Consider the following 233,219-nt stretch of genomic DNA (forward strand, 5'->3'; position numbering starts at 1 on the left):
ATCTGTGGTGCTGCTGGTGCTACTGCTGCTGCTGCTGCTGCTGCTGCGGGTGCGATGTGTGGTGCTGCTGGTGCTACTGCTGCTGCTGCTGCGGGTGCGATCTGTGGTGCTGCTGGTGCTGCTGCTGCTGCGGGTGCGATCTGTGGTGCTGCTGGTGCTGCTGCTGCTGCGGGTGCGATCTGTGGTGCTGCTGGTGCTGCTGCTGCTGCGGGTGCGATCTGTGGTGCTGCTGGTGCTACTGCTGCTGCTGCTGCTGCTGCTGCGGGTGCGATCTGTGGTGCTGCTGGTGCTACTACTGCTGCTGCTGCTGCTGCTGCTGCGGGTGCGATCTGTGGTGCTGCTGGTGCTACTACTGCTGCTGCTGCTGCTGCTGCTGCGGGTGCGATCTGTGGTGCTGCTGGTGCTACTACTGCTGCTGCTGCTGCTGCTGCTGCGGGTGCGATCTGTGGTGCTGCTGGTGCTACTACTGCTGCTGCTGCTGCTGCTGCTGCGGGTGCGATCTGTGGTGCTGCTGGTGCTACTACTGCTGCTGCTGCTGCTGCTGCTGCGGGTGCGATCTGTGGTGCTGCTGGTGCTACTACTACTGCTGCTGCTGCTGCTGCTGCGGGTGCGATCTGTGGTGCTGCTGGTGCTACTACTGCTGCTGCTGCTGCTGCTGCGGGTGCGATCTGTGGTGCTGCTGGTGCTACTACTGCTGCTGCTGCTGCTGCTGCTGCTGCGGGTGCGATCTGTGGTGCTGCTGGTGCTACTACTGCTGCTGCTGCTGCTGCTGCTGCTGCGGGTGCGATCTGTGGTGCTGCTGGTGCTACTACTGCTGCTGCTGCTGCTGCTGCTGCTGCGGGTGCGATCTGTGGTGCTGCTGGTGCTACTACTGCTGCTGCTGCTGCTGCTGCTGCTGCGGGTGCGATCTGTGGTGCTGCTGGTGCTACTACTGCTGCTGCTGCTGCTGCTGCTGCTGCTGCGGGTGCGATCTGTGGTGCTGCTGGTGCTACTACTGCTGCTGCTGCTGCTGCTGCTGCGGGTGCGATCTGTGGTGCTGCTGGTGCTACTGCTGCTGCTGCTGCTGCTGCTGCTGCGGGTGCGATCTGTGGTGCTGCTGGTGCTACTGCTGCTGCTGCTGCTGCTGCTGCGGGTGCGATCTGTGGTGCTGCTGGTGCTACTGCTGCTGCTGCTGCTGCTGCTGCGGGTGCGATCTGTGGTGCTGCTGGTGCTACTGCTGCTGCTGCTGCTGCTGCTGCTGCTGCGGGTGCGATCTGTGGTGCTGCTGGTGCTACTGCTGCTGCTGCTGCTGCTGCTGCTGCGGGTGCGATCTGTGGTGCTGCTGGTGCTACTGCTGCTGCTGCTGCTGCTGCTGCTGCTGCGGGTGCGATCTGTGGTGCTGCTGGTGCTACTGCTGCTGCTGCTGCTGCTGCTGCTGCGGGTGCGATCTGTGGTGCTGCTGGTGCTACTGCTGCTGCTGCTGCTGCTGCTGCGGGTGCGATCTGTGGTGCTGCTGGTGCTACTGCTGCTGCTGCTGCTGCTGCTGCTGCGGGTGCGATCTGTGGTGCTGCTGGTGCTACTGCTGCTGCTGCTGCTGCTGCGGGTGCGATCTGTGGTGCTGCTGGTGCTACTGCTGCTGCTGCTGCTGCTGCGGGTGCGATCTGTGGTGCTGCTGGTGCTACTGCTGCCGCTGCTGCTGCTGCGGGTGCGATCTGTGGTGCTGCTGGTGCTGCTGCTGCTGCGGGTGCGATCTGTGGTGCTGCTGGTGCTGCTGCTGCTGCGGGTGCGATCTGTGGTGCTGCTGGTGCTACTGCTGCCGCTGCTGCTGCTGCGGGTGCGATCTGTGGTGCTGCTGGTGCTGCTGCTGCTGCGGGTGCGATCTGTGGTGCTGCTGGTGCTGCTGCTGCTGCGGGTGCGATCTGTGGTGCTGCTGGTGCTACTGCTGCTGCTGCTGCTGCTGCTGCGGGTGCGATCTGTGGTGCTGCTGGTGCTACTGCTGCTGCTGCTGCTGCTGCTGCGGGTGCGATCTGTGGTGCTGCTGGTGCTACTGCTGCTGCTGCTGCTGCTGCTGCGGGTGCGATCTGTGGTGCTGCTGGTGCTACTACTGCTGCTGCTGCTGCTGCTGCTGCGGGTGCGATCTGTGGTGCTGCTGGTGCTACTACTGCTGCTGCTGCTGCTGCTGCTGCGGGTGCGATCTGTGGTGCTGCTGGTGCTACTACTGCTGCTGCTGCTGCTGCTGCTGCGGGTGCGATCTGTGGTGCTGCTGGTGCTACTACTACTGCTGCTGCTGCTGCGGGTGCGATCTGTGGTGCTGCTGGTGCTACTACTACTGCTGCTGCTGCTGCTGCTGCTGCGGGTGCGATCTGTGGTGCTGCTGGTGCTACTACTGCTGCTGCTGCTGCTGCTGCTGCTGCGGGTGCGATCTGTGGTGCTGCTGGTGCTACTACTGCTGCTGCTGCTGCTGCTGCTGCTGCGGGTGCGATCTGTGGTGCTGCTGGTGCTACTACTGCTGCTGCTGCTGCTGCTGCTGCTGCGGGTGCGATCTGTGGTGCTGCTGGTGCTACTACTGCTGCTGCTGCTGCTGCTGCTGCTGCGGGTGCGATCTGTGGTGCTGCTGGTGCTACTACTGCTGCTGCTGCTGCTGCTGCTGCTGCGGGTGCGATCTGTGGTGCTGCTGGTGCTACTACTGCTGCTGCTGCTGCTGCTGCTGCTGCGGGTGCGATCTGTGGTGCTGCTGGTGCTACTACTGCTGCTGCTGCTGCTGCTGCTGCGGGTGCGATCTGTGGTGCTGCTGGTGCTACTACTGCTGCTGCTGCTGCTGCTGCTGCGGGTGCGATCTGTGGTGCTGCTGGTGCTACTGCTGCTGCTGCTGCTGCTGCTGCTGCGGGTGCGATCTGTGGTGCTGCTGGTGCTACTGCTGCTGCTGCTGCTGCTGCTGCGGGTGCGATCTGTGGTGCTGCTGGTGCTACTGCTGCTGCTGCTGCTGCTGCTGCGGGTGCGATCTGTGGTGCTGCTGGTGCTACTGCTGCTGCTGCTGCTGCTGCTGCTGCGGGTGCGATCTGTGGTGCTGCTGGTGCTACTGCTGCTGCTGCTGCTGCTGCTGCTGCGGGTGCGATCTGTGGTGCTGCTGGTGCTACTGCTGCTGCTGCTGCTGCTGCTGCTGCGGGTGCGATCTGTGGTGCTGCTGGTGCTACTGCTGCTGCTGCTGCTGCTGCTGCTGCGGGTGCGATCTGTGGTGCTGCTGGTGCTACTGCTGCTGCTGCTGCTGCTGCTGCGGGTGCGATCTGTGGTGCTGCTGGTGCTACTGCTGCTGCTGCTGCTGCTGCTGCGGGTGCGATCTGTGGTGCTGCTGGTGCTACTGCTGCTGCTGCTGCTGCTGCGGGTGCGATCTGTGGTGCTGCTGGTGCTACTGCTGCTGCTGCTGCTGCGGGTGCGATCAGTAGTGCTGCTGGTGCTACTGCTGCTGCTGCTGCTGCGGGTGCGATCAGTAGTGCTGCTGGTGCTACTGCGGGTGCGATCTGTGGTGCTGCTGGTGCCACTGCTGCTGCTGCTGCGGGTGCGATCTGTGGTGCTGCTGGTGCTGCTCCTGCTGCGGGTGCGATCTGTGGTGCTGCTGGTGCTACTGCTGCTGCTGCTTCGGGTGCGATCGGCGGTGCTGCTGCTGCGGGTGCGATCGGTGGTGCTGCTGCTGGGGCTGCTGCTGCTGCTGCTGCTGCTGCTGCTGCTGCTGCTGCTGCTGCTGCTGCTGCTGCTGCTGGTGTTTGTGCTGCTGGTGCTGCTGCTGCGGGTGCGATCGGTATTGCTGCTGGTGCTGCTGCAACGGGTGCAATCGGTGGTGCTGCTGGTGCTGCTGCTGGGGGTGGGATCGGTGGTGCTGCTGGTGCTGCTGCTGCTGCGGGTCCGATGGGTGGTGGTGCTGGTGCTGCTGCTTCTGCTGCTGCTGCGATCGGTGGTGGTGGTGCTGCTGCTGCTGCTGCGGGTGCGATCGCTGTTACTGCTGCGGGTGCGGGTGTGATTGGTGGTGCTGCTGGTGCTGCTGCCGGGGGTGCGATGGGTGGTGCTGCTGGTGCTGCTGCGGGGGTGCGATCGGCGGTGCTGCTGGTGCTGCCGCTGCTGCTGCTGCGATCGGTGGTGGTGCTGCTGCTGCTGCGGGTGCCATCGGTGTGCTGCTGCTGCTGCGGGTGTGAGCAGTGGTGCTGGTGGTGGTGCTGCAGCTAGTGCGCCTGCTGCTGCTGCGGGTGCGATCGGTGGTGGTGGTGGTGGTGGTGCTGCTGCTGCTGCGGGTGCGAAGGGTGGTGGTGGTGGTGGTGGTGGTGGTGGTGCTGCTGCTGCTGCTGCTGCTGCTGCTGCTGCTGCTGCTGCTGCTGCTGCTGCTGCTGCTGCTGCTGCTGCTGCTGCTGGGGCTGCTGCTGCTGCGATCGGTGGTGCTGCTCGTGCTGCTGCGGGTGCGATTCGTGGTGCTGATGGTGCTGCTCCTGGTGCTGCTGCAACGGGTGCAATCGGTGGTGCTGCTGCTGGGGGTGCGATCGGTGGTGCTGCTGGTGTTGCCGCTGCGGGTGCGATCGGTGGTGCTGCTGGTGCTTCTGCTGCTGCGGGTGCGATCAGTGGTGCTGCTGCTGCTGCTGCGGGTGCGATCGGTGGGAACCGTGGTGCTGCTGGTGCTGCGGGTGCGATCGGTGGTGCTGCTGCGGTTAGATCGGTAGTGCTGCTGCTGCGGGTGCGATGGGTGGTGGTGGTGCTGCTGCTGCTGCGGGTGCGATCGCTGTTCCTGCTGCTGGTGCTGCTGTGCGTGCGGGTGCGATCGGTGGTGCTGCTGGTGCTGCTGCGGGTGTTATGGGTGGTGGTGGTGCTGCTGCTGCGGGTGCCATGGGTGCCATCGGTGGTGCTGCGGGTGCGATCGGTGGTGGTGGTGGTGGTGCTGCTGCTGCGGGTGCGACCGGTGGTGCTGCTGCTGCTGGTGCTGCTGCAGCTGCGGGTGCGATCGGTGGTGCTGCTGCTGGTGCGATCGGTGGTGCTGCTGCTGCTGCGGGTGCGATCCGTGGTGCTGCTGGTGCTGCTGCAACGGGTGCAATCGGTGGTGCTGCTGCAGCGGGTGCGATCGGTGGTGCTATTGGTGCTGCTGCTGGGGGTGCGATCGGTGGTGGTGGTGCTGCTGCTGCTGCTGCTGCGGTTGGATCGGTGGGGCTGCTGCTGCGGGTGCGATGGGTGGTGATGCTGCTGCTGCGGGTGCGATCGGTGGTGCTGCTGCTGCGGGTGCGATCGGTGGTGCTGCTGCTGCTGCTGCGGGTGCGATCGGTGGTGCCGCTGGTGCTGCTGCTGCTACTGCGGGTGGGAACGGTGGTGCTGCGGGTGCTGCTGCTGCTGCGGGTGCGATCCGTGGTGGTGCTGGTGCTGCTGCAGCGGGTGCGATCGGTGGTGCTGCTGCTGCGGGTGCGGTCCGTGGTGCTGCTGCGGCTGCGATCTGTGGTGCTGCTGGTGCCGCTGCTGCGGCTGCGATTTGTGGTGCTGCTGGTGCTGCTGCTGCTGCGGGTGCGATCGGTGGTGCTGCTGGTGCTGCGGGTGCTGCTGCTGCGGGTCCGATCGGTGGTGCTGCTGGTGCTGCTGCTGCTGCTGCTGCGGGTGCGATCGGTGGTGCTGCTGCTGCTGCTGCTGCTGCTGCAGGTGCGATCGGTGGTGCTGCTGTTGCTGTTGCCGATGCTGGTGGTGGTGGTGGTGGTGGTGGTGGTGGTGCTGCTGCTGCTGCTGCTGCTGCTGCTGCTGCTGCTGCTGCTGCTGCTGCTGCTGGTGCTGGTGCTGCTGCTGGTATTGCTGTTGGTGCTGCTGCTGCTGGTATTGTCGTTGTTTCCGCTACTGCTGCTGCTGCTGCTGGTATTGTTGCTGCTATTGCTGCTGCTGCAGGTGCGATCGGTGGTGGTGTTGCTGCTGCTGCTGCTGGTATTGTTAGTTTCGTTGTTCGTGCTGCTGCTGCTGGTATTGTCGTTGTTGTTGCTGCTGGTATTGTTGTTTCCTCTACTGCTGCTGCTATTGTTGTTGTTGCTGCTACTGCTGCTGCTAGCATTGTCGTTGTTGCTGCTACTGCTGCTGTGCTACTGCTGCAGCAGCAATGCCAGTAGCAGTAGCATGAGGAGTACCAACAACAGTAGTAGCAGCAATAGCAGCAGCAACAACAGCGACAATACCAGCAGGAGCAGTAGCAGCAGCAGCAGCAGCAGCAGCAAGAACAACAATGAAAATACTAGCAGCAGCAGCAGAAACAAGAAAAACCACAATACCACCAGCAGCAGCAGCAGCAATAGCAAAAACTATAACGACAATACGAACAGGAGCAGTAGCAGCAACAACGAGAACGACGATAATAGTAACAGCAGCAGCAGCAGTAGCAACAACAACGTCAATGTTAACAGCGTAGCAGCAGCAACAACGGTAGTACCAGCAGCAGTAGCAGCAACAACAACGACGATAATAGTAACAGCAGCAGCAGCAGTAGCAACAACAACGTCAATGTTAACAGCGTAGCAGCAGCAACAACAACAACGACGACAATACCAGCAGTACCAGTAGCTAGAGTAGCAGCAGCAACAACGAAAGTAATAGCAGTAGCCGTGGCAGCTGCAACAACAACGATATTACCAGCAGCAGCAACAACAAGAAGAATACCAGCAGCAACAACGATAATCCCGCGGAAGTAGCAGTAGCAGAAGGAGCAGTAGTAAGAACGAGAGTAATACGAACAGCAGTAGCAGCAGCAGCAGCAGCAAAAACAACTATAATACCAGCAGCAGTCGCAGTGGCAGCTGCAACAACAGCGATAATACCAGCAGCAGTAGCAGGAGCAGTAGCACGAACAACGACAATACCAGTAGCAGTAGCAGGAGCAGTAGCTACAGTAACGATAATACCAGCAGCAGTAGCAACAACAACGATAATACCAGCAGCAGTAGCAACGTGAACGACAATACAAGCAGCAGTAGCAACAACAACGATAATACCAGCAGCAGGAGCAGTTTCAACAACAACGACAGTACCAGCAGCAGGAGCAACTACAACGATAATATCGGCAGCTGTAACACCAGCAGTAACAGCAGGATCAGTATGAACAACGATAATTGCAGCAGCAGGAACAGCAGGAGCAGTAGCAACAACAACGACAATACTAGGAACAGTAGCAACGACAATACCAGGAGCAGGAGCGACAATACGAGTAGCAGAAGCAGTAGCAACGGCAATATTAGCAGCAGTAGCAGCAGCAGTAGCAGGAGCAGTAGCAGTAGTAGTAGCAGTAGCAGTAGTAGTAGCAGTAGCAGCGGCAATTCGCCATACCCCACCGAGCAGTAGCAACAACAACGACAATACCAGGAACAGTAGCAACGACAATACCAGGAGCAGGAGCGACAATACGAGTAGCAGAAGCAGTAGCAACGGCAATATTAGCAGCAGTAGCAGCAGCAGTAGCAGGAGCAGTAGCAGTAGTAGTAGCAGTAGCAGTAGTAGTAGCAGTAGCAGCGGCAATTCGCCATACCCCACCGAGGTGTTCCGGCGTTTAAGGTGCTCGACAACTGTGCAGAAATACGCAGGATGAAATCCTGCCCTCAAATGGTACTTTCGATAGAGGCGAAAGCAAGGCGCATGTGCGCTGAGCGATATCACTGCGCGTTAAAGAGCCCCAGGTGGTCGAAATTTCGGGATCCCTCCAGTACGGCGTCTCTGGTACTTTAAACCCGCCATAACATCAGCCTTTTCATGGTTCACAGACACCTGCATAGATTACAATCCTTTACTTACTCTCTCTACGTTCCCCCCGACAACCTTCACGTATCTAATGCATTTGTAGTGTACGATGTTTCGTCTCCACGTACCCGTACTTGTCGAACTTCGCTTATATATTAGCAATCGTTTTGATTTCTGCTTCATGTGAACACTTCCAACCCATATTTTTTGTACCCATATGTTAATTCAACCTTCTCATCGGGTCTTTCATACATGACATATCGGGGCCGCGAAAAATGTGTTTGCATGCTATGGAACTGAATCTTCCCTCAGCAGAATAAGAATTGATAGCGGACTACGTGTGAGGAGGATCGGCCTCATTCAAGCGATCTACTTTACCCTCTCCTTACTTTAACGTCATCAAAAGCGAACTTCACTATAGAAGTACCAACCAGCACGCCCATCATTGAAATAAAGGCACGTTCTCTTTGTTTGCTCCTATTTTATGTCCGCCGTTTGGACAACGAAGCACCGAATTCAGTGGCAAGGCAGTCATGCATGACCAGGCACGAATGTTACAGCGGCTTCACTTCATATCGCGAGATATGCTTCAACACCATCACGTAAAGAGCAGCAAGTAAGCACGGCGCATGCTCCGTTGTGGCCGCTTCATTCCCCACGGAACACCTATTCCGAGTGTCACCCAGAAGCCGTGCCACACGGTAGCCGAGTGGGTAACGTGCTGAGCTCGCACTCGCGAAGACCTGGGTTCGAATCCCAGCGCCTGCACTGCTTGTGCCAGCGATCGCTGCGATGTGGGGACTGGGATTCCGGCACAGGTCGCTTCGGGCAATTAGAGGCTCGACCGTACACTCGGCCGCCGCGTGTGGTGGACAAGGCGAGGTGGTGTGCCTTTTAGGCACAGCATCTCCTCTCGCTGTCCCCCGGGTATCCAAAGGGCGGATGCCCGTTGCTGCCTATCCAAAGGAAGGATGCCCGATGCTGCCGGGTTTTCTTTTTATACGGAAGAGCGCAGGACTCTCTGCGGGATTGTGGAAAGAGTTGAACCGATGGCAGGCAGAAAAACATTGTATATATAATATTCGTGCCTAGCACCAATATTATATATACATTGTATATATGTGCCGCGCGTTCTTGCCCAATATTGGGTAAGAGCGCACGGCACATTTTTGTTTATCGAAATTAGAGTGCACGAAACAACAGACATCACTGCGAAGCCGAAGCCGTGACATGAAGTTACTTCAGGGCGAGAGGCAAACAGCTCGCACCTTCAGCTGTCTGTGTTTGCCTCTCGTCCTGAAATAACTGCATGTCACAGCTTGTACTGCTACCGAAAAGCAGGAAATCTACAGTGAACTAATAACGATTGTGCCCCTATAATATCAGTTTATGTAGGCAAGAAAGTTATCAACATGGGATGAACATGAGAAGTCAAACATCAGCCGAATTTCTGGGAACTACGTTTCTATCGGAGAAGGCTCTTTATGCCTGGGAGGAACCCTTTTATTTCTATAAAAATGAAGCTCCCTTGAAAACTACACGCACAGAAAAAGGGAACCGGAATACAGGTTGCAACTGTAGCCTTTAATTTATATTTCGGTGAGTAAAACAAGCACATTAACTGATATATTCTAACGGACTAACTGTAAGTGCAGCAACCTTAAGGAATTTATGTACTGCAGAATACCGACATTCAAGGCAATTTATTTTTATGTATCATGCCCGTGTAACCTCCTTATGAAGCCTACCGTTTAGTATAGTATATTTACCGTTACCTCTGTTTTGTTTTACCTCCAATATGAAGCTGATATTCGGTTCTAGAATGTATCGTTCAGCCACAAAAACGCTCGAATTATTTGCTGATTTTCTTCGAGGTTTCCTTTTGAGTCTGTATTCTGGCGCCGTGGCGTTGCGAGTTTCAGAAATGTGCATCTCTCAATATTGTGCTTTCACAAAAGCACCGTTTAGGCACCGTTTAGCTCAAAGTAGTGGAAATGATTTGTCCGTTATGTATGCCAAACGTGGATGTTCTGTCACACTTTCTTAACATCGTGGCCACAACGCAACTGTGACAGTGACAGTGTGGTGCAAGCACCTTCTTTTATAGAGCTATATTCCGCATTTATGCTCCCACACACTATACAGTTCAGGCTCTGGCACTCTCGGGGAGCATGAGAACGTGACGTGCTCACCGTGTAGAAGTCCTCGGTTATGCTGTGCTCGGGGGTTCAAAGCTGCCTGCAGAACACGCTCCACGCCTTCGGTGACCCACTGTGGCGCTCACTTGCATCCATTACCTGCATAAATTAGTTACGGTGGCTTTTAAGACATCCTCTTGGCTGCCGTAACGTCACGTTGTTACCATTCTCCTGTTCGCCTAGCGCAAGCTACGTAATCATCACGCGATAAGAAAAGAAAGCTCACGCAAAGGTTGGCATCGCGGCATATAGTATCCCGCGAAGTAAACCCGACAGGTTTGTAACGGTACAGGTCGGAGCAAAACTTTGTTAGCGATCAGTTCTTTGTCGTCTCGGCACGGAAAGAGGTCGTCAAGATGCGCAAAGCGCGCTCGCTGTCTGCGAAAAAAATGGGACTGTTTTAGACCTCTATGAGGAGCCTGAGAGCTGCGGCCAATAGAAAACATAGGGGAGTTGGCCGAGATGCTGAAGAAACACGGGTTTGGGGGGAAAGCGGCACAGAAGTGGAGAATGTTCCTGAGATAGCGGACAGTCCGCTGCTTCATATGTATAGGAGTCCAAGCGAAGTATAGAATGTAGATTAGGAAACAAAAAATACAACCGCAAATTTAAGAAGAGGATTGCGAAACGCAATATAGAGTAACATACGCATTCGAATTATGCGAACAGAATTGCGGCTGCAGGCGCGCCAAAATGAGGGGGGGAAGGGGGGGGGGGGCATGAAAATATACCATACTCACACCGAAGCGGAGAAAGCCGCCACAGAGAGAATCTTATGTCAATTGCACTACGGGCAGAAATTGGTTGAGCCCGTCGTCCAGCCGAGGTTGGCGGGCTTCATGCATCTAGCCGGACAACCTGTGGCGACGCGTGAAAGCGGAGTTTCGACCACGCTTGTGCACGCGCACGCAGCACGTGATGCTCAGATTAAAACCATAACGTAGTGTGCCCCTACACTAAGGACGCGAAGGTAATCTTCCGCTTAGATCTCAACGAAGGTGTTTGATAATGTCGAACACGACGCAATCCTCAGCGAGTTCATTTAGCTCTGGTTAAGGAAAAAAACATACAGGTACGTCCAAAACGCTCTGTCTGGCAGCACCGCTTTCGTAAACATTGAAAATTTAAAATCACCTGTGATAAAATTTGGAATCAGGACTACGCCGCAGTGCTAGGACTGTCCCCATTTTTCATTAATGTGGCAGCGAGAAGGCTCTTTTACTTTGCCTTTTCTGTCAGAAAAGTAAATCGTGTTCCTCGATTGTCATGGCATGAGCGCGCGATGAATCTCATCGTATTTTTCGAGCCATTTTCAGTATATATGCTTCCGTCCTTCAAATAATATTTTATGACAAGTTAAACATCTGTCCTGTGTCTCTGCCCAGTCCTTGTCCATTTGGCTCTTCAGGCCTCGCTAGCATGAGCATACTTGTCCAAGAACGCGGCTATAACAAACAGACCCCGAAGGAACTCGAGCGTCACATGATGCAGACCGTGAGCCTCATAACAGGTCTGATAAACAATGGCTGACGGTTAAAAGAAAGAAATCCACTCAAATGTGTTCTCTCCTTCATTTTCAGGTGTATCAGCTCTTCCACGCCGCCCCTCGTCATCAAGGCTGGACAAATGATCAAGCTAAAGGGTATATGGAGAATCTGCGTCAAAAGTAATTTATGACTGCAAACGTGCATATCTCTGAAGTGAATCTTGTGTCGCTTTGGATGCACAGCAGGGAGGTGTTCCTGAAATTTGGGAGTGCTGGATGTGATAAGGGAAGGACTAGACATCTGCGTCAATTTAAAGCAGTATATTATCTCGTTTTCATAGTTTTCGTCATACAGTGCAGAGCATTACACTGTTAATTCCGTTGGTATAATTGAATCCGTGATACTGCACTGTAAGTGAATTTACGGCCCAACCTTAGACATTACATCGACTTCCATACTACTTCACATTCTAGTATTAGCTTTAGGTAGAGAAAATGCTCGTTTTATTGCAGATACGCTGCAAAAGTTGAACAAATAATCACCCTTTCCTACCTTGTCGTGCAGGTGTCAAGAAATGGAGAGGCTGCTGCTCCTGCCGAAACGTGAAATGTTGCTCACTTCCTGCTGCTCTGGACAGCCCGTGACAGCGACCTGGAACGCTCGTAAAGAATGTGTAACGTTGTATACAAGCGAATAAATGCAGTCTACAGTCGTGGCGAAGAAGCCGCGAGAAAAAAGATAAATGATTTTATGTGGCTTACCAATCACGGCCGTCCAGAACGCACTAACGCATTTCTTATTTTTGTCGCAATTTGTACGCTCCAACAGTACGAAATTATTTCAAAGTTTATTTCCCTCTACATAGCGTTTGCACCATGCTACGAATAACAAACAGTAATGTTCCCATGCGACCACGATATAATGTTCAATTCTGCTTCGCATGTATACAGCGTTTCTCCCACAGAACTTCCGCCAAGGTTTGAATAATAAAACGCACTTCCCACGCGAATGTGTAGCGCCGATTCTCCGCCACTGACGGAGTGACTACAGTTTACTACAGTACAGGGCCCCATACAGTCCCGACTGCAATTACCAAAATTCTTTTGATGTGTGATACATCTTGCTCTGTAAATAAGCTACGTTTGCTTCTGGAATTCTGCTGCACAATTCATCGGTGTCAATATGAAAAGTTTTCTACACTCTCTCAACGTAACTTCCAGTCTCAACCTGCCTGGCGGTTATTGCTTCCAAGGCAAGGTACTACCAGCCTTCTGGGATCCCTCACAGTATTTCAACGCTCATCCGCTGCAGACAGTCAACGACGGGAGGGGACTTCGTCCTTTCCATTTACTTATGCACCTCCAAGCTGAAATTATGGAAAATTACGGAGAAAATATCTGGCGGTCACTCAATGAAATACATTGGAAGGGCGGAAGTTTCCTGTGATTGTGTCGAGGCGCCGTTCCAAGCAATATCATCAACCAGCTAGCCCTACAGCAAATGCCGCCACAATTAAAGGAAGCGCCAGGAAAAGTTATACACGCGGTAGTGAATCCTAATCAATACACAATACAGCGCACATATCACATCAGCATGCGAAGTTATAGGCTGCACGGATGATCAGTGATTCACCAATATCAGCCGTCCGCTGCTGTGAGTGAACATAGGCTCATGTTACGACATTATACAGCCCGACCTAACAAACTTTCCCGCGCCTGAGTGCTCCCCTTCGAAAACATTTCGCCTGTCTGCCACGTGTCATGTGCTATCTGCTTCAAATTCCAGCGCCTGCAGCACCTTCGCAGCATGGGAGGGAGTCCACTGTCTTCTGCAATGCCGAGTGAGGTGCTCCTGTTTAGTGCACGAGTGGGTGTTGTCCCCAACTACATAGCGGATTGCCCTATGCATGCTAGCTCATGCTGCGTATTATGGTGTAATTCCATGAAATGAAAGAGCACTGAGCAAGGATACAGCGAGGGGGGACCTCAGCTCTTAAGTCAATCCAACGTTTCGACAAGTGGACTTGCTCGATTTGAGAACTGTGGCACACGCCCCCTCTACTCTTATTAAGTGCTCTTTCATATCGTGTATCCCTCATTCTCTTGTCCTACTTTGGCGTAATTGCATAATACGACGAGCAGTCTGCCCCTAACATGATCGATCTGGCCGCTCTTTCGACGATCGAATTTTGAAGCATAATGCACATGCGCCGAAGTGAGTTACCGCACGAAGAAGCTACATGCTCAAAGAAAAATATCAAGTCCAGCCTGTCGTACACAGTTTCCCAATGCTCTTGAACAAGAGTTTCGTACTTACTGTCTGTAGCACTCCACGATGGTGAGGTTCGCTGTCTTCTGCTACAACTGCAGCAACGGACAGTGTCAGGAATCTGGTCGGCATCAGTGTCTTGCTTCGTGGAGCTTTAACCTGCACAGACGATGGGCATGATTATAATTAAAAAGGTGACCATAACTGAGGAAGATCTTGTAGATACACAAGATCGTTTTTCATTTCTCCAGGAGCACGTCGAAGTATCACAATGAAGAGTATGCCATTTTATTCAATTATTCATAAATAGAATAGATGAAAAAAAAAAAAAGACAGTAAATAAAAACCAAGAAAAACCTTCGGAACAGGATGGACAAGACGTACGGCTTAGGAGTTCTACCTTTAATACGTATTTCAGCAGACATGGTATTTTTCACGTTAAACGAGTCTACGCATAGGGATCTAACCGTATAGCATCTTGCATTCATTATCGGAAACGCAATCTCGCGGCATTTACCTGATAAGTTAAAGTCACCACAAAACATCATCGCTCAGTTCACTGTACGGCAGAACATTTTTTTTTTTTTTTTGTAAAATGACAGACCAACCAGCTCGCTATCTGTTACGTACAAAATATCATTATAGTGATGCTATAGAAACAGAGCAGCCTTAAACTTCAATCAACCAAATGATCAAGCAGGTTTCGGATCATATCCATACTACACAGAAGGTGATAAAAAAATGCTAGGATTATAACCAGTCTCCCTATATAGCATTCCCTGATAACTAAAAAGATTCGACTAAGTAGAAAGGTCAATCGGCAGTCATGCAGACATTGCGAAATCGGGGTCTGTATGAGCCACGTGTGAAAATACTCGAAGACGTCAATAGTGACTACACGCAACCATAGTTCTTCGTAAAAAAAGTAATAAAACTTTTATAAATAAAGGTGTTAGCCGAGGAGACAATGTCCTCAGCACCGTTCCACCGTGTGCTTCCATAAATTATTTAGAGCGTTAGAATAAGAGCAGTCGTTGATAGAGAACATCTCAGTAACATGCATTTCGCCAAAATAATTCTTTTGCTGAGCAAATTAGGGGACGAATTGCAAAACATTTATTATTGACTTAGACAGAAAAAGCACAGAGATAGGCCTAAATATTATTATGCACAAAACTAAGGCAATTTGCAGCAGCCTCAGAAAAAAATAGCACTTTACAATATAGGCGGTGAAGCACTGGAAATGGCAACCCTAATATGTCTACCTAGAAGAGATAGTAACCGCTGGCCTGTACCGTGGAAGTGAAATAACTATAGAAGAACACTGAGATGGAGCGAATTTGGAAGGTACTCGCTTATCATGACTGATGGCTTAAAGGTATCACTCAAGAGGGAAGGTGAAACCGTTGCATCTTACCGGTACTCAACTATGGAGCTGACACAGACGCTAACGAAAAATGCTGAACTTTAATTTAGGACAACGCAGGCAGTTATGGAGCGGGAAATGGCAGGTGCAACGTATAAATTGTGGAGATTGGGTAAGGTGAATAACTCGTACATTCTAGTCGAAAGCAAGGAGAAGAAATGAGCATAGGCAGGGCATGCAGTGTGAATAATTCATATTTAAAACTGCGCGAATAAAGCAAGGTAATCGGAAAAGTGCGATGCAGTGACCACAGGATGGTGAGGTCCCGAATTAGCTTAAATCTGAAGAAGGAACGCAACAGATTAGTAAGAAAGAAACCCATCAACGAATTAGCGGTGAGAGGGAGGGCAGAAGAGTACGGGATCTCGCTACGGAATAGGTATTCAGCTCTAACTGAGGATGGCGACATTACCCTAGGGGCAAGGAACAATAATTTCAGAAATATCATTACTGAGTGCGCGGTAGAAGTAGGCGGTAGGATAGTTAGAGAGACGAAGGAGACGGAAGTGTAAGGAGACGAAAGATTTGATTAAGAAACGCCACAGTATGAAAGCTTCCAATCCAACAGCCCAGATAGAATTGGCCGAGATATCAAAGCTAATCAATAAGCATAAGGTGGCCGATATAAGGAAGTATAACATGGAGAAAATTGAGCATGCTGTAAAGAACGGGGGAAGCCTTAAAGTGGTAAAGAAGAAATTGGGCATAGGCAAAGACCAGATGTATGCGATAAGGGACAAGGCGGGCAACGTCATCACGAATATGGACAAGATAGTCAAAGTAGCCGAGGAGTTTTACACAGATCTCTACAGTAGCCAATGTAGTCAGGACCGTAACGAGATTAGCGGCAGCGATAAACAGTCAGACGTTCCACCAGTGACGAAGGACGAGGTCAAGAAAGCATTAGAATCTATGAAAAGGGGGAAATCAGCTGGAGAGGATCAGATAACTACAGATTTGCTAAAGGACGGGGGGGATATCGTGCTAGAAAAACTGGCCACCCTGTATACGCAGTGCCTGGTGTCATCGACGGTACCGGAACCATGGAAGAATGTAAACATTATTCTCATTCACAAGAAAGGGGACTCTAAGTAGAGGGACTGCCATATGGATCGCAGTTTTGGGGTTTTCCTCGGAGTGTTCAGAATGCGAGGGTATACGGGTGCTCTCGTGACATTCCCGGCTATTCAAATTTATGGTTGCTGATAATCACAGTTCGAACACCGCTACAGCAACATCATGCGTCCCGAAGGGTATGTACATTGCCATTAACCACTTGCAATGGAAGTTCAAATATATCATGTTAGCAAACGACTGCGTTAGACTGCGTTGCTTTAAGGCATCCTTACACTCATTCAACTATGCTGTAATGCGAACAAAACAAAACTGCCATAAATATAAACGCTTCTCCTTTCACCGCCGCCGTAAACTGATTTAACTCCGTTTCAGAATAGTGAATGTCCATGTTTAGTCGTGTAAGTAACTGCGCAAGACCCTGTGGAACCCTATAAGAAGTACTCCTTGCATTGGTCATAAGATTTTTTCTTGTAGTAATAAAACGTTTCGACTTTCATGACCCTATCTCCACCATGCTCCGAAAAACGTAAAACTTCTGCTTACAAATTTGATCGTCAGATCTAAGCGAGAATATGGATCACCCTCCGGAATTAATACCGCGACGACCTTTCGATGCACTTCAATTGCTTCAGAACAGAGCAGCCAGATCTATACCTGCTTCATACTCTTACGGCGAAAGTGTGTCATCATTTCGGCGCTCTATTTACAGTCTGCTTATTAAATACGATTGTTACGGCTCACTCACAAAGCCACATATCACACCACACGCGTCATCCATGTCATGATTTCAGACCACGCGCCCGCACCGTCGTCTATGCCACTACAATTTTTCCCTGCCGCTGCGGACACGAACTACCTGACCAACGACGTCACTGCCGTGAAATGCTCATCTACTTTCACAAAAAAACTTAACGAATGATCTTTTGTGGAGTGACCTGGTGTTCATAATGCTTTCCCATCCCTTATGTACTTTCTGCTTATACTGCAATGCGGGCTATCTCCATGAATGTGGCTTATGGTGCGCCCAGTGTATGCGTGTGAAAGAAATGTGCTAGCCGCTTACTCAATGTGTTTGGTCGCGAGGCTTCTGTCAGAGGAACTGCTGCTGGGGGCTTGGCAGGACAAGGGGAAGGGTGTCCAGGCAGTGCAGGCTCTTTGCCGTTTTTGGTGCGCCACCGGACTTCATTAGCGCTGGTACAGTAAGCTGCCGTGCCTGTATATTTTTTTATATGGCTTCTCCCACAACGTCACCTATTATGAGCTTCTTTTTTCTTCTGTTCCCTAGTGCAGAGTAGCAGGCCAGATTCTAATCCTTCCGGCCAACCTCTTTGCATATTGTTGTTGTTGTTGACCAAATAAGTTGTGGCACATACCCACAGAGGGGGATAAGCCAAGAATTGGGTAGCAAAGAAAATTTTTGAAGTATACTTGCATAAAAAAAAAGTGGTTTGAGGGGTAGAGGAAAGGAAAAAAAAAACGGGAAACAAGTGAAATATAAAATGAAAAGTGGTAACACACGGGAGATTGACACTGAAATTGTAGAACAAGTGATGTTTAACTATTTAGCAAGGCAAACGATTTGATTCCAGTAAAAAATTTTGCATGGCGGTGCAAACAGACCTGTGACTGTGCCAAAGGATGCTGGCGCTAAATGATCACAATATCGGGCTACTTAAACTGAGGCCAAGCTGTTGCAATGGCCTTTCCATGCTCGCTCCTGCCGCATTTTCTTTTATACGGAAGAGCGCCGGACTCTCTGCAGGATTGTGGAAGGAGTTCAACGGATGGCAGGCAGTAATAGAACGCATATATATTATCGGTGCTAGCAGAGAAGTAAGAACGCTTCTCACAGAGAACGAATGAAATAAAAACGCGGGGCACATTTTCGTTCACCGAAATTAGCGTGCACGAAAGAACCGACATCACTGCGAAACTAGCAGCTGAAGGTGCGAGCTGTTAGTGTTTGCCTCTCGCCCTGAAGTAACTTCATATCACAGCCTGTACAGCTACTAAAAGGCATGAAATGTACAGTGAACTAATAACGATTGTGCCCCTGGTAGTCGGTCCATTGCCGTTTTCAAATTGAGTAGCATGAACGGCACTGTGGAGAGGCCGTCCCAACTTTCCGCTAGTTTACTCCAACCACCATTTTTGTTTTTTTTTTTTTTATGTACGCAAGAAAGTTATAACCATGGGACGAAAGCGAGAACTCAAACATCAGCCAAATTTCCGGGAACTACATTTCTATCGGAGAAGGCTCCTTACGCCTGGGAGGAAACCTTCTATTTCTAGAAAAAATGCAGCGCTCACGAAACCTGCAAAGGGAACCGGAAATCAAGCTGGAACAATAGCTTTTAATTTAAATTTCGTAAATTAAAACAAGCAGATGAACTGGAGTATTCTAACGAACAAACTGTAAGTTGCAGCTACCTTAAATAATTTACATACTGTAGAATAGCGACATGTAAGGCAATTTATTTTTAAGCCATATCCCCGTGTAGGCCCCTTATGAAGCCTACCATTTGGTATCGTATAATTACCGTTACATCCGCGTTGTTTTGTTTTACCTCCACTATGAAGTTCACCTTTGGTTCTAGAACGTATCGTTCAGCCCCAAAAACGGTCGAATTATATGCTCATTTCCCTCTTCAAGCTTTCCTTTTGAATTTGTATTCTGGCGCCGTGGCGTTGCGAGTTTAAGAAATATGCATCCCTCAATATTATTTCACAAACACGCCGTTTAGGCATCGGAGAGTAATGCCTGTAGCTCAAAGTAGTGGAAATGGCTTGTCCGTTATGTATGCTAAACGTGAATGTTCTGTCCCACTTTCTCAACATCGTGGCCACAACGCAACTGTGACAGTGACAGTGTGGTGCAAGCACCTTCTTTTATAGTGTTATGTTCCGCATTTATGCTCATACACACTAGACAGTTCAGGCTTTGGCACTCTCCGGGGGCATGAGAAGGAGGCGTGCTCACTGTGTAGAAGTCCTCGGTTATAGTGTGCTCGGTGGTACACAGCTGCCTGCAGAACATGCTCCACGCCTTTGGTCACCCTCAGTGGCGCTCACTTGCATCCATGACCTGCGGAAATTAGTTACGGTGGCTTTTAAGACATCCTCTTGGCTGCCGTGATGTCACATTGTTACCATTCCCCTGTTCGCCTGGCCAGCTAAGTAATCATCGCACGAAAAAAAAAAAAAAAAACTCGCGCATTGAGTTGGCACGTTGGCATCGCGGCATATAATATCCCGCGAGGTAGTATATCAATGGACTACTCAGCTCGAAGCTATAGTAACAGTTCATTTCGCTTTTCCGTAAACACGACAGGTTTCTGATGGTACAGTTCGGAGCAAAACTTTGGTATCGATCAATCCTTTCTCGTCTCGGCACTGAAAGAGGTCGTCAAGATGTGCAAAGCGCGTCCGCTGTCTGCGAGAAAATGGGACCGTTTTAGAATTCTGTGAGGAGCCTGAGAGCTGCGGCCGATCGAAAACATACGGGAGTGGGCCGAGATGCTCAAGAAACACGGGGTTGGGGGGAAAGCGGCACAGTAGTGGAGAATGTTCCTGAGATAGCAGACAGTCCGCTGCTTCACATGCAGGAGGCCAAGCGAAGTACAGAACGCAGAGTAGAGAACAAAAAATACAACCGCAAATTTAGGAAGAGGATTGCGAAAGGCAATATAGAGTAACATACGCAATCGAATTAAGGGAACAGAATTGCGGCAGCAGGTGCGCCGAAATAGGGGGGGGGGGGGGGTGGGGGGGGGGGGGGGGGGGGGCATGAGTAGATACATGCTCACACGAAAGCCGAGAAAGCCGCCACAGAGAGAGAATTGTATTGTATTTTATTGGGTTTAGTGGCGCATAAGCAGCTCAGGATCTCATGTGCCAGGCACAAGGTTGTATCTTGAGTTTAGTGGAGTATATTATTCATTCTACAGTTTCTTTAAAACATTTGCTTCCTTTACAAAGCTAAAAACGCATGACAGATCAACAAGGCCATTTTCACCTAAAATCAATGGTGGATGGAACGGTATGTGCTCATTGTAAAATCTAGTAAAATACTTTTTCCTTTGGGTTTTAAGTCCTGTGCACGAGCATAAAATATGGTTTATGGTGAGTTGCTCTCCGCATTCTTGACACAATGGTTTGTTTTCTTTTTTCAACAAAACATTATGCGTCAAGTTTGTATGGTCAATGCGGAGTCGGCATAAAATCGCTTTTATGAACAGTTCTTGATGTTGACATGATTTCCATTCCCCCAAATTCGACTTCACCAACTGCAGTTTCTTATTTAGCTCTCTACACCATGACGACTGCCATTTCTCCTTTAGTTTAAAGCGCACTAGCGCCATGCAGTCTCCGTATGGAATATTTATGTTCTTGATTTGTTTGTCATGGGCTTGAGCAGCGCAAACGTCTGCTCTCTCATTGCCTCCAATGCCGACATGATTCGGGACCCAACAAATTGTTATGTTATGTCCTTGAGCAGGGGCTGCTGATATATTATATATGATGTCTCCAAGTAGTGGAGCAACTGCGTTTTTGTGATGAAGGGCTGTTAAGACACTTTGAGAGTCTGTGTAAATAGTACTGTTTGTGATGTTCCCATTGGCCATTTTTCGTACTGCCATAGCAAGTGCATAACACTCAGCGGTTAAACTGCTCGCACACTGAGGTAGTCTTGCTATTTTTTTTCCATTTTCCTTGCACTACTGCACTTCCAACATGCTTGATTGTCTTGAAGCCATCTGTATAAAACTGTGTGCAGTTTGAGTACTTTTCTTTAAAGGCCCACTGTCCACCCTCCGGCCGAAAATATTTTCTTCCCCGGTGACTGTGAGACTTCGCCCCTAGAACGCAGGGCCGCAAAATGTTTTTTTGAAAAGAGTAACTAATAACGCAGTTACAGCCACCGCAATCACCCGATTCTGTCATGCTTCTCTCCTTCCGTTCCTTCGCAAAGGTTTTTCACTCTCCTGCCCGAGGTCGTCTAGCCTCCGCAAGACAAATTCCCCTTCCTTCTCTGTGTTTGGCGGGAGATGGGGCGTGGCACTCCGCGTGCGCGAAAAAAGAAAAAAAAAAAAAAAACGGGGGAGGGAGCGTGCGCCGCTGGATTCAGTCTGGCCGTAGCGACGGAAAAGCGCGCAGCGACCGGTAGACACCCATCCTTCTCCCGTCAGTCAGCAAGACGGACCAATGGACGTCGTTCTCAGGAAATACGTCATAACTGTGGCTCGACGGGCCAGCGCAGGAAACGGGGAAGCTGGCTTCCCGAAGGAGAGCATCAGAGAGCTTTGATTTGTATTTTCGTTGCTTTGCGGCGCGCGTGTCACTGTAGGATTTTGCACAGACTATCTGTTTCCTGTTTTCTGTTTACAAAACTAAGTCAATGTGAAATCACAAACAATGAGCGGGGGGGGGGGGGGGGGGCTGTACCATGGTGGTAGTGGATCGTGCCTTGATTCAATATCATGGAGGGAATTTAGTATTGGCCAGCTGTTGGCATTTATCCTCGAACCGGAGTAGCAAGGGTCTGATTAACTGCGGTCTATTGTTGAACAACGTTCTGGAGCTACATTTTTAAAAAGGGGGGGTAGCATGCATGTTTTGGTAATGAGCGGATTTTGAGGAGATATGAAAATGTAAGCATGGTTCTTCTGTATTCGAGGGAGGGTTCATTTGTTTCAACATAGAGACTGTTTATGGGAGAGGTTCTATATTCACCAAATGCGAGACGCAAACCCAGGTTGTGCACAGGGTATGATGATCTTGCAGACCCGTACACTACACAACCATAATCCAAACACGACAGTACAACAGAGTGATAAATGCTCAAAAGACATGTTCTATCGAACCCCCAGGGTTTTCTCGAAAGGACCTTGAGTAAATGATTTGGTAGCTTTCTTTTTAAGAGTATTGATGTGAGACAAAAAAGTGAGTTTTCTATCAAAAGTTATCCCCAGGAATTTGTGCTTATTTTTAACTGGTAATTCGGTCTCGTTTAGGTGCAGAGTGCGGTCAGTTTGTATTCCACGTCTGAGTGAAAACATAACTGCCACTGTTTTCTGTGGAGAAAACTGAAATCCATTTTTGTCTGCCCATGTCACCAGCTTATTAATTGTTAGCTGCACTTGCCTCTCACATGTTGCTACGTTTGAGGAGGTGCAAGCTATTTGAAGAACATCGACGGAGACCGAGTACATAATAGATTTTAGTATTACTTTTGAGATGGAAGTCATTTTAACTATAAAGAGTGTTGTGCTTAAAATACATCCCTGCGGAACACCATTTTCTTGGGTAAAGTTTTTTGACAGTGTAGTACCCAGACGCACCTGAAATGAGCGTTTGGATAGAAAATCATTCAGAACTTTCAGCATTCGGCCACGGATCCCTGAGTCTACTAGGTCACGTAGGATCCCGAACCTCCAGGTTGTGTCGTACGCTTTGTCTAGATCAAACAAAACGGCGAGGCAGTGTTGCTTGTGTATAAAAGCCTCTCTGACTGTGTTTTCAAGGCGAACCAGATGGTCTGTTGTTGAATATGATTTTCTAAAACCGCGTTGGTTGATGTAGTAAAAGTTCACGGGATTCAAGAGTAAAAATTATTCTGATGTTGAGAACGCTTTCAAAAGATTTGGCTAGGCAGCTGGTGAGGCCAATGGGCCTATAACTGCTGGTGTTGGTGGTTTTCTTGGCTTTAGGAAGGGTATAAATATCGCCTTCTTCCAAGCATCTGGGAGTATTCCGCCAATCCACATTTTGTTAAAATTTTCAAAAGTAGTTCTTTTGAACATTCGGATAAATTGGCGAGCATTTTATAATGTATTCGGTCAGGACAGGTGCAGTTTGTTTACCTGAAGATAAAACACTTTTTAATTCCTCAATTGTGATTAGGCTATTGTACTCCTCGTCTTGGCCTCCACTTGTTGGAGGTCTTCGTTTTTCAGCTGTTGTTTTATGCTTTAAGAAAAATTTAGTGTAGTGTGTGGAACTTACATTTGTGGAAAAATGTTCCCCTAATATATTAGCTTGCTCCTCCATACTGGTTGGTACACCTGGGGCTGTCAGCCGGATAAGAGTGAAGATAGAGTAGGTGCCATATAATTTATTTACCTGCTCCCACGTTTGTTTGGATGTGACTTAACTATTTATTTAGGATATGTAATTTTGCCAGGATGTTTTTGCAGCTACGACGGATATGCCGAGCTTTAACTCTGGCCTTTTTAAAAATGATTAGATTTTCGTATGTTGGGTATCTACGAAAGACGCCCCATGCCTTATTTTGTTCTTTCTTTACTGCCCTGCATTCTAGTGTGTACCAATATTTATTTTTCTTACGACTCGCAAACTCTGAGGAATGGCAAGATGCGCGGCAGCGAGAATACAGGATGTAAATATATCATTGAGTTCATCCACGCTACGGCTATCTGAAAATATTCCCTCCATACGAGCTTCTGATTTAAACAATGACCAGTCCGCCTGGTGCAATTTCCAATGGCGTGGTTTAGTAGAGATGATTGTTGGGGAGGATAAAAGGCTAATAACCACAGGCAGGTGATCGCTCCCAAAAGGGTTGTCTAGAACATATCATTTAAAATTGCTAAAAATGAAGGGTGAACAGAATGATAAGTCTAAGCAGCTCATTTTTCCTGAACTTGGCGAGCAGTACGTTTTCTTTCCCGTGTTTAGAAGGCAGATGTTGTTACATAAAATAAAATCTTCCAAAATACGACCTCTAGTATCGGTTAGTTCACTTCCCCAAAATGATGAGTGGACATTGAAGTCACCGACTATAAGATATGGTTCTGGAAGCTCTTGCAGAAGTTCTTCCAAGTCAGCAAGGGTTATGGTTAAAGGCGGTGGTAAATACAAAGAGCATATTGTTATTGTTTTGAAATGGACGACGGTTAGAGCCACGGCTTCGAATTTGGTTTTTAGGCTGATTTCGCTAGTTGCAACATCACTCCTGACAACAATTGCAACGCCTCCAGAGAGCCTTCCTAACTGCTCTCGGTCGCACCGAAAGACTTCATAGTTTTTCATAACACCTTTTTGTTAGGATCTTAAGTTTGTCTCCTGTATACATAATGATACTGGGAAAGTGAGCCTAAAAGGTCTTTTATGTCGCTGTAGTTTTTAAGAAATCCACGACAGTTCCACTGAATGAGGAACGCCATGTTTAACAAGTTATGGTGTAAAGAAGATGAAGAAGAAACAACGCTGCGGCATCGCCATCACCATCGCTGGTCTCCGGCGCCCATCTCTCTCGCGCTGAAGCTGTGCCCTGCGGCTGGTATTCCGATCCTGCTGTGCCCGAATTACTGCCAGCGCTAGACATTCCAATCAACTATTAAATCCACATTTCAATGGTGATTTGTTCAGAAAACTGAAGTTCATGGTTTGTCTGGTCCAGTTATTACGTTTTTCTCTCTTTTTTTCGTTCGAGAGAGCTATTCCGCCTCTGCAGCAGTGGCGGAGGAGGGGTTGTATCCATTGCCTGCTCAGAGGCAATGGAGGTCTGCCAATGAGACGCGGATGTGGGGGTTTCTGGCTTCTCCTGTTGGGGGGAAGCCATGTGGGCTGCCGCCTGAGAGGCTGGCGGGCCCTGTTTCTGCAATGGCAGGTCAGCTCTTGCTGTTCCTGCCGGGAGCGGGGATGGTCCTGCCCTAGACTGTGCCTGGGCAGAGGCCAGATCCTGTTGTGGTGCGCCGCCCCCACACTCAGCATTCGAATAGTTTGGTTTAGCAGTTAAAACGAATGTGCCCTGTGCAACAAGGTAACGATTACGTGCCTCTTTAAATGTTATATCTTCCTTTACTTTCATTGTTATTATGTCCTTTTCCTTCTTCCAAGAGGGACATGACCGCGAGTACGCGGCGTGTCCACCAACACAATTTGCACAGTGTAGTGGGGCATCACACTCCTCGGATTTGTGGTCATTTGACGCACATTTGGCACATGTTGGCCACGGCAGCTCTGGGAGCCATGATCAAACTTTTGGCAGTTCAAGCGACGCCTAGGGTTAGGGATGTAGGGTCGTATGTCTACTTTGATATAGCCTACTTCTATGGAGTCAGGGAGCTTGATGGAATTAAAGGTTAGGACTATGTGCTTTGTCGGCACATCTTAGTGGTCTTTTCTGATTTTGATCCCGTGCACTCTGATTACATTTTGTTCGGAAAGGCCTTATAGTCGTTATTCTTCAGTGAGATACAGGAAGTCCTTCTCTGAGATCACACCTTGAGCAGTGTTCAGCGACCTGTGGGCAGTGACTGTTACTGGATAAATAAATCCGTGTTACTGCACTTTAAGTGAATGTACGACCCAACCTGAGTCACTACATCGGGTTCCATACTACCTCATAATCTAGTATTATCTTTACGTAGACAACATGCTGCTTTTAGGGCAGATACGTTGCAAAAGTTGAACGAATAATCGCCCTTTCCTACCTTGTCGTTCAGGTGTCAAGAAATGGGGAGGCTGCCGCTCCTGCCGAAACGTGAAATTTTGCTCACTTCCTGCTGCTCTGAACATGCCCGTGACAGCGACCTGGAACACGCTTAAATAATGTGTAATGTTGTATACAATACAACGTTCTCCGAATAAACGAAGTCTACAGTCGTGGCGAAAAACCACGAGAAAAAAGATGCATGATTTCATGTGGCTTACCAACCACGGCGGTCCCGAACGCACTACCGCATTTCTTCATTTTCATGCAATTTGTACGCTCCAACACTACTTGCGGCATACGAAATTAATTTAAAGTTTATTTCCCTCTATACGGCGTTTGCACCATGCCTCTAATAAAAAACAGTAATGTTCGCATGCGACCACGATATAATGTTCAATTCTGCTTTGCCTGTATACAACGTTTCTCCCACAGAACTTCCGCCAAGGTTTCAATAATAAAACGCACTTCCACGCGAATGTGTAGCGCCGATTCTCCGCCACAGACGAAGTGATTACAGTTTACTAGAGTACACGGCCCCATACAGTCCCGACTGTAATTACTAAAATTATTTTGATGTATGATACATCTTGCTCTATAAATAAACTATAGACGTTTGCTTATGGAATGCTGCTGTACAATTTATCGGTCTGATTATGAAAAGTTCTCTACACTCTCTCAACGAAACTTCCGATCTCAACTTCCCTGGCGGTTGTCGTGTCCAAAGTATGGTACTAACAGGTAAGGTACTGCTGGGATCCCTCACAGTACCTCAACGCTCATCCGCTGCAGACAGTCAACGACGGGAGGGGACTTCGTACTTTCCAGTTATTTCTGCACCTTCACGCTGGAATTATGGAAGATTACGGATAAAATATCTGGCGTCCATTCAATGAAATTCATTGGAAGAGAGGCAGTTTCCTGTGATTGTGTCGATGCGCCGTTCCAAAGAATATCATCAACCAGCTAACCCAACAGCAAGTACCGCACAATAAAAGGAAGCACCAGGACAAATAAGACACGCAGTAGTGGATCCTAACCAGCACACATTACAGCGCACATATCGCATCAGCATGCGAAGTTATAGCCTGCACGGACGATCAGTAATTCACCAATATCAACCGTCCGCTGCTGTGAGTAAACATATTAGTAATAGCTCATGTTGCGACATTATACAGCCCGAGCTAACAAATTTTCCGACGCCCGAGTCCTCCCCTCCGACCTCCTTTCGTGTGTCTGAAAGATAAGTGCCACGTGATATCTGCTTCAAATTTCAACCCCTGCAGCACCTTCGCAGCATGGGAGGGAGTGCACTGTCTTCTGCAATGCCGTGTAAGCTAGGTCCTCCTGTATGGTGCACGAGTGGGTGTTGTACCCAAGTACATACCGGATTGCCCTATGTTTGCTAGCGTATTACTGCGTATTATGGTGCAATTGCATGAAATTTAAGAGCACTGAACAAGGATATAGGGAGGGGGGACCTCAGTTCGTAAGTCGAGCCAACGTTTCGACAAGTGTACTTGCTCGACTTGAGAACTGTGGCTCCCGCCCCCTCTGCTCTAAAGTGCTCTTTCATGTTATGTAGCCCTCATTCTGTCGTCCAACTGTGGCGTAATTGCATAATACGACGAACAGTCTGCCCCTAGCGTGATCGATCTGATCGCTCTTTTGAGGTGTGGAATTTTGGAAGCCTAATGCACATCTGCCGAAGTGAATTACCGCACGGAGAAGCTACTTGCTCCAAGAAAAATATCAAATGCAGCCTGTCGTACACAGTTTCCCAATGCGTTTCAACACGAGTTCCGTACTTACTGTGTGAAGCACTCCACGATGGTGAGGTTCGCTTTCTTGTGCTACAACTGCAGCAACGGACAGTGTCAGGAATCTTGTCGGCATCAGTGTCTTGCTTCTTGGAGCCGTAACCTGCACAGACGATGGGCATGAAGACATTATACTTAAAAAGGTGACGAGGGCTGAGAAAGATCTTTTAGATACACAAGACCTTTTTTCATTTCCGCGGGAGCATGTCTAAGTATCACAATGAAGAGTATGCCGTTTTATTCAATTAATCGTAAATAGAATAGATGAAAAAAAAAACGTTAAAGAGAATTTAACATGGCAACCGTAGAATGTGGCGATAAGGTTCTGTCAAAGTGTCGTCTTAATTTCTTCCTGGTCCTCATTTTGGGACCACCTTATTGTCACAAAGAGGCATAATAAAATTAACGTTAAGCGTCATGTACAATCATAGGAGAGGCTGCTCGTAATCCGCACCAAATATTCTTTCTGAATATGCAGCCCACGCCGCACGAACCATCACCATTTTTTTACCATTTTATTTGTCCTCTTGAATTGAGAAAAAAAACAAAAAAAACAAAGTAGAGGGAGCCCGGACCAGCAAAAGCTTTGCCAGGCTTAAAACGAATTAAAAATAAATACAACAGAGCAGAAGCTCGAGATAAAAAAAAAAAACATTTTTTTTTAAAGCGAAAGAAGGTATTTAAAAAAAAAAAAAAGACACGAGGTCCATGTCGCAAGGTGGTCCACGCTGGCTTGAGCAGAATAAAAGGATAAACCCGGAAGGTGGCATCGAGACCTGCAAATGAAACAAAAACAGGAACCAGAACCAGAACCAGAAAAGAAGGGAACAGGAGCAGAACAACAGTCATGCAAAATGACGAATAACATACGGAGAGAGAGGCAGACGTACAAAACCCAAAGCATAAAAAAAAAAAGGGAGACTGAGGTAAAATAGTAAACAGGTCAGTCCCCAACAAAGAAATAAAAATCGGGTGAACCATAGAGAATTACAGTCTCCTATGGCATTGTAATCGTTCGTTCACAAATTGACAAAGATGGAAAAAATACTAATTTTAGGAGCAGAAGAATCAAACAAAATAATTGAGAAAGTGCCGACACCACAGACAAGAGGAAGGGGATGAGAAAGAATTGTAAAACCTAGACAAAACATTAAGAGAAAAAACAAACTATTAAATCTAGTCTGATGCGAAGGACGTCCGTCACTAAACCAGATTATATTAACTGCAAAATGCACTGGTAAGAGAAACGATGGAGGAAAATATATTAAAAAAAAAAAACCACTGCACCACTATACCGGACTCGTATAACAACCTCAGCAGAAAAGGCAGAAAAGTAAAATATCACATATCACAGAGGAATAAGAAAAAATAACTCCACTCATTTCATAGCAGTATGCATGCTGCCCATACGGACCTGGCTCTGTAGGCAAGAGTGCCTGCAGTCACGGGCACACCCAGAAAAACTGAAAGGCATGCCTTAAGCACTCTTCTCAACCCAGGAGCAGGAGCCCTCCCCTGTGCAGAGCGTGGTAGGAGGTCTTTAGGACCCTCCGATGAGACCCTCGCCCCCACCACCGTCAGACTCAAGCACAAGATCAGCAGGTCATCCTCTGGTGCTTGTAAAAACCAAGATGGAGAGTTGGCGGCATTGAAGGGCACGCCACGACAAAATACCAATGGACACGTAGAAACGTGATCCAGAAGGCATAAGTGACCTGCGCACTACAGCCATAGGCGCCTCCATGCAAGCAAGTGGGCGTGTCCGAATCAGACAGGCTGAAAGGAAGAGCAATCTTCCTCCTCCGTACAGAGCGTGGTTGCGGGTCGGCAGGATACTCCGAGGAGTCCCTCATCCCCAGACTCAAGCACAGGATCTAACGGAAATCCACTGGTGCTTGCAGAGCCAAGGATGGACCGTTGGCAGCAGCAGCGTGCACGCCACAACGGGAAACAGGTCAAAAATGCACCCAAGTAATAAGGCAGCCAGAAAAAAAAAAAAAAAAGAGAGAAATAAAGGGTACCTGAGAAGAAAAACAATGGATTCAAGGAAAATATTAGAGAGAAAAGAAAAGGAAATCAACTCTAAATGATTACGTACATAATTGGAACGCATGTTTCGAAAATATATATATATATATAATGGATTAGGACAGAAATAAAGAGAAAAAGAAAACAACATAGGTAACCATTCAGAGCAGATACGTAGAAATATAAACCCTGCGGCATATAATTTAAAGAATGCGAAATAGCAAGCAAATAGTTCACTTAACAGAAGAATGTCAGCGACAATAGTCAGGTATAGTGCTGCTTATGGGTTGAACCATTTGAATTAAAATTGCACAAGCGAGAAGATTCCGAAGCAACGTCGGGTATTGAGACGTTGTAATATCTGATGAGCAAAACGACTTCAGGCGAGAAACAAAAGGAGCAGTAAGGGAGCACTCTTAGATGTATGGACAGACATCATTACACATCTTGCCACAAGAACAAAGTGAAGAGGAGGATAGACGTACTTTTTTAAAATAAAAAGGAAATCTGCCATGCCCTGTAATTAGAGTTGTAATCGCATTACGGGGCGGACAAATGCTTGGTATATTGAGGGTATCAGGTATCCAATTAAATAATTCTGTGCCGCCATTATTTTCGCGCCAATATGTGCTCCACAAAACAAGGGAAGAACGATGTACGCGTGAACGGACATAACGTCTTGAAAGGGTAGAAGGATGTCAACGGCCGTACTGGCCTGCGCTACCAGCTGCTTTGTCGGCCAACTCATTGCCATAAATGCCGGAATGGCCCCGGATATGAAATAACATGAATGGAGCGAGAGACGATAAGCGGGACAGGTTCTTTTTAATGGTAAGAATTGTGGGGTTAAACGAATTTACTGAAGAGACGGAAGAGAGCAGAGACAGAGAATCTGTATAGAAATGAATGGGCATAGTGGGAGGGTTGTTAAGTGCATATTCAACTGCAGAATTAAAGGCTACAAGTTCCGCTTCATACGCACTGGAAGGTGGCTGCAAAGAAAGGCGATGAACAAATAATATGTGTTAGGTTGAGTTAAGCACTACAAAGCACTACAGACCATCTGGTGAGCTTCAACAATATGATGCTCGTGAGGCCTTATAAGTCCTGAGTACCATCCGTGGATCTACGAATTGCTCCGCGAGGTGCCACGGAATCTGGAGCGGCCAGAAAAGTTGCTGCGAAGGTCCGAGAAACATTACGTCCAGTCCTCAGCGGATTAACTTTACAAGCAGATGTCCTACAAGAAAGCTCCGCGTTGTGGGCCCAAAGAACTTCTATTTCCCGGTCGCGAGAAGAGATTTGATCGTGTAAAGAACGGATACGCTCCCTGCCCCGAACAGCACAACCAAAAAAGTGCATTGCCCGTGCATTCAGAGACGAAGCCAGGGAGACGAGAACAGCGCGAACTCCAGGGCCAATCTTGCTTTTGCTGGCGTTGATAGTAGATATCAGCTGCTCGTGTGTCCTCAAAATGGCAGCGTCTGAACCCAGCGGAAGTTCATCAAGATCTGTGGACGGCTGAATGGCCGCAGGATGCCGGGAGAGGCCCGGTAAGGTAGTCAGATGAGTCAAATTCGCCTCCGAAGGTGAATGCGAATCGAAATCAGCATTCACTTCTGGGGCAGAATCCTCTAAGAAAGAAGTAACGTCCGGAAGGTCAGCCTTACTGTCGGAAGAGTCCGCTGTGGCTGGAGGGTGCGCGGTAGAATCAGCAGGGAGGTGAGCGTTGCCAGCAACAGCAACCGTGTCAGCCATGGTTGTTCGAGCGACTGTCAGGTCTACCCAGGCTGCCAGCTGAGCCCTGAAGGTTGCAAAGTATCGCTGCAGCGTGGAAGGACGCCAGTAGAAGTCCCCCGGAGGGTCCCTGGAAGAAGACAGGGCCCTCCGAGCAAATGCACTTGCAAACGGGACCCTGGGGACACGATAAAACCAAATATTCCGGAGCACCAAAAGCTGCTTCCATCTTTCGTCTTCGTCTTCCAAAACAATCCCCAACACAGTACCAATATTGGGCTATGGGTTTTGCTGCCTGGACGTTTTCCCTAAGACACGGCCAATACAAACCAAGAAAAACGTACGTCACAGGATGGACAAGACGTACGGCTGAGGAGTTCTACCTTTAATATGCATTTCAGCAGACATAGTATTTTTCACGTTAAACAAGCCAACGCATAGGGATCTAACCGTAAAAGCAATCTCGCAGCCTTCACCTGGTAAATTAGTCACCACAAAACATCATCGCTCAGTTCACTGCATGGCAGAATTTTTTTTTTTTAAATGAGAGTCCAACCAGCTTTCTATCTGTTACATACAAAGTATCATTATAGTGATGCTATAGAAACACAGCAACCTTAAACTTCAATCAACCAAATGATCAAGCAGGTTTCGGATCTTATCCATACTACACAGAAGGTGATAAAAAATGCTAGGTTTATAACCAGTCTTCCTATATAGCATTCCCTGATAACTAAAAAGATTCGACTCAGTATAAACGTCAATCGGCAGCCATGCAGACATTGCTAACTCGGGGTCTGTATGAGCCACGTGTGAAAAAACTCAAAAACGTCAATAGTGACTGCACGCAACCATAGTTCTTCATAAAAAAGTAATAAAATTTTCATAAATAAAGGTGTTAACAAAGGAGACAATCTCTTCAGTGCCGTTCCAACGCATGCTTGCATAAATTATTCAGAGCGTCAGAATAAGAGCAGTCGTTGATAGAGAACATCTCGGTAATCAGCGATTCGCCAAAATAATTATTTTGCTGAGCAAATTAGGGACGAATAGCAAAACATTTATTATTGACTTAGAAAAAGCACAGAGATAGGCCTAAAGATTATTGTGCACAAAACTAAGGTAATTTGCAACAGCCTTTGAAAAAAACAACAGCACTTTACAACATATGCGGTCTTTACAATATATGTCTACCTAGAACAGATAACCGCAGGCCCGTACCGTGAAAGAACTAGAAGAACACTGGGATGGAGCGAATTTGGAAGGTACTCGTTGATCATGACTGATATATAAAGGTATCACTCAAAAGGGAAGGTGAAACGGTAGCTTCTTACCGGTATTACACTATGGAGCTGAAGCATGGAGGCTAACGAAAAATGCTCAACATAAATTTAGGACAACGCAGGCAGTCATGGAGCGCAAAATGGCAGGTGTAACGTAGAAATCGTGGAGATTGGGTAAGAGAAATAACTCGCACATTCTAGTCGAAAGCAAGGAGAAGAAATGAGCATAGACAGGGCATGCGGTGTGAATCATTCATTTTGAAAACTGCGCGAATAAAGCAAGGACCGAGCGAGAACACAGGAACCCACACACAAGCTCTCACTTGGTCCTTGTTTTCAATGACGCAGTTTCAAAAATGAATGATTCACACTAACTAGCCCACCAGAAGACACATATGCAGTGTGAAAGGAGGATAACCGATGGTCGCTAAGAGTAACACATTTAATTCACAAGGAAGGAAAGAGTAACAGGGCGTGGCAGAAAATTGTGTGGGCGAAGGAGGCTAAACTCATTCTGCCACCCAATTTTCTGCCGCGCCTTGCTACGCTTTCCTTTCCTATAAATCTCATTCAATTTTGAGTTTACAGGCATCAAGTGGATGTACCGAGCACAGAACCGGTTAATTGGAGAAAAATAGGAGAGGCCTGCACAATGCAGTGGACATTGTCGAGTTGATCACGATGTTTTGAATAGCCAGACTTTGGTTGCCGCAACTCTATTGAATGAGACTCACTCAAACTTACCTATGTTTGCCATGAGCACGAAAGCTACTTTTAATTACAAATTTACAATTCGGTTATAGACATTCATTAGCAAAACGTCATATGCTGCCGCATTATATGAAATTTGTATGTAAAGCCCCGCTTCAACCAAGCAGTGTGTCTCTGAATCTGGATCCAGAATTACTGGTTAACTACCACCCCTTGCCAACTTCGCCACGTGGTATGTTCTGGTGATGGCAGTTCCTGAGATGCGCCGTTTACGAAAAGTGGTAAAGGATTAACTCTTCCTCACGAAGAACGCATATTTTCGAATCTCTAATTATGTGTAATTGTTTAGGTATTCAGCAAAGAGTTTTCTGAGTTGAACATGCAAAATGCTAACCAAAACACTCTTTCTTTTAGAAACTCTGAACGATTCAGAAATGCGCTAGGAGGATGATAAAGCCCCGCCTGCCTTAAATATAGAGACAAGATCACCTTTAAAACCACCGTCTCTTTCTGCGAAAATTGTGCTATTGAGAGACTAGTACAAAGTTCAGCGAAGTAATAACAGTCTTTAGTTAATTTGGGTTTTGGAGAAAGGAAAGGTCACTCTATCTGTCTTCACTTTTGGAGGACAATTACAAATAATGCCATACGATTGCATGTGCATTTGTCGTCGTTTGCAATACTTCGATATTTACTCCCAACTTGACGAGATGGGTGCGAAGTGGTATGACACTGCCCTGAGAGCTGTACAAAGAAGCGTTGCGTCCCAATTTTGGCGACATTGCTTTTATGGCTTTTTTTTTTTTTTTCAAAACTAGGCTACGGCAGAGCTTTTTCGACCATTTGAGCTTCACACGCTTTGCGTAACAAACGAGGTATTGGAGTCGCAAGGACTCATCATGTGAACGAAACGGCCGGGAGATTTCTGGGTATAATAAATTGTTAGTCTTCCACAACCCCTTCGCAATGGATGGTTAGCGGCGGTACGTGCTTGTCGCTGCAATACTTTAGAATTTCTTTAGAGCATAGCAGCCCTTGCGGGGATGCTTTGAGACAGCATGGTTAAGACAAGGATCCGTTAGAGTTCATTTAAACCTCGAATCGTGTGATAAAGCTGAATCTTTCCCTTTTAGCCGCGTGGCTGCATTTGGCACGTTGCTAATGGGTATTTGCCACCGTACTACGTACAAATCAACTCCATCTGGATGATTATTTAGACGTCTGGTCAACCATCGATTACCTTCAGGCCTGTCGTGTATTGACAACATCAAATATGAAAGACCGTGACAAAAAACATATCGTTCATCGAAACAGCGAAATGATTGCACGAGCAGAAGCCACCGATTCGTGCGATGCCCTAAGAGGGAGTGCGAGAGTTGCAGGTTTCAGCAGCGTCAGCTAAAGCCAGGCGCATTGCCGACCCCAGAGAAACATCACAGATCGGAAGTGCAACAGCTCCTTGCTCTAAATTTGACTAGCGGTCCTCGTTGCCTAGGCGTTGCGGGTAGGGCGATTTTTTTTGCACATTTATTTCAGAGTGTTACATTAGGGAGATTTAACATTTCGGGATCCGCGATCCGCCACCGTGATCCTCTACCGCTGGTGGGCGGGGTGTACAAGCTGATTAGTTCCAATGCGGCAGGTCTATGTGCCGACATTCAGTATGTGGCGCCATCTATCAGCAACAAATTGATTGGGCATGCGCAGGGGAACACGTGTTCACGGATCACGGTAGCGAATCGCGGATCACGGTGTGCTAAATCTCTCTATTATAGTGTCGCACCGCCATTGGCGTCGTTGTCGACATCCTCAGCGCCACCTGTCTGTCTAAAAATTTGGCGAAGTGACTAAAGAGAAACTTCCGCTCCATATTTAAGGGAGAGGAGGGGAAGAGAATCTGGGGGAGACGAGAGAGGGAATGTCCAATTTGACCGACGGACTAATTACTTCTTATAAGTAATGGCGAAAATGTATCGAACCGTACTGATGTGATGGCTGCAACGTACACAAAAAAAAAAATCGACAGACACTGAACTCCGCTGCCGTGTATGAATGCGAGAGCATTTTGTCCCGCCGATGTAAAGTTTTCGGATGATATTTGCGATCATATACTAAGGTTCTTCCGGCTCGTATTGCAGTCGGTGTGAGTGCGAAGCGCCACCTGTAACGACTAGCTGGTGGCATATTATGGAGCTGGAAATCCCGTCCGCGAATTTAGGGAAGAGGAAAAAGGTAGGAGGCATTTGGGGCTGAGTGTCTTGGCATGTGTGGCGTGAGCAAGACATGCCATTTGGAGGGTGGCGACCATAGAAATCGGAGGCTATGACAGGGGCTGAAGGATGCTCGACCTGAAGGTAAGGCTGCAAAGACAAATCGAAGTGAGAAGCTTATGGTGAAAACAAAGAATGAACCCTACACAAGGTTGAGAACAATAGTTGGATGAGAGAGATACAGCTGGAGAGGGAAGAGGAAAAACGCGGCGGAAAAAAGGAATGATGGAAACGTAAGGTGGAAGGTCGAGAAGAAGGGTATGGTGGACAATGAGGAGGTGGAAAGGCAGAGAGGTCGGGAAGAAAAAACCGGTTTGCTATCCGGCACTAAAAAAGGAGTTCAGTAGATATAAAGGTGAAGAATAAAAGGAAATTACACGAATATAAAGTCAGTATAGCGTGTGGGGAAATCACAGCCCAACGTGCATGCCCTGGTTCTCAAGAAGCGGATCAGTGCCTGACGGGCATTCACCGTCGACGATCGCCGCCGCCAGTGGACGATCTCCGCGACTAATGGCCTAGAGTCTTCATTTCTGTCAGCGGGCGTTAATCTGGATACTTCAGCGCATGCTAGAGAGACTGTATTTCGACAATATACGTGGGGCACTCACAAAGAACGTTGGGTATAGTCTCGTCACACCCGCAGATTGCACATGCAGGGCTATTCGCCATACCTATCCCAAATGAATAATAGTTGCCGAACGCTACACCAACGCTTGTGTTGTTGAAGAAAAAGAGTTATTGTGTGTATGACGATGCTATTGTTGACGTTTTACTTCGCTTAAAAAGCAGGGCTTTGGGTTTAATCTTAACCCACGAAGGCCCTGCCAGTAATACTCTGCAGTTTTTAGACTTTAACCTAACCTTCCATCATGAACATGTTTGTTGGTGTTTCTGTCCCCGCTCCAAATTGCCTATGAGTTTGCCCGCTCGAAAACCGTTAAAAAGGCTATTGCTAAACAGTTGATTGTCAATGCCCTAGGGAAATCCTGCCCACATGTCATACAGTCTAGCTTCGACTTGCACACTTAAGGTTGAGGGAAGCTGGCTTCCTTGACGATTTCTTAAAGGCGCAATAATAGAGTCGAACGCTGAGCTAGTTGGTCACACATCTCTTGGAAGAAGGCAGCAGAGTAGGTAACAACACAAAGCATAAGAAGCGCGCACGCACGCACGCACGCACACACACACACACACACACACACACACACACACACACACACACACACACACACACACACACACACACACACACACACACACACACACACACACACACACACACACACACACACACACACACACACACACACACACACACACACACACACACACACACACACACACACACACACACACACACACACACACACACACACACACACACACACACACACACACACACACACACACACACACACACACACACACACACACACACACACACACACACACACACACACACACACACACACACACACACACACACACACACACACACACACACACACACACACACACACACACACACACACACACACACACACACACACACACACACACACACACACACACACACACACACACACACACACACACACACACACACACACACACACACACACACACACACACACACACACACACACACACACACACACACACACACACACACACACACACACACACACACACACACACACACACACACACACACACACACACACACACACACACACACACACACACACACACACACACACACACACACACACACACACACACACACACACACACACACACACACACACACACACACACACACACACACACACACACACACACACACACACACACACACACACACACACACACACAAGGAGAACGCTGCACTGACAACTATATTAACTAGAAAACGCACATCTTCTCCGTTCACTTCACTTCTGCAGCCAATTGCTTCCTTTTGGTTTTGTTGAAGACGGAATTAGAATTTTTGCGCAAACCGGCAGGATGTTAAAGACAAGGAAGAAGTTGGCTGCAGACGTGAAGTCAAGGGAGAAGAAGGGGGAAGAGAAGGGAGAAAGCAAGCAAGATCAGAGAGCCACTCCGAGAGAATTCGAGAGAAGGTGTTCGTGGCCTGCTCACACACCGATCGGCTAAGTATTGGGTTGCTGGTCCTGGTTTTGTCTTTCCCCTGTGCTTCTTTTGTTCTCTGTTGACTAACGCACGCGGTGAAGTTGTCAATTTAAGGTAATGTCGACGCATTCCCCCGCTCAAGGGCGCTCCCCTTCGTCGGCTTCCCTTCTGACCGATGATTTGCCCTTGGAAGCTTTTCAGAGCTACGGTGTCCGCAACATCCCTGTGGCGCTCGTTCCTAATGATGGTGGCACCATTAAAATTAACAACCCAGGAGCTGTTCGAGCTGCCCTTCAGCAAAACCACTTCCTTCTACGAACGAATAGCCGAGGTGCGCCAGTTTGGTCGCGGCGGGATTCTTTGCCGTTCACCAGACCTGTCATGTATAAAGGTTCTGCTAAACTGCTCTACTTTTGCATCTCATCAGGTAAGCAGTTTTATCCTTCACACCTGGCCTGCACAAAAGGTCTAGTCCGACGTGTGGATTCCTTATTAAGTCCAGAAGAAACCCTTGACCTTCTCTCTGCTTCAGGCGTTGTTGCGGTCTATCGCTGTAGCCGGAAGGTCAGTAATGTTCGTGTGCCGACAGAATCGGTAATTGCTACATTTGCAGGCATAGTCTGTCCATCAGAGATTAAAGCGTGGCCTTTAATATTCCGAGTATATCCCCTACCATCAAAGTCTCTGCAGTGCAACAACTGCTGGCGTTATGGCCATACTGCTGGCGGTTGCACATCCACTTTGCGGTGTTTCAAATGCGGCGATGCCCATAAAGCACACTTATGCTCTGATCAAAATGTCAAATGTTGTCTTTGCGGCGGACTTCACTTAGCAAATTCTTTGGAATGTCCTTCTAGAGCGCATGAAATGCAAATTCTGGAGATTATTGCCCGAAAACGTTGCTCGAGGCGTGAGGCAATTCAAGAAATTAAAGAGAGAACTCATGGGTATGCAAGTGTATCAGCCCGTTCTGGAGCATCATTAGATTCCTCGATGTCTAAAGCCATAATAACTGCTGTGGAAGCAACCATGACCAAAATGGTGGATAGGATTGTGACAACAGTCACAGAGTGCATATCCAACTTTCTGACAGCTCACATTTCTCAGGCTGTGCAAACTGCTACGGTTTCTCCTACGGCACCTGGACATTCATTATTATTATTTTTAGTCTCCCCGTTAGGACTTTTCCATGTCCATTTCCGGTTCTTCCGTTTGCTGAAGAAGGTATTCATGATTAAGTTAATGCGCTCTGAAAACTCAACTAGTAACTCCCCCCTGCTATTCCTAAAGCCAATGCCATGTTCACCTACTGCGACTATGGCATTGGCTTGGCATTGAAGTCGCCCATTAGTACAGTATACTGCGTCTTTACGTTTCGCATTGTCGATTCTACATCTTCGTAGAAGCTTTCAACTGCCTGGTCATCATAACTGCATGTAGGTGCATAGGCCTGTACAACCTTCAGTTTATACCGCTTATTAAGCATAATTGCGATCCCTGCCATCCTCTCATCAATACTATAGAATTCATCTGATAACATATGTTCAAAAGCCGAAAATAAGTTGTGGTTTGTGAGAAGAAAAATGAAGCTAAGCAAAACTAACTGCTTGTCTCGCACTGATACGTTCGACACTGGAATACGCGAGCGTCAAAAGAGATCCCTATCCGTGAAAACAAATTGATAAGATTGAAAAGGTTCTAAGAAGGGCGGCCAGATTCATTCTATCAAATTATACGAGGGGGTACCCAAAATAAACCGCTAGTGTTGTACTATAAAGTCTGCAGAGCTGGACGGCTTTGCCATTTTTGGAATTTAGGTTTCTAGAAATGTATAAGGTTGTACTTGTGGCTGTGCGGTATTTAATTACATGTATTTGTATTCACCATGTAACGGCTTTACGGCTGACAGTATAAATAAACCCCCAGTCGTGATGACAAATTATTTAGCTCTATGCCGAAAGCAACGCGCAGAACACAGCGGAACAATGATAACATGTGGCCAGAATGAGAACGGAAGTGAGTGCCTGGCCGTAATGTTGCTATACGCAATAGTCTAACGGCAGCTTGGCCCTGGGTCTATTGCCAATGATAGCAGATACGATCTGGAAAGGTGAGTGATACAGGCAGTTCCTTCAGTATGGCAGCGGCACATGTTCGGACGCAGGCCATGTTAAGCCAGGCATTATGGATAATACACTGCTGCCGTGTAGTGGAAGCATTTGGGAGATCCGTATAACTCGTGCTATGGTCTTTCCAGTCGTGATGTATGGATGCTAGAGTTGGACTGTGAAAAAGGCTGACCGCCGAAGAATTGACGCGTTTGAATTGTGGTGCTGGCGAAGACTCTTGAGAGTTCCTTGGACTGCCAGAAGATCAAATCAGTCGATATTGTCGACCATAAACCCTGACTGCTCATTGGAGGGTCAAATTCTAAAGTTAAAGCTCAGCTACTTTGGTCATCTGATGAGAAGAGAGGAGTCGCTGGAGAAAGATTTGATGTTGGGAAAGGTTGAGGGTCGCCGGAGAAGGGGTAGGCAGCGAACGCGATGGTTAGATGGCATCCTCAAGTCACTGCAGATGAAGTTATGTGATGTTAGGAAGATAGTGAGAGACCGGAAAGCGTGGCGTGATATGGTGCATGGGGTCACGAAGAGTCGGACACGACTGACAACTGAAGTACAGTGGTGAGCTGCCTTGTCTAGAGCGCTCCTACGGCGCTGTGCGGAGCAAGTCATTGACATCTAACGTTAGGCTCTGGGTTTGAGTTATGCGTCCAGTGCGCACATAGAGAAACATACTTACGTAAAGAGCGGACACTTCCATAAGGCCCTGCGGCCGAGCTACTGCACTGCCGTCAGCGTTTTAAGCGGCGGGTCAGACCGCTAATTACGTCTTCCGAGATTTTAGGCGTGTGTTTTTGCTCTGTTTTGCTTTTGGTTTCGATAGCAATGCTTTCAATTCTGATTTACCTTTGGTCGTTAAAATATTCAACTACAACGTCTATAATGGCGCGTAAGGTCTTTAATGATGTCATGCATACAGACGTAATAAAGTCGCGGATCGCAGCCTTTTCACTGGAAATACCAACGAGGATCTCAAAGAGCCAAAGCGCAGCTTATTTTGTTCATGGAGGTTGGAATAATACAATAGAGGCTGTTCTTATCGTACTTTTTTTTATGTGATTTAGCTAGTTTTCTCAGGTGAACCCATAAGAGGCATGGGTTCCACACAAAAAGTTTATTTCTCTTGTTTTTATTTCGAATTGTACAAAAAGAATACTGGATCACACATTCTAGGAAATGCAAAAAAAAAAATCACAAAAAGTAATAAGAAAGAAGAAATGTCACGAAGAAAAGAAATAATTGCGCATATCTGCTGCGTCTTTTTCCTCCAAAACATCACCCGTGAGAGCAACACAAAAGGAGGAAAAAAATGCAGGTACAGCCCACGCGGAATTTCTATACTTCCACCTTGAGCAATTTATGCTGTTCAAACATTTAAACACAACAGACTGAATACATAATAGTATTACAATAATATGCTTATACTCGTAATCGTGTACAAAATTACTCTCTGCCCGTATGAGAAAGGAATTACTGGGAGCCAATTGTATGCGGCTAATAGTAGTAGATGTCCTCAAATATGCAGGCCACGAACAGGTGGCAGTGCTTTTCAGACCACAACATTGCTTTGAACCTGGCATGTAAAAGTGGTGCTTACGAAACGTCAAAAGCGCATACAAATTGTGCAAATACAGCGGAGTAAGCATCATTCACAAGACGATCTCAAATGCGCAATACGGTGTTCTTGTAGCGACAAATAAATGTTTGTGTTATGGTACATATTGCTGCATTCGCGACCCGGACTGAAAAACCTCTGTTGACCTTTGCTCCACAGTCTAACCTCATCGAAATCCTTGTTGATGGTGTTCCTGTCTCTGCCCTTATTGACACTGGTGCCCAACTCTGTCCTCAGTTCCCCGTTTCGTCGTCGCCTGAAGAAAGTCCTGACGCCAGCAGTTTCGCCCACCGTTCGCGTCGCCAATGGCAGCCCTGCTGTCGTGCTTGGTATATGTACCGCCCGTGTAACCATTGCTGGTCGTCACACACCAGTCTTATTTACCGTGCTCCAGAAATGCCCCGATGACCTGATCCTTGGCCTTGACTTCTTGACTACTCACTCAGCCCTTATTGACTGCTCAAGCGGCATTCTACGCCTGGACCTTCCTCTCAGCTCTGAAGACCTCTCCACGCCACCTCGCCTCTGCTCAGCAAAATATTCCCGCCTCCCTTCGTAAGCTGTTGTTTATACTCCTATGTGCCCTTTCCCGCCCGTGCCCGATGGAGACTACCTGGCGTGCCCAATTACAGACGTCGTCCTGCAGCGTCACGTCATCCTCCCACGCCTCATCGTACACGTATCTGAGAATCGCACCACTCTCCCAGTCCTAAACTTCAGTTTGTCGACCCAAGTCCTCCCCGACGGAATATCATTAGCTGAACCGTCACCGCTAACCGACTGTAAAGTTTCAGCCCAAACTACCGGCCCTCCCCCTGCACCTTGCACAGCCCCTACCGCTCATATGTCGTCTCCTTTACACCGTAATCCTGTTTCCAGCATGACTGCGGCCGACCTGCAACCTGATTCTGCGACACGCTCTACAAGCTGTTGCTTTCATATATCGACATTTTTAATTTTGAGGCCCAAACTCTTGGCCGAACGTCTGTTGTAGCCCACCGCATCGACACCGGCGATGCTGCTCCTGTTCACAAGCTACCGTGCCGTGTCTCTCTTTCCGAGCGCCAGGTGATTCAACGTGAAGTTGACAAAATGCTGGCCGACGACATCATTGAGCCTTGAAACAGTCCCTGGGCGTCACCTGTTGTGCTAGTCCAGAAAAAAGATGGGAGCTGGAGATTCTGCGTCGACTATTGCCACCTTAACAAGTTGACCAGAAAAGACGTCTACCCTCTCCCGCGCATCGATGATGCACTTGATTGCTTACATGGAGCCAGCTACTTTTCCTCTATCGATTTTCGCTCTGGCTACAGGAAAATCTCCGCCGATGAACGAGACCAAGAAAAAAACAGCATTTATCACACCTGACGGCCTCTACCAATTTAGTCATTCCTTTTGGCCTATGTAATGCCCCTGCAACTTTTGAACGGACTCGTTGCTGCGCGGCTTCAAGTGGACTACTTTTCTTTGTTACTTAGACGACGTCATTGTTTTCTTGTCCACTTTTGACAGCCACCTTTCTCGCCTTTCTACCATTCTCGAGCTATTCCGCCGCGCCGGCCTTCAACTCAACTCCAAGAAATGCAGTTTCGGCCATGGGGAAATCAAAGTTCTTGGCTACTTAGTAAATGCTGCTAGTGTCCAGCCTGACCCCGATAAGATTCGTGCGTTCGCTTTTCCCACACTACGTTCATCTAGTGATGTTCGAAGTTTTCTTGGCTTGTGTTCTTATTTCCGTTGTTTCGTCCAGAACTTCGCAGCCCTTGCCCGCCCTCTTACCGCCCTACTGAAAAAAAAAAAAATGCACCTTTCTCTTGGGGCCCTGACCAAGCTGCAGCTTTCTCTGAACTTATCGCTGCTCTCCCCAATCCACCTGTCTTGGCCCATTTCAACCCTTCGGCCCCTACCGAACTCCGCACTGACGCCAGTGGTCACGGCATTGGAGCTATCCTCGCTCAGCGACACCACGGCTGCACCAGAGTGACTGCGTATGCCAGCCGCCTACTATCTATAGGGCAGAACAAAATTACTCTATCACAGAAAGGGAGTGCCTAGCTCTTGTTTGGGCTATTGAAAAATTCCGCCCTTATTTGTTTGGACGACCCTTTACAGTTATCACAGACCGCCATGCCTTGTGCTGGCTATCTTCACTCAAAGATCCTACTGAACGTATGGGACGCTGGGCGTTAAGATTGCAAGAATACACCTTTTCCGTGGTCTATATAAGTCTGGTCGGCTTCACCAAAAATAGGGCTATTGAAAAATTCCGCCCTTATTTGTTTGGACGACCCTTTACAGTTATCACAGACCGCCATGCCTTGTGCTGGCTATCTTCACTCAAAGATCCTACTGAACGTATGGGACGCTGGGCGTTAAGATTGCAAGAATACACCTTTTCCGTGGTCTATATAAGTCTGGTCGGCTTCACCAAAAATAAACTGCTTGTCCCGCCACCCTATCGACCCTCCCAGCTCTACGGCCTGTGACATTGACGCATGCGTCCTGTCTTTATCGGCCTTTCCCCACATAGGCGATGAACAGCGCTTGGACTCCGCGTTCCGGTCTATCATCGACCGTCTGACTACCGGCCAGTCTCATCCTGCTCTCGCCATGTTCGTACTCCAAGGGGACGCATTAACCGCCGCAATATGCGACCTGATGGCGCTGAGCTCTTGCTCGTCGTTCCGAAACATCTGCGCTCCACCATCCTGAAACAATTTCATGGTGCTCCCACCGCTGGACATCTTGGCGTGTCCCGCACGTATGAAAGCGTGCGCCGACGTTTTTACTGGCCGGGACTCTATCGCTCAGTTCAACATTATGTGGCCGCATGTGAGCTGTGCCAGCGTCGGAAAAAACCATCCGCATTGCCAACAGGACACCTACAGCCAATATACAACCCGATTGACCCGTTTTTCCGTGTTGGTGTTCATTTGCTTGGACCCTTCCCGGTCTATGCGTCGGGCAACAAATGGATCGCCGTAGCGACCGACTATGCTACGCCATTACCCGCGCGATCCCAACCAGCTGCGCTACAGACGTCGCTGATTTCCTCCTCCGCGACGTGATACTACAACACGGTGCCCCTTGTGAACTACTCACAATTCCGTGTTTTAAACCATAGGTGTTACGGGTTACTTTAGAAAATTACGCAATGAAAATGAAGCACACGTTTTTTTTTTTCAGAAAAACACGATCAAAAAACAAACAGTAACTACACACTACACATTAAAAGGGCATCATGGCTCATATTCTATGTTATATGTGGAAAATACGCCCATGCAGCGTAACAAACGACTTACTTAAAGCATTCTTTGCTCAAGAAGCACCAAAATAATTCTGCAGGCAAAAGGAAACAAGTTATTGGTCAAAACAAGGCGACGCATTGAAAAGCGAGGTGAGGTGGGCATACCCGGCGGCACATGACTGGCGTAGCATCAACGCTTATATGGAATGGGTAAGGAAAAGGGACGCGTACATACAATGCGGTGTATGTATGATAAGCAGTCCACCTTTGAGCTTAAGTGGAAGCGAACATCGCTACGCCGCCTCGCGGGTGGTCAAGACCCTTACTAGCTCGGCCGCGAAACGGCTCGAGTGTCCGCTCTTTACGTAAGTATGTTTCTCTAGGGTGAACATGCGTGACAAATCGAAGGGATGCCTGCTCACCCCTTCCTTTTCCAGCCACTCCCTTGCGATTACCTTTTGTGCCGTTAGGGCCACGCTGCCTGCATTTGTGAGGCTGTAACGGTCGCCTGCAGCGCGTCGCGATGCCCAGTGTTCCTCCTCGAGTGTATCAAAACGGCCCGATAAGCAAGCGCGAGCAATAGCGCATTTAACGCGCGTTCCTACATACACAGCGCTCGCCGCCCCGGTGATTTCCTCTTGGAGGATGTCAAGTTCCTAGATCTGTACGGATGCCAAATGCGGTGTCCCGTGAAGTTGATAGGCCAATGCAAAGACCTGATAAAACATTACGACTGTAACGCATTAAACAACCAACAAGGCCCAATTCTGGACCTCTTAGCCTGGTGCGTATCTAAAACGCACGATTATCCGTTATCACTTGCACTTGCTTGCCCAGCCGCTTCATGATTCGTGCGAAACGCGTTGGTTTTCCGGCCGCTGCTACATATCAAGCGCGTACCTTGCGGCATGATGCGCAAGCACTGAGCTGAAATGAGGTCGTGAACACGCAAGCAGGCACCGATTTATTTTGGCCACGCATGCGCACGGGACGCATAACTCAAACCTAGGACCTAACGTTAGATGGCGCGGACCACCGTCGGCACGCTCTTGACGAGGCTGCTCACCACTGTACTATGTAACGAATTCACTTCAGTGGAGGCATAGTTTGCTAAAATAAAATGTATACAGCGTTTTCAGAAGCTTTCTAGTTGCAGAAAAATTGAGTAGGTGCGGACAAGATTTCACGTATCATAGGCGTACTGACAACCATATTACCGCCACCAGCACGCTTAACGCCAACACTCTAGCGCATAGGCTCGACAAAATTACCGTCATTCAACACTAGCTGAAAGAACCAACATCATGCTTTGGGAAGCAAAATGGCACCCTCTATCACCCCTTATCCCACAAGCATCATACAGCATGATTTCAGAGCCAGTGGCTAACGCTAAGCAGCGGTAACCTCCATCCAGGCCGAGCCTTCGTGTCAGTAGCTGTGATGGCCGTACTACACACTACATCTAGCGCACACTGCTCAGCTAACACTTCGTCGTAAAGCTATATGAAAGCAGCAATAACCACAAGAACGGCTTCTCTAAACTTAAAAACAGTAGCAGACGTGTCAAACGACAATTTCAGCTCATATACGACCACCCACATTCTTAACCGCACGACCTGACACAGTGCAAAATTGCGTGCATTCAGTCTTCAGAACCGCAGGTACGATCAGCTTTCGTCAGCAGTCATTAGTGTAATCTGTTGCATAGGCCGCTACTCTGCTTTTTAAACCAGATTTGCCAAAAAATTTTAAAATGTGACAACGCATCGTTATGGCGAGCTGGATCAGAGTAAGCTATGCACTTTCCACGCTTAGAAGTGATCGGTGATCGCACTTAACGATCGAGCATAATAAAGAAAAGTAACCGACAAAATACAGATCGGCACAACACTCACCAATGTGGCGCTTGCAGGACAGGTGCAACCTGGTTCACGGCGACTTTGATCCCTGAAGTCGACCTCGCTTGACGACGCCGACTTCGCCAGACTAGAAAGAGAAACCGGGAGTAGGCTTCGGCCGAAGCCGGAACTCCGTCCACTGTCGAAAAGGAAACGCGATGTAGTAGGCAGACGGTCCGACGACTAGGTAACACAAAACAAACATACACGTTGTCGGGTTTCACACAAAGCAGGAAGGCAAATCGGAAGCTTCAAAGTGATTCCGAGGTCACGAAGAAGCCACCGAGTATTGTCGGGAAGGGTTAAGCTGGGCTTCTACCGCTTCTTTGCTGCCTTTTAGCTCTAAGCTAGCCTCGTCCACTTCGCACGCCTGGCCAGACAGAGTAAACGGCCGTACTCAAGTTTTGAAGCGAAAGCTTCACTACGCTAAGTAAAGCAGTCATCGCGCAAACCTCAGTTTGTCCCTTAAACGACCTTAGGCTTCACATACACGCAGGGACAGACAATATGAGCCAAGTCTAACTAGACTTCACACACGTTTTCTGGCCGTCAACCTGATTTCAACCAATGGACGTCCAGCTTAAGATCGAGTATGGCCCATTCAGTGGTAACATCCAAACTTACGTGGGCTACCCCCGAATATGGGCCCTGGACCCCATGATTTGAATTTGTCAGAATTTGACCAAATTGATGCCTAACATGTAACCATGGGACGAAGCTTTCCCTGAAAATTAAGTCACTGCAAATTCTTGTTTGCCACTTTCATTTGCTGAGGCCATAGCGACGTTTTTTTTTTTTCGTTTTTTTTTTTTCGTTTCTTGTGAGACTGGCCGTTATCATAACTTTAGGTTCTCGTCATATCTTGGCCTAGATTATTCGCTCGGCTTTTTGCGGCCTTCCTTATCATGCTACCAGAAACGTGTATTCCGTACCTGATTTCTGGCAAAACGACTGGTAGGATTTCATAGTGCTTGCCCACTGCTGAAATTTCACGAACACGTCACGAAGAATATAAATTTCGTCAAGGATCGACTAGCTAAGATAAAGTATAAAAATAAGGCAGCTTCCGAAATTCCATTTCGGCTTACTATTAATACGCTCTTTACCACTCTGCTCTCAAAACCAACACCTAGAAACCAACACTGCGGTAGCATTGTATAACGTGCATACGCCACCTACGTGGCGTATGCACGTTCAGTGCTGAAATGTGTTTTGCCTTTGAGCACGAAGTGGAAATCTATGTTCACCTGAACGTTACTGGGGACGTCGTACTAATTCTCGGGCGCCGGAACAAAGAGCCAACCGCTGATCACACTGGTATATGTTCGCAAATAGGCGGCGAGAAGTCTTAGGACGAACCAAACTTTCTCGATAAGAACCTAAATTTAGCAGAGTACGCTTTGTGCGGCGGTGCCGAACTGCAAGTACTCCGAGCAGTGAATGGTGTCTCAGTCATCGCTGGTGAAAGGTAAGGGATAAGGCGAAGAGGAGTTCTTCTGGTATATGTGAGAGCAACAGTCGCCAATGACGAAGCTTGCTGGTGGATGCATGAAAAAGAGGTTGACAGAACCTCTCCACCAAGGAGAATTCGCCGCGCGATACACACCATGCCAGACTGTAAACCACGAGCTTCGATGTTTCCCATGAGATGAAAGCTAACAGACTGATGCGAATAATGCCAGGAGTTGTAATGTAGCATCGGCAGCTACAGGCATGGCTAGATTGTGTGACAGTGCTGTGAAGGTGCCAGTGGAGAAAGTTATAAGACGGTAATATATCTGATCCAGACTTCCAAACAGCTATATTTACCCTAGAGAATGACTACGATGCTCTTGTGTTGATGAAGAGGCTTCACTCTCAACTAAATATTTCTATTGTGTGAAAGCGGCCTAGGCTGGATGAATAAGCAGCTTTGTAGATGGGTGTAAGGAAGGAGATAGAAGGGGTCGCTATGGTGCTATATTTTGAGGAAGCGGGTTTTGCTTTTCGAGGAAGTATAGTTGGCTTGTCCTATGCATCCTATGCGTCGCGCATGCGTATTTGTGCGGCTCCAGGCGTTGGCTTATGCTCGTGAAACTCGATTCAAGAATAGTTTAGCCGCCACAGCTTTTTAATGGGGCGAAAAAAATGGGAATTATATTACAGCTTTGAAGAGAAGCGATTCGATTGTTTCCGCATAACATGACAGCCCTGAAATCAGGTCTGTATGGTAGTTCTACGATTTTGTTTACGGCGCAGTAAACTGCTAACATTCTGACATTATAGGAGCATGCACATATTAAAAACGAAACACAGAAACCAACTTCGAAAAAATGAATCCGAGCCCCGAAAAACCCAATAACCCAAAACGAAAGCAGCCCATCGAATTTTTCTGCCACTGGACCACACAAACAACATCATAGGTGTCACATGCATTGTTTGAAGAATAGAGTTCAAATAATAACAAGCAACCATCTCTTGGTCGTGCGAATTACACCAGCAGCTATTATGATCACTGGTGATAAAGAATATGGTGTTCGTGATGCCTTGACACTGACAAGGAAGCGGTTACGTAGTATTTAGGTTAGCCGAATATTTAGGGGAATCCCTCAAGATAGAGTAGATTTGTAATAAGGGATTAATTCCCATTGACATCCATCCAAGCGCAGCCATGCGGCCACAAAGAAAAGCTATGCAACATTCTCAGAAACTTTGTAGTTGATGAAGAATTCGTCCTGGTCCGGGGATGGATCCCGGGACCACCGCATTTCCGGGCCGTCACTCTGCTGAGCTAACCAGCACGGTCAATAGGTCATATGTATAGGGCGAGAGCAAATTGATTAATTTCTCGAAGCGGAAACAGCGTTGGTTGAATATATAGGGGAATCCCCTAAGGTAGAGTAGATTTGTAATAAGGAAGTAATTGCTCATTGACATTGACGCAAACCTTGTTCGTATACCATCCCTGAGTGGAGAGAAAATGTAAAGACGATCAGCTAAAACTTTCATATACACTATAAAAACTTCAGGTACACGCTAATGCTCCGCAAACATGACGTGGCTATAGTTTTTCGTTGTTTTTTTTTTTTTTTCTAATTCTAGCCCTACATACGAAGATGTGCGCTGTAAATATTTCAGAATAAGACACTTCGTTAAAGGGATGTCCAACAGAGCGTCCAATGCGTTCCAGGTTCTGAGAATATTAACAGCGAGGATCAACACTGTCATATGTGGCGACACAAGGGGCAATAAATGACAAGCACCTACCATTTTGGCGCCTGCGGGTGAAGAACTTTGACCTCGTACGCAGAGCTGAAGCTGGCTGACACGTGGTGCAGCGGCGACGGCATCCGATGGCAGAAGGCGTAGCTGTGCTTCGGCTTCTCCGTTGCATTCTGCTAGCGTTAGGCCTAGTCTAGGCAAATCTCAGCTGTCCCAGACGGAGCATGCGCCGTTATCTTGTATCTTGATCGACACACGCCCCTATTGAAGCACTTGATATCTTTAAAAGCCAGCCGTTCTGGTTCAGAACTGTGTCATGCTGGCGGCCTATCAATCATAGCTCGAGTGCACGTCTTTTCTTTTCCTAGGCTGTCCCTGACATGTAAGTACGAGCACCATATGATGTTTTGATAGCGCGCATTAGATTGTATGAACGCATGTGAGAGCATCCTCACGTGACGAGACTTTTTTGAACGCTTCATTGGTATCAGCAGAGCACCATGAGTGAAAGAAAGCAAGCAGTAGAAGCCCGAATTTGAGGGTGTATAAAACAATGAGGGTGTATTAAGCCGCAGCTACGAAGAATATTAACTGCTGATATTGCATATAGGTGCGCAAACTTGCTTTTGTTCCCGTTGAAACGGCATGCGAAGGCACAAAGACCAAGAGAAACTACGAGTGAGAACGAATGAATGCTGGTGAGATTTTTTCCTCTGGATCCTCTTAATGTACGATTTAACATCGTTTTGTACCGGAATCCGCCACAAAACTAGTACAACAATAGAGCTCGGGGGGTGCAAAAATAAACATCATAGCAATCATACACACCTTTCCTGATACTCTAAACGAACTTACATCAATAGACCAATAGGTTAGATTAGATCAGATCAATAGATGAATGGCAGCAATATAACTCGAGAAATTACCAGTACATACATACATACATACATACATACATACATACATGCATGCATACATACATACATACATACATACATACATACATACATACATACATACATACATACATACATACATACATACATACATACATACATACATACATACATACATACATACATACATACATACATACATACATACATACATACATACATACATACATACATACATACATACATACATACATACATACATACATACATACATACATACATACATACATACATACATACATACATACATACATACATACATACATACATACAAGCAGCGCTGACATCCAGGCCGCCTAACATCAAGCAAAAAAAGTACGCAAGCATGCATTTTTCTACTCGCCGAATTACCACCGTACATAGAACTACACATACACTCCTTACCATAATCTCGTAAAATACCCCTTTACGCGAAAGATACATGACATGCCTAAAAGGAAGCCAACAGCCACTGACAGCATGGAGATCATAGGGGATTTTTGTGGTGATAGATGTGAAATAAAAATGTAAACGTGGAGATTATTGAATAGAAAGTCGGAGAAAAAACTAACACGTACCTTTAGTGAGATCCCAGCCCACGACTTTCAATTTTCGTTTCGCCGATCCTGAGCTACGTTGTCGGCTGTCCTGTCTTGCACTTCCTTAGGTATCTACGTTACAAGTAATTAATCCTTGAGAGTTCCCGCTGCTGCTTGCTGCTCCAGTCCACGCGGGACAGAGAAGGTGGCAGAGGAGCGTGCATCTTCTGGCATCATCATCATCAGCCTGATTATACCCACTGCAGGGCGAAGGCCTCTCCCATATTTCTCCACTTAACCCGGTTCTGTGCTAGCTGCATCCACTTGACCCCTGCGAACTTCTTAATCTCATCCGCCCACCTAACTTTCTGCCGCCCCCTGCTACACTTTCCTTCCCTTGGAATCCAGTTTGTTACCCTCAGCGACCATCGGTTATCCTCTCTTCGCACTACATGTCCTGCCCATGTCCATTTCTTCTTCTTAATTTCCACTAGAATGTCGGTAACTTGAGTTATTTCTCTGACCCAATCTGCACGCTTCCTATCTCTTAATGTTACCCCTACCATTTTTCGTTCCATAGCCCTCTGGGTTGTCCTCAACTTAAGTAGAACTCTCTTGGTTAGCCTCCACGTTTCAGCCCCATAGGTGAGTACAGGCAAGACGCAACTGTTGTATACTTTCCTCTTGAGCGATACCGGTAAGCTGCTAGTCATAATCTGCGAGTGCTTGCCAAATGCGCTCCATCCCAATCTTATTCTTCTTGTTATTTCCTTTTCATGGTCTTGATCTGCGCTTACTGCCTGTCCTAAGTAGACATATTCGCCTACTACTTCCATTATTTCGCTACCTAATGTAAACTGCTGTTCCTTCCCGAGGCTGTTGAACATTACCTTAGTCTTCTGCATATTAATTTTCAAGCCTACCTTTCTACTTTTTCTGTCTAGGTCATCAATCATTATTTGCAGTTCATCCCCCGAGTTGCTTAGCAAAGCAATGTCATCAGCAAATCGCAGATTACTGAGCTATTATTCTTCATCTACCCTTATCCCTAACTGCTCCCATTCCAAGTCCCTGAATACTTCCTCTAAACAAGCTGTGAATAGTACTGGGGAGATTGTGTCTCCTTGCCTAACACCTTTCTTTATGGGAATTTTGTTACTTTCTTTATGCAGAACTATGGTTGCTGTGCAGCCACTATATATATCTTCCAGCACTTTCACGTACGGCTCGTCTACCCCCTGATTTCGCAATGCCTGCATCACCGCCGAGGTTTCAACTGAGTCAAATGCTTTTTCGTAATCAATGAATGCTATGTATAAGGGCTGGTTATATTCCCAGCATTTTTCTATCACCTGATTGATGGTATGGATATGATCGATAGTAGAGTACCGTTTCCGAAACCCTGCTTGATCCTTTGCTTGATTGCAGTCTAAGGTTGTACTGATTCTATTAGCGATTACCTTACTAAATACCTTATACGTAACAGACAGTAAGCTGATTGGTCTGTAATTTTTAAGGTCCTTAGAGTCCCCTTTCTTGTGAATGAGGATAATGTTTGCATTCTTCCATGGTTCCGGTACCGTCGATGACACCAGGCACTGCGTATACAGGGTGGCCAGTTTTTCTAGCACGATATCCCCCCCGTCCTTCAGCAAATCTGTAGTTATCTGATCCTCTCCAGCTGATTTCCCCCTTTTCATAGTTTCTAGTGCTTTCTTGACCTCGTCCTTCGTCACTGGTGGAACGTCTGACTGTTTTTCCCTACCGCCAATCTATTACGGTCCTGACTACTTTGGCTACTGTAGAGATCTGTATAGAACTCCTCGGCTACTTTGACTATCTTGTCCATATTAGTGATGACGTTGCCCGCCTTGTCCCTTATCGCATACATCTGGTTTTTACCTATGCCCAATTTCTTCTTTACCGCTTTAAGGCTTCCCCCGTTCTTTACAGCATGCTCAATTTTCTCCATGTTAGACTTCCTTATATCGCCCACTTTGCGCTTATTGATTAGCTTTGATATCTCGGCCAATTCGATCTGGTCTGTTGGATTGGAAGCTTTCATACTCTGGCGTTTCTTAATCAAATCTTTCGTCTCCTTACACAGCTTACCAGTATCCTCTCTAACTATCTTACCGCCTACTTCTACCGCGCACTCAGTAATGATATCTCTCAAATTATTGTTCCTTGCCTCTAGGGTAATGTCGCCATCCTCAGTTAGAGCTGAATACCTATTCTGTAGCGAGATCCTGAACTCTTCTGCCCTCCCCCTCACCGCTAATTCGTTGATAGGTTTCTTTCTTACTAATCTGTTGCGTTCCTTCTTCAGATTTAGGCTAATTCGGGACCTCACCATCCTGTGGTCACTGCATCGCACTTTCCCGATTACCTCTACATCTTGCACAATGGCGGGGGTTGAACACATTATGAAGTCGATTTCATTTTTAGTCTCTCCGTTAGGACTTTTCCATGTCCATTTCCGGTTCTTCCGTTTGCTGAAGAAGGTATTCATGATTCGTAAGTTATTGCGCTCTGCAAACTCAACTAGTAACTCCCCCCTGCTATTCCTAGAGCCAATGCCATAGTCACCTACTGCCTTGTCTCCTGCCTGTTTTTTCCCTACCTTGGCATTGAAGTCGCCCATTAGTACAGTATACTGCGTCTTTACTTTTCGCATTGCCGATTCTACATCTTCATAGAAGCTTTCAACTGCCTGGTCATCATAACTACATGTAGGTGCATAGGCCTGTACAACCTTCAGTTTATACCGCTTATTAAGCCTAATTACGATGCCAGCAACCCTCTCATTAATACTATAGAATTCATCTATATTACCCGCTATATACTTATTGACAAGGAAGCCTACTCCTAGTTGTCGCCTCTCTGGTAAACCTCGATAACACAGTACATGCCCATCCTTCAGTACAGTGTATGCCTCATTCGGCCTCCTAACCTCACTAAGCCCTATGACATCCCATTTCATGCCCTCTAGTTCCTCTAACAGCACTGCTAAACTAGCTTCACTAGCTAGGGTTCTAGCATTAAACGTTGCCAGGGTCAGTTTCCAATGGCGGCCTGTCCAGCGGATCTTCTGGCATGAAATAGCTAAAACTTTCCGAGCCACAGACCTCAGAGTAACCGCGTTTTCAAAATTTTAAAATCTAACCGGGCTATTGATAACGACCGGCTGTAAACTTGATAGCAACTAGATGCGTAACTAATATCAAATTATCTAACCTGCTTACTAATGAGCATTCCAATGTTTTCTTAGATCTGCCAACACTCGTACGTTTATGACGCAGAAGCCGTCTTCATATCTCAAGCCTATTTTAAAGAAATTATCAAGGATATGGAGCATGGCTACGACATTTTAGTGGCCACCCGTTACAAAGGGAAGGTGCAGAACCAATTCAATCCAATCCAAGGGCATATAATACCAAGACAAGATAATCGAAGGTAGTAAAGGTCGTTACAGGTAAACATTGAATACTGGGAGAAAGGAGGCTAGCGTGGGTGGCAGGAAGTAATGGGGATGAATTTGAGATAAAAAGTAGTTTTACGCTGGCACAGGACATTATTAATTGAAGCAACTTTTACCACGACATCTATTCTTCCCGCCATGGTGCCGACTATGTACTGTTACACACACGCATATATATATATATATATATATATATATATATATAGGACTGCTGCAGCTGAGGCTCTAAGGGAGCACTTCAGGTGAGGGTCAAAGGAAGTACCTTTGCAAGACAAACAGAACCACCTTTGCAGGCTGCGAGGTTCGAAACTGGGTTTGGGCCCACTGCGGAGGAGGGGCGCGCAGCGGGGTTTACGGAGCTTCTCCCAAACGCACACCCCTGGTTCTAGCATTAAACGTTGCCAGGGTCAGTTTCCAATGGCGGCCTGTCCAGCGGATCTTCTGGCATGAAATAGCTAAAACTTTCCGAGCCACAGACCTCAGAGTAACCGCGTTTTCAAAATTTTAAAATCTAACCGGGCCATTGATAATTATATATATATACAATTATTCCATCGCAATGACTATTCCTGACATAGCAGCTTTCAGCGCTCCTATTGGCTTGCGTTTGAACGCATCTGGTTCGAGAGGACGCCGCGCTGCACGCGCGTCAAATATCTGGCAGGGCCAGATCGGCAGCAGCGCGCGTTTTTTCCGACGTCGAGTGTCGAGTGCGCGCCGTCGGGCGAAAAACGCCAGCTTGACGCGGAAAAAAATCGCTCCATGTATTGCGGCCTTGCTACCGGAAGTGTGTCCGTGACGTAGTGGCTGTCGTGGCCAACGTACTTGGTCGTGGCAGCTTGGCAGCTTTCAGAGCCTGTCGCTCTCTGTAGTTGTGACGTACGACCTCACGGTAGAATAGTTCCACACCTGACCGCCACGCGCGAACCGAGCAGCCAACGAATAAAAAAATAAAACTGTTTTTAAAAATGAATAATAAATCGCTGGCTTTGTTCCAAGAAGCTGCACTTTGGCCGAATGCTCGGAAGCATTCGTTCTACACATTCAAAATGTTTATCAGTATCCTTTATAAGCCATTTCATAGCCCCTTTATAGACAAACTACTCGTGATCAGAATTGACGCCACGCTACACGTAAGTCAAAGAATACTGATACCCGGACTCGAAAAGACGCTTGCTCCCGCGGAGACCAACAGCACCTTTCATTCAATTTTGTGATCTTAAATCTTAGATTTTTGTTTAAATGATAATTAATTTAATACATTAATTCAGTATCTGCAGGACATTTGGCAGTCCACATTGAACCCTGGTCAATCTCCCTTCGTGAGTATGTGCCATTTATCAAGGAAGAAGAAGAAGAAGAACAGCACCAGCATTCGTCCCACCCGTAATTTTGTGCCCGTGGCAATGAACAGCCGTGCTGGCCACAAGGAAAGCGCGGTCGACGAAGCCTGTGCGCAGCAGAAGCCCGGACGACCACAAAATGATACGGCTGGCTTGCTACCAGGCGGTGTACCGCCAACAGCTGAAAAGCAACCCGCCACGCACACGATCCCTGATTGCATCAGTGAAGATCCGCCACCGGAACCACACGACACTCGAAGCACAGCATACTCTTCTCTGGGTCCAAGCGCATCTGAATATAAGCAACCCTCTACCTCTTCGGACATTGTCTCAATAGGGCTTCCTCGGCAAGCCGCACAGAAGCGACATAGAGGTCCAACAACTTCGGATTTCTCCACTACACCTTCAAAATCGTCTTCCACGACAGACCTCCCGCATGGGCCAGAAGCGACGCAGACGTCTAACACTCACGACGCCTTCACAAAATCGGTAGATAATCAGCGTGGACCGCGGCGTCTCCAGCGAAGGTATCTCGCTGAAGACTGCTCACCGACCACACAAACTTCATACACGTCAGCACTGTCTGGAGCGTCCCGTCTCAGCACTCGGCGACAAAGCAGATCAGTCTTGAAAGATGGTCAACCGTGGTGGCAACATGACTCTGACGTCATTAAAAGTCGTCCGCAATGGTACAAAAGGACAGGCCAAGGACTGGCTGCTACTGCGGTTGGAAGCGTATCGAAATTGCTCCGACCGAGGAGTCGAAACAATAGTCCCGATTCTGACCCGCGTTCCGACGTCGCGAAGCCACCTGTCAGCTTCCGACTGCCTCGGAGTTTTACTTTGCGACAAAAACTCGGCCTCCGGCCGGATGAGCCGAGCAGTAAGGACTCAAAGGGCTCTCTTCGCCAAGCTCCTGGCGAGTCTTCAACCTTACGTCAAGCGGGCAGTTCCCATGGCACACGCCTGTCAAAAAGCACAAGCTCATCGCAGCCAGGATTAGCAGCACCGGCTGACGCCATCGAACCGGGACAGTTGTATTCTTCTCTTGGCCGAAGCCTTGAGAAGAGCGAAGTACAAGTCTCGGTGGTCGGGTCCCATCCCAGCGCTTCGCCGGCCCCCTACGCGTACTTATCTCCGTCGTTGTCTCCCGAAACGGAAACGCCCACAAAGTTTTCGAACCCCGCCAGGCGTAGAGCTCTGAGTTGCAGCTCCCTGTCGTCGAAATTCTCCTCGGCGCGAAGCGAACTGTCCAGCATTGAGGAGAGGAGTTTCCGCGAAGAGGAGGTCATCGAGAGCATTCGAGAAGCGGTCAGTAAAACGTTTTTATAGCTAACTGTGCTAAGCTTACGCTGTTATATATCAAGGTCTCACTGCGGGTGAGAAAACGTGGCACTCTCCAGGCGTGGTCAGGATCAAGATAGCTTTCAGCTCCCGCTTGTACGGAACAGAGCTCATTAATACCGGCACTTTGCAGGAACCCGTGAAAATAATAACTGGCGACAAGGCTATATACATATTGGTTTGGTTTGTGGGGTTTAAAGTCCCAAAGCAACTCGGGCTATGATAGACGCCGTAGTGGAGGACTCCGGAAATTTCGACCACTTGCGGTTCTTTAACGTGCACTGACATCGCACAGCACACGGACGCTTTGCTTTTCGCCTCCAACGAAAGGCTGCCGCCGAGGCCGGGATTCGATTCCGCGGCGTCCTTGGGAATAGTAGTCGAGCGCCGTAACCACTGCGCCTCCCCATATATATATATATATATATATATATATATATATATATATAGGGCTACTGCCGAAACGTCGACTACAAATAAACTTGGAAACAGTATGAAGCAATTTTTCACTTGTATGTAACCTCTAGCAACCAAGTACGTCTATTTACTTATGCTATATATATATATATATATATATATATATATATATATATATATATAGATAGATATATTACAATGATAGTGGCTACATTTAGCCGCGCTGTTTAAAACAACATTTAACGAATAATGTCGCATTTTTATCAATTATTAATATCTTAAAGAAATACATCAAGATAAGACCACCCCAACGGCATACTGCACAATATCGTCCTTACAATGACTCTGAAAGGGTACTTATGGACTCATCCTAATTCGCTAAATCTGACTTTGTGACCATTTCGGTAAAATTTAAAAGCTGTGCGTCGACGCTATGAATTACAAAAAAAAAAAATTATTTGCTCCTCGTGACGACTCGCAACCGATTAGCACAACTGATAATAAATCCTCAGCCAGCCCTGACTCTAGACGTCTCTGGAAATGCCCTTTCATTAGACACGCCCATGAGGTGCCAGCGGCGCGCACATGATTTCGCATTAAAATTCTGATGCAACCGTACTTACTGCGGCGTTCATGGTTGTGTCACACCGTTTCGCTTCCCAATCAGCGGAAAGATCTAGTGGCCATAGCTCGAGGCTATTCTACGATAGGGATTCGAAATGACAACTTTTGCACTTCTGGCAAGTGTAGGTGTCCACTGAGAAAGGAGATACTGTGCCTTCTCTTCCCCAAAAACCAACATAAACAAAAATATGAATGTACTCGTGAAATTAAAAGGCGATGTTAAAGGCGCTGAGGCCGATAGTGAGCTTCCTTTTCCAAGAAATCATGTTAAAAAATATGAATTCCCAGAGTAAAAGAGCGCGGTATTAAAGGCGGCGAACCTTAATAGCGTCTTTAAAAGTTCGTAGTCGCGATTGACAAAAGAAGCATGATTATTTTATGGTCGATCTCTTCGGTGTTAGTGAAGATACCTTGGAAATTTGTACGTTGCGGAGACGAATAATAGAATACCGATCGCTCGTACACGCTCCCTTACCTTATATTTTTTTCGTAGTTCCTTTAACGTGCTCAGTTGCCTTTTCTGCGCATTGTACACCCGCCCAACTCATTAACTTTTGCTACCTAACATCCTGCAGGTCGTTTCCCATGCAGACATTAATCGAGGTATTTCAAATCCGATTTTGTCGATTTTGTAAAGAGGAATCTGTATACATCCTGCCCTACATGCTTTTCGACTCTCACCAACTGCTTGCTTGTTACACGTCTTCTTTAGGCTGAAGCTGGTCGCCTCTCCGTGGATCCAGTCCCTGGACATACGCCATACTTAACAGCTAGCGACAAGAAAGGCGCCGTCGTCACTTTGCTAACGTCGTGCGCCGTGGGCATCATAATGTATATTCTGGTACTCCTCAAAACATCCCTACTTCGTACCCAGCCTGGCGGAGCAAAAGCCTGCGATTCGTTCGACTGTCGCAAGCACGCGCTGCACATTGGAATTGTTCATCGCCGAAGCCAGCTTGACCCTTGCGAAGACTTTGGGCGCTTCGTGTGCGCGAGCTGGCAACCGCGATACATACTCACGCGCACCGTCATCGAGGAAGTCGCCGTCGACTGGACATGGAATCTAGCTGCACCCCGATCTCGACGCGAAAATGTCGCTTCATCATCAATAGCCGACCAAGTCCAAACGATGTCGTCTCTGTGCGTAGACAAAGGCGCTGCCGACCAGCCGGGGTCGACGAGGCGACTCCGCGCCTTTATGAAAGCGCAGGACCTGCTATGGCCTGACGACATACCCAAGCTGCCTGGAGACAGCACCAAGCCGCTTCGCTCCCACGTGAACCTCGCTGTCAAATGGAGGCTTCCTTTGTGGTTCAACGTGGATCTGATTTCATCCAATAACGCGAGGAACCGTTCCATCTTCTTGACACCGTCCAGAATAGCGGTCTTATGGAACCATCTTATCGACCATGTGGAATTGTCCGACACTTATCCAAAGGTCTTAGCAAAAGAGGTCTATCAGAAAAGTTTGAAATCTTCATCTTGGCCAAAAGGTCCAGGCGAAAAGATTCATATGAGCATCGTCCGAAATCTGAGCCACTCTGGTGGGATGTCTGACGTGACAGCGCAGATCAGCAACGTCGCAGGCGTGGCCGATGTGATGGAAGCATTTTCTCCACAAGATTGGGCGGAGGCACTGCAGCACGCCTTCAACGCCTCGCCGCCAATCGCTGTTGAAGACGCAGTTCTAGTCAGCGATTTCAGCGACATAAAACTTGTAGGAAGGCTTTTTAGCGTCTACACTCCTCGTGACGTCATGGCCCACGTGAGCTGGTGGGTAGCACAGATCTTGGGATCCCTGACGAATCGCGCCGTGCTTAAAGCCATGCAAATGTCCGATCCTTTGGAAACAGCTTTCCACGTCGTCTTCTGCAGCTTCCATATAGACTCTGCATACAACAACCTCCTCACGGTCGCCGACAGGGAACGAACCTCTCCTCAGCAGCGGACCTCCGCTAAACAGTTCCTCGAGAAGGTATTTAACATAACAGCGAGCCTCGTTTTACAATCCCGATTGCTCGCAGACGACATAAAAACAGCGCTCCGTCCGACGATTTATGAAGCCAGCACTATCATCTGGCCAGATGACCAGTACAGCGATGAATTGACTAGACTCCACGGCAACTTCGCTTATGGTGCTCAAGAGGGGTTCTTCGACGCATGGTACATGAGCCGGCAGATATACAGCCAAATCTACCAGAGACCCCTCAGCCGCAGACCGCGATGGGAAATGGCAGGAATAAGTAGAGCAACGTCGTCTTTGACTCTCACTTCTCACAACGCTGCACTTAAGACGATATATGTTAGCCCAGCGGCATTCTCGCCACCATTTTATTACACCTTGGGCACAAGCGCCATGATGTTCGGGGGCCTAGGGTTCTTGTACGCCCGCGAAACCATTCGGCTCTTGGGCTTGGTAACGCATCTCTACGGACCTCTGCGCGGAGCCCCAGCATGCCGTGAACAAGGACTCCACCTGCTGAACGATCTGCCAGCATTGCAGGCGGCGTTCGCTGCTTACCAGATGTACCGTAGTGATGCGGAGGACGCCCGCCTTATAGATCTGGAAAAATATGCGCCCATTCAAATATTCCTAATCACAGCCTGTCATGCAATGTGTGAAACACGGAACGCTACGAAGTTTTCCCCACGCTGCACCGTCTCCATGAGAAACTTCAGGCCATTTGCGTTAGCTTTCGCCTGTCCTCTGGGCTCACCAATGAACCCCTCAGAAAAATGTGATTTTTTTTCATGAAACGTTATGCTATAAGTCTCCTCATTATTGTAACACTAATAAGCCAAGCAGATGCGTATTTTTATGCAGCACATGATCCCCTTGTTTTGTTTGAAACTCTCCTTTCTGTGCCAATAAAAAGGCTCTGTCACAATGCTGATCACTCTAGCAATTATTTCACGAACGTACTTAACACAGTGCTTGTTGCCTGAGTTTTTGCTGCTATGAAAACGCTTGCTTTCGCGGGCCAACATTTGTGGGCACAGCGCACATTGCAAAAAAAAAAATGGCAGCTCAAATTTAGACACGATAACGCCTTTAACACCACGTGTTCTTTCCGCGAATTTCCTTTCTATTCCTGTTCATTATCATACAGTCGTACGGCAAATACACTAGGCCACCGTGCACCTTCAGAGCCAGGTGTGAGCCGGCAGCAACAGTTCCGAAGACTAGAAGCTCCAGTACCGGCAGGCCCTCATCCAGTAGCGCTGCGGCGGCGGCTACGATGGAACTAGCTGTGCTCGCCAGATCACATCGATGCTTCCCTCTTAATGTGCACGCATTTTGTGATGTAAGCAGTCGTCGATTTTGGGTCACTACTGCGAGAACTACACTCGATGGCCACATTCACCCGCTAAAACTTGCGAATGCGTGCTCTGTAACCGCCGAAACTCTAGAACCAAATCACGCGTACCCGCGCTCTACTCGTCGCGGAACGGGCCGGTAGCTCGGCGCCGACTGACATTTTTGGCCAAGGTTATTGCGGATTAGAAGGGGGAACATATATGCTTGTTTTTTTCTTTTTCAAACCCGGTTAGGCTACAGACAAGCGCAGCTGTTCAGGTCGTTAACTCATCGGGTATCAAGTTCTCGAACGGCATCCGATGTGACCAAAACAGATCCGGCGGCCGTCCACTGATCAGTTACGTCGGAGTCGCGGGGCCGAAAACCTCACGCTATACGGATACGCGATCGGCTCCCAAGTCGCATAGCGGCCTCATAGCATCCGCTATCGGCAATCCAGCTATCGCGAATCACTGTTCATTCGCTTACATAACTATTTGTACATAGGACTATCAGTCACGATTAAATTGTGAGTATTGTTCGGCCAATACTGAGGTCCTGGTAGAAGTGTTTACAGTGATACGAGCGAACTTTTTTTGTCCTACAGCTGCTGCCCGGTGCGGCGCACCTGATGTCTGCTAGCCCCGCTGCTGAAGGCGTTGCGCAAAGCAAGAAAATATTTTACGAGATGTGCTTGCCAGTAAAGCGGCGCTAAAGTCCGTTACAGCGTTAGCCCGTTCCGAAGCGCCGTTCGCTAGCGCTTCGATGTGAAACCAGCTAGGGCTAGCGACGTCTAGGGTAGGCGGGGAGCGGCGCAGTTCGTTCCCGGAGCGCCATCGAGAAGCACCGTTGCCGAAAGCCCTGCACATGTGCAGGGCTTTCGTTGGGCCAGAGTATAGCAGGCAGTTTCTATAAGTACACGGTAGGTAGGCAGGTAGGTAGGTAGCAACTTTAATGATTCAAAAAAGAACCAAGTGAGGGGGGTTTAGGGGATGAAGGGAAGTGAGGGAGCAGGACGACGATGGGCCCTCAGGCCGCTCTAGATGGCCGGGCACTTTTGAGCTTCGGCGACCCCTCGGGCCCAGCTCACTGTCAGGTAATTGTAACATGCACCAACGAAAAAGCCATCCAGTAAAGCGAGCAGTACTTTCTCAGGGCACGTCCGGAAGCAGCGGCGGCGCTGTTCGTGTCCGGCCATGTGTCATTACTGGTATTTGCTTTGCCGACTCCACGTCATGTTTGAGTACGTCATGTTGTTTCACCTGTGTACACGGTTTCGTCACAGAGATGTCGCTGCCGATGGGTTTTGAAACACGGAGTATTTGCCTGGCTTGTTTTTAAAATCAATTTAAAATATCTTCGCGGCAACGTGCGAGGTTGGGATTGCTTGGGGAGCATCTCTGTTTAACCAGGAAAGCAATCGTATTTCTTCCAACGCTTCAAAAAATGGTGTCTGTACTCCTTTAACGTGGACGGCTGACGCGTTAGCCTCGTCTCTACTCCTGAACGACCACCGGCAGCGATGCAAGTTATCATCATCAGCCGTTGGAGAGAAAGAAGCATCGCATCTGATTTCTCTTCTCCTTCGGCATTTTCTTTTTGGACACGTAAATATACACATAAAAACATTCTGCCCTCTAATTATTGGCCTATCCTTGTGTGTGGGTACGCGCCATATCTGTTATTTGATCAACAAAAAAGCAACAGCCCCCTTCACAGATTGCAGAAACGGAAGTAAAAGAGAAGGACGAAAGTGGGGGGCCAAGGCTTAGGCCCTGTGTTCACGTTTCCTAAGAGGCATGATCTACAATCGCCAACGCAACGGGATTAATGGCTACTCCACAAAGAGTTGAACGCCCCCCTTCGGCCGACTTTTCGTCAAGTTCGAACTCTTGGGACCCCATAGGCTTCGAGCACGAAGAGCCGACTCCGCAGTGTCTTCTGCGTGCCAAGCGCGACATCATGGAGATCTTCGCCTCGCAGCCTGCCGGAATGTTCATCGCTCCCACAGACAATGACATCACCAGGATCGACGCGTTGATCCTGGGGCCTCCGGATACGCCTTACGAAGGTGGCTTCTTCCATTTTCTCATTAAATGTCCACGTGAATACCCAATCCAGCCTCCGCGAGTTCGCATCATGACCACAGGAGGAGGCCAAGTATGTCTAAACCCAAACTTCCACCCGGATGGCAAGGTCTGTCTCAGCATCCTCGGCACCTGGCCCGGACCGGCCTGGTCTCCGGCGCTATCCATAGAGAGCGTGCTGGTCTCGATCCAGTCCATTATGAACGAGAACCCTTATTACAACCACCCGCAGTTTCGGGCGGAGCGTTCACCAGGTGACGTGGGTCATTACAACACGCTCATACAGCACGAGACCATCAGAGTAGCCGTGTGCGACGCCGTCGAGACATGTCTCAAAGGCAACTCACCGTGTCCTTTATCGCTTAGGGAGGTGATGCTCAAGTCCTTCCTCGAGTACTATGACAAGTATGAGGGCGCGGTCAAGGCTCATATGCACTTGACCGGTTCTCTCATCATTGACCCTTTCGGCCTCGCCACCGGCCTGTACCAGTACAAGACGTTGCTAACGCGGCTGCAAGACTTGAAGAAGCAAGTCGACAGCAGGAATGACGCTGGCTTTGTGCAAGAAAGTAAATGACAGCATTGTCGCGTGTGTCTGAGAAGCCGAGCACGCCCGTTTCAAACTCAGCCTGAAGATACTCGGTGAACCACATCGCTAAAGCATCTGCTAACGCGCGCGATGGAGTGGACGCAGTGAATGGCTGTAACTTCTGCCATACACAGCTGCAATGTAACAAAAGGGGCCACAGTGTGATTTCAGTCGCAAACACTAAAGTCACGTGTTATTCAAGTTCTCTAGGTATTAGCGTGGCTAAAGTGATGTCCTCCATCTAACCCTACATTAATAAGACACTATTTACTTGACGAGAGAATGAGAGAGGTGCATGCACCGTTCAATTTCTGTTTCAACCAATCTGACACTGTGGACGCATCTAAAGTAATCGCCCATTTCTCTGTCTTGATGTGCTTGCCGATTCACTGCTCTGCCTTCCTCTATTGTTCGGTAGTGATGTCGAAGGCTGCGAGCTAGCGAACCTACGCATGTCGAGCACCAATATCGGTTTTTAGCAATAAGCAGGCAGCCAACCTAAGACATCAATCAACAGAAAGGGTTTATATAATCTTCATTTCTTGAGCCCCAACTCCATCGTTCTTGCTCCGCAGAGTAGCATACGCGTACTACCACGGGAAAAAATTATATTTACCAACTTTTAGCTTCACAGCGTTAAGGGTCCTGTGCTCCACAAAATCCGGCGCGAGTTGTGAGCGAAAAATTACGGCCATATGGCACTCGCAGTGGCAGTTGGTGGCTGACATGGCAGGGCTCTGATTGGACGTATTGTTGCGGGACGTCATGGTGACATCATGACATGGTTTATTTGGCAGGAGCTGGCAACTAAAACCTCCCATTTCATTGGGATGGTGAGATCAGTATCAGACTTTCACGATTGCTGCATTCTAAGTCAGACACATTGCCCCCATGCCATGCAGGCCATTTCGTACGGTTTAGTTATAGCTGGTTATAGCAGAGCTTTATATTGATGTCGATAAGCCTTTCACATACAACTGTATTATAAAAAAAGTATGTAAGAGATATTAAATGAAAAATTAAGAGGTTAATTACTAATCGGGCCAGTGAAAACGTCCATGTACACGAACAAGGATCTACGAGGAGACTTGGCAACGAGAGCCATTACCCCCATCTCGGCATATCTTCTAAATGCGGAGCTGACGTGTCCGTGCAATGAAAAAGCATCTTGTGCTCCGCACCGTAAACGGCGGGGCACTATGCATTTCACAAATCATAAGTATATAATTACGATGAGGAATATAACGGGGGTAACATGGTAGGAATGCTTAGCTGGTTTGACTCATTGCGCCACCGACTGTTTCGAACCACGGGCTGTGAAGATTTCTATATATGGTGTCACAAAATTGGCGCACATTTTTACTATGCCAGCGCGGCGTCTGCATAGAACATTCTAGCACATTGTAGAAACCTCTTCTTCTCCTCGCAAGGAGAGCGCGTACTCTTGCACGCATCGGTGTCACCCTCCTCCCCACTACTCGGCAGTACGGTGCTCTAGCGACGTTGAATCACCCGGTCGGAAGGTACTCATCTCGAGAAAGTAACTGGAGGCCAGGCAGCAAATTCACAGGCTAATACATACCTTTGACGGGACCGCGGCTACTCTCATAGCCAAAGTCCGAGACCGGTATTTGAACTGTGCAGAGGGTATAGGCCAACAAATGCCTGATTACAAGGGCCAGGAAAACCCGGAGCTAGATAGCCCGATAACGGTTGCCGAAGTCCGGGCAGAAATAAATAGACTGAGAACAAAGACTGCTGCAGGTCCGGACAGAGTCAACAATCGAATGCTAAGAAACTTGGACGACGCGTCGATCCGACACCTCGCAGCATTCATGCAGGAGTGTTGGGAGGCCGGTCGGCTTCCGGCGACATGGAAGGCCGCAAACCTCGTATTCCTCCCGAAGCCGGGGAAGCGGCCGGGTTTCGAACACTTGCGTCCGATCTCGCTCACGCCATGCGTGGGGAAACTAATGGAGCATGTTGTTCAGGCCCGGCTGAACCGGTGTTTGGAGGACAACGATATCTATCCGAACACCATGATAGGATTTAGATCGCATTTGGCCGCATGCGATGTCATGTTGCAGCTAAAAGAACAGATCATATACAATTCAACAGTAGACACCAGGGTGATCGTTGGTCTAGACGTGTCAAAAGCTTTTGACAACGTGAAGCACTCGGCTATTCTGCAGAATCTCAGTGCATTAGATGTTGGAGTTCGCACGTACAACTATATACGCGACTTCCTCAGCGATAGAACGGCACGTATCAGTATGGGGGGACACACAGTAAAAGGTATTCGACTGGGAAACAAAGCCACACCACAGGGATCGGTGTTGTCCCCGACACTGTTTAATATCGCCATGATTGGTCTCCCCGCAAAACTAGAGGAAATCCAAGGGCTACACTATACATTATATGCAGATGACCTGACTCTGTGGATGTGCAGGGGCAGTGACAGTGAAATTGGACACTCCAGCGGGCAATCGAAGTTATAGAAAGATACTTAGAACCGATCGGGCTCACATGTTCGGCCGAGAAATCGGAAGCGCTCGTTCTCACGTCAATGCGATCGCCCCATCGTCGGCGTATAAAGCAGGATAACCCGGAAATAACACTTAGGGTTAACGGTAACGTTATACCAACGGTGGCGAGCATTAGAGTTCTGGGATTACGAATTCAGGCCAACGGCAGGAACTCGGAAACGATACAGAGGCTAGACGCTAGCACCAGTCAAACCTGTAGACTCCTGAAGCGGACCGCAAACAAACATGCGGGCATGAAAGAAGCTACTTAGGCTAGTCCAGTCTTTTATAATCAGTAGGATAATCTACGTGGCGCCGTATTTACGGCTTCACAAGGCAGAAAAGGAGAAACTTGACGTTCTCATTCGTAAAGGGATAAAAACGGCACTAGGTTTTTACCACTCAATACATCGACAAACAAGATTATGAGACTAGGGGTTTCCAATACCCTCGAAGAGCTCATTGAAGCTGCAACGACTTCACAATACCAGAGACTGTTGCGCAGTCGTACTGGTCGGAGCATTTTGGAAAACCTGGGGTATGAGCCGCAAGCATGCACCAGACGTACAGAAAAAGTACCTAGACAGGTTAGGGACAAATTAAAAATACCTCCGCTCCCCAAAAACATGCCCCCCGTTTACCATGAGAGCCGGAGGAGTGATAGAGCAACAGCGCTGCAAGCCCGTTTTGAGGGAAGACAGGACGTCTTATATACAGATGCCGCACAATGCGCGAACGGTAGGGGACGTGTTTCAGTAGCAACTAGAGAAGACGGGGGCTCGGTAGTTTGCTGCAGCACCCGAAATTCGACCACAACGGAGGCGGAAGAGGTGGCCATCGCGCTAGCTCTAACACAACAACGGGTCAAAATTATAGTTACAGACTCGAAATCAGCTATTAGAAAATTTGATGCGGGCCGCATTTCGGCCATAGCAGCAAGAGTGTTGGCCAGTGGTCCACCACCGGCAGAGCAGGTCGCGCTCATTTGGACACCGGCGCACCAGGGGTTGAGGGGGAACGAGAAAGCGCACGTACTGGCCCGAGGATTAGCTACATTCCGGGATCCCAGTGACGGACTTATGCGCAACCCCGTACCCCTTGCGCGATGAGGAGCCCCTACAGTTCGACGATGACCTTAACACCTACCAAGATATCCTAAATCATTACAAATTAGGCAGATCAGTACTACCAAAAGCGTGTAAGCAACTCACCAAAAGCGAGGAGGTTATGTGGCGTAAGCTACAGACTGGAGTATTCCCGAACCCCCAGCTTTACAGCAAGTGGCACCCGGAAATTTTTTGCCCCAGGTGCAAACGTTGCGATGGCATAGCGGACATGATCCATATGATATGGACGTGTCCTAGATTTGGAGAACCTGACAGAACAGATGAGTCCTGGGAGGCACTACTTCTCAAGCAGGACGAAAAAGGGCAACGAGAAGTCATCCGTCTTGCTCTGGCCGCTGCTCAGATCCAAGGGATCCAGGTCGACGGCTGAGGTGGAGGACATGGTTGGGACAGAGCTTCGCCTCGGATCCTCACCGACCTTTTGACGGGTGCAATAATAGTTATTTCTTTCTCTCTCTCTCTAGTTCTACCACGCCTAACGACAACTCGCGGCTCGGCGAGAGGAAGTGAGCGCCGGCCTTCGCGCGTGACGCGATGCGCCGTATTTACGGAGGTCGCGTCGCTTGAGCAGCCAGCCAGTGTTAGAGCTAATGTTTCTGCGAGTTAGCAAGTGCCACTGCTCGGATCCCGGTGTCAACCCAAGCCCACTGATCTCGCCAAGCTCACTGATCTGCGAGGGAGCGGCGCTCGTCCACATGGCCACATCGTGGCTCTCCAGACGTTAGTCTGCGACAGTGCCCGGTGAACCAATTGGTGTTTGAATCTGTTGTGTATTGTTCAGCGTTGTAAAGTCTCCGCGCTTATTGAAAGCCTGTTTGGTTGCATATTTTGCATTGCCTTTCATTGAACTTCTTGGTGTTAGGGTGAATTCCTCTGCATCGCCTCTAGCTGTGCATAAAGTTTGTTTTGTTCGTTAATTCTGACTCCGACCCATACTCTGGCTTGAACTGGCGAAAGCTGGGCACCAAACGGCCACCCCCTTCTGCTCCTAGGTGGCTGAATTCCGGCTGAGCTTGCCACGCAAGTCAAGGGCATCTCCTTTGAGACCGTAACAGCTATCCCACTCACTCTAAGGGTGTCTGGAAGTGTGCGTACCAGTCGTGACGCATCGTTAATAGCAATATAATTATTAACAGGTGACATATGACTATCGTAAAGTTCTGGTTTCTTCACATACTCCTGATTCTTCGGCCCTCCCCCTCACCGCTAATTCGTTGATAGACTTCTTACTAATCTGTTTCGTTCCCTTTTAGATCTAGACTAATAAAGACCTCACCATCCAGTGGTCACTGCTAAAGGCTTTCAGGTGCATGGAACGAAACCTGGTGCGCGAGAGTTTTGCGTCGGATCTGTGCGTTCGTGTGTCACTTGCTAATAACGGATGTTTGGTTTGGTGTGTGGGGTTTAACGTCCCAAAGTGACTCAGGCTATGAGACGCCATAGTGGAGGACTCCAGAAATTTCGACCACCTGGGGTTCTTTAACGTGCTCTGACATCGCACAGTACACGGGCGCCTAGCTTGCTTTTCGCCTCCATTGAAAAGCGGCTGCCGAGGCCGGGATTCGATCCCGCGCCCTTGGGAACAGTAGTCGAGCGCCGTAACCACTGCACCACCCCGGCGGGGATAACGAATGTATGAGGAGGGAAATTAGGAATGAAAACTGCTGATGGTGATTGGTAATGAATAAAAATTATACGATAGGTATCGATACAGTTTATGAATAATCATAGTAACTAATAAAATTATCATAAAATGGCTAAAATGATTACGGAGTGACCAAATGTCAAACGAAGACTTCTAATGACCACAAGTGACTGGAAATGAGTAAACATGCTTAGCTATAGTGGCAATGACTACAAAGACATAGGCATGACTCAGCATGACTACGAAAGGACCAATATATGTCAATCAATGACTTGTAATGACCGCAGCTGATTGGAAATCAGTAAACATACTTAGCTTTCGTGGTAATGACTACAATGACTAGGCATGACTCAGCATGACTATGGAAAGACCAGTATGTCAAACGATGACTTGTAACGGCCGCAACTGAATGGAAATCAGTAGAAATGCTTAGCTACGAGTGGCAATAACTACAATAACTAGGCATGACTCAGCATGACTACGGAACGACCAACATGCCAAACGACGGCTTGTAATTATTGCAATAGATTGGAAATTGAGTAAAAATGCTTAGCTATGAGTTTTATACAACTGCTATTACTAGACATGACTCATCATAAGTACGAAACAATCAATATGTCAAGTGATGACTTCGATGACAGCAAGTGACTGGAAACGAGTAAGAATGCTTAGTGACGAGTGATAACGATTACAATGACTACGCATGACTCATCAAGACTACGAAACGACCAGTATGTCAAACGACTTGAGAGTAGACTTTTGGCGTTCTTCTCTTAAGAGACAACTAAGCCTATTTAAGTTATCTCAGCAGGGTCCTGTGTACAGGACGTCTGCGGCCGTTGTGTCGTTGTAAGATTTAAATGCATGGTTGTGATCGATAAGCAATAATGAGGATGCTGCAGAAAAAATGTCAATAAGGTGATTAATTAATAAATTAGAGCCAAAAATGTACATGTAAAATCAACCAGACATCGAAAGAGCTACACCACTAATGTTGCCATCCAAGGGATGTGACATCACGGAAAAAGGAAGTGGATGTTTCTGACTTAATGAGCCGAAAAGTTCCTCATAATAGAAATCTCGTGTCGGCGAGATTTGTCCATGAGATGTGTAAGCAAGATTCCGCGAGTGACATATACTGAGCCTTTCCTTTCCTGTAAACCAATTTCGGCATACAGGAAGCAGTACTTGGATGCAAGCAAGGGAAGGGATATTCGTAGGCGTTAGAACAGCGTGGTGCCATATTACAAAATAAATGGCCGCAACATAGCTCGGCTAAGCCTAGTTATATGCAAGCCAAACGTTTTTAAGCTTGGTTATGCTGAGTTGCTAAGCCAGATTAAGTATAGATAACCTAGTTTACAGAACGGAATCTGAATTAAGCATGGTTTGATGTGGTTTAACTCCTTCATGGCTGCCTGTGAACGTCAAGAACACCAGAACAAGATCAAGATGTAGACGGCATTTGAAGGGGAAAGTCCCAGGAGGCGAGCCACATTGGCAGCAGTGGTGGTGGATGGAAAGGGTAAGCAGGGAAATGAAAGGTTGTGTGGCATTGTGTATCTGTAGATATATGTACTGGTACGGTTGAAGTTTGCCAGGTGTGTGAAGAAACAGCAGTAAAAACAGAATACGAAGCACGGTGCCGGTTCCTCGAGCCGCATCTGAGGCCAAATTCCCGGCGCCGATGACCTCGGCACGATGAAGTATAGCTTCCACTTCAGCAGCAGAACACTGACACGCCGAACAGCACCCGAAGCTGAGCAACTAGCCGATGCGAGCGCCCGATCGAATCCGAAGTGGCACGAAGAAAGAAAGTGAAACCGAAACTATACGACTGAACTAACAAAATTTTACACTGAATATGTAATTTATTTTATAATCTTTCTCCCATCATATGAATGATAGCAGAGAATAGCGTGATGAATGTATGTATCATAATTAAGGAGAAGATAACATGCAGATATTTAAATTCTGAAATGGCTTCCAAAGTCGCAATAAAATTCAATTGAAGAGCATTATGCCAAAATTCTCAGTTGTTCCCTTTTGGGAGAAAAGAGCCATATTTTATCTTCAGAGATTACGCCTTCACTTGCCTACTGAGTTGATGGAAACAAGAAATTGCACCATAAACTGCTGCATCATTTCCTCTCTGGTATAAGTTTTCATGTGCAAAACTTATTTACGTAGGCATTATAAGTGTAGTAAATGGAGGTGCTCATTGCAGCAAATATAACTGTATTTTAGATCTATTCACTGTAAGGCTATTTGCTTCATGCCATACATTGTACACGAACACAAGAAAGACTGACAGCAAGAGCACTTACAGACCAAGTGACAGAAAGAGGTACTCTTTCTGTGACTCTTCCTGTGTTTGTGTCCTTTGCGCTGTTCCAATGTATAGGTGCATTGAAGCTGTATCGATAGAACTGGCAGGCCAGATTCATAGCTTATTCATAGGTTAAGAGGACGGTTAAAGCAATATACCACACTGACCAACTCTATCCAAATAAAAAGATGTTCAGGATAGATGAACACCAGCTTAACATTCCTCATGTACCATTTATCAACATGGTCAATGCCAAAATGCCAAAGAGAACCTATGAACCTTAATATGCATCCTTTCACAAGCAAAGTTAAGTGGTCAAAGGTTGTTCATGATGATTGAAGCAACTTTATTTCCTACTAATCTGACAAGATATTAATTGTCTCAATATGACCAGATACTGAAGCCGAACCAGCAACATGTGACCTATGGCCTTAAGTTGCTATGAAACATATGATGCCAGATGATTTGGTAAGTTTAAGTAAAGGCAGTGATGAACCATTCTTCGATTTGTGGTACACTCTCCTTGTTAAGTGTGTTCTATAGGGTACAAAGTCATCATGAGGCACAAAGCCAGGTAAACAAAGAAAAGAACGCTAAAAATAAAGAAACTTTAGTAAACAATATGTAATGTGTGATCATTTGCAACATGCCAAGAAGTTTAGTATTCAAAGACAGTGCACTAATTTGAGAACAGTGGACCAACATTAATACCCCACAACAACTACATCAGCAGTGAAACAGAAAGCTATTTATAGCTAGCTATTAGTTTTCCTCTTTTTGCAGTGTCTGAAAACTTTGGCACCCAGCAGTTTTGTAGCTCGTTTGTTGACCAAAAGATCACATGAATGTTGCACTTAGTAGCAATTTATTTAAAACTATTTCTCAGTGCTCAGTGCTCTTTGTCAATATGCTATGGTGAAGTTGAACAGACGGCTTTTACCATCAAGCCGACAGTGCATCTAAGATTTTCGCTTGCTTTCTCAAATCCCCATAGTTCAAGGAAATTTCATCCCATCTCAGGGCTCAGCCTACAGGAGTTTGCACAGACACTGCATGGTGCAGCTATATGTGCACCAGGTCTGCTAAATCTTGATGAATTAGCAGTAATTGCATGCACGAGGAAGAATACAATTTCTCCAGTACAATTTTATTGCTGGAAAAAGATGCTACTAGCAAAATTAAGTCTTTTACTCTCCTCTCAACAATGAAAAAAGTCAACATTTGGGATTAGACAAAAAAACACTCTGGGCAGATACCTGAAAGAGAGCTCCTGACACCCAGACCGCAAACCATGTTCACTCACCAAACAGACTGCATAGAAGGAGTGCATCACTGTGGCATATTACCTAACATGAGATTGCATCAGTCGCACATCAGAGATAAATGGAATTCAAAAAGATACAAGGTCACTGAATTCTACTGTTGAGCTGGTGACAGCTGTGAAAGCCATCGCTGGACCAATAAGGCACTCGAGAAAAGTCACACTTTTGACTTGTGTGCAAAAGTACCGGCTTTCATATCAAAAGTTACCGGCCTTCATATTTTAAACAAAGCCAGGCTAGCTTTAAGACACTGTTTCAGTACTTGCAAAAGGCAAGGCACCGTTATACAAACTTGCACAATACCCACCCCCCTCCCCCCATCACACACATACACACATCGAGAGAGCCTCAGTTTTTTTTAACCAAAATGAATCTTCCTGTGAGGCTGACTACATGTCCAGAGGCAATTCTTGTTGTGAAACAAATGAAAAAGAAAACAAAGAATGGCACATGCCATCATAGACAAAACACTGCCAGAATGTAGCGAAATGCATCAGAAATGCTCCGGAAAAAAAAAAAAAAAAAAAAACAGCATAAATGAAAAAAAAATCCAATACAGTGCTGCTGATAAGCATGTGCAAGACACTTTGTCCGAATAAGCAACATAAGAAAAAAGAAGACAAGCAAGAAAATGTTGTTCAGCTTTGATCACATGGCCACGCTTCACGACAGTGCCAAACCTTTGCAACAAATATGCAGTCAGTGGCTTTTCCCCTTAGACACATATGTGCAATAACCTTTATCAAAACAAAAGGCTTTCGAAGTAAATCAGGATATATATACAAGTTCTCCAACTCTTCAAAAAATAAAGCCAAATTATTTCAGCCACATTTTTGAGGCCCCTACCGTTCTTGTATCTATAGCTTCTGTTTGAAAGCACCTCAATGCTTATAGCTTAACTATAGGCAATAAAAGAGGGAGCAGTCAAGAAGAATATTTGCAATGTTACATGCATCAGTGAGTTAGGCTTATCAATGGCTGAGATAAATGAGGTGTTGAATTAAACGCTGCAAATAGCATAATAAGCATCAGAGAAAAAAAATTTTGGGTGCTGTCAGGAACAAATGAAACAATATGGTTGCAGCAATTATGCGCATTATAATATGTGCACTCTTCAAAAACATTTCGACCAATATTCATAGCCTTAACTTCAAGCATCAATGCACTTTATTGCATATTATTAATTTGTTGTAAAGTATGGCAGGTAGTATATAAGCATCAAAAGTGCATATATAATTACCTAAGCATAAGTTTGTTATATACTGCTTGCTGCACCCTCACAAAGTCTTGAACACCCTAATGTGTAAAGTTTATCAATATAGAACAAAAATGGTGTGGTTGCATGTTACTTGCACAGCACATCATGGTTACAATAACAAGAAAAGCTCCACAAGATATTAGCAAAGCAGCAAGAGCGCTACAGAAATATCTATAAATTCTATAGTGCCATAAAGATAACTGTAAAAAAATACAGTGGGAGTGCATGAGAAATTATGCAGCTTTATAATGATTTCAGAAAGATGAAAAAAGAAGGGTTTAAAAAGAAATAAAGAGCACGTGCATTTGAACGCAAGAAAAACCTTTTAGTTCCGAAAATTGAGTCACAACCAATGTTCCGACTCACAACCAATGTTGAATTTCATATAAATTAAAGAATGGTCATTTCGTCTTTGGAAGTGATGCCCACTTTTTGATCAAAACAATATTCAAGACAGACATGGCACAAACCACAAATCTGCAATCCAGTAGACTGTTGCAAAATTATTGCCCTTATTGTGCACAATGTTTGACATTCCCTTCCTCACTTACTGTAGTAACGACAGGGATTCAGTAGCAAGTGGTCCATAAACGTATAAAGAATGCAACAAAGTCCTGCAATCAAAAACAGAAACTGCCCTGGCAATACATACATCTGTTTGTTGCTTACTCATAATAAGCCAATTATATCAGTGAAGTCAAAGTCAATGACAGCATGAAAAAAGCTTAGGTACTCAAGTTTCAACCCAGCATAAGTATTGTTTCATTAGGCAACAAACGAGCAGATAAAAATGTCAGACAAGAAGCAGCTAACAATTTGGCATGGTGCTATAAAAGATAAAGAACGACCTAGTGGTGAAAGTGACCTGCTCAGTAATAAAACCTCACATTATACCAAATGCAAAACAACACAGGCCAAGTAGAACCAAGTAATTAACAAAAATTCCTCTGATACGATTGGGCTCCTAGCTTAGCTGCACATCTGACAGTTTACAGCTTCAGCAGTGCATTGCAAAATATATATATGCTTCAACATCATTTATGAAGCTTTTCACACGTGTTAGTATAAAACACAAATTCATGTCATAGCTCTTGTGATTATTAAGGGTCAATTCAAACATTTGATGGCAGACTTACCTGTGATATTTACCTAATTATAAACTGGTTTACACACAAAGATGAATAATCAGCTAGCCACTCACAGTCATATCTGTCCATCAGAAAATATGTGTCCTATGGAGTGCGAAAGACACTTCAAGCTCAGACACTCATTGCACACACACGCACACTGCACAAGGAAGATACTAAATGAAAAACAGTTGAAACAAATGTCAAATATCTAAAGTAGAGTTCTGGCTACTTTAGTTAATCAAATTAACAAAAATGTGCAAGACTTCACCCTTTCAATGATTAGGCAGTGGTACAAACCAATCAACAATTCCACAGATGGCACCGATACGACCTTTAAGTGGTGAACCATCAAACTAGCCAAACAAACCTTGCTCAGTGATCGATACTCTAGGTTATCAAATATGCCAATATATGCTGTTGGGATAGAACCAACAAGAGTGCGAGTGTGACTGACTATAGTGCGACAATGCCCAAAAAATCAAGGCCATTATCAACTTGTGCCAGTCCAGTAGCCACAGTACTATTAATCTCGTACTGCTGTCTCATTTCCAAATGCCTCAGTAAAAGTAACTTGATTCAGTATAACCTACTCACAAGGGATGATAACAAAAGGAGACCAATATTACTAACAGCAGTTCTGGTGTTAAGAGTACAAATAGCCATGTGCCTAGAAATGTGAGGTTCCTTGCACGTTTGCCCTACCATATCGCTTTCCCATCTCAAGGGTGACGAAGTGATGTCAAATACACTCTGAAAAACTAGTCAATACCGTTAGAATGCGAGGCTGCAGGGCAGTACACTTACATCTGCTCAATAAGTTCGTATTTCTTCTTGAGGTCCATTTGGATCTTCTTGGGGTCGTGTTTCTTGCGCTGCGCGAGCAACTGCCGCATCTCAGATGCACTCATGTTCAGCATGTTGAGCGAGCCATTGCTTGCGGTGTTGGTAGCCTCCGGTGGGGAGGACTCGGGAAGGGCTGCAGGCTTAGTCACTGGACTCTCCTCAGCTCGATTCGCCTCGGTGATTAGGTTTTCAGCCACGTCACCAGCGCCATCTGGTTCCTCTCTTGTAGTATCCTGAACAGAGTGCAAAGTACAGTTATCAGGACTATCTCCACCATCTTGGCTGTGTGCACTACACCACAAAATTAGGAGTTGAACTCTCCAATGTGTTAAAGAGAAGAACATCAATTTGTAGCCTGCTAACTACTGCATACTTCACAGTGCCCGTAGAAACATGAATCCCACTGGTCCCTTGCTACAGCTGAGCATAAAAGCATTAAACTCTGTGTTTTACTCAAAGGCAGGCTTATCGATTCGTCCTGCACTTACTGAGAGAGAGAAACTATACAGCATTAAGCTTTCAAAACAGCGCCAGTCACCAAAGCCAGCTGGTCTTCCAACTGGTCCGAGTCTAGGCAAGCTAGCGGCGTTGGGATATGGATAAGGGGGCGGCTGAATGGTAAATGGGCCGGAGAACGGAGAATGTTCAAAATGGGCACAATTCCCAGGGAAATTTGACCATAAAATCCTGAGGGTTGAAGGTAGTATAGGAAAGAACGAGCAGTAGTGAGGAGTGCAGTCAGGTCGATATACCAGAGAATTCATATTTAGGAGTGGCAAGATGACTACATATAAAAAGATGAATGAGGAATATTTACACTTGGAGTTGTACTTTTTCTTCTGCGCATGTGATCTTTAAAAACTCACCTCCTGCTTTCAATTTGTTGTGACGTTAAAAACAACACATACATGAAGGTGTAAACATAGGTCTACAAAATGGGATTAGATTACTCAGTAGAGTGGAGAAGCAAACATGGGCAAATTGCTGCCAGGAGCCATTTTTTCAGCCAAAGTGACTGTATTAGTGCAGCCATCACAAAGTGCTGACAGCGGTGATACAGAATATGTTATGGTTTACGTTACTGCTGCACATGATCCTTTCAGCAGCAAGGCTGCTGACTGTGATCAGCTGTAATCACCGTATGGCGGAGCCTGGTGCATGCTCGTGAGACTGTTACTGCATATGCCTTTAGAAGCACTGCTTATGATTGGGTGACGATTCTTGTAGTATTGCCGTCATTCAAGTAAACAATTTAACTACACCAGCGACAAATGGCGACAAGAATGGTGTAAGGAAGCCATGAGGGCACCAACCTATATGAAGGCTACCTGAGCTCTGGCAACAGGCAACATTGACAGATACCTGAAAAGGTCCGCTTTGTTTGCTATAGAAAATGAAATAGATGGAAGTAAGAAGATGCTAGTCTTGCTAACTGTTCTCTGAACTGCTGGTGCTGCATAGTTCATAACTAGCACAAAAGAAAACACACACAAAAAAAATGTCCCCTCTGTTGAAGCGCACGTTACCAGCTGGCAGTTTATTTCTAGTATGAAGCACTAATTGTCCCAGAACAGCAGGAACACAGGCTGCTGCACCTGCAGTCTGCTGTTGTTGCAGTAGCCCATTGAAGCGAAGAATGAAGATGCTGTGACAGCGCTGAGACAACACTGTGCTAGTCACTGAATAGTACCACTCCTACTCGTGTGCGGTATTAATGTGTTTCTCTTAGAGCTGTTCCACGAGCTGATGTTCCCCTCCAGTGAATGAGTGGACGACCTTGTTGATTGGCCCTTGAGGAGCAGACTTGGTTTGAGACGAATCTAGGACGTGTCCTAGTAAGTGCCAGGTACTTTTGTGGCCGAATTGACCATTCAGTTTGTCGCAGGTTTGGTACCACTGTTTTCTAGTGAGCTCCTCTGCGTGTTTCTTGATTTTCTTTTCCAGTTTAGCTATCCTGAATTTCAACTTTCTATTGAGGCGCTGGATTTTCCATCTGCACGACAGTCCATTTGTTGCCTCTCAGAGCTGGGCTAGTTTACAGACTGTGCTGGACTGGTCCTTGCTCATTTCAACTTCATTCGTGTGCTCTTCTACATCCTCATGTAAAGCTTCTGTCCACTTTTGGATGTTTTCTATGTACCACGGGGCATTAGTGCCTGTATGCAAAATTTGCCCCAGTCTGTGTACCTAATGGTTTTCATTTGTGTCAGCTGAGGAGATCCGTTCTGATGGTTGTAGCCATAATGCAGTACTTGCTGTAAAGGTCTTCTGCTGTGTTAACCCAGATGATGATGCTGACTAGATGTTCTTGACTATATATAGAGTTAGGTCCCCGTTAGTGTCTCTGCTGAACTCTGTGACTCATTCTGGTCTTTCCAGTCAGGTCGATTTAAGAGTGTTGAACTGATCTCCTGAAATTTCTTAAGAGGACTATTACTTCCTTGTTGGACCTTTGGTACCCCCAGAACGAAGCTTGCCAAACTTAATGATATATTCTAATTGATTTAATTTCTTTTATATGCATCAGCATGGGGTTAGGAAATCACTTTCGTGTTAGGCACGAAGTATTCATGTCTTGAGTTACCCATCAATGTAGCATAGGCTAGAGCATTTTATAGTAGGACGCTCAGGGTAACACCTGCTGACCACTTCCAATCAGCCGAAGCAGATGTTGGATGTTCCATAAGGGGCCAGCCTATCTCCATTACTTTTATTGGCAAACATAGCAAGGGGCAAACCGGCATAGCCATTTACTGAATGAAGCTCACCAAACAGCCGCACTCATTCAGACAGGAAGAAGACGGTCGGCTGCGTGCCAAGATATAAGGTTCAGCTCCACGGTAGCACCGGAAGAGTGTCAGTGGTATGGTAATATAAGTTAATGACTTGCCTTCTGATATTAAATGTAAATTAAGACTATTTGCAATGACTGTGTCAATTATACTTCAACCCATAGTTTGGCTGCCTACCTTGCCTTTCAGCGGTAATAATTAATTTCAACAGGACCTAAGCATTATTTCGTCATGGTGTGAAAAATGGAAACCATTTTAAGTAGAAATCATAGTCCTTCACTCATAAGCACATCCTGACTTGTCATACCAGTGATGTAACCAGAAATTCTTTAAGGTGCTATACATCACTAAGAAGCTATACGGCAGATAAGAAAAAAATGGGCAAAAAAAGGGGATGCAGCACCCAGAAAATTCCGGGAGGTGTTCTAACATTGATGTTCTAACATTGAAATACACCCCTGGCTGTGCCCCCGTATCATAGTTAAAGCACATCATGGTAACACAAATTATAAAATCTAAGATAGGCATACATCTGACGCTGTCACCTTCATGGGTCACCGATATTCAAACTGCTAGCTCTAACGCCTCATGCCCACTTTGTTACATGCGTTAAAACCTCAAATCTTCATCTACTGACATTATACAACTAGCGTACAAAACATTCGTGTGCCATAATTAAACTACACATCTTTCATCTGGCAGCCACGGGAATTGTACCTATCCTATTGTAACAATCCAAACTCATGCAGCCCAGTTCATCGCCTCATTTTACCCAAGACACCAGCGCCACGACCCTAAACTCTTCAATCATGCTGCATCATTTCGTGTCTATGCCTTTTTCACACATTCCAGTGCAATACAAATAACCCTTTGCTAACCACCCTACTAAGATTGCCTCCCACATCAACCATGACAACCCGTATAGAGCAGTACAGAGCAGTACATAGTTAAAGCACATCATGGTAGCACAAATTATAAAATCTAAGATAGGCATACATCTGACACTGTCACCTTCATGGGTCACCGATATTCAAACTGCTAGCTCTAACGCTTCATGCCCACTTTGTTACATGCGTTAAAACCTCAAATCTTCATCTACTGACATTATACAACTAGCGTACAAAACATTCGTGTGCCATAATTAAACTACACATCTCTCATCTGGCAGCCACGGGAATTGTGCCTATCCTATTGTAACAATCCAAACTCATGCAGCCCAGTTCATCGCCTCATTTTACCCAAGACACCAGCGCCACGACCCTAAACTCTTCAATCATGCTGCATCATTTCGTGTCTATGCCTTTTTCACACATTCCAGTGCAATACAAATAACCCTTTGCTAACCACCCTACTAAGATTGCCTCCCACATCAACCATGACAACCCGTATAGAGCAGTACAGAGCAGTACATAGTTAAAGCACATCATGGTAGCACAAATTATAAAATCTAAGATAGGCATACATCTGACACTGTCACCTTCATGGGTCACCGATATTCAAACTGCTAGCTCTAACGCTTCATGCCCACTTTGTTACATGCGTTAAAACCTCAAATCTTCATCTACTGACATTATACAACTAGCGTACAAAACATTCGTGTGCCATAATTAAACTACACATCTCTCATCTGGCAGCCACGGGAATTGTGCCTATCCTATTGTAACAATGCAAACTCATGCAGCCCAGTTCATCGCCTCATTTTACCCAAGACACCAGCGCCACGACCCTAAACTCTTCAATCATGCTGCATCATTTCGTGTCTATGCCTTTTTCACACATTCCAGTGCAATACAAATCACTCTTTGCTAACCACCCTACTAAGATTGCCTTCCACATCAACCATGACAACCCGTATAGAGCAGTATTCCCACAAATGATAGAATTCCTCCCAAAATGAAGGTGACAAAGCACGCGTCAAACCTTCAAGAGGCCGTGCAGTGACGCAGCTTTTGGTTATGCACCACTGTGCATAACCAAAAACACCTCAGAGCACAAATAGTCCCCGACTCTCCGAAGGAGGAATAAAAACGCGTAGCAGAGTCGGAGCAGATAACATCACCCTTTTATTGTGATCAACATTTCTTTTGCGCGCCCCTTCCCTTTTGAACGAGTTTCTTTGTTATTTTGCAAGCTCTTTTTGCAATGAACTTGCTATCTTCCTTGTTTCCCTGAGTGGCAAAGAAATGTCAGCATGTTAGAAACGCCTGTCCTATGTACTTCGCTGTTCCTGTCATGCTGTGTGTGGTTTGAAAAACGATGTCGCTCTCAGAGACTCTCCGCTGCCTGAGTGAATTGTGTGAATCTGGAAGCAAGGGATGAGTTCGTCCGACCGGTGATGTCATACACCTCTTTTCCACATATATTCCTGCCAGGGCCCTCTATTTGCATACCGCTTAAGCCGCTGCATATCCACTTACGGCAACTCATTCTTCCCCAACACAACGGCAATCTAGAATTCGTTACCCAATGACCCTGCTCCATTCACAAGTAATAAAGCATTCTGCGAGGAAATAAAAACTAATTCATTGTGGCTTTCACCACCTCCGCACGAACAGTGTACCTGCTGCAGATCATGTTTGCATGCCAAAATCAGGGAGAGGCAACAAGGTATGCATAGTGAAAAGCTTTGGATTTATTTGGACTAGCTAAGTTCGGACTGGTTACAATGTCTACAGTTGTTTAACACCAAACACTGAATACTTTATTGAAGGCACACTTTAGTACAGAAAAACTGAGCTACTGCCCAAGAGCAGTGAATTCACATCATTCCCATCTTAGTTGTGGTATAATTTACCTACACCATAAGAAACTCCTCATTTCTCCATTCAATCAACCATCCTAAGATGCCCTGCACATTTCTTTAGTTGTCATTTGGACAGCTGCTGTCAGTTTTGTCATCAGGCAAATATAGCACACTGGTCATGGGACATTAGTTCTATGCCCTCACTGCTCACCTCTTTCTTTGCTGGCGCAGGTTCAGGCACCACAGGGCAACTTTCTTCTTCATCGCCGTCCTCCTTCCCTTCCAGGCCACTTTGCCGCCTCTGCAAGATCATAAATACTACCGTCAGAATGTTGCTCATACTTACAGCAGGATTTACTGATGGCCTGTGCTGCTTTTTTGTTATTGTTTTTTTACGCTTTTCACCCCTTTGCTACCACCTCAACCCTGCACAGAGGATATGTAAGCGAACCAGGGCCAATTCAACGAAGCTGTTCGATCATAAGTGTACACATTGGTACTAACTCATGCAGTGACCATGAGCAGTAGGAAATAATAATACGACAGTCAGAGCACTGGCCAGTACAGAGCTGTTGTTAGGTGCAAGTTGTCAACTATTATAATGTTAGGCATGGCCTCTGCAACAGTGCACTGTGTTTATCAGGGGGTAAATGCATTTCCTTCCCTACCAGTTACATTTCCTGAACTTCCTCTGAAGTTCTTCGAGTACTGTGTGACCTTTCCACTCTATCAAAATTTCCCTTCCTTTTGGGATCTTATTCCGGTGCAGATGTATGAAAATTGCTTAGAATATTTTGATTTGAAATGTGCCATTCCTGTCAGCATAGGCACCAGAACATGAGCAAAATAATCTGGTAGCCCATCTGCAGTAACCAGTAGCATTTTAAGTCTGCTTGTCAATGACTTCTTTCAGCTCACATTATCAAACTTGGTGCGCCATATGCCCAAACGGCGTGACCAGCATATGCTTCTTTTCTAAAGAAAAATGCACGTGAAATATTTGTAGCTTCCTAGTGCTGCTGAAAAAAAATATAAAGTCAACCATGCCCAGTAAATGGAACTGAACATTTCAGTGACACTAAAAACAACAAAACAAAAGTAAAAATTGCGCAATTGAAGCATACATATCACGCACACACAGATGCTGGTGTCTGTTTTCGGTGCTATTGAAACCTGTAACTGATAAGTTAAGACAGAATAGCAATGAAATGTTCAATGGATGTAACTTTCTTACACCAGGTTTAACAGCATAAATAGGAATTAGCAACAAATGTAGTCATGAGAAAGATGTCAAGAGACAGTTTCAGGTACAAAAGATATTCAAATTCAAATTCATTTTATTTTCCTTGTGTGCAAGGAAGGAGCAGCCACAAAAAGCTACCGTTCATGGCAGCTTGACGAGGTGGCTACCCCTACAAGTGATGACAGCAGCGGCACGTACATCGAGGAGTACAAAAACGAGCATGTTTTAAACACTTCAGTTCACAATAATATACACATTCTGCTTTGCATACACTGCACGGTTAACAAAATCAACTACACGATTGTTATATACATACAAATTGATGCATTCATCTAGATGCCTGCCTACCTACCTAAACAACTTAAAAAAAACAGCTACAATGCACTATCTTGTAAGAGGTGTTAGCTACTTCACAAGGAACACTGCATTTCATTCAGTGATACAGGGGGTGTATAACACAGCCTTGCTTGTCTGAAGGTGCCCCCTTAATCAGTGACAGTCTTTTTCAATGACCAAAGATGACTACTGCTTCTCATTTACACTTAACACCAACCCCCTCCTCTAGAAGTTTAGACACCCACCTAATTTCAATTCCTGTGGAAATCCTTGATTTCTGTTTATTATATTAAAATGCCTGGCTGGGGCATTACACAAAAGGTAGGCACAAATATTTTGCCGAGTGAAGTTTTGACATAACGAAAAATTACTACTAAGATTACCAGTGAAATTTAATGAACAATTGATGGCCACGAAGTATTTGGGTAAGTTGTTCCAATCTGCAAGAGTATGAGGAGAACAGATGATGGTTCAGTTTGATGGCTCTGTTGTGGATTTTTGTATTACCGCACAGTCCTAAGATACCACGTGACATGAAAGACCACTCAGCATAGATATAAATGGCTTCTTTAACCAAGCATGAATGTGCCTGTGAGGCCTATGGACAATGTGTCTATAACTCAGAATCCAAGGTCCCCCTCGAGGTTTCGATATCGATCTCACATGCCCAGTCTGAGTAGGCAGTGCTTGCCAACTCAGCTGTCATGTGGTCTCGTGACACCACACAAACCGACGACCAGTCAGTACAGGGCCATTTTACCCACCAGTTACCCATTATTAATATAAACAGCGCGAACACGAAGACAAGGGACAAGAAACAAGAAAGCCACAGTACATGCGCTGACTCACAACTAAGCCTAAGCCGTTTACTCCAAGGCCCAGAAAAACAAACACGAAGAAAACGAAACAGCCTTGGAGTAAACGGCTTAGGCTTAGTTGTGAGTCAGCGCATGTACTGTGGCTTTCTTGTTTCTTGTCCCTTGTCTTCGTGTTCGCGCTGTTTATATTAATAATGAATAAGTACCAACTCGCCCAACAAAGTATCTTGGTAAGCCACCAATTACCACCTTCCAGAGTTTTGTACCTTTGATTTTTCACTCACAATGTGGAAGCCGACAATGCCTGCACAGAATTTTCTAGAAAATGGGGCCTTCAGCACTATCATATTAAAATGAAGTAAAAGAAGTAACATTAGTGGTAAGTGATCGAGAAACTTAAAAAGTATGACGAATGCAATGAGACATGAGGGCTGGCGACACAACACATGGGGCAGAGACAAATGAACTGTACAAAAATTTAAGAACAGGCAAAAGGTGATGCTACAATGACGAACTGAGAGGCATGATAAACAAAATTCAGCATCTAAACGTTGGCACACTGATGTCGTAGGAATACAAACAGACGAATCTTGCCACTCTGTTTTCAACTCACTCAAGCACATTGATAAGGTAACAGCGTAAGTTGAAAATGGCTGATGCATGTTCTAATTTAGATCTAACACGAGATATGTATAATAAGTTTTGCATGATCCCTGATGTTTTCTATTTTCCCTCATGTTCTCAGGCCTTCCAATAGACTGATGTGCCCTGATGGCACAGGAATAAATTTTCTTCTGCGAACCTGCATGCCACAGACTTTCACCCTTGCCTGCCTGTTACACATAACCACAAGGACCAGCCTTAGTGACACACCATGGGAATGCTGACATAGACTCATTATACAACATGACTGCAATGATCGAGCTGTGTATATACTATTACTGATGGAACCCATTCAATCTAGGTCAGCTTGTAATTCGTACACAGAAATGAATATTCACATTCAGTGGGATATATCAAGACCATACCAGAATGGGTGTAGGCGCCGACTGGGCAGCATCATCTTCCTGCGATCCTTCGCTGCCAGCTTCAGCAGAGGCCGCCGCGGCGACACCTTCGCTGTCGCCCTGGCCGCCATTGGTGGCCGGGTTGAGCGGCGGGTTGCGGAGCCGCACCACGTTGGCCTGGTCACCGCGGACCTCGATGCCCCGCTCACGGTACCACTGCTCACCCTCGGCGGTGAGCACCAGCAGCCGCGTCTCATCCGGCACCGCCCGGATGCGCTCCACGATGTCCCTGTGCGCCTCCTGCTGCACGTTCAAGCCGTTCACCTCGACGATGCGGTCGCCCTCGCGCAGCCCCGCGTGCTCAGCAGGGCTGCCGGCGTCGATCTTGCCCACGTATTGGCCCCGGCGGTCCTTCTCAGCGTGCAGGTTGAAGCCGTACCCTTCGAAATCGTGCCACTTGGTCATGTGGCAGAGACGCGGCGCAGGCGCGTCGGGGGGAAGCTCAGCGCTCTCTGAAGCCTCCTCCCTCTTTGGCTCATCGGGTTCATCCTGCGGATGGTACAAACGTGAAACGGTTGAAGGAAGCAAAATCATGTCACGAGATATGTTTTTGGTTGATCAGCTGATTATGACTAACGAAAATCTAGCGAAACAATTGCATGTAAGCGTCTGCTGCGTTAGCGTTATAAAAGTAAGAAGCATAAAATTAAAAATGCAGAGAATTCTTATAACATGCGAAAGCGGGATCGCACAAGCTTTCTGTCGCCTGCTGCTCTGCAGTCTCAGCTGTCCAAGTGGCATATCAAATGGCGAAGGTTTGACCGTGGCCTCCACAATCGGCTCCACTATCAGCATGAGGTCAATTCTTCATTAATATAAACATGGTAAGGGCCTCCACTAACCTATTCGCAATGCAATGCTGTAGAAGTGGTGCCAGCTTATAACGGTTTTGCGAGTTTTGAGAATACTTTACTGCACAGACTGTGAACAGGGCATGAACAGCGCGCAGTTTCAGCATAGCGGGAGAAGCTTATAGATAGAAATATGCGCGTAAGCGTTAGAATGCGTGACGTCCCTCCTAAATAAAAATAAGATTAGTGATGCGCCGAGCAGCGTTCGGAACGGCGCGACTGCATGGTCAATGCAAACACATGCTCGCAGACGCGGGATGGTGGGAAGTTAAGAAACCGAAACTATGCCACTGAGCTGAACTTCGGAAGTAAGGGGCTCCAGTAGTCATCGTTAAAGCCTCTTTAGTCGTCGTGCCTCGCGCACGAGTGCCTGTGCACCACCGTTCAATTAAATTCAGATTCGGGAGAATTACATCGGTGATCGCTGGCTGTGCGGGACATACATACTTCGATGTGAAGCTAAACTGAAAGTTATACCTGAAGGTTAGCAGGCCTGAATCTCACATGTTCAATGTGTACAAGCACAGCCCCACCTGTTCAGTGCACAGAATGGTGTGGTGTACCAAATTCCTCTTTCGTGCATAGTACGTGGGGCCATAGCCTTCTTTACACTATAAAGCATAGAAGGAGGCTATGATGGGGCAAGCTGATCGGTATATAAATTATCCCGTTCGAGAGCATATATGCACTGCAAATAACAGGAATAAACAAAATGGACTACTCGCAATGCATGACAAGTGTAAAGAGTGCACATAACCCTATGACGAGTTTTTTAACCGGTATAAGCAGGGGTAAGCGCACAAGAGAAATTATTGCAGCAGAAAGAATAGCTTGATTATAAAGCACATACCTTCTGCTAATCTCTACACAAAATTTGCTAGGAGGCCCCGCTATTACACGATTTTATGTTGGTCTCAATAAAATGCTGCTGCATACATATATATACGTGCCTTTTCACAATAAAGCTGCCCGAAGTATTAGAACTGTGCGAGTGCCCTCTCGTGCCTTGTCCCCGTCGTTTGTTGCGCGACAACACTGATAATTATATTGCTCCGCTTATTCCTGAACGAGAACACATCGCAGCTGCTACATACGACAAGACTTTTTTAAACGCGCCATATTTTAAACGTACGTTAAAATATGGCGCGGCTTCTTTTAGCGACCGGTCGTGCGCTCGCTCCACTTCCGCTAAAACCTAGCTTTCTCCCCACAGCAGAACAAAAAGAAGAAACACAACTTGCGATTACGTTAAGGCGTGCACAACACCATTCACACGGGCACCGAACAACGGTGCGTGCAAACTACAAAACCGCATTAGTAAAAAACCCGTGATAAAAAAGCAAGCTGTTTTCTCTCACGCTAAGCTAGCTACACGTGTGAAAGCAGCGCACATATGCCGACGGGAAGGGTGGGAAAAGGGAGTAGGAAAGAAAGTGTAAAATTAACCAGAGTGCCCTGCTGATTCAAAATGTCGACGATTATACTGTTTCACAACGGCACGCCCGCTTCGGCAGAAACCTTTTTTTTTCTTTTGTTTGCGACGCAGAATGTAGTGCGTCAACACCCCTTTCTTCGTCCACCATTAAAATTCCCCACTCTCTCTTCACAATAATCTCGGGCGACATGCAGGTGAGACTACCGCGGCACGCAAGTGCGACCTGGCCTAATTGCCGGACTCCGTACAAGACCACCCTTTCCACGACGGCTGCGCGGCAGCAGCGACTCACGCGACCTGGATTTCCCACGAATTCCTTCCATGACAGGCGGACGGCGCCGAAAAAAGGCAAAATTAATAACAAACAGCAACAAAAATGAACCCGCTCACTTTTTCACTGCAGGTGTATATAATCGACAGAAATTGCCCATACACTATCATTCTGTTGTTTTTTCTCAACCTGAGTTTTAACCTGCTTACCCGAAAGGTAACCTTGCTTCAAGTGTAAAAAGAACAGGCTTTCTTAAAATGGTTGATGCTTCATCACGACTACTCTATGGACAAAGATATCACAGAAGACGCCAAGGGTCATGTCGATAATTCACCTTCGTAGAATCTGAACGCTCATACAAGGGTCGTAGGTATTGCGGCACGGAAAACAATTTTCCAACACCCTTTTTTAGTAAAGTGGGTGTGGAAAAAGTGTTGCTGCGGGTGTTAGTGATCCGAGCACCCTTTTGACACCTAAAAGAGTAAAACACGTTCAAATGTTCTGAGAGTACACACCATCTAGCAGCAGCCTGACTGCCACACCCATTGCAGGACAAAGGCCTCTCTCACATCTCTGCAATTAGCCCGGTCCTTTGCAAGAAGCGTGCTGTCAAGTGTATTTTTTAATCTTCGCGGGTTATAACTTCTGTCCCGCATAAAACGGGCTATACTAAGGCTGCCTAGTCGAAAGCACCAGGGCCAGACTACTTTCGTGGCACTTGAGAATCTTCCCATCCAAGCCTGAGCCTTTAAACCCGTCCCTTAAACTTAGTGAACGTCTACTAATTATACACACAGAACAATTTCAATCTGAGCTAGCTGGTTCATATTTTGTATAAGACAGCAACACAGTGAGAGGAGACACGACATGAGCTGGTGAGGTGGCGGAGGGTGAGTCGAAAGGAGCATGAAGAAGGTTCAGGGAAGCATCTGAAGCAGAAGAATCTGAATTCAAGCTAGTTCGCAAAGCCAGTCTCCTCGGAGGGTGCTACCCACAATTGGCTGTTTTATGCGTAACTAATAAAGTAGGCGCACTGCAGTGCTAACCGCTACATTAAATAAATCCTAACAATATTCACGTCATTTCAATTAGAAACAACCATTGATTGATTGATTGAATGTCCTTTGTTGAATGGGAAGGCTCATGGCTATGGATGGGGATAAAGGGAAGTAGACAGAATCTTCATTGTTTAGGTCGTCACTCGAATCACATTGTTCTAATCAGGCCACTAAGCGAGCCATACTTGGCAAATATCATCTGTGTGTTACATCAGTTTCTAGAAGGGAACGGTAGTTCAGGCGGTAGGGTTTGATCTCGGAGCGTCCAGTAGAAAAAGCAGGGCAATCCCAGAATAGATGATATGCCGCCGCGAGTTGGAGTCGTACAGGGAGCTTTGATTACCCGCTATTGCCGACGGTGCACGAGGAAATGGATGCCGCAGCTCTGACTGTCTCTGCAAACAACCATTATTTATTCTTTTTTTTTTTAGATCTTGGTTAATCTTAGCTGCGACAATGATATAGGATGGATATGCAGCAACTGCCACGCACTGTAGAGTCGATCACACTTGTCTCGAGCGGCGCTGTGCGGCGTAAATAAAAGGGCAGGTTAAATGCAGGCTCCCCAGCCAAGCACACATTAGAACCGCCTTACCTCAAAAAAAGCAGCTGCGATAATATTTCGCTTAATCTGCTATAAAGCGCACCAACATAACGCTCTAGACAATTGCTATCGACTCTGTACAGGGCATATTTCAATAGCTCATGCAAGGTGAAACAATTACCGCTTAGAAGCAATGAACGCCGGCACACGTGGCAATCCTCCCTGGCCAGGTGACGAAAATGCTTGAAATATTTCGAGGAGACTCCCTCGTCACGCTATCGGGCGGGCGACAGCGCCCCGAAATGAGCGTACTGGCTACTGTGTGTCCTGTCCCTTTGCGCTAAACAAGATGAATCTTGGTACTAGCTTGGCGCGATAGACAACATGTCTCTTGCGCTCGATTGATTTCGGTTTCGTATATAAAAAAAAAAAAAAAAAAAAAAAAAAAATGGATTTCCTCACGCTACAGGCGTCAAGAAAGTTAGTTTTTCTTCGTTTCAAAAACTGACATGGCATCGTCTTATGCACGGCCTCGAACTCCCAAGTGGGACTACAATCACTCAAATGCGATTAATAAAAAGTCAATTACCGAGTTTCGCATAAATATCTGAATAATAAGTCTTGAAAGCGAGCTCGTAGCAACAATCAATACTTTATAAAAACTGAGATGCAGGACCTAAAGTCGACCGTAACTAAACTGGAAGCCACCGTTTCATACCTGTTGGGTACAACCGACGACTTTTTTTCACAAAACAAATTAACCTTGCTCTTGGCGCATGATAGCCTTAGTTGCTTATGCGCCAAAAAACCCAACACAACACAACAACACAACCTACGGCTTGGAAAACAGGAGCCGTAAGAACAATTTACTTATTTATGGAATAAAAGAAGGGATTGAATGATCAGAAGCAGAACTTACGGACAAAATAACAAAGGAAATCTTCAATGGGAAGTTAGGAGTTGATGTAAATAGCATTGGAAAGTGTCATAGAAAAGGTTTGAAATCAAAAAAGAATCGCCCTGTGATGATAAAATTGGGCGACTACCGAGAGGAGGTCTCGAAATAAAGGCATACCCGAAGTTGAAAGGCACAGATTTTTATGTTAGTGAAGATTTTTCAAAAATAATTCGTGACGTCAGAAAAAAGCTATGGTAAAACACATCTCAGGAAAAGAGCAATGGAGTCAATTAAAAGTGACACCTGAAAAGTGGCAGGCAGCCTTTCAACATACTTAACATGAATTGTCGCAGCGTCGTCAACAAAACTAGTGAACTTGAAGGTATGCTTTTTATTTTTTTTCACATGAAGTGGACGTTGCCATGCTTACAGAGACCTGGTTGAGCAGTGAAATATTTGATAGTGAATTTGTTCCTAAAGCTTATAAAGTTTTTCGCTCCGACCGTGGTAGAAGAGGGGGTGGAGTAGCAATCTTATTCAAATCATCCCTGCAACATTTCAAAATGCCTGATGATCAAGGCATTGAAGCCGTGTTTTGTAAAACATACGTAAATAAGGTCCGGTTTATTCTTGGTGTTTTTTATAGACCTCCGAGCTCTTCTGTTACGGGCTTGGAAAATTTACAGGCATATATACAATCTCATGTAAAAACAGACGATAGACTAATACTGGCTCGTGATTTCAACTTGCCCAAGATTGATTGGCCGAAATTTTCATCTTGCCGTTCCCATAATTGTGAAACTGAAATGCTCGACATTGTGTTCACATTTGACTTGTTTCAAGTGGTAAATGATTTCACGAGATTGCAAGGTGCCGTAGGATCATTTCTAGATTTATTTTTGTCAGCGGTGCCATCCACAATTTCGCAAAATGTGACGTCACAAAAGGGATATCCGATCACAAAGCTGTACTACTAAGTTTGTCAAATATGTACCCAAGTTATGAAACTAGTGTTAAATTCTTTCCAAATTTTCCACGTGCTGACGACGATTCTATTTTGGACATGCTTGATTTATGTTTTGATAACTTTAGAAATAGCACCGGTAGCGTTAATGACTTATGGTTTTCGTTTAAAAAAATAACTTCCGATGGTATTTACCATTTTGTTCCCAAAATTGCAAAAACAAACAAACAAAAACAGTGTAGCGTAATCCATGGATTTCTCGGGAGACGTTACGCTTGCAGCGACGGCTTAAAAGATTAAAGAAGTTGAGCAGAAACTTATCCTTAAAACCAGTCGTGGAAGAAATTTCCGGACAACTTAAGCGGAAAATAACTTGCGACAAAAAAAAAAAATATATTACGGAACTTTGCTGCCTTCGTTCACTAGAACCTCTCCCGAGAGATTCTGGCATCAAATACTACCAAAATTTTCTTCCACGAATTAATTCATAGTAAACGGGAAATGTGTACGTGATGAGGGTGTTATTTGCTCTGCGTTCAACACGTTCTTCCAATCGGTATTTACACAGGACAATGGTTGTCTCCCTAACTTTTCAGTATCGTTTCCTGCCATATCTCATGTTGTTACTTCGGAAACTGGTGTTCTTAATTTGATTTTGAACCTTGGCGTTAAAAACACACTAGGTCCCGATAATATATTAAACACTTTTCTGAAGCGCTATGCATAGTGGTGCGCGAAATACTTATCTGTTGTATTCACCAGGTCATTACGCGAAAGTTCTTTACCGGATGACTGGAGGACAGCCACGATAATGCCTTTGCACAAAACCGGGGAAAAAACGCACATCGAGAACTACCGACCAATTTCACTAACGTCGACATCATGTTAAATTTTAGAACACAAATCATAAGCATATATTAGGTTTCTTGGAAGAGAACAAATTACTTAGATTTTCAGCACGGTTTCAGGCCTGGACTTTCCACTAATACACAATTAGTTGAGACTGCATGACTTCGCTCAGTCGATTAATCAGGGAAAGCAAACAGATGCCATATTTATGGACTTTCGCAAAGCATTTGACAAGGTATCACATAGCAAACTAATGTATAAACTAAGCTATTGTTTAAAAAACGACCAGATACTTACATGGATAAGGGCATACCTCTCGAACAGGTGTCAATTTGTCACTCTAAACAACACTTCATCTAACAGTAATGAGTTGTGTCTGGCGTCCCCCGGGGATCTGTATTGGGTTCGCTTTTATTTATATTATTTATTAATGACACTGTTACAGGTCTTTTAGTCAGTGTGAAGCTGTACGCGGATTATTGTATTTTATACAAAGAGGTGTCTTCAGTTGATGACCAAGTATGTCTAAATAATTTCTCGACAGTGATTGCGTGGTGTAATGATAGCAGATGCGTGGTAATTTGAAAAAACAGTTTTTGTGAAAATTACATATAAGAAAAGGCCTCTTCACTTTGCGTACGATACTAGCAACATGCCATTAATGGAGGTTATAGAGTATAAATATTTGGGCCTACGGATTACTAACAACCTTTCCTGGACAAAACACATAGATACTGTTGTAGCTAATTCAACGCGCAAACTCTTTTCTTTTCAGGCATTCTGCCCCCTCCAGTGTTCATCTAATTAGCATACAATTCCATCATCCGGCCGCTCTTAGAATATACCGTAATTATCTGGGACCCTTTCACATTAACCAACATTCATAAACTAGAGCGAATACAGCACAAGGTAGTTAGGTTTTTGTTTAATTCACGGCCGTGCATCTGTCAGTGAGCTCGAAACGCAGCGGATTACCCCTAGTCAGTGAGCACAATCGTGTCTGCCGATGAAAGTTTTTATTTCAGCTCATAAAAGGTCACTATAATATTAATACTTCTAATTATTTTGTTCACTCCTCAGGTTATAACACGAGACAAAGACACGATCTGACAATAACTCCCTTGAACGGGCGAAATAACTGCTTTAAATATTCTTTTTTTCCTAGGACCATTACTGAGTGGAACAAACTTAACAGCGAGACTGTTACTCAAAATAGTGTAAAGATGTTTGAAAAGTACCTGCAAATGTTATGAATGTTATGAATTTTATGAATTTGATTTGTGTTCATATGCTTGTATTTCGTTTTTTCCCCACCCTGTTATGATCTGTACTGGATCGCAGTATCTATAAATAAGAAATAAAAATAAAATTATTAGCGAAGTTTTGCAGCATATTGTGTCCGCCGCGGCAGAGAAGTTGCTCCTGCAAATATTGTTGTTGTTGTTGTTTTTTTTTTTTTGAACCATCTATTTAAGGAATTTTTGAAAGTGTTCGCTGAGCTACCGGTATACCTATATAAAGAGTATTATTTTTGTAGTGGCCTATATAGACTCAGCAGGCTATAAAGAACTTCAGGACACTGGGACAAGAAAGGGACCGCTTGCAGTTATACGTGGCTCTCATCTCTGCAAATCATGTGACATTTCTTCTTTCAGCTCGCTTTCACCAGGATTTCCCCCTTATAGCTATAAGATAAATGAGCCACGAAGCGACGCGTCATATAAACACCCGGTGCAATAAAGACGATACGAGGTTATCCTCGTAGAGCGCAAGCGCACGGAGAGAGCGAGGTCATACGGTAAAAATATTCCCACCGAAAGAGAGCCACACCTGAGAACAGTGACGGGTTCCAAGTATTGGCGAGCGTCACTTCACAAGGCCTCATGATGTCATCGGCTTGCTTCATTGACATGTAAGCGTACTTTTAAGACGGGTGCAGAAAAAGGTGCCGGATATGGACTTCACCGTCACAGGTGGTGAAACTTCAGTATCCAACAGATACAGGATAGGCATCAGCTAATCTGCCCTGACGTCCTTGGACCAGGGCGGCGTGTTCGGCCAGCAGGATTATACCTATAGCTGAGTTTTAGGATGTGAGCTCAACAGTAGTCTCCCAAAACTCTTTTGTTTTTGTTTTTCGATCCATATTTCGATCAGGGGTGAAAGTATAGAGGCGGCAGCGGCCGGTTACGTGACTTGAGGTCACACACGCACTTCGATGTCCTCGTTTTTCTCCGAAGGAGCCATATCGATGGCAGAGAGAGAGAAAACTTTTAATGAGCATAATAATCTAATAATTCGCAGGAGCTGGGTGGTCGGTGCCCCTAGTCCAGGGCTCCGCTGGCAGCAGCTGACTTGCGGACTACCTGGATAATCCAGGCTTACTGGTCCAGGTTGTCGCTGGTCAGGGCCGCCTCCCACTGCTCGTGTGTCGGGCATGGCACTATTAACGTTGGGTCAGGTTTGTCCTGGCATTCCCAAGAGATGTGATGGAGTGTGGGGCTTGCACCGCACCAAGGACAGTAACTCGTGTATTTTGTTGGGCTTATCTTATTTAAAATGTGAAGATTAGGGAATGTGTTTGTTTGTATTTTTCTCCAGTCTATAGCGTCCGAGGAAGGAAGTTGTTTGTGTGGTGGTGAGAAAATTCTTCTTTCTAACCGTAGGTGTTCCAGCCTGTCGCCGTAGGGTCCTAGGAGAGGGGTGGGGTAGGGATGGGGATCCGCCCGGTTTGTGAGAGCTCGGGCTAGATCATTCGCTACCTCATTTCCTTCTAGGCCTTCGTGTCCAGGTGTCCATGTAATTGTGTGCGTCTGGGAGATGGAACGTAATATTGCACACGCTCTTCTGTGAGGTTTTCCGGCCAGGTAGTCCCTACAGGCATCGATGGCAAGAATCGATGCCACTGATACAGTTGTCACAGTGCCTGTGACAATATGCTTGTCGCATAAAAATTAGCCAGGTTTTAATTCCGCTTAAATACCCGTGCGAAAACCCTGTTTGGAATTGCTTTGACAGGATTGTGCTTGGCGGTTTGGCGCACTGACTGGCGTAGAGTTTGGCAGCGCGTCCTTATAGTTGGTTTGGTTTTTGGAGAAAAGCAATGACACAGTGTCTTCATCACTTCTCGGTGGACACGCACACTTACAAATAACGGCATACATCCGGAGGTACATATGCCGTCGGCTCGCATCCCTATCGCAAACTATCCTCTACCTTGACTATCAGATGGATGCTAAAAAAATTCAGGGGGCACTTTGGCTCACTAAAGTGCTTCAAGGCGGAAGCCTTCCCCGCCGCGCTGCTTAGACACTGCGAAATCGTTAGTGATTGACTAGGATTGTGATAGATACTGCGCCTTTTCTTTGCTGTAAACCAATTTTAAACGCCGCTGCTGCCCTCTGTACTGCCTATATTTCTATATATGCTGTGTGGTGCGGCATTCGAGGAATCGCCAAATGAAAGGCGCCGCACGGACGCCTGGATCGAACGCCCGGCGGGGTCTCCTGGTAACGTCATCGCCAGTCGTGACGTCATACTCGAATGTGAAGTCATTATCACTTTGTTATGTGACGTCATTATGACGTCACATCCGGTCATGACGTCACTGTCGATGACGTCACCATGTGAGGGCTATGGACGTCTTGAAACGTCTAACCATTAGTATTCGCTAGTAATAGTTAACCATGACTTGCAATTTCTGAGTACTAGTTAAGCAGGAGGAAACAACTTTATTCAACGCATTATTAAGCGTCAAGAATGTCCTGGACCAGGGTCACCAAGGCCAATTGATCATTCAGCTGGTCAGATGCTAACCAAGCCCGCCACGTTGGATGTCTGGTTAGTGTTAATTAAACACCCCTTAACTAGTAAGTGATGGTTAGTGATAGTTACGATGACCTCCAAATGTACGGGTTCCTATGGGCATCTGCTTAACTATTTTATTATTAGTCATAAATTATCACGAAATTATTTTGAAAATGCATTAAATCATGTTCCGATATCATCCGATTGCTATTGATTAAGTACGATTCAATGGTGATTGGCATATGCCCACATAAGGCATGCACCCGAAACCCGGACACATTTGCTAACGACAGCATGAGGCATTAAATGCTTTCGCACCGCCATGATTGCTGCGCAACAAACGGTGCGTCTCAATTTTGACACGAAATATCACGTGACATTTTTGGCATCACTTCCTGCTCAGGCCACTCCTGAGACAGGTCTTAATATACAGAGCACTTACAATTAACTGTATAAATACAAGAACGACCCCCCAATCGCTTATGTAACACTACTTTAGCTAAGGGCCTTCAAGGTAACAAAAAAAAAAAAAAAAGAAAGTGAGGGCAGTGATATGTATGTGGATTCAGGTGAGTGTTTGCTATCGTGATTTGTGAAAATAAAGATATTAATTGGCAAGCTGACGGCTAAACATGCTGCGTTTTCCTTCCAAACTGCAGCACACTGGAGCATTAAAGTAGTACAGAAAAAATCAACAGACTTGCTTGAGATCAATCTCTAGGAATCTCTGGCGTCGCTCGAAAAGATCCGAGAAGCTGCTATCATGCACCTTTTTATCTGTTTTCGTGGTTTATATATAGTTATGCTGCAGGTTTCAAAAGAAGCACGACGCATTTTCCCAGAAATGGTCGTCGCGTAATAGGCAGATCCGAAGTAACGTATAGAACGTTGGTCACACATTGCAAAATATTGTAGAACGTAATTGAATCAAGTAAACTTTACATGCACTGCGCGCTAACAGGTGAGCAGTACCACCAGTGAAATTTCGTTACACCGGGCGATATCTTTAACGTTTACAAATATTTTTTAAACCTACGAGAGAGACGTCGATATTGAGAGCGCTGAATGATAGACAGCAAGGCGGAGATTATGACTGTGATAGATAACATTAGATGAACAGTTAGACGAATAGCTAATCAATTTTATTATATCTTTATTTGAGGGGCATTATTACATCGCCAAATTGAAGGACGCCCACATCAACGGTGAGCCTAGTTATTAAATTTCAGCAACCGCAATGTTGTTGGGAACGGTTTAGATTTATTTGTTTATTTATTATAAGTAGCTGCCGCGCCCATGTGGCATTATTGTAGGTCGGTTTGTACAAAACACTATGTTACAAGCAAATAAAATACTGGGAACATCACCAAGGTAACACAAAGTTTTAATTAAATAGCCACGTTTATCATTAGTACAACGATCGCATAAGATACTTTGGTACATTGCTAATAGTAATTATAATAATAGCAACAACAATAATAAAAGAAAATGCCGACCTGGGAAAAAGTACATCATATTACCATATCAATAATTGTTTGAAAATCGGGCTCACGAACCACATAACATCCATAACTTATGGGTTTTAACGCCCTAAAGCGACTAAGGCTATGAGGGACGCCGTGATGGTGGGCTGCATATGATTTCGACCATCCGAAGCTCTCTAAGTTGCACTGACATCGAAATCATCATGATAGTCATGAAGCGGTCTTCACCCACTGCACGGCAAAGCCAATACCCCTTCAATTATAACCCGCGGTGCGGACTCGGGTTATGCCGGCCTTAATTCGCGGCGGCACTCTTGGTGTCCGGGGGGAAGGGGAGATGGGATGTTGGGAAGGGAGGGGGGGGGGGGGGTCATCATCGTGGAGTCACTCTCGTCGTCGTCCTCGTCATCGGCTCCGTCGCCAACGCTCTTTACTAGGAGGTCAAGGCTAAACATGGCTCTCTTTCCCAGAAGCAGGCGTCTCCTAATTTCATGGCTGCAGTCTCCTTCCGAGGTAATCTTGAAGCCCAAGAAGAGAAAATCTGTCACAGCGTCCACTTCTTGTCCCTTGATGCTCCAGGACTTTATAGGCCAAGACGCCATGATCTTTGTCGTTTTAATGTTCAGTTTAAGCCCAAACTTCTCACTCTCTTCTTGTACGCGCATGAGTTCCACTTGAGTTCCACTTCACTTTCTGCCATTAAAGTGGCATCATCCGCATATCGTACACACGCCGACCATATACCCCGTCTTTCGGCGATGCGATTCTGAATTGGTCGCCCACAGCCACGCTTCGTAAAACCAAAAGCTACGCAGCCAGAGACAAGGCGTATAATAATACAGACTCAATACAGTATCGGCGCAGGCAATCACGTCGCCAGAGCTTGGGCACGTGTCGCAACAGAACGTCGCTAGAAGGATACGGTCCACATTGTTGCGTGCCAAGAGCCCGATAGCGCCACTAAGTGCCACTTAGTGCGGTAACAGATACGCGCTGCGCTTGAACTCGCAAGTCGATGTTGCTTCTCGAGGCAGATATCCCGCACAAGTGTCAGAAAGACGCATTGAACTCGAATAATTCCCACAACTACACGGGGTTCTATGAGGGGCCGGCCACGACTATATAGGGCTGCGATCACATACTTCTCACGCAAAGCATAGTTAAGATATGCTGTCGCTACATGCTTACGTACCGGCCACGACTAGGGCTGCGAACACATACTTAAGATATGCTGTTGGTATATGCTTACGTAATGAGCGTTTCAGCTCAATAACCATGAAGACGCAGCCGTAACATGGAAACGAGGAAATATGTCCCGTCTGAGAACAAAATTATTTCGCAGTATATTCGACCAACTTCACGGAAGCCGGTATATAGCGCCGCCGCTAACCTTGCCGACATTACACCGCACGTGAAAAGTTGACAAGTCGAGGAATGAAGGAATTATGTAGCATATATTAGTGGTGTGTCCAGTGCATGCACGCTAAAGGATAATACTATTGCTACTTCCTTGAAGCGTTTGGACAGCACGCCTCGCTCGGAGGATTTACTACTGGCCGCTTGGCCGGACAAGCGGAAAGCTCGACAGACGATGCTGGCTTTTTGCCGTTTCTTTAGCGACACGGGACTGGACTGGCGCTTGTGAGATGAATTACTGCGCCTGTATATTTATGCCCACCGCGACCTGGTGCATGCAGAGTAGCACGCCAGATGCTTAGCTTTCCGGCCGACCTTTCTGCCTTTCCATTCAATGAACACATCTATTTTCCACGCTAAGAAACGCTTCAGACTGCATGGCTGGTGCGGAACCGAAGCTTCGGGCCCTGATTGAACGGCACGACCTCTGAATCGTGCTCGCTCCTTCTTTTGCTTTGCGCCACGATGATGATAGTATTTTGCTGTCATTCGAATTTTAGCATTCTCGTATTGTAAGTATACATACGAGGTAACAAGCATGAGTAATGTCATGACTCCGCTTTCTCGGCGGTAGCGTCCCATGCACAACTTCCGGCTGCGGAGTAATTTCGACCACCTGGGGATCTTTAACGTGCGCTGACATCGCACAGCACACGGACGCCTCTTCGTTTCGCCTCCATCGAAACGCAGCCGCCGAGGTCGGGTTCGAACCCGGGTACTCCGGCACAGTAGTCGGGCGTCTTACCATTGCACCACCCCGGCAGGGCCTAATCCGATATCGCCGTTTAGAATTTTTGAAGGAAACAGGAAATTGAGGCATTTTAACCTCGTTGAGAGATCGGAATTACGACGCGTTGCTGCGGTAACAGCCGTACTAGCCACGCGGTTGTGCTAAAACCAGACGTGGCAGTAATTGAATTACAGTAATGTAATTACTGTGATTTAATTACTTTTCTCCGCAATCTGTAATGTAATTAATTACTTTTTCGGTTTGGTAATTTAGTAATGTAATGAATTACTTGTTGGTAGTAATTTAGCAGCAAAAGTAATTCCTTACGTAAATACTCTTACTAAAGTGCTCCACTATGTACTCCTTGAACAAGACAACAAAGTAGAGTGCCGGAAAGCAGCAACGACGTGCGGCAAGCCGAAGCCAGCTAGCGTCACGGATCGGCAAAAGGAGACAGAATTGAACAGAACCGAGTGCGTCTGAAACCTCGTGTGTAGCAGGGTCACTTAGTGCGGCTATCCCATGGCAACCATTCTCCAAGCAGAAGGATACAAGGCTGTCAAGGGAATGCTGAAGGGAGGGATATGGTGCAAAAAGGCTGGAGTTGAAAACTAGTTGGGAGCAACTGTGAGCGCGGCGCAGTGGCACTCCCTGTTGTGTCGGCTAGGGCACTCTGTTGCCTGGTTACACTAGTCGCAATGGGCGAGGGAGGATCGGAGTGGGGGGAGATAGGCGGAAGAGTCCATGGCGTGAGCCACCGTGGCTTGAGCACTACTGAGCAGTGAGCACAAGGTGCCGACGTCGATTCTTGGCACTGCGAAAGCAATAAATAATCTAGCTTCTTCGGGCCCTTCAAATTGCGGAGAAAGCTCCGGGCCAGCAAGAAGAGCTGGGTTCGCCGGTCATTTCACGACCGTTCGACCATGCTTCTGCTTTTGTTGTTGTTTTTTTCGGTTGTATTGTTTTTGTAATGGCAAGTGCTATAGGAAAGAGGGAAGGAATAGCTCTCAGGGACGGAATTTGGTGGGAGGACGAAAGAATGCGCGTGCTTCGCGTCTGGAGAACTTGTTTTGTTCTCTTTACTTGGTTTTTGCATGGATGGAAACTAGAAAGTAATTTAAAAGTAATTGAATTACTCAGCAGAAGTAATTGTAATGAAATTTCATTACTTTTTGGGAGCTGTAATGAGAAATGCAATTCAATTATTTTTTCTGTGACTTTCAGCAAAGTAATTAGTAACGTAATTTAATTTAATTTAATTCCTTTTCAAAAGTAATTTTGCCATGTATGGCTAAAACGTGACATAAAAACAGCCACGACTTAAGCACGCGTAGTATGATAGAAGCATTTATTACGAGGAAGTACGCCGGCGCGTTCGTCATCGCAGGCGTCAATTTCGCTGTGTCTTCAGAGGCGCCTGACATCACTTCTTTTACATTACGTACACGTATCCTGTTCCGAGAAAGCATGCCCCCATCATAAATTTCCTCTGCGAAATAAAAAGAACCCAGAATCCAACCCTCCAAGGCATGCAGTGCTGCCGAAACATTTATTTATTTATTTATTTATTTATTTATTTATTTATTTATTTATTTATTTATTTATTTATTCCTTCTATTCCGATGCCTTCGCGCTATGCTAACCAACCAGTCTGCTACGTCGATTGCGACGCAGCGATCCTGCAATACTCACAGCGCTGGTTTGCTAAGCAATCGCGGCGGCTCCTCGCGGATGCGCGTTGTCTTCTGCCGCAGCGAAGGCGGCGGCCTTCAAGCGTCCCCTACGCGTCCTTCAATCGGCCGCAAAGAGTTCACTGCCGCGACCCCTCGCTTCCCGTACACGCAACGCATCCGGGCTTCAACTTGCTGCATAGGGAACTAATGGAGCTACCTCACCTCGATGCCAAGAGAACGAACACACGCACGTACAAAACGCAGAACCGCGAGGTTCCCGGTATCTCTCTGGCCGATCGAGGAGCAGTACTTCGTTCGCATCTGTGCGTTTCCATGTTTAGCTTGTTTGTCCATTTTTTTTTTTCTCGTGTTCTTCAGACTCAGTTTCCTCCGCCACCCGTTTCCGCCGCCGTCGCGACCGGTGGAGGCAAGTGAAGCCACACCAAAATCCCTCCTCGCCTTCGTAGACCCCGCGAACAGGTCGGCGGCTGGCCACTAATCTCCGAGTCGGACCTCGTAAAAGGGGGAGGAAACACGACAGACCAGCGTGCGACGTCGCCAAAGGGCCGGCGACGGCACGGCAGCGGACAAGGCAGCGAGCAGAGGCGCACACAGCGCGATGAAGCACAGGATTGCTTTACAGCACCCTGCCCTCGCAAGAGCGGCCGCCCTTGTATGCGGGAGGCCTTTCTCTCGATTGTGCCAGGTCAGCGAGACAACGCGCGGCGCAGGAGCAACGGACAAGAGAGTAGACGACCCAAGCGATGAGTTAGGCCGCTAAGCGCAGAACTCGAGCAGAGTGCAGTGCCAGATCACAGTATTGACGCTTCTGTAGGAGTGCAGTCACGGTGCGTAGCCTCGAACAGTATATATATATATATATATATATATAATTCGGGATGTATATAGTGTCGAAGCGTATAGTCATCATCATCATCATCCCGACTACACCTACCGCCGGGCAGAGGCCTCTGCCATATCCCTCTAATACCCTAGTCAGACGGACACGCTAACCGCGGTTATGCTTAACTACGGTTAGCCGGAAGAAGCGTGGTTACAGGAAACCGTCATCTCGCCGCTGCCACACGGGGATTAGGCCCACCGTTCGGCGGTTTGACAGCGATCACGTGGTTTCCAAATAAACAACCAAATTGCCATAATTTCTTACAATAAACGACTTAATAACACTACACGGTAATGTTTTTATCCACAAGGTATATGCACGTTGTGCAGCTACACGTGAATGCGCTATAGGGCCCTTGCAGGCCAGCGTTGAGGTCGGCAGCAATCGCCGCATAAATGCGTGCGTTTCTCGTACAGGCCCGCAAAGCGTGGAGCCTCTCCTCCCACAGCCGTATTAAAATCATCGTTGCTTCATGCGACCACAGAAGTCTCGTAGCTGCAGCCGGAGATGCCAGAGATGCAGGAGGCACAACGCACGTACCACTCAGAGACGCCGCCATCTTTACTCTGGTTCACGGTTTGAGCGATGAAACCGAGGTTGCCAAGCTCGGTTCGCGCCAACCGTAGTTAGCGGGCTAACCGCGTTCGGTTCCGCCGTGTGAACAACCGTAACCGCGGTTACCGATAACTACGGTTATCGTAACCGCGGTTAAGCATGCCCGTGTGACAAGGGTATAATTAACCCGGTCATGGGCCAGCTGCTTCCATTTGATCTCTGCAAACTTGCTATTCTCCTCCTCTTACCAAACTATATGGCACCCCTTCTACGCTTATACCTTCCCTTGGTTTCGAGTCTGTTACCAAAAAGCTAGCATAGGTCCTGTTCTTCACAGAATGCGGCGTGGGCGTTGTGGGCGAGGAATCACGCGGGCGTACCTCTATACAAGGTGGCAGTTGGCAAGGATGCATGGGCTCTGATTGGTCATAGGGTTGTGCGACCTCATGCGACCACGTGGCAAGGCCGACTTCGTAGGATCTTAACTCGGGCTTTTCAATTCTTATGGGAGGGTGGGAGAAATCGAACCCTCCGGAGCGAAGATACGCAAGCGACTGCGGAAGGTAGTTGTTAACGTTGTCGCGTCTTAATCTTCAAGCTGAGCTTAAATCTTCCATGCACTGCAGGCACCAGATTAAAATTTATCCTTTTAGTGACAAAACATTTCTCTCCTCATGAGTGGTATCACCAGAGTGCGCTGGCAGTGTGGTTAGACAGAGCTTATCTTCAGAGCGTGAACCACCAATATTACATTGCATGGTATTTAATATAATAGTAACAAATCTGGTATCCAACATAATTCGAGTATGCCTGACTCAGTGATATGTGACCTCCAAAGTGGGACACCCCCAAAATTTGGCCTCTTCACCCTTAAAATTTGACTTGGGCAGAATTTGACCTAATCTGATGTAGAACCTAACTGGGGTATGACCAATGCAGTGCTGACCTCCAAATTACGATGGGTCATTCTCAAAATTTGGCCCCCTAGATCCTGAAACTTTGACCTCGTCATAAATTGACCAAACCCGATGTTAATCTAATTCGGGTATGGCAGATTGAGTAGTGACCTCCAAACATAGGTAGGCACCCCGGAAATTTCGCCTCCCTGGACTGCTGGTATATGACTTAGTCCCAATTAGGCCAAAATTGGCATCTAACCTAATCTCAGTACTGTATGGCCAACGCAATATGGTGACTTTCAAACTTGGGTGGCCAACCCCAGAATTCGGTCCCTTGACCCCAAAACTTGACTGCGTCTGAATTTTAACAATACAAACGGCAGCAAATTAAGTAACTGCACTAAGCAACAAAACGCAGCACTCAACGCAACTAGAAATGACACTCGCAATGCTTTCGCATTTCAGTACGTAAACGGACTTAAGCGTAGCCATGTAATTTTTTCACGCCCGTCATTGCCTCTATGCGAATACTCGCCGCGGTAGCGAAGTCGCATTTGTGTTTAGGCGCAGAGTGCAAGGCCGCGCGATCGAATCCCGACCAAAGCTTAGTCAGGCAAGACGCAAAAACGTCGCTCACTTTCGCAACTGAGTAGCAAGTTACCGCTCCGTTCTGCATCCCTCTCACGTCCCTGTCCTTTCTGAGCTTCAGGCTTCGCCAGCATGAGCAAACTCTTCCAACTAGCCCAAGAAACAGCCTCGCAAAAACGTCTCCTGTGAAGTGATCTCGGCGCATGTTGAAGAGCACTAATAATCACCGCCATCTTTATCCTGGTTATATAACGACCGCTCCGCTAAGACGCCTCCCATATCTCCAATTAATCCGGTGCTTTAAAAGCCGCCGCCATTTTACTACCGCAAGCTTTTCTTAGCTCATCTGGCAACCTGGCATTTCTGCCGACCCGTAAGACAGGAAGCGAGCAGAGTGGGACAGGGAATAAACGCGAGTTGATGACATTGTAGTTGAAATCAAGAAGAAGAAATGGCCATGAGCAGGACATGCAACGCGAGGTCATTAGTAGTGAGTTTAGACCCCGTCAGTTAGGGGTACAGGGAATAGCATGGCACAAATACGCATGCGCATAATGCTACGCTGAAAGGGTGAAAGGGGCACGGCTAGGTGCGGTCGTCGCTCGATCCCCTTAAGGATTGTATTCCAAGAGAAGGTAAGAGTTATGTTAAGTGCAACGGAGTGGTTTCCATTACACTTGCCTCCTCTTGGAACCAAGTCCGTTACCCTTAACTACCATCGGCTATTTTGACCTCGCCCTGCATGTCCTGCTCACGCCGATTTCTTCTCGATTTCTTCTCGATAGTTCCCGCCTCCTCTTCAACGTAACACATACCATTTTCCGTTTCACGACTCGCTGAAGTGTCCTCAATTCATGTTTAGCCTTTTTAGTTAGCCTCCAAATTCCTGCCCCTCAGGTGAGTACCGGTAAAATAAAGCTGTTCAAGTATACACCCCCTCCCTCCCCCGATACTGGTAAACTACCAATCTGGTCTGAGAAAAGTCATATTAAGAAGTTCAAACCGACCCAGAGCTTTTCAGCACGAGGTCCCTCCTTGACCACCGTACAGCTAGATTCGGGGCATTCAAACCCCGAATAACTATAAATCGTATCACATCCCCAACACCTACAAGAAGCAGCTAGACCTCAGATTGTGGTACATCAACTACCTGAACCCCTCCTAAGATCCAGGTTCGAGCCGGTGGCATTCACCAACCAATGCCACCAACCGGTGGCATTCACCTACCTCAATTCCTGTCCCCTGATGAGTACCTGCAAGCTTGAGCCAATGCGATCTGCCAGCTAAGCATTCAGCTCCTACACGATCTGTCTCGCTCGAGCCTAGATATGACACTATATATCGACCGATCTGAAATCAAAGCCACACATGCAGCTCTCTATCAATTTCTGTCAATTTCTAAAGATCTTAGATAATAAAGCCTGCGACCGTGATGTTCCGCGGTAGCCCGTGCCGTTTAAAGAGACAGGGAGCTACTGTCACCATCGTACCTGTTGCTCGCTGAAACTAGGCACTACATTTGAAGCCAGCGTGAATTTTATGTATTTTCACGCCATCAGACATGAGGCTCTCCGGTCCTCTTCTACAACGGGCAGCACTTCTTTCCGCAGCCTTCCGGTCAGGAGAAGCATCCGCGGCCAGCCCACAGCAAAACGCGTAAGGACAGGCTACGCCGGAGGCGCGCCCCTACACCGCTGCCGGCCGGGATAAAAGGGACGCGCACGCACACTCGATACCGAGAGAGCACGCGGCGACGGACGACGCCAAGTGCAAACATCGCCGGCGCGACAGGGCGCGAAGGACGACGCTGGACGACGTGAAAAACAAACGCAGCATAGAGCGAGGGACATACGAGCGCTCCTGGACGCTCATGCAGCGGGCGCACACGTACCCTCTTTTTCCCTCTCCCTCCATGCTTCGCTTGAAGCGCTACGCGGCTGCGCATGCATGAACACACCTGTGTCCACGGCTGCCGCCGCCGCCGCCTACACCCGAAGCGAGCGCAGCCGTATGGAGCTTGTAATTCGTGTTGCGCTTAGACTACGTGCTTTGAGTTGTGCTGTGCTTTGTGGCACGCGCACGAGCCAACCGCGAGGTGTATTGGGCTTACCTCGCGCATTAACCCTTTTATTTAGGACATAGCAGCTTGTTCAGTAGTAGTGCTTCTTTTAGGAAAATAAAAACGAAGGAAATGCCCACAGCGCATTCTTTCCTAGAGCAAGGCGGGATGGAATGAGATTCGTTTGCTGCGAGACTTTGTGGACCGCACTTTCACGACATATCAGCTCTCTTCCACTCGCTTTATCACTAAACCCATAATTTGCGCATCTATTATCGCACTAACGCTCCAGCATACATGTACCCTATAATGCGAGGTACCACCCGATGTAAATACAAAGCCCCGCCTAATCAGGTCGTACGACAACGAACACTGTCTGCGTGGCGCAGCACGCCCGACTGAATGCAAGGGTCCTGAATAGTTCATTTTCCCCGCCCTCCTACTTCAAAGTATAGCTAAGTGAGTTGGCAGCGCCTGCCAAATCAGCAACGTCACGTGGTCGAATGACGTTGCAAAGCCTTACGGCCAACCATGCGCCCGGCGATGTCACCTGCCAGAGGCATCCTCAGAAGTCAGAAGTCGAGGGTTCATAGATACGACTGTTGTAATGCGAAGGCGCTACATAGGCTAGCAGGACAGATTTGGCAGGTGCCTGCGTGGAACATGTGCCGAGCTCATGGCAGGCGCTACCAACTATAGGGCTTTTCCACTGATATACATGGGAGGGTGATATCGGAATCCAGCTTTACAGGTCTTTGGGTCCCGAGTTAGACATGCTGCCCGTAGTCTAACGCAGGCACGTTAGTGCGGCTCGGTTATAGCGGTGCTTTGTATCTACGTCACTCATGGCAACATGGGCCGGGTATATATCACATACACGGAGAGCGAGCCAGGATTATCCGAGCTGTCTGCAGAGAAGATTCGTCCTGCCCAACGACGTGAAGATATCCACTGATTAGCCGCGATAAACCATCACTCGTTTCTTTTTATGTACCCCGTGAAGTATACAGCGCTTTCATACAAAGAATGACGAGTGAGTTAGCGTGGTTAATCCAAGTGCGAATTAGGTGCGCCAGCACCTCGGCTGTCACTTAGGTGTCGGGTAGCACACACTTATTAGCACATAGTCGTAGTCTGCCACGTTATGTGAAAGACCACAAAAAGTATAGATGTACAGCCCCGATTTCATCAAGCCGAATACGAACGTGCCTGTATAACCTGAGAGAAGCGCGTCTGATTCGATGTCCTGGCGGGTTCGACTCCCATCTCAACAGTGCTGCTCAGGTTAGCATCTCCAGTACATTCGACCAAGACGAGGTCAAACCGCCCAACAATCAGTGTTCGTGAAGCTAGTCACCTTGCAACTATACACCTGAAAGAGGCATGCTCGGAACGATGACCGGACAAGCACACAGAAGAGTTTTTGGGCAGAGTGGAAGCCCTAGATCTACAGCGCTGTTAAAAGCTCCATCTTTAGTGAACGTACAGCTTCATTGCCGTTGTAACGCAGTTAACAGTGAAGGCAGAGCAATTTCAAATCGTCCCCCAACCCCCCTTAATTTAATGACCGCGATTTTGGACTGTCTGTAAGCTTTCTGTGGTCGACGTTGTACATTCGGCACTTGCACCGGGTACGCAGCATAACCACTGTTCGTACATCTTGCACCTTAGTCCATCTTTCTTTTCTGGTACTTTATACTGAATACATTAGGAGCCACAATGACACCCTCGGGTCGTTGCGCCCAGTGCTCCCACTCTGTGTGGGACTACACTGCACAACGCACGTCCGCCCCTGCCGACGCATTCCATTCCAAGGTAGTCGACATGCAGGTACGCGTTTCCCGGCGCACACTCTGCCGCAGCCATTATCAACAGGCTACGCGGCCAATGCGATCAGCACTCATTATCCCGTTAAGCGTTAACGCGCATTCACACACAATCGCCGGTTCAAGGACAGGCAAAGCGCCTTGCGCGCAGACACAATGGGTGAAGTGGTGATACTCCCTGGGATGTTATCCAACTGTCTAGAACACTGGCACGGCTGAAGCCCACTCCTTGATCATCCCGCACAACCCCATATACTAGCAGCTTCAGTATGCATGCATGCACGCCCAGCCACAGACAGCAGGTGTTCGCCACTCAGTCCCCCACATAGTTAGTACACGTACAGCTCAGTGACGTCGAAAACTGTGCTTGCTGGTTCACGGTAACGTGCTTTTTGGCATCTCCGAAAGGCGCGAGTACAAGACGAAGGGAGCTTGACAGCCTCACCAGCCTGAGCCATCCCAGACTCTGAACAAAACTGCGAGAGCACAGCAGAATTTGCACTGGAGAAATGAGAAAGCCTGAGCGTTGCTGTTGAACAGTACATCGCTCGCACCTTGTATAGCTTTTGCTAGAAAGGCCAAAGCTGATGCCGCACAGTGGAAATTTTCTTGTCTCGACCGCCGGCAGCTGCGTGTCGATAGAGGCGAAAAGGTGAAGCGTCCGTGTGTTGTACGATGTCAGTGCACGTTAAAGATCCACAGGTGGTCGAAACTATTCTGCAGCCCTCCACTACGGCACCCCATTCTCTTTCCGCTTTCACTCCCACCTTCCTCCCTTCCTTTACGGCGCGGGCAACGCGGGTCAGGCGTCCACAGAAAGTGTGACTGACACTGCACCTTTGTTTTCCTGATTGATTGATTAAAACTATATTTTCCACCGATTTAGGAGGCCCCCTACTCCCCGCTCCTGGCATGCAGGCCATGATGAACGGGGGCTGGAACCTCCGCGACTAAGGATTGGTCGCGGCCTCAGCCGCCAGGCGGACGGCTCTTTGCTGGTCAGCGAGGACGTCGCTTTGCAGCACTATCTCCCAAGATTCTTTACTTTTAATGTTGTCCCAAGCACCCGGAGACAGGGCGTTCCCAAATAATATGGTCCAGCTATGGTCCCCTTCGCTTCGCAGGCTTTACATTTATCTTTTTTTTTTTTCTTTATCTATCTGAGTGTGAAACTACCAGACAGGGTTTGGGAAGTTTCCGACTTGTAATCGCCGCCAGGCTATATGGCCTCTTTATTATTTAAGCTCGGATCCGGTGGCGGCATCAGCCGTCTTCCTAATCTATAATTTTCGATGATTTCTTTATAGGTTGTCAGAAACACCCACTTCCGGCTGGCGTGTCGTCACACCCATTGGACGTCGACATTAGTCGTATGGCTAATGTCGACGTATGTTTGATTTTACTTTTACATTTTTGGGGGCTCTAATTAAGTAAACATCCTGTCGACGTAATATTTTTTTTCTGCGGCATCCTATCATCCTCTATCGATCACACTCATTCGTTTGACAACGACAAAACGACTGCGGACACGACCTTGCCGACATATATAGCCTAGAAAGGCTTTCGCCATTATTATTATTATTATTATTATTATTATTATTATTATTATTATTATTATTATTATTATTATTATTATTATTATTAATTGGTTCACAGGAAGGGAAAGGCGCAGTATCTGTCACACTTGCTACGTGGACACCTGAACCGCGCCGTAAGGGTAGCCTTAAGCGCTCATAAAAATTCTAGAGGGCACTTTGGACCACTAAAGTTGTTGTGGCTGTAGGAAAAAGGAAAATAAAATGCACGGGCCTGCTACTGGCTCTGTAGCTGAGCCACCTCCGCTGCCTCGTGCAGACAGAGGAGAAAATAGAAAAGAAAGAAAAGGAAGAGGGAGAGAAAGACACGCGCCGCAACAACAGCCGTCGTCCACCACCGAAGCGGTGGCGGGTGCAATGACGGCCTACAACAGATAAAAATTCGGTAACAGGCTAGCCCCCGCCGCAAGCGGCGGTGACCTGCCTGCCCCAGCCCCATCAGGGGAGCACACCGCGATGAGGCGAAAGCCATTATAGCGCGGTGGATCGTAGCCCTGCACTACGGCACCTCTATCTCCCTATCTTCTTTCACTCCCCCCTTCCTCCCTTTCTTTGAGGCGTGGTACATGTGTCCGCGGAGAATTGTGACAGATACTGGCCTTTTCTATCCTGTAAATGAATTTCAAATGCCGCTGATGCCGGCTGTACTAACGCCCCCTAGACATCTGTGTCTGCTTCTGTTTGCTGTATGGTGCGGTGTTCGAGGAAGCGCTAAATGAAATGCGCCGCACGGACGCCTGGATCGGACGCCCGCGGGGTCAGCTTCGTCTGCAGCGACGTCATGACCAGTCCTAACGGTGCATATGGCGCGCCCGGTCTACTCGATTTGGCTGCACTTTCTACACCAGTTCTGACAGGATCCAAGGGGGTCCCGAGAGCGTGCAGCGCTAGTTCAGCTAGATCAGGCTTAGTTCAGGTGCAGCGCGACACTAGCGCCGCTGGCGCTGCACGTTTGCTGCACTCGCTGCACTTGGCAACGGGCCAGTTCAGAGATGCGGCGAACAACGGGCCAGTTCAGAGATGCGGCGAACTCGCGCTGAACTAGGCCTGCGCCTTTGCAAAAGAAATAGCAAGGTGCAGAGGTCACGCGCTGCACTGGAAGAACGATTACGAAGGTGCTGCACTCAACGAACTAGTGCAGCTAGTTCAGCCAAATCGAGTAAACCTGTATGGTGCAGTATTCGAGGAAGCGCTAAATGAAATGCGCCGCACGGACGCCTGGATCGGACGCCCGGCGGGGTCAGCTTCGTCTGCATGAATCGCCTGGTGACGTCATGACCAGTCCTAACGGTACATGGCGCGCCCCTTGTCGAACACAACCAGCATTCCATTGAACGCATCAAAGTTCACCGGCGTTCTATAATTCGTTTACAGGAAATTAAAGGCGCAGTATCTGTCACTCGCGGAATCCCGCTATCTCACGGTAGATAAGGGGAATTATGATGGACGTTCCACGATCTGGGGAGTGGCGCAGTTGGTAAAGCGTTCGGCTGGGGATCCAAGGGATGGAGGTTCGATTCTCGGTGGAGAAAAGGTTTATTAACTATATTCCTCAAAAGTGTGACACCCTCTGCCGACAGCTCCTGCTGACAATGATGAGGCATTAAAGGCTTTCGCCCTTATACGTAACAATTTTGATGGAGGCTCGTAACAACACGCGTTATCCATGTGGCCTTCGACGGAGCCGCTGTCTCGCTGGGTTACCAGTGACCACTAGTACTCCTGGACATGTCTCAAGACGGCGACGCCGAGAGCAACGCTGACAGTAGAGATTTAGCATACCGTGATGCGCGATCCGCCACCGTGATCCTCTACCGCTCGTGGGCGGGGCGTACAAACTGATTGGTTTCAATGCGGCAGGTCTATGTGCCGACATCCAGTATGTGGCGCCATCTACTGGCATCAAATTGATCTGGGCATGCGCAGTGGAACGCGCGGTGGCGAATCACGGTGTGCTAAATCTCTATCACTGCGAACATTCTGCTCGGAAATCTGTTGAACACATCGATAAGTGCCTCAACGAATACGAGCTAGTGAGCCTAATATAATCGGCGCGACCATTTTAGCCTTCCGTTTTACTTGTGCAAACGCCGTCAGCAGGATCCTGTGTCTCGATCGGGCAGTGGTTCAGGGCAGACCATGAAGACATCCTCCTAAAGCCCTATATAGTATACTTTTTGCGGAACCTGGTGGTAAAACAGTTTTTGTGGCCATAATGACATTGCAGTTCAGCATAATGTGCACCATCACATTATTACGCCGCATATTCCTTATTCCGTTTTACCCGCCTAGCATTCGATGACACCCCGGACTATACATCCGCCAGTGAACAAGCCCTTCGGAATCTCAAATCCACATAATCCCAAACCAACATTGGACAACCGGCGTTCCATGTGGACATTCCAAGGCGCTGAATACAGAGACCGTTCCTCATCGCTAATCTGTGGCACACATTTGCGACGTAACAACGAACCTGCACAGTGCTATAACATTTTTCGAAGTGAACCTCACCCGTGGCAACAGCGCATCCCAACACCACCACAGCAACGCCTTTCGGCCTAATTTCTTCGAACGCCTTTCGGGCTCGAGACAAATCTTTCAGCGGTTCATGGAGCGCGTAGAAACAGGATCCCGACGTTCCCACGTGGGAGGCCTAGGCCGTGGCCGCGTTAAACCCTACCTGAAACGTTATTAACCACTCACTCATGGAGTGTCTTGAGCACTGTAGACTTCTGCCATGTCTACCTAGATGACCTCACAGGAAGCGTCACCCCATCGGAGGTCAGGGACAACTCCGCACCTTTTTCTCGCGCCTCTCTGCATACGGCAAGGTTGGCAATGCAGCAAAATGTCAGCGTGGTGTGCCCGAACTGTCCCTTCTGGGGCATACTAAATCGCGCGGGGGAATTCGCCCTCATGCGGGTAAGGTCACAGCTGAGCGGGAATTTCCACAACCGAGCGCAAAACGTCAGTTCCGACAATTCTTTCGACTGGTATATCGCAGCTGGCGTTTCGCGTCCCAGTGCACTGAAACTCTGCGCCGTCTACATAGAATACTAGCAATAACGGAGAGCACCCTCACTCGGAGTGATTGGCATGCATGTGACGCTCTCCATCGGGTCAAGAAGGCTTAGGCGGACGCTGCTCTACTCGCCTATCTGCAAGCGGGTACTTCAATACAGACTTTGATGGGGGCTGCAGCCTGTGTGGAGCGACCTTCTCGGACGTTTTCCACGTGGTCTGGGCCTGTCCATCCAATCCCCACCGTTCCCAATCCTTCATTACCCACCCTTCTAGGGAGGCCTGGGAGGCGGCGCTGCTCAGTTGCCATGACCTCCCCAGCGGACCTTGATCACCAGGGCGCGAGCAGCGTTAGACGCCACTGGGGCTCCGGAATAGGAGCTCCACCTAGAATTTGTGAGGACCTGGGCCAATAGGGCCTCGGCCCAAACACCTCCTTATACAAAGAGTAAATAAATGTTTACACCACCACCACCACCACCACCACGCCACAGAGCTAGGACGCAGCCATCTGCGCAACGCTACAGAATCTGAGACCCGACACCATTCTCCTCTGGAAAGCTGATCGGTCGAGAACAGCGTTGCAGCACTTTCGGCCGAGGATTACGGTTACCATCTATATGCCGCATTCAAACACTTTCGTAACTGTCTGGAAGGCGTGGATTGATTTGTATCTCTTACATGCGCCCTAATTTCATCAACGTTGGCAGAGGAACGAATACCGCCCCTGAGTTACGTTAGGTGTTTTACATATCCGGAACGGGGTGAACAACGCGGTCGCAGACTACCCGCCAAGCAGCCCCGTAAACGCCCGTGGCCTTTCTGAAAGAACCGATTTACTTCAGCTGGCAGCAGCTCAGAGAGCATGGATCAAATACTGAGTCACTCGCTCAGAACGGGAGCCACTCAAGTTACAACGGCTACCTCTTCCCATCTCAGTTAAGATCGAGCGTCCTTTTGTCCTTCGTGTCTCCGTCGTAATAACGTCTACCAACCTCTGCACAATCTGGCACATCCGGGCATTCGGGCCACGCAAAAAGGTAGTGACGGCAAGATGCATCTCGCCATGCGCCGATAGAGAAGAATTCGTCAATTGCGAACGGTCCAAAGTTCAACGCCATACTTTGACGCCATTGGCAAGGCTGCCGGTACATGACGCCAGATTTGATCCAGTGCACTTGGATATCGCCTGTTCCCGAACCCTTCGTAACGGTGAATCAAATGTGATCATGTGCCTGGAACTATGCTATACGTTGGGTTTAATCTATACCCACTGCAAGACATCACCGCTGACACCATGCAGTGCCCGTGCTTTTCTTTATCACTGGCCGCACGTCGACAGTCACGACTGATCGAGGCCAGCTTCTAACCAGCATAACCTGTCTCGCATCGGAATGACTGCCTATCATCCTTGGAGTCATGTCGGAACGTCTACATCGCCAAATGAAAGCAGTCTCACGAGAGACGCAGCGATGTACAGCACTCCTTGGAATCCGACCAACGTTAAAATCCGACATGGGCGTCTGTAGGCCCCCGGAATAGAAACCTCTTGTGACACCTATAGAATCGAGGCTTCGCTACAAAGTGTTTATGCGAGAGTGTCACTGCTTATCCAACCGCCATGCGACGGGTCGTTCAGGGTGCTCCATCGCACAGAAATGCGATTCACGGTAGACATTGCGCGATGGTTCCGTCAACCGACCGTGTGAAGCCCGGCTCATATCGAAAACTTTGAACAGCGATTGTGGCCCCTCCGATCGGAGCAAGACACATTCCGCCCGAACAGCAGCACTGCGCAAGTTGATTAATTGACTGCCATTCGCGTGTCGTCTGCCAAGCATCTGCGCGCAGCTCGTACATGAGCCACGAAGACTGCCAAGTCCGCTTCGGCTGCGTGAGCCAGCCGCATCTCTCCCCCAGCGACACAAGAGAGAGCACATCTAGGAGGCATTGCATGCGCGGACAATCGCAAACGCTGAAGCCAGTTATTGTTTTGGATCCACAGCTCTCGGTCCACCGTTCGTGGCTTGCTCTAGCTTTCCACGACTTATTGAGAACAGGCAAATAGGTTTAGACGTGCTGCATTATATATGCAGGCTCGACACCAAAATACATTTCGTACAAAACACATCCTGTCACTACAAAGGCGTCGTATAACAAATTCCACTATCGTGTGGATGTCCGCCAAACCAGTGGTTGCTTCAATGATTGCCTTCGAGGGCAGATCGCAATACAAAACATAAGAACGAACAAGACGGACGATTATAGTAATACAGGGCAACACGCGGCGGGACGTATAGCTAGGCCTCTCCTCGGTAAATGCTTTTTCCAATTAATCTGAAATAGTAACGACAGGCGCAAGCAAAGGAAACGTACAAGCGGAAAAAACAGCCGCATTCAGAAGATGTTGTTTGTTTGTTTGTTTGTTTGTTTGTTTGTTTGTTTGTTTGTTTGTTTGTTTGTTTGTTTGCTTGTTTGCTTGTTTGTTTGTTTGTTCGTGGGTTTTAACGTCCCAAAACGACCGCACTCAGAAGTGCTTGCGTGAGCACCCACCTGTTAGTCAATCAAAATTAGTGTGTGTGTGTGTGGGGGGGGGGGGGGGGGGGGGGAGGGCATATATTGCAAATGGCAATTGACAACTTTTGAAAAACAGCATGAACCTGACTTTATACTACTTAGTCATGTGCTAAAGAAGATTAAAGCTTGGCACGAACACGTGCTTTCGCGGCCTTTTCGTGTCCTATCGGCAGTAGCGGAAAAGGATAACCCCGCGAACTCCACACGCCACACGTGGCGAAAGGAAAATTTCCTGCGGGAAGACCTGCAGATATGCCGAGCGACTGTGCAATTCAAACGAGCCCATTTCATCGGGTGGTTGTTAGAAGATGGAGCGCAAGTAGTTTGTGCCTCATGATGTCCGTATTTCCACACTATTTTCCAAACCTATCTCCCCATGATCCAGGCATCCAGGCGCCAAACAATCCACTTTTTTTTTTTTTTTTCATCGAACAGTCCGACGTGCGCCAATAGGCACGGCCTTCGGAACAGGCTATACTGACTCAGCGTAGCGTCACCATTCCCGGAGGCAATCGAGGGAAATACCCCCCACTTTTGCTGCCACGCTTGGCGCGTCCATCTGACGCGCGCGATCTTGCGTTCGCTACCAGCTACTGTCATCCCGTTCGCGGTAAAACGCAATTAATGCAACTAGACCATATACGTTGTTACGCCTGCAACCACGATGGATGTGGAACCCACTGAGCTGTGCAATGTCAATGCGCAAGAAGTGAAGGCGATCGAAATCATTCGAGATGGAAATTCTCATTTCCTCACTGATTTGCTACTTCACCCCTCCCTCACTGCAGTTACTGAAAACTTCTCATTCCCTCAATATCACTCCGAGCACCTCATTATATTCGCAACATTCACGCAGGCGGCACCTGCAGCTCACGATGAAAAACCATTGATCAAGAGGCGTGTCCGAAGTTGCCTATCATGTGACTTCAACATCTACACCTTACGAAAAACTCGACGACACGTGCTAACATCCACCTGAAGCGAGGCATTCGAGACGAAAGTTTTGGCGTTCAGCGTCGTTGTCAGACAGAGCATATGCCGCGGGCCGTGCTGTGCGGTGGCTACAGATCTGGCGGCGCTCAGACAATGCCGGGTATAGCGAGGCTACAACGCCTCCTGTCGCTAACAATCTACTCCTCATAATGTGCACACATCGCGACGTCTCGTGCGCGTCTCAAGGGGTCAACTTGGGTGCGACCTTTGCCGGCATTTCGCTCAGGCACATCTAGCGTCCCCCAAGGACAAAAACGAAAGAAACAAAAGAAGAAAAACAACCACAGCAGGAACACCGATTGTGTCCCTCGATTTTCCCGCCCTCCGGTCGCCCTTTCTTCGAGGCGAAAGCTCCGCAAGACACAGCCATGGACCGCTCGTACACACTAACATACACGCATGAGCACAGGCCACGCGCATATGGCTCCCCTCTGGCCAACAGCCTAGCGGCACTCGCTATAGCGCATAAATCACGCCTGCACGAATCGAGTTTGTGCGGCTTCCTGCTGGAGTATGCCGCCACGGCTGCTGCTGCTGCACGGAGAAGGAAAAAACAAGAAAAGGAACACGCGCACAGCGAGGGAGCAGCAGCTGCTGTAGCGCAAGCAGCGGTGGCGAAGCCCGCGGCAGTACTACCACCACCAGCAGCAGCAGCAGCAGCAAGACCGGCGTGTAATTTCTAGGTCGCGCGGCAGGCATTCCAAGCGGGCGAACGCGGCTACGCCGCGCGCTGCCGACGACCCATTAAGCCCAGCAAGTGCACAGCCAGCCGGGGCATGCCACGTTCGCCCGTACGGCCAGCGGCAGGCACACCGGCGGACGAGTGTGTCCGAAAGAGATAACGTCTCAACACCCCAGAGACCGTCGTACAAGAGACAAGCGGCGCCTAAAGGCAGCGCTGAAATCACGACTTGTACGTTGCGGAGAGCAGAGCGCTATACAGATGTCGAGAGGTCCACGTGCCTCGCTGTTCATATAAAAACATGACAATGAACCGCAAAGTGCTGTAAACCGTTACACCTGTATTAACGGAGATTAAGCAGGCTAACTAACAGTCACCATCATATACTACACATATAATTCTGCACTCACCAGTTCCGAAAACTCGCTTTTTTTTTTTTTTTTCACAAGTTTCCTTAAGATGATAACAACTCTCTTGAATTTTTTTTTTCAATTTTTTTTTTTTGCCCAAATGCAATTGTTTTTTTACTGAGTCGAAAATGTAGCGTTCCCTTCAATGGCGCGCGCCTCTACAACTCTCTGAGGCACTTCACACAATACCATTTCATAAACGATACAGTATACAGCTGCCCACGTATACGTTACGCTAAGCACAGTCTCGGCTATAATAATTCGAAGCATGCATCGGCGATGAAAGCTTTAACCTATAGCGAATATTAGGTATCGCTCAAGAGGAAAGTACACGGTAGTTGCATCTTACCTGTACTCACCTATGGGGCTGAAACGTGGAGGCTAACCAAGAGGGTTCTACATAAGTTGGGGACAACGCAGAGGGCTATGGAAAGAAAAATGGTAAGGGGTAACATTGATAGGAAGCGTGCAGAGTGGGCCAGAGAAATAACTCAAGTTACTGATATTCTAGTGGAAATTAAGAAGAAGAAATGGGCATGGGCAGGACATGTAGTGCGAAGAGAGGATAACCGATGGTCGCTTAGGGTAACAAACTGGATTCCAAGGGAAGGAAAGCGTAGCAGGGAGCGGCGAAAGTTAGGTGGGCAGATGAGGTTAAGAAGTTCGCAGGGGTCAAGTGGATGCAGCTAGCACAGAACCGGGTTAAGTGGAGAAATATGGGAGAGGCCGTCGCCCTACAGTGGGTATAGTCAGGCTGATGATGATGAATATTAGGAAGTGCTTTATTCACACGTCAGCACATGCCGCGGTTGCGCTCACGCATAGACCCAAGTAACTACCACACATCTTCTATTCTATGCGTCAGAGCTTTTCAAACGCCAGAGTGTGCTCCGTAATATTTTGGCCGCACCTGCACAGTAAAGACCATGTTTATACTCGATGTATACAGTACACCATATACGGTATAGAAGACACGCAATACTCAGCGTACCATTCAGTACTATAAAGTACGAAAGACACGTATGGCGTACCCGTGCACGGTACACCCTTTACGGTAGTCAACGTGCAGCGTTCCGGAATGCTCGCACAGCGCTCTCCAGCCAGCAAAGCTGACATCTGAAGAAGCTGCTCGATGGACACGAGAAATAAGCCGCGTTTTGTAACGACAATGAAAAGGGTCTGATTTTGTTCCCGGCAAGCAATCTCCATATGTCACGCCAGGGCACTTTACGCCGCGACATTGTGCCCGCGCTCTAGACACGCGTGTGGGGCGCTGCACACTCCTACTGAACGTCTCGCTCGTGGGTAAACACGCCGGTATGTGGGCGACAACGATCTGCGCTACATAGCGAAACGGCACGCGGCAACGACACTCCACGTGCGCTTCAGCGGGAGACGTCGACACCCTTTAGATGGATGGGCGCTTGACTATATACGCGCCGAGACGGCGACAAGCGCGCGTTTTTACCCACGCACGGGGGGGTCGGGCGGAAGGGCAGAAAGAGACAATGATCGTCATCGACACCACACATACTGGGTCGACGAGCCTTCCTGGATGCCTCCGACTTCCGTCCGGTGTGCAACGAGTACACGAGTCGGGAGCAGCTTTCAGCGACGGCGAGGCGCGTGGTGTGCGGTATAGTTGGACGCATACTGTTGCGTCAAGTTCGACACGCATGTTCGCCAGCTTTGACTGTTACAAAGGGTGTAACACTTCAGTACGCGCGTCATGCGCGTACCGCATGCCGTTACGGTATGCCAGCACCAAACATGTGGATGAAACCGCAGGAAACCTACTTTTTTTTTTTTTTTTTGACTGTATGAACAAACTTCGAGACGTTGCGGGGCTGAGTCCGGCCAAGAACCCCAATCAACGCGGCCAGGACAAGACGCGCGCGATGTCACGCGTAATGGATATCGGAGGATTATTATATTGGATTAAGTTGCGGTAGTGTAGACTACGGTGGACTGCGTTGGATTCGGGGTGAATTGGGAAATGGATTACGTTGAGATAAGGCGGACTGAGGGGCTCCCTTAGGCCTGCGTGCCGGGGGGTCCAAAAAGGAGTATCATTTCGGTGGAATTAAAACGTTTTGATGATGATGGTGATGATGAGGTTGACTGATGGTGAATTCTTGTTGACCATGATACATCAAGAATAAATTATGTTGGATTAGATTGAATTACGGTGGCATAAGTGAAACAATGGCGTATCGCGCTGAATTAGCTTGATTAGGGTGGATTGAAAAGCAGTCCGCGCTTTCGCCTCTCCTGCAAGTAAGCAGTCTTAAATGCCCCCCCCCCCCCCCCCCCCCCTTTTCTCTCTCTCTCTCTCTCTCCTTTCAGCGTAACATTTGCACGCTTCGCTGTCTCACTCCCAGCTTCCTGTCTTGGTCACTTCATCGTCTAGGCGAAAGGCCGTGAATGTGCCCGTGTTACGGAGGACGGACAAATATATGCTCCCGCCGAGCGACAGGCTAATCGTGGGCGTAGCAAGGCGTTGACGTGCTCCGCTCGACAAAAGCTTGACGCTAGTGATAGAGGACCACATAACATCTCATGCGGAGAAAGGGGAGGGAGGATTCAAATTTCGGAGTATATACGTCTCAGATGAATATAGTTCAGCAGTACCGCGCTAGAGCGAAGGAGCGTACGGAGCGTCAGCATGAATCAGCCGCCGCTGCCACGCAGTCTGCTGTTTATACTATTGCTTATAGTTACCCAACCGTTTTCTCCCTACCCGCTGGCAAGGGTCAAATGTCAGAAATGTCAGGCCCGCACCTCTACTTGATGTGACCTCGCACCACAGTGCACTGCAGCCGGTCGGATACAGTACCGAGGGCATCGGTGACACCGAAATACGAGGGCGAAGCGCGACCGGTATTTGAAGGGACACTGACGAAGCATAGAAGTTGGCGTTTCATTACGTCGTTCCGCTAAATAAAAAATATACACTGCTTTAACCCAAAAACGAAGCTTTTGTAGTCTAGAAAAGGTAAAAAACAAAATATAAAACTTGACGTCACGACGATTTTTTTTTTCGCTCAGGGTCGACGTTTACTATATCGATACATGTACTATGTATATATATCGCGGTTGACTTGCAAACGATGGGAACAGGTTTTCGTGGTATCGGCTTAATGCATTCGAATTGAGTGACACAAAAATAGAGAATTTTAATTTGATTCAACGACAAAGCTACGTCCATGCTACAAACCTGCCAGCTAGAACCTGTCAGGGGCTGCCCGTGAGTTTTCACTCTCAGCGGCCATAACGCAGGGCTATATATATAACCGGGCCTTTCATCCTATCGCGTTAAATGTTATATCGTTGTCTTTTCGAGCATATCACTCGTGTGCGAAGACATCACGTACAAAAGCGGGGGTTGAGGAATGGAGAGGTACATGCCACGCGAACGTCAACCGAGACAGATGGCAATCAATCGGGTAGCGGGACACACACACACACACACACACACACACACACACACACACACACACACACACACACACACACACACACACACACACACACACACACACACACACACACACACACACACACACACACACACACACACACACACACACACACACACACACACACACACACACACACACACACACACATGCACGCATTCGCACTCTGCCCAACGCGCAGAACAAGGGAGCGAAGCCGGTGGAATTTTCCCACTGCATCGGCAAAAGCAGGCCATCACAGCAGCCGTCGCGCGCTTCGGTCTAATTCTCCGCCGACACCGATCGAGTACGCGACCGCTTCGTTATATGAGTGCGCACACACGAGATGGGAATGCGGCTCTCGCTCCAGCGAAATCATGGTCTCGGATATAACGGATAGAGAGTAGACGGCGCACCGCCGGCCAATGATGCTATACTAGCTTCCACGCATGCCAGTCAGTTGACACCGTGCGGGTCCGACGGAAATCCCGAATCGAAGCGCCCGTAGCGTACGCGTGTGAACTCGCCCAAGGTATGGACACAGGACAGAGACGAACTTTATAGCGAAAACTGTAAACAAACTTTACATGGATGAAGAGTGCCGCGCAGCGCACCGCAACCAACGCCTCCTACGTTGACCTCTGCTCGGCAAGGAGTACGTTATCGAGCGGTAGACATGAGACACCAGCCTCAGAAAAAAAACACTGCGTGAACACGTGAGACAGTATGCTCTCACCGGACGACGAGTCACGAAAACGTTTCCCTATCTGTCTCGTTAAATTCCGTTCACGAAAGCAACGCGTGCTGGATTCCAAACTAGAAAGAAACATTTCAGTAAACTGGTTTGGTTTGTGGGGTTTAACGTCCCAAAGTGACTCAGGCTATGAGAGACGCCGTAGTGGAGGACTCCGGAAATTTTGACCGCCTGGGGTTCTTTAACGTGCACTGACATCGCACAGCACACGGGCGCCTTGCTTTTCGCCTCCATCGAAAAGCGGCCGCCGAGGCCGGGATTCGAACCCGCATCCTTGTGCACGGCAGTCGAGCGCCCTGAGCATTGGACCAATGCCGCGATGCGAGGACAGAAAGCAACAAAGCTGCAGTGAAAGAAAGGCTTATAGAGAACGCTGAACACAAATTATTTACAGTGGGTATCTTTCACATACGCAAAGCCTCTGACTCGCTTAAACACCACCTTTTGCTTTAACTCCTGAGGTGGCTGTCGGACTACGTGCAGTTTTTGTCTCAAATTGTGCATTGGTCATATATAGATCAATCACAAGTACGTACGCGGCACTACTCAGTACGCCACCCATTAGCGATTCACACCTGCAAAAACAGTTGCAAGTGCTCGGCGAACGTGCACTTCGGCGAAACTTTTTTCTGTTGTTAGAACAGGCGTGTTTTTCAATAAGGAGACCTTGAAATCCTACCAATTTTAAATGTATACATGCCGTACGGATGTGGGGTTACTGCAGATCACGATGGTAGTTTTATTTTTATTTTTCAGAATACCCTTGCCAAAAGCAATGTGGGCAGCCAGAAGTCAAAGGAGCAGAGTACGCAACAGCTCCGTGCTTGCCTGGACGACTCCTCTATGAAGTATAGACCTCTTTAGTTTGTGTTGTCTAAATTACGTTCAACCTAACAGAGACGGGATCTCATTGCCAGCAGTAATCTCCCAAAGTAAAGGCTTGCAGGAGCTCTAGGGATTGTGTGAGGGGAAGAAAAATTTTTCAGCTAATAATTCAGTGACCCAAAATGCGTTAAGGTATGAAAGGACTTGCATTCTATACGCGCTGTTAACAATAACACGTCAGTGAATCGCGAGGCAAAGCTACAGTGAACTTATCTTAGAGAACATTCCTCCCGTATAGGGAGCATGAAGCAATGCATGCTGGGTATTCCGCCATTTTGTAGTCGTTGGCAGCAGACGACACAGCTAGCACGGCTCAGCCTCGTATACATGGTCGCGCAATGCGCGCAGACGATGCTAGCGCGATCGGAAAGGCCCACTGCGGGTTCTTCACGACTCCAACAACAACATGGCGGATTACCCAGCATGCATTGCTTCATGCAAGCTCCCTATACTTATACCGTCCCCCCCCCCCTCCCCATTTTTTTTCCCACTTTGAGTGCAATGCGGAACAAAGAATGCAGAGCCAGCGGTATGCAAAGTAACGTCATTATATATATATATATATATATATATATATATATATATATATATATATATAGAGAGAGAGAGAGAGAGAGAGAGAGAAAGTGAGAGAGAGAGCGCAATAATCTTCTAGATTGCCTTCGATTGGTGTCAGCAAAACTCTTTTCGATTCGGACACGAAAGCGCTCGAAAGCAGCATCTTACACGGCTCCTTCTTGCAATGTCGCTGTACTTCAGAAATCATATTGCCGGGATATCTTTAGGGGAATCTCGTGACAGAAGCCGGCTTCTACAACATAATTCGCTGCGCTAACTGGCGAACAAGGAGTTCTTGCAGGACTGCCAGCGGATCGCGTGCCATCCGAGTCTTTGAGAGCAAGTTCGGTCACCATTTCAGTGCGATTCGTTCGGAAGGATAATAGAGCAAACGAAAAGCTTGTTCGTCGTTCACTGAAAAATACGCAAACGCACGAGTATAAACGCTACACTCTGCATATGCAATCAAGTCCTCAAAACGCATTAATCCCTTCCCTTACGGCGCGGTTCAGGTGTCCACAGAGCAAGTGTGACAGATACTGCGCCTTTCCCTTCCTATGAACCAACCCAACCAACCCAACCCAGTCGCTTCGTTCTCTGCATGCCTCCAAATCCCATTTGGATTTTCTGTTCTTGAGATCATAGCATATAACATGTCATATGTTATGACACATGTCATATGTTGTGAAGAGACGCGTGCCGCTCGTCTTCCCCGACCAGTTATCGCATCCCACCACGCGACAGGACGCAATGAAAAAAAAATAGTAAAACTGCCTCCACATCATGACCCACTGCACCACGCCGCCCGCACCCGAACGTTTTGCCCACCATGTTCAACCACGCCCACCGCGCGTGCACCCCACTACATCATCTGTGACGTGGGCTAGGAGAGGTCGTTATACTTATCAAATAGCAAACGATGCGCGACGTGTGGTGCAATCGCTCCTACAGTACAGCCTGTTTCAACACCCGTGCCTCATGGTCAATCCTTGGATCACTGCTTTTTCTTGCTATGTCTAAATGACATAGCCTGTTTTCAAAACCATTCGCGCAAGAATTATTCCTCTCTGCGTAGACGACAGGGCTTCGCCTGCGATTTGGGAAAGTGTTACCGGCAAGATGGCGAAGATGTGAGTGTGGAACATGGAAGAAAACGAGTGTTTTGTTGAGCTGCCTGGCTCGCTCGTGGTGCACCGACCTTCTGCAAGTTCCATACGATGCACTGTGACGTCAGAGATGTTACAATACACGGTTTAGGCATATACAAGACGGCGACACACAGTCTGCTACAGTCGAGACGAGACCGTGGCGAGGAGAGGGGGACGCGCCTGCCGGAATACCAGAGATCGTAACGCGCACACTGCCGGCAGCAAGAACATCATTACGCAGAGCATGGGAACGTATATGGCGAATTAGAGCTACTTGGAAAAAGAGTTCCCCGACTGCCGCATTCCTTTTCCACGCTCCGCCTCGCAACTGGGAAAATGGCAGTCGCCGCCTGTTGCCAGCATAACGAGCACCAACCTTCCTGAAGCACTGCCCAACGGAGCCAGCCGCAGTTCTCGAACCGTTTTTCTATCCTCTACGATAAGCATTTATGCACAGAAAGAATTTAACGCGCCAGCGTTTAAGACGCCGTTTTAGGAAAACCTCGCGCTGTTTTTGTAGGCGATGCCAGCGAAAAATCAAGAGCCCGCTTCTTCTAGGAGGCGCTAGTTCGCACGTGAAATGGCAGGGCACTGATCGGGTTGTCTGACGTCATAAGACCACGTGACAAGGCCGAATTCGCAGGATCTACCCAGCTCGGGTTGATCCCTTGAGATTGGAGGGCGTGGCAATAGAACACTTGGGGTCACTTAGATTCCGAGTGACACATGCTATACTGTAGCCCACGCAGGCGTATTCGTGTACGGCTTAGTGAAAAGCGCGGCTTTATATTTTTTTGGTGGTCTTTTATGCACTGTGGTAGCTTACGACCGGATTAGTATGTGTGAGATAACAAAGGGACAGATTAAGGGATTGCTGACGAAGCCAGGAGCAAAGTGCATGTACGTGAACGGAGATCCGCAGGAGGACCCAAGTCGTTAACGCTGCTCTATTTAACGGCGGAGCTTCAGTGAACTCCAATCTAAATTTCGTTCCCTTCTGAAAGTGCACTCACGACATAACGGTAGTTCACTTCGTCAACATCACGGGCTTGAAAGAGAGAGAAAGAGAGGGCGCGCGCGGACTATATACTTAAACGCACACACACTGCATACGCCGTGGGCAACGTTAACTATGCACGCATGGTAGAATAAGACAACGAAGTATCGGCGCTGGGCTGCGGCGGTTCGCGAGCCCACCTTGAAAGTCTGAGCACAGTTTTTTTTTTTTTTTGCTTGCTCGTTTCCTTTATTAAGACACGATATATACTCAAATCGTTAGCGGCCCTCGCAGTTTCTTTTGTCCCTTCTACGAGCACGCATAATTACGCGAGAAGTTAAATGCGACGGTTGACTACCACGTCGACAGCCTCATATAAATCGCTGGCCGCTGCGCGCGAACCGCAGTCCGGCCCTCGCCCACCAAACTCGCCCAAGGCTACATAATCGCCGGACAGCTGACACCATCGCGATCGCCTCTATGCACCTGCAGCGCGGTCAAAACAACCTCGTATGGCAGCTGCTCTATTTGCTCGCGCAGACGGCGAACAACGTGCCGTAAAGATAACGCAGACAGCGATAGGATGGAGGGGGACGGAATGAAAGAAAGAAAAGCGGGAACAACTGCAGCGGCAGAACGTTGCGTTTCCAGGCGACAAACTGTTCTATACACTTGTTCTTTCCCGTGGGTCCCGCCGTTTAACGCGATAGCACCCAAGTGCACGCCCAAAATCCCGGGATCACCACGAAATTCCCCAATTGGTCAATACAATGCCGACGTCAAAGGCAGTGACGTCATTTGTAATCTTCGTTGAGAGAAGTGCCTCCTAAGCAGGAAACACATTCTTGAAAAAAATTAATAATAACTTGTCGAGCGGCAACTGAACCGCTCCCATTTAGGATGAAAGCCGGGCGCGTCATCCCTACACCGGAGCTTTCGTTCAGTGTGACCTTACGGTGGACAATGTCCAGCAGCCGCGCACTACATACGGCAACGTTTCGTCGAAGGTTATTGGGTCAATAATTGGCACTACTGCTAAGTAGCCTTACAGAGCAACACTAACTACCAATTTCCTACTAATTTACTTAGCCTTACTACTTGAGATAATTTCTTTGCAACAGCGCATAACGTTCAGAGGAAATGCAACTGCATCAACTTGTAATAATACTTCGGCCACCTCATTAATCACGTGTGTTCTGCACAGCAGACGATCGACGACGAGTCACATTGGACCACGAAATGTCCCTTCTAAGCTAACGAGGTAAGACCGCTATGTAATGGACCATTTTCCAGTAACGCGCCTTTATTGCGGCCGCCAGGTGAAGTACCATCGCATCAAATAGCCCATTTTTCAAGCAGAATATAGTCAAGTGCATGGCTGGCTTCACCTAGCCTTTGCGAAGACGCGTGAGTCATCTGTGGACACATCCTAACACACCTTCCTCCTGCGCTTCATCTGTACCCTTCATCAACAACAGCCTGACTATACCCACTGCAGGGTATAGTCCCTGTCCTGTGCTAGATTTATTTATTTATTTTACCCTCAAGGGGCCAGAGGAATTACAGGGGAGTGGAGGGTACAAAACGTAATAACAAACAAATAGAAAATAGAAAATAACGCAGACAATTCAGTCGACTACATATACAATGTTGGCTATGGCAGTACGAAAATGATCAATGTCTTCAATGCTGGCGATCGGAGCGGGATGCATCCGCTTGACCCCTGAAAGCTTCTTAACAGCATCATCCCTCACCATTTTATGCAGCCCACGCTTTCTTATGAAATCCAATTTGTTACCCTACGTTACTATCGTTTCTCTTCTTTCGCACGAAATGTCCAGCCCATATCTTCTTCCTGAAATTTGCACTAGAATGTCACTAACTCGAGTTATTTTTCTGACCCGCTGTGCATGATTCCTATCTCTTAACATTACACCTATCATTTTCTGTTACTTAAGTAACACCACCACACCGTCTACCAGACTATGGCACTCACCATCATGACACTCCTTACATCTGCCCGACTGCAAGGCCACAGGATAACATACTGAAAGGAAAACAACGCGAGAGACAAACACCAAAGCAGAGAACCACAGGACGAGCGCTGCCTAAGCAGAGAACAGCACAAGCAGAGAGAAGCACAGCTTTGGTGTTTGTCACTTGAGATGTTTTCCTTTCAATGTGTTCCACCAACTCGCCCGGGCATAGCACGGGATAACGTTTCAATGGATCCATACGCACTGCGGGCCCCATGGAAATAAGCCGATGCGGAAACAAAAAGTGCCCTCAGCTGTGGCCTCCCAACAGCTTTCCTTTTTTCAAGAGCGGATACCACGATGTCTTCTTACAAACTGTATGAAGAATTCTACAGCAGCTTACTGGGTCCAGCCAGACGCCCGAAACGAACATTGTCATTTTATTCTCCGCGTGAAATTGCGCGCCATCAAGGATACTTGCTAGATTAACTTCGTTTAAACATGGCTTTACGGACAGGTATACTTGCATTTATATGTATAGGCGGACTGCCCTGAATGTTCAACTTAAGGCATCATAACTGTGGACCATATATTATTGGTGTGCCCAGTGCATGCGCGTGAACGTAGTGCTAGCCGCTTCCTTAAAGCGTTTGGGTAAGAGGTCTCTGTCGGAGGAGTTGCTGCTGGACGCTTGGCAGGACAAGGGGAAGGGTGCCCAGGCAGTGCGGGCTCTTTGCCGCTTTTTGCGCGCCACCGGACTTGGTTCGCGCTTGTAAAGCAAGCTGTCATGCTTGTATATATTTTCATATGCCTTCCCCCACATCGTCACCCACCATGATCCTCTTTCTTCTCCCCTTCCCCTTCCCCAGTACAGAGCAGCAGGCCAGATTTTAATCCTTCCGGCCAACCTCTCTGTTTTTCCTATCAATAAACAAATCTATCTACCAATCAACTTGAGCAGAATCTTTCTCGTCAGCCTCCAAGTTTCAGCCCCGTAGGTGAGTACCGGTAAAATGCAACTGTTGTATGCTTAATCCATGACAAAAAGACGCTGGCGGTTCTGGCCGTGTATTCTCGCATGTTATGAGTGCGGGCGAGAGCAACGCGTGCATTGCTGAGGGCGTCAGTTCATCGCGCCGATGGTCGAAGCACGCGCAGTAACCTTCTCTTTTATATTTGCCCGGCATAGCCGTCAAAAATGGTGGACAAGGATGCTCCGCACATGCGCAGGATGCTACTTGGAAAAGGTCAGTTATATCATAAATCATAATATAAATGATTAATATATTTTATACTAAAAATTGGCACACACGGTGAGTGTCGTCGTCGGTTGTCGCATGTGACGTAAATTAAGTCTGATTTAAATATATTACGACAAACGGTGCACCCACTCTTCCTTCATTGCATAGAATTTTGAATATGTAGCAGGGAAGGTAGTTTTAACGGCTCCTGCTGCCAGTAGGGTAATACTATTTTATCTGCAAGCTATTGGCGTGTTTGAGAGAACAGCGTAGTCGTTTAGCCGTCTGGGATAGAACCTAATGAAATCGCGGGAATTTCGCTGCGACCTGGACGAATACCAACAGCAGGAAAGTACTACGGTAAGCTGTTTGCCGCCTCTACTTCCCCGTCGCATACGAAAGTAAAAAATTTAAATTGCTAGCGATCGTACTTTCATACCGTACGCGAATCATGTTTAATGCGACCGCTAGAAAGCTCGGTGGACGGCTGCCAAAGACAAACCGTTGGTGATCGGAAGCACGCGTTTCACCTACGCAACCTTCATGCCGCAGCTCGCCGACCAGGCTACACGTCTTGCACATCGCTACACCATCGGGTCAAATCGATAAATTAACATTCTCGTGCACAAAGCCGTCAACACATGAAAAAAAAAAAAAAACGGAGACACAATCATCGCACATAAAACACGGTGCATCAACCAGCATGAAAAGCTGATTCCAGTTCATAACCTCATTGTTGGACTACCCTCGGATATCATGTCAGCGGGAAACAATGCGCGTCAAATAACTGTAGTACTCTCTTGTACAGGGGAAGTGTGAGCAGTGATGCAGATTGCGTACCTAGAGATATAGATGATAGAGCACATTAAGGAGTTTCGCACATACACGCATTCTGCCCGAGTGACCCGCAGACCACGAGGACATGCGCGCCGACGGATGGCGCCTGGCGTAGAGACAGGAGCGCGCCGAAAGGTTACGTGCGAGTGTAAAAGATGATATTCTATTGCAACGAGAACCCGTACACCACCACGCAAAACTCTGTATGACACACGGGTGAGTCACAACGTCGTTATAAAACTAAAGAATGTTGGCCCCACATGAAGATCGACTAACGGCTAGTAAGAGTATACACGAACGGCGGACGGTTCTGGACATAGCAGTGATATATCGTGAATGCTCGGCCTGCCGTGTGTGCGTCATGGGATCCAGTAAAAACGTCCCCGGAGAAAATGTCCCCATATGCTGAATAGGAAAAAATGTCCCCGAGCGGTGAATGAAGTCTTGCGCTATAGGACGTAGACTGCGTTTCCCCGTGGTGAGCTGCAATGATGAATGATGTATGTGGACTTTATTACAGCGGTTTCACCTGTCGGCTTGGAATTGACCGCGAACATCGAAATGATGCTGGCATCAATAAAAAATGATGGCAGCAGTAATACAATCGCACGCCTCGTCTTCGCTTTGTGGGGGAAAAGCGAGCTGACCATTGGCTTTACCGGGCCAGAAGCTTGGAGCGATGATTTAGGGTGGCCATGGTGCACGGCCCGTTAAGCCTCGTCCTGCTTACACCATCATAACCCTTATCACCATTCTACACGATCATCAGAAGAGCGATTGAACCTCGTCATCAGACGGTCTGGGATGTAATTTAAGTGACATCTGCTTTGGGCGGTTCCACGAGACTACCACACGCCGATCCGCTTGTACCTTTCTCAGCTGATTAGGCCTGTAATATTCTTGCTTAACGAGCTGCGGAGTTCAGAAGCACGCAGCATATAAAGAGCCAGATGGCTCTTTCACCATGCTTTTACGCAGTTCTTGTAGACATTTCGGACGCACAGAGGACGCAGGTTCCAAATGATGATTACATTTAACTCAAAGCCAAGAAAGGAGGCATAAATTGTGTCTTTTTTTTTTTTTTTTCTCGTGAGTTCCGGAAGAAATCAAGCTTAAGGCAACTTTTTGCCTTGGGAACGCTTTTTCCTAGCTACCGCTTTTCCAGGGGCCGTTTCTTCCGGGGACGTTTTTTCCGGGGACCTTTTTTTCTGGGAACGTTTTTACCTACACCCGTGTGTCATAGCGGTGCTTCAAAACATCACCAGTCTATGTTGTTGTGCAGTTGCTGATCTATTTTCCTAGGCACTGACGTAAACAACAACGCAGCCGGCTTTTCGCACAAGGGAAGACATAATGCTATGCGCATCGAAATTGATTAAGGAAGCTAGATCATTCGTCGAGGAGACTGTAGCATTCCTAGGCGACCAAAACACGGGAACAGCTTACAGTTACAGACTTCTGTCTCAACATCGCCGCGGTATTCGAACCCCACACCACAGCAAATAAGTTCAAAAGCGTCCGAAACTGCCGCTGGACTCCAAGACCGTCTTCACTATAGAATTCACGGCAAAGGGCTTCGGCGCACAGCTGCAAGAGCATTGCTATACTAGATGAAACAATTCAATGGCGGTTTTTGACCGGTGCGAGAGTGAAGCAACTGTGTCAAGCTGCGGACAGTTTTTTTCGGCCAAAGACGGCGGAAATACAGGCACAGTACGAGCACCAATAAATTCGCTTGTGTCATACGGGTAGTTGAGTGAGCGTGCAAGTGCTTGAAGACACTGACACTCTTCCGACTGTATTAACTGCCCTTTAACATCCGTATACCCGATTAACAAGCCATCTCGCATCTTAACCCACGATACAAGGGGTGCTCTCTACCGATACTGACAGAGCTGGGAAGTTATATTAGTCATATTACTAACACCGCCAGCAAAGCAACAGTCGGGTACAACTCACGTCTGCAGTAAGCATCACACACAATTGCTCCGCAACAGAACAGTTGAGGCCTTTCTGGTTGCCTAAATAAAAAGCAAACTACCAACCAGACCAAATAATAAGCTCAAGAATTTCATATTTCTGGCTTGTCTGGTGCATTAAAATATAAAAAAATTGATTCAGTCTATTGTTCAACGGAGTAATACGCAGGCTGCGTGCCACTGTCTATAATTAGCAAATGCTCCTTTAAGCTAGCTGTATCCATTTCTTTAATGAATGTTCCGCGTGCTTCTATTCCTGCCAGCATGCGGCTTTGCTATGTTATTTACAATCTTTTATTTCGAAAACTAAAACTCAAAACAAGCCCTGCGCCGCATTCCACTCATATGCACGGGAATATTAGTCAGACAACGCCAGGAACAAAGTTGGAATGAGAAGTGGTGTAAGGGCCCGATTCCGTAAGCCCGTTCGCGAAACTGCTATATACGCCAGACACAAAGGAAAACAAAAACAGGACAGAAGCCAAAATGAATTCCTGGATGAGGAAAAAAAGCACCGAGCAGTGACTCATTTATCATGAAACCGGCTACGTTGCTCGCAGCGCGGGGGCTCTTATTATTTCTCGGTTTTGCTTTCTCGTTCAAGCGTGGATTTTTCTGAATACACGGCAAACAAAAAACGAGCATCTCCAATGAAGCGAAGCGTCAAGAAGTTGAAACCCATTCGCCAAACTACCTCCGCCACTCCCCGAGAACCGTCTTCTGAATTGCTTCTTTTTCCGTGGCCCGGAGCGGCCGAATCGGTGCACTCACTACACACAACATAGCGAGCGAGGATCTGCGCCGCACACGGCACTGATGGAAATCAGTTTGCCGCGTAAAAACCGGCTGCGACCGGGATCCTCTTGGACACGAAATTTTCAAGTATCAAGGTCGCCGGCCGCGTTGGGGGGTTGTTCCTGGCGGACGTTGCTGAGACGAGCTTCTCTTCCAATCAAGACAGGAAAACTCGCCGTTTCCTTCTTTTTTTGCTTGTTCATCCGGAAGAACATTCGTCCAGAGGCGTTGCCAGTTGATCGTATACGAAATTAACCACAAAAAAAAAAAAAAAAAAAAAAAGCCATTCACTTTAATGACGTCACCTCATCCCGTGAAGTGGATGCCACCCGAGTCTTTCTTCCGGACACTAGGCAATTACGATTCCGGCGTCGGACACAACCAATCAGGCATTCGTACCCTACAACAAGTGATTACCTGGACTCTTTTTCCCATCTCAAGCAATAAATAAATGTCTGTCGCTAGCAAGCAAAGCTCTATTAAAGTGCACATCCACCTGCCAGTTTTGTTTTGATAATGACAGAGCAATTAAACCATACTAACTATTCTTTAGTAACGTTCAAGCAACAATCACGAAGGTCGAGTGAGTCAACACGTGGTCGTTTGTCGAAATCAGTGTTTCGTTGCACACACGGCGATATTTCCAAGTGGTACTGCAATAAGCGCCATGCACTGCTGCAATCCCGTGGCCGCCAGCGACGTTTTCCTGCCGAGCGCCCGGTGTTTTCAGTTATTTTTCCTCTATTCTTCCGGAATGTTACTAGAAGGAAACTTGAGAAATTGCGACAACGGTCCGTCATGCATGCGTCGAGCGCTGCCGTGCTACCACTAGACAGTTACGTAAATGTGTTGAAGCTCATTCAGCCGTTAACTAGCACTCTCGGAAGTCATGCAGAATAATGACAACGTACACATACAAAATAAAAAAGAAACAATCTCGATCTCGAGTCGGGACGAACACACTTGAAGGGATTCTGCACGGGAAAATTATTTCAATCTTTAATACTGAACTATGATCGCGGTGATTACGCGCTATAACGAGGTTCAACAACTGCACAAGGTCGAGCGTCGTCTCACCTGCGTAGAAGGAAGCGAGTCGGCCACGGCCTCCTGTGGTGCGTGGCCATTCGGTGGCGTCGGCGACGACTTGTTGCTGTCGTCTGTCGGAGTCCGAATGTAGCGCACGTTATCCTGCGTCGATCGGGGCACCAGCTTGTGTTCAGTGTACCAGGCGTCCGTCGCGCTATCCACCACAAGCAGACGTGTCTCGTCAGGCACGGCCCGGATCCGCTCAACCACCTGCTTGTGGCTTTCGCTGGCGATGTTGACGCCGTTCACTTCGACGATGCGGTCCCCTTCGAGCATGCCGGCAAGCTCGGCCGGGCTACCGCTGTCCACCTTGCCGATGAACTGACCCGGCCGCGACTTCTCAGCGTGCAGGTTGAAGCCATAGCCGTCGAACGTCGGTATTTTGATCAAGTGGCAAAGTCGCGGTGCCGGCGCTTCGGCCGGCAACAGGTCCGGTGTTGTCGACATGCCTCGCCTGACCCGTCCACTCTGAGTACTCGCTCACTGAATGCGACTCACTACTACCAGCGCTCGTTTACCGCCGGATACGGCAAGTGCATCGGGAGGTTCCCCGCCTAGCGCAGAGTGACCTGTCGCAGAACGGAAATGAAACAAGAGCCGTAAAACGCCGATTTCAACGTGCCGCCCACACTATCGACGATTCAACGCCGCTTGCACTTCGCGCTACCTCGGTCAACAGGCGAGCGCGGAAAGCGCCGTCGATTGCGCCGGGAGAGAAGCAGACGCGAGCGGAAGAGCAGAAAAGGAACGCAGGCCACCTGGCGCGCGGTATGTGAAACATATAAACCGAGAAAATAAAGGCAGGAGCCAAGAACGTTCGCAGCGGCGAAGTAGGTCGAGGCGGCAGTATTTCAGTGAAAGCCTTTAGTCTAGGGTAGTGAGATTTTGGGAACATTTTACCATAAAAAGCTCCTCTCACTAGTAGTTGCGAGAGTTCTGGAATTTTTGCGCACGCGAACATCGTAGCGATCGTGGTTTGGTTGTTTGGTCGTTTGGTTATGGTTTCACGCGTTTGCTAGTTAGTTTGCCTGCCTGCGGGACGCAGCCACAGCGGCTACAGCTGCAACAGCAGGCGTTTCCTTGGATATGTTGATCGCTAATGCGCGTTTCTGCTCAATACAGTAATTTGACAGAAGCTTTACCTGCACCGAACCTGTGGAAGCGTTCGCGCGCTTTGCGCTTGAGTGATGTGTTTTCCGGGAAACAAGTTCTGCTCTCTTAGTTCACAGGAATATCATAACGATCCAGGATGAAATAGATGAAGCTAATTTAGATTACACCTTAGTATAAGTGGTATCCAAGAAAAAAGGGGAACAAAACTTATACATCCTTAATGTATACAGCTCTCCTAAGGACAGGAGCGCGGGCGTCCCGGACCTCCTCGGGCGAATGGCAAAGCTTGTGGGTAAGGCGCGACTTGTCATTGTTGGGAACTTTAACGCGCGACTTTCAACGTGGGGATATCTCAAAGGCGACCCGAAAGGCACGAAACTATGGGAAATCATTCAAGACCTAGGCCTAACCATCTTGAGCGACACTCAACAACCGACCCGTATAGTCAATAGCATTAGTAAAGACGCGAGCCCTGACCTCATATTGACGAGGAACGTTTAGAGGGCTGAATGGTGAATACGGGAGTACCAGTGGGCAGCGATCATTATGTTGTTTCAGTTACCTTTGAAACAGCGCAGCACAAACGCAAAACGCCTCCGGCAAGAATAACCGACTGGGATATCATCATCATCATCATCATCAGCCTGATTATACCCACTGCAGGGCGAAGGCCTCTCCCATATTTCTCCACTTAACCCGGTTCTGTGCTAACTGCATCCACTTGACCCCTGCGAACTTCTTAATCTCATCCGCCCACCTAACTTTCTGCCGTCCCCTGCTACGCTTTCCTTCCCTTGGAATCCAGTTTGTTACCCTCAGCGACCATCGGTTATCCTCTCTTCGCACTACATGTCCTGCCCATGTCCATTTCTTCTTCTTAATTTCCACTAGAATGTCGGTAACTTGAGTTATTTCTCTGACCCACTCTGCACGCTTTCTATCTCTTAATGTTACCCCTACCATTTTTCGTTCCATAGCCCTCTGGGTTGTCCTCAACTTAAGTAGAACTCTCTTGGTTAGCCTCCACGTTTCAGCCCCATAGGTGAGTACAGGCAAGATGCAACTGTTGTATACTTTCCTTTTGAGCGATACCGGTAAGCTGCTAGTCATAATCTGCGAGTGCTTGCCAAATGCGCTCCATCCGAATCTTATTCTTCTTGTTATTTCCTTTTCATGGTCCGGATCTGCGGTTACTACCTGTCCTAAGTAGACATATTCGCCTACTACTTCCAGTATTTCGCTACCTAATGTAAACTGCTGTTCCTTTCCGAGACTGGGATATAGATTCCGCAAAATGAGGGAAGCGCGAACATTTGGTGCAAAATCCGATTTGGATGCCTGGATAAGCGATCTTAAGCAAGACGCTGAGCGGGCCACCGGAGAGGCGGACACCACTGAAGAACACCCCGCGGCAGACAAAGGGCTCATGCACATATGGGAGGCGCACGCGTCCCTTTTGGGCAGGTGGAAGTCGGCCAAGCACAATAGGAAGCTCAGACTCCGCATTTCAAAACTACAAAGGGAGATTGAAGATCACGCCAATGAACTCAACAGGCAACAGTGGGGGCAGATATGCGACGGAATAAATGGGCAACTGGAAATAAGAAACCGTGGCTTCTGTTGCGGCACCTTCTAGACTCGACAAAGACGAAGTCCGCGGCTAGGACGCGCTTGAACCACATCGTAGATCAGTACGATGGGGACGGGCGAATAACTATACTAGAGGACTTGAAGGGTAAATACATCAACACGACACTAGATGGGAAGGCACCCCCTCGATATTTTAGGGTGGAGAATGAGGTACTAGACGCGGATATCGCCACCACGGAGGTGAGGTGATAGCTGCGATGGAGAAACTCCGGACGACCTCGGCGGCGGGGCTGGACGGAATAACTAACAAAATCCTTAAAAATCTAGATGACGATTCGGTCCAGGCTTTAACAGAATATATGAACAGGTGCTGGAAGGGGGGAACCTTCCACCGGCATGGAAACATGCTAGAGTCACTTTTATACCAAAGCCCGGCAAAAAGCTCAACATCGAAAACCTTCGACCTATTTCCCTTGCGTCGTGCCTGGTTAAGCTCATGCAGCACGTATTTCTCACGCGTTTGCAGAACTACGTAGAAACCATGCCGCACACAATGATCGGGTTTATGCCGCATCTGTCCACGCAGGACATCATAGACTCAGGGAACGGTCACGGTACGCGGGCCATCCTGGGGTTGGATTTGAAGAAAGCTTTCGATAACGTCTCCCACGAGGCTATATTGTCCAGCCTCTTGGAACTAAACGTAGGGCGACACACCTGCGACTATATAAGAGATCTTTTGTCCAACAGGACTGCGGAGCTTACCATAGGGGAACTCAAGTCGAACGCATACCACTAGAAAACGGGCACCCCGCAATGGTCAGTGTTATCCTCCTTTCTACTCAAAGCTGCGCTGATCACGTTCCCTAAAAAGCTTGACGCCATGCACGGCATTAGACACGTACACCCTATACGCTGATGACGTCACGATTTAGGTGAGTCAGGGATCAGACGGGCAAATCGAGGAAGCCCTACAATAGGCGGCGGGTGTCGTAGACGCCCTCGCCCGTTGAGCAGGACTGCTCCCCACAAAAGTCGGAACTGTTGGTCATCCGTAATAACGAAAGGGTTTGCAAAACAAAGCCGAACAAGATCCAGCTAGAAATCCAGGGAAACGAAATACCGGAGGTAGAAACGATACGGGTGCTTGGGATGTTTATACAATCCAACAGGTGCAACAAGGTAACGCTGGAAAGGTTGTCGACCTCGATCCAACAGACCATACGGCTAATTAAGCGCGTGGCGACTAGGCGACAAGTTATGGGAGAACGCGACGCATGTCGGCTCGTTCAGGCGTTTGTCCTCAGTCGGCTCGTGTATGCCACCCCCTACCTTGACCTCAAAAAGGCCGATAGTGAAAAATTGAATTGCCTGATAAGGCAGGAATACAAAGCGGCTCTCGGTCTGCCCACAAACACGTCCAGCGCGAGACTTTTGTCACTAGGGGTCCACAACATCCTCGAAGAGCTCATTGAGGCACAATTGACATCTCAAGATCAGCGGCTCAGGCAGACTGAGGCGGGACTGTGTATTCTTAGAGGCTTAGGTATAAGGGGCGAGGAGCCTTCCAGCCAGGTGATCTTACCGGTGGAGATGCGTGAACGCATTCGGGTCAAACCACTCCCCAAGAACATGCAAGCGGATCGCCACGAACGTCGGAGGAGGGCCAGGGTGAAGACGAGGCAAAAAGTATCAAGGGGATGATAGTGTCGTGTATGTTGATGCGGCAAAATACAACGTTAGAGGAAAGGAGGCTTTCGCTGTGAGTGTGGTGAGCATTTCCCGCAGGGTAGCAGCTACGGTGGTAACGGGCCGAGTAGAATAGGCCGCAATAGCCCTATAGGAATTGTTCAAAACGGAACCAGCACCATTCTCATTGATTCCAAAACGGCCCTTCGCAACTTCGACAGGGGTCGTATCTCCGCCACTGCATTCAAAATTCTTAGCACGTTGCCAAAAGATAGGAACGTAGTGGATCTCTTGTGTGTCTCAGCTCACTCGGGCGTCCCGGGGAATTAGGCCACTCACCAATATGCTTGAGGTTTTGTCAGCCGAGCTGGTGAGGGGATCTCGGACTCCCGACGGGGTGAGTCCCTGAATACGTACCAGGTCATTACCACATATTACAAAGAGCTCAGGGCGAGCCTGCCTCTTTCGCATGCTTCGCTCTGCCGAGAGCAGGCTACCACGTGGCGGCGGCTGCAAACACGGTTGCAGCCAAACCCCTGGACGTATGCAAAACTCTTTCCCGACTTAGTAAATCCATACAGCCAACTGTGCGGCGAGCCTGCTACCTTAGACCATATAATCTGGGACTGTGCGGAGGATCCGCCTCCGGCAGATCTAGTACCATCTCCCTCGCTAGAACACTGGGAAGCTGTTCTCGCCAGCCGGGACTCAGACGTCCAGTCCCGGGCCAGCAAGAGCGCAAGAGGTCGCTGACAGACTTGGACTGCCGGCCACCTGGAGCAGCTGAATTCAGCCCAAGGCGAAAACAATCTAAATCGATGAGGAATAAAGTTGTTGTTTTTTTTTCTCTCTCTCTCTGCACTTCTCTGGTTCGCAGATGGCGCTTGATATTTAAGCACCAGGTGCGCGAGAAAAAAGCCTTTCTTTCATGTGCTTTGACTTTGCTTAGCGCTGAAAACAGGCAATTTAAACAGCTGTCAAAGGAAGAGGGGATGAAATACTGATGGAACTACAATCCAGCCACAATTAAAGTCAAACCAACAATTAAATACCTCACCCTTTGTGCTTGCGGGAGCTGCAATGGTCCCCTCGCTGGCTGACTGAATTCCTTGTTCGCTTCCCAGCATTTGCCTACCTACATTTTTGCCCTATCTTTTCTCTGCCTACGAGCGTTGCCGTCTTTAAAGCGGAAGGTTCACTACCCGATGTATAAGCCAAGGTAAATTTGTTTGACTACTTCACATTTAAAAAGGTGGAATGACCTTGACCTGCTTATGTGCGTGTGAAAGTGTGCGACAACGATTCTCTTTTTTTTCTCATTTATTTCCCCTTCTCTCCCACAATCTGTCACCCTCATCCCTCAACCCTCATCAGGAGTAGCATGCTAGGCTTACCACCAGGCAGACATCTCCTGTTGCCATTAAAATATCTCTCTCTTTCTCTCTTGACCTGAGTTAACCCCGCCGGACGCTCTGCACATCGGCTCCATCGACAGGTGCGTTGTTTTCCTGCCACAAGTTTCCTAGCGGCCTATAGAGTTATCTGACAAGCTACATAAGTGCTCGATGATCTCCTACAAACCGCTCAAGACGAGCCTAAAACGGACTTTCGCTATTTGTGAACCGGCTCAGTGCAGCGCCGGTGAGCAGCCATGTTAAGCCTAACAACTGCATCTCCCAGTCAACCATCCGGCACAGCCGGCAGATCCCCGTGGAAGGACGACCCATCACGCAACAAGAAAAGCATTCTAAGAAATGGCTTACAGCTCTCCATGGCTCGTACAAGACCCGTGCAGCTAAGGAAGCAGAAGCCCGACAAGTCCGCTCGTAACTTCATAGCGGGACTGGAGACGCTCACCCTGGCACTCTGAACGCGTCGGCAAATTCACGCCGACGGACGGCGCGGCTCCAACTCGTTCACCACCCGCAACAAAAGCAACGCGCGTCGCAGCCCAATTCGCAGCAAACAACGGCCATCACTTCCTCCAGAAGCACTTCGCGTGATTTTCCGCCCACGCGGTGAGCTTCAATGAGATCGGATCCCAGGCATCAAACTACGAAACGCTATCCGACTTCATCACCTATTTCTCTCATTCCTAATCCTGGTAAGCCTCCAGCCCTTTCAAATCTCCGGCCTATTTTTCCGACCTCCTGTGTCGGCAAGACGATGGAAAGAATGGCGCATCACTGGGCTTAGTCGGCATTTGGATGCATCGAACTAGCTCCCTCATACCCTCATTGGGTTCCGCCCCCACGTATCTGCACAGGACCTTTTCCTTATACTCCAGCATACTTTCTTCGCCTGTGGTAGCTATCATCTTCACGCCATGGTCACAGTCGATGTCCGCAAGACATTCGATTGCGTCTCCCATCACCATGTTCTTACCTGCCTATCCAGCACCGACTGCGGCTCCCGCATGTATAACTACATTCGAGCTTTTGTTTCTATTCACGAGGCCAGTTTCCGAGCACTGAATTTCACTTCTACACCCCACCGTCTAACCCGCGGTACCCCGCAGGGTGCCGTTCTTTCCCCAACCCTTTTTAATATCGTCATGGCTCCTCTCGCGGTTCAGTTATCGTCTATTCCCGATCTTCAGCACTTTTTTTACGCCGACGACATCACACTGTGGTGCTCGCGCGGATCTACTGGTCACGTTTAAGACACCATTCAGCAGGGATTGGATATCATTTCCTGCTTTCTTGACCATGCAGGCCTGTCTCCCGCGCCCAAGAAGTCAGAACTCCTACTTTTGACTCACTCTGCTTATCAACGAGCTCACAGCTCACTGATCTCCCTTACCTTGGGCGGCTCCCTAATCCCCAAAGTTTCTCAATACCGCGTTCTTAACATGCCTCTGCATGCCGCCAAAAATGTCCGGGCTCTCCATGCGGTTGTTGCTACCTGTCAGTCATTCACCCATTTATTTCGCCGAGTTGTGAGACGGTCCTCTGGCCTGAGGGAAGCTCACGCCTGTCGACTGGCTCACACGCTGGCTCTTAACAAATTCCTTCACTTTATACCATATCTTTCATTCACCCAGAGCCAGCTAGACGCACTTGCAACAGCTCTTCGCGGCCTTTATAAAGCTGCCCTTTGTCTTCCCATAACCACTTCCACCGATAAGCTTTATGCCACCGGGCTTTTTCATCCCCTTCACAGTTTCCTTTCCCTTCACCGCGACCGACAGATAGCTCACCTCTTCGGCACAGTTCATGGACGCTGACTTCTCAACCAGGCTAATACTTCCCCCATCCAGTAAGTCCCTCTGCCAACTCCTTCCCCTCAGGAGGCCACTATAATCTCCGTACACTTCCTCTTCCAGCCAAAATGTCGGCGGTCCTGCATGTTGGCCGCCGACATGCTGCTCCCTCTCATCATAGTCCGCCCTTCAATACCCATGGAGTCGCTTACACGGATGCCTCTTATGTGGCTCTTCGCGGGTCCGGAAGCCAGGTCCTCTTTCATCCTCGTCTATCTGCCCCTGTCACACACACTAGCGGCCACTTTCTCCACCCTCGGGATATTATCTCGCTTGAGGTCCTCTCCATCATTCATGCCATTCAAAGTTTCCATTCTCTCCCACCTGTGCCTCAGTATATTATATACACTGACTCCCAGACTGCTATCAGTGCCATTAAGTCTAAAAGTCTAACACATCATCTGTCCACGGAGCTCGAGGCTGCACTTGTTGCGCTGCAGACCTGCCTCGACTTCCTCCGATGGATCCCTGGACACTCGGGGATTGACGGCAATAAGCTGGCGAACCAGCTCGCCCTTGAAACTCGTAACCGGGCACCGTCCAACCCCTGGCCAAGATCCTTGGGGGACGGGTCGAGACTGTCTCTTCGCGCCACCGTCAGCGAATATTACGTTGCTGCTCGCTTAGACCGCAAGCTCTACCCCGACCCTCACCCGGACCTCTCCTTTCGGGAGGCTCATATTCTTCGGCAGATACAGCTGAATACAGTCATAATTAACCCCTGCACGGCTATATATCTACAAATTCCGTCGTGATTCATCATGCCCCAACTGCCCTTCCCCTTATGCCAACATTTCCCATTGCCTATTTTCATGTCCAGTTGCGTTGCAATCGGGATTCTTTCCCACCTCCTCCCATACTACCTGGACCTGGATGGACTGTCTTGGTGCTGATGTTGAAGAACAGCGCTTGCTCGTCCAGCACGCAATCGATGTATTAGGCGTCTAAGTGTTGCGCCTGAATAAAGTCTTCTACTACTACTACTACTACTACTACTACTACTACTACTACTACTACTACTACTACTACTACTACTACTACTACTACTGCTGACGTCTTCAGGTCAAAGTGCTAATTTTGCGACGAGGCAGCATCCTTGGTCACCATGGCGTGGACAGGTCCGACTCAGTACGACAGCTCGAATCCTGGCAGGCTTTGCTCTGCAGCCCAGATCCTAACGTTCAGCAGGACATCATCAGTGAAGCCCTTGCTGCTGCTGTGTCCCAAGAGGTTCCGGCCGACGGCTATAGGCGGCGCGTAAGATGCACTTCTCTCTCGGAGTCCATTTCCTGGTTCTCAGGAAAGTGGCTTTTCACTCTCGTGGACATGTAGTGGCGCCAGCACTGTTATTGTACGTGGCAACGCCTGCAGTGTTCAGACATATGTTAGGAGTGGCGACATCTACATTGAGCTGTTATGACGTCAGGCACGGTAACTATGACTGACCAACCATGACTATGAGCCTGCCGTGGTATATAGTGCAGCGGTTAAGGTGCTCGACTGCACTGCCCAAGATGCAGGATCGAATCCCGGCCGCGGCAGCCACTTTTTGATGGAGGCGAAAACCTAGGCGTCCGTGTGCTGTGCGATGTCAGTGACCGTTAAAGAACCCCAGATGGTCGAAATTTTCGCAGTGGTCTACGGCGTTTTTTCTTTATCTGAGTATCTTCGGGGCGTTAAAGAGAGAGAGAAATAGTAGAAAAGAAAGGCAGGAAGGTTAACCATAGTGATATCCAGTAGGCTATACGCGTGGGGAGGGGAACAGAGTTAGAAAAAGGAAAGAAAGAGCGCCAAGGTAAGGAGTCTGTCACATGTCCAGAGATCTCTAGTAAAAGAGGGTAGAAAGAGTACACTTAAATTCTAGAACTCAACCCCGAGTCCTTTAAAAACTTAAGAAGTGCCTTCACTGCTTTCCTTTCTGACGAAGGTGTCGTCCAAGGGCCCACAGCACTAGCTTCAGTGAGAGCGCGAGAGTATGCGCAATCTTTTCATCACACCCAGCCTGCTCACACGTTGGAGCATCTGCCATTCCGATGAGATATGAATTGGCGTTTGTAAACGCCACTCCTAGTCACAGGTGACACAGCATTGCAGCATCACAGCAAGGAAGGCCGAATGGTAACCGTAGTTGAAGTAATTGGTCAAAGTGGTGAGAGTGGGATATCTAGCCTCCAGGCGTAGAGCATGATTTACTAGTCACGTTTCGGGCGAGCAGTCGAAGGTGCCTTGCTGCGTCGGCTCTTGTCAATGGTATCTGGGCGATGTTGTTTGTATCGTAAATGCTACTTGGGATAAAATTATAACGTAAATTCATAGACACGTAGTCTTCGCTCCTAACCTAACCCAAATCTCGAACTTGCTTTTTCGTTGCAACTGAAATCCGCGTCCGCGGAAGGAAGTTAAAACCTGTGGTTCTAAAGAAGGCTCAGTGGCAGAACCTTAATGCGTTTTAAGGCGAAAGTCTGAAAGCCTTACTTGGCTCCTCCGTGGTGTGTGTAGAAAGTGTGACCGCCGAGTGGGAACAAGATATATTGTGATTTGGTGCAAAAATTGTGACGTAATCGATCATTATTGTGCAGCGTTTAGGGTGTCGGCATACCATATCACCTTAGTTAGGCTTAGTTAGCGACAGGAATTCGAACCAACTACATATTTACCTTCGATTGTTTGCGTTAATTATAGGTACTGGTGTCCATCAAGAAGAAACCAAGCCAACTAAAAGTATTTAACGCTCTACTAAACTGTGCCAGTTTTTTAATGATAAACAACCAGGCAGAATCATGTGAAATCAAACGCTGCTTTCGCGCCTCTTAATCGATTTAAGCGGAGCTAGAATGCCTAGTCGAGCCAAACCCCGTTTATAATTATTTTTTTTTTTCTTATTCGCAACAGGCCACAATGGCGCTCGAGGTGGCACAGGGAGTGATCAAGTCCGGACTGCTTTTACTGTTCGCAGGGTATGGAGGCTTAATTTTGGTTTTCATGGGGCAGACAGAGCTGCTCAGTAAATAAAGACTGGAGAGGTAAATCTGGAGAAGGTTTAATAGAGCCTTCTGATAATCCTAAAGAAAACTGAACAGTCACACGTCAGCGCATTCGAGGAAATGTAATCTCTAGTATATTCAAAATTCGTTTTCTTCAACTACAAATACTGAACGTTTTACGACATATTTTACAAACGTGTCCCCTCTTTAATCATATGGCATAAACATACCAAGAAATTTTGGAAAATTTCTGAAAAATATTTATTGAACCGCATTTTTTCACAATCTTAAAACTGAACCATATGCTGCTTACAATGAATAAATCCACAAATCCTCCTTCGCCAGACTTCGACTTCTGCTCTTGCTATACCTGTTGTTGGGACCTAGAAAAAAACAATGGTCCCTGCCCGTGGTTCTTCTGCACTCTGCACTCTAATCAATGGATAAACTATTTGGTCTCAAAAGATGAAGCTTATTTTGAAGGCCACAATGCCCAAAGACTCCAAGTGGGAACAGGGAGCAAGAAAGGAAGGAATGGAGCTATTAAGCGATCAACAGCTAGAGATCGGGCCCAGGGATATTCCCCTAATCTGCCCTGCGGTGTGACTGAAAGGGGTGTGAGTTATACTCGAAGAGCATGTCACGTGCGACTATGTACCAATAATAACTCACGTAATGCTGTATCACGTTTTTACATAGCACTCAGGTTCTTTGGTACTGTTTGTGAGCCAAAGAGAGTTACGAACTCTAAACTGCATGCTGCAGACTGCTCCTAAATCAATGATCTATTGCTACAGCGTACTTCCTAATGGGGCATTTTTATCTCCAGACTGCTCCTAAATTGGTTCTATTCTGTGGGTGCTTCAAAATTTGCTTTAATTCGGACCTTCACCCAATAGCCCTGCTAGCCAAGCCAAGAGCTAGGCTGAGAAGATGTATCAAGATGAGTGGTATCTGAAATTCAGTACGAAGGTTTTTTAGAAAATGACAATGAAGACGTCACAGGCCACGCACTATACGCACCACGATAAAGTGTGGGAAATACGAATATGGCTCGTGCTGATATACCTTCACTCACTCTGAAAAATGCAGCCAGTCGAGTCCTGACGGTTCAAACTTCCCGCTCTAAAAGAAAATATGCATGAAATCGAATTTATTGTCGCCTTCAGCAGTCAATCTGATAGCACAGGAAAATGAACACGTACACCCTTGTAGAAAGCCAATTGAGACCAAGAAATTCGCTCTTGAGCCGCACCGTCTCGTAATCATCATCATCATCATCATCATAATCGGCCTGATTATACCCACTGCAGGGCGAAGGCCTCTCCCATAGTTCTCCACTTAACCCGGTTCTGTGCTAGCTGCATCCACTTGACCCCTGCGAACTTCTTAATCTCATCCGCCCACCTAACTTTCTGCCGCCCCCTGCTACGCTTTCCTTCCCTTGGAATCCAGTTAGTTACCCTCAGCGACCATCGGTTATCCTCTCTTCGCATTACATATGTCCTGCCCATGTCCATTTCTTCTTAATTTCCACTAGAATGTCGGTAACTTGAGTTATTTCTCTGACCAACTCTCTCGTAATGTATACCCCCAAGGTTGGAAATCTCCTGAGTGGAAGAAGGATTTTTGTCCTCCCCCTTCCGACTGTAGGCTTTAGAGGAATGGTGCCGAAGCCGCACTACACGACTTAAAAGCAAGCACCCTTGGGCTCTAAACATTTGAAAAAGATTGTGGGTGTGTCAAGCATCACCGTAATTCCCAGGTGAATCTGCGTCTGTCGTGCGTTAGATCTCCATGCTAGAAGCGTGTTGTTCCTCTTATTTCTCTTTTCAGTTCTTCCGCTTAAGTAGGCTCTTTACTTGAACCTTCATTAGTGGCAACGTACACAACGATCTCACGTTTTACGCTGCGTCCATGACTGACAGCTTCATCTGGCTCCTTCTGACGTGCAATTAACGTTTCCTTTTTACGGAACACCCGAAATGTCTGGAAAGACCATTAAGGGGGAAAAAGCAGGGCCAGAGACAAAGGCTTATTGATGAGCCATAGAAGTCTATGGCTCTCAAGAAAGATGTACTACCATGTCTCGACACCATCTTGGTGGAGATGGCCATTCATATCTCGCACAGCACGCCGTCAGGCCGTGCCTTCCATAACTAACCGCACGAGCGCCGTCCCGTCGTGTACGGCCACTTCCTCTTCATATAATAATCGCGCCCCGCCAGACCATACGAGTGCTTTTTTTATCATCCTTGCTCCTTCTCTGCAGAGAGGCATCGAGGCCAAGGCCATGGAGACGCAATTTCCTTTTCCTTTCATTTCCTCCTAGTGTTTTTCTCGTGCATAGCGAAGCACCTCCTCTGTTGTCATCGCCCGAGACAAGGCGGGGGAAAGGCACATAGCAGCGGCCGCAATACGAGGAGACATGCGCGCCTTTAAGTGCGGAGCTGGCAGTTAGAGGCTGCTGCTGCAGGCCAGTCCTTCCAACTCCCTCCCCGCCAGGTATATATGCGTATGCCTCGCGATTACTCATATAAGGGACGCAGTCTCAAAATAGGCGCATCGCCCCCGTTATCCCCTAAAATTTTTGGGAAAAAATAAAGAAATAATGTAAATTTCGCCCAGCGTAATAAACGCACCTCCTAAGTTTGAACATTCTCTATTCTTGTTTTTTTGGTCCTGACAAAAGAGCGCTTGTGTTGCGCGCGATAATTCAGTATACCTGACGTTTACGTTGGAGGTCTCGTAGTCAGTGACCATATTGGAAAACGAATGATATTTTGAAATCAGTACGCTTTTGTTTCCTCATTCTGACCCTAGCGAAAAAATCCATATGAGTCACAATAACCTCATACAGATTTCTCATACGTTGAATGATATTTGTATGAGATTATATGAGATCTATACGAGTTTAGTATTAGTTTAGTATGAGAAATCTGTATGAGGTTATTGTGACTCATATGGTTTTTTCGCTGGGGGATCTCTGATTCTGATCGTACGCACACAAAAACACACGTGTATATATATATATATATATATATATATATATATATATATATATATATATATATATATATATATATATATATATATATATATGTGTGTGTGTGTGTGTGTGTGTGTGTGTGTGTGTGTGTGTGTGTGTGTGTGTGTGTGTGTGTGTGTGTGTGTGTGTGTGTGTGTGTGTGTGTGTGTGTGTGTGTGTGTGTGTGTGTGTGTGTGTGTGTGTGTGTGTGTGTGTGTGTGTGTGTGTGTGTGTGTGTGTGTGTGTGTGTGTGTGTGTGTGTGTGTGTGTGTGTAGCAGATTAAATGTCTGTAATGCAGATGAAAGCTTGGCGAAAGAAAGCTGGTTGCAAGCGGATCAATGCCCAAATCAGTATGCACGCATCTCTCTATTCTTCCCCCCACTCTTCAGTAAGCCGCTACGCGGCGTAACAACTTCCCCGGGGGCAAACGATTCTCGTCCTCGAGAACATTGGGCAGATCGACGATGGAAGCGTTTTAGCCGAGCCACATAAACTACTTGTGTCTCGCGGAGACGACGGTTATCCGTCGTCACTTTGGCGATGACGTAATTCAGAAGGTAATCGGATTGTACGACGGGCTTCTTCTGCACGGCATAGTATCTGGGCAACGGACGCGTTGTCGTTGGGGGAAAACGGGAAGATGGTATCGGAATTAGGAAAAGGCGGGGAGTTCTGGCATAGAGCGAATAGAAGAGGGAATACCCGGTCACCTCATGATTTGCTGTGTTGTAAGCGTACGTCACATACGGCAGCACTGCGTCCCTGTTGCGATGGTCAGACGAGACATACATGGACAACATGGTTGTCAGGGTGCAGTTGGTGCGCTCGGTGAGACCGCTGGTCTGAGGGTGATACGGTGTGGAGCGTCGGTAGTCTGATCTACAAAGCCGGAGCATTTCTTTTACGACATCAGCAGTAAATTGCCATGGCGAGGAATAACAGAGTGTAGAAGGAATGACAAAACATCATCAGCCTTCGCGGTAACAAGAGCAACGGTATCTGCGTAGATAGTCTATACACACACAATAACTCAGCGGCGGCCCTCTAAAGTATTTGGAAAAGGACCAAGCAGGTCAACTCCAATCTTTTCAAAAGGTGAAGTAAGTAGTTTCAAGGGCTGCAAAGGGCCTGTCAGCGTTGCGATGTGTGCCTTAAGTCGTTGGCATTGTTCACATGTTGCAACGTATTGCTTGGTCGTGCTATAAACTTGCGGCCAATAAAAACGCTCGCGAATTCAGTGCAGGGTACGACGAAAGCCTAATGTCCAGATGTGATGTCATTGTGCATAGCGTGCAAAACTGGTGCGCGGAGAATTTTCGGGACGACCAAAAGGAGGGCAATAACGTCGATTGAGTAGTTCTTGAATAAAATACCATCTCTGATAGTAAATGGCGCTGAATCCGTTCTTCCTTCTGTCTCTTCTACAAGAGGCTGCAGTAAAAGGTCGTTGCGTTGCTCCCGCCTAAAGATCGCCGTACTGGAAACCATTGGCGCGAACGAGGCTATACACCCTTCGAAACAGTCTTCATCGTTGACTGAAATCAGCAATGGGTGGCGTGACAAGCAGGCTGCATCTAAAATCCCTTGATAATTTGAAAGTAGCGACACTCTCCTCCGCACCGCGCTTTCCTCCTCGATTCTCCTCGCGCGGCGGGCGGCGAGCGCTGCGCACGACACGCTTTTTCTCCTTGGCGCCCGCCGGCCGGCCGCAGCAGTGACGTGAGTGGAGCGCGAACTTTTGGGCCAGGTCTGCGCTCCAGGAGTGCACAAAATTTTTGAAAAAGTGCGAGAAAAGCATTGAGAATGCCGAAAGTAACGTTCATGAATTGATTGGTTTCTTCTTAGAACTGTTTGAATGGGGAATACTGATAAACAAAGCTTTCAGGCGAGTTCTGTGCTGCAGACACTTATTAAGTCACATGATAAGGTGCTTTACTCTGTGCACCTAATCAAGTACTGCCTCTGACTTTGTGTTTGTTTTTTTTAGAGTGTGAAATCTGTCACCGCGGTAAAACTTCGGAAAATGATCCAGGCTGGTGCATTGAACTTCAAGATCAGAGAAGGTCAAAGCAGGACTTAGTCTATTTCGCTACTGTCAAGCTATCTGTCTAAGCATAGTATATGCCACGTGATCAACCATGAGATTGGATTATTGGTTAATTGTGCATGTATTTTGATCAATTACTGGGCCAAATTAATTAATATTTAGAAAATTGCAATTAAAATCTAAATTTTAGCTGCAACATCGAACCATATACCGTTGAAAAGCTTAGGCCAAGTGTAATGGCACTGTGCTAGTTAGCGATCCGCAATAATCTGCGTTAATTAGTTAATTTTATATAAAACCAAACTTTGAGCCAAGGGACAGGTTTGCCACGGCTGTCTTGATATGATGCTGATGGAGGAATTAAATAATTTTATGAGTACGCGACCACTCACTGACTTCGCGTGTGGTTAAAAGACAGCAGAGTACACTGGGAGAAGTGGTGGGCCCTGTTGCCGACACACTAAAGTTCTGGGGCAAGCATGCTGTGGCCTCATGCGCTATGTAAAAGAGCGTAATTTCATTGAACGCAACAATCAACTAAAAAAAAACAAAGGTCACATAAGTCTTCAATGTGCGGAAATGAGAAAGCATATAACTGCCAATTAATTAACTATCGCTATCCTATCTATCACTATATCTACTAATGCCGTCAAGTGATCTATCATAACTGTCACTATTCGCAACGAACACTATAACCTCACTATCCGGGCCTATTATTATCATTTACTATTAATATCCGTAACAGTCACCATCATTAGCTATCATTATTCAAAACCATCACTATTTAATCTGATGCCGTCCCATGACCCATTGATATACTTCAATTTTCATTGACTTACGTTGTCAGGCATATCCTTATTACCTGATAATACCTGACGAGACAACTATACATTGACTTTTAATTCTTATACTTTCTTATTTTCTCATAAATAGAGGTGGGAAAAGAGCAAGCCACAGAAATAACTAACTACTATCAGCGCGAGGTTCATGTCTCTGTCGAGCAGGCTTCCTTTGCTTCAGGACAGATCGGTGAGAGGAAATTGATGGAACTGCGTTGGGCCTTAGTTATTTTTCAAGTTCGTGTAATATTGGCGGCTCAAATCGGTCTTCAGTGAAATGTAGCTAGAACATAGAGCGATGAGTTAATCACTCAGGCTAGGTGAAAAAAAAAATCTTCTTGCATACAATTGAAATGAGTAATATGTTACAGTGCTAAGAATTGTTGCTCGCAAAATGTTCCCCTATTTTTACATCATAACTATAATCATTATTGATTGTTTAAGTTTCGTAAATAGAGAAAATTGATGCAATGATTCCGGCTGATTTGACATTGATGGAAAAACGTTTCTCGCAGTAAATGAATACGCGGAATCGCGGGTTTAGAGCTCCAGCTTTCAAAGCAAAGGTAACCTGCCAACGCCTAGTAGTCATGGTCAAAGTCAAGCATGTGTGATTATGTGAACACCCCCTGCACATTGGTCGTATCCCTGATAAAACGAACGCATGCTTTTTAACCCACGCGTGCGTCGAAGCATGGCAAGACACATTCAAGAGTTGAAAAAAATGCCGTACGACCTAACTAGTGCAGATTACCCGCAATACCTCGGGTTTACTTGCCAAATAGTTTTTCAGGGCCAGCATTCATTGCTCCTGAGTAACCGACGCAGACTACAAGTACAAGCTGGAAAGACTAGCTCCTCTACAAGCCCGAATTTTGATTTTTAGTGAAGGAGTCCAGGGATCCTAGCATAATCGCGACAAATGCAATCGAGAGACTATACTTTTCCAGTAATCACTGACAGCAAAAAGCAGATTATAGTGCCGTATTTCTGACTACAGAAGTCGACAGCGTGTGAAATGATGGGGCCTTGGAGCCTCGCAGAATATTCAGCATGCTGCAGAGGACAACCTTATTTTTATACAATGAACATGTTGCCGCCGCAAAAATATTGAGGAGCAAGCAGGAATAGAAAACGCAGCGTCAGGTGACACGTTATTACGGGGAGTGAGAAAGGCGCACTACGTCGCAAACAACCCTGTTCTTTCTAGGAATAAACTTCTTTCAACTAATCTTGTAAATCTATTGACTCTTGTGCAAGCAGTCACGCTTGCCTTGAGGTATCATGAATACCGCATAACCATCTTCAGGCCGCTTGCTGAAGTTGTACGCGCAACAGCACGGCATAGAGCTTGCACGCTGCAATAAAAGCACAGGCACAGCGCGCAATATTCGCTCGCCGCGAATAGGAGAAAAATGGCGCGAAGGAAAAAGAAAACACAAGGAAAACGCCGGACGCGCGTTGGCTTCCAAGGGCAATGGCAGGGAGATCAATCGTCGCTCAGGAAATCGGGCGGAGAGCCGGCCTTCAGCGAAGGGGTGCGCAAGGGGCGAGAAGGTAGCGCGGCGGCGGCAAAGTTCAATCGTTGGCGTAACTTTCAAAGTATCAAGGGGTTTTAGCTGCATCACTGTGATGTCGCCCACTTTTGTACGCGACAGCAAAATTATATTCTTGTAGGCGTAATGCTCAGCGCGCTAGACGACCAGATGGATCGCGAAGTTCGATGAGCCAGAATAGAGAATGATGGTTAATAGCGATAATAGCTTTAATACCATGACGTACACACTTTCGTTCGTGGTGCGTGCGCAATTTTCGACAGGACAGCGGAGGTTACGGGATGACAGGGACAGAATTCGGTTCAGAAAGCACTCGAGCATTTTTTTTTTATTGCGCCTTCGATTCTTCGCAGGATGTTATGTCCTTTAAAAAAAAAAGGGCAATGCCACTCGATCCTGCACAGCACACCCCAGTACACGTCAAATTTTACGGCACGGAGCGCGTACTGAGGAGAGTGCTCCAATCAGCGTGCGGCGGCCTCGAGTCAGAAGCTTATACCGTTTCCTCCACTCAACAGGCACTCGTCTTATTTTAGCCCCCTGGTGTCTGTATGCCACTGACCTCATAAGAAAACGAATTTCAAATCTTTCACAGCGGCTAATCCTCTTCTCTCATCATTTTCCCCAGGTTCTCCACAACAAGCGGTACGATATCCCCAGTCTTTCTCGCCGGCCCTGCGCTTATTTTTATTCTTGTTCGCACCCGTAGTAGTCGAAGCATCGCATGAGGCCAAGTCACAGCCGAGGCTCTAACAAGTGGTAATTAGCAAGTGACATGGTTGTGCACTGGCTGGTCGTCGGATAGTGGGGCGTCACAAGACCACGTGACATGTTGACAGGCCTTTGAGAAGGGTGGTCATGTATAGGGCTCGAACTTAAGTGCTTTGCGTTGCGAAGCGAGCGCGCTTTCTGAAATATGAAGGCGGATGCGTGCAGCAATATTCAAGGGAGACATGGGGGTTGCCAATATAAAGGGCTTCGCACAGAGGGAAATCCGCACGCTGTCGCGTTCGGTTCGCATCTCGAAATTTAACCCAGTTGCCATGACTTAAAACGAGTCAGCATGCAGACATTCTTAGAGTGGAGGAGTGTAGACCTTGTGTGCATTACACCGTTATTATTTTTATTTTTATCTGCACACAGAAAAGAACCCTAGATCTCTTGTCTACATAGATCCGTAGGCGACGACATCACTCTAAACCCGGTGCCACACTACAGTGTGTGGTTATAATGCACGTTTGGCCTCAAAATTAATCGGGGTTCCGATTCATGGATTACATCTGCTGTACGTGTTTAAAAAACTATGGGGGCACTTTGGCAGCCTAAAGTTCATAAGGCGAAAGCCTTTGCCACGTCGCTTCAACTGCCAATGACAGCCAATTACGACCGAGACCATGCCATTACAGTCGCTTTGTGCGTCTGAGGGGAACAAAGGGAGAAAAAGGAAAGAAAGAGCGCCAAGGAAAAGAGACTATGTCCAGATATCTATAAGAGCGCACACTTAAACTATTGATCTCAATTCCCAGTCCTTTAAAAACTTAAGGAGCGCCTTCACTGATTTCCTTTGTGAAGGAGTCATCCAAGGGCCAGAATCTTAGATACACTGTAGGGTAGCCTACAGGGCATCGCCTAGTTAACCTCCCTGCCTTTCTATTCCATTTTCTCTTTCTCTCTCTCTCTATCTCTCGTGCGTCTGCGTTCCACGTCCTTTGCTTTGGTACCTGCATGGTGGACTTATATTTGCTGTTCATGTGCTCTGAAAGCTGTTGCAACCCCTTACCATATATAGACTCTTGGAAAAGTGCAACCAAAATTTAGTTAGCAACTGTTGAGTATCGTAACAAGGACGGCGCCAGTTTCTAGTTATATGACGACCAGTATGCCTTTTGTTTTTGACATTTCAAGCGAATTTGTGTGGTTTTCGTTCACTCACTTTCGTGCGACAGGGTGCATGGTCCCTTACAACTGCCCTGGCATCGTCTTATGAAGGGCAATTGTAAATGGAACGTCCCACGGAGATCCTTCTTTAGAGGTTCGAACATAGCACAGAAGGGTGCTCGCAGGGACATCCTGCGGATTACCCTGTTAGGATGTGGGAGGTAGCGATTTAAACGGGACGTCCCTGGGAGTTGGTGTGTTTTCTGAGTTGCTGATTCTCCTTGCTTTCTCCAACGTGACCAATATATATATATATGTATATATATCGCTTCAGCCGGAAGTATGTGCAGTAAACGTTCACATTCACTGTAACGGCCTTATTTGTCATCTGCAAGTGACATTTGCGACTTTTTCTGGCCGCCTGCTAAAGCAATCAGGTTCACATCGACGCTTTCCGTTTATTGTATGCGCGTCCTGCCATGTAAATAATAGTCGATTTCAGAGCACTATTGCCAAAACTACACTCGATGGCCGTTTGCATTCACAGATGTACAAATTGGCTCTGGAGCGAAAGCGGGAGTACTGCATACTCGATCGTCGCGGGGAAGAGGGTTGCCGTGGAATTAAATGCAATTATTTCACATGAGTTTATTGCATGATTGAGTGTTCAAGTGTGAAATATAGCCGCTCGTTTCACTTATATTTAATATGTATAACGTAGATACAAGCGCTGTCATCACCCCGTCGCCTCGCCAACCTAAAGTTTTCGTGAAGCCACCGTGATCTGTCGAGGACATGGAGGGCTGCCGTCCGTGTCGGTTGGCCGAAAAACATGTCGCAGTACAGTAATATGTGGCTGTTGGACATGCTGGCGTCGCTGTCGTTCTAGCGTGACCATGAGAACCACTGTCATTGCGCCGTTGTACAGCGCGTTGCACAATTAGAGGCGCGATGTAGAATGCTTCTCCCAGCTAAACCGTGGAATCCTCACCGTTCAAATTTTGCACATAAAGGGCATTTTGTCGCTAGTATTTTTTAATAGCAAATTTGTTCGGGGAACTTGCCTGATTCGATCAAAAGAAGTCAGATGTTTCCATCTTATGCGGCGGCGACGACGCCAGATGAGCCGCTGCCCCAGCGATGGTACTGGTTGCGCCACCTCATGCTGCTTACAACTCTGTAGCAGAAAAAGAGCGGGCGAATGTTTTGGCAGAAGGTTTGAGTTGTTGTAAGCAGCATTAGGTGGCGCCACCAGTACCATCGCTGGGTCAGCGGCTCGTCTGGCGTCGTCGCCGCCACATAAGATGGGAACATCTGACTTCTTTTGATCGAATCAGGCAAGTACCCCAAACAAATTTGGTATTAAAAAATACTAGCAACAGAATACCATTTCTGTGCAAAATGTGAACTGCGAGGATTCCGCGGTTTAGCTGGGAGAAGCATTCTACATTGCGCCTCTAATTGTGCAACACCCTATACTTTGTACAGACTGAAAAGAAGCGAAAGTACAGAAGCGAAACCCGATGCAGCAGTGCCATTGCAATACCGCGGGTGAATGCTGAAGCTCTCGAATGAGTTTGGAAACTGTCGTGTAGCACCGCGGGAGCCCGTTGAATCCAAATGTCATTCGAAATCTCGAATGCCATTCGAAAATGCCCGAGTAGCACAGGTATATATAGATACCAGTGGTCGGGTGAATGAACCTGCGGTGGAAGCTACCAAAAAGTGATTGAAAGATTGGTGGCTTAAAAGCAGAAAAGTGACAATGTTAGTAATGTAGAAACAAAAATTTAATAAATGGCATGATGGTATAGTTAACCGATATAAAACAATGATATAGGAGAAAAAAAAAAACGAGCATGATGGCAATTGATAGCATTACCTCGTTTCAAAGGGGACACTTCCATATTCCATTCATCCATACTTCCAGAGCAACATGAGCACCACTCGCGGCGGCGAGCGCATCCCTAACATGAAGGTTAGTCGTCACGAATTAGCTCTGCAGCTCTCTCTCTCAATCACAAATGCCGCACAGAAACAGCCAGACGCACTGCTGTGTTGTAGGCTGCAGCAATACTTGCATAAATTCCCCCGATGGAACACAATTTTACGGCGTCCCTGCGCGGCATTGGAAAACGGAATGATGGCAGCGTTGAATATTCTTGTTCGCTGAGAAAAGCAAGTTTAAGCCATGCTGTAGATGCACAAAACGATAGTATAAGAGAACATGCCTCTGCAATTTTGGATAAGTCCGGGACTAACCTTGCGTTACACCGCAAAGACTGCACTTTATGTAAAAAAGGAATGTCTCCAGCAGAACTTAATAAAGTAGCAGTTTTGAGTAGGAACAAGGACAGATTAACGTGAGAGATTTTGGAAGCCTGAGCGATATCATTAGCTGGTGGTGATTGCGTCAGCATGCCTTCTGTTTTCATATCTAAGAAAGAGAAAGACTTTTTAGATTACTGGGAGGAACGTCAAAGATGAAGGGGTGTGTGCGTTTAGAAGTGGAGAAGGAAGAGGATATTGGTGTTCAATTAATCTGTTGTCAGTGCAGCAATGTCCTTCTTTATGTGTGTGTGTTTGTGTGCGTCCCCTATGTATAGTCACCTAATCTGCTAAGTGGTGCATCATGACCACAGATGACACTCACTTTCTGAAAAAAGACATGATGAACCAGTTTATTTAATGCTAGCTTGCAAAAAATAAAAATAAAAATGATGTGCACATGAGAAAAAAGAATTTTATCAGTGGAAAAAAAAAAAAAAAAAGGCGCGGGCACAGTGTCCAGGAAGCAGTGCAGGCTACTTCTTGGCGAACGTTATCTTCATGGCATGTGTTGGAGTGATCTTGAAGCCCTGCAGTGCCTCCTTGGCAGCCGATGACTGGATCTCATTCTCAAACTCCACGAAAGCAATGTCGTGCCGGCCAGGCACTAACCGAACTTCCTTGAAGCCAGGGAACCTAGAAGAGTACACATGGGAATATGAGGGATCAGATATGATCACGGATCTCTGTGCTAGCCCATAGGTACAGAAACCATCAAGAGTACCAGAATTAGTGGCACAGCAAGACGAGGCTTATAAGCTGCATGTTCTTTTTGGCAATGGAGGTGGCGTAACAGGAAGCTGCTGACAGTACAAACATTAATTCTTGTGTTGGTAGACAATAACACATTGTCTCCTGCTTCTAAAAGCAAAAAAAAAAAAAAAAAAAAACAGCATTCAAATACTGATATTTCCTGTTTTTAACAAGTTAATAACTACTCCAATAGCCTCAACCATCCATATGGCTACTAAGAAAAGCCAACACTCTCTGTACAGTGAAACTCCTTTATAATAAGGTCACTCAGACTGCCAAAAATGTTTACTATATCAGTTGTCGGTGAAGACAAGGCCTTGAAGGTGCAGTCTGGTAATTAAATGGTTTCTTACTAAACACAGCTTGCTGGTTTATAAAAAAAAAAATACTCCGAAATACCTTCAGTCTTTCTCTAACCACCCTCCACAGTAGCACAGTTGTTGGGGCACCCAACTACTCTGCCCAAGGATGCAGGATCGAATCCCGGCCTCGGTGGCCGCTTTTCGGTGGAGGCGATAAGCTAGGCTGTGTGAGGTCAGTGCCTGTTAAAGAACCCCAGGTGGTTGAAATTTCCCAAGTTATCCACTATGCCATCTTTCATAGCCTGAGTCGCCTTGGGGCATTAAACCAAACCAAACCTTATCTTATTGTCTCTTTATTTAGTTTTTTTTCTAGTTATCAGACTTTATTTAGATCTTGTGGAAGTACCACTTCAGCATGAATACAATGTGGCTACAATTTCATGTGAAACCCGAAACAGTGCATGAATACATTCTTGACTTCCACTGTCTCTTTCATTTAAGAGGCGTTAATTGAAAAAAAAAAAATTATAATAACTATGCATGCACTGCTTCCACTTCTTGCTACTGCTGCCTCTCAAAGCTCATGAGCCTATGATAAAGCCATAAAAATTTTTTTTTTATCGAAAAAGAATGATTTTCTTCATGATCCCAGACTGTGCGTGTGCTGGGATGCCATTTAATCGGAAATATGCCACTGTGGCTGGATGCACTTTACCAGGGCTTTTGGATTATACCAGCTGGGAAACTCCGCTTCAATAAGTGACCGAATTTAGTATGCCCTTTTCAGGTGTCTATGAACTGTCGTGCCATTTAGAAGCGGTCAATAGAAGCCTTCTGTAATTATCGTCAGTGATTTCTAGAAATCATTTTTCTTTCTTATTTTTCGCCTTAATTACCTGCAGAGCTGTTATGTCCAAGAATTTTCACTACAGCAACTTTTGAACATATTTTATTTTCTCGTTGATTTTGCATTTATCAACAATCTAAAAGTTTGCAATTTAGACACAGCTTTCCTTAGTGGCCACAGGCTCCACCACTATTCGTTAACACCCGAATTTTGACCAATCAAAACCGCAGTTTTTTAATACATAGGCTCAATGGGGAGTTTCACAACTGGTAACATTAAAGAGCTCTGGCACTTTACTAGGTCAAACAAAGCATGGTCGGTCAACCTTTTGTATTTACGTTTTTAATTCTCCTCAGAAATTTTCATTGCTCGCTGTATCGTATCTCGCGATACAGCGCGATCGTATCTCTCCATTGAAACGTTATATAAATGTAAGCTTTAGCTGTTTGATAGATAAGTAAGCTGAGAACGTAGAGTGGAATTATTGCTGCTCTGCCATAAACCTTTTTTGGGATAAAGGCCTGCAAAGTAGGTAAAATTCGTTTCGTGAGCAGATTTTGAGAAAGCTTATAAAAACATCCACACTACCTAGAAAAGCGAAAAATTAAATAAATACAAATAAAAACATGCATGTATTTAGTCGGAGAATTTTCAGCTATCTAACTTTATTATATTTTGTCTAATTCATAACAAAAGTTGGCCATAACAGATAAGCGCGGCACTCCACCTCTTCGTCATTATTAATTCCCTATGCCTCGAAAAAAAATGTTTGGCAGCAAAGCCAATTCAAGGTCTCTTCTTTCTAGCCATCTGGCAACAGCATATAAAATTTTGAGGTAAATATAAAAGGTCGACCAACCATGCTTTGTTTAATCTCACGTGGAAGCTATAACCTGTTTTCATTAAAAATACGATCATAATAAATAAGAAAAGTGCACAGTTATCTATGAAGGATAAGCTGGGACTTCAATTTCCCTTTGCTGTATCAGAGTTTTTACTATAGAGGGGTGCTACTGCACTAATGTTCCTTTCAGTTCAGTTCAGTCGTTCAGTCGTGTCCGACTCTTCGTGACCCTATGGACCATGTCACGCCACGCTTTCCGGTCTTTCACTATCTTCCTAACATCACATAACTTTATCTGCAGTGCCTCGAGGATGCCATCTAACCATCGCGTTCGCTGCCTACCCCTTCTCCGGCGACCCTCAACCTTTCCCAACATCAAATCTTTCTCCAGAGACTCCTCTCTTCTCATCAGATGACCAAAGTAGCTGAGCTTTAACTTTAGAATTTGCCCCTCCAATGAGCAGTCAGGATTTATGGTCGACAATATCGACTGATTTGATCTTCTGGGAACTCTCAAGAGTCTTTGCCAGCACCACAATTCAAACGCGTCAATTCTTCGGCGGTCAGCCTTTTTCATAGTCCAACTCTCGCATCCATACATCACAACTGGAAAGACCATAGCACGAGTTATACGGATCTTGGTTGGCAGACTAATGTCTCTGCTCTTAACTAGGCGGTCAAGGCTAACAATTGCTCTCTTTCCCAGAAGCAGGCATCTCCTAATTTCATGGCTGCAGTCTCCTTCCAAGGTAATCTTGGAGCCCAAGAAGAGAAAATCTGTCACCGCCTCCACTTCTTGTCCCTTGATGCTCCAGGACTTGATCGGGCAAAACGCCATGACCTTTGTCTTTTTCTTGTACGCGCATCAGAAGTCTCTTGAGTTCCACTTCACTTTCTGCCATTAAAGTGGTATCATCCGCATATCTAAGGTTGTTGATACGTTTTCCAGCAATCTTCACTCCAGCTGAAGACTCGTCCAGACCGGTTTTCTTCATGATGCACTCTGCATATTGGTTAAATAGGCAGGGCGACAGTATGCAGCCTTGCCTCACTCCTTTCTCAATCGGAAACCAATCAGTAAGACCATGCCCAGTTCTGACTGTGGCCTCTTGCCCTTCATACAGGTTCCTGAGGAGACAGATGAGGTGAATTGGAACTCCCATATCTTGGAGAGCTTGCCACAACCTGCTGTGATCTACGCAGTCAAACGCTTTCGCATAATCAATAAAGCAGAAGTAGATGGGTTTCTGGAACTCTCTTGCTTTTTCCATGATCCAGCGAAGGTTGGCAATTTGGTCTCTAGTTCCTCTGTCCTTGCGAAACCCAGCTTGCACGTCCGGAAGCTCCCGATCCACATACTGCTGCAGCCTACCTTGGAGGATTTTCAACATCACCTTGCTAGCATGCGAAATAAGTGCGATCGTGCGGTAGTTGGAACAATCTTTGACACTGCCTTTCTTTGGTATGGGGATGTAAACTGCCCTCCTCCAATCCTGTGGCCACTGCATGGTTGTCCAAATCTTCTGACATAATGTATGCAGAATGTTAACAGCGTCATGGTTGAGGTTTTGAAGCAACTCAGCTGGAATGCCATCAATTCCGCTAGCTTTGTTCTTAGCAAGGCTGGCTAAGGCCCATTCAACTTCACTCTTCAGGATTCCCGGCTCGAGATCAGTAACCACAACCGTTTTATGTTGGGTTTGCACATTCGGGTCCTTCTTGTACAGTTCTTCTGTGTATTCCTGCCATCTCTTCTTTATCTCTGAGGCTTCAGTGAGGTCCTTGCCTTGCTTGTCCTTTATCACGCCCAGCTTAGCCCAGAAGCTTCCTTTGATATCTTTGATTGTCTAATACAGAGCTCTTGTGTTCCTTAATTGGCTGTTGTCCTCAACTGCTTGGCATTATATGTTCAGGAAGGCATTCTTATCTCTCCTTGCTATTTTCTGAAAATCTGCATTGAGAACCTTGTATCTTTCTCTTTCCCCCATAACTTTTGCATTCTTCTTTCCTCAGCTATTTGCAAAGCCTCTTCAGATAACCAGTTTGCTTTCTCGCATTTCTTTTGCTTGGGAACTACCTTAGTAGCAACTTCTTGTATTATATCACTAACATCAGTCCACATGTCTTCGGGCTCTTTGTCTTCTAGATCTAATTCTTGAAATCGATTCCTCACTTCCACAGCATATTCTAATGAAATTTGATCCAGCTCATACCTGAAAAGCCTTCTAGTTTTCTGTTTTCCTCAATCGAAGCTTAATTTTGACAACAAGAAGCTGACGATCGGTGCCACAATCGGCCCCAGGCCTTGTTTTTACTGCTTGTATAGCGCTTCTCCATCTCTGCCGGCAAAGAATATAATCGATCTGATTCCTGTACAGACCGTCGGGCGAAGTCCATGTGTACAAGCGCCTCTTGTGCTGTTGAAAATGAGTATTTGCTATGGTCAGGTTGTTTTCTTGACAAAACTCTACTAGCCTCTGCCCAGCTTCATTTGGCTCACCAAGACCGAACTTGCCTGTAATTCCGGATATTTCTTCACTCCCTACCTTAGCATTCCAGTCTTCTACGAGAAAAATGACGTCTGATGATGGGGTGCGGTCTAAAAGGCATTGTAGGTCCGCATAAAATCTCTCAACGTCAGCTTCTTCAGCAGTAGTGGTCGGTGCATAGACTTGGATAACTGTTATGTTGAAAGGGTGACCTTGGATCCAAAGTGAAATCATTCGGTCGTTTTTGGGGTTGTACCCTAGCACTGCTTTGCCCATTCTTCTGTTTACTATGAGAGCGACCCCATTCCTTCTCTTGGATTCGTGCCCACAATAAAAGACATAATGGTCGCCGGAGTTAAATTCTCCCATTCCGGTCCACTTGAGCTCGCTGATACCCAAGATATCAATGTTCAATCTGTCCATTTCTCGCTTGACAATATCCAGTTTACCTTGCGTCATAGATCTTGCATTCCATGTTGCTATGTGATACATCTCCTTGCAACATCGGACTTTCCGGTCGCTTCCCGACACATCCACAACTGAGCGTCCTTTTGGCTTTAGCCCAGCCGCTTCATTCGTCCTGGAGCTACTAGGAATCGCCCTTTGTTCATCCCCAGTAAATATGGGACGCCTTCCAACCTGGGGGGCTCATCTTCCAGTGCCATATCATTAATGGTATTGTGACTGGCCATGTCCCTTTGCAAAGACATATTTAGAATATAAATTATCAAAAAAAAAAAAAAAATACATCAATAAGCACAGGTTTGCACACCATATAATAGCTTCCTTCTGTACTAGGTCAAGCCCAGTTCTGTTAAGCACCAGTTTAACAGCCAGCTTAACTTGCAGATCTCAGCAGAATAAAGTAAAACATCGTTACAAGAGGCACTCCAGGGACCCAAAAAAGGTCTCTTTTTAACCAAGGTCTCTTGTAACCAAAATTTAGCACAGACCTTTACAGAAAATTTAATGCAGCCCTTTAGATTTCCTTAGTGAAATTCTGTTCCATAACATGTCCTTTTATGTTGCAATATGTCAGGAACCGAGAAAGAGTGCCTCCTCTTTACTGGGAAATCAAAATTACTTGCAAAAAAAGAGTCAACAATGCTCAATCTTTGTGTGCGATTTCACCGCAAGTGAGGCTCCGCCTGAGGCAGGTGATTTTTTTCACAACAGCCCAGATAAAGCTGCAGAACACTACTGCAGTAGCATGTTTCGATAAAGTGTTTGGTTTGGTTTGGTTTGTGGGGTTCAACGTCCCAAAGCAACTCAGGCTATGAGAGATGCCGTAGTGGAGGACTCCTGTAATTTCAACCACCTGGGGTTCTTTAACGTGCACTGAGATAAAGTGTTACCCCACGTTTTGTCACGCTCGCACTTCTATTCGTTTGCGCCTTGTTTCCTCCTCGTATGCACTGCTTGCATCAGTTTCAGTAACGTGCATGCAATGAGGTGACTATCAGAAGTTGTGGAATATTTTAAAGATAAGCTCTGCTGTGCCGCAGCTTTACCGGCTAGGGAACCATCAATGCGGCACCAGAGCCTACGGGACCGACACTTTACAGGCTTTTTGCACTACATGCAGCAGGTAAAAATATCCTATTGCAGGCTTTGAAGAAATGACAAAAAAAAACCTCGAAACACTTTCAAACATGCAGAGAAAGAGATGGTGGCAGCAGCAACTTCGGCCCAGCTGCAGCGGCATAACTACAATGACCAGAATGCACCGCAAGAGGAGAGGCGTAGCAAAACTCCTAATGGAATCGGTCTATTACCTTAAAATGTCTACAAGGCAGGAACTTCACTCCAGTGAGCAAAAGAGATCATATCACACAGTGAACACGAATGTCCTGATGGCAAGCGTGAAATAATTTTTTGCCTCTTTGAGGATTATATTTTCTTTCGTTTCTATGGTTATTTTCTTTTCTTTTTTCCAACTTGTACACGAGTATGCGGCGTAGTCACATGCACAGTTTGCACTGCCCGGTGAGGCTTCAAAGTTGCCGGATCACACAAAGCACATTTAGCGCGCCAACTGAATGAACAAAGACAATACATCTGACACTAGAAAGCAAAAAGTTTGCCGGGGTTCAGAATGAAGGGCGCAATTGAATCTTCATGTATTCAACATCATATTGATTCAGGCATAACCATGTGTTTAGTCGGTATTTCCTTATATTCAGTATACATTTACTATTGCCAATGGAAACATTGTTTGCAAGTTTTGAGTGCTGCACTCTCCCTTGGAGGAAGCAAATCTCCACTAGCTATTTTGGTTACTTAGAAACGGAGCCCAGGGTGTTGGTCAAGGATTTGGACACTAGAAATAGGGACAGAGTCTGGCTAGGTTTTCAATCACATTACTGTGGAGAACACGGTACTCTGGGAATGCCCCTCCCGTTTTCTGGAAAAAAAAAAACTGGGCAGCCCTTTCGGCAGTCCTTCTTGCATTTCTTGCTCACTCAGATGTAGGAAATCCCTTTCAGTTTAAAGGAAACTGTGGGCTACAACTGGAACTGGGATATTGCCAATGGAAATGATGTTAGTAAGTTTGAAGTGCTGCACACTGTCTCGGAGTTCAAGAATCAAATCACCACAGGCCAGTTTATTTTATAACCTGAGCCTACGATGCCTGCCATGGATTTGGACAATAGAAAAGGGGTCAAGGTTCTGGCTAGCTTTCCATTTACATCACTGTGGAGAACATGGCACTTTGGAAAAGACGCTCTCGTTTTCTGAGAAAAAAGAAGAAGAAGAAAAAAAACTTGACAGCACCTTCGGTCGACTTTTTTTTGTTAATGCGGTCACTTTTTGTTGGGAGGAAGAAGCAATTAATAAAACATTCTGTTCAGCCATGATGCAAGCCACCTTAGAGCCCAACAAGGAGATGGGAAAAAGCTCAGCATATGCCAGCTGTACAAACATAACCCAATATGGCAGAACTCAGCGTTAGCCACAGCCCTTCTGCCTGGATGAAAAAAAGTAAAACAGGAAAGTATGAGGAGTAGGATAGGAAAGTTAAAGATAAGTGATAGGAATTCCCCCTGGTAGCATAGGCCAAATTGGTGCGTTGCCTCCAATTCGCACAGTACACGCAAACATCTGCTTTAGCAGTTGGGCCCCTAAGGGGAGACAAAGGTTCAGTTTGGCTTTGTAAGTTTCCAGGCCTGTGTTGACTACTATTCTGCACCATTCAGCATTTCAATGGGGTCACCATCAGAACTGCGTTAGGCGAGCAACGGAGCTAGACGATCGGAGAACTAGGAAGTGCCTTGTGGAAAGAGATCACTTTGTGAGTCATGCACCAGAAGTGACAGTGTTGCAGCCTGCTCCTTAACAAAGCCATCAGGAATATTGAGTGCATAGCTGACTAAAGCCATATAAAAGTAGGCAGTCGCATAGACACAACAAGCAGAAAAGAAACCATCCCAGGTTTACAATAATCTCAATTATGGGAGAGAGAGAGTTTCGTTTTCCTTTTTATCTTTGGCCATAAACTATCCAGTGTTGGCTTAGAATCATTAAGCATGATAGATATTGCAACACTTTGTTTACTACTGAAAAAAGCAGTGCACCAATGGAAAGAGATGATGCACTGTGCCTACAGTGGACAGATGAAAGTATATTTTGATAACTCCCCTGCTGAAGTGCCTTTCACTTGATGCCCTATCCTCCTTGCATAATCTACTATAACTGTTCACAGTGACTAGGCACTAAGATGTGATGCTAGGATGGCCAATTATCCTTAAATTTAGGCACTGCACAAACACAGTTGTGAAATGAACTCACTGGTTGAACAGCATGGACAGCATCATCTCATTTGTTTCCTCCGGGAGGTTGGTCAGGAAGAGAATCTGGTTCGGTGGCTGCTCGGGTAGTGCTCCTGTTGCCGCCACCATGGGAATGCCGGCTCCTCCCATCATCAACATCGCAGGCTGCGGCTGTGGCTGTGGCTGTGTCTTCTTCTTTTTGCTCTTCTTGGGCGCTGCCTCGCCCTCAGCAGGGGTGCGCTTTCGAGAGCTCTCCACATAGGTACCCTTGAGCTTGGCCACTGCATCTGACTCACTCTTGGCATACTGGATGCGCTGCACGTGGAAAGATTACACATGGTGGCAGCGCAGAAACAACAGTAAACCTTTGCTTGACGACAGCCTCTGTTGCATGCAAACATTTTCTTCTATTATTTATTACCTATTCATGCAATAATTGAGGCCTTACAGGCCCAAGCAGGATTGGGATAACATACAGTTGACCAGCGTTTCAAAATTTTATAAGTGCAAGGTTCAATACAAGCAATGAAGAAAAGACAAAATGAGGAAGAAAAGCATTAAGTGAGTGACAATGGTCATTTGTCAAAAACTCGTCCAATCGCAAAACATTTTCGGATGCAATTACATGTGTGGGCCAAGTTGTTCCAGCATGTCTGATTTTTTACTGCTCAGCAATTATACTTCATGAAGAGCTTTCCTTTAAAATAATATACATGTTTTTGTGTGAACTTGTTTAACAAATGGCACACGAGTCAACACGACGGATGACTTACAATTTACTTACAACAGGGTCGCTTCTTTGATTAACGCAAACATTACGCGATATGGGGCAGGATTCATTAGCGGAAGCAACAGCAAAAACACCCGGAGCAGTTGCAATTGAACGGCTCGTATGACAACTCCATAAAGCAATCTGCATAGCCAGCTTTAGGTGGGCGCTTATATACCACGTGCTGCGATGTGAATTCAGTATGCGCTCTCACGACTGATTTGGCGGAAACACTCTATAAATCTCACAGGATACGCCAAAAATCACTCTTACCATGGGCTTGTCGTAGAAAGGGAATCCTTGCATCGACCTCAGAGCGTTAGTGGCACTGTTGATGTCTTTAAAAGCGACGAACGCCTGTCCCCTCATCTTGAGTGTCTTGAGGGCTATGATGTCCAGAATCTGGCCAAACTGTGAGAATATGGCGTAGAGCGACTTCTTCAGCTCTGTGAAGAAAGAGAATCCCTTCAAAGTTACACGCCACCCGCCAATGCTTTTTGATAGCCACTCACCATCTTTCTTGACCTTCTCATTCAGGTTGTTGATGTAGATTGTGTTGTTCGGTCGTATGTCCATCATGTCACTGCGAAAGATATAAATACAATGAGAAACACGTGAAACAACGTGACGTTCCGCTAACTGTTACCGCCGGGAATTCTAACGAAAGAATATAAAGGAAACATGGCGTGTCATGCCCTTCCGATACACAAAATTCTCTTGACATGAAATGCTTCATTAAGTAGGAAACTAGAAACTTGCAATTCAAGCAATAAGTGCAACGAATCGTGCGCAAATACAGATATATTTAATAAGCTGTATACTAACGTGATCAATTCGCCGGCACTCCGGTGTTCTCCCTGTTCTAAGCCCTGCACGGCTAGATATGTAGTATAAAACTTGAATCTGCATTGGCGCTAGTAACCAATCAAAGTCATGTTCAACAAGTTTACTAGACATTTTAATTGCATAATAATCGATTCAAAAATATATTATAGTTCATAATAAACGTTCAATGTCTAAATGTTAACGTTTGTTTTTCGTTCGTGATCAGCCATCTCGGGAAAGGGAAAAAGTGTGCATGACTGATCGAGGTGCGGGTGAAGTGGTGTGAAGTGTTGGGTGTCACAAAAGCCGTGAAAATGGTTCGTAGCCTTCGACCTTTTCGCTCTTAATGGACCTGTACTCATCATCGGTCGCGTACGAGCAATGCCGGATGAGTTCACGACGTATCCGGGGCGTCTGGAACCCGGTATTGCACGTTCTCGGTTTGGAAACCCCCTCTGCGTCTTGTCGAAAGTACCGTTGCTCAGCCGGTAGCGACGCCCACTGTCCTGAACTACCGCTTCTAATCTTCGCGACCGTAGGTAACAAAACGACGAAGACCGGCCGGTATACGTTAGGACAACGATTGTTTTTACCGGCTTTCCCATCTAAGCGGGCCGTTCAGGCCATGCGATCGCAGACTCGTGCGAACTCGGAAGCTCCGGTGTCGTGTTGATTGTCCCGTGAGGCGCTGACGGTCATCGCTTGTCGAGACGTGGATGGAAGCGTTTGCGTTTTTGTGTCTGCTAGCAGGGTTACGATGTCCTTGTCGTCTCGATATGAGTGTCTCGCACGCGCTGAAAAGCCAATTTTTCATTCGCTCGTGCTGCAGACGACGTGTAGGGGGCTATGCTGTCGATGAGCGGAGTCAAAAGAATGCAGTACAGGCAGCGCGGTGTATGTATATAACGTCTCATGTTAAGCCGGCGTCGTGTGCAGTCTTTGGCAGAGTATTGTTTGCTTCTCTTGCGGACAGTGCAGTAGGACTGAAGATGTGTTCAGTCAGTGCGTGCGTTGTCGTTCCAAGTTTGTCGCGCTTACAACAGACAGCTTGGCGAGGGGCGATGTCCACGCCAAAGAAAAATTCCGATCGCATGCGCTTCCATGCTGCCGTGGTATCATTTACTCGAATATCGCATATGAAGTTCCTCACATTAAAGTTATCTCATCTTATCTCGGCCGCAGCTGTCGTTTTGCGTAGCGGCAACATTGGATCCGACGTGTTCTTTTCGCAGGCGTTCTTTGGGCTCGGACAGAGTGCCGACATCGACATAATCCTCAATGGCACAGAGAATCGCAAAATGGCAGAAATAAAGACGGAAGACGGGAAGAAAGAGAAGCACCTGCTCTACTACGACGGAGAGTCCGTCTCGGGGAAAGTGAACATAACACTCAAAAAGCCAGGCTCCAAGCTCGAGCATCAAGGCATCAAAATAGAGTTCATCGGACAGATAGGCAAGTCGTTTCTCTTCCGAAACTGCAATGCTTCTGAGTCACTGCATTACATGACCAGCAATGCATTACATGGCCAGCAGGCATCTTTACAGGGCCACTCCATAATGGCCTGTATTATGATACGAACTGTACAGGTTTCACAAGTTTTCAGCACTGTGTAGAAAAGAATGCACAAGATCACTTAACTAGAGAATTCAGAGATGTATACAATGGCCATAAGAATCATGACAAGCATCCTGCTTTCTATTCTTTATGAATGTGAATTTTCTTGGGCAACCTGAATCAGTTTCAGTGTTTGTTTTTTATTTGTGGATGCATGCTCTTTATTTTAGGAACATTCTGTATGTATGTGCTGCTTTGAACGAAGAGAAAGATGCCAACCAATTAAAAACAGATTTCATTTGACATTCTTGGCTCCCTGAACAAGGGCCTTGTCCACAATGAAGTCATCACCAGAAGTGGATTGTTTTTAAACACACTTGAATAATGCCATAAGAAATGTTTGTGTACCGAGCTAAGATTTCTGATCCAGTCCTCCTACTTGTCTGCTGTGTTTTCACACTATTTCTACTAAAGTGACATACCAGCGATGTCATACTCGTGATTTCCTAAAAAGCTAATCTTGTCGACAAAGAAACCTGAAATTTGAACAGACATTTCACCAGATCAGCACTTAATGCAATGATTGTACGTTTTAATATTAATTTATAGTGCATGCTCAAGTATGTGTGCAGACTTTTATCTTTCTTTAGTTTCCCAGAAATGTGCCTGACTTGCTGATTGTTGTGTGTTCTTTTTCTCAGTGTAGCTGTGGCTTTTTGTTTGTTTCTGCAGTTTAGAAATCAGTAATGATGAAATGTTTGAGGTTTCGCACTTTTATTCCACACTTTTACTGCTGTGTTTTTATAGGATTAAACTAGTGACCAATATGGCAATCCAGGAAAATGAGCTGTGTGCAGTGTCTTTATAAGAGCATGAAGAACAACACAGACAGTGTTGTGCTTGTCTGTACCTTTTCCTGTACTTCAAAATTGCACCATGACAGCCATGAATGATACCATTTTTGTTTTAACATGAAGATGTTTGCGTAAACTTAGATAGCCTTGTTGGTCAACTGTGGAGCTGTGTATAGCTTGTAATAGCTTCAGGTCATGAACACAAAATTCATGCATCACTGGTGATGATTGTGCTATAAATAGGTGAGCCTGTTTTAGTTGTGGGTTTGACAGCCTTCTTAGTTTCACGGATGAGTGCTGCATTTTATATTGTGTGCACCAGGGAAGTGCTACATGCATGGTTTATATATATTGAGTGCGTTTTTGCAATTGCCCTCTGGTGTGATGTAAATGCCCTTCATGTGCCCATCGTTGATTTTGTGTTTCAGAGCTTTACTATGATCGTGGTAACCATCACGAGTTTGCATCATTAGTCAAGGAACTTGCGCGGCCTGGTGAGCTTGTCCAGAATGCCAGTTACAGTTTTGAATTCGTCAACGTGGAGAAGCCCTACGAATCGTACACTGGCTCCAACGTCAGATTAAGGTGGGCACTAGTTGCACAGCTGTGTATTCGTGACAGCCAAGAGTGTTTTTGTGCAGATGGGGGGTGGTCAAAGAAAGGAACGGTGCAACACGGCTCCGTCTGTTAGCGATGTGGACACAAATCTGAATAATCAACTGGCCCAGTCAGCGGTTTTACTTCATCTAAAAGTGGCACATTAGCGGTCTACTTTATTGAGTCATCTGTCATCCCCGAGACCTCGTCATTTTGACCACGTGAGATTTACATAAGAAAATTGTGCAACCGGTGGGTTGGTCATGAAACCGTTTTTTTTTTTGTGCTATGCACCGAGGAGCGTGAGCTGTCCAGTTTTGATTGACGCGACTAATTGTGCACTTGTTCGTAGCAGTATAAAGCGCCGACATTTAATACTACTAATAATAAAAATAATTATGCTCATGTCACCTGTTTTGGATTTTTAAGCAGAAATGCCTGCTCATTTGGTTTTCTTTATTTTTTCATTTCTTGTCTCATGAGTGGCACCACCAGAGTGTGCGATCCGCAGTGCATGTTCGCAAGACCAAGGAAAGTCACAGGTTTAAGTATGGTCAAGGGTCTGAGTCCCAGAAAAGGTTATGGGCTTTAATTCCAAAGAAGGTCAGGGGCTCGAGTCCCAGAAAAAAGTTGTGGGTTTTAGTCCCTCATTCATATCGCAGCAACTGTGATGCCATGCACGAGATCAAGGGTTCGAGTGCCTCATACGCATCACAGTTGCAACTGTGACTCCAGCTGTTGTCGAGGCATCAAAGCTGCCCTACACGAGCCAGCTTTTGTCTATATACACATAGGTTATCCTAAGTGTCTTGAAACTTCTTTTAGTGCATACACTTCTGGGCCTTGGCAGTGGTGCCTTTTCGGGTGGACAATGACTAGTCAGTTACATGACCTGCTAACAATTAACAGTACCCACCTGTTGCTCGTGGTCATGATTGCCTTACACATACATTGCCCCTACACTCTCCCTATATGTCATTCCCTGCAACAAGTGATGCTGAAACACATCATTTTTGATTTCCAGTTCACCTTTTGTGTTACTCTCTCATACCATGCTCAACATTTCTTTTACGTGAAAAAGATCCAGCATCCTTCACTGGATTCATTGCATTCAGGGGTCAGCTGTGCTGCATTCTATCCCTTCTGTCCAGGTATTTCCTTCGAGTGACCATAGTGCGCCGTCTCACGGATCTGGTGAAGGAGCTGGACATGGTGGTGCATACACTTTCATCTTACCCCGAAATCAATTCCTCCATCAAGATGGAAGTGGGCATCGAGGATTGCCTACACATTGAGTTTGAGTACAACAAGTCCAAGTGAGTTCACTCGATAAACATGCGGGATAGGGTTTGCAGTGCATTTGCAAAGTATTCTGAGACGTGAGTCTCTTCTTGTCAGCAGATAATGGCTGATTTTCAAAGAAGGTAACTGCATTACTTCCCATAGGTATCACCTCAAAGATGTGATTGTGGGGAAGATTTATTTCCTGCTGGTTCGCATCAAGATAAAACACATGGAGATTGCCATCATCAAGCGTGAAACCACTGGCTCGGGACCAAACATCTTCAACGAGAACGAGACCATCGCCAAATATGAAATTATGGATGGTGCACCCGTGCGAGGTGGGTGTGTTGTGCTTCCAAGTGATCATGCGTGCAGCTGCGTGTGCTAGTTTTGTCTTGGCAGGACCCATCAGCCTCATTAATATGCGATAAATTTTTATGAGCATACATATTTTGCTTGTCGACTGATACAAAAAATAGAAATTATGGGGATGCTTAAATCGCCCTAAGAATGGAATGCGGTAGCATTAGAAGCAATGTTGCTGCTATACGTTTCTTTGGATGAAATTCAAAGTGATTGTTGTTGCTTTTCCTTACGTTCTCTTATGTTTTCTTTTTATTTTTTTAGCACTTATATTGGGATACGGGGCCAACCTACTGCCATTGCTTGGCCATGTCACTTGGTCTCATTGCGTCCACACCTCGGCAAACAGTCAGTGCTTGGGCTGTTGCATGGTCTTGTAAGGTCGCACAAACTGCCAACAAATCAGTGTGGCCATTCCACCTGCCACCTGCCGAAGCAGCTGTTAACTTGGCCATGTCATGCAGAATAGTGATGTCTCACGCCTCGGCAACCAATCAGTGGTCAGGTCATATGACATCATTGATTGGTTGATGGTGCAGTATTATAATGTTGCAGGTCATATATATATATATTGTGTTCGTTCATTATCAGCATGATTTGTTATACCTGCAAGAGCTACCATGCACTGAATAGAGGGCAGGAATTATGCAGTTAATACCTTGTTTACAATTATTTGATAACTCATGTCGGCGAGAAGAAAAAAAAAAGGGATGGTGTTGCAATGTGGCTTATTGCTCACATGTAAAAAGAGTTTACTGAATGCTGCCATAAAGCATCGTATATCGGTGAGGCAAGGCACTGGCAAAATAAAATGCAAGATGGCGGAACGTACAGTAGAGCAGCCACCTGATCAGCAATGCTAGCAGGAGTATTGCTTCCATGTTGCCTGAATACACGGCATCATTTGTGGAATGCCGCCTGAAATGCAGAGCTTAGGACGACATGTAGCCTGCTTAGGCTCCATATATCAGTTTCACCTGGCTGCAGGTCCCATGTGAAGGTGCAAAAGTGAAACCAAGGTGCCCTAGTGCACGTGCTTTACTGTACGCAGTATGGTAGCATGCTTGTGTTGTACATTTTTTGTTTTCTTTTTTCTTCGTCCACTGTGGCCTAGGATGAATAATCTTTAGGTTCTGCCGAAACTTGATAATGATCAAAGCAGTCGCCACAAAACAGCCATAGCACCACACGTGGGCAGAAACTGTGCCCCCTCGCACTGTTCTCCAAGAGCTGGGTTGCTTCCATTCACTTGTGTATGGTAGTCTAACACTAGATGATCAGTCAGCAAGGCTCGCGGACAGTTGTCAACTGCATTGTGGCCCCATAAATGCACAATAACTGTGCAGTGTTTGCTGTGTGTTAACGGTCGTCTGTCTGTATAAGGAAAGACTACGGTTTCAATTTTTGCTACCAGTTTAAATTAGCTTTATGCCTAGGGTGCTTGCTAACCACACTTTCGTTGTTCAAATTAACCGCGAATTGAATAGACTACAGTAGTGCTTCGAGAATTTGTACCATCAAAACCAAAAAAAATCTGTATGCAGAGGCAGAAGCATGGGAAAGGTGCTCAAGCAGACCTGTTTAGGTAGAGGGGATTTAGTTTGCGCGTCGCCATGAACTTATGCCTGTACAGTCGACGTCACCCCTGTGTAGAGCGCTCGATCGGCGCACTTCCCTGCATAAAAATCGATAGCTCGTCACAGTTTCTACATTTTACAAGCAATGCTTCTAAGGAAGTAGATCCACACAGACCTATGAGGAAGATGAGCATAAGCACTTTGTCCGCAAATCGTGGGTTCATTTTTAATTTGTTTTTTTATTGCGCGATGAGCACTGCCCGAGCGCTCTACACAAGGGTGACGTCGACTGTACATACAATGCAACTAAATGATCTCGGAATTAACGATCTGTGGGCCGTGTGTCACCAAAAACTGCTTGTGGCGCGACTAGTGATCCCAACATCACAATTTACGTGCGGCGTGTTGCTGCAAACTTGCCACGGCGTGTACAGCATGACTAGAGATCGACGCTTGCGATCTCCACAGCTGAGAGCCTAAAAATATAAATTGGTTCACAGGAACGGAAAGGCGCAGTACCTGTCAAACATGTTTCTGTGGACACCTGAACCGCATCGTAAGGGAGGAAAGGAAGGTGGGAGTGAAAGTGGATAGAGAGAAAGAGGAGCCATAGTGGAGGGCTACGGGTTCGACCACCTGGGGATCTTTAGCGTGCGCTGACATCGCACAGCTCACGGACACCTCTTCGTTTCGCCTCCATCGAAACGCAGCCGCTGCGGTTGGGATCGAACCCAGGTACTCCGGCACTGTAGTTGGGCATCTTACCACTGCACCTCCCCGCTGTTTGCGCATTCAGTGCAACAGGCAATCATGGCAGGGGCGACATCCAGGTTGCATATCGCTGCAACTGCTCGCAGTGTGTACTGCAAAACTGGCGATCACAGAGTGATGCTAACTGCTTCTTGTGCAAACTGCATCCGATGTCAATGCACGTTAAAGAACCCCAGGTGGTCGAAATTCCCGGAGTCCTCCACTACGGCGTCCCTCATAGCCTGAGTCGCTTTGGGACGTTAAACCCCACAAACCAAACCAAACAGTTCCAGAGTCAATGTGCATTACTGAGGGCTGCGGTCGTGGCTAGCGCATTCATATCATCCGAAGCGGTACGGGAGAGTGTTTAGAACATCTCAAGTTCTGTACATTGAACAGAGAGCACTCCAACCAAAAATTTATTCATTTGTATCTCAATGAAATTTGTATCAACTGAGTTCATATCGCCGAGATTCTACTGTATTAAAAAATATGTAGTATTGGCACTCCTCTATCTGAAAACCTAATTGACTATTAACACAACTGTGCAGGAGAGTCCATACCGATCCGTCTGTTCCTTGCGGGCTATGACCTGACGCCCACCATGAAGGATATCAACAAGAAGTTCTCAGTACGGTATTATCTCAACCTGGTTCTGGTCGACGAAGAAGAGCGCCGCTATTTCAAGCAGCAGGTAAGTGGTGGGCATACAATATACATCTGTTCTCAACACATTGTCATGTATGGCTGAGCCAAGTAGAGTATACTTTGAAATCACTATTCAACTGTCAAGAGTTGCCACTTCTCTCGTCGTCACCTTATGTGCTGCACCGATAATTGATATTTGCATTCAGTGCCCCTGCGAGGGCAAGAATCATTCCTTCCCAATGAAAAAATGGTTATGCTTTCATTTTATTTGCTGTAGATACCTTCATGCAAAATTGATATTGCTAAATGGTACACTGTTGTACCTCTTGCCATTGGCAGCTAATCTGTAATTGCTCAACAAGGCAAGCATCAATGTCTAAACAGGCACTGGCTAATACTCCTCACTATTGTGGCATCCATTACGCCTTCATTAATCCTGCAGCACCTGCAAATGTGGCAGAACCTAGTTCGTTTTTGTTTTTTGTTTTCTGTGGAGTTATGGAGGCACATGATTTAAGTTTCCACCACAACCTGTGCCTTTGTCTCAGGAAATCGTGCTCTGGAGGAAAGGGGAAAAGACCCGGAAGCCCATCCAGCAACAGCAGCAGCAACAGGCATCTAACGCGCACGCAGACCAAGCAGCAGGAGACTCCGCAAAGTAGCGCCCTTGCACTTGTCCAAACGGTCTCCGTGTACATCATCTCCGGTCACCTCTCCGCCGCTTCCATGTTCTTAATGCGGCACTTGGTGCGCCACCGGGAAGGATTCGCAGCAGCAACAGCAGTGATGACAAAGACATGAACGGTCAAGCGCGGCAGTTGCCAAGCTGCCTTCCGGCATAGTCCTTTCTTCCTCCTTACACTTCTCGCTCAATCGCGAGAGACAAATGCCTGTTCCTTTTTTTGTACAGAGGACAGCTGTAAATACGCGACATTCCAATTTCTTTCAGTTTGCATGACCAAAAGGAATTGCTAAGCAGTGCATGTGGCCAAGCTCCACACTGCTGCTGCTGGTGGTGAGCGTGGCAATATGCAGAGCTCTCCTCTTACTCTTGCCCTTAGTTCTAGTACTGGCTTTTTCTTTCTCTCCCTCTGGCAGATTACTACTGAGTGCATGTGTGCTGTACAGATATGTATATAGGTAATGGATCATGCATCACTGGGGAAGAGAAATGGTTTGTGTATTACGAATAAAACGTGTGATTTATGTGCTGCAGTGTGCCGTGATGTTACGAGGCTGCTTGGTGGCATGCCAAAGGGCTCCAGCCCTCTGTTTCGAAACGTGAGAACTAGACCGACTTCTGTACTGGCCAACTTGTCAGAGCCTGAAGGAACAGTATACCAGTAGAAGCTGAACCAGGGGTTGATGCAGTCCTTGTTAGAGATGCTTTTCTTGTGTCAGCAGTGTCACACTAGGGAAGTAATTACACTTCATTTCAGGCTATACATTTCAGGCTATATTTATACCTTGCTTACCTATCAACTTGGTGAAATAAAAAATCGGGAGATTTCTGATCAGCCTGCCTGAACCGTCTGCATTCTCGTTACCCCTACGCCACGCTGGCACGTCCAGACGGCTTGATTAAAGTGAGACTTTATATGTGAGCTGATAGCTAATGCTGTCGCGTCATACTCTTAAAGGATGAGCTTAAGTGTCCCCAAAAATGTAGCACCTTACTCTGATAGAGGAATAATGTAGCAGGCAAAAGAAGCTTCCATCGTTGCTTTCACAATTCAATTAGAGTTTACCAGAGCTAAACCACAATTTTTATTTTTTTTTGCCAGCCGCAACTAATTTGGCTCGAATTTTCCTGTCTCCAATTTGTCACCTCTGTTCATATATAACAAAACAAAGAAGAAAAAAAGCGAGTTCACACAGGGCAAGAGAGGATTTAAAGAAGCCTGTAACCAAGCAGAAGCATATTTTACCCGACGATACTAGTGCAGCTAGAGTGTACTAGAATATTCCAATGCACTATAGTGCGGCACCTGATTGTGACAGTGAACATTACAATGTGGCTGCTGATTTCTCACAGCTAACTTAGCAAAGACTTTTCTTGCACAGGCATAGGCCATTTATCAAGAGTTTCAAGACAGCGATCGTACAATCTGCAAGTTCAGGTTAAAATCAGAAGTCCCCCAGGTGAATGGGGAGGGTCTGCTATTATGGGGTCTGAAATATGCAAAAACGATTATGAACAAATGCTCTGCGGCACCAATGTAGGTATTTAGTGCAAAATGTTTTCTAATTACATAGCTATGCAACTAGAATTCACTACATAACTTTTAATTAACCCATCTCGATAGTGCTGATGGAGAGGCTGTCATGGGCAATAGCAGTTTGTGAAACGCAGAAAATATTTCTCCAGCCCTGCAGTGCAACAAAATCCAGCGCTCTTTTTTTCGCACAAAACTAAATCTGAGCACATTAGACACTCTGGAAGCTTGGTGGAAACGGCACATCCACTGATGACTTATTGCATTGACTCCGGCGTCCAACTCTAACTGCATGCACTATTGCGCCATGTCAAGAACATTGTTTTGAAATGACAGGACGAAGACGGCACTGAAGTAACAGCGACTTTTTTCGTGAATGATTCACGCACATATACAGGCTGCTCAAGCCTTGGTCATCATCACTGCTGCTCCGAGAGGGTGATAGGGGTGCAACTGACCAGTTCAGATTCCACAATTTACTCTTATGATAGTCTTTGCTCATCCTGCAAATAAAGGTGCTCTCAAGGTCAGGGGAGAAGCCCTTGCATGTCAGACAGTGGATAGCCAGAAAGCCTTCAAAATCTTTTCCTTGACGTGCTTTATGTTTGATGAACCTATAATAGCAAGGAGAGCCTGTGGGAAGCCTGTGTCAGTTCCACTTCTGTCACCAGCTCTGACAAACAGCTGACCTATCTCCGCAAGTGCCAACAGTTATCACAGAGTGCACGTATGCATGAGTAATTTGCAGTACAAGTTGCTGGATGTTCAGCATTATCCATCTCTGTTTGCATCTTTTTTGGTAATGCAGTCTTTTCAAACATGTACCAACAAGCCTTATTTCCCAACTTATTGCTTTGCTGCTTGGTGCAAGGAAATTCCACCAACTGCACGGGCAATATTATAGGAGAGACAAAAATGTGCAGGGAAAAAGCACTGGTGCCTTCATTTAAATTCGATCGAAACGCAGCCACCACAGCCAGGATCAAGCCAGACTACTTGGGATCAGCAGTCTGGTACCCTAACCACTAAGCCACTGTGGTAGGGCACTAGAGTCCAAGCCAAAATGGCTAACGAGGGAGCACTTGCTAGGCTGAGGCTGATAAAACTTTATCCACAATAAGTGGGAGGAATAGGGGAAGTCAGCTAGCGTGCCGCAGGCCGTGGAGACTTTTGGCAACGCCGGCCTATTCGACGACCTTGAACTGAATGCCAGGGTCATCGCTGGACCTTAGCTTGTCCCAAGCTTCTTTAGAGGGATCAGGCAAGAGTTCTGAGGGAGGCTTATGGGCTTTGCACGCCCAGATCATGTGCTCGAAGTTGTCTTTCTCCCCGAAAAACCGGCAGAAGGGATTTATATCCTTATTTATGAATTTTGATATGTAGTTTGGATTGGGGAGGGTCCCCGTCTGTAGCCGTCTCCATATTACTTGTTGTCTGGTCGGTGTTTTATGGGGTGGTGGGAGTGTTCTTCTCATTGCTTTGTAATGTGCAGTGAATTCGTGGTATGATACGGCTGTGCTCACCAGAAACCAGAACCCTTCGGTGAGCACATGTTAGGAAATGCATTCCAGAGAGCGCACAAATCAGGTTTCGAACAATGTGCCATAGAACTGAACCACAAACACAAAAAGCAACACATGGTAACAATCATAAGTGGGCTGTCTTTATTAGGAAAATATGGCAAACAAATGTGGCATACTCCTAGAACTAGCAGCATTGATTGCCAAACAATGGTGATGCTTCTGGAGCCTCCAAGCTATGGAGGAGCTGGCCCAAACTGGCAAAGCATATTGGAAAAGCACTGTCTTGCATTGAAGCAATGTCCTTTTCTTAAATGCCTGCCATGTTGGCTAATGACAGGCTGCCAGCATCATCTATGGCAGGCACTCGTAACTTGAATATTGGTGCCATGCCTAAGGCCCCTAAATTTCTGCAGTGGAAAAGTCCACAGATTGAAAACAAAGTTTTCAGAATTTCGTTGGAGACATAAAACAGCTTCAGAATCCATCTCACTGACATGCAGTGCAAAGGGGCATGACTGAAATTTTTTGGTATAAACTAGGGGCCTTAATCGTGTCTACTCTCATTGCTAGGCCATTTGGGAGCTTTGAATTGTATTACAATCAGTGGCAGTCAATGCCATCTTATGGAGCCCGCTGCAATCTATGGCAGGACATCCGCAAGAGGAAAGCAGGCCATACTTAGACCAATGTGGCAGGCACCTAATAGACAAGACTACATGAGGTTATGCAACAGGAGGGCTCTGAGCTTGCATTGCATCTGAGCTGCCTGTAGTGCAGTCAGATGCAATGCAACCTATGCTTAATGGCTGCTTCGCAGATGATTCATGCTCTCGTGTTGCATCTGCCACATTACTAGCTGAATGCCACAAACCAAGAAATGACTCTGGAGCTCACATTTCCACAGGGTGGCAATATTGTAATATACATCACATTGGAGAAACATGGTGCTTTTCACATTCCACACCCATTTAAAATGTTTCCTTTTTTTCGCGTCTTTAAAAAATAAGAACCTTTTCTCAGTGGCAACAACTTCTGCCTGCTCACACAATCTTCTATGTGGTTAACACAACCAAAGGAGAAACAATAACAAAAATGCCTAAGTACAAAATGCAACCGGCAGCTATGCGGTTTTCCATCGACACAGCAGCTGTTATCTGCAGCACCTTATTCATCATTTGCACAGCACAAAGCTCCTAACACTCGCAGGACACAGAGCGCAGCAAGCACACTCATAAATACTATTGCCAACTGCAGGAACCCGGTGTCTCTCAGTGCTTCGTGTAAACTTGTATTCGTCGGCAACCTTGTCCTAAACAGTGGAAAAGAGGGCAGCCATCACACACACACCTCACTCTGCCAAAGAGTCCCATATTGCAATCGCCATGCACACTAAGTGTGAAGGGCACCAACTGTCACTCAAGCACAATCACAACAGCAATTTAAACGCATATTCAGCACACAAACAGTGGACAAGACAATGCAATGACCAGTGCTGTTGGAGTGGCCAAGAGATATGCGAATATGTAAAGCAAAAAAATTATGGCGCAGAAGTTGCAATGAGTGGCAAACACAATGAATGCACTACTAGGCTACGGAAGGCACACATGGTCTATGCAAAGCATTTTCCCTAACCTTCCCTATTTGAAGCAACAGGAAAGCCCCCTCACGAGGTGCTGCCATCAACTGAAACAGGCTTTCAAGGATGGAAGTGTGAATTCAACCTGACAATATGAATACACATTTCAATTTGCAAGGCATGTTAAACATGAAAACAATAACTTCAACTGGATGGCTTGACTGAAACCAAAAACAATGATGGTCGAGCTAAGTGAAGATACGCCATCTTTGGCACAATTTTCTGGTAGCCTATATATATTATGCCTTGATCAATATAATTTTAAGGCTGGAACTATGTTAGGTTGATCAATGTAATTTTAAGGCTGGAACTATGTTAGGTGCAGCTAGCAACATATATTGTGTGCCAGTTATTGATTGAGGCTCAGAATGTCACATGTTGTGTACATGACAACCGTGCCACTGCGTGTCGCAGAGCAACCGGCCTGCATGGTTGGGGCTTCTGGGGCGTCACGGATTCTGACCGAAAACTTCGCGAGGAAGATTCGACCATAGAAACAGGATGGCAATTGATAGCTCTTCTTTACAGATGGTGTAGCTTTTGTGAATGGTTCTGTCCTTTTATAAAATCTCGGGGCAGGTTTTGTGAGAAAAAGCTATTGAAAGACCCTTGCTCGAGTAACAGGCACATCTAGCCAACTCGGACGGCATCGTAAACCGCACAAGAATAATGGCAGCGCCCGGCGGGCATTGACTGCTCATGCACAGATATGGTGGCAGCACCTGTTTGGGGGAAAACTGCAAGTTGTGGATACGTGCAGCTTTATACAGCATGTGAATTGTACTCAGCGACAGCAATTTTTGGTAAATGTTTCCTGGGTGGAGCTTGCTGGAGCATCTCGCTTTATCTGCTGTAGCTTCTTGCTAATTGATATGCCTGGCAAAATTGTGATCAATGAAACTTTCCCCATATAGTCAAAATTATAGTATTTACCTCTTTCTCCCTTTCTTCTCTCACTCCCATTTTCCTCACCGCATGGGCAAGGCGCCCACTGAGAAACGAGCCAGTGACTGTGCTTTAAACGTCTTCCAGAACCAATCTTTCCCAGTTCTCTAATGTTGAAAGCGGGCAGTTATGTTAGAAATATATGCCTTAATATGCCTTAAAGGAGTACAGACACCAAATTTTGGTCCTGTTTTTCTTATCGTTAAATGCACACCAAATTACTCAACATTAATCACCACGTGGTATTCGCTAAATAACTTATAAACAATTTTTTTTTTCTCGTCAATTTTGGTTTGGGTTTCAACAGCTGAGTGATGGCTACTACATCAATGTCAAGCCACGTAAGGGATGAAAAAACTGCGCTGCAATTGCCAGTTATTTACTATATTGCTTATCACTACATTCCTATATCCCTGTTCTTGATGTGGGCTGACTTTAGCATTGTAGTGAATTGAACAACAAAGGATCGATTATATTACAGGCTTTTTCATCCTTCACATGACCTAGATGACTCTGATGTCATAGCCATTGCTTGGCTGTGAAACCACACAGTGAGATAAAAAATTAGATTATAAATTATTAGCGAATAGCACATGGTAATTGTCCGCATATGGCATCGCATTACGGATTATCACAAAGAATACAACATTCAACCAAAAAAACATTAGGTGCCTGTACTCCCTTAAACAAATACTGACAGCATATTGTCTAAGAGAAAGCTAGTAACTACAAGTAGGGGCCACATTTCGTGGCGAAGGAAGATGCGACGCATTTCCAATCCATTTCCAGAAAAAGACGTCGCAGAGTACACCCCATGCTGGTGGAAAATCGTTCATACCCACAAAGAAGGCCTTGTTCTACAGCCGGCAACCAGCAGCTCCAGAGGACAGCAAGAAATCTCGTTTACATATATACAAGAAAATGCCTTTTCCTTTTACACGAAGCCTAGGCACATGCTGCAAGGTCAACTGTAAAAACCAACAGTAAGAAAAGCCAGCAGGACATCACATTCACGCTCTGCGACTAGTTTTTGCAATATTGCAGACTGAGCGTTCCCTTTTATGCTGGACAGCCCTGTACATCACCATACAAGGTTTCAAAGTGACACACACACACACACACTGGCTTTTAAATGCTCAAGGATGACTGTATATGCATACGGTCCTTCATTTTCAGGTATTAACATTCAGGTAGGGGGGGGGAGGGGTGTAAAATCAGTGCGTTATTTTTGATTAAAATATGGGGCAAGCGTCGGCTTTATGTATCAATGTTCTAAAAGTCATGCTTTTGTGTGCCGAGAGATGAAAGAACATTAAAAAAGAATAAACAAGAAACATATCTGACGGTTCACTGCGAAGACCCTTGTAAGCTGGTTTCAAGATTCCCACACGGTAGATTAGTTCAGCTGCAGCCACAAGGCATGTGTTTGGTCAGAAAAAGGGTGCAATGATTCTTTTTAAAAACTTTCTCGGTGGGTCAGAAAAAGGGTGCAATGATTCTTTTTAAAAACTTTCTCGGTGTGTCAAAATCGATTATTGTAAAATTTTACCCAAAAGCAAAGGGCCCAACATATTTACAAAACATGCAGCTATGCATGAAAGTAACCTCTTCTGGTTTAATTTCTCTAATTAGTTTAACACTTTCATCAGCAAAGTGAACTTCCCGAGGAAACCTTCCCTCAAAAAAACACATGCACTAAGCCCACCGCCTGACATAGTTGAGTATCCTTCCCATATGAATTTATGCAGGCTGCACAAGTCAACTACCCAGGCCACACACTTCAAGCATGTGGCTGAAGTACCAAGCCGCAGCCTTGAAGGCATGCTATTTCTAAGTCTATTATGTGTCTAATGACTTTATTTAATGCAATTCACTTCAACACCTTTCAGAAATTAACATATTTATCCCAACCATTTACTTGTGAAATGTCACTGCTAGCAGATAACAGCATCTTATTTTGTAAGAAACAGACTTGTATGAATTGAATTATTTAATTTCTGTCATGCAAAGAATTGCAGCAAATTTTCCGATGCGACAGGTGTTGTTTTTGTGTGAACCTTGAGAATGATTACAGGTCTGCTAACAAGTGACCTCATGGTTATGTTTTCAGCCTACCAAACAAAATGGTGGCATTTTCAGGCATCACGCCTCTAAAACATGTGAACAATAATGAACATATTTTGCATATCTGAATGGAGTTTTATATTCATGTAGATATTTTCTACCAGATACTATCATGGAATTACATGGTACTAGATCTGGAACTGTGGCATTGGCTTTAAAACTATTGACATTAACCATGCCACTGTTGTATGAGCACATGGAAGCACCCTTCTCTGATGTCACTTGAAGTGAAGACTGAATTCTTTGGCTCAAACGAAAAGGCCAACCAACACAGTCATTCTTTCAGCTTTACCATAGCTTTCTGCCTCAATTTTTTTCTATTACAGAAAAGAGAGTTAAAACTGGTTCCATGCCAAATCCTGCAATTATTTGCAACATAACATCTAGGTTGAATCAACATAACATAGGCGTAGGTCTGCAACGCCTAAGAGCCTCTGGGAGAGTGAAAATATTCCCAGCATGTGGCTAGCTTGCGTACTTGAGAATAATAATAAAAAAAATTGTGTTCTCTCGGCCGAAAAATGCAGTGAATTCCAGTAGGACTCAAATTTATTAGAACTGAGCTTTCAGTTCTCTATGCTTGCAAATGCTTTGCGTATGCCCTTGTAAACTAGCAATGGCTACAACTCCACCAGTGTGGTCACCTTTGTTCATGCAATAAAACTTTAAAAAAAAAAAAAAGGGGGGGGGGAGGGGTTCACATAGGAAAAAAGAAGATTTACAAAAAGAAGCATATGACCAATCACAGAGAAAAACAGTTCAAGTGCAGTCATATATATCATAGGGCATGCTTCTACATCACAACGCCAGACAGGTTTTTCTGTGTGCAATGCTGGCCGTCCCATAGTGTGATGAACCTGTCCCGTCACAACTTCATGGGAGAGGCTGCCCCAAGTTTAACAGTGGTGCCTTTTCTTAGGAGAAAAGGAGCCAGAGCCGTGCTCCAGTTATACAGCATCACAGGACCCCCTGCATCTGATGTTCTGCAACAACCTACCCTGCTGAGCAAAGACTGTCTGGACATTTACTGTGGGTCCATGGGAAGAACTCTCTGACATCAACACGCACCTGCAAATACTACAATACAAAGCGTGCATAATGAACGGCCTGCTATTTTAGGCAGCCAAAACAAACTTTTTCTGCTATATTACCACTAAGTTATAAATAAAACCCTAAAAAGTTTGCAAATTTTTCTCAAGAAACGGAGAAAATGTGCGTTATGTGAGCAAATAAAGTAAGTATACATATTATGCATGATTAAGCATTCTGCGAACTTTCATGCCAGACAACAGCACAAGACAAGAGTCTTGTTCCTGTTGACCAACATACCATTTCTGTGTATCACTGTCACTCTGTTATAACACCGCCCGAACACCAACTCTACTTGTACTATTCATGTTCCACATTAATGGTTTGTGAGTGGTCACTAGCCAACGGGAGTGGTCACTAGCCCAAGTCTTGCACAAGACAAAGGTCGGAAGAGATCTTCATGTTTAAAGCTCAGTCCTTGGAGTGCCACGAAGTGTGGGCTTGGCATTTTCATCGTGTGCTTACATCTCTCATTACTGTGCCTAAGTGTCTGTGCATAAAACTGAGCTCATTAGCCACTGCCATGCAAAAAGGGGCTGCAGCTTTGTCTCTAAGCCATCACACAGTTCATGCAGTGAGGCATCGCAATGAAGCTTGCAGGTTTCAGAGGCTCCCACAAAGTAGTGGAATATATGGATGCACCCAAGAGACATATCAATAGGCGTTAGAACTATGTGACATCATTACAAAATAAATGAACAGTGATGCACCACGCACAGTTCAAAACTGCGTGACTGGCCAATGCTCGCACCATATTGAAATGGCCGAATGCCATGAAGTTAGAAACTGAAACTATGCAAGATGGATGCGTGCACCACTGTTACATGCATTTCGAGTCCAGGGAAATCTATTTTGGCGATCGTTGGTTATGCGAGTCACACTTGGACGTAATCCCCTTTCAAATGAACTAGAGAGAGTGCACTCATGCTCAAATTAACTAGCGTCCAATATCATAGACTTACATGGGCGGATGCCAGGACTGCGCTTTCAGTTCGAATCACCCGAATTTCCGAAGTAACGAAATTTCACTATGCTTAAGATATGCAATGTACTATATCAGCAATAGGAAAATAAGGTACTCACTGAACGTCGTCGACTGTAAAATGCGATTGATGTATATACAGTTTGGTTTACTACATTATAGCCTTACCAAAACAAATTGTGTGCAGTTGAAGAAAAAGTATGCGAAACTAATGAAATATTTCTTTCCAAAGTTGTGAACATTGCATTTGATTCATTTTATAGCACTAACAAAGCAGGATGCCAGCACAATGAATCAGCTGAAACCAGCCACGCCCCAGAGCAAGGCGCAGGGCAAGCCTCTGTGCCCTGCATTCTCTTGGTGTAGTATTAATCCATTGTGCTTTCCTAAAAGTATCATGCTGAGATGACCCTTTCACTCTTTAGAGTGTGGCATTAAACCACTGTACCTTCGTAAAGGTCCTATGCCGAGACGACAGTATCAGTGTTGGAAAACAAGCCTTGAGGAGATGCTGACAGAGGACTGGTATAGTTTTATGTATGGGTTTTGTCCTTCAGTGTTCTGTGTACTGTTGTGGCAGCCGACAAAAATGTGCTTTGCACCTGCGTTTTTCCTCGGCATGACTGCTTCTGTTACTGTGAAAAAATTGGCTCACGCAACTCGTTCGTCACATGTGCACACGAAGCTAGCCGGATGTCTGCTCCAGCAGTGCTCAGGCATTTCACGGTTTGCTGCCAACCCGGAAATAGGGTGCTGCCATCATGCGACTAATCTCGCGTTTGGGTTCCTATAGAGATCCACACGAGTCCGTTTCCCGTCCACTGCAAACAAATTTTCTTCTCTTTAAATGACACAAATATTTTCCATGGCCTCGTAAGATTTGCATAGCGATTCTACTGTATATGAAAATTTATTTTATTGAAATACGTCAAAAAAAAAAAAAAAAAGTGAGATCCTATAATTTAATTCAGGCACAGTGGAAGCACGGACTGTTTCCCGAGAACTTTGGAAGCCTACACGAATAACCAAAGAGCTTCGTAACTGGAGGAATTTACCACTGCCATTACTGTTGGGAAAAATTATTAACCTGAACTGCGAAGCAGCAGAATCGCACAACCAGATCTCTAAATACTAGCCAAGCAGGGTTAAAAGCAAACATTTCCCTGCATTCCCACGATGACTGAAGTGCTCGTCTAGCAACTCACACACATGGTGCCTTTCATTTTGTGAAAGTTTCAGACACTGGAGGCCAGTCTGACACTATGATGGGTAAAATGCCAAGATTTATGTTAAAATGAGTGGGAAGATGCCTCTGTGCAAAGCAGGAGACATGCCCTATCTCTTGCAATCTGAGGTCCATCCATAAGACAAAAAAAGCTGCTTCATTTCGCAGCCACCATACAAAAAAAAAAAAAAAAAAAAAAAAAAAAAAAAAAAAAAAAAAAACTTAAACAAAAGTGCAGTCATGACATGCATGCCAGAAAACACAAAGCCACCAATTCAGAGACAAAGCTTACTTCTGCACAGACCTTTCAAAAGCACTATGGCAATCACTTTGCAACAACAACAACAACAATAAATAAAGAAAATAGCATGCAGTGGGACGCATATCGGAGGCAAAACCTCGTTCTCCAGCAAGGCCCAAGTTCCCTTTGTATGAAAGTGACAGAAAAAAAACTGTTGTCTCCACACACTTCCTGCATTTTTCACTTTGTCAATTTTCATAACGAGGCTCTTGAATCCTTTTTTTTTTTTTTGTGCCACAGAACAACTTCATGAGGTCTAACCGGCTCACATTTCTATGTATGACTGAAGCGACATCACAGTCCTTGTCATGAGCATGCCTGTGACAAGTAGGTGAACATGGCAAAAAGACGGCGATGTCATTTACATCTACCAAAATAAACTAACCCATACTAGTGGCTTCACACGTTATACTAGGTTTAGCCATGCTAAATCTGTGCATTTTTTTTTTCAGGCATGCTTGAAATTGGTTTTTTTTTTGTATTTTATTTTCGTGCTGTCATTCTCACAGAAGACCTGGACATCTGCTTGTGACCTAGCCAGTGACAGGTTTGCCCTCTGTGCTGTGTGCCCGAGAAGAAGTAACAAGTGAGACACTGAAGCTTGGGAAATAATCAACAGCCAAATATCAACCACACAGTCAATGGTGATCACTTCAGGACCACAAAACGAGCACCCTTTTCTTGACAATCCCATGTCAACACCTCAAGCTTATTTATCACCAGATAACACATTCTTTCAACCAGGTGTTCTCTTATTCTGGATGGGAAGGTCACACACACACACGCACACACTGCAGCATCCAACACTGGTGCCTTCAGCCCGTGAGGGGGTGCAGGTCGACCTTGACTTTTTCCCTGCAGCTCAGCATGCCCACCGTGGGATAGAGGCCACCCTTGGGCATGGCCACCTCTCTGCGGCCAACATTGACACCATTCAAGGTGAAGAACACCTGCAACGGTCAGAGAGTCTGTGATATCACCATTTCTTCTATACAAGCCTGGATGAGGGCTGCGGTAATAATTATCCTCCCGCAGCAACTGTACAACAAGGCTTCACCTGTACTGAAGTGCCGGCAAGGGGAGGTGCGTCATCCCGCCAAAAATCATATTCCTCGTCATCGTCCACTAGCGCCCATGGCCGGTTGTCATTGTTGAAGGAGTCGTCGGGATCTTCGTACTCAGGCGGAAACAGGATGCCACAGCCCATTATGTCCCCTATTGTTGATAGCCACATCAATACATTTCCAATAAATGACGATGCACACACTGAATTATCTGATTTTGACTAGTCTACCCTTCATGGACAAACTTGTGCCCAAATAATAAAACGGAAAAACTGGGCACTGGTCATAGCAAAACAAATTTTATTTTTTTATTAGCTCGGCTCGAACTTACTCAACCACGAAAACAAAATGAACATTTAATTAAGCAATCCAATTATAACGGTGCACACATGAGCCACAGACGTGGTCACAGTCATCGCATATTAGTTAACTTGAAACATAAGTCGGCCCCCAAGCTCACAGCTCTCACTGGCTGCGAATTTCATTTAAATGCAGTGGTATTTCCAGACCTCACACTCCCCCAAGTTTGTGTCAATGGCATCGAGAGACCTTTGTTTCTGCATACTGCGAAGATGACCAAAGATGAGGGTTTTCCTCTACTGAATCCTAACCTGCACAAACATGAATGTTTTGGGAATCGATGCGGCAACTGCAGGATCAATTACCTCCTCGTGAAATAATGAAAAGAAACCCACTAGTGCAGTCACACGCGACTAACATCTGGCACCAAATTTTAGACACTCCATAACTAGTGATATACAGAGAAAAACATGCTCATAAATTACAACAATTATTAACAAACTTGACAACATTTAACAACCAACAATGCCTGGGATGCTGTTGCCATATCGCAAAATGGCTCTAGGCATTCTCAAGTACTTTTTAGATAAGCCACAAGCACACTACCCCAACCGCAGAACTTTCTTCTTGAAGTCATGCGCATTGAACAGGAATGTCACAATTCTTGAGCAACGCTTTACCAAAGTAATCTGAGACACACCTTTTTGACACCTGGGTCCAAACCGTGATCCTACTCCGCTTCCAACAAAAATCTTGCCGTCGTCTGCAATGGCAACAACAGGCACCATTAGAGAAGACATACACATGATCCCTTCAACATGCATGAACAAACTTGCACTGGCATTAACACACAAGTGGTTTTGGTTTGGTTTTGGGGTTTATCATCCCAAAGTGACTCGGGCTATGAGAGATGGCGTAGTGGAGGATTCCGAAAATTTCAACCCCCTGGAGTTCTTTAGCGTGCACTGACATCGCACAGCACACGGGTGCCTTGCTTTTTGCATCCATTGAAAAGCGACCGCCGCGGCCGGGATTCAATCCCGCGTCCTTGGGCGCAAGCAGTCGAGCGCCGTAACCACTGCGCCACCCATGCCGAGTTATTTAGACGCAAGTGTTCAAGCTTTGTTCCGTGGTTTCCCTACAATTCATCCAAATGATTTCATCAAACGTTAGCCGAAAACTTAACAGGCATTTGTGAAAGTTAAATACGTACTGCAACAACACTCATGATCAATCCGCCTTTTTCATAAGACCGCTCTGCACATACGTGCCTTTCCCCTGGTTGAAAACAAACCACCAACCCTAGCAGCGCATGTGCAGTTCTTGGCCTCCGCAATCGGCACAGCGGTAGCTGATCTCAGAGGCCATGTATAGTTAATATTCTTGGCAGGCGTATGCGATAGATGGCGGTAGCTGTCAAGAACACACACCGTCATTTCATTGACGGCTGTGTCTCCTAAGAACGTTTTCAACCAGTAGCAGGGGAATTTTCAACCACCCCCAGAGGGTGCCACATTTTGTGAACAAGGCGGATTGTTGCAACACTGCTACAACCAGTGGCGGTCCTAAGGGAGTGTGGGGGGAAGCCTCTCCAAATATTCCCAAACAACAGCTTTCATGCTTTCATGGCACATTCGGAAGGCGGGGGAGGGAAGGGGGAGTTTCATCGCTCCTCTCCCTCCAAATTATGAAGAGTGCAATGGTAAACAGGTTGGTCCCATTAACTATAATTTCGCACTGACGAAGTATGAAGCCGCCCACAATATCCTGAAAGACAGACACGATCACATGCACACTCGGCAGCTCAAACAATATCTTAAAGGAAGTATTGCAAAAAATTGTTAATTACAAAAAACTGCTCTTCAAAGCACCCAAACAAAAATAAATGAGAAATAATGGAAGGGCCAGGTGTCACCAAAGACTGACTGACAATACAATATTGCAAAATAAAAAAATAAATAAATTTACCTCGTAAAGAAAAGAAAAAACTTGCAACACAGATTTAATTGCTTATTGCACAGCTACCTGTGCCTTTGGGCGCAACAAATCTCGCGAACTATGAGCTTACTTCATCACCTTGAGTGTTTTCACCTCCCACTCCTCACTTTACTAGCAGTGACTTAAATCTGCTAAACCCCTCATATTTAGTAACACCCTCCCTCTGTGTATAGGCAATTCATAAATACCGAGAGGCATTTTACAAGAAAAAAGTGCTCCTATTTTAGTTTCTTTGGGAATAAATCAGCATGAATGAGCATAAGTGTGTCTTTTGGTTCTGTAAGCCCCATGTTGCAGTATGTATATACTATATTCTTCCGGGAACTCGTCGTGCTTTTCAAGTGCCAAGGGACAGATCATCTTTTGTGAAATGAGTATCCACGGAATGCAGTACACATGTGCCTGCCATGTGTACTGCAAAAACTGCTATGTGCCTGAATACCCCACATTCTCCAAAAGCACAACTGACGAGCCCCTGGGGCCAAGCATCTGCGATCTAACTGCAAAGTGTGGCTGGGGAGGACCTTTTGAGCTGTCTGGCAGCAATAACTGCAGGCTCTCCCTGCCTCATTTAGTACAGCAGTGCTTCACACAGTGCCAGCAGTTTTGGCAGCTATGGTTACTTTCCTTTTAAAAGCAACAAGTAGTGCCTTCACAGTCCCGACATCATGCAAAGCGCAACTGTCATGCTTCAGGTAGCATGTGCATCCTGAGTGCTTTCCTTCACCCAAATCGCTCTTTCATAAAAGAGCGAGCGGTAACACTCGCTGTTTGGTTTGGTTTGGCTTATGGGGTTTAACATCGCAAAACAACTCAGGCTATAAGAGATGCCGTAGTGGAGGGCTCCGGAAATTTTGACCACCTGGAGTTCTTCAAAGTGCACTGTCATCGCACAGCACACGAGCACCTTACTTTTCGCCTCGATCGAAAAGCAGCCACCGCGGCCGAGATTCAATGCTGCATCCTTGGGCAAAGCAGTCAAGCGCCCTAACCACTGCACCACCACGGCGGGGCGAAGCACTCGTGATTGCGTCTTCGTTCAAGTTTCGTCGTGAAATGGCAGCATCGCATTTCTCGTGTGGCGGTGAACTGTGAAATGTCGGGGCGCCACTGGAAAGCTCAGCTAGCTTCCTGCAACATGCACCGAACGATTTGCGTGAGGCAGTATTTCCACAATGACAGAACGGTCCTGCCGAAGCAGAACAGAGGTACGATGTCGTTGGCTGCCAAGCTAAACACAAAATTAGGATTCCTCTGTCAACCTCAATGCAAGGCTTGTTTTCCAACCAACAAGTCTCGTTCCGAGGCTCCTCACATTCTTCGTGGGAATGAAAAAACTAAGTGACGCTTTAGCATACCGCATAAAGTGCAACTGCGAAAGTTAGCGTGATTGGACATTAGCTGATAAGTGCATACACAATTCTGTGGTGGCAGTGGCAGTAATTTTCGTAGTCGCGCTGAGCGCAGTACGGTAAAGTTAATCTCAGTATGCAGTGGATTTAGAGGGCTGCTTTTCATTCAGTGATTATTAAAGCACTTTTGAAAGAGAAGCTACCCATTTGGTGTGTATTTTACCTAAAGCTAATGTTTTGGTAATAGCGCGGTACCGCGGTCTACGCTCTACTCAAAATCAAAACAACTTAAAACAAGCATCTCAGAAGCACAATACGCATCGGACGAAAATTTTCGAGATTTCGAATGCCGAAACATTGGGATCTAATTGAATATAAAATAGCGTGCCATTCGATCGAATATTCGAAATTCTCTAATATTCACACTCCCTTACAATTTATGTTTTGTTAATCTTGGATGTGTACTTGATTTGACCTTCAAGGTCATTGTGTCTGAGCCAGGCGAAACACTGGTTTGTACAATAAGTAGTAGAGGTTTTGCCTTACAAAATTTTGTGCCTTTGCCTTTCTTGCCTTTTTTTTGCATCTAGCACGGTTTGACAATCTTAATCCCGGGATCTTATCTTGCTCGCAAGACTCATAAGACAATGTTTCACTGTTTGCAAAATCCACAGCTCGTGTCGTGCGAGGGCAGCTGTGAAGAACTCAATTTGAAGCTGTGACTGCAATCAGCCTGTGCTCAAAAGTGAGCCCAGAAAAAACAAAACAAAAATAAATAAATAAACGTTGATTCAAAAGCACACACAGAAAAAAAAAAGAGGAAAAAAAAAACTGCAACAAAAAAGTGGAAAGGGCAGAAAGCAAGCAATAAGCAAGGAAAACTGACGAGCGAGAGCATCTTCAGCCCATGATTTACGCTTCTTATGGGTGGTGATGACTCGGTCGCTTTAAACACAATATTTTGATTAAGTGGAGGCAAGCGATAACTCGGGATATTAGGGTATATATTTCATGCACAGAGAAGACTTTATAGTATTTTGACAGTCCAGCCTCCATAAATGTTATTTTTGGCAGTCTTGGGCTCCACTTCAGCATTATGGAATTCAAATGCTGCTGCGGGTTTCCCGACCTGCCGACGCCTGAAATTTTACCATAACTGACGCACCTCCTACACTATCTGACAATGGGGAAGCGAGTCTATCGAGGAGACAGCATAAGAACAACCTTGCTGTACATGAATAGCCCAGAAAAATACTCAAAACTTCCAAGAGCCATATATTAAACTAGAGCTACACCCATTAGTACAAGCATGCAGTGCCTAAAACACAGTGTTTAAGTACTGCTCCAAAATTACAAGTACCGCCACGGCCCTTTTCGCAGTGCGACATAGTAGCTGTGGTGCCTCCTTACAAATTGCCCCTTTGCGTTATGGAGACGCTTCACGTACCACAAGAGCTGTGACCCGTGCGGCGAAGCATCCTCAAACAGCAGCAGTTCAGCGTACTCAAAGAGTGGAGGGAGCATGCGGATGCAAGAGAGAAAACTATGAGTATATATAGACATTAGAATGGCGTGACGCCAGCTCAAAATAAAACTAAAAGGCCAGTGACGCGCGCTGCAGTGTCTAAAACGTTGTGACTGGCCATATCACGGCCACAGCACGTTGTTCCCGAGTATGGCAAATTTTTGCGGCTTCTCAGGACATTTTGGTGCAGCGTGGCACAAATTTAACAAATTTCACGCTTATGGCGCAGAAATATGCAGCTGTATCAAAATGGCGCAACTGGCGCAGCTGTCGCACCCCTGCATGAGGCAGTGGTACAAGAAGATGCACCCCACAAACTTTTGTTGTTGACTGTGTGTTTCCCCTCCTTACAGCCCTGGCAGCGCGGCAAAATGTAAAACAGCATGCAACCAATGAAAAATAAAATTTCTTTCAGCGCAATATTCAGAGCACTAATTCATTTCAGTCATCATTCATACCGAAATCTTTATACGCATCATAAATAGTGGCACTTGAGTCCCAATTCATGCAATGGTTTATAGAAATGGAAAACCCCGCTCCTCACCCAACCCAGAACAACAACAAGATCCACCGCTCTGAATTAATTCTGGCTTACCAGCGTGATAGGCAATGGACCCTCCGTTCCACCCGGGGTGCCTCTGCCTGGGGTAGTCCTGCATAAAAAGCAGTTAGGCTTAGAAAGCACTCAGCTTCAGATAATGAACCTCATGCAAAAGATTCATTCAGCAAGCTTCTTTTTTCTTTTTCCGTGGAAACTTTGTGCTGTGCTAAGAAATAGCAGCAGTTTCAATCTTCTCATATGAGCCTTTCTGAGTTTACTCCCCCTCTGTCTCTCCCTCACTATATCCAGCTGCTGGAAGGGGTACACACAAAAATACTTGCACATTAAACTCGGCACTTTCAAGAATAAGGAATTTTAGAACATTTTTTCTTCATAGTTCGGTTGCGAACAACACTTCCTCAACCTACAAATCGACAGCCTTGTTAGATGCAGCATGTGTCCAAAGATTCCATTTGGACAGGCTGGTTGTAAGCAACCTTTCCTCAGCCTAAACCAGCTCGAAAGGGCTGCCCCCGCTTCATGCTTGCCTCACAGCTAGTACACTCGTACTGTGAAACTTCACTTGAATAAACTTCAAGGGGCCCTAGGAAAAAAATTTATTTTTTAAAGTGAAAGTTAGCTTAACTGAAATAAACGCATGGAGGCTTGTTTCCATTAGCTCCAAAAAATATCAGGTGTTCAAATCATATCTCAATCCATTTGTGTGCCACTGCACTGATTTGCAAGCAACAATGCAGTAACTTTTTGCAGCACTTTAGAACTTGGGACTGCAGTGGTCTTGATGTCAGCCACTGTCTTGTGAATCTCGTGAATTGCAAGATCTCGTGAATCTTGCCCGGCCCAATAGTCTACTGGGCATCGAAAGCCTTCATTTTCTCCAAGCATATCTTTGTTTCAGCAGTCATGGTTAACCAGCATGCATACATACACCTTTCTTGGAGCTAAAAGGCCTAGTAGGGCTGAAGCTCTGGTTCTCGCTGGCTGTGACTGTAGAGCCAATTAAGCGTGCAAAGTCAGCCATGGATTCGGCTGGCTACAAACTTGTTTATATAGCCAATTCTGTTTAGCGCTTAATGACAGCCACTTTTCATCAAGTGGCAATCAAGCGTGGTTCTCAACGTAAAAATATGCGACAGAAAGTGCAGGTTGTGGTTAATGAAGCGCCTGGTATGACATGGGAGACACAGGATGGTGCCACGGAAAATGTTCGCAGAACAAGTGAGCAAGAAAAAAAAAATGAATTTCATTAAAATGAAGGGCAATTATATAGCCTTCAATGGAGCTTCAGTGGGGGGATTCAGTAAAGTTCGTACAACTGAATACTTCGTTTTAGTGACGTTCATTCAAGTGGTATTCTATTGTACACTGTTTTCATAAAGCTGCACTGCAAACTGTAGTCAGTGAAAAACCAAAAAGTGTGCTCCACAACTACACATGCCTACGTGTATGTTGCTCTCAAATGATTTACCTCGGCCTATTATTGCGAAATGAAAATATCTTTACTGCTGCTGAATCTCACGTTACCATTCTATGAACTAATTTTTTTTTTTTTTTTTACGGGAGCTTTTTTTCATTTTAGTGCACTTTCGGCAAAAGCTGGATTGTTGGATTATTTTGCCTTCATGACATAAGGCACTGTTGCAAGTTGATCGTAACTTGTGTTAATATCAGTGACCTTGAAAGCTGTCGTCCAGGATACACCTGTGAGCACGCACTGCATTCACGATACACACTGTCCCCATTCAAGCACCCTCAGTGATAAAGCGTGCCACGTCTAGTGAGCAGACACTGCACTGATAAGCCACCCCTGTGGAATGCATACATACCCTGTGGGCGAGGCCGATGGCGATGCAGCACTTCTCGCCCGGGTCCAGGATCTCCAACTCGTAGTAGTGGTTGGTGGTGCTGAGTGGAGCCCGCGTCTGAGCCAAGCCAACGTCAATCATGCTGGCACCCCGACCCGCATACTCTAGCACCTGCGGAGGCAGCATTTTTGTTCAAAACAATATGTCGTCCTTGGACCTAAGCAAAGGTGTGGTTCAAAAACTATGTTCATGATACAGTTCTGCTCTGCCTGCCAAATCGACACAACATAATTCATTTTCTTGCATCCTCCCCATCAACATCGAGTGAGATACGCCTCCCCCACTACCCCTCACTGCGACCCCAATTTTATCTAAGACTGGGTCCAGAACCTGTCCCCATGTGGCATCACGAAGGCACATTTTAACCCAGTTTAAAAAAAAAAAAATTTCTTGCTTTAGTTTGGAATGGCCAACCTTTGCATGTCATCAGTACACGAGATAACCAAATGTGCTCACTGGCCTAGATGGTATACCTGAATCCTCCTGTGCAAAGTTTTCCCGTCTGTTTGTGGCCTTTTTCAATGCCTGTTCTTACTTCTTTTAATGACTGATGTTTCAATCTCTCTAATTCGTCACCCACCATTTCAAAACTAAATGTGCACTATCAGCTGTAAACAAAACACAAAGCAGTGCCTGCGATTCCTGAAAAATTGCAGATTTAAGTATTTTTTGCAGAATCATGTCAGCAGCTACACTCATTTTCTATGCTACTGTTGTCCCGGGCCTTAGCAGAAACGATGATATATTATTTCATTATATTTTTACCTTATCTGCATGGATGCAATGCGAAGGGGCTGAAAGTTTGAAAACTTGAGAGAAATTTAAAGGAACTATTATTACACAGCTCGTAGACAGTCAGGTTGAAAACGCGCAGCGACAGCAATGCTATTGACTGGAATGTTCCACATGTACGTCTTTCTGTTCACTTTATGTTTACAGAGCAATCCGTACTATTCAGGCCAGCCATAACCAAGTGCCCACCAAGGAAGTACAAACACAGTAAAATACAAAAGCAGCTGACATGACTGGAGCGGCAACGCTCACGAAACACCCATCATAACTGAGCGAAATGAAATCTTGGGTTCACTAAGGCATGCAGCCGCCATTACTATTGTACGATCACTATACGATGTTTCCAGCTGCTCAGTAATCCCGCAATCCTTTGCTTCCCCTTTTTACAGTGCCTTCTCTTCCTCAACGACTCACACACTGCCTTCTATGTCTAATTTCTCCTTTGCATTTGACGCCATGCACTTTGATCAGCGGTCATCGAAAAATAGTCGCTTTTGAGCCTGGTGGCAAAAGTTTAACTTTGACCTTGCAAAGCTCAAAAAAAGAATTAAAACTATTTTGACCATAACACGAAGTGCATTCAGAAGCACTGTTAGAGGTTGCAGAATTATACGGATGCTTTGCTCTCAATCCATGGAATTTAATATTTTCCACTGCTGAAAGCTAGAGACTAACTCTTTCTGGACCATCTCGAAGGTCATTAATCACACACGATCAATGATTTTGCACATGAGACTGAACTCATAATTTCCGCTTGTTGGAGCATGCAGCTCTTATTCTTTGCCCGTTTTTTTTCTATGGTCCTGAAAGAGTTAAGGCTAGCATAGTTGGGACAGTAAACAAGATTTTGGTGAATCGTTAACCTTCTCCATTAGCAACGCCATACAGGACATCATTATGGAGCTTACCGGCCCGTTGAGGTGCACGTCATGCAGACGTAGCCAATCGTCCTCGTTGGAGTCAACACACATGAAAGCGTCCTCTGCAGAGGCGCACGAAGGTCGGCCCTCTCCCAAAAGCCGTACCTGCTGCCCCGAATCCCTCAGCACCACGGCCGGGTGAAGACGCCCGGCCACGAGGGATGTTGACCTGCCCACCTGCAAGGCAGAGGAGAATATATGTACCAAAATCAGCCACAAGAACGGCTGCAACTCCAATAAGAACTGAGCTGCAGACTTGTGCCACTTTTTCACATCGCACATCACGTGCATTTTTCTACCATGTAGACATGCCAAATCTCATTACACGTGCATATCTATACGCGTCATCCAAGTGAATATGGATGACCCGAATTATGGACAGTTTTTCTGGGAACTAATGTTTTTCAATGTATTTATGCTTCGTTAACATTGAGCTCGCTGTCCGGACAATGAACGGAGCAGGAATGCGCGAAGCCCATTGGGGTCCATGTATTTTTGTCACGTTAATACAGAGAACGGTCTTGAAAAAGCAGACAAGCCCGAACGCAAGTCAAAGAAAGGGTGCCGCCTGCGAACCTATGCAACCACCCGACACGCCCGGATGCCTGAACAGATCCTGTGTAGCTAAAGAGAACCAAAGTAACCGCGGCGTCTTTCTCAAACTAGGGAAAATATGCAAGCGCAGAAAGAAACACACAGCAACTGCGGGTCAGCTAAGTGAGAAATGTACCAATACGAGGAAACCGGGAGACTTCTGGCTTTAGTGGGAGTGCCGAAACAAGAAGCCGCAGTATGGAAAGCTTCCACACATGTGTGGTTGCAATAATATAAGCAGAGATCGATAAAAGGAAGCACAAAACTACCATAACACCATGTCTATTCCATGAAGCCGTTAACACTTTTTTGTCAGAGTTAAAACATACAATGCACGAAATCGGGACTGCGTGTTTTGTCCTGGACACACTTTCCTCTAAAGCGTCAAGTTTTCGTCTCTAAAATGCTGCCGAACTGCCCTATTTTGCACCCTTCTCAAAACCGTAGCAGTCCACATGTCAGTTTCGCTTTGAGTTCGCAATGAGGCCTTGAGAAGGCCTGAGCTTTTTGCAGTCGGTTAAGCATTGCTCTAAAGTGTACTTGAGCTTCCAGTGTTTGTTTTATTGGAACCCATACCAACGGTGCCAGGGAGGGACTGCTCGATAGCATTTTGCAGAACAGCCTCCCACATCTGGCAACTTGACATCCTCGCTTAGAGGCGAAAAAAGCAGTCCAGCAAGCAATATGGCGGTAATCAGATTGGAAAGGTGCATACATTCTTGCTGTGGTTTAACAGAGCCCGGAAATTGTTCGATTCAAAAGATAATTCAATCTAGCGAAGTTTGATAGAATTGGGTTCGACTGTATAAAAATACAAATATGTTTGCATGTTTACATCTGCATGCGCGTAAACACATGCTCAATATAAGTGCTCATGCATAAAGAGTAAATTAAATTTCGCTCAACTAATTTATTCCTGTGCATGCTGATTCCCCTATTTCTGATGTTAAAACTAAGTATGGACAGGGACACACCCACAACACGACACATGCTTGGTTCGTGAAGGTGGCACATGCTGCTGTCATTGCAAAATTGCAAAACAAAATTTACATGAAGCTTGCAAGGAGTGGAAAGAAATTTACAAAGCTCTGCTTTGAAGTTCCTGCTTGTATACTACAAATCACCACAAAAACTATAGCCGCTCATATTCCCCAGTGAGGAACTAACTAACATAGGGGCCCCCCGACGATAAGAAAAGCCAATAATACTGATAGATATTGAACTGCCTAAAGTCCTATCCCAAATATTAACACCAGAAGTACTGGCGATCAAAACTTTTTTTTCTCAACTTCCACAGCATGTCGAGCAAGAAAACAAAGACTACAGACTAGAACCGTGCTCTGCCCACAAAAGCAACCACAGTTAACTTGGCTCAGTAGTTTACGCTTTTTCTTTTAACGAGACAGCATTAAAGGTACCATGTCGCTGAACATGATAAAAAATTTCTGTGGAACAATAAAAATCAGGGATATGTAAAAGATGTTCGCATTGATGCCAAATTTCCTAGGGAGGTTTCTGTAACCGAAGGAAAGTAAAAGTGAACAGAAAGAAAACTGAGCTAATTTGGGTAACGGTGGGAATTAAACTTGGGACATTCAGGCTGCGAAACTGGCACACTATCCATAGACCAAGCAGGATCGTCACTTCAAGCTGATGAAAGGTGAACCTAGTGAAACGCAATAGAAAAGGAACGGTGTAAAGGCCAACCTTAAGCATCCCTTAAGTTCTTTTGCCACTTATTCCTACTATATAACAGAGAGAGCGGAAAGGGAGGCAATTTCTGGTGAACCAACCCACCGTCCTGTCTTGCGTGTTCCTTAAGCTTGTGTTTAGTTCTCTTTTGCGTTTGCAATTTTTTTTTCACCAACAACAGCAATATGCTACTGTCGTGTGCACTAAACGATATCATGTGCGGAGATTCATACTGTTCAGCATCACAAGGCTTGAAAGCGACAATTTTTATAAACGTCCCGTAGATTATTAGCTTGCCTTTGATGTGCATGGCATGATTGGTCAATGGACTGCACTATAGATTGTGCAAACCACCTTCTGAATACCTTTACAGTTCTGGTGGAGGATTGACTGACCTCCTTTCCATTGTGAGTGACGAAGAAGGTGACCACGGTACCCCAGTTGCAGAAGCGTACTTTGGGGTCGAAGAAGAGACCACAGCCAACCCGATCGCCTGGACCACAAGCCACACCGGGCTTGTAGCTCTGGCACTCCGACAGCCTGCAGAGAGAGTTGGGGCCCATTCAGTGGCTTAGCGGCTCTATGCTGCTTAGCAACTGAGGACACAGGGTTCGTTCCCACCCAAGGCAGCAGCATTTTAACAGAGGTAAAATGCATAGCTATGCCCGCGTGCTTCACAATAACTCCTTTGTTAATATCGGAAAAGTTTTTGAGATATCTCAGACAGAATATTTTGCTGCAAAATATGCGAGGGTAAAAAAAAAAGTCACATACATGAAATGATAGCAACAAAATGTTCTTTCTGAAGCACCTTACTTTAACACAAAAAAATGGGGTTATATTTGAAAAAAAAAATGACAAACACAAACACACACAAAAAAATAAAAAAATTACATTGAGAAGATAATGCCTCTTTTAGTAATTTTCCACTAAGAGACATCACCTCATCAAGGTTATTTTTAATGTAATTATGGAATGTACAAAATGTTTTAAATTTGTTTGTATCATACGGAAAGTACAATCAGTCGTGTCCAATTTCTGCCATTCCCTGTCAGCCAGAAGTTGAATGCATGCTCATATTTGGATGTATTATAACCAGGCACAGCTATTTTCCAGTGTAGGAAAGGCAGTACAAATTTGAGAAATACCAGCTATAAGAGCCCCCCACCCCATAACACCAGCATTGACCTCGTATCACAATGGCAGGGCAAAACGATAATGCCAACCCTTGATAGCAAATGCCACTTTGACACTTTCGTGTATTCCAAACAGCCCTGCAACATAGAGAGAACACTCTCTAGTTGCAATATCTGCAGTTCTAGCACGGCCACAGAACTCCTGCAAAGGCAAATGGCAATCAATGTATAAAATCAGTGACAGACAGAAATGCTTCGTTTATTTGGAAAGCTTCCTATATTGCTATTTTTTAGATTACTAAAACATATTATGCTCTGGGAAAAGAATCTGTACTCTTTATTGTGCTCTCTTTTTCTTGCAGGAATATATATGCTTTACAATGCATAAGCACTGGTGCTGCCGTATTTGGTCACATGATTTTGCCACCATCATGTGCCTCTTGTTCCGGCAGCTGCTAGAGCACTTGTGCCATCGTACAAGGGTCCTTTGTGAGTGAGCTCTCGCAGTGTACAACAAACCAGCGGGTGGCAGAGAATCATTGTGCAGAAGTATGTGTGTGTTTCTGGTATTGAATGTTTGTGTTAGGCTCATAATCTGCTCCCCCCCTACTACCCTGATCAGTCCGAATTTCGTACAATGTCATGAGAGCTTTTATTTCTGTAGCGAGAGCTGCATTAGCCACAGTCTCGCCATTTCGCCGTGCCTGTTCGAAGAGCGAAAAAAGAAGGAACAAGAATAAGAAAAAAAAAAAAAAAAAGAAGAAGAAAAGGAAGAAGGAGGAGAAGAAAAAGAACAAGAAAAAGAATACGACAGATAACTCGGTAGTTGGTAGAGGCGGAGGACAACAGTGAGCTGCTAGGACAGAAAGTTTATTGAAACGCTGTGACGGCAATGTGCCCCTGAGTTCAGTGTAGAGACAATGTCATACCACTAGAAGTCTTCTACACTCGAACGAGAATGGTCAATAACGAGAGGCAAGGGGTGCTCATACGTGAAGTGCCCCTATGGCATAAATAAAGATGAAACCATAGAGTAAACTACTATGCGCAAAAGCCATGTCCTTGCTTTCAAGCTGAACCTAAACGTAGCCATGCAGATTGCTCTCACGTAACTCCAGGTTTAACCACAAGCTAAACCAAACCTACTTACGGCCCCCACATATTCAACCAGAACGCATCGAGGAATGAGCCCTGTGCCTCACCTGCCCTTGCTGACTCGGCAAGCAAGAGGCAGTGCCGAATCCCACTGGTTGGTGAGGGTGCTCTGCGGCGAGAGGAAGCCAAGCAGCAGGTCGGCCAGGCCCAGCCCCAGGAGCTCCACCTCAAAGTAGGCACGCGATGGAGTGGCCGCTTCCACTCCCACGTATAGACCAGGGCCACCCTCACTGTCGGCTGCTTCGTAGCTGAGCATAAAAAAAAAAAAATGAAGGCACTGAAGACAGACGTGACAAGACAGATGTGACTGTGCCCTAGTGGTGTCTACCTCATAAGTAGGAAATGCAGGGCTCCATCCTCGATGCTACCAACCACACACTGGGTTTCCAACAGGCGCAATCTTCATTCAATTCCTTTTACCTAGCACAGAGTATTGCGTCCGCAGGAATAAAATGCTTGGGAAAACGGGTGTCAGGCTGCCCCGAGAGGCAAATAAAACAGGTTACCCCTTCTCTAATCCAGCTACCCATTAGAGCATGGTGTGAGAATATGCAAAAGTTAATCCTAAAACCTGCCACGGCAGAGAGCATACATACAGATCATCAGGTAATATCAGTGGGTGTGGCACTGTGGGAAAGTATGGCCATGAAATGTAATCCCTTGCTTGAATATTAAAGTGTCTGATAACAACAACATCCTCTCACACTGTTGGGTAGAGAGTCAATGCCTTAACAGTTTTTACACTATGCATTAAAATCATACACTCATCACCAGTATCAAGGCGGCAATGCTTTCAAACAATCGTCCTTCAATTATACTTTTGTGCTGTGAAACGTTCAGCCAAGTGTTGCACTGAAGTAAAAACTATCCCCTGTCAGGGCCCCAATCACGTCAGCAAATTCTGTTCAGCATCAAGTCCCCAGTGCATTTGGTTACCCACACTAAATTATGTCTGGGAAGCATACTCCACTGGGCAAGTCTAACTAGAGTGTCTTTTTTGTTGATAGGTTCAACACACAGGCATCAATAATAGCAAGCGCAACGGCTGATAGCCTCCCAGATCGTTCATCACTGTTCCCAACAAAGAAGTGAATGCAATAGCTGCATGGTTGCTCTAGCCGGATCAACAGCATTATGAAAAGCTGAGCTGACTGCTCGATTGCCTAAAACAAAACAGCTGACAAAAACGTTTGTCTCCTACTTGTCCAACCTTGTTCTCTGCACTGCATTATTACTGTACCTGTAAAGCACCTCTTCATGCAAGCTTGTGCATATTCAGGACACATCCAGCTTCCCCAACTGAGCCAGCCCAGGCACATGATGTGTCAATGAAAAGAGCAGAAAGCTTTCCAAACATGCCCACTGATATCCAATACTACAGCCTAATCAGAGCGTTACAAGCAACCAAGTACATCTTCCTATAATTTTGTAATTATCAAACTTTATTTTTTAAATGGCAAAATTCTGCATAACTCAACTCCTTCTGATTACAGGTGTGCAGTCACTTTTTCTTTTTTATTCCAAAAACAAGTTGTAACAGTCGGTACAGCTTTGAAGACTTGGAGAACATTGGTGCCTGTGGGGATGTTTCCTTGGCGACAGAGCAACAGCTTGGCTATGAAGGAAAAGCAGTCTGGGCCATGATCAGGGCACTGCCCAAGTTCCTTTCCCAAAAGTTATGCGTCCGCTTTGTAGGAAACCCCAAGTTTATGGAGTGGACCCACCTCCCAAAGAACTCAGCTTTGGGAACTTCCGCACGGAACATGAAGACGCCAATAGTTTGTGCAAGGCTGGTGCGAAAAAAAGTATGCCAATGAAAGCCCCACTGCTGTTTAGAGTGTTCCATTGCATAATAAAGAAAAATATGCAGACTATGTAGGCTTCTGTGGAGGAGGAAAAGAATGCCGTCATGAAGGCAAGGATAAAAAGGTATATACTAGACATATGTGTCTTTCTATCCTTCCCTTCCAGCACTTTTTTTTCTCCTGTACATCAAACTAAGCACATTACAGTTTTTAAGGTCCTTTTATTGTTGAAGCAGTGAACAATGCAACCAATAAATCATTAGCACAAAAAGGACCAAAGAGGGATGTCTACCAACAAAGTGAACTTGCCCTGCTACCAAGCCGCAAAAAAAAAAAAGACTTAAATCTGCTTCCATCTACTTATCTTGTCATTAGTATCCACAGATATGCGGTTTAAGAGCAGTAATTTGAGGCCACATTCAAATACTAGTTGAGTATTGTGCCCTCCATGAAGGCAAGCATTAATTAGAAGATTTTGATCACACGACCTTTTCCAGCAATCCACCCCAAGAGAGCTAAGCATCACGCTGGGATAAACCTTGCACCCACTGAAAACCACCCACTGACAATGGAGATCTCAAATGCACACAGGATGGATGCACTAGGCCACCACTCTGTACTGAACTGGGTACACCAGTTTTTACAAATATGCACAAGCAATGCCCCAGCCTGGTGCACAGTTTTATCAGCAAATTGGTCCGGTTTATAATGTTTAATGTCCCAAGGTTACATTGCACATTCTAGTCTGGGAAAGTACAACCTCCTGGGATTCTTTAATGTGCACCGACATCGCACAGTACATGGTCGCCTTGCTTTTCGTCTCCATCAGAACAGCAGTCGAGCACCGCAACCACTCAGCCACTGAAGTTTGCACTTTCTAATGCCACTACTGTAAGCCACCCTCATGCCCATTTCTGTTTTCGGCTCACTCTGGAGTACATTAGCCCAGGCCATGCAAACTTTTCAAACACCAGTATCAACTACACTAATTAGTAGCAACTACAAGATGGTTCACAGAGTGTTAACATTTCATCAAGTGTGTTAGCGCAGGAGACGGGACAAGGAACATTCAGAGAACATGCATCGTCCCTTGCTGACATATTGTGCCCAAAAGCAACTTGGCACTGCATTGTAAATCTTGTCTGAATTGTGTTCCGCTTTTTGAACAGTGCATAATTCTGAAATGTTACCCTGAAAAACATACCAGGGAAATCTTTGAAGCTCTTATCATCGCCCGCAGTGGGAAAGTACAACAGTCTGCCAAAACGAACATTTAGGTAATCACGTTCTTGATCTTGTTAACAGATTTTATTTCTCTTATACCTGGATACAAATTTTGTTGCCGCTTGCTTACACTTTTGTTTTTCTGCTGGTTGCCAGCTGAACTGGACCCATGCTATTTGCCATGCAGCTTTGTGTACGTTTTTTCTTTCTTTAACTGCAATTGTCTCATTCTGAGCCTGGTAAGCCTATATATTGTCCTGCCCTTCCTGAGGTAAAATCCCCAGTTGACAGTCAGCGCTTACCGTGTCTTGCTTCTGCATGATTATGTTCTGTCCTTCATGCTGTTTTAGTATGCCTTGCTAGACAGCACAATACAGTCTACAATTGTAGTTGACAGATTCCTGTTAAAACATACCATAAAAGCAATATTTTTTCTTCATGCCATATTTCTAAAAAGGCTACACATTTTTTACATTGTATAGCCATTGCATAACTTATGTTTCTCGATTACACACAATCATTTTGGGCACACCTGGTTGCGAGAATCGTCTACACATGGCACCACCTATGCTGGCAATCAAAGAATGAGCAACGTGCCAGATGGTTGTCCTGCAGCCGTAGAGTGGCACTATTATACAGATGTTCTGCTCCAGAGGCATTCTGCTTATTCTGCTTTCATTTTTTTTTTCTGTACCAGAAATTTGACATTTTTTACAATACAAAAAAAAAGCCAGCCCCAACAGACTGCCAAAAAAGAAAATGTCAAAGTTGTGCATAAGGAATCTCAATCACTAACAAATACTGACCCCTACAGCTATGTCCTGTGTCCGCACTAGCATCATTTTGTAACATGAAAAGTTATACCCACTGTCTAGCATATCAACTGTGTTTTTATGTATACAGTCACAAAACCCCCAAAATCCCATTCCTAAACCATGCATGAGAGGACGGCATTAAAAGAGAATCAAACACAGCAAATTATAAATCATAAAGCATTTTGGTGATGCAATGACCATCAAATATTCTTATAATGTTTTATTTACAATGGTGCTTAACCTGAGCAATTGGCTGACAAAAAAAGTTTCTTTGTTATGACAATCAGAACTGCCTGTAGCCACTTTTCAAGCTTCAGATCGCACAGGTCTGCAAACAGCCGCAGCATTCCAATTTTACGCCGCCGTCTGCAGCAATAACACGACCAATTTCTCTTTCCGTGGGGGAAGTTATGTGAATAGATTACGCAAGACCCTTCGCGATTCTGAACATTTCATAACCCGTTTCACCCGACCGCGCAGCACATAACTGATACGCTTTTCTTTGTACTTATGTAGTTTAGTTTTATTACACTGTTTTATTTTTTTTTTATATATATACGTTATTTTGGTGTTGCTCTTACGCTTTCCAAAAGCGCAGCAGAAAAAGTGACTGCCACACTGTGTTGTCTCTCGACACTTTTTGTTGGCTGTGCGCTAACGCATACTTCCGGAGGACGCACAAACCAAAAATGCAACGCCAAGCTGCAACACTTTATTTTTATACTGCACCAGAAGATAGAAACGCATAAAGCTACAAGCGTTTGTGACTAAACCTGCCGGGTACCATGCGTCGCACGCACGCATTTAATACGCACCTTCACAAAGGTTTCAAAAAAAGACATATAATGTGGTACGTATGTAGTACGCACTTACATGCGTGCAGAGCACGAACTTACCACAGCATGTCACCCTCGACGGCGATGTTGTCGACGAAGAGCTGCCGCATATCCAAGCTCGGCTTCAGGGCTTGATCGCCCGTCGCAGACACCCGCCGTTCGATCTCCATCACGGATATCGCGCGCGCCTACCCTGCGTTTCGATCCCCCATTAGCATGACAACTTACAACCGCACATTACTAGGAGGCGACAAGAAAGCGCGAAATCCGTAAGGGTAGGAGCTATGGGTTCAACCTGCTGTCAGTAACAGCTGAGCACCGTGGAACACCGCGCGTTTAGGTACCAGCCGCGCTCAAGGCGCGCTAAAGCATAAATTGCACGGCAGATTATGACAACGACCTTCAACACAATGAATGTATAGATTTCGGTGACTATTAGTCTTCACTTACACAGAAGGGTCACATTACAGCGAATAATTCAGTAAGAACCATATGCGACTAATACAATCCTCGCGATCCTCACTACCAATCGCACGCAGAGAACCATTGATATTCCAAGACTCTCCTCACGTTACTAGGGGCGCTAGGGGTCAAACACGTGACCAAATAAAACAAGCAATGAAAAAAACATTGATACAATATTACTTAAATACAAAGATTTTACAGCCAAAAAGGAGAAAAAATGTTTAACGGACCATGCAATAAAACAGTTTTTTGCATGACCGTAAATACCAAGAGCAATCCCGCGAAATTTGAGTTGCTAAAATACGTACTAAACCGCTAGGGCGTCTTCAGAGCGCTTTAGAGATTACAGTGCCCTAGAAAGAGAAGTAGGAGCGACTAACTCGCTTATGCAGAATACTCCCAGAACTAAAAGCCTGTTGAATTACAAATTTTCACACGGCTCCGTTCTCGCACAAGTATATCCTTGTATCCTTCAGGTCGTCAGCGTCTCCTAGCAACAGCGGGCACTGATGGACAACATAAAAATGCGCGAGGATTGTTGCTCCCTAGGTTTCGGTACGTAGCTTATGACATTCACGTTTACACATGCAATCCATGCACTATGGGCGCAATACAGCGCAAACTAATGCTGTTTTCAACGGAAAATTCTCGGCCGAAAGAAAACCAAGCAAAGACGTACTCTTGGTGAGCCTCGTCTTTTTGCGTTGTTCGTCGTCGTCAGTTTATGGCGAGATCAACGTGTGAATTTTCTCAGGGATGTCAGGCCGAAAGTGGATGCTGCCAATTACACTGTCGAAAACACGGTGGAGTCCACTGTCACGAAATGTCCGGGAAGCGTCGATGGGCAACAGTTCGTAATAAGAAACTGTCACGTACGTATGAATATATATCGCTACCAGGCCTTTGGGCACTTATTTATAGCTCCAGGTTAAACATTTTAAAAGTGTATACGTACGAATACGCGCGCTCAAATATTTCGTGGTATGATCAACTGCCACATCAGGAACCCTTTCTGCCCCAAATTTAAATCGGTCAACGCTAATCGGCTTCACCCCATGTGGCACACACCTGTGTTAATTCTACTGCTGTTCACGCGCCTTTGTTAGCGCCATGCAGTGTTTAAATCGCACCCGCTGCTTAATTTTAGTGTTTCACTCCAGCATATGGTCTGTTTCGAATGTTTAGAGGCCGAGCGTTCAAAAGTGAAGCATAAGAACTCACATGTTTTTATCATTCTATCCATTGATTGTGTATTTGCCTCTCATTTAATTATATCCCTGTCCTTTGCATGCCTTCCCATGTTTTTGACAACCTTCCACTGATGTGCAGAACGCCAGCCTTTACATACTAGATTACCTCAACTCTGTGACCATTGATGACTGCACCAACTGCACCATAGTCTTGGGCCCAACACAGGGAAGGTGAGCTGCAAAAAAAAGTGGTGTCCTGAGAAGCCCTGCAGAAAAATCTATATCCAATATGTGCAGTGTGTTCCTACGCAACTGCAACGATGTGCGCCTTGCATCTGCTTGTCAGCAGCTACGAGCTCGAGACTGCTCTGGCATAGACTCTTGGCTGTGCTGCCCAACCCAGCCCTCCATAGAGTCATGCTCCGAGATGCGGTTTGGCTGTCTCACGCTGGCGTACAAAGAATTCCCAGGCAAGGCATTGTGCACCACAACTAAAGTTCACAGTGGCTGAATTATGAAGCCTGCAATATGTTTATTTCAGAACAGCTAAAAAAAGCTCGACTCAGCCCTTTCAACAACCGCTGGAGTGAGGTATATGACTTCACTCCTACCACGCCAGATCCCAACTGGAACCTGCTGCCACCTGAGGCAAGTGTGTGATTGTAACTGGCTAGGTCAGGAAAACTACTCGCAGCTGATTAAGAGTAAATACAGTTGAACCCCTTTATAAGGGACATGCTCTAGGGAGCACTTTTTATCTCTTATATGAGAAGTCCCTTATAAGCAGGGTACCACGTTTACACTTTTTAACAAGACCTCATTTCGGTGCAGGCATCTTGCGGCTAAAATACGCAAAAGAGAACGATACATCATGTCGCAAAAGCGTTATTATATACATATTGCATTTGCTTGATGGACCACCACACTGACTACACCTTGCAACTTTCTTACATTTATTTACTGCTGAAATAGTTGTAAATCGTCTGCCTCATGGCTGCATTGATGCTGTTCAACACAGCCTCTCCAAGCTTGAAAATCAGGCCAAGAGCCTCATGGCCGATGTGAAAACTATGTTTGCAGCGATTGCAAAGTGCGATCATGATGTGACTTGGCACTGCAACTAGCGATTCGCAACTAAGTTATGTGTCTGGTAGCACTACAAGAATTCAATAAAAGAAAAAAGCCACGAAATCGTAAAAATAACTAGCTTACCACCAAGGTTTTAGAAGCAGCCAAAGCTATAAAACATCACCAGCAGCAATATCCCTCAGAAATTTATGCTTGTTTGACAAAGGGTAACAGTGGCTATTGAGATGAAGAGTGGCTATTGAGAGTGTCGCTATTGAGATGAAAAATAAATGAAAAGCAAACGAGGCATTTCTGAGTGGAGTTGAAACTGGTTGAACAGCAAACAGAGCAGTTATTTGCCCTCACTATAGCAGAACCACTTGTGTTTTTATGTCATTTGTTTTGATCTCGGCTTAGCTATGTCTCGCTTTCTAGACACAATCACTTGTTTATGTCCGCACCATCAGCTGAGCACTTTCTTTGCATTTACTAGATAGATTTGTCACTCATACTGAAATGCAACATAATAGACGATTTTCGCTATATTCTTCAGACTAGTGGACACACCTATGATAATCCGTGATAGGAAGCTCTACAAATTGGAGAACCCAACGCGCACTCCCAATGCTCGCATATGCAGTCGCACTTGTGCTCTTTGTGGCAAGCCTGAAGAGCTTCTCTATGTTGCATTCCCACTGCAGGGGCTTCTTTTAGTCAATTCATAGCTGACTGACCTGTTCTTTGTTTTCTGAAGTTGTAATTAATTATAACGGCTCAGGTGTGTCTCTCTTTTATTTTCGCCGTAGCAGCTACTGAACCTGGCGATGGATAGTGCCGCATATATTGTTAAAATGTCGGTTATAAGCAAGACTGAGTACCAAACTTTAAGGCTAATTTGTCCTTTATAGCCAGTTGTCTTCTACATCCAATGTCTGTTCAAAAAGAAGGTCCAAGTAATGAAACTCATAGGGTGGCCAACCATTTGGGTGAATGGTGTCTCTTATAGCCGACTGTCTGTTACATCCATGTCTCTTATAATGGGGTTCAGCTGTAGTAGGGTTTCAACACAGTTATTTGACGCTGAGTAGGACATATGAAAGCTTTTGTGCACACAGATAAAAGTCTATGGAGATGACAATATACAAAGCAGAGTGTGAGAGTGTGACATTGCAGGTCAACACGTGGGGTGATTGGCTGTAGCAGTAGCTACGAGGTTCTATACTTGTTGCTTCCCATGAGAAATGAATGGTTCCGGATCTGCTCCAACGGTTGTCTTTTTCCCGAGCTCAGCACAGGCTTTGCATAATGTTCGTGGCTGGGTTGGACTGTATGAAATAGTGTTTTCTCACTAAAACAAATACTGGCATGGGCGTTCCAGAAATTTAATTTATGCTTCCATCAGTCCCATCAGCTTGCGGGAAAAGCAGCAGTGGCAATACTGTAGTAGCTGCCAGCAGCAAAAAGCTTCTGCCCACCGCCAAAACTTGTTTTATTACAGCAGCTATTACTGCAAATACAATTATGTCTTCTGAAAGCTAAGCCACAGCTTCAGGTACACACAGCTGTACTTGAATAATAAAAATGATACTCTGGATTTTACAGATTACTAGGCAGAATAAGAAACAGCAAATCTGCAAAGAACACTTTTCAACAAAGCTTCAGTAAAGGGTTGCTGGTTACGAGTAATTCACCCTTGTTGAATTACACAGAAAGTAGTGCTTGCATTGCGCTTCTAAGAGGCAATTAACCAGCAGGCTAGTAGAACATATGTACAAGTATTTGGGACACCTGTAGTTTACGGCACCTTCGATAGTGTCATGTGGTCTTCAGTATAATGCATTTGATGCATCCTTCATTTGCTTGTTGTCAGTGTAGCTGTAGACTAGGCCACTGGTTTACTGCAGACGAGCTATTAGTACATAAATATATAGTTACATGTGTGTACAGCTACAAGCTTATGCCCAGCTTAATTCATTACTACACTTTCTGTTCATGAAAATGGAGGGAGATGGTAATGTAGTATGCACTGGGTGTCGCGTCATTCAGAGAAGATAAGATTATCTCACCTTAACCTTTGATATGTAGGGGTCAAAATTTTATGCAGAGGTAGCATTTGGCATTAAGTTTTGTTTTATATACTACTATGTTTTCTTGGGTACTTGCCTGAAATGACGAGAATGAATAAATATTCTCTATAAAATGTGGCAGTGCCAGACCAAAAGCTGTGCTGGCAGCACTTGCTGGTATGAGTGCCAAAACGACAGAAGACAAATCTGCTATCCAACCTTTCAGGGTGAGAGATGGTACTGCCAGCTACATAGCTGTTGCAAAACCACCTTTTTTGGCCTGCACATGATCCAGATATTCAATTAATTCTGCACCAGATCCAAGCATAGTGTAAACAAGATTTACTACCACATGCTTCCTGTGCATAAAATTTGAGCCTGGACAAGTAGCGAGTAGTTAAGCTGAGAAAATCTTTATTTTCTCTAAGCGAAGCAACACTCCATACACTGGTGAAACTTATGCAACTTCGTGTTTATAGCTATTATGGTGCAGAATAAGATATTATATGGCTGCAACATTTATAAAGTACATCATTTGCATAGTGAAATTGTTTGAAACCAGTTGTGATGGTGTTAGCATATGTGAACATCCGCATTTCAACTGCAGTAGAGCATTGGTAATTGCAGACACATTAAGTCATTATGCAGAACTGCCAATAACATGAAAGTTAATATGGTATTTGGAGTCCAACGTCCTTAAGTGATATCGGCTATGAGGGATGCCAGGTCGTAAGGTCATATCATCATCATATATCATAAAAAAACATATCATGGCCCTTAGTGACGTATATTTACACAAGATTATATCCATATTTCACCTTTTGTAATTTAGACATACAAAGGAATGCTGTGCTTTTCATCTATGTCCACATATTATTTGAATGAACAGAGTTCAATAGGAACTGGACTGGAATGCATTGATTTCTGAGCTTCTTGGCTAGGCAGGCCATGCCCCAGACATTGGTGGAATCCTGCCCCATGCCCCTGAGCCTGGATGTTCAGAGGAGCAACGTGCCACTCACTCTGGGACCAAGTTGCAAGCGTGACACTGAGGCAAGTGTAATAGAGATAATCGCTGATTTTTCACCCAGGACACACACATGTATGCACACTATATAATATGAAATTCTGTGCAGTAAGTAGCTTACTGTTGCTTAACGCCACTTGCGTATGATGCTAAGGTGGGGTGGACACCACCGTAAAAACCTGCTAGGTGCTTCCTTCATATTCCCTGACAAGGTGAACTTATTCACCGGTAGTTAAGTGCATATATAGTTGTGGCTGGTGCAAATGTCCACTGTTTGCTACTTGGCAAGCCGTGATATGCCAGCCAAGAATTTTGCACTGAGACTGTTCCTGCTCTACACTGTGTCATAAGGCTGTATACCATGGTGTAAGAATGAGCAGCTGTTGGCACTTGCCACCCGCCACAGTGGAGAGTGCACTCAGTATATGCACCGACCAGATACACCTTACCCAAAGATTGCCGATTGGCAACACGCTTTTACTCAAGTTGCGCTCATGCAAATGACACTCGATACCACAAACTGGAAGAAAAGGTTGATAACACATGAAATCCTTACATATTATGATGCAAATTTGGACTGCTTGAGCTTTGGACTGCTGAAACGTCACTTGTACTTACCGACGTGGTCTGCGACTGTTTTACCTTTCTACAAATGTACCCGTTTTGCACTGGACAAAGCAGTGGGATTGAACAACTGTTCCACTGCAAAATGTGACTCTGATAGTCCATAACTTGAACTCGAAAGTAGTAGAACGCTGACTCTAAGCATTGCTTGCTTGAGGTGCTGTAACTGAGCATGCAGAACCTGTAAAGTTGTGCTGTTGCTGTTCTCACACGTGCAGTGACCTCACAAGGAAAGTGCGTTCATCGCTGCATTTTTCATATCCTTAATGTGCAGAGGTGCCTGGTGGTGTTTTTCTGGGAAGACAACCTTCAAGACAACAGCATGGCCTTCGTGCGTGGCATGAGGGAAGCACAGGTAATACATGTACGCTGCTGATGATGATGAAATGTATGACGAATTAAACGCAAAAGGCATTGTGCTGATCATTGAGACTGTGCTGTGCCTCTTGCAGCCAGGCTTCCCATAACATTATTTAATTCATGCACCAAGTTCGCAGAATAAACAGCTAACTGTGGCATGAAAAGGAGCTGTCATTTCGTAAACAAGAATAAACTGTGTTGTTGCCAAAGTTTAAGACATCCCATAGGCATTGTCTCTTCATAGGAGAGCTACCCAGAAAAAACTTGTTTTTCACAGTATATAAATGGCTGAATGGAGGTAACGCATTTTCTTTCACATTGGATTTACTTGTGCAGTGCTTGAGCAGTTAAGAGAGACTGAAATTGTAGAGCACACATATTTTGTGAAAATGTGATTGGTGCTCTATCGTTCCAAGCAGCTTTTCTTTTCGACAAGCGTTGCCTCCAGAAGCTGTGACAAGGTGTCATTTTGTTCGCAGGGCAGTGTACCGCTGTACACAAGGGTAACATGCTCTACGTGTTTCCCCGAAGTGAATTCAAACGCTTCTGGCTAGGTTTGGACAGCAGTGCACTATTTCGCGTAAACAGATGTGTCACAAAAGGTGTCAAACATGTTGGAAGGGCTTCTTTTAATGCTTAGAATAAATGTGGCATCAAGAAAGCAAAGTCTTTCTTTAAAATGAGATCGGCACCATTCAATTAAAGCACACACAGCCTCAAAGAGTACAGTTTTGTCAGTTCTTCACAGGATGTGTAAAACACCGGAAAACAGTAGAAGTTGAGCCTGAATTACACCTTTCGATTTTGAAATTAAACAAATAGAATTGAAAACATTGCCCAGTTGCCTTCCGTTCTGCTTTTGTCTAGAAAAGTGACTGCTGCACTGCTGCAAAGCATAAATGAACCCTCACTCTACTCAAGCTTCAGACTGCAAAAAGAAAAACAAAATTAAGAGGGAAAACCAAAAGACTAATATAGGTTGTATGCATGGGCAGCAAATGGGTGCTATGGAAATAACTAGTTTTGTCAGTGCTCACTTTGGAGCACAGGGCAGGGGAACCACTGTGATACCCTCAAGGTGTGTTTCTTATTCACCTTGGAGCACAGCTAAATACATGCAGCCACAACCTTTCCTTTTAACCACTTTTGTTTTGGGGCTAATCGTACCGTACTTTGCTTACGCTCTAACCAGTCATTATTTATTGAATTTCGGCATGATTTAAAGCACCTGGATGCATAGTAGATGACAAGGTGCAAAAGCAAAAGACGCACGAAGGATACGCGAGTACCTTTTGAAAGCTGCCGAGGTTACCTGAAGCTAAAAGATGGAGGATTTCAGGCACTACATCTTTACCCTGTTTGTGTTACAGGCAGATCTAGTGCAGACAGTGGAGACCAGCTTTGAAGATGGTATGGCACAGTCTTTGTTCCACAATGGACCACATGCCAAGGCTGTTCAGAAGGGCAAGCACCCCCTCAACATCTCTTACACTTGTTGCTACTTGTGCCCTGTTGTTGCATTTAACCATACAGCTGTGACTATGCAGCCAACTCTTGGTACTTGGAACTCATACTATGCAGTTTTAATTGGAGGACAGCCTTTTTTACTACTCTTAATATTGGCTGTTTAGCAAAAACAGATTTATAAATCAGCGACATTCCACTGTGTTGGAACAAGCTCACTTTTAACAATGAAACAAGGATGAAGAGCGAGAAAATTGTGTAGACACGTAAGTGAAAATGAGGAACAATTATAAAATTAAGAGCAAGAAAATATCAATAAGCTACAATGTTGATGTGCAAAATTTAACCAAATGGCACCTCTGTTCTGTGTATGCACTGATAATTCAAAATATGTGACACAGTTTACATGTACTACTTTTTCTGATGATGTACCATATAGTTTATCAATTCGAAGTACTTTTGTAGTGAGTGTTGAATTTTTAGCAACTTATTCTCAGCAGCTAATCGCTTAGCGAAGTTCATAGCTTATGCCCACAACCTAAAAGTTCTCAAAAGAAAGTTGATGAATGATGTTAAAGAGCTTTCATCACCCGTGAAAAAAAAAAACAAAAAAAAAAAAGAACATTTGGTTGATTTCACAAGGCCTAGTCGCAACAAGCAAAGCAAAACCAAATGATTTTCTTCGTTGATATCACCACATAATGTCGTATCGCTACAAAGGAGTACGTAGGAAAGCAATTCTCGGGCATGTTGAATGACGATTCTTACATTTCTAGATCTTTTGGCTTTGACGTGCGTCACCATATGCGCAAAATTTAGCATCTGCCAAGTCCCAGGTGCCTTGCTAAAGTGATCATTGCTTTGTCATTAGAGTGCTAATGATTTGCTGAGAATTAAAAAAACCTTATTTACCTTTCTGCTTTGAATTCTACCATTAAAATTTCAGGACCTACAGAGTCATATACAAAAAAAAGCACTTGGCAGCAACAGCCTGCAGCGTGCTGCATTATTCTGCCAACCAATCACAGCAGCAAACGAAATCTAAGTTATAACATTTCACACAGCTAACAACCCAGAAACACAGAAATCTTTGTGCTTACAACTTTGTGATTGGTTTTTGTTTAGGCAACAAGAGAGCTTTAACTATTTCCTTATCCCACAAGAATAGTCACGGATATGGGTGACCCAAGTACTGTATTTCAAAAGCAATGATGTCAGCATAACAAATAAACAAAGCACAATGCATGGGCGAATGGCCGAGATCGCTTCCGCCTGGTAACTACACTAATCTGCTGGTTTATGTTCCTTCTCAGGACCGGCAGTGGCCCTCGAGTACACTGGTGTGGACTGCCAGCAGGTGTGCGAGAAGGTCGCTGCCACTCTGGGTGCCCCTGGAAGCCACTACATCTCTTCCCAAGGGCAGGAAGCTACAAAGCAGCAAATTGAAGCTACCTTCAACACATCCCAATATTCATTCTCTTGAAGGAACAACAAGATACCACTAGTGCACCGCTTTTCAAAAATAGCGAATGCTGCAGGGGTGGAAGCAGGCTGCCAGCTGCTACCACTTTCTAGCTCCACGCCCATGGCTTTTCACTCACAATGCCGGGTTTTCAGAACCAAGCCTTTAATGCGATTATGTTAAAACATATGTACAGATGTTTCAGAAATATCACAGCCCTGAGCTGACCTGAGCAATAATTTGAACGAGACTAGAAGCAAAGGGAATGCTTGCATATGCATTTCATAGCTCTTATTAATTTCAAAAGCTTCACTATGCTATGTATCAGCCAAGGTCAACCTTGGTGTCCGCTTGACCTTCAACGAGCCAGAGGCCACAGTGTGGTTATATAGCTGAATAAACTTTAGCCAAACTTCGTGTTCAGTCACGAAGTAGGGTCTCAGTGGTTACAGCATTCTACTGCTGAATCCAAGGATGCGTCGAATAAACATATATTTGATATATAAGCTATAAGATTTATATATTATATATATGTAGTTATAAGATATACAAGGATATATAGCTTCAAAGGTCAAATGGTGGTGCACCATTTGACCTTCGACGGCAGATACAGCATCACGTTTTATCTTGCAGTTGACAGCGTCCTCGACTCCATAGTCTTGCCAACTTAATCACTGCAAAACCATGTCAGCCCATTTTTAAACCAAAGCCTAACCAGAGCAAGAGCCTTAACTAGGTTTAGCAGGGTTAAACCTCAGCCATTTTTTTTGTAGGGCTTAAATGTCCCAAAAGCAACCCGAGCTGTGAGGGGCGCCGTAATGGGGGGTTAAAAAAATTTTGACCACCTGGGATTCTTTAATGTGCACTGATATTGCATGGTATATGAATGCTTTGCCTTTTGCCTCCATCAAAAACCAGCCATCGCGGTCGGAATTCATTCCCGCATCCTTGGGTTCAGCAGTAGATTGCTGTAACCATTGAGCCCTCATTTCGTGACTGAACACCAAGTTTGGTTAAAGATTTTTGCCTATTTTAATTTGATCAATTCGCATTCATTATCTGCTAGCAGCACACACAGTGGTAGTATTTGACAAAGTTATGTAATTCCCAGCTGTTTCGTTACTGGTCAGCTCTGTTTTATTTTTTTTTGCTTTACATGCTTGTTTATACATTTTTTCTCCCCCAATAAAATTCAGTTAAGCAGACCCACTATTCATCATCTTTTCTGCCTTTCGTCTGGTCTGTTTCAACAGTGATGGTGCTAAAGGGAGGCACGCCGCCTCCCCACAAATAGGCTGGGCCACACGAAAAAATTTACGGGGCAGTTGATCAGATGAGGAACTTGTTTCCTAAGCTCTCGATGCTGCACTTTGTTTATTTCCTTTTTCCCTTCATTAAAACCAATGCCAAAGAGGGACCACAGGTCACCATGACGCCCCACTATGAATGTCTTGGCACCATCCCTGTGTTTCCAGACAGTCCATCTGGGCAACTTGCTAAGATGTGAGTTGCTATGCAAAGTGATGGTATTTCTGCGTCTACACTGTTCACAGATCACGGTGATGCCACGTCGTCCACTGAACAATTAAAGTGGAAGGGTAAAGTAAATCTTTTATTTATATTATCACCAGAGGCGCCATAGTAGAGGGCTCCTGATAATTTTGACTACATGGGGTTCTTTAACACACACTGACATTTCGCTATATACAGGTGCCTTATGTTTAGCAACCAAAATGCGGCTGGAATTGCACTTGTGTCCCCTGGCTCAGTAATCGAGCACCCCGACCACTCGGCCTACTGCAGCAGGGTTCTACATACACACAAGAAATAGAATAGATTGCCTGTAGCTGAGAAAGCTGATTGCCAATATTATACTTCTAGAACTGATGCCACATGTTCAGAAGCTGTCTGTGACACTAACAGACCAATAAAAAATTTTGGCTTGAACGTAAACCTGTCATAAGCCCAACAAAACCCAATCACTGCAACAAAACTGTTTTAAAAGAAATGACACATTTACTCATTGCAACCAGAATATAGGCGTAAGTATAAATGTCACACCAGCTAGAGAGACTGACTGCTGACCAAAACACGTCGCAAATTAGAGTGGAATCGCACTGTAAAGATTAGGCTCTTCAATAACCAAATTTATAATAATACCCAATTACTACATGGTGACTGCGATTTATATTATTTTCTAGTATACCACTTTTGCCAATGTGCACAAGCCATCATGCTCGCTGATCAATGTTTTTAGCATCAGAATATACATAAAAACAAGTGGACGCATTGACTGAAAAAATTCATGGTGAAAATCTTTTGCAGGTTTTTCACTTGCAGAATTGAGCACTTAAAACAGCAATATTTCCATTGCACTGAAAATAAATTGGGCACTTAAAATTCAACGTTTGGTCCTTTTAAACAGCATCGAAATTGTGGCAAAAATTACGCTTGTCATATTATATGCAAAGATGCTATCAGAGCCTGAGCATTTGAATGACATTTTTTATGCCTGCGTGGCAAGGACATCAGTTTGAATAATATAAAGTTGTGCAGTCTCTGCTGGCACACGGTTGTATCTTACAGGTCTTTCTTTTATATGGTATAATTTAAGATGAAACACATTCACAAAATACAATGTTTAATTGAAGAGCACATTAATTTGCTTGTAGAAAAATGTGTCTGGCCTGGTACCTTTCCCAAAACATATTCTTGTTCCTGTCACAGCTCCATATTCTCAATTTTCGCAAAGCACGCTCGACAAGCTGACATAAATTCATGGTAGACAATAGTGGATAAAAGGGGCTCAAGGGAAGAACCAGAATCAGACATGCTCTCTGCATATACTGTCGGCAGCAAAAGTTCATGGGACGAGACTGCACCAAAAAAAAAAAAAGAATTTGCTTCACCATAGTTATGTACTCCAGTTGCATGAAAAATGTTAAAGGGTCACTGTCCATGGAAGGGCCTATTAAGCAAAGGAACCCAGTGTTTCGATCAGGTATCAGAGATAGTCTGTGCAAAATGGTACAGTGACGCACGCCGCAAAGCAACGAAAATACAAATCAAAGCTCTCTCATGTTCAACTTCGGGAAGCCAGCTTCACTCTTCCCTGCGCTGGCCCGTCGCGCCGCAGCTATGACGTACTTGTCGAAAACGGCGTCCATTGGTCTGTCTCACTGTCTGAGGGTGAAGGATGGGTGTCTATCACTAGCTGCACGCTTTACCCTCGCCACGGCCAGACTGAATCCAACGGCGTGCGCTCCCTCGCCCATTTTTTTTCTTTTTTTCGTGCAGGCGGAGTGCCACGCCCCACCTCCCGCCAAATGCAGATGAGGAAGGGGAATTTGTCTTGCGGAGGCTAGACGACAGGGCAGGAGAGTGAAAAGCCTTTGCGAGGGAACGGGAGGAGAGAAACACGACAGAATCGGTTGATTGCGGTGGCTGTAACTGCGGTATTAGTTACTCTTTTCAAAAACATTTTGCGGCCTTGCGTTCTAGGGGCGAATTCTCATAATCACCGGGGAAGAAAATATTTTCGACCGGAGGGTGGACAGTGGGCCTTTAAGGTAGGTGTGCGTCCTCCATCCTCTGGTATGCGCCGTGATACAAGGAAGAACAGTAGCATGCGACAATTGCGAAGCAGAGCTGGACTGTATTTTCTTTGAAGAACAGGCATCCACTTAAAAGCTTTGCAGTCTGTACTAGTGTCTCGCTAGTTAGTCAATCCTCATGCAGCATGCCTATTTGTGTTTTTTTTTTTTAAAGCTGACTCTCGACCACAGCAAGGTCAAACTGTCACCCAGTTTGCATTTCGCTTTATGCAGATTTTTAGCATTTAGTGCCATCTAGTCTTTGCAATTGACAGGTTATGCAATGCATTTTGAAATTTACTTTGCAGGCCTTCTTTTGCATTGCAGCATAGTTGCATCACAACGCAGAGTACTCAAATGTTTACCAAACTATGTCCAACATCCAAGCACACATGTAGTGAACCATTACAGTGCACTTGCAGGTACTAGGGCTGCTGGAACTGCAACAGTTGAAAACGGCAATGGCTTCAACGTGGCCAGCTATACAACGTGCATCCACCAAACTTATGAAATGAAGAAATTGTAACGAATGTGTAGAAATGTATTCGCCGAGAAAATCACTTTTGCTTATTCATGGGTCTGACAAACTTTTCTTGCTTTAAATTGTAATTTCTATTTACAGGGCAAGAACTTTCAAGAAATATTGAGAATTCAAAACTGTCAAGCACTCGCAAAGGCCTTGAAAACTGAATTTTCAAATTCAAGGGTCTTCAAGGACATGTACGCATCGTTTAAATCCTGAGCAGACTAGTGGCTTTGGTTGAGTTGCTGAGAATAAGCTGTAGCTGGCTGTTTACCTTCAGTGAGAAAAGTGCAAATTATAAATGCGCCACTAAACGGATGAGAGTGTGCGTCATAACGATGAATTGCTGGCAAGGCATCAGTGACATTCCGTGCACTGAATGGAGGTGTCTATGCCCACAGACTGACGTAGCCAGCCAGGAGGAGAGCGAGAACTCCAAGAATAAGTAAACACATTTTAACTCCTTGATATCGTCACTGGATTCATTCTCTGCAAGAGAAATGAATTTCCCACACACATACAAAGGAATGAAAGTACCATGAGCATACAACTCAGCAACATCCTTTAATGGCTGAGGATCACAATCACAGGGACTCCTATGTGCAGACGCATGCACACACACCAAGCCCCCATGCCAGTACGGGTGCGAAACGCCCTCGAGAGAGTCTCATCACCCAGAGGCAGGACAACTGGCCGTTAGGAGGAAGACTTGACTGGCCCGCTGACCAGACGCAGTGCTGTGAAGCTCTCTCACTAAATGGCACGCATCACTGTCTCACCCGCACGGCACCAGGGCACGACACTTGACTAACGTCTTCTTCGGGGTGGTGCACCCAATTTCAAGCTGTACAAGCGCATCCCCAGCTTGCCTAGAGGCAAGTCCACAAGGAGGGATGCAAAAAAATTACAAAGCGGGCAATGGGGATGGGTTTGGCTGGCAGAGGAAGCGCTAGGGCACAGCATCCAGAAGAATAACAGTACTAATAACGAACTGTCCGCCTAGAATTGTACAATGGCTTGCAACTGCTGCGATGGCGGTTGGGGCTCGGCAAAATAACTTAGCACAGTTCCCCCCTTCTAAAAGCAGACACGCAGGCGTACTGGGAAATCGAAGGGAATTTCTGTTAGCGTAGAACAACACAGCGTCACTACAGACGACGTGTAACTGATGGCAAACGAAGAAAATTTCAGGCCGGGCAGCCGGAAAACGCGACCACTTGGCACGGCCAGATGAACAGCAGGCCATCCCATGAATCAGCACTGAAAAGCATGGCAACGAACCGACAAGCGTTTCCTAGAAAAAAAAACAAACAATAAACGTTCAGTGCAATCAATCATCTGCAAAGATGAACAAAAGCTTGCGTCCTTTATAACCTAGGAAAAGTGCAAGCATGGAATGGCATTGTAAACAGAAAGGAAAGCAAACAACCACAAAGAAACCTTACCTTGATTTCAAATGCATGTTCTAGTGATCGCTGGGCTTACGTATGTTTCGGCACCTTGTGTGTGCTTGCTCGCACTTGAATGTCTATGAGAGTTCCTGCACAAATCTTTAGCGATGTCTGCGAATGCTGCGAGGTGACACTGTTGCAGTAACAACTGCCCTCTTGTGTTCACATAACATCTTCCTCTTTGTCCTCAAAACGGCAACCAGCAGTAAGCTTGAGTGCTAAAATGCAACTGGCACTTTTCATGCACTTCCTCTAGTCATAACCTCTCCTGCCTAGCAACACTGTGTACAACCGGCGTGGAGCAGCATATGGGGGTTTCACACGCATTTCCTCTGCTGTTTCTCTTTCAGGGCTTTGGACGACACCCCAACTAGTAAGCAAGCACTGAAAACATTGTGGAAACTGGCTACATAACTTGCAGTTAAACAGGGCGTCTTTTCTGGGCCTACCAGATGAACTTCCTGTGCCCCTTGTCACTTTTTGAAGAGCGTCAGCCCTTTCAACTGTCACTCAGCTACACCATGTGTGTAAACACGCTGGTAAGAAGCGCTACCATAATGCACAATTTGAAGAGGTTTCTAGCTCCCCTCTGCAAAACAAAACTGTAAAAGATGTGTTGAGGCAGCCGCCAAGAGATGGCACTAGACGTACACAAAAAAAAAAGCAACTGCTAAATCACATAGTCAGGTGGGGCCACCAAAAAAGGTTCAACTGTGAACTGTTATATTCAGCGGAATGGAGGTGTCCCACTGAGAAGGAAACCATGAAAGTAGACATTTGTGTGGCAACACTCGCTATGTGGTGAAACGCTGACTCAGAGCCGAGACTAACCCTGAACCCTTGTTCGGTTCTCTTTTAATACTCGCAATGTGCCTTTGTGCATGCAAAGGATGAATGCCGCTGCCCCTGTCAAAAGCACCCTTGAAGCAGCTCTGTGCAAAACACGAGATGATGTAATATTTACCTCAAAGCTCCATTACCTTGCCTGTGAGCCCATTTTATTTTTTCACCATCTGCTTCTTTTGAATGCACCCTCCTTGCTTTTCCTATTGTACGATGCAGAACAGAAGGAGTGACTTAAAAGACCTCCCCTACGCCTCACTGCTCAATTCGCACACTGTATTAGCTACTCAACACAACAAGCAACATATGCTTTCATGGCCTTTGAGGAGTGCCCTAAAGTTGGTTCTATGACAAGGAGCTTCTATAAGAACAAAAGAGCGATTCACACGCATTGCTATCAGCTTTGATGACAAGTCACTTCCATTTGCATCCGCTGCCAGACGGTCACAATTCAGAATCAAGCAGCTAGGCAACTTTTGCGCAGCCATCAAGAGTCCTCCTCACCTGAACGAATTTGAGGCAGCGTCAGTCGTCGTCCTCATCATCGTCGGCAGCGACCGGGTCCTCGGGGGCCCCAAATCGCTCCATGCGATAGTGCTTCTTGCGCCTCTCCTCAAACAGCCGGTGCCGCTCCGCTGCGGACAGGCATGGGTTCAGCAAAAGCCTCTACTGGGAGCCCTCTTTCCAAGTTTCCTTTACCCAATTAATTTTAGGACTAATCATATTGTAACTACTTAAAGACTGTTATTACCATACATCCCAGCATACAAGCTGCCCCTCCCAATCACTCTGAATGACAATCTAAACTTCCGAGAATAAGACTGGACTTCAAAGATAAGGCTGGACTCGAAAGGCAACCACCGCATTCAGTCTGGCCCTGGCAGGGCTGCTAGATCCTACTTGTAAGTCAGCATTTATTATTTTATTTTTTTTCTGAACATCAATATTACTTTAAAACGTTCAGTCGAACTTTGGTTACATTCATGCCCCCTTTCACACAACGCCCTAGATTTTAGGACAATACTCCCCTCCCATAGAGATAATGCGTGAAAAATTTCGATTACACAACGGTTTCATATAGTCCCCTGAAAGTCATATAATCAGAGTTGTGCTCAAAATACTGGGCGTAATAGACAATGCACAACAGAATGCCACTTTTGCCTGTACACCGAGTGTTTAAACAACCACTTTGAAAACTTCCTAAAAAGAGGAAGCTCGACCCTATTCTAAACCTGCCCAACGGCTCGGCAGAGCTGCTCCTAATTCCTTAATCATGACAGCAACACAAAGCAGAGGCTTGCAGGAAGCCGGGTAGCACTATTACGATAGATGTCTCGGGTGCTGTGCCAAATTTCTGCCCACAAAACAGGTTCAGCTTACAGGATGAGGGGGTTTTTCTCTGTGCAGAGAAGCTGAGCTGACTTGCATATTTTCACAAAATCCACACTGTCTTTGCAATTTAGTGTTTCTTTTAGCCTAGTGCAGCAATGGTGTCTTGCAGAAGCCAACTTCTTTTGTCACCTGCAGGCCATCAGCAAGGCCGCCTGTCCTTTCCCCAGCATCACACACAATCTGCTAGCATACATAAGAAAAGTATTTCAGGTTTTCCATGGCCTCATTCTACATTTCCCTGCTCACGACCGAGAATAAGCAGCACCCTCGATATTTTAAACTTCAAGGAACCAGAAATTTTTTGCTTGAATTATCTCAGGTGCACACGATCCAAGACTAAATATGATTTGCTTCAGGGCTATCTACACATACAAACAGTATATTGGAACTGCTTCTAATGCAAACGTAGCTAAAAGCATTACCAAAACATAAGTGGTGAGTCAAAGGCACTCCTATATTTACGCAACCAGCAGTTTCCAACTAGTTAATATGTATGTTTTACAAACAAACCAAAACGGTATTAGTCGGGATATAAAGGGATAACAAGAAAGCACGAATTATCTGATCAAACGGCTGTAAAAAACTATTTCATGCTGCAGCAAGTTAAACTGACAAAAGAGGTAGACAATAACATGCCATTTTCAAACTGCGTGGCAGTGACAATTTTTTGCCCCGCCATCTTGCGTGCCCCTTGTTGGAAATATCAAAACAGTATTGCTCCAAAACAGTAAGCGGCTTCCTTGACAGGGTGCGATCGGTAGCGATGGAGCCTCGTCACCAGTGGCTGCGTCTAAGTAAGGAGGCACACTAACAATGAGGGGTTCATGATGAGTGCAAATTTGCAGCAGAATGGTGAATGCCTTCTGGAGAACGCACAGCATGGTTATGATCGCGTAATGCGAATGCCCGAGTATAAACAGCAGCACGCGAAAGTATGAATTTTTTAGGAATTCCCAAGTTCACTAGGAAAGTTACCACAATTTGGAGCACTAACAAGATCTCGTGCTGTCGAAGGTGGTATGCGCTACAGAAAGAGGAACATTCCAGAACGTTCCTGAGGAATGTTTAATGAGCAATAAGAAGGTCGACCGTTCCTAAAAAAATTAAAAACTGACGCGTCATTTAGAGTTTGAAAACGTCGTGGAGTTCTTCCCCCCCCCCCCCCCCCCCTTCAACCTGATTTTACATCTAATTTCCCCTCGCTGCCCCCCCCCCCTCCCCCTTTTATCACGCACCGCGTCACTCATTCAGTCTAAGAATCCAATCCAATCCTGCTTTGCAGCTATATCAGACAGGGGGTAAAGCTGAGACTGAAAAGCAGTTCCCACAAGTGTGCCACAATCTCTACTGCCATCATTAAGCTTATCACTACAGCCAGCATAGGGTTTTCGCTAAGTCAAAAATTAGCAAGGTTTGAACTGGAGTTTTAAAGACTGCGGCAGATAACATACCTTTACAAAATCTTTATGTAGTTTTTCAAGTTTCAAAACACATTTCAGACACTGTTTGGGTATAAGGAGACTTGAACCCAATCCCGCCTATACTTCCAAAGAGACTATTCAACTCTGCCAATCTACCCTGAGCCTTGCAAGGGCCTCACAAAGATGGAAAAGCACATTTTCCTTCGCCTTTAAATCAAAAGTTTACTGTGCCCGGCAGTATTAAAAATTTTGAACCCGCTTGCATGGGGATATGCCTGCACTGTAAGGAAAAGTCCTGAGACATTTTCCACATGGTGTAGGCAGTCAAAAAACCCCAAATCTATCCTCCCTACCCAACCCTTCCTGGGAGGACTGGGCGGCAGCCCTGTTCGGCTGCTCTGACCTGCAGCCGATGCCAATGAACTCCCGTGAGGGGGGAGCCCACCTAGTGTTTGTAAGGGGTGTCCCTATAAGGACCATTCCTGTACCCTCCCTGTAAAAAACTGTACATAAATGTTTTTCAGTCAGTGCTGCATATTTTTGACAAATTTAGACTGGATGCAAGATGAGAAATGGCAGCCACTAGTGACTACAGAAAATGCCACATACCTCTTGCCTCTTCATCGGATTTCTTTTGATCTTCTGTTACCAACACAGCTGGGGTGAGGGCAGTGGGCTGCATAGTTGTGGCCGCCTGGATTCTGCACAGTAAACCAATTCAAGTTTGTGATGTTAAGATCTAAAGTAATTTTCTGCATAGATATTTTACTCTTTGTATGCAAGCTGTAGTTAGATATCATGATACTGTTCGTTCACTAACAATGTGCTGTCATTATATGCTGCCATTACACCCCACGTAACCAGCGGTGAGTGTATGGAAAATTATTGACTTTTTAATGCTTCCAATGTCCCAAGAACCAGTCTGTTAATTCACCGTTTTCAAGAACTTGTCAAGAATTCATTAAAAAAAGAAAAGAAAAAACGTACTACTACTAGCCAGCTTCCTCTGAGTGGATTCTGGATTCATAAGCATTGAAGACCTATCAATTTTGCTCTTGGATTCAAGATCACAAATAAAGATAAGCACGGTTACATTTATTTAATGAGCAGTCAGCCTTGTCTCGCATCTGCACATTTTCTACCAATGTGGAAGGCTACCTATCTTCTACCAGCCTGACCATAGTGGCTTAGTGCTCAGATAGATAGATAGATGTATTTATTGAAAGGAAAAGGCAGAGAGGTTGGCTGGAATAATTCAAATCTGGCCTGCTACTCAGAGCTACTTAGTGCTTAGAGCGCTCAAGTGTTGAACCTAAGGACGTGGGATAAAATCCCAGTGGCCACTTTTCAATGGTGGTGGAAAGCAAAGCACCTGTGTACTGTGCGAATCAGTACGTGTTAAAATATTCCCAGGTAATGCAAATATCAGAGCCATCTACACCGGCATCCCTCACTTTGGGAGATTAACTGTAAAAACCAAACTCTCTCTTCTCTCAGAAGGCCACGGGTCTCACTATAGTTAGCTCCAACTAGCAAACTGTTCAGTTTTCCCCATACACAGAAGCACAAGGACTGACCTTCGTGCCTTCTAATACGAGTAGGCTGAACATAATCGTGCATTTCAAATAATGTGCTACATTCGATGCTGCAGAAGAGAAGAAATTAGTGCAAGAGAAACGTGCACACAAGGACACCTACACAGAGCAACGAAGGAGCCTAACTGAGGTTGGGCAATACTTAACTTATGACTGTGTCCAGAGTACTATACATTTTTACCCAAAGAAACAAAACTAAACCTAACAAAGCAACAAGTTCCATGCCAGAGTGGTTTCCCAGATCTTGTGTGCTCAACAAGGCCAATACTGATACCACTACAGATGGTCTGCACACAAGATCACGGGTGCCATAATGGTGTGCGCAAGTGTATGTAGATGATAGCGAGAACTAGATAAGACAAGTACATCTTTTTAGCATGCTCCTGGTTGTCAGACATGACAGCTACCACAACCCTGGAGCCAGCCATCAGTAAAGTTTGTGTCCTATGACCATGTGGGATACTGTATTGCAGCCATATCTAAACTGCAACATATGTGAGCCCCCATCCAACTGACAATGCCTGACAAATGTTCCAATAAACATGCCACCGTCAATACTAAGTAGTAGCATTTTCCCCTCCAACGTACCAAGTAGAGAAAGAGGAAAGAAACGAAAGAGGAATTGTGTGCTTTTTCATTCCCAGTGCACAAAGAAGTGGTGGTGATTGCAATACAAAAGTCATGCAATGTGCGCACAATGTGAAAGCAACCTTGACTTTGTCACCAATATCTCCATCATCATCAACATCACCAGCTGCATATCACACCACCACATTAATACAGGTGCTCGAGACATTGCAATGCATGGTCGCTACTGAGCCACGTGAGGCGACAGATTGCTCGGTTGGAAGTAAGAACGATATTATGGTACTGTCTTTGCCTAATGTAACCAGACTGCTCAGAAGGCTTCAGGAGCAGGTGGGCGGCCGTGTGGCGGTGTTGTGCTCGCTGGTACTTGTCGGTGCTCGTCAGCTCCGAGGGTACAACAGCTGACGTAATTTCGCAACCTCTCTCGCTCGTTGCATGATAAAAACTAGACGCGCATGATGTGCGGGCTGAGTTTTCATGTGTCTGGAGCATGGCTGTGCCCAGTGAGGGCGCTCAGCATAGCAACAGTGCGATTCGCCCCTTTCGGCAACTGCACTGAAGGAGATATAAGTCGTGTTTTTTGCTATATAATTATAAGTGCTTGCATTCTGTAATCTGCTGCTGAAATGCACAATTGCGTTTTTCTGCATTTTTGATGCGCCTGTAAATGAAAGAATGATAATGCACCTCGAAATTTCAATATGCTTCCTCCGAGGTGCCTTGCATACTGCCACTTTACGCGCCGTCGCTATGGCACAAAGATATGGGAAAGCTTGTGAAGCCCACTTACTTCTTTTGGGTTTGCAAAGCGTGTGTTAGCCACTTGGGTAGGCTGCATATAAATAAGTGCAATTATCGATTCTATTAAATTCCTGCATTAGCTTGTGGGTAAGTTTTGGTTTAAGCGAATAGCGACAGTAAGCGACAGTAAGCTCAGTAAGCGACAGCAAATAGCGCTGTCGCTATACTGAGCGCCATCGATCAGCACAATTTGGCTTTGCGCACGTGAAAATTCAGCTCACATATCATACACGCCTAGTTTTTACCATCCAAAGAGTGAGAGTGAGGGTGCGAAGTTACGTCAGCCGCTGCACCATCGGACCTAATGAGCACAAGCAGGTTCCAGCGAACACAACACCGCCACACAGCCGTACGCCTGCTTCGACAGCCTGCAGAGCAGCCTGGTTACTTTTGGCAAACACAGTAAATGCATGCAACTCATGGCCTCACCAATGCCCCTTCCCAATGACATGTGATGCTGTAACATAACTTTACTCTGTTATAAATGCTAGCACTCACCCTTACTCATATATCTGCCACAGTAAAACCAAGCTTACTTTTCTGCTAGTGCTTGAGGGCTTACACCTCCTGGGTCAGTTTTCATGTCGTAGTTATAAGGTGTCTTGGGTTCGTCAACGATCATAAACCCGTAGTCCTTGTTCTTTGGGTGAAAGGTTTCCTTGATATTCTGCTCATCCCACTTGAGGTCTTGAGCGCTCCTGCAACAAACATTGGCTCAACACACACTGGGCACTTCAGGCATGGAAGATTGCTAGTACTTCTACATGTCACATGTGTGACCCAGCACCAACAAAGGGTATTACCGTGAGGTGGTATTTTCCACACAACTTCACACAATTTCCACAGAGAACTAGTCAATGCAAGTGACCTGAGTGAGACTAGCAAACCTGGATTCCGGGTCGACTGTTAAGAAACTTCTCAGGAGACTGGGCATGTAAAGAAAGTGCTACCTAGCGCTTAGAATGCATGCGTTAAACTCAGACGCGCCAACACACTAAAAGACTGCTCCGAAAATTTTAAGCTAGAAGACGCACGGAGATAAAAAAAAAATCATCATTACTGTGTAACGATTGCGGCGATAACTGAACTCAAGAGCTGGGTGTCGGGGACAACACGCGAATAAGTAAAATCCCACCGTCGCGAAAACTAGGCACAAACTACGTAGCTGTCCCGCTTCGTCTCGCACAACCACATGAGCGTTCTACAAACAACTGCAGCTTGGTCGCCAATTGCGAAGGGCTCATTCGAATGCCGTGACAATCCACTGAACTCACACCCTGCTCTCGAAGCTGCCGCTCGGCTTGAGGATGCCCTGTGCACCGCGCTGCGAAGGCCCGGCAACAGCATAGCCCTGGGGGGCATAACTCTGGGGGTTATAGCTCTCCCCCTGCGGCGTGTAGTAGTAGCCCGGTTGCTGATAAGCTTGGTCGAGGTACTCTTGAGGAGAGTATCCCCGGTACGTGCGGCCGCCCGGCGTGTAGCGCGACATGTCATCAGCTCCGGCACAGTGGATCGAGGCTGCCACAAGCTTCACGTCCCCCTGCTTCTTTTTCGTCAGCAACAGATCGGCGAGGCACTCAACAGCTGCTAAATGCGCGACCAATGACAAAACAACAAACGAAGAAAGAAAAGACGTCGGTGGAAAAGCTACGCCGCGCGTCGGTCTCCTCGTCGTCCCGAAAGAGAAATCTCCACGAGCTGATAACTACTTCCAACGAAGGCAGTGCGCAAACGACATTCACGAGGGGGTCACGGAAATTCGGAGGCGCTGGCCACATGCAGGATACCAGCACATTGCTTAGCCGACAACAAACCGTAAGTTCGGCGTCATATGGGAGCTCGGGGAGAGCGAGCAGGCTAAGCGCGCAGAGCCGGCAGTGGCATTCCAGTGGTTACTTGCGACTACGACGACGAACGAGATCCTAGCAGAGCACGCGAACGCGCTTGACACGAAGTAAGAACGCGCGGGAAGCCGAGTTCCCATCATCTAGCACGAGTGACACTTACTGCCGCCGGGCTTCGGTGTACTCGAAGCTGCTGGAGGGCTTTAATATTCCTTTAGGAGGACGCTTTGCAAGCTGTTCCGCCATGTTTGACTCCGCCTCACCAAACGCAAAAAAAGATGACGAAAAGAACGAAATATGAGGAGAGAGAAGGTGGTTCGCAGCAATCAAGGTGATTGAGTAATGACCTCACCAGCTTGACCAGCTGCTTATATTGTCGGATATATATAAAAAAAAAAACTGTAGCTTTAGTTGACCCCAACAAAATATATATCATGAATGCGTAAGGCACTAAATTAATTGTTTACAAAATATCTGAAAATGATGATAATGATACCCTTGTGGTCAACGTTACTAGAGAACAAACACCAGCGGAGGAGTGTGTCCCAGTGCCAGTGTCGCGAGCATGGAGGAAGAAAAAAACTACAGATGCTACAGAAAACTACAGTTTTTTTCTTCCTCCATGGTCGCGAGAGCTAGCGGCGCTGCAGTCGACTCTTGCTCCTTGCCGGGCGCGTCGTCTGCTACACGCGGCGCGGAAGCGTGGAGCGCCCAGCACACACGAAGCAAAAGCTTCGTGTGTGCTGCGCTGTACATGGCTGCAGTATAATTATAACTATATTACGACAGCTTTGGCTACGAAGCGACGCATTACCTTGAAGAACGCGTTTGTGTTATGCGAAATTCACTCTTTAATGATCTGAAACAATTAAGTGTGAGCGCCGTCGGCTTGCTCACAAGCACTGTTTCTTAATCCCTGACCTGTGTTTTGTAGTGTGTTCTTTCAGGGCATAGATCCTGTCATGCAAACAAATTAGTCAAATTTTCAGTGCATATGAGCACTCTAACATTACTAGGTAACGCAGTGGGTGTCAAGTTTACTACTGCGCTGCGCAGATTGCGCGTTGTGTTGTCTGATGTGGGGTTCAACGTCCCAAAGAGACTCAGGCTATGAGAGACGCCGTAGTGGAGGGCTCCGGAAATTTGGACCACCTGGGGTTCTTTAACGTGCACTGACATCGCACAGCACACGGGCGCCTTGCTTTTCGCCTCCATCAAAAAGCGGCCGCAGAGGCCAGATAGCCTCCATTACATGCAGAAATCTGCTAGCCTTGGCAGCCTGTTCATGCAGTGCATGAAGTCTGGTTACTCCCGTGAAACGATATAGTGAACACAGATTACGAATAAACGGCCTCCGTCGTCACCTAATCAGAAGCGCTCACTTTCTAGGTATGGCGTGGAACACAGCTCTGGATCGGCACTCTCCCACTCTCGTATATTGCAATGTAAAAAAAAAAAAAAAATCATTTTGTTGTCTAAAACAACGTCAGATGTAAAGAGTTATTTAATGAGTTTACTGAAAGAGGAATCAGTGAGAATGGGCGTGCGCACTGCGAATGAAATGACTGAACAAGCTCATGAGTCTATTAAAAAAAAAAAAAAAACATATTGCAAGTAATCAAGTCACCCCCTTGAGAGATTTCCTCCCCTTTACACATGAAGGGAAAAGAAAAACGACATAATTTTACTGCTTGTAGGCGAGAGAGAGAGAAAACTTTATTTCAAAAAGAAAAAATGGGGGGGGGGGCAGGGAGGGGGGGGGGGGGCGTGAATGGAGTCTTCATTTCAAGACCCCAGTGGCCTGGGTTGCCGCTCTTGCCTGGGTTACCAGCCTACGCTGGGTCGCTAGGTCAGAGCATACCAGAGTGACCTCCCACTGCGCCTCCGAATGGTGTGTGTTTATGACTGCAGGTTTGGGGCCCGTCATGTGATGTGGCAGGCGGTGGCCTGGTCGTTGCACCAAGGGCATATGTCTGTGTAGTGTTCTGGGAAAATAATGTAGGTGGGAAAGTGTTGGTTTGGAGCTGTCTCCATTCGCGTGTTTACTGTGCATTTAGCCCCTTGTGTGGAGGGGCGTAAATCCGACGTTATTCGCGTAGGTATTAAGTCGCGCGCCGTAAGCCGCGGGGACAGGAATGCTAGTTGTGAGATCGGGGATGGTGGCCGCTCGGTTTGTGTGACCTCGAGCTAGCCTGTCCGCGACCTCATTATCTTCCAACCCGGAGTGCCCCGGGACCCAAGTGACCTGAGCAGTGAGTTTGTAGCCAATGAATTAGTTGTGAAGTGAGCTAATTTTGTAGCTGTTCTGCCTGCAAGAAAGAGCCGACACGCCGCTTGTGAGTGAGTAATTACGTGACGCTCTCGGTTGGTCGCGTCTCCGTAGGTAATGGCCAGCACAATCCCCGCAACTTCCGCTTCTGTGATAGTACAGTGCGGGATGGACATGCTAGAGACTTGTGTGTAAGAAGAGTCCACCACCACGGCTGCTGCTGCGGTCGATGTATGCTCGTATAGAGCAGCATCCACATAGACATGTCTTCGGATTGCGTTTCACAGCGCGCTTAAGATAAACTCGGGCGTTTCTTCTGCCTTCGTTGTGGACTGGAGATATGTTCTTTTTTGGGAGCAGGGCCACATGTACTCTTGCCCGGTACGAAACAGGAATGTTAGTCGTTGACTAGATGGCTTGTAGGTCCGCCACATAGCCAGCGCGCTCGAGAATGAGCCGGCCTGTCCCAGTTGACAGAAGGCGTTCCCTCTGGGACAAGACAGCCTCTTGAATCTCTTCAAATGTTTTGTGCAGTCCAAGAGCTCCCAATTTGACGTTGGAGCTAGTGTATGGTGGGAGGCCTAACGCGTTCTTCTAAGCTGCATAAATCATTGCATTGACTTTGTTGAGATCTTTTAGAAGCAGGGTGAGGCAGGGAAGTCCATAGGAGAGGCGACTGATGACAAGCGCCTGCACCAGACGAATCGTGTCTTCTTCCCGATGCCTTTTATGTTTCTGGCCACCCGGCGGATCACTTTAGAGATCTGCTGTGTTGTAGCCTTGAGGAGGTGGAGCACGTGGTTTACTTTCTTATCGCTCTGGAGCCAGAGACCTAGGATCCGGATGAGTGGTACTTCTCGGATTGAGACCCCATGCAGGAGGCTGGCCACTGTCCAGGGAAGGCCCTTTTAAGCAAAGGAGCCCAGTGTTTCGATCAGGTGCCGGAGATAGTTTGTGCAAAATGCTACAGTGACACGCGCGCCGCAAAGCATCGAAAGTACAATTCAAAGCTCTCTCATGCTCTCCTTTGGGAAGCCAGCTTCCCCGTTTCCTGCGCTGGCCCGACGGGCCACAGTAATGACGTACGTACCGCGAACGACGTCCATTGGTCCGTCTCGCTGACTGACGGGAGAAGGATGAGTGTCTACCGCTCGCAGCGCGCTTTTCCCTCGCCACGGCCAGACTGAATCCAGCGGCGCGCGCTCCCTCGACCGTTTTTTTTTTTTCGCGCTCGCGGAGAGCTGCGCCCCACCTCCCGCCAAACGCGGATGAGGAAGGGGAATTTGTATTGCGGAGGCTAGACGACCTCGGGCAGGAGAGTGAAAAACCTTTGCGAGGGAACGGAAGGAGAGAGGCATGACAGAATCGGGTGATTGCGGTGGCTGTAACTGCGTTATTAGTTACTCTTTTCAAAAACATTTTGCGGTCTTGCGTTCTAGGGGCGAAGTCTCACAGTCACCGGGGAAGAAAATATTTTCGACCGGAGGGTGGACAGTGGGCCTTTAAGCTTGCCTGGTGATGTGTAGTCGTATCCATGTATGCTTCGGATTTATCGGTGGGGGGGAGCATCGGAGCCCGCATTGAGAAAGGCCTCTGTTTCCACGCAGGCGATGTTGAAGAGGACCG

At 46.3% G+C, this 233,219-nt stretch overlaps 6 protein-coding genes and 1 pseudogene across 15 annotated transcripts; 3 read left to right on the forward strand and 4 right to left on the reverse strand.

Moving 5' to 3' along the window:
- Positions 1-63,617: 63,617 nt before the first annotated feature.
- On the forward strand, positions 63,618-64,345 carry LOC146182159 (ubiquitin-conjugating enzyme E2 Z pseudogene; annotated as a pseudogene).
- A 9,457-nt stretch (positions 64,346-73,802) lies between these two features.
- LOC146182160 (Na(+)/H(+) exchange regulatory cofactor NHE-RF2) lies at positions 73,803-134,052 on the reverse strand. Its single transcript, XM_084577170.1, has 4 exons — positions 133,319-134,052; positions 85,486-86,013; positions 82,272-82,361; positions 73,803-76,758 (listed from the first exon to the last, which is right to left on the reverse strand). Exons 1-4 carry the CDS (start codon positions 133,775-133,777, stop codon positions 76,483-76,485), a joined length of 1,353 nt encoding a protein of 450 aa, XP_084433296.1. The 5' UTR covers positions 133,778-134,052; the 3' UTR covers positions 73,803-76,482.
- Positions 134,053-156,071: 22,019 nt separating this feature from the next.
- snf (U1 small nuclear ribonucleoprotein A snf) lies at positions 156,072-166,392 on the reverse strand. 5 transcript variants are annotated; one of them, XM_084577175.1, is made up of 5 exons: positions 166,245-166,392; positions 165,932-166,002; positions 165,693-165,830; positions 164,670-164,965; positions 156,072-156,281 (listed from the first exon to the last, which is right to left on the reverse strand). In XM_084577175.1, the coding sequence occupies exons 2-5, from the start codon at positions 165,950-165,952 to the stop codon at positions 156,122-156,124; spliced, it is 615 nt and encodes a 204-aa protein (XP_084433301.1). In that variant the 5' UTR covers positions 165,953-166,002; positions 166,245-166,392; the 3' UTR covers positions 156,072-156,121. The 5 variants fall into 5 exon arrangements, with proteins under 5 accessions (XP_084433301.1, XP_084433297.1, XP_084433298.1 ...); XM_084577171.1 differs by having other exon boundaries at positions 165,693-165,865; positions 166,245-166,391; XM_084577172.1 differs by lacking the exon at positions 166,245-166,392 and adding an exon at positions 166,179-166,201 and having other exon boundaries at positions 165,693-165,865.
- Positions 166,393-166,476: 84 nt separating this feature from the next.
- Vps26 (vacuolar protein sorting 26) lies at positions 166,477-175,366 on the forward strand. 2 transcript variants are annotated; one of them, XM_084577181.1, is made up of 7 exons: positions 166,477-166,561; positions 167,477-167,696; positions 169,081-169,237; positions 170,401-170,565; positions 170,696-170,871; positions 173,775-173,917; positions 174,420-175,363. In XM_084577181.1, the coding sequence occupies exons 1-7, from the start codon at positions 166,559-166,561 to the stop codon at positions 174,531-174,533; spliced, it is 978 nt and encodes a 325-aa protein (XP_084433307.1). In that variant the 5' UTR covers positions 166,477-166,558; the 3' UTR covers positions 174,534-175,363. The 2 variants fall into 2 exon arrangements, with proteins under 2 accessions (XP_084433307.1, XP_084433306.1); XM_084577180.1 differs by having other exon boundaries at positions 166,559-166,668; positions 174,420-175,366.
- Positions 175,367-185,163: 9,797 nt separating this feature from the next.
- Positions 185,164-207,393, reverse strand: LOC146182163 (SPRY domain-containing protein 3-like). Of its 3 annotated transcripts, none has more exons than XM_084577179.1 (10): positions 207,369-207,393; positions 205,608-205,740; positions 200,915-201,115; positions 198,972-199,116; positions 196,279-196,467; positions 194,540-194,689; positions 192,747-192,804; positions 187,977-188,039; positions 186,970-187,127; positions 185,164-186,862 (listed from the first exon to the last, which is right to left on the reverse strand). In XM_084577179.1, the coding sequence occupies exons 2-10, from the start codon at positions 205,715-205,717 to the stop codon at positions 186,728-186,730; spliced, it is 1,209 nt and encodes a 402-aa protein (XP_084433305.1). In that variant the 5' UTR covers positions 205,718-205,740; positions 207,369-207,393; the 3' UTR covers positions 185,164-186,727. The 3 variants fall into 3 exon arrangements, with proteins under 3 accessions (XP_084433305.1, XP_084433304.1, XP_084433303.1); XM_084577178.1 differs by lacking the exon at positions 207,369-207,393 and adding an exon at positions 205,998-206,106 and having other exon boundaries at positions 205,608-205,735; XM_084577177.1 differs by lacking the exon at positions 207,369-207,393 and adding an exon at positions 205,998-206,106.
- LOC146182164 (protein XRP2-like) lies at positions 206,574-217,156 on the forward strand. Its single transcript, XM_084577185.1, has 9 exons — positions 206,574-206,696; positions 206,767-206,884; positions 207,342-207,433; positions 207,500-207,672; positions 207,744-207,850; positions 211,282-211,389; positions 212,262-212,342; positions 213,718-213,811; positions 215,125-217,156. Exons 1-9 carry the CDS (start codon positions 206,614-206,616, stop codon positions 215,292-215,294), a joined length of 1,026 nt encoding a protein of 341 aa, XP_084433311.1. The 5' UTR covers positions 206,574-206,613; the 3' UTR covers positions 215,295-217,156.
- A 2,755-nt stretch (positions 217,157-219,911) lies between these two features.
- Positions 219,912-229,654, reverse strand: LOC146182165 (protein phosphatase inhibitor 2-like). 3 transcript variants are annotated; one of them, XM_084577184.1, is made up of 5 exons: positions 229,488-229,654; positions 228,017-228,178; positions 225,106-225,197; positions 222,188-222,318; positions 219,912-220,683 (listed from the first exon to the last, which is right to left on the reverse strand). In XM_084577184.1, the coding sequence occupies exons 1-4, from the start codon at positions 229,568-229,570 to the stop codon at positions 222,209-222,211; spliced, it is 447 nt and encodes a 148-aa protein (XP_084433310.1). In that variant the 5' UTR covers positions 229,571-229,654; the 3' UTR covers positions 219,912-220,683; positions 222,188-222,208. The 3 variants fall into 3 exon arrangements, with proteins under 3 accessions (XP_084433310.1, XP_084433309.1, XP_084433308.1); XM_084577183.1 differs by lacking the exon at positions 229,488-229,654 and adding an exon at positions 228,755-229,185 and having other exon boundaries at positions 219,912-220,649; XM_084577182.1 differs by lacking the exon at positions 229,488-229,654 and adding an exon at positions 228,755-229,179.
- Positions 229,655-233,219: the final 3,565 nt, after the last annotated feature.

This window comes from Amblyomma maculatum, chromosome 8, assembly GCF_055883805.1.
Source record: "Amblyomma maculatum isolate TAMU_Amacu chromosome 8, ASM5588380v1, whole genome shotgun sequence".
Taxonomy (NCBI): Eukaryota; Metazoa; Arthropoda; class Arachnida; order Ixodida; family Ixodidae; genus Amblyomma; species Amblyomma maculatum.

Bases quoted from the DNA above. Each gene is read 5' to 3' on its own strand.
- LOC146182160 (XM_084577170.1), bottom strand. From the start codon at position 133,777: ATGTCGACAACACCGGACCTGTTGCCGGCCGAAGCGCCGGCACCGCGA. The intron at 86,014-133,318 runs GTGAGACGACGC...TACCATCCGCAG, and splicing joins ACTCGCTTCCTTCTACGCAG to GATGAACCCGATGAGCCAAA. The intron at 82,362-85,485 runs GTATGGTCTTGA...ATGATCTTGCAG, and splicing joins CGGCGCCTACACCCATTCTG to AGGCGGCAAAGTGGCCTGGA.
- snf (XM_084577171.1), bottom strand. From the start codon at position 165,998: ATGATGGACATACGACCGAACAACACAATCTACATCAACAACCTGAAT. The intron at 165,866-165,931 runs GTGAGTGGCTAT...CTTTCTTCACAG, and splicing joins TGAGAAGGTCAAGAAAGATG to AGCTGAAGAAGTCGCTCTAC. The intron at 156,282-164,669 runs GTGAGTTCATTT...GTACTCTTCTAG, and splicing joins CTGTCCATGCTGTTCAACCA to GTTCCCTGGCTTCAAGGAAG.
- Vps26 (XM_084577180.1), top strand. From the start codon at position 166,591: ATGGACCTGTACTCATCATCGGTCGCGTACGAGCAATGCCGGATGAGT. The intron at 170,566-170,695 runs GTGAGTTCACTC...TACTTCCCATAG, and splicing joins TTTGAGTACAACAAGTCCAA to GTATCACCTCAAAGATGTGA. The intron at 173,918-174,419 runs GTAAGTGGTGGG...CCTTTGTCTCAG, and splicing joins GCCGCTATTTCAAGCAGCAG to GAAATCGTGCTCTGGAGGAA.
- LOC146182163 (XM_084577179.1), bottom strand. From the start codon at position 205,717: ATGGAGATCGAACGGCGGGTGTCTGCGACGGGCGATCAAGCCCTGAAG. The intron at 192,805-194,539 runs GTATGTATGCAT...CTTTTTATGCAG, and splicing joins CCATCGGCCTCGCCCACAGG to GACTACCCCAGGCAGAGGCA. The intron at 188,040-192,746 runs GTAAGCCAGAAT...TTGCCATTGCAG, and splicing joins GTCCATTGCCTATCACGCTG to ACGACGGCAAGATTTTTGTT.
- LOC146182164 (XM_084577185.1), top strand. From the start codon at position 206,614: ATGGGCGCAATACAGCGCAAACTAATGCTGTTTTCAACGGAAAATTCT. The intron at 207,673-207,743 runs GCAAGGCATTGT...TGTTTATTTCAG, and splicing joins GGCGTACAAAGAATTCCCAG to AACAGCTAAAAAAAGCTCGA. The intron at 212,343-213,717 runs GTAATACATGTA...TTTGTGTTACAG, and splicing joins GTGGCATGAGGGAAGCACAG to GCAGATCTAGTGCAGACAGT.
- LOC146182165 (XM_084577183.1), bottom strand. From the start codon at position 228,969: ATGTCGCGCTACACGCCGGGCGGCCGCACGTACCGGGGATACTCTCCT. The intron at 225,198-228,016 runs GTAAGCTTGGTT...TTTACTGTGCAG, and splicing joins CCTCAAGCACTAGCAGAAAA to AATCCAGGCGGCCACAACTA. The intron at 222,319-225,105 runs GTATGTGGCATT...GCCTGTCCGCAG, and splicing joins ATCCGATGAAGAGGCAAGAG to CGGAGCGGCACCGGCTGTTT.